Source organism: Symphalangus syndactylus, chromosome 22 (assembly GCF_028878055.3).
Source record: "Symphalangus syndactylus isolate Jambi chromosome 22, NHGRI_mSymSyn1-v2.1_pri, whole genome shotgun sequence".
NCBI lineage: Eukaryota > Metazoa > Chordata > Mammalia > Primates > Hylobatidae > Symphalangus > Symphalangus syndactylus.
In genome coordinates, this window is record NC_072444.2 from 33,099,682 (window position 1) to 33,375,545 (window position 275,864).

A 275,864-nucleotide genomic window follows, 5' to 3' on the forward strand; every position below is an offset into this window, starting at 1 on the left:
TCCACGTTGTGATTGGATCCGTAAGTTTACTTTTTTCAAACAGTTGATAGGATGTTTAAAACACCAACACATTGCTTAAAATGATGAAACCAACCCTCAAAAAACAGTCTCCTAACCAGCCATCCCCTCCTGTGGGAGTGAGCTGGGGTTTTGTCCATAGCTTTGGTTGGACCTGTGTCACATCCAGGCAGCCATGTGGAGGGAGTCAGGGTCTGTCTGGAAGCGTCCACCCTCTCGCTGCCCCAGCCTGTGCTCCAGGGGCCTAGGCTACCACGGACTGAAGGGCAGTCCCCTCACACCTGGTGCCCAGGGCTGGTGTTGCATGGGCAGACTTCAACAATGATAGAAAGGTTTGGGTTGATGGAGTTTGTATTAATGCAATTAGTATATAAATATGTTTTAATTGCCAACCGTGTGAAACAACAAAATATCTAAAAACTAATCTCTATTTGAATAATGTACTCCCTGGCCTGGATACATTAATAACCATGAATTTGCATGAATTAATCTCCACGTTTGGTAAACTAATACCTCTGGTTGACTCAGAATACTGAGTAAGATATAAGACCTACCAAGAACCTTTAAGAATATGCTCTGCTAAATGTTGTTTGTCTGTTTGAGACAGAGTCTCACTCTGTCGCCGGGGCTGGAGTGCAATGGCGTGATCTTGGCTCACAGCAACCTCCGCCTCCTGGGTTCAAGCAATTCTCCTGCCTCAGCCTCCCTAGTAGCTGGGATTACAGGTGCACACCACCATGCTCGGCTAATTTTTTGTATTTTTAGTAGAGATGGGGTTTCACCATGTTGGCCAGGCTGGTCTCAAACTCCTGACCTCATGATCTGACCACCTCGGCCTCCCAAAGTGCTGGGATTACAGGTGTGCGCCACCATGCCCAGGTTAAATGTGTTTAAAGTATAAGGAGAGAGGAGGCTGGGCGTGGTGGCTCACACAGTAATCCCAGCACTTTGAGAGGCTGAGGCAGGCAGACCACCTGAGGTCAGGAGTTCGAGACCAGCCTGGCCAACATGGTGAAACCCCATCTCTACTAAAAATACAAAAATTAGCCAGGCGTGGTGGCCTGTAGTCCCAGCTACTGGAGAGGCTGAGGCAGGAGAATCGCTTGAACCCTGGAGGTGGAGGTTGCATTAAGCCCACATCACGCCACTGCACTCCAGCCCAGGTGACAGAGCAAGACTCCGTCTCAAAAAAAAAAAAAAGTATAAAGAGAGAAATAACTTTAAAGTTTATAGACAAAACAGAGTATAGATGCCAAGATGTCTGTAAAATGATTTTTTCTGGTTTCAAAGAGATGTTGGCCATTAAAAATACAGACAAAACACTTCTTTAAACAAAATAAGAATGAGAAAAGTTAACCAAGGAATTATTCTTTTCTCACCAATCAACACTTTTAAGAAATACATATATATACACATATATACATGTTTTCTATATGTTGTAACTTAAAGAAAATATTTATAAAAACACTTCATTTTTAGTGATTGACAAACAAACTTGGGTTCATTTAAAACAGGTTCCTCTTTTGTTAGTTACAGAAGAATCGTGGGGTTTTCTTTGTTTTTTGGGGTTTTTTTTGCAGGGGTGGTGGGGTTTGAGACGGAGTCTTGCTCTGTTGCCCAAGCTGGAGTGCAGTGGCGCAATCTTCGCCCCCTGCAACTTCCGCCTCCCGGGTTCAAGCGATTCTCCTGCCTCAGCCTCCCGAGTAGCTGGGATTACAGGCGTGCATCACCACGCCCGGCTAATTTTTTTGTATTTTTAGTAGAGACGGGGTTTCACCATATTGGCCAGGCTGGTCTCAAACTCCTGACCTTGTGATCCACCCACCTCAGCCTCCCAAAGTGCTGGGATTACAGGCGTGAGTCACCGCACCTGGCCCAATCGTCTGTTTTTGTTGAAATGATCCTACCAGCGATTAGTGGCTATTGAGAGTTTTACAGGGTTATATGTTTTTAAGGGACCAAGAATCAAGTACAAAAAAATTTAAAAGGAACTATAAAATCCCTTGGTCATTCATAAATAAATATCTAAATTAGGAATACTACTTAATAATTGAATTTTCACTCGTGAGTATGTTCTGAATATTTAATATTTATTTCTATTATTTTTGTATGTTAAGATGCTCCATTAAATCTAATTTAAAAGGATTGTATGTATAAATTGGCATTAGGATACAAATGTAAATATTTTTAATGAAATTTTGCAACTTTTTAATATTTTAACATAGTTTTCTATTTGTCTTTATTTCAAGTAACAGAATTACAAAACACCTAAGTAATATATTTTTGTTGTTGTTTTGGGCTTAAGGGTTCATTCACCCTGAGTATATTAATATAATAAAAAGATCACTAAATGTTTTGTCACTTTATTTCAACATTACAATTAAAAAGTAATTCGTCAATTACATTTACTTTAATAAACATGGAAGCGTAGCCCAGCCCTGAAACCTTCGAAAGTAGATTGAAAATTGCTGAAAAAAGACACAGCAAATATGAAGTTGCCCTGAGGGTTTGGTCCCTAGAATAAGTTATTTGTCGAAACAAGTTCACTGCTGAAGAAACTGGACAATTTGAAGCCACATGGAGATTAGAGAAAATGATTGACCAGTTTCGTCCTGTGGAATAAATTCAGAATGTTCTCTAAGTTCTCTAATGGTGCCCAGTAGAGGATTATACTTTCTAGTCTCTTCATGGGTTTTCCCCCTTTGAAAGAGGGATTTTTACCAGCCCTCCAGGCTGTTTTGCTTTTCAACTAAGCACTGTACTGTGGTCACCCACCTACTGCCCAGGGAAGCCGGGGGCAGTGGCTATGGCACCCTCGATTGGAAAGCTGGGTGGGCTGAGCCGTGGGAGGAAGGTCATGGCCAAGGCTTGGGCAGTGAGCCCGTGAGCTGACCCTGCGAGGAGGTGTGGTCTTAGACCACCCAGCAAGACGGAGGCGAGTCCGCAGAATCCTCACCACAACCATGCAAGGCTGGTGTTGTCATCCTCAACAACAGAGTAGAGAGTTAGCCACCAGGCACACACAGCCACAGCTTCAGGGCAAAGCTGCCCCTGCTGCCCTCTGACTGCAGGGAGGAAGGTGCTGGTCCAGAGGAACCTTGGCACTCTCTGGATCTTGAAAATAGTATGGGGGATCCTGACTCCACTGATGGATCAGTTACCAGGGAGTGTTTGACCACAGCTTGCCTCTGCCTCAGTTTCCTCACCTCCTGTCTCTAGTAAAAACACAAAAATCAGTCAGGTGTGGTGGCAGGTGTCAGTAATCCCAGCTAGTTGGAGGCTGAGGCAGGAGAATTGCTTGAACCCAGGAGGCGGAGGTTGCAACGAGTCAGGATCGCGCCACTACACTCCAGCTTGGATGACAGAATGAGACTCCATCTCAAAAAAAAAAAAAGTGTCCAGTGCTGGGAGTTGCCCCATAAGAAGAGTGTGGCCAGTGCTCAGTGGAGGCACTCAAGCTAAGGGTGCCCTGTCCCCTGACCCTAGCCGCCCTGACCTTGGCTTCTCAGCTGTCTCCTCAACTCTGGGAGTCTGCTGGGCTTTGCCACCCAGGCTGGAGTGCAATGATGAGTTTGATATGGTTTGGATCTGTGTCCCTGTCCACATCTCATAATGAAATGTAATCCTCAATGTTGGAGGAGGGGCCTGGTGGGAGATGACTGGATCATGGGGGCGGATTTCTCATGAAGAGGTTAGCACCATGCCCTTGGTCCTGTCCTGATGATAGAGAGTTATCATGAGATCTGGTTGTTTGAAAGTGTGTGGCACCTCCTCCTCATTCTCTAGCTCCTTCTTCACCTCCGCCCTGAGTAAAAGCTCCCTGAGGCCTCCCCAAGAAGATGCTCATGGCCATACTTCCTTCACAGCCTGCAGAACCTTGAGCCAATCAAACCTCTTTATAAATTACCCAGTCTCGACCAGGCATGGTGGCTCACTCCTGTAATCCCAGCACTTTGGGAGGCTGAGGCGGGCTGATCATGAGGTCAGGAGATCGAGATCATCCTGGCTAACATGATGAAACCAATTTCTACTAAAAATACAAAAAAAAAAAAACAAATTAGCCAGGCATGGTGGCGGGCACCTGTAGTCCCAGCTACTCAGGAGGCTGATGCAGGAGAATGGCATGAACCCGGGAGGCGGAGCTTGCAGTGAGCTGAGATCGCATCACTGCACTCCAGCCTGGGTGACAGAGGGAGACTCTGTCTCAAAAAATAAATAAATAAATAAATAAATAGATAGATAAATAAATAAAAATAAATTACCCAGTCTCAGGTAATTGCCCTTTACAAACCTTATCACAACCTACACTGACCATCTACAACATGTTTGGACTTTCTGACTTGTCTGATACTTCTCTCTTTTCTAGTCATTTTACTTTAGGATAAGAATTTACCACATAATATCCTTTCTTATATAAAATTATTTTATTTTCTTCATATCTTTACCAAAAATACATCTTCATAGCCAAAACTTGTTTTATTACTCTCTCTCCTATTTACTAGTATCTTTTTATCTTTCTTCATAAATAACTTTTAAACAACTTTCAAATTACATAAAATTATTTTTTCTCTCAATAACACAATTTACAGAATTATATATTAATCAGAATTCCTATTCTTAGTAACCTTAAATTTTAGTGAAAACCCAGGAGGCAAGAAATCTTGAACTATCAGATGTTATTTTGTAGATGAAACCATTCCGTAATTTTTAGAAACACATTTTCCCATAGCACAGTCTTTTCTTAATTGGAAATGACCCAGACAGCTGTGGGCAGCAAGCCATCCAGGTGCCAAGACAAGAGACCAAGGGCACGACCTGTTCCAGTATAATAAAATATATAAAACAACAAGAGTTATACTAGATCTAGATCATAGACATGATTATATATGAATATCATTAATCATTAGTTTGTGGCAATTATTCTTTATTCCAATATTATAATAATCCTCATTCTATAATCATAACCTAGGAAAAACCAGGCCATACAGAGATGGGAGCTGAGGGGACATGGTGAGAAGTGACCAGAAGACAAGAGCGTGAGCTGGTGAGAAGTGACCAGAAGACAAGAGCGTGAGCCTTCTGTTATGCCCGGACAGGGCCACCAGAGGGCTCCTTGGTCTAGCAGTAACACCAGTGTCTGGGAAGATGCCCGTTGCCAAGCGGACCATGGTCTAGCAGTAGTATCAGTGTCAAGGGAAAAACACCCGCTACTTAGCAGACTGGGAAAGGGAGTCTCCCTTTCCCTGGGGGAGTTTAGAGAAGACTCTACTCCTCCACCTCTTGTGGAGGGCCTGACATCAGTCATGCCTGCCCGCAGTTATCCGGAGGACTGTCTCCCTGTGATGCTGTGCTTCAGTGGTCACGCTCCTAGTCTGCCTTCATGTTCCATCCTGTACACCTGGCTCTGCCTTCTAGATAGCAGTAGCAAAATTAGTGAAAGTACTAAAAGTCTCTGATATGCAGAAATAATGGCATAAGCTGTCTCTCTCTCTCCCCCTCTCTCTCTGCCTCAGCTGCCAGGCAGGGAAGGGCCCCCTGTCCAGTGGACATGTGACCCACGTGACCTTACCTATCACTGGAGATGAGTCACACTCTTTACCCTGCCCTTTTGCCTTGTATCCAATAAATAACAGCACAGCTAGACATTCGGGGCCACTACCAGTCTCCGCATCTTGGTGGTAGTGGTCCCCCAGGCCCAGCTGTCTTTTCGTCTATCTCTTTGTCTTGTGTCCTACAATCTCTCGTCTCCGCACACGGGGAGAAGAACCCACCAACCCTGTGGGACTGGTCCCTATATCTGGCGCTCCATCGTGGGGCTCTCCCTCGCTGTGTGAAGTTGCACCCTGAGTGTGGGATTCAGCGGAGGATTTCGACGAGAGATTCCTGAGGATTGCGGTCAATAAGCTTGGTGGTAAGCTTGAGCACTCAGAGTATTCCAGGGACACCATGGGACAAGCCAGTACTAAGTACTCAGCTTATTTAAACTTTATAAAAACCCTCCTGTATTATCTCAACCCTGTCCCTGTTCAGCCCTGCTGTAGGGGCCTCAACCTTCTGCCTGTTCGGCCTGGTAAATGAGGCCCTCAACCCTATCCCTCCACAGCCTGGTTTTCTCATGCCTGTTTCCTTTCCTCCTAATCAGACTCGGTTAGAGTCACAGGCTGCCTTGAGGCCTGGTTCCTTTCCTCCTAATCGGACTTGGCTAGAGTCACAGGCTCCCTTGAAACCTGGTTCCTTTCCTACTAATCCGACTCTCCTGGAGTCACAGGCTCCCTTGAAGCCTGGTCCGCAGTTGCCACGGCAGCCTGAATTTCAGGCCCATGAAAGACCTGCTTGGCAGGTAATCTCGTCTACCCTTGCTGCTCACAAGCAACAAGTTACATACATTCCTCAAAATGACACTCCTCTTATGAGGGCTATAGCACAGGCAAGAAAATATGGGGATCCCAGCGCCTGGCAATTTCCTGTAATTTTACAACCTCCAATACCTGCTGTCCCTGCGGCACAAAATCAGCCACAGCCCGCTGATCTTACTCAGCAGGCAGCTGATCTCGCGGCACCTCCATGCTCCGTGTTAATATCTTATTTTTCTGCAGTACAACAAACAGTTGCAGCAGCCGGTTTGGTTACTGCCCCCCCCCCAAAAAAAAAAAATCCAGACTTCTTCTCCTTACCACAATTTAGCAATGCAGCTAGAAGTCAAGGTTATTAAGCCCAAAAAAATCATTGTTCCCCTCACCCGATTACAAGTTCAACAGGCTTTTGCAACCTGCATCACTTGGCAAGTACATTTGGCAGGTTTCCCAGGTATAATTGATGATCACTATCCTAATGTAAAATTATTTCAGTTCCTTAAACTCACTTCTTGGATTTTACCTAACATTACTAAAAACACCCCATTCGCTGAAGCTGTCACTGTTTTTACTGATGCTTCCTGTAATGGCCGAGCAGCATATACAGGGCCAAGAAAACATGTTCTTAATACAAGAGCATTTCAGCACAACGAGCTGAGCTGCTTGCTGTTATGACCGTCCTTGAAGGTTTCCCTGAACCAGTTAACATTGTCTCTGATTCAGCATATGTAGTACATGTTGCTCGCAGCATTGAAACTGCCTTAATCCAATTTCTGCCTGATGATAACCTGTTCTTTCTTTTTCAAAGGTTTCAGTCTGTGCCCAGAGCAAGGTCTTCTCCTTTCTACATTACTCACATTTGGGCCCACACACCCCTCCCCAGACCCCTCTCAGCAGCAAATGCCAGAGCTGATACGTTAGTTACTCCCGTTTTCACAGATGCAGAAAATTTTCATGCTTTAACTCCTGTCAATGCTGCAGGACTCCGGAAAAAGATCCCCCTTACGTGGAAACAAGCTAAAACCATTGTACGTCACTGTCCTACTTGCCAAGTGTTAATTTTACACCCACTTTCCTCAGGAGTTAACCCTAGACGACTTTCACAGAATGCTCTCTGGCAAATGGATGTGACTCATTATCCTGCTTTTGGCAAGCTTTCTTTTATACATGTAACTATTCACACTTTTTCACATTTTATCTGGGCCACTTGTCACACAGGGGAAAGTACAGCTCATGGTAAACGACATGTGCTTTCATGTTTCTCGGTTATGGGCTGTCCCAAGAAACTGAAAACTGATAATAGCCCCAGCTACACTGGTGCTGCTTTTAAAAAGTTCACTCAAACATAGGCAATTACTCACACAACTGGCATCCCCTATAACTCTCAAGGACAGGCCTTGGCGGAACAAGCCAATGAAACACTCAAAGATCAACTTCGAAAACAGGATACTAAATCAAAGGTGGATGCCGCCACTCCTCATGCTCAGTTAAATCTGCCTCTTTTTACACTAGATTTCTTAAACCTAGCAAGAAATCAACCTTTTACAGCTACAGAACAACATTTCACTGGAAATAAATTTGATCTGCAAAAACGAATGCGGGTATGGTGAAAGGATGCAAAAACTAACACATGGGAATTAGACATGGTCATAACTTGGGGTAGGGGTTTCGCTTGTGTTTCTCCAGGAAAAGGACAACAACCCGTGTGGGTTCCCTCCCGGCAACTGAAATTGCATTATAACTCCAAGGATGAAGAACTCTCAGAAACAAAAGGACTGCGAGACTGCTCCAAGAAACCTACAAAGGGACTTTTTTTTTTTTTTTTTTTTTTTTTTTACTAAATTCAATTGTATGAAATGATTATAATACTATAAAGGCCATACTGTTCCAAACTCTACCTACGGGTGTTGCTATTGACTGGGCTCCAAAAGGGCATTATTGGCAAAATTGCTCCACCCAAAATACAAAATGCTCAGAGTTTAATTATTTGTTAGATTATATACAGGATAGGCCAGGCGCAGTGGCTCACACCTGTAATCTCAGCACTTTGGGAGGCCGAGGCAGGTGGATCACGAGGTCAGGAGATAGAGATCATCCTGGCTAACACAGTGAAACCCCGTCTCTACTAAAAAACAAAAAATTAGCCGGGCGTGGTGGCAGTCGCCTGTAGTCCCAGCTACTAGGGAGGCTGAGGCAGGAGAATGGTGTAAACCTGGGAGGCGGAGCTTGCAGTGAGCCAAGATCGTGCCACTGCACTCCAGCCTGGGTGACAGAGCAAGACTCCATCTCAAAAAAAAAAAAAAAGAAAAAGGATTATATAGAGGATGGATGGCAGTCATACAGGTTGAGACAATGGGTGTCTCCTTACCCATTTAAATGGATGGACGCAGGCATTGTTCCTCCTACACCAAAAATGATTCATCCCATTGTTACCCCAGAACATTCTGAACTATGGAGCTGCAGCTATGACAGGAATAAGGATATGGAACACTACCTATTACCTCCTTCACACTAATACCAAAACACCCACATTCAACATCACCTTGATATCTGAACAGGTGATACCCATCAGGAGCTGTGTCAAACCCCCTTACATGCTGTTGGTTGGAAATATAATTATCATTCCCAATACACAAACTATAGAATGTGATAACTGTAAGCTGTTCACCTGCATTGATGCTACTTTTAATCCCACTTCAAACATTCTCTTGGTAAGGGCTAGGGAGGGGGTATGGATACCGGTTTCTTTACATCGTCCATGGGAGTCTTCCCCCTCTATTCACATAGTCAATGAAGTTCTTAAGGGTATCCTCAAAAGAACAAAGAGATTTATTTTTACTCTTATTGCAGTCATTGCAGGTCTAACTGCAGTGACTGCAACAGCAGCAACTGCTGGAGTTGCCATCCACAATTCTGTTCAAACTGCTCAATATGTTGAAGCATGACAAAAAACTCCTCCAAACTTTGGAATTCTCAGGCTCAAATTGATAAAAAAAAAATTAGCCAATCAAATTAATGATCTCCGCCAAAGTGTAATCTGGCTGAGAGACAGAGTTATGAATTTGGAACACCTTATGCAATTACAGTGTGATTGGAATACTTCTGACTATTGCCTAATGCCTTGCATTTATAATAAAGATCAACATAGCTGGGAAAAGGTCTCAAGACATTTAAAAGCCTGGGATGATAACTTAACCTTGGATATTTCAAAACTTAAAGAGCAAATTGTTGAGGCTTCACAAGCTAATTCATCCACTGTTCCTGGCTCAGACATTTTTGAAGGAATAACTAAAGAATTACCTGATCTTAATCCCTTTAAATGGATCAAACCCCTTGAAGGATCATTGTTGTCACTGGCATTATTAATATTGGTATGCTTATGTTTCTCCTTTTAGTCTGCAGATGCCTCCAAGGAGTCCGAAAACAAGTCCGAAGTCAACGACAAGCAATGATGGTGATGGCGTTCCTAGTTAATAAAAACGGGGGAGATGTGGGCGGCAAGCCATCCAGGTGCCAAGGCAAGAGACCGAGGGCATGAGCTGTTCCAGTATAATAAAATATATAAAACAACAGAAGTTATACTAGATCTAGATCATAGACATGATTATATATGAATATCATTAATCATTAGTTTGTAGCAATTACTCTTTATTCCAATATTATAATAATCCCTGCTCTATAATCATAACCTAGGAAAAACCAGGCCATACAGAGTTAGGAGCTGAGGGGACATAGAAGTGACCAGAAGACAAGAGTGTGAGCCTTCTGTTATGCCCGGACAGGGCCACCAGAGGGCTCCTGGGTCTAGACTCTACTCCTCCAACTGCATCTGTAAAAACGGGAGTAATTAACGTATCAGCTCTGGCATTTGCTGCCGAGAGGGGTCTGGGGAGGGGTGTGTGGGCCCAAATGTGAGTAATGTAGAAAGGAGAAGACCTTGCTCTGGGCACAGACTGAAACCTTTGAAAAAGAAAGAACAGGTTATCATCAGGCAGAAATTGGATTAAGGCAGTTTCAATGTTTCCAGCAACATGTACTACGTACGCTGAATCAGAGACAATGTTAACTGGTTCAGGGAAATCTTCAAGGACAGTCATAACAGCACAAATCTCATCTTGAATTGTACTCCCATAATTCCCACAAGTTGTGGGAGGGACAAGGTGGGAGATAATTCGAATCATGGAGGCAGTTTCCCCCATACTGTTCTCAAGGTAGTGAATAAGTCTCATGAGATCTGATGGTTTTATCAGGAGTTTCTGCTTTTGCATCTTCTTCATTTTCTCTTGCCACAACCTTGTAAGAAGTGCCTTTCACCTCCCACCATGATTCTGAGGCCTCCCCAGCCATGTGGAACTGTAAGCCCAATTAAACCTCTTTTTTTTCCTAGTCTCAGGTATGTTTTTATCAGCAGTGTGAAAATCGACAAATACACCTAGTGAGGAGAGGGGCAGCCTATCTTGCTGCTTTCTGACAACCAGATGGACCTAGTCTTGGCCATTGGGATGCAGACTGTGCCTAAGCACCCTCAGAGGGGGGTGCAACACTAAAGAGAGACACAAACACAAACAGATCCAATGCAGACAGAGCCCTCCAAACAGATCCCTCCAAACAGAGGGGAGATTGGAGCAAAGTCCTGAGGTCCTGTCCCAAACCCAGACAGCACCACGGAGTGACCTGCGTTAGGTCCAGATGACACAGATACCCAGGTGGCACCACAGAGTTACCTGTGTTAGGTCTGGATAGTACAGAGACCCAGGCGGCACCACAGACTACCAATACTACTAGCTCTAGACAGCTACAGCCCCAGATGGCAGACACAGAGGATTTCCAGGTGCACTTCAGTTCACATCCCACATGCTGCTTCCCTCCCACCAGCAAAGCATGAGAGATGCTGATGTCACAAAGGAGAGGGAAGGAAAAATCCCCAAGACAAAGGCAGTCTCAGCAGCTACTGGGAATTCCCTAAGGTCCTAGCCCTGGGGTCAGCTCGCCATGAGCAGCTGGCATTTTCAAGAGGCTGCTGTCCTGCCTGATAGCAAGAGTGGGTAAGCCCTGCGACTGCTGTGGCCAATCTCTGCATTAATTGGAAACCAGGCTCACAGGTTGAGCCATTCACAACACAGTGCCTCACACAAGGTACCAGATTTGTAACCAGCTCAAGCGTGGCTGCTCAAAGACCAAAAACATGAGAAGCGAGGTGTGGTGGAAGGAAAGCCGTTTATTAAACAAATGCCAGCCGACGGGACATGGCTGGGCTCATGCCTTCAAGAGACCCTCTGTCTTCTGGGCTGAGTGAGAGGTTTTGGAAGGAAAACTCGGTGTGGGAAACATGTGGGTGTGGTGCAGGAGGATGCAGAAGGGTGCAAGGGGGTGCAGGGCTGCATGTCTTGTTCCGAAGGTGATCTCGAGTAAATAGCCTATCTGAAGGTCCAGTTTGTATCATCCTGACTTTGGCCCAGTAGCGGTGGGCTCACTCTTCCTAACTGCCCCAGAGCAGTAGGATCCACATCTGGGTCTCTGAGCCTGGTTTCCTTCAAAATTAGCCCCTGGAAGTTCTTTTTTTTTTTTTGGAGATGGAGCCTCCCTCTGTTGCCCAGGCTGGAGTGCAATGGTGCAATCTCAGCTCAGTGCAACTTCTGCCTCCTGGGTTGAAGCTCCTGCCTTAGCCTCCAAGTAGCTAGGATTACAGGCGCCCACCACCCCACCTGGCTAATTTTTGTATTTTTAGTTAAGACGGGGTTTCACCATGTTGGCCAAGCTGGTCTCAAACTCCTGACCTCGGGTGATCCACCTGCCTCAGCCTCCCAAAGTGTTGGGATTACAGGAGTGAGCCACTGCGCCCGGCCTGTAAATGGTTTTTGTTTTTTTGTTTATTTATTTATTTATTATCAGAGTTGATTCTCTCCTGGATCAGGAAAAAGGCCTAGCAAAGCAAGGAGACTGTCTTCAGAATGTGGATTTCCCCCACAATAGACAGCCTTGCACGACTGTTTTAAGATACAGCAAGGAAGTATAATTTGGGGTAAAATACTTCAATTTCTTTCAGGGCCTTTATCTGTCACATAATGCTCTACTAGAAGCAGGCTAGAATTTGGTATCATTGCTACAAAGAGTCAGCTTTGTCAGTCTTTTTTGTTGTTGTTGTTATTTTGAGATGGAGTCTTGCTCTGTCACCCAGTCTGGAATGCAGTGGTGCAATCTTGGCTCACTGCAACCTCCGCCTCCTGGGTTTAAGCAATTCTCCTGCCTCAGCCTCCCGAGTAGCTTGGATTACAGGCGCCCGCCACCACGTCCAGCTAATTTTTGTATTTTTAGTAGGGATGGGTTTTCACCATGTTGGTCAGGCTGGTCTCGAACTCCTGACCTCAAGTGATCCACCCACCACGGCCTCGAAAAGTGCTGGGAATTACAGGCATGAGCCACCGCGCCTGGCCTGGCTTTGTCAGTCTTAAAGTCTGTGTTGATGTTAATGATGGTCAGGTGGGACATGAATTCCCAAAGGGAGGAGAGTATAACAAGGCATGTCCAACCCTTACCCCCCACATCCGACCCTTCCCATCATGGCCTGAACTAGTTTTTCAGATTAACTAGGGAATGCCCTTGGCCGAGAGGAGGGGTCCACTCAGATGGTTGGGGGGCTTAGAATTTTATTTTATTTTTATTTATATTTTTATTTATTTATTTTGAGACGGAGTCTCGCTCTGTCGCCCAGGCTGGAGTGCAGTGGCGCAATCTCCGCTCACTGCAAGCTCCGCCCTCTGGATTCATGCCATTCTCCTGCCTCAGCCTCCTGAGTAGCTGGGACTACAGGCGCCTGCCACCACGCCCGGCTAATTTTTTTTGTATTTTTAGTAGAGACGGGGTTTCACCGTGTTAGCCAGGATGGTCTCAATCTCCTGACCTCGTGATCCGCCTGCCTCGGCCTCTAGAGTTTTATTCTTTGGCCAGGTTTGGTGACTCACACCTGTAATCCTAGCAATTTGGGAGGTTGAGGCAGGTGGATTGCTAGAGCTCAGGGGTTTGAGACCAGCCTGGCCAACATGGCAAAACCCCAGCTCTACAAAAAACACAAAAATTAGCCAGGCGTGGTGGCACATGCCTGTGGTACCAGCTACTCGGGGGCTGAGGTGGGAGGATCACTGGAGCCAGGGAAGTTGAGGCTGCAATGAGCCGAGTTGGCACCACTGCACTCCAGCCTGGGTAACAGAGCAAGACCCTGTCTCAATAAATAAATAAATAAGTAAGAATTTGGGGGCCGGGTGCGATGGCTTGTGCCTGTGAGCCCAGCACTTTGGGGGGCTGAGGCGGGCAGATCACCTGAGGTCAGGTGTTCGAGACCAGCCTGGCCAACATGGCAAAACCCGGTTAATATAAAAATTATATTAACACAGTTAATATAAAAATTATGTTAACACAGTTAATATAAAAATTAACCGGCCATGGTGGCACACACCTGTAGTTCCAGCGGGAGGCTGAGGCAGGAGAATTGCTTGAACCCAGGAGGCGGAGGTTGCAGTGAACCAAGATAGCATCACTGCACTCCAGCCTGGGTGACAGAGCGAGACTCCGTCTCAAGAAAAAAAAAAAAAAAGAATTTTGGTTTTGGTTTTGGTTTACACCACTCAAAAGCGCAGAAATTCCAAAACAAGCGGGCTGGGGCACAGCAGAGCACAGACTCTGGCTCCTCCATCCGACCGCACCCCACCCTGTGAAAGGAAAATAAATCTCAAAACCCCACAATCACTAAGTCAAAGGAAAAAGTCAAGCTGGAAACTGCTTCGGGCAAATCGGCCTCCCGTCTTATTCCTAAATAAGATAGTTACAAATACATATTTTTAAAGCTACACACCTCCCTCACAATTTGCCCACAAAGAAATTCCCTGTGGGCCCCAAGATCTTTACCCTAAAACGGTTCTGTTGAATTTCACCCTGGCAATGCAAATTGATAGCTTCCCTTCACAGGTGCAGGACAAAGGACTGAACTCAAAGCCATCCCTCTGCTCACCTGGACAAATGCATATCTGATCGCTTCCTTTGCTCTATTGTTTACGTAGAAATGCAGATTCAGTGAGCCAGACTAAAGCATAAGCGACTATTCCTCTACCCGCGTCTCACATGTATAATAAATTGTGTAGTCAGTGAAAGGCTGATCAAAGACTCAAAAGAATGCACCCTGCGGTCCTTTCTCTACCTGTGACCTGGAAGCCCTCTCCTGGAATTGTCCAGCCTTTCTGGGCTGAACCAAGGTACACTTGCACGTGTTGACTGATGCCTCACGTCTCCCTAAAATGTACAAAATCAAGCTGTACCCCAACTTCCCTGGGCACCATCGTCACGACCTTCTAGGGCTGTGACACTGGCGTGTCCTTAACCTTGGCAAAATAAACTTCTTACATTTCATTGAGTCCTGTCTCAGATACTTTTGGGTTCATAAACCATACCCTCACCCCTACCCGCGGAGAGAGTGTGCCGCTTTCTCCAGCGTCTCCCCGACTCCAAGCAGGAGAGGCCCCTCTCCTCTATGGCACGCGCGGCGGCACTCTAGCAGCCGGGTGGCTTCTCTATGGGCTTTTCCAGCACAGGCCGGAAGTGGTGCGCGCTGCCCCGGAAGCACCCTGGTGGGTGGGTGCCTGCCAGCAGCTGAGGCGCCATGGCGGCGGCAGCGGTGTCCGAGTCTTGGCCGGAGCTGGAGCTGGCTGAGAGGGAGCGGCGGCGGGAGCTGCTGCTGACAGGGCCCGGGCTGGAGGAGCGAGTGCGGGCGGCGGGTGGGCAGCTGCCGCCGCGGCTTTTCACCCTGCCGCTGCTGCACTACTTGGAAGTGAGCGGCTGCGGGAGCCTGCGCGCGCCGGGGCCTGGCCTGGCGCAGGGCCTGCCGCAGCTGCACAGCCTCGTGCTCCGGCGCAACGCGCTGGGGCCTGGCCTGAGCCCCGAGCTCGGGCCGCTGCCTGCCCTTCGAGTGCTCGACCTCTCGGGCAACGCGCTGGAGGCCCTGCCGCCGGGCCAAGGCCTGGGCCCCGCCGAGCCGCCGGGCCTTCCGCAGCTGCAGAGCCTCAACCTCAGCGGCAACCGGCTGCGCGAGCTGCCGGCCGACCTGGCGCGCTGCGCCCCGCGCCTGCAGAGCCTCAACCTCACCGGCAATTGCCTAGACTCCTTCCCCGCCGAGCTCTTTCGCCCCGGCGCGCTGCCCCTGCTCAGTGAACTGGCGGCTGCTGACAACTGCCTCCGAGAACTCAGCCCCGACATCGCCCACCTGGCCTCGCTCAAGGTCAGCGGGGGCTGCCCGGGCGGGGAGGGATAGGGCCTTGGAGTAGCCCTGGAGATGGAACCCCTCTCGGGGCCGAGCCCTTCCTAGTGACGCCCCCTGGGGCACTGGGCTCAGGGAATTCCTACAAGGCTGAAAGCCAGCTGCGGGGGCATCACCCCTGGAAAGCAGATGCCGCCTTCCAACTCCCGCTTCTCCTGGCCACACCAACATACTAGGTGGCCTCTGAACTCCCCCGCATTCTGTTAACTGGACTTTTACACGTGGTACGCTATTTTGTAATTGTTAGCAAACTTGGCTTCTCCTGTAGATCGAGCATAGAGACTGTCTTTTTTGTATCTAATACTTGTGAAATGACTTGAGAGTGAGTCTTGTGGTGAAGGGGGCACCCTGCATTTTGCATAATGCCACATGCTGTGATCTTGAAGATTGTATTTCACTTCATTCTAATAGCAGCTTTCCAAGGTAGGAGTGGTTATTCCTGTTTTACAGAAAGCCAAAGGGCCTGCCCAAAGTAAGCAGCAGGTAACTTGGGTTCTTCTCCAGACTATATTGTCCAGGGTCTGTTTACTAATTAATCTTGGATCCCCAGGCCCCGGGATAATGCTTGGCCTGTAACAGGTGCCCATTGAATCTGCTGCCTAAAAGATAGTAGGGAAGCCGCATGGCAGAACCACGACCTAAACCCAGCCAGATCTTCTCTTTTGGTTTCATCCTTAAGGCAGTCTTGCATTTCTTCCCCCATTTTTCATCTTTGAATTTATGCAGATATTTCTTTTTTTTGGGAGGGGTGGGGGGGATGGAGTCTCGCCCTGTCGCCCAGGCTGGAGTGCAGTGGCGCGAGCTCGGCTCACTTCAACCTCCGTCTCCCGGGTTCAAGCGATTCTTCTGCCTCAACCTCCTGAGTAGCTGGGATTACAGGCGCGCGCCACCACGCCCGGCTAATTTTTGTGTTTTTAGTAGAGACGGGTTTCACTATGTTAGTCAGGCTGGTCTGGAACGCCTGACCTCACGTGATCCGCCTGTCTCAGCCTCCCAAAGTGCTAGGATTACAGGTGTGAGCCACCGCGCCTGGCCTATGTGGACATTTCTTAATGAAATACGTATACACTGTAGCAGCTTATGTATTTATTTGCTGTAGCAATTCCTGAAGACATTGCAACTCATTGTACAAATAACATATCTATATAAGGGTATATAGACAAACCCTGGCCAGGCGCGGTGGCTCACACCTGTAATCCCAGCACTTTGGGAAGCTGAGGCGGGCGGATCACTTGAGGTCAGGAGTTCAAGACCAGCCTGGCCAACATGGTAAAACCCCATCTCTACAAAAATACAAAAATCTGTTGGGCGTGGTGGTGCGTGCCTGTAGTCCCAGCTACTCTGGAGGCTGAGGTGGAAGGATCACTTGAGCCCAGGAAGTGGAGGTTGCAGTGAGCTGTGATACCAGCTCGCTGCACTCCAGCCTGAACAACAGAGTGAGACCATGTGGCAAACAAAACAAAACAAACCCACTGTAGAGCGACACATGGTTACTGATGTAACTGCCCAGTGGGTTCATTTTGTCCACTACCCAGACAGAGCTGATTTATCAGGGCAGGAGGATTGCAACAGAGAAAGTTTTACACCTGCAGAGCCAGCTAAAGGGGAGACTGGAGTTTTACTATTATTGTTGTTTGAGACTGAGTCTCGCTCTGTCGCCCAGACTGAGTCTCGCTCTGTCGCCCAAGCTGGAGTGCAGTGGTGCTATCTCGGCTCACTGCAAGCTCTGCCTCCCGGGTTCACGCCATTCTCCTGCCTCAGCCTCCCGAGTAGCCACAACACCCGGCTAATTTTTTGTATTTTTAGTAGAGATGGAGTTTCACTCTGTTAGCCAGGATCGTCTCAATCTCCTGACCTTATGATCTGCCAGTCTCGTCCTCCAAAGTGCTGAGATTACAGGCATGAGCCACCGCGCCCAGCCGAGTTTTATTACTAAATCAGCTTCCCCAAAAATTTGGAGGCTGGGGTTTTTCAGGGATAGTTTGGGGGAAGGGGAGGGTGGCTAGGCAACGGGTGCTTGCTGCTGATTGGCTGAGGTGCAATCATAGGGGTGTGGGAAATGGTCCTCCTGCTTACTGAGTCACTTCTGGGTGGGGCCACAGGAGCTCTTTTTGGTTTCAGGTAGAGCCATTGATCAGACATGCAAAAAACCTGAAAAGACAGCTCAGAAGGCCAATCTTAGGTTCTACAGTACCGATAGCGCTGTTATCTGTAGGAGTAATGGGGGAAGTCACATATCTTAATGACCTCCAGAACAATAGCTGGCAGTTTTTTATGTCTACCCCTTAGCAGAATTCAGGTTCCTCCATCCTCCTAGCCTGGTGGGCCGCCATTAGCTTTACAAAGGCAGTTGAGTTTTACGGAAGGACTATTATCATTTAAATTATAAATGTCTCCCAAAGTTAGCTTGGCCCAAGCCCAGGAATAATTAAAGGTAGTTTGAAGGGCCAGGCCTGGTGGCTCATGCCTGTAATCCCAGCACTTTGGGAGGCTGAGGCAGGCAGATCACCTGAGGTCGGGAGTTCTAGACCAGCCTGACCAACATGGAGAAACCCGTCTCTAGCTGGGCATGGTGGCGCATGCCTGTAATCCCAGCTACTCGGGAGGCTGAGGCAGGAGAATCGCTTAAACCCGGGAGGCGGAGGTTGCGGTGAGCCAAGATCATGCCATTGCACGCCAGCCTGGGCACCAAGAGCGACACTCTATTTAAAAAAAAAAAAAGTAGTTTGAAGGCCAAAGATGGGGATTGGTTAGATCAGATCTCTTTCACCACTATAATTTTCTCACTGTTACAGTTTTTGCAAAGGTGGTTTCATTGGCATTTCCTGGAAGAAGCGAGTTCACTGGCATTTATTTTCCTTGATCCTCGGGACTGTAGGCATCCCTCCAGGATTAAGGTGTGATACTGGGTACGGCACGGTCTACTCGCACCTTCCCACCTGACAGATACTTTTGGTTTTCCAGAATGTTGGTGTATTAGGCATGTATCTTAACATTGTGCCTTACATCATGTAAGTGTCCAGTCAGTTACAATATTTCTCTTCAAATTCATAGATGTCTTTCAGTATTCAAGTTCTTAGAGTGTTGTGGGCCGGGCTCACGCTTGTTATCCCAGCACTTTAGGAGGCTGAGGCAGGCGAATCACGAGGTCAAGAGATAGAGACCATCCTGGCTAACATGGTGAAACCCCGTTTCTACTAAAAATACAAAAATTAGCTGGGCGTGGTGATGCGTGCCTGTAGTCCCAGCTACTTGGGAGGCCGAGGCAGGAGAATCGCTTGAACCCGGGAGGCGGAGGTTGCAGTGAGCCGAGATTGCACCACTGCACTCCAGCCTGGGTGACAAAGTGAGACCGCATCTCAAAAAAAAAAAAATAAATAAACAGTATGTGTCCAGCTCTCTGTAGCACCTGCCCAGTAAAGCAGTCCTGTTTATGGTGCCCAAAACAATGTCATTCAAGGCAAAGAGTGTCTCTTGTTTTCTAAAACCCAAAAGAGGTGGCCAATTTCCCTTTCCCCTGGGCCATTCTGTTCGTCAATTTTAGGCTTCCAGTGGCTCTCTGTCAGGAGACCTGTTTCTTGGAGGGTCACGCAAGAGCTATTGGAATCCCTTGTTGGACTCAGATGTCCTTTAGGGTACCTTTCTGAGGAATGGCTACCAGAACTGTGCCCAGCAATGTAGCTACGCACACTGGTGTTTTGCACACAAAGGCGATGCATTTGATATCCTTCCTGGTGCTGTGAGGAGATGGGGAGTGTAGAAAACCAGAAAACTGAGCCCAGAATCAGAAGGCAGGCTGGGCGCAGTGGTTCATGCCTGGCATCCCAGCCCTTCAGGAAGCTGAGGCGGGCAGATCACTTGAGCCCAGGAGTTTGAGACCGGCCTGGGCAACATGGTGAAAACCTGTCTCTATAAAAAATACAAAAATTAGCTGGGTGTGGTGGTGTGCACCTGTAGTCCCAGCTACTCAGGAAGCTGAGGTGGGGTGAACACTTAAACCTGGGAGGTTGAGGCTGCAGTGAGCTATGATCACACCACTGCACTCCAGCCTGGGCAACAGAGCTAGACCCTGTCTTAAAGAAAGGAGAGAGAGGCCAGGCGTGGTGGCTCACGCCTATTATCCCAGCACTTTGGGAGGCTGAGGCGGGCGGATCACCTGAGGTCGGGAGTTGAAGACCAGCCTGACCGACATGGAGAAACCCTGTCTCTACTAAAAATACAAAATTATCCGGGCGTGGTGGCGCATGCCTGTAATCCCACCTACTCGGGAGGCTGAGGCAGGAGAATTGCTTGAACCTGGGAGGCAGAGGTTTCGGTGAGCCAAGTGGTGCCGTTGCACCCCAGTCTGGGCAACAAGAGCAAAACTTCGTCTCAAGAACAAAGGAGAAAGAGGAGGAGAGAGAAAGAGAGAAAGAAGGGGGAGGGAAAGGAAAAAAAAAACATAAGGCACAGGCTCCAGCCCTGCTTCTCTGTGGCTGCGTGCCATTGGCTGTTGAAGGCTCTTTGCACCTCTGTAGGAAGACTGGGAGGGTAACGCAGTACATGAAGAGGGAGAGAGATGGGGGAGGTGGTGCTGGTCATCGTGGCTGCTTGACTCCTAAACCATGAGGTGTAAAGCCGCAGCGGCTCTGCACTCTGGGCTGGCTCCGCCGGGCAGTGGACAGTGGACAGTGCTGCAGCTCTTGCTGCTGGTCGCTCGCGTGGCTGTGCTCAGCTGACGTGGGCTCAGGGCTGGGCTGCCGGGGTGGGCGGGCTTCTCCATGTGTCGTCTCAGGGCCTCTCCCTCCCCTTTCACAGGGCTAGGGGCTCCTCAGCACAAAAGCAGCAGCTGCCAGCCCTTCTTCAGGCATCAACCTGGAACATGCCTCCTGCCACTTTCCTGCGTTTCGTGGGTTAACTAAGTGGGAGCCCAGTTCCGGTTCATTGGGAGGACTGGCTCTTTAGGGGCCGCCAAAATAACAGCACAGAGGCTTCTGCCTGTCCTTTCCCTCCCCAGAGGGGCGACACTGCAAATGGAAGCAACTCGGCCTGGCTCCTAGTGCCCATCCCCACACCCATTCCCCAGAGAGCACCCCCAAGCCTGGGCTGGGACCTGCAGTGCAAAGGCCCTGACCCTCTCCTCCCAGCCACTGGGGACGAGGCCTCTGCTGTCCTATGGCCTCACCAGTAGCTCTGCCTGCATGAGAGCCTGGCTTCCCCAGCGTCCTGGCCTCAGCCACGTGGCTTGCTGAGACCTGAGAGCACCTGGCTGGCCCTCCCCGGCTGCTTCCCGCTGCTGTGGCCGGTGAGGCTCAGCAGCCAGCACTGTGGTGAGCCAAGGATAGGGGCACGTCACACCTCTCCTGACTGCATTGTAAGTGCTGTCCATGTAGGAATGAGGGATGGATGGGACAGATGTTACCTGAACAGCTGATGTGGGCAGGACGGTGCCTTAGTAAAGACATCCTGTCAGGCCCTGGGCCACTCCCCTCCCAAGGCCAAGCTGCACAGGGGAGTTCAGCCTCAATGTGAACCCTCCTGAAGCCAAAGGCTCTCCCCCAGCTTCCGAGTTTCTCAGTTGCTGCCAGAGGGAGTGGGGCTCACTCGGGCTGGCGCTGCTTGTTGGGCTGGTTTATGTCAGCCTGTCACCACCATGAAGTTAGGATCCTTCCCCTGCAGCAGGTCCCCTGCAAAAGCCATGGGCCCGGAAGGCAGCTGGTATGCCAGGCCAGAGTCAGGCCCCATGTTGCTGCCATCAGCTTAGCCACTGCAGGGGTTGTGTTTCCTGCAGTAGAGTGTCAGCTCCGGGTGACAGGTGATGGCAGTTTGTCCCATCAGGTGTCAGGAGGACCCCTAGTCACCCCCTGTGTAACTCATCCTCCCTGAAGCCAGTGTGCACTTCACATCCTTGTGGGCATGCCTGCTTGCTCCCTCACACAATTGAAAACTGACACTACCCTCATCCACTCTTCCTGTGTGAAACCTCTGGCTTCATTTCCTGTTGAGGCTGCCACTGGGTGCCCAGCGCTGGCCTGAGGGGCCAGAGTGCGACCTCGTCAGCAGGGCCTCGCATTTCTGACAAGGACTCCCCAACATCTGTGGCTTTGTGCCCCACCCAGATGGTGACTCTCTTGCCCTCCCTCTTGCTTTCCTTCCCCCGCTTCCCTTCCTGTCCCCCGACTCCCCACAGAGCCTCCAGGCAGGTCCTGAGCTGCTCAGATGCCCTTTCTCTGATGGTCTTTGCCTGGAAGGAAGACCCTTCTCTGAGTGCCCACCATCGTCCTTTCGGGGACTCACTGCAGGCTGCGGGCTGAACTGGCTGTGGCTGCTCTGGGCGCCCCAGTGGGGTCCCGCCCGCCTCCTTCGCCTCTGCTGCTGCTCCTGGGTCTGAAGGAACTTGCTCTTTGTCAGCGGAGGGAGACGCCCCACTGCGTGTTTGCAGGCAGAAAGGAGGTTCCACTTGAGGGGAACTCTCAAGCTTTTTGACCAAAGCCCCTTAGGGCAACACAGAAGCCCACAGAGCAGAACCTCAGACGCCGGCGCCCCCACCTTCCAACCCGAGAGCTTCCCGTGGCCTCTGCCAGGCAGGCTGTGCCCTGGGCTGGCGGCCCAGGCTGGTTCTAATGCTGGAGCCAGGGCTCTGACAGGGAGGCGAGGAGCTCTAGAAGGCTGAGCTCACGGCCGTGCTGTTCCTGGTGCTGCAGGCTGGTGACAGCATTGGTGATACGGCTCCTGGTACTTTGTGAGGCCACCTGGATTCCAGGGGTAGATTGGTTCTCGTCCCATGTGGGGCCGGAAGGGAGGTCTGGGCTGGAGCCACCAGTCCAACCAGTTTATCCCAGGCCAGCGCAGCCCACCCTGTGCCACCTGGAGAAGCATAAAATTGTGGCAGTTCTGTTAGATCCGATGGACGCGTGGCTCAGGTAGTGCCCAGCAGCTGGGCTTGGTCTCAGCCCCTGCCTCGTGTTCTTCCCCAGCAGGCACCACTGCTGCTTAGACTGCCCCATTCTCTCCCGGAGGGCACGCGAGCCCTTTTATTTCTTTTACACACACTGTTCCTGCTTGACTGTTAAGTTGTCGCTTCCTCCCTGGTCTCTGTTCTCCCTGTGGGAACTCATCCAGTGCACCCTCCCATGTCTGAGCCATGCCGCCCTTCCCACTTCTGAGCACCGTCCCATTTCTGAGCCATGCTGCCCTTACCTGCCTCTGAGCAGCTTGATTGCTTGAGCCAGAGGATTCCAGCAGGTTCCTTTTTTCATTTCCTTCACAACTTGGGGCTTGAGAAATTCCATCACCCCTGCCATCTGTTCCAGGCGAAGCAGGAGGTGTCCTCTGGGTAATCAGCCCATCCCCAACTCTGTTCAGAGTCTATCAAGTCCAGCCCTACCTGTCTCCTCCACACCCAGTGTGACTAGGACTTATCAGCCACACCAACCAAGGGTGAGTGCTGGCTTCCAAGGGGCCCACATGCTGTTGCCTCCTCTCTGGGGGCAGAGCCGGCACCCAGGCTGCCAGAGACCCCCGAGGGTCAGGCTTTGCATCCTGAGCAGGGTCTTCCTCCAGCCCTAGAGGAAGCTGGGACAGAAGGGTTTGCTCACAGTGCCTGCCCCACCACCCGGGTGAGGCTATGGGGCCTGGGTACCAAGCCAGGAAAGAGCAGAGTGGAGGTGGATGGGCCCCTTTTGCCTGAGCCCGCAGCGGCAGCCTTATGTCATGGAAGTGGCTGCCCTTGAACACACATTCCCTGTGCTGCCCAGACCCTGGGAAAGACATCCTAAGAGTGCATCAGGTGCCACTGTACCTCTTCCATCCTTTCAGTGAGGTCACCTGCACGTTTTGCCAAAGTCTGATCAGTCATGGTCATAGAAAGCGCTTTCCCGTGGGCCACGGGGCATCCTGGGCATCTTTGTGGCACACAGTGGTGGCCCCGATGCACCTGTCCTGGGTCAGACGAAGGCTGAGAACCCATCGCCGTTGAAGTCGGCTTTCCCCTTTCCTTCCTGCATGAACCCCGAGAACACTCTGTGTGTCACTGCGGGCAACTTTGCACTTCAGTATGAAGAAGAATGCTCTTAGAGATTTTGCTGTATTTTTTTTTTTTTAGCTCATTTAATTAAAAAAAATAACACCACTTTGGGAAACCTGCTTCTCACCTGAGCAGTCCTGGCTAGGTCCCGACATGAGGTCACGTTTCACAGCCAGACATCCCTTGTCTCTTGTCACATTTCTGTTCTCTAACCTGATGATTGATCTGCAATGCTGCTGTCGTTGTTAAAGAGGGTGACATGTTTGAGTCAGAAGCATTTGCAGAGATCACTGTTAACCATGGCTGACACCTTCTCCTTGGAGAGGCTCCTTGGATATTGCCTTTGATGTGGGGTGCAAAGCTGGGGAAGCAACTCAAAGGTGAATAACTTGTGGCTCCCCAGGGATGCGTCCCCACAGACAGGCCAGTGGTTGCTTTTGTGAGTGATAAGTGGTCTCCCTGCCTCTGGAGCATGACTTTGGACTCTCTTCCTAGAGTCCGGGGGTCTGACACATCCTTGTTTCTCTTTGCAGACGTTGGACCTCTCCAACAACCAGCTGAGCGAGATCCCTGCAGAGCTTGCAGACTGCCCCAAGCTCAAGGAGATCAATTTCCGCGGGAACAAGCTGAGGGACAAGCGCCTGGAGAAGATGGTCAGCGGCTGCCAGACCAGATCCATCCTGGAGTACCTGCGTGTTGGAGGCCGCGGCGGCGGGAAGGGCAAGGGCCGTGCCGAGGGCTCGGAGAAGGAAGAGAGCCGGAGGAAGAGGAGGGAGAGGAAGCAGAGGCGGGAGGGCGGCGATGGGGAGGAGCAGGACGTGGGAGATGCCAGCCGGCTGCTGCTCAGGGTCCTGCATGTCTCCGAAAACCCCACACCCCTGACAGTCAAAGTGAGCCCCGAGGTCCGGGATGTGCGGCCCTACATTGTGGGGGCCGTGGTGCGAGGCATGGACCTGCAGCCGGGGAATGCGCTCAAGCGCTTCCTCACCTCACAGGTGGGTGCCCGTGGGGTCCTCAGATGATGGGGACAGAGGTGTGGGACGCCACAAGCTGGGACACATCCTGGGGCGAGCGTGTCTGAAGGAGCAGCAGTGGAGTATGGGGCCCAGCCAGGTGTCTGTGTGCTTCAGTTTCCTCAGCTCCAAAGAGGGAATAGAGCAGGTTCTGGCTCAGGTGTTGCTGAGGAAGGGGTAAGGCCTCAGTCCCCTCCGGGAGGCAGGTGTCCCCAGCGTGGAGATGGCCTCTTCACAGACGCCTGCAGCCTGGCCTGGTTGGGCCTGGTCACTGGCCCTATCCCTTGCTCCTCCACATATGGTGTTAACGGTTTATCCTAATTTTTTTTTTTTTTTTTTTTTTTTTTTAAGGAGTCTCGCTTTGTCTCCCAGGCTGGAGTACAGTGGCACAGTCTAATCTCACTGTAGCCTCCGCCTCCTGGGTTCAAGTGATTCTCCTGCCTCAGCCTGCTGAGTAGCTGGCATTACAGGTGCCCACCATCATGTCTGGCTAATTTTTTTTGTATTTTTAAAAGAGACGTAGTTTCACCATGTTGGCCAGGTTGATGTTGAACTCCTGACCTCAAGCAGTCCACCTGCCTCGGACTCCCAAAGTGTGGGGATTACGGGTGTCAGCCACCACACCTGGCCTATCCTAATTTCTGGATAGCTTTATTGCAGTTGAAAATCAGGGTTCCAGCTGGTGCGGTGGCTCATGCCTGTAATCCCAGCACTTTGGGAGGCCAAGGCAGCTGGATCACATGAGGTCAGGAGTTCGAGACCAGCCTGACCAACATGGCAAAACCCCATCTCTACCGAAAACACAAAAACTAGCCAGGCGTGGTGGCGAGCACCTTTAATCCCAGCTACTGAGGAGGCCGAGGCAGGAGAATCACTTGAACCTGGGAGGTGGAGGTTGCAGTGAGCCGAGATCGCACCACCGCACTCCAGCCTGGGCGACACAGCAAGACTCCATCTCAAAAAAAAAAAGGAAAAGAAAATCAGGGTTCCTTGATTTTTCGATATTTTGGTGGGTTTTCTGACTTCTGCAGTAAATCACACATTTTGTTTTATGTAAGACAGTATTAAAGTCATCAGCTCTTGCCAGCACATTCTTCTGTGAATTGTTTAGGTTTTGGCAAGACTAACTTCCCAGTTTGTTGTTTTTCTGTGACACCTGACCAGCTTTTAAAATATAAAGCACATCTGTGCCCAGGGGAAAGTCTCGTGCGCCCCTCAGTGGCAGCGACAGAGCATGGCGGGCTGAGGGCGACTCGTGAGAGTCCTTCTGCCTGCAGCTTAGGGAGGAAGGGAACAGGCACCACAGGCAGGGCTTTAAAACTTAAAGCTCAGCCTTTATTTACATTTTAGTTCAAGGTGGGTTCTTTGAAATCTCAAATATTATGTCTAGAATTAGAGAAGGAAGAAAGTCTGCTGATTGATAGGTTAAGATAGTTTTCCTGATGGTGATTCCACAAAGTGAGTGCCAGGCTGGCTGGATGGAGAAGAGTTGGAGGGGAGCCCTGTCTCGGAAAGGGGCATGGCGGGGTTGTGAAGACCTTGGACCGGGAGGGTTTCCTGGCACACAGCCCAGCTGAGGGGCAAGCATGGACACCTCGCTGGGCTTCAGGGCACAAGAGACCTTGTTCATCACTGCTCCTGTGTTACAGACCAAGCTCCACGAAGATCTCTGTGAGAAGAGGACGGCTGCCACCCTTGCCACCCATGAGCTCCGCGCCGTCAAAGGGCCCCTGCTGTACTGCGCCCGGCCCCCGCAGGACCTCAAGGTGCTGCAGCCTCCTTTGCAGGGTCTACTCAAGGGTCTCCTCGGTGTCGAAAGACGCCATGCTGATGCTGGAGCCTGAACATTTTCTTTTCTTTTCTTTTTGGAGATGGAGTTTCGTTCTTGTTGCCCAGGCTGGAGTGCAATGGCACAGTCTTGGCTCACCGCAGCCTCCGCCCTCTGGGTTCAAGCGATTCTCCTGCTTCAGCCTCCCAAATAGCTGAGTTTACAGGCATGCACCACCATGCCCAGCTAATTTTGTATTTTTAGTAGAGACGGGGTTTCTCCATGTTGGTCAGGCTGGTCTCGAACTCCAGACCTCAGGTGATCCACCCACCTCGGCCTCCCAAAGTACTGGGATTACAGGCGTAAGCCATTGCGCCCGGCCTGAACATTTTCTTTAGAGTAGAATCCGATGCTGTTCTTGCAAAGACATGAAATAATGAAACAGGCCGCATTTGTGTTTACTCGAAGTGGTGCACAGCTGTGAGAGGACTCGGCGGAGGAGCAGTCGTGGGAAAATGGTTTCCTTCACTCGCTCACTACCTTTTAATCAGAAATTTTGGTCTCTGTCCCGATAGTAAAACCGTTTGCGTGGGATTGGCAGTAGGGTGAGCTGCTGTGTCATGGTGCTGTCCTGGGCTGTTGAATCTGTGGAGTGCACAAGGTCCCGGCTGCTCAGCCTTTCTCTCCTCTTTTGGCCTGAGGATGGCAGACCTCTGGAAACAGCTGTGCATGAGCTGGGTTTAAGGTTAAGCCCCGCCTCGGTAGGATCAGTGTGTTTAGGTGTCAGGTCTCCCTGGGACGCTGCAGTCACAGCCCGCATGCAGCTTCCTGCTGCGTGGTCCCGTGGGATGCTCCCTGCCTGCTGTAGAGATGAATGAGGGCGGGAGTCAGGAGGGCTCGTTGAGGCTTAAGGCGGTAATCAACAGGCCAGGCGAGTTCTGTGGCTGTGACCCTAGTGGAGTTTGTGGGTTTCTGCCCGATAGATCATCCCCTTGGGTCGGAAAGAGGCCAAGGCCAAGGAGCTGGTGCGGCAGCTGCAGCTGGAGGCCGAGGAGCAGAGGAAGCAGAAGAAGCGGCAGAGTGTGTCGGGTCTGCACAGGTGGGCAGCGTGCCTGGTGGGGTGGGGCTGGGCCCAGGGGAGTGCAGCATGCTGGCCTTAGCTGAGTTAGTCTGTGCTCCTCAGGAACCGCCTAATGCTACCAGAACCCGGAAGCTTCTTAACAGGGTAAAAAGAAAGCATTCTCTTTCCAAAGGAGACGTTGTGGAACCAGTCTGTCATCTAGACGGCCCTGACGTGAGGGAAGTGGAAGGTGTTAGGAGCAGAGGTATTGGCCATTCCGCAGGGGGCTGGTGGCCCTCGGGATGGGACAGGACAGGATATAAAGTAGCCATTAGGAAATGGACATAAATGCCAGCCCAACCCACAGCATTTTATCCATACCCTGCGCTGTTGGGTATCATCCAAGTCAGGGTCCTTGGCCCTGCTTTACGCAAGATGATCATCCATAACTGGCCCAGTGATTTCTGTAAACACAGGCTTCAGAATACTTTGTTCTTTGAAGCTTGTTAGGCTTGGGCCCTTGATATTACACTTAATTTGTGTAAAGAACTTTTTGAGTCGTCCAGTTTACCCTTTAGGTATGTTTGCAGGTGTGTGCCTTTTTTTTTTTTTTTTTTTTTTGAGACGGGGTCTCACTCTTGTCACACAGGCTGGAGTGCAATGGCACAATCTTGGCTCACTGCAACCTCCACCTCCTGGGTTCAAGCGATTCTCCTGCCTCAGCCTCCCGAGTAGCTGGGATTACAGGCGCCTGCCACCATGCCTGGCTAATATTTGTGTTTTTAGTAGAGACGGGGTTTCGCCATGTTGGCCAGGCTGGTCTTGAACTCCTGACCTCAGGCAATCCGCCTGCCTTGGCCTCCCAAACTGCTAGGATTACAGGCATGAGCCACCACACCCGGCTGTGCCTTTTTTCTTTCTTTTTTTTTTTTTTTTTTTTAAGATGTGGTCGCGCCATGTTGCCCAGGCTGGAGTGAGGTGGCCAATAATAGGCGCAATCCCACTACTGATCAGCACCGGAGCTTTTTGTCCTGCTCTGTTTCTGACCTGGGCTGGTTCACTCTTCCTTAGGCAGCCTGGTGGTCCTCCACTCCCAGGAGCTCACCATAGTGATGACAGACTTAGTGTAGACACTCCATTGGCACAGCACACCCCAGCAAACTCCTGGGCCCATGCAGCCCTCCTGTCTCAGCCTCCTGAGTGCTGGGACCACAGGCACATGCCACCACACCCAGCACAGTATATCTTTTATAGTTATGCCTATAATTTGTATTTCTTCCCATACAGATACCTTCACTTGCTGGATGGAAATGAAAATTACCCGTGTCTTGTGGATGCAGACGGTGATGTGATTTCCTTCCCACCAATAACCAACAGTGAGAAGACAAAGGTAGGGTGGCATGTGTGTGAACATGGTGTGTCTTCTAGGCTGTTCCCTGTAGAATTAACACAAGTCTGTGGGGCGTGGTGGCTCAATGCCTGTAATCCCAGCATTTAGGGAGACCGAGGTGGGCGGATAACCTGAGGTCGGGAGTTCAAGACCAGCCTGACCAATATGGAGAAACCTTGTCTTTAGTAAAAATACAAAATTAGCCCGGTGTGGTGGTACATGCCTGTAATCCCAGCTACTGGGGAGGCTGAGGCAGGAGAATCACTTGAACCCGGAAGGCAGAGGTTGTGGTGAGCCGAGATCGCACCATTGCACTCCAGCCTGGGCAACAAGAGTGAAACTCCGTCTCCAGAAAAAAAAGAAGAGCAAGAAAGAAAAAGAATTAACACACACAAGTGTCTGCTGCATCGTGAGGTCTCATTGTGTGCAATAGAAAACGCAGCCCAGAGGGGTCAAAGGGTCCCCTGGCTTCTCAGAGCTGTGGCTCACTGTTCACGCTCGGTTCTGTGCGACGGCCGGGGATGCTGCTCGCGCTCGGTGCTGTGCGACGGCCCGGGATGCTGCTCGCGCTCGGTGCTGTGCGACGGCCCAGGTTGCTGCTGGCGCTCGGTGCTGTGCGACGGCCCGGGATGCTGCTCGCGCTCGGTGCTGTGCGACGGCCCGGGATGTTGCTCGCGCTCGGTGCTGTGCGACGGCCCGGGATGTTGCTCGCGCTCGGTGCTGTGCGACGGCCCGGGATGTTGCTCGCGCTCGGTGCTGTGCGACGGCCCGGGATGCTGCTCGCGCTCGGTGCTGTGCGACGGCCTGGGTTGCTGCTGGCGCTCGGTGCTGTGCGACGGCCCGGGATGTTGCTCGCGCTCGGTGCTGTGCGACGGCCCGGGATGCTGCTCGCGCTCGGTGCTGTGCGACGGCCTGGGTTGCTGCTGGCGCTCGGTGCTGTGCGACGGCCCGGGATGTTGCTCGCGCTTGGTGCTGTGCGATGGCCCGGGATGCTGCTGGCGCTAGGCGCTGCGCGATGGCCCGGCATGCTGTTCGGGCTTGGTGCTGCACAACATCCCGGCATGCTGCGTGCAGCACTGCAGTCTTCCTCTATAAGGAGCGGGCCTGGTGTGTGTGATGCCATCTGCTTGATTGATTGAGACAGGTCTTGCTCTGTTGCCAAAGTTGGAGTGCAGTGGCGAGATGATAGCTCACTGCAGCCTCAAACTCTTGGGCTCAAGCAATCCTCCCATGTCAGCCTCCTGAGTAGCGGGGACCACAGGTGCATGGCACCACACCTGGCTAATTTTTGTATTTTTTTGTAGAGATGGGGTCTCGCTGTGTTGTCCAGGCTGGTCTTGAACTCCTGAGCTCAAGCGATCCTCCCACATCAACCTCCCAAAGTGCTGGATTTACAGGTGTGAGCCACTGTGCCTGGCCACACAGTTTTGTAGATTTTTCCTGAGAACAAATGTTGCAGTTGTTGATGTCTACATTTGATAACTGTTCTTTTCCAAAATTTTTTTTCTTTTAAGGTTAAGAAAACGACTTCTGATTTGTTTTTGGAAGTAACAAGTGCCACCAGTCTGCAGATTTGCAAGGATGTCATGGATGCCCTCATTCTGGTGAGTGTGGGGTGGCTCCTCCTGAGAAACACTTTTGAGCGTGAGTGGTGCTCTGCTCTTTGACTTCCCACCCATCCTGCTTGCCTCTTTCTTGCTTACTGTGTTGGCTGACAGCAGCATGTCTTCCCTGGGTCACCTCTCATCTCCAGGTTAAAAAGGTATTTTTTATTTGCAGAAAATGGCAGAAATGAACAAGTACACTTTAGAAAATAAAGAGGAAGGATCACTCTCAGATACTGAAGCTGATGCAGTCTCTGGACAACTTCCAGATCCCAGAACGAATCCCAGTGCTGGAAAGGACGGGCCCTCCCTGCTGGTGGTGGAGCAGGTCCGGGTGGTGGACCTGGAAGGAAGCCTGAAGGTGGTGTACCCATCCAAGGCTGACCTGGCCACTGCCCCTCCCCACGTGACTGTCGTGCGCTGACGCCAAGGCCGCCTGTCCGCGTTTGTTTGGCCTATTTTACGGAGGTTTCTATGCGGCAGTGCTGAATTATCCGTTAGATTTTCACCCCAGTTTTTTTTTTTTTTTTTTTTTTTTTTGAGATGGAGTCTCGCTCTCGCCAGGATGGAGTGCAGTGGCGTGTTCTCGACTCACTGCAACCTCTGTCTCCTGGGTTCAAGCGATTCTTCTGCCTCAGCCTCCCGAGTAGCTGGGACTACAGGTGTGTGCCACTACGCTCAGCTAATTTTTGTATTTTTAGTAGAGACGGAGTTTCACCATTTTGGCCAGGATGGTCTTGATCTCTTGACCTCATGATCTGTCCACCTCTGCCCCCGAAAGTGCTGGGATTACGTGATCCGCCCACCTCAGCCTCCCAAAGTGCTGGGATTACAGGCGTGAGCTACTGTGCCTGGCCCACCCCAGCATTTTTTAAGATGTATGTATTCGTTGTTCTGTTTTTCCAGATGATTCTGTCGTAAAGTGATACTGTGTTGTCGTTACAACATCAAAGTGATTTTATGGTTTTTTATGGAATTATTCAAATGTGAGAATTAACTGTTCAAAATGTTGTGAATCATGTAGATACATGGCAGGTAACTGTTTATGGGAGAAAAAACACTGTACAGTCATGTGCCACATAACAGCGTCTGGGTCAGTGACAGACAGTACCTGACAGCAGACCCACGATATTCTCGTGCAGTGTGTTTGGAATCCTTGTCTGGGCTCTCGGCGTTGGCCTTGTAGATCAAGTAGGGGAAGTGAGTGATGTTTAGTCATGCTGCTGGGACACTTGGTTTTCCAGATGAAAACACATAAATAAAACTACATGCACCATCGAGGCTTGTGTAAGGACTCTGTGATCACACAGCAGCGGCTAAGCACACATTGCTCGTGTCACAGAGTGACACATGACTGTCACTGGTTCGGAGACCCGAAAACTTGGGAAGCCAACCGATGGGCGTTTCCTTGAACGACACAGTCACTTTCTATGACGCAGCATCTTGTAAAACCATATCATGCCAGGGTGCAGCTTGGCACGTGCAAGGACATTGGGTTCTCCAGCTGGCAGTGAGCATAATCTCTGGGGGAAAAGTTTTAATGTGACCTTAGAATTGGCAGAATTGCGTCTCTTCACAGTGCTGTTGGATTGCCTTGTGGGGGTAGAGATGTGGGGACCCCTTCAGGTGAGCAGCCTGTAGGCTGAAGGCAGTGGCAGCCCCTCACCCTGGCTCCGCGGGGCCGAGTGGAGGAGAGCGGTGTCAGTGGGGTTTCCATCGTGTGCACGCTAGTGCCGCAGTGACAGGCAGGTGGAGCCCCATGAGTGGACCGGACGCCTCTGCTTGGGAAGCATCGGCAGTCATCAGCCAGCTGAGGGACAGATGGTAGCAATAGCTGGAGGACGCTTAGGTTTTTGAGCCAAAAATCTTCATTTGTGCGCCAGATGGATGGGTCCTGGGCGCCTTCTGTTGTAGACGTTTCCGTTGTGAATGTCCAGGTCAGACCCCCACGTCCACGTGTCTTTGTCTATGTCCAGGCACATGTGCGTGCACACCACTCCTGGAAGTCAGTGCGCTTGGTTCATGAGGACACGGCCAGCCACCGCAATGGCTTTCACGGACCCCACTGCCTTATGATCTGGGTGCCATGTGAGAAGCAGACTCATCAGCTTTATCAAATGACACCATTTGTTCTCTGTTCAGTGTCTCGATTTCTGTGTCTGTAGAAATGACTGGCGATTTTGGGGAGCATCTGCAAGAGCCCCACAGCCCACACACCTTTAGTTGTCAACCTGAGAGGCCCGGGGCCCTGTGCAGTGGGCAGACTAACAGCTGGGTGGCTCTTCAGAGACTTGCAGGACACGGGCCAGGCTGCCTTGAGACCTGGACCCACTTGTCTGGTCACTGCCAGGCCTTCCCGTCTGGCCCACTGTGGGAGGGAGAGGACTCCAGACAGGACCAGGCCCACACTCAGTGCCAGCCGGACTGCTGTGGGTGTGTCAGATGACTGCCTTGCCTTGTGTCCCCCCAAAACCTAATTTCCTGCTGCTCTGGGCAGTCAAGGCAGATGCCACAGTTGGCCAGGGGCCCGCCCTGCTGGAGGCTTGAGGTGGCACAGGGGCGTCCCCAGGCCAGGACTCTGCTGGAGTTCTGGGGCTGGGGACCCCAGACAGTTGCTCTGAGAGGTGATTTGGGGCTGCCATGGCAGAGGCCGCCCTTTCTCTGCATGGCCCGGCCCAGCCCAGGAAGGAGGAAGGGAGGGATGCTGGAGCTGCCATCTTGGCTCCCGGGGACTTGGTGTCCATGCTGTAGCACATCTGTCACTGTGTGGGTTTGGATGAGGCTGCCACGTGCGGTGCCCTTTCCTGATGCAGCTTGTGATGCGTGAGATGCTGGAAATGTATTTAACTGGCAGCACAGGTGTCTCCGATGTTGTCTTCACCCCTCCCCCTACTCGCTAATAAAACAGCTCCGCACCTGGCCCAGCAGATCTTTCCCACCGGCACTGCCAGAGGTTGTTGCTCAAAGTGTCACAAAGCTCACTCTAGCCCAGTGGTGGCTTCTATGTGCGGAGGCTGAGGGCCTCCTGTCCCCACCCAGATCTTGCCAGCAGGGAGCAAGAGGCACCTGCCACTGTCACGGGGAAGCTGGTGCCCTTGACCAGGGGTCCTGGGAACTGGCCCCACCCTGCTGGGCCCCTGCCTGGAGCACACGGTGGACCAGAGGTGTCGGGCTGCATAGATACCCCAGGTGCACTCTCAGAGGAGCCCAGGCCCCAGGCGCACCCACAGCAGATCCTCCTGTTCGCGAGGCTCTGGGAGGGTGGGCCAGGCAGCCACTCAGCAGGGTCTCGTCCCATCCTCTCCCCAACCCTCCCAGAGCTGTAAGGACACTGCCCAGCTCAGCCTAGGTCCATGACCCTGGGGGTCCTGGGGCTGGAGCTGCTGTCTCCACCATGGCCACTTAGGGGACAAGCGGTGTGCCCAAGAGGCGGCTGTCGGTAACTTGAGTGCCCGGCCCCTTGAGCACCCGTGGGTGTCTGCCTGCAGCCTCCCCTGCTGGGGCTGGCAGGGCTGCTGGTGGAGCCCCTGGCTGAACATGCTGGGCCCCTGCCAGGGCGGGCCCAGATGCAGCCAGACAGATCAGGGCAGACCCCAACATCCGCCTGTGCCATCTGCTGCGGCCCCTGACAGGTGGGGAGGAGCGTTTGTGGGGGCGCATAGGCATCACTGGCATGCGGGACCCGCGGCAGAAGCACCAGGGCCACTTCCCCTCCTTTGACTGTAGAACTGGGACAGCTCCCATCCCCATCCTGTGCCCTCGCCTGGCTCCTGGGCTGCACCAGTTCTTGGGGAGGCCCAGCACCGGGACCCCTAGGTCGGAGTGCTGCCTTCTGGGGCCCATGCAGCCAAACTGCTGGGCCCAGTGGCCTCTGCCACTTCCTTACAGCAGCCCCAGGGCAGTGCTGTCCTGTGAAGCTGGGCTCCAGGGAGGGTACCAGCTGGCCACTCCTCTCCCTCCTTGGGAGTGGCAGGTCAGAGGTAGGGATTTCTTTTTGAAGACTTGTGCCGAGATCCAGGCTGTCATGGGGCTGGGGCAGGCAGCGGCGGCCCACCCAACAGCAGGCTCCCAAGAAAGCAGCATTGCTTCAGACCCCAGCCCAGGACAGGCCCTTGGGCTCCCTCCTCGGGTTTGGAGCCAGGAGCCTTGGGGCAGTGTGCAATCAGCCATGCAGCTCCACCTGCCACCGTCTGGCCCCAGGCAGCTCTCAAGTGAGCCTGCTCGCCCCAAAGGCGGATGGTGTGGAGTCTGCCTCCCCACCAGGACTGGCCCAGCACCTCCTGTTTACCTGACTTGATGCTTTCGGCGGGACCTGGCCTGGGGCAGGCGCAGCCTCAGCCCTCCGATAACCTCATCTGGCCCTGTGGCCTCCCTTCTCTGCCCGTGAGGATAGTGGCTGCCCATGTCCCCCAACCCCCAGCCCTGGGGTAAGGACCCCTTTCCTAAGGGGATGTTTCTGGCAAGGCTTTTTGGGGTCTTTTGTGGTAGGTGAGGGCCAAACACACGACCCAGGAAAGCATCTACCAAGAGAATGGAGGTTGGGACCGGAGGCTGGGACTGAAGGCCAGGATGGGGGTGGGGGGAATAGGTAGGACCGAAGTCCCTGGGACACAGCTGAGGTCCAGCCACATCGGGGTCCCCAGGCCTGCCGGGTGTCCTTGCCAGAGGGCCCAGTTGGTAGGGGCGCATTCCTAGAGCCACATGGGAGGGGGCCTGCCCCTGGGAAACAAGCCCTTCCCACAGCCTTCCTGGATGTCACGCCTGGCCGGGTAACTGTGGCAAGGGCTGTCATCCACCGTTCATTCAACAGACAATGCCTCTGTACACAGGCTATTGACCCACAAGTACTTGGAGGGACCAGGCCCGTCCCTGGGGGAGGGAGGGTAGACCCAGGTCCTCCCTGGCAGCCGCCAGCCCCAAGATGACGCACCCAGCCCCTGAGCGTGGTGGGCTGCCTAGGAAGAACTGTGCCCACTTACTAAGGAAGACATGGTGCATCTGAGACAAGGGTGGGGGACACATAACCCTTATTGGAGCCACCCTTACAAAACCAGGAGTCAGGCCCAGAGAAGACAGGGGCCTGCCCAGGGCCACACAGCTCTGCACACTGCCCCCATGGAGGAAAGCAGCTGGGAGAATCCCACCCCAGGGGGCTGCCAGGGAGGTGGGCTCAGTTTGTCTGCTGAAGGAACCCCTCATCCTGGCCTTCACAACGGAAGGGGCTGGGCCCTGGGAGAGGGGAGGCTGTGGCTGGGGGCTCCAGGCCCCAGGGCCCAGCCTGGGTGTGTCCTGCAGCTCCTGCTGAGGCTGGGCCCAGGCCTCCCAGCCACGTGTGCCCAGCTGTTTGTCTGCAGGTCCTTTGAAGGGCTGTGTGCCAGGTGTTTGTGCGCCCCCGTGTGGGGCCTGTGACAGCTGTGCACCTGGTGTCTTCGTGTGCCTGGCTTCCAGCGCGTGTGCCCTGTGCGCTGTGTGTGCTGCGGGGTCCATGTGTACAGGGGTGTGTCTCCAGGCCTGTGCTCTCACATGTGCAGCCAGCCCCCAGAGTGCATGCAGGGCAGCATTTATTTGCACTTGTGCACATAGTAGCCAGTGAGGTAGCCCAGGATAAAGATGATCCAGAAGAGGGCCACGCCGCCCAGCACCTTCATGGCGATGCCCAGCTTGCCCGTGCACAGCTTCTGGGAGATCCTGGGGTGAGAACCAACTGGAGGTGAGCCCCAGGCCAGGGCCGCATGAGGGGCCCCCTAAGTGGACTGTGGCCCTTGGTCCGGGTCAGGGGAGGGGCCTGGGCTCTCTGCTGGAGTCAAGAGGAAGCTCTTCCAGCCCACAGCCAACCAGAGGGAAGGCCAAAGGCTGCGGTTTGGTGAGCCGCTGGACCGTGGGCTCCCAGCCAGGATGGGGTGGAGGGTGATGGGGCCGGTGGCAGGGGTTAGGGCAGACGTCTCTGGAGGGAGGCACCAGCCTGCTACGGCTGGCAGGCTGCCCTCAGGCCCCTCACCTGCGGCAGCATGAGGCCTCTTCTGTGCTGGACACAGCCCCTAGACTGATTCCGTCCCTGCTGCCGTCTTCCCACCTACTATAGTGGACATGGCTCTCCTGGGGCTGCATGCTGCGGGGCTGCAGCGGGAGGGGCAGGGCCTTCACGGTGGGGAGATCAAGACAGGTGGCGAGGCTGTGACTTCACTGTAAAACAACCAGATGGAAGGCGGCAGTCAAGACCCCCTCTGGGGCTGCTGTTAGGGGAGGGGCACTAAGGGTAAGGGGCTGGCTCCCTCACTGGGTCCTGACTTTACAGGTGACCTAGACACAAAGTGGTTGAGTCATTTGCCCAGGGTCAGGCCGGGAGGATGGGACCAAGCGAGAATTCCATCTCAGGCCAAGCCCTGACCTCAGGCATGTGGGAGGCCAGTGTTTCCTTCCAGCACGCTCCAGGAGCTTCCCTTCCAAGGTGCTTTTATCAGGGAGCCTGCACAGCCTGCCACCCTCAAGAGACGAGGACATTGTGGCCCAACCTAGGCTGCAGCCCCTGATAACTGTACCCCTCCTTAACCCTGCCCGATAAGGCGCCTGCTGGCCTCTGGGGAGGCTGGCCAGGGGAGGGGGGGTGGGGCAGGGCGGCAGGTCCGGGGCAGCGGCTGGTACAGCTAGACTGGTCCCTGTCTGGGGAGGATGCGTGGCTGGCCCCAGGCAGTGGCAGCAGCTGTGTCCTCAGCCTGTGTGGGTTGCAGCCCCTCCCCCACCCACACCTCTAGGAGGGCTGGGGCTTGGGGGGCATGATGCACTGAGCACGAGGCCGGGGTGGATTCAAGGCCTCGGGGAGGCCCTACAGAGACAGGAGGGTCCTGGGGCTGGGTGGATGCCCGGAGCAGGAGGGGCCCAGCCCCAAGGCCAGCTCCCTGCTGGGCTCCAGCTCCTGCAGGCCTGGGACTCATCTTTGCATCTTGGCACTCAGCTCGGTGCCTGGCAGCCCAAGTGCCCAGAGGGGCGAGGAGACCGCGGGGACTGAGCAGCAACTCCAAGCGCTAGCGCAGCTGCCCGGCTGGCCTGAGCCAGCCCGGACTCTAAGCACCTCCTTTACCCTCTGGCCTCTGTTTTGACTTCCTATTTACCTAAGGGGGTGTGGGGGTGGAGGAGTTGGAGTGGGTGCCAGAAATTGACAACCCACCCAGGCTGTGGAACTGGGATTAGCTCTCTGGTCTGCTGGGCCCCCAGTGTCCCCTCTCAGCATCTGGCCCCCAGGAGTAGGGTCCTCGGGCAGGCAGTGGCAGGCCTCTCACTTCTACGGGCTGAGGCTTTGCTGGGCCCCCTCCAGCGGGGAAGGCTGATCTTCCTCCCAGGTCCTCAGCACAAAGGCCTAAAGGCACAGCAGCCACTCCCCTGCAAGAAGCCAGCTCAGAAACTCAGGCCCCAGGCAGTTCTGAGACTCCCGGCACTTCCGTGTCTGCCCTTCCCCAAAGCCCAGAGAGGCTGAGGGAGCTGTCTCAAAGCCATAAAGTGTGCCTTCGGTGGGAGCCCTGGCGCAGTGCAGCCTGGCACTCAGGCCTGGTCTACTGGAGTATGGGTGCTGTTTTCCCGGAGCATGTGGAGCCGTCAGCTGCCTACCCAAGGTTCACGCCCTCTTGCCTGGTGTGCAGAATCCCAGTCTGGTCCCAGCAGCAATGTGCCAGACCCAGGTAACAGCCATGACCGGGGTAAGACAAGCTTAATACCACACCCCTGCTTTCCCAAGTCATCCAGCTGGGGGCCAGGAGCCAGGGTGCAGCAGGGGATGGGAGAGCCTTTGCTTCTGTGAAAGCAGCAGCAGCCACCTCCTCCTTCCAGCCTCGACGTGATGGCTGGAGCTGCAGCAGCCGCCTTGCAACCTGACATCCACGCAGCATTAGTCCCGGGAGTGCTGAGTCTCCAAGTCCACAGCAGCATCCCACCGTGGGCCTCCCGGTGGGAGGGGTCAAGTCCAGTGTGTTCAGCTCTGGGATTGTGGGTTCCTGTCTTGCTGACGTAGAACACGTGGTTGCCAAGTCACCCCGGTGCACAAAGCCACCAGAGCCGGCCCTTGAGGCTGGCCTCCCTCACTTGCTCAGTAAACGTCTCTCCACACTCACGTAAGGGTCACAGGTGTCGGGGCAGGAACCCATCAGGGACTCCCCTCCAGGCCCTGGGAAACTCCCGGGTCCTGGCACCTCCTGGGGGTTTGTCAGTGCAGGAAGGCCCTAGGTACACAGCCGCCCCTGCATAGACCTCTTCACCCCACAGCGCCTCAGGGCCCCGCACTTACCCGGAGAATCTTGCCTGAGGGCTGGGGCCTCTGGGCTAGGTTGCGGTCAGGGCCTGGCCAGCCGCCCGCAGCTCCCAGCGGGGCAGGTCGTGGGCTGAGGTGCGGCAGACGCCTCGAGCCTAAAAAAATAAAAGTGACCGGAGAAGCCGGTCTTGCTAAGGGCCGGGAAGGGAAAGTGGCTGGCGTCGGGGGTCCCCAGCGGCCACAAGTTGCCGGGCGGGCAGTTCCGGGCCTGGCCCCGCACCGCGGGTTAGGCCGGTGGGGGTCAGTCCAGGGCACGCCCCCAGCCCCCGCCAATTCTCAGCCAGCGAGGCCGCGCACAGGCGCACCTGCCCACTGAGGCCGCACCGGGAAGCCGCAGCCCGAACCCCGCGCGCCTCACCTGTGTCCCCGCGTCTCTGGGCTCCGCAGGGGCCGGGCCTGCGCAGGGGGCGAGGGCGGGGGCGGGGCCACGCGGGGAAGGGCTGGAGCCAGCAGCGGGGAGGTGTCTGGTCTGGAAGGTGGCGTGGCTAGAGTGGTGGGCGGGGCCATGCGGGGAAGGTCTGGGGCCAGTAGCGGGGAGGTGCCTGGTCCAGAAGGGGCCGGGGGCGGGGCGAGAGGGGGCGGGGCCATGCGGGGAAGGGCTAGAGCCAGCAGCGGGGAGGTACCTAGTCCAGAAGGGACTGGGGGCGGGGCGAGTGGGGCTGGGAGACGCCTCGTCCGGAAGGGGCCGGGACCCTACGCCGCCCAGCCCCGGGGCCAGGAGGTTGCAGGGGGCCGGGCAGGGTCTGCAGAGGGCTGCACTTCCTGTCCCCAGACGGCCCGCCTTTGGGGCCTTCAGGGTCCGCTACCTCCTTCACCCCTGCTGGAGCCCTTCCGACGCCAGGAGCCCCCCAGCTCCGCGGGGACCCGGCTGCAGCGCCGACGAGACTGCGAGAGGCTCTGGGCGCGTCTGAGCCTCAATCCTGGGTATCGGGGACCCGGCCGCGGGGACCGTCCTCCTCCGGGGCTTGAGGGGCGTGGCGCCCGCACGTGGCACACGCTTAGTGCTCGGCGCGGGAAGGGAAGCAGGTGTGGGTGGGGAGCAGAGAAGGGCGATAGGGAGAGTCTCTTCCGAATGCGTTCAGGCTCCCAGAGCCTGCGAGGCGCTGGGGAAGCGTCAGGGACCACAGTTCTCGTCCGTAAAGCTTTCCTTCCAGGAGCGGGGGGATGGGAACAGAGCCCCCCCCCCACCCTCACCATCTTCCAGAGGGGTCCTCCAGCAAGAGAGTGCCCCAGCCAGGAAAGCCCCCAGGGCAGAAGGTCACAGACCCCCTCTGCTCAGTAGGCATGAGGTCTGTGCTGAGAGCTGGGCGGACACCCCGGCTCAGGCCTCTGGCAGCCTGGTGCCTCAAGGGGACCTGTTAGGAGCTAGGGGCACAGGCTGGTGTGCTTTGGAATGGGGAGTGTCGTTGTAGCTCAAGGTCGCAGAGGAGAGTAGGCGCCCGCGTGGATCCCAGAGAAGAAAAAGGTGGGACAGTGCCAACACCGGGGTTTAATTCTGAGTCTGAGAGCAGGACGCATGGTGGGGGCGGGTGGTTCTGGAGCTGGGCCCTGGCCTCTGCTGGGCTGACAGTATTTGGGGGCCTGGCTGGGCCTACTTGGAGGTCCCCTTCTTGGATTTGCTGGTCAGGAAGGCCTCTGACTGTTGCAGGGGGGGCACTTTGACGCCTATCTGCTTCAGCTGATTATAGTAGTCGCTTCTCTCTGAGATAATTCTCTACACAAGAAACACAGCCATCGAGGTGGCCTTCCCAGTTCCTCACCTTGGCCTTGAGGCCGGTCTGCCCAGTCCATGCCAGCTGCCCAGGACGCCATCCTCTCCTCCTCCTCCAGAGGGGCTCACTGCAGCAGGGGTGTGCTGGTGAATACTTACAACCGGCTCTCCAGGGGGGAGAAAAAAGCAAACAACGCTTGGCTTTGTGGCGTTGCCAATTTCTGTGGTGGGAATATTCCCACAGCGGCTGATTTTCAGCCACGGAAGTGAAGTCACAGAATGCGGAGCCAGAGGCAGGTGCACACCACCCGCCCAGAGAAGCCTGCACTAAGTCCCCTCTTCAGCCCTCTTAGAGTTGTGAGGAGCCCCAGACTCCTAGAGATCTTTGAGGTCATCACGTCTGTCCCTCAAGTCCCTTCTGTCCTGTACAGAGGGAATGTTGTCCCCACCTCTCTTCCATTTTCCTCTCTGGGCTGTTGCTGGTTCGTGTCAGGCTATGGCAAGCAAGCAAAGGTGCTCTTCCCTGGCTACTGTGCGGTGGAAATAACTCCCTCCATCCTCTGTCTTCGCTCTTCTCTTCCTCTTTCTCTCCCCTTCCTCCTCCCCTCCCCCAGACAACAGTACCAAGGCTGCAGAGACCTCTCTCCACATTACAGCTCTGCAGGAAAGGCACTGCCCAGGGCCCCCCCCCCCCCGCCCCACTCTGCAGAGGAAGGGAACCAGGCCCCAGGAACGTGGGTGCTGGAAGGTCATGGGCACACACTGCAGTTTAAGGGCAGCCCCAGAGGGTGAAGTGTGGGTCTTGGGAACAGAAGCAGCTCCTGGTGAGAGGGGACCCCTTCATAGCACATGGCCCCACACAGAGCCACAGCCGGTGCCCGGCTCCCAGAGTTCTGAGTCTTACGACACCTTGCAGGTGAGCATGCGCTCTCCATCACAGAGGGAGGCGTCTATGGCTCAGAGAAGTGAGTGTGTGGCCCCCAGCTGGTGGGTGGTGACCCCCCATGCCCAGCGACCTCAAGGCCTGAATTCTCCTATACCCCTCTACTTCTCTGAGGCCTCTGCGTGGGGACCCCTGGTCAGGAAGGAGCCTAGGAGGCTGTGGCCGGGGTGGGAGGGTCTGCACCAGGGCCCTGGATCAGTGGGTGGTGATACCAGCGGAGGGGACCAAGCTGGACAAAGCCAGGGCTGGGCTCCTGCTGCGGGAGAATCTTCGTGATCTGAGCGGCTTGTCCCCTCTCCACAGCGCTCAGGATGGGTTGTGGTGGTTACTGCTGGTCACTGATGCCCGTCTCCCTTTTCGCTGAGAGTAGCTAAGACTCCTGTGCCATGCCCCCACCCGCCTTAGGATGATTTAATCCCCTCTGCCTGAGCAGAGAGAAAGGAGGGTCCTGGGGTCCAGGTGAATAGGTGACACAGGTAGGATGAGAACAGAGTCCCTTGAATCTAACCTAGGCCCCCCAACCCCCTACCACAGCCTTGGCCTCAGGGGATGGGGCCCGGATGGAGGCAGCTGAACTTAGGGGTATACCTGCAGGGCTTCCAGGATGTCATTGTCAGAGATCTCGTTGGCCAAGGACTTGGTCCCGGAGATGCTAAAGGTGGCCTGGATGATCTTATTCCTTAACCTCTCGAGCTATGAGCAAAGGGACAACACCATCATTCGCCTTTGCCCAAGGAGGCGCCTGGCCGGTGGGCTGCACCCCCCACCACCTTAATTTTTATGGGCCAGGAAGGAAGAGCTCACCCTCACTTTTCATGGCTTTAGAAACTGGAAACGGGCCGGAGAAGTCAGTGTGGACTGTCTGAGAGCTAAGAGGTGCCGGATCCAACCCCTGACCCTGTGCAGCCCAGCCCCAAAGCCCAAAGACTCTCCTACACCAGTTGGGCTTTTCTAATTGGAAAGTAAAACCTATACACACACACACACACACACACACACACACACACACACACACACACATATATATTTTTAAACCAACAAGCTGCAGTGAGCGGACTTCTTGGTCCTTGGGGACACTCTCACTTTAGGCATTTAACAGTGCGCTGCTGGGGCTTCCTCCTTTCCATGCTGACTAGGAGGCGTCTGTGCCATGGATGGCAGCGTTGAACCTGGCCCCTGCACACAGACCCAGAAGGCGTTCTAGTCTTTTGCTGCCGTGAAGATCCTTGTCTGCCTGTACACCCACAGCCGCCTCCCCAGAGGTAGCTAATCGTGCCTCCCAGGAAGCTGCAGAGGAAACCCCTCCAGTCTGCACCCCAGGAGCCTCAGACAGGAACCCCTCGAATTATGCGGCACGCTCAGCACCAGTTCCCTGTCCAGAAACCCTGACAACGCAGAGGTGCCCAACGGGAGCTGGGCCCAAGAGGCTCAGCTTTGCCTCCGAGTGGAAGCATGTCTACACTACTGCTTGGACAGGTTTAAGTGACAGCAGGAATGTCATGCGCCCCTGGCCTGTGTGAGGAGTGGAATCCTTTTCTTCTTTCCAGTATTTATTGAGTGCCCGCTTTGTACAAACACTGTGCCAGGTGCTGGAGGTCCTGAGGTCACAAGGGGCTGGGCCTCTGTACTGGGGGTGGTCCCCAGGGTAGAGGTTGGCAGCTACCTGGGGTGTCCAGCCTCACTTCCCCACACCCGTGGGGCCTCACCATCAGGCTTGGCACTAGTTCCTGCTCACCTGGACTTAGCTTCAGCATATTCTCAGCTCAGCTTTCCAGGCTCGACCAGGTCAGTGCAGGCTGGCGCACAAATGGACACACCTGGACCGCCTCTGGTCTAACACTTTCACCAGGACTACGGCTGGATCCCAAACTGTTTTATCAAGGGATACCAGGGGTGGGTGCCTCAGTCTGACCCAGCCGGAAGGAGGCGGGCTCAAGCAGGAAAGAGGACGCAGTTGAGTTGTGGTTGGCATTTCTGGTGGGAACATGACTTCAAAAGCCTCCATACATGACCTTGACCTTTGCTTAATTTTGGATTCTAAATCAAGGTCAGGGCTAGGCACAGTGGCTGACACCTGTATTCCCAACACTTCGGGAGGCCAAGGCAGGCAGATTGCTGGAGCCCAGGAGTTCGAGACCAGCCTGGACAACATAGTGAGACCGTCTCTACAAAAAGTTTTTAAAATTAGCCGGGTATGGCCAGGCCCGGTGGCTCACGCTTGTAATCCCAGCACTTTGGGAGGCCGAGGCGGGCGGATCACGAGGTCAGGAGATCGAGATCACGGTAAAACACCGTCTCTACTAAAAATACAAAAAATTAGCCGGGCGTGGTGTCAGGCGCCTGTAGTCCCAGCTACTCGGAGAGGCTGAAGCAGGAGAATGGCGTGAACCTGGGAGGCGGAGCTTGCAGTGAGCCGTGATTGCGCCACTGCACTCTAGCCTGGGCGACAGAGCGAGACTCCGTCTCAAAAAATAAAAATAAAATAAAAAAATAAAAAATGAAATAAAATTAGCCGGGTATGACGGCACATGCCTGTGGTCCCAGCTACTCAGGAGGCTGAAGTGGGATGACGACGGCTTGAGCCTGGGAGGCCGAGGCTGCAGTGAGCTGTTGTCACCCCACTGCACTCCAGGCCGAGGCTGCAGTGAGCTGTTGTCACCCCACTGCACTCCAGACTGGACGACAGAGAAAGACCCTGTCTCAGAAAAAAAATAAAAAAAAAAGCCAGCTCTTTATTGATTTCCTTTTTGGCACGGGGCCCTCACAAGCAGGGTGCACTCTGGCCTTGCTCACATTTAATATGATGCCCCAGTGGGGCCCTGCAGTTAAGACTGCCAAAGCCCGGCACCACCGCAAAGCAGGTCTGGTGTCCGGGGGACTGTTCATCCTTTCCCGTTTGTCTATTAAGTGAGGATCATGCTAACTACTTCGCAGTTTGGTTAAAGGAGCTACATGACTTTGATACCAAGAAGGTACTTAGAATGGTGCCTGGCCCAGCAAGCACGCTATGACTCAGAGACAGGGGGGAGCAACACCATGCCTCGCTATCCAGGTGCCCTCCTCCTTTCCAGCCAGTGATCCAACCCCTTCACAATGCAACCCAAGACCCGCAGCCCTGCCCACGGGGCTCTGCCCACCACTGCCATTGACGAACATTTCCGGGCTGCTCCGTCGCACCCTCACTCCATCCTCTTGGTGTACACGGCAGAACCAGCCCGAGCCCCATTGTACTCAGACCCCGGTTCTACCTCGGTGGGCGGTGGGCAGGGGCCCAGGTGCTTGGCCACCAGCTGCTGGGACAGACCCTCCGGAGGAAAGGCTGGGCGTACCCTGGACTGGGAGCTCTCCAGGGCCACGCGGGCGTGCTGCTCCGCCTGCTGAATCATCTCCTTTTTGCTCTGCAAATCCTCCTGCAGCTGCTTCCACCTCTGCAGGTGGTTCTGGTCCAGTTCCACCTGCTCCTGCAGCTGGCTGACCTTGGTGTCCAACTCTGAGATGACGCAGTCCCGCTTGGTGAGCTTTCTCTCCAGTTTTGACACTTGCTGGAGACAGCCAGGGAGAATAAAGTGGTGGGGTCATTTCGCCCAACCTGAGTACATGTGGTACCCATCCACTTTTCCCTAAAAGATGGCCGGCGGCCAGGTGCAGTGGCTCACGCCTGTAATCCTAGCACTTTAGGAAGCTGAAGCGGGCGGATCACGAGGTTAAGAGATCGAGACCAGCCTGACCAACATGGTGAAACCCTGTCTCTACTAAAAATACAAAAATTAGCTGGGCGTGGTGGCACATGCTGGTAGTCCCAGCTACTTGGGAGACTGAGGCAGGAGAATCGCTTGAACCCGGGAGGCGGAAGTTGCAGTGAGCTGAGATCATACCATCGCACTCCAGCCTGGTGACAGAGCAGGACTCTGTCTCAAAAAAAAAAAAAAAAAAAAAAAAGGCCAGCAACGCTTGCTGGGTCCCTCCAGTCCAGTCTGGACCCAGCAATTGCGAGGAGCCTTCTGTGTGGACGTGGGGTGCAGAGATGTGTCGAGTGGCATGCTACCTAAGGGGCCCTGGCTCAGCTGTGAAGATGCTCCAGCCCCGTCTTGCCCTTGGCTGTGTTGGGACTTACAGCAAGAACAGTGGCCTGGCTGATCATTTAACGACACCCAGGCTGTCACCTGTCGGAGGAGCTGGTTGTCCTTTTCAATGAGCCCCATCATCTCTTGGTGTTTCTTATCTTCTCGGAGGTTGGAGAACTGGAAGGAGACAGAAGGGTTGGCTTGGGGGACTCCCAGGTTTAGATAACAGACTGAACGCTGACATCTAACTTTTTTCCTTCCCCAAAGCTCCCTAAAATAATAGCAGCGGGATTTCTATTGAAGGCAGGGAGAAGAGGAGAAGAAAGAGGACTAAAAATATTTTGGAGAGTTTGAAGGTGGCTGAGTGGTATCTGACATCCCAGATCCAAAAAAGCCAAATAGCTGGCAGTAGGAAAAGCAGAAAACAAGCCCAATTCACACTTGAGTTCCCAAAAGTCTCAGACATTGTTGGTCCGGGTTCTTCTAAACATGGAGGCTAAAATGAGGATGATTGGTGGAATGTTATTGCAGAAATGAAGAGCCCTAGGCCTCGTGTGGTGGCTCACACCTGTAATCCCAGCACTTTAGAAGGCTGAGGTGGGTGGATCACTTGAGGTCAGGTATTTGAGAGAAGCATGGGTAACGTAGATCCTATCTCTACAAAAAATAAAAACATTGGTTGGGTATGGTGGCGTGTGCCTGTGGTCCCAGCTCCTCAGGAGGCTGAGGCGAGAGGATCACCTGACTCTGGAGAGGCTGAGGCTGCAGTGAGCTGTGATCACACCACTGAACTCCAGCCTGGGTGACAGAGTGAGAACCCATCTCAGAAAAAAAAAAAAAAAAAGGAGAAAAGAAACTCTCCATTAAAATGCCAAAGCAAAGCACACTGCTCTGCCAGGGAGCACAGAGTGGTCACCTGTGTGCTCAGAGTCCAGTCAACTTGAACATTGGAGCAAAGCTCTCAGATGAATGACAGAGACCAAAAGCAAACTTTAAAAGGGAACTTGTAGGAAATAGAAGTGGTGCAAGAAGTTAGAAAACTAACACTATGATGAACGCTGTCATCAAGGGAAGAGAAAATACTGCAATTGTGAAGCCAAACAAGAGTGCGCTTCAAAAAAAGAAAAATGGAACATTCAGAGAATATCAGAGTAAAATATTATAACAAAATGAAAACTCAAGAGCTGTTGATAAAGTTAAGGAAATCTAGAAAGTATCTGTAAAAGACAAGGAGACAAAAAGGAGGAGATAACAGATAAGAGCACGACAGGAGGTCCAATAGCCAAATAATTGAGAGAAGGACATAAAAAAACAAAAAAACCAAAGAAAATTCCAGAACTAAAGGACATGAGTTTCCAGATGGCCGCTGAGTGCCCAGTACAACAGATGAAAACACGCCCTCAATAAAGCACAACTCTGGGAGGTTTCAGATCACCTGGGACAAAGATAGGATCTTACAACTTTCCAGAGAGGACCAACCAACCCACAAAGAACCATGAATGACTTTGGACTTCTCATCAGCAAACCTGGAAGACAACAGAGGAATGGTTATGCTGAAGGAAAAGGGTTTTCAAACAGGAATGCTATATCCAACCCAGATGTTACGAGGGTGTAGAGTAAGGACATTTGCCAACATATCCACATATCCTGTCCCCAAAACTTTACCCCTATTCATCCTTTTTTTTTTTTTTGAGATAGAGTTTTGCTCTTGTCACCCAGACTGGAGTGCAATGGTGCAATCTTGGCTCACTGCAACCTCCTTCTCCTGGGTTCAAGTGATTCTCCTGCCTTGGCCTCCTGAGTAGCTGGGGTTACAGGCATCCACCATCACACTGGTTAATTTTTGTATTTTTAGTAGAGCTAGGGTTTCACCATGTTGGTCAGGCTGGTCTTGAACTCCTGACCTGAGGTGATCCACCTGCCTCAGCCCCCCAAAGTGCTGGGATTACAGGTGTGAGCCATTGCACTCAGCCTCATTTATCCTTTTTGATAAAACTAGTGGAGGATGTGCTCCACCAAAAATAAGTGAAGAGGGCAAGAAAGCAAAAGATAAGGGATGCAGCAGTTTTAAAGTTGTGGCTTATGAATCTTAGTACTGTTATGTAAAACTTATTTATGTGTGTGTGTGAGACAAATGACTGTCCTAATGATGTCAGTGCAACATTGATTGTGATAGAATGATATGGGGAGGAGGGTGGATGGAAAGGCTGCCCTTGTGTGTGTTAGGGGCGGTGGCAGGGGAGGAAAAAAAGGAAGCATTAAATAATGTTAAGATGGAGAAAAATCTAGAATGGGCATTATGAGCATGCTATTTAGAGATATGGAGATGGATTCATAAAGAATGTGCTGGAAGAATTTAAAATGATGCCTTAGGAGAGGGCAAATGAGAGGAAGGAGGTCAGAGGCTCCTGGTTTTCATGACAGGCCTCGTGGAACTATTTGATTCTTTAAGCGATGTGCACGAATAACTTTGATAAGAATAAAAACTAAAATGCTTAACAAAAACGACAAGAGTGGGCTCAGTGGAGTAGCAGTCTCTCTAAGCACGGATAGAGCATTCTCACCCTCAGGACTCAGGGGCCAGGAGATGCTCGAGGAGCGGCCAAGAGCACAGCGGCTCAGGAGACAGGGACATGTGCTTCCAGCCCAGGGGCAGGGCAGAGCCGTGGCTGGGCACATGGGCTCCAGCCTCCCATACACCTTGGGGAATCCTAGCGGGGCCGCTAGCAGCCGCACAACCCTGGGCCAGCTGCCTGGACGCCCCAGGCTCAAAGTCTCCATCAGTAGATGGGACGGGCGGCGCCTGCCCCGAGCTGCCGGGGGTTAATGAAGCCTGGGGCCCGTGCTCATGGAGCGGAGGCCGGTACTGAGCGCACGGCCACCTTGTCGGTCATGGCTTGTAGCTGCTGCCTCCGCTCTCGGAGCTCCTTCTGCAGCATCTCATTTTCCGTATTGATCTTTCGCAGCTGGGATTCTTGGAAATCCACTTGTTGTTGTAAAGACGCAATCACTCCTGGGCACAGAGGCAGAGGCGGTGAGCGGGAGCAAGCAGGGGCAGTGAGGGACAGGAGGAGAGGGCCGGGCCACCTCGCCAGCTGGGAGGGCACTGCCAGCCTGGGTGAGGCTGCTGACACCTGCCCCTGCTCCAGCTCACTGACCAGAGCAGGCAGCGTCTGGGCGTCCCAGGTCCTGGGCGGGGACCCACTGAGTGGCCAAAGCGCAGTGCCCCCCGCCGAGGTCCTACCTGTTGCAAGGGAGTATCTGGTCCTGGTGGCCTCCAGGTTGAACTGGAAGTCCAGGATGACCTGCTCGTACTCCTCCAGCTGGGCCAGCAGCTCCTCCTCAAATGAGTCGGCCAGGGAGGAGGCCCTTCTGGGGATCTCCTCCTCCTCCTCCTCCAGCAGCTCTCTTTCCTCTGAGTCCTCATCCCTGTCCCCTTCCTCCTCTTCCTCCTCCTCGCTTCCCTCCTCATGCATGGCCCCCATCTGGCTCACACCTCCCCTGGCACCCGTGTCCTCCGCCCCCTTGGGCTCCCCTTCTGGGCCCTCGTCCTCCTCGCCGCCTCCCAGGTCCGGCTCCTTGCCCATCTCTGGTGCCGCAGACTCCTCTTGCATCTGCGAGATGGGTAGGGCAGGGGCTAGGCAGGGCTTCGGGGCACCCCCAGGGCGGGGGGCTCTAATGCTCATGGCGTGGACACCGGGGAGGGCGCCTCCTTCCGGGCTGCCGCAGGGTCCATGGAGCGGGGGAGCGTCTGCCTGGCAAGGTCACCAACAGTGGCCCAGGCACTGCAGCCTCAGTCACGGGTCCTCCTCCCTCTGTCAGGAGACTGCACCTGACCTGTGCCTTCAAGGGGGTTAACGACCCACCCACCTCACCTGCTCCCCTGGAGTGGGGGCACCCCAGGTCAGGGCTGCAGCAGGGACATTTGGGGCCTGGGCCTCTTAGTTAAGCAGCATAGGTGGCTCCTGGGCCCGGGTCCCCCACTGCGTGCCTGCTCTCCAGGCGGCCCGCACCTGCTGCCAGTGCTGCAGCTCCTCCTCATCTCTGGAGAAGGCCTTCAGGAGGCTCAGCCTGTCCAGCTTCAGCGAAGCATCTGAGAGCTGCTCCTGCAAGACACCCATGGGACCCTCAGCTTTCCAGCCCCTTCTGCCGCACCCCAGGGACGGACCACTGCCTGTCTTGGAAGGGACAGTGGCCTCTCATGTCTGGGGAGAGGACCTGCGTCCTCCTGCCAAGGGGCTGGGGGATGTGGGTGCTGTGGCAGTGGAGGGCACAGGAACCTGCAGATGGGCAGCTCTGGGGGGCAGAAGGGCTCTAGGCACCTCCAGAGCAGCCTCCAGCAAGTGGCCTTGCAGTAAAGGACGAGGCCTTGGAAGTTGGGGAGCCAGCCTTAGATATGCCCACCGTGCATGTCATTGCCTGGGTGCCCCACCCTCAGACACCCACCCAGCAGCCTGGGGAGGACAGAGAGTGGAAGCCCCTGGCTGGCCGCCTTTCCCTGCCCCAGCCCTGTGTGTCTAGGCAGCCTTCCCTTGAGGCATTTAGGCAGTCGGTGTGGTCAGAGGCCTTCCCCCTGGTCCCTGCTTCATCTCTGGCCCCCAGCATAAACTCAGCCTGTCTCCTCAGGTATGAAAGAAATCAGGTCTTAGGAAGATCAGGTGACCACCCCTGGGCACAACACAGACCTGCCTCATCCAGTCCTCTGCCCACACCTAGAGGTGGGGTAGCATCCCCACCTGCATCCCCACCCCCACCCCAACCCCATGCCCAGCCTCACAGGGGGCCTCACAGCCAGAGAGTGGGGAGAAGGGATTCCCGGCCAGGGCAGGGTAGTGCAAGCTACCACTGCCCACTACGCACAGAGCCAGGCCTGGGGAATCCGCCTGCAGGGTGGCCTCCATGCCCCAGGATTTCAGAGGTGAGCTCAGCCCTCATTTTATAGATAAGGACCCTGAGCCCAGACAGCATCGTGCCTTGCCCCATTCAGAAAGCAAGTCAGAAGCCAGGTGCAGGTGCCTAGACATCGGCTCATGGCTTTCGTTTGTCATTTTGCACCTCCGTTCGTCTCTCCCCTGCCTGTTGCATCAGCGCATGGCTCTCATTTGTCATTTCGTGCCTCTGTTCGCCTCTCCCCTGCCTGTTGATCAGAACCCTGAGAACCAGTCCGTGTTCCAGCAAGGACCTGATAGGATCCAGGGGGCCTGGGGGTTTGCCAGGGGCCTATGTGTCACCAGCAGCTTTGGACGCTTTGAAAACAACCATCTTAGAGCTCTGCACTGTGCCCCGCTGGGGCTGGCTCACCCTCCTGCCTGGGGACATGGATGTCTCTTGGCCTTTGCCTTTCAGGAGGCATTTCAGCTGCGTCTTCAGGGCCTCCCTCTCCTCCTGGAGCAGCAGGATCTCCTCGTCTTTCTTCTGAACCTGTATCTCCAGCTCAGACAGGCAGTGATCCTGGGCAGAAAACCAAGGGCAGCCCCCGTGGGCCAGGCAGCCACACACTCTTCCCCTGACCTGCCTCCAGCCCACCCAGGAGGAGCAGATCTGCTGTTCTGGGATCCCAAAACCCCAGGTTCCCAGGGATTTCAAGATGTGTACTGCAGTAAAGAGCTAGCTCTACACATCTGGAGACCAAGATGTGCCAGCTCTTTACTGCAGCCATGCCTGGCACCTCCAGCGCCTCTGCACCCGTCCTAAGAGCAGATCCTAAATCCTCGTCCGAGGAGTTGCAAGGCAGCTTCCTTTTCGGATCTGGCCCATGGTCTGTCCCTGCACCCCACTATACCACAGGATGCCAGTCTTCTTTGCGGCCCCCACACTTAACCGGCAACACCCTCCAAGCTTCCCTAGGGGCTTGTCGGGGAGCTCCTGAAACTTCTGAAACTTTCATTCTCAGGATCTCAACTCCCTCAATTCTTCCAAATTAAAGACAAAAATAAAGGTGTTTTTAGAAAAACAGAAATGGAAAGAATCTGTCACCAACAGATCTGAACTTAGAGAAATACTAAAGGGAGTTCTTCAGGTGGAAGGAAAATGATCCCACCAGAATATTCTGGAAGGAAAGATAACTAGAAAGTCTCCTAAATGTTTGGAAAGTAAGTGATAGGCTTCTGTGTAGCCAATGGGTCAAAAAAGAAATCACAAAGAAAGCTAGAAACATTTTAAACTGATAAGGAACATCTGGACACATCAAAGTCGTGGGACGCAGTTAAAGTTGTGATTAATGACAAATTTATAGCCTTAAAATGCATATACCAGGAGGAAAATGGAAAATCAATGACCCAAGTATCTATCTCAAGAATTCAGAAAAAGAACTAAAATTAATCCTACAGAAAGTAGAAGAAAAGGAATAAAGTTAGGTGTGAAAATTTATGATATAGCAAGGGAGCGAGGGAGAGGGGAGCAAGGGGGAGAGAGGGGAGAGAAGGATAAAGCAAATGTGGCCACATTTAACATTTGGGGAATGGAAACGTACATGGGAATCTTTGCAGTATGGATTCTTACCACTTTATGCCTGAAATACAAAGTTAAAGGGAAAAAAAAGTGCAGAAATCACATTTCATCACCCTGGCCATGGTCCCGAGACACTCACATGTCTCAAAATAGTGCAAGGACTGCTGGAAAGGAGATCCGATCACCTCTTGGAGCTGCAGAGTTTACACAATGCCAGCTGTAAACTCGTTGCTGCAGGTGGCTCTCTTGCCACCAAATGAGAAGAGTTTATCTATGACAGCCCAGACGAAGGCAGAGAGGAGATAAAGAAAAGCCTGATGAGCCCCTTAGAGCTCCTGGAGGCAGCCAAGCCTGCAACCCTTCCCTTGGATGGTTCATACACATGAGCTGGTAAATCCCCTCCCTGCTGCCTACATGAATAACATCAGCATATCTGCCTGACTCTTGGCTAATGATATGCTCAGGCTATTTCTCAGAAATGAAATTACTTGGTTAAAGGGTAGGAACACTCTTAAAGCAGTGAAATCTATGATAATGTCCAGGTAGAGTTGCAGGAATAAACAAAATGAATATCATGGACCCCCAGGAGCTGGGACTGGCAAGCCCCCTTGTGTCTCCATTCAATCATATGACCCCCCCATGCCTCTGTGCCCTGCACCAACTCGCCAACATTTTGTGACTCATGTCCATAATTTTCATCAAAACTTTACCAGTTTCAAAAGAATGCAGAGAAAGAAGGAAACAGACACTAGAGAAAAAATCAACAAAATCTAAAGCTGATTCTAAGAGAAGGCTATTAAAATTGATAAAACTCCAATGAGACCAATGGGGAAAAAGAAAGGAGGCACAAGGCAGCCACGTCGGGATTCAGACAGAGGTTGTCCCCACCCTGCCCACACTGCATCAAGGATAGTAATTATCCTTGTACTATGTACAGCCTTAGGCTGATACATAAAAAATCTTATGTGAAATAGATGCATTCTAGAAAAACACAGAACACCAAAACTGAAACTAGAGGAAAAAGAAAATCTGGATATATTTTAAAATAATTGAATTTGTGATTTTTTTTTTTTTTTTTTTTGAGACAGAGTCTCGCACTGTCGCCTGGGCTGGCATGCAGTGGCTCGATCTCAGCTCACTGAAACCTCCACCTCCTGGATTCAAGCGATTCTCCTGCTTCAGCCTCCCAAGTAGCTGGGATTACTGGCACCTGCCACCACACCCAGCTTTTTTTTTTTTTGTATTTTTAGTAGAGATGGGGTTTCACTATGTTGGCCAGGCTGGTCTTGAACTCCTGACCTCATGATCCACCCAGCTCAGCCTCCCAAAGTGCTGGGATTACAAGGATGAGCCACTGTGCCTGGCCTAATTTGTGATTTTTAAAACTGCTCCTGTAGGGCCCCAGTACGGTGGCTCACACCTGCTATCCCAGCACTTTGGGAGGCTGAGGCAAGAGGATCACTTGAGCTCAGGAGTTCAAGGCAAACCTGAGCAACATGGAGAGACCTCATCTCTACAAACAAATGAAAAAAATTAATGGGCATGGTGGCATGTGCCTGTGGTCCCAGCTATTCGAGAGGCTGAGGTGGGAAGATTGCTTGAACCCTGGGAGGTCAAGGCTGCAGTGAGCTGGGATCACTCCACTGCACTCCAACCTGGGTGACAAAGTGAGACCTTGTCTCATAATAAATTAAATAAACAAATTAAAAAATAAAAGTGCCCCTTTAGATGGAGGCTGCAGTGAGCTCTGATCGTGCCATTGCACTCCAGCCTGGGCAACAGAATAAGACCCTTTCTCTAAAAAAATAAAGGCTGAGCACAGTGGCTCACGCCTGTAATCCCAGCACTTTGGGAGGCCAAGGCAGGTAGATCACGAGGTCAAGAGATTGAGACCATCCTGTCTGACATGGTGAAACCCGTCTCTACTAAAAATAACAAAAATTAGCTGGGTGTGGTGGTGCATGCCTGTAATCCCAGCTACTTGGGAGGCTGAGGCAGGAAAATTGCTTGAACCCCGGAGGCAGAGGTGGCAGCGAGCTGAATGGTGCCACTGCACTCCAGCCTGGCAACAGAGCGAGACTTCAACTCAAAAATAAATAAATTAATAAAATAAGAGTGCTCCTGTGAGGAATCCCCAGACACAGACACCGTCAATGGCGAATTCTTCAGAATTCAAGGAAGAAATGACATCAATCTTATATACAAACTCTTCCAGAGAATAGAAAAAGAAAAAAGGTGCTGGGTGCAGTGGCTCACACCCCTAATCACAGCACTTTGGGAGGCCAAGGCGAGTGGATCACTTGAGCCCAGGAGTTCGAGACCTGCCTGGGCAACATGGGGAAACCCCATTTCTACAAAAATACAAAAAGTAACCAGGTGTGGTGGCGCACACCTGTAGTCCCAGCTACTTGGGAGGCTGAAGTGGGAGGACTGCTTGAGCTCAGGCAGCTCGAGGCTGCAGTGAGCCGGGATCACACCACCACACTCCAGCCTGGGTGACAGAGCGAGACCCTGTCTCAAAAACTACTACTACTACTAATAATAATAATAAAATAAAAAAGAAAAGAAAATGAGAAAAAAGGAACTGTTTTCCAGCCTTTTCTTTCTTTCATTTTAATGAGGCCAGAATAACTTTGATACTAAAATTTGATGAGGGAATTACAAGACAGTGAAAATATAGGTCAGTCTTTCTTATAGATTAAAAAACACTACAATGAATCAACTTGTACATAAATCAAGCTGGTTATTGCTGTTATGATTTTTATTATTTAGAATACATTCTCTGAAGCAGAGTCTGTGGGTGCAAAGATGTGTGGATGGTTGGAGGTCATGCGTGCCGGTGAGTCTGAGTTCCATGCCGGTGTAACTGCCACCCACTGGGGTGAGGATGGACAGGGGTGAGGAGCTTTGTCAAAGCAGGGGTCTGGAGGTCATTTTAGGCCATGGGGACCTGCTTGATGCAGCTAACCAGATACTAGAACCAGAGCCTCTCAGGGAGCAGGGCTGTCCTCCTAGCCAGACGCAGAGCGAGGGAGTAGGGGGCTGGGATTTGCACCCCCTCCGCCAGTACCTTCTCGTGGACGACTGAGAGGTACCAGGGCGTCCTCTTTCTCGGGCAGCTCTGAGATGCGACTGAGCTGCTGGTGACCGGACTCAAAGTCTGGGATTTGCTCCTCTTCCGCAAGTAATTGAACTCGCAGATGCTCTTACTGAAGGGAAGGAGGTGCCCTGTGGCGACAACAGAGGCCAAATGAGAAACGAGACCCCTCCCTGCTGAGCTCCTCTGGCATCTTCGATGACGACGTCCACCCTTCTGAGACTTCCCTCGGAAACCCCTATCTGCCCAGATGGACTCTGATCTGTCTCCTAACTCTTGTCACCCTCATTTTGAGGACACAGTGTGGTGCTGCTGTGAACACGATGGGGCACCCACACCCAGCACAGCACGTGCTGAGGGAGTGAAGGAAGGTGCGAAAGCTCGGGCCAAGACACCCAGGACAAAGGAGCCAGAGCTGGGAGTCGGGACGAGGGGGTCATCCTGATGCTGTCTCTGCACACCTGGTTGCTTGTCCCCTCCTGGAGCCTCAGTTTTCCCATATCTCTTTTTTTTTTCTTTTTGAGATGGAGTCTTGCTCTATCTCCCAAGCTCGAGTGCAGTGGCACGATTTCAGCTCACTGTATCCTCTGCCTACCAAATTCAAGCAATTCTCTGCCTCAGCCTCCTGAGTAGCTGGGATTACAGGTGCCCGCCACATGCCCGGCTAATTTGTGTTTTTAGTAGAGACGGGGTTTCACCATCTTGGCCAGGCTGGTCTTGAACTCCTGATCTTGTGATCCACCCGCCTCGGCCTCCCAAAGTGCTGGGATTACAGGCATGAGCCACTACGCCTAGCCCAGTTTCTCCATCTTTAAACTGAGGGGAGGGAGGAGATTCTCCACCTTCCTGAGTTCGAGGGGAGCTGGTCACTACAGACTCTAGGTTTCCTCTAGTTAAGGCAAGAAAGGAGACACGTTGCTGGGAATTTCCTCTTGGTGAATGGAAACAGGCACAGCTGTCTGCAGGGCAGTGTCCTGGGGGATCTCTACCCACAGTGAGGGATGCATCCATCACCCTCTGGGTAAAGGCCAAGGGGACAAAACTTTCAACTATGATTTTTACTAAAGACAAGGGGCCACCGTCCTGGGGGGACTGCAGCCTAAGCTGTCAGGGAAGGCAGGGCTAGTTCTGCATAAGGGAGCCCGGGGTCCTTTCTGTGTGAGTCCTCAGGAGACAGGCAGTCCTGGGAGGGAATTCCACAGGGCATGAGCAGCGACCCTGCAAGAAGCAGGCCTCGAGCTCAGGGGCCCAGCAGGTGCAGGCAGAGGCCCTAGGGGCTTCCTCACCGTCCACGTTTGTGTCCGAGCCCCGCCTGCCCAAGAACAGGTCCTGGGTGCCTCTCCAGGTCTCTGAGCTGTTGTCAATCTCTCCGGACAAATCGGCCTCAGTGGGTGAACCTGCAGAGTGTTAAAGATGCTATCTGGTGACTGCTGCAGTCTCGTCGCCCCAAGATCTCCAGGGCAGACTCTTATTTATCCTTAAACACCAGGTAGGGGCACAGGTGGCTTTTTTTTTTTTTTTTTTTTTGAGACGGGGTCTCACTCTTTTGCCCAGCCCGGAGTGCAGTGGTGCAATCTCGGCTCACGGCAAGCTCTGCCTCCCAGGTTCATGCCATTCTCCTGCCTCAGCCCCGAGTAGCTGGGACTACATGCGCCCGCCACTGCGCCCGGCTAATTTTTTGTATTTTTAGTAGAGACGGGATTTCACCGTGTTAACCAGGATGGTCTCGATCTCCTGACCTCGTGATCTGCCCGCCTCGGCCTCCCAAAGTGCTGGGATTACAGGTGTGAGCCACCGCGCCTGACCTACAGGTGGCGCTTTTTTTAATGGATGCATGGGACTGAGCAAGGGCTGAACCAAAGGGTGGGCTTCATCCTCCTGCCTGCCCTGGTGTCTCCACCTCAACAGACCCGAGTGTGGCTGAATTTCTGTAGCTGATGCCCCCTTTCCCCCAGAGGAGCAGACCCTACTTTCCTTCGGTAAAAACGTGCCTCCTAAAAGTCGAACAGAAGCTCCCCTGCCTCCAGACCAGCCCATCCAAGGCAGACTCTGTTTCCCCTAAACCATCACAAATATCACCCCAATGGCAGGTGCCTATGAGCAGTATGTAGACGCAGACCCCACGCCCAGGACACTGTGTGGCCCCTCAGCCTCCCCAGAGACCTGCCCACAACAATGCCTGGTCCTGGAGCCCTGGCCGCCGCGGAGACCCTCTTGCTGAGGCAGTGGGGGCTGAAGCCTAGAAAGGTGGGGGCCCTGCTTCTACCTGATGCCGGCTGAGATTCGTGGACAGCAGGGGACCCCCTCCCCCACCCCCCACCCCACCCTTGCTACTGGTCACAGGAATGTAGCTCAAGCTCGCCATCCCTAAGAATGGTGTCTTGTGTGGGGACATGGAACCAGTCCAGGTCCAGGAGCAGATGCTGGGATGAAGCCTTGGCTCTGGGCAGCGTCCCCCAGGTGCCCACGGAGCTCGGCAGCTGCCTGCTCCGAGCCTCCTGTTCTCATCAGAGCAGTGAGGGGCTTGGACCGGATGGCTGCGAGGGCTCCCCAGGGGCACTGTCCCTAATGAGCTATCTGGCTTTATGGGGTTCTTTCCTGAAGCTTCCAGAATCTTCAACCATTTCCACTCCCCTAGCCCCTGACCCTACTGAATTTTTAGTGGGTGAAACAATAGAAAAGCAAGAAGGCTGGGGAGGCAAATCATAACCACAGTGGCCAGGAGAAGGGGGCCTCCCTCCACCCCCAGCCGCATTGCTGCCCTGGCTCCCTGCGCACAGGGCGGATTTCAAAAGCAGCAGCTGGGGCCACTGTGGAGGCCAACTCTGGTGGCTGCTCCCAGGCTGAAGGGTGCAGGAAGGCTTCCCCCGGCCCCTCGACTCTGAGAGGCAGTTTCACAGGCGGTCCTGGTGGGGGGCTCTTACCACAGTGGGACGTGGATGTGGCCCTGGTGCTGAACTGGGGGCAGTCAGGACGCGTGGGGAAGACCATTCGAAGTTCCTCCATTTCGGACATGAAGCCGGTGAGGCTGACGGCATCCTTGGGTTCACTCTGGCAGAGCGGGGAAAATAAGGCAGGTGCGGAAGGCCCCTGACTGTAGGCCAGCCCATCCAAGGGCAGACCCTGTTTCCATAAACCATCACAAATCGCCCCAATGGCAGGTGCCTATGGGCAGTATGTAGACGCATACCCCACACCCAGGACACTGCGTGGCCCCTCAGGCCTCCCCAGAGACCTGCCCACAACAACCCCCTGGTCCTAGAGCCCTGGCTGCCCACTGAGAGCCTCTTAGGGATCCTGAAGCCTAGACAGATGGGGGCCCTGCTTCTGCCTGACTGCCGGCTGAGATTCACAGACAGACCCCCCACCACCCACACATGTTGCTGTTCACAGGCACTAAGCCACTCTCCCATTGGGGTTGAAAGGGCCTTCGTGTGTGCAGGCTGCAGCAGTGTGTCCCCTCTGTCCCCTCTCCAGCACACTGGATGCTCAGCAAGAGCCATGCAGACCCACTTTGGAAACCATAGTCCAGCCAGGCATGGTGGCTCATGCCTGTAATCCCAGCACTTTGGGAGGCCAAGGCGGGCGGATCACGTGAGGTTGGGAGTTCAAGACCAGCCTGACCAACATGGAGAAACCCCATCTCTATTAAAAATACAAAAATACAAACAAACAAAAAAGATTAGCCGGGTGTGGTGGCACATTGTAATCCCAGCTACTCGGGAGGCTGAGGCTGGAGAATTACTTGAACCCAGGAGGTGGAGGTTGCGGTGAGCCAAGATCGCACCATTGCACTCCAGCCTGGGTGACAAGAGTGAAACTCCGTCTCAAAAAAAAAAAAAAAAAGAAAAAAAGAAAAAAAGAAACCATAGTCCACTAGGTCCAGGCAATGCATTCACCCAGGAAGCTGCCAGGAGCTGGGGTGACCATCTCGGGCTCCCCAAATACATGGTGGCACAGTGCACCTGTCTGGCTGAAGTCCCCTTCCACATTTTCTCCCCTTCACTCTCCTTTTCAAGATGCACCTAGGGAGTCTTGGGGCAAACTGTGCATCTTCTCCCCTTGGCCAACCAGAGGCACCGGGAGCCAAGGTCTGCAAGAGGGGAGGACCGGCCCAAAGCAGCTAACCCAGAAGAAGCCGGTGGCATGTGGGGACTAAGGCACCAGGCCCTTCAGAAAGGGAGAGGACCGCAGGGCTCTTTCCACCACTAGCGCTCAATTCGTTGCCTGCCTGGAATCTCCCTTTGGTAACCCATCACCAGAAGGCCTGTGGAATGCTTTGTGGGCTGACAGCTCTACGGGCCCTTGGGGAGGAGGAGAAACAGGTCACCTCAAGGCTCATGGCAGCCCTCCTCCTGGGACCCCATACCGTCTTCCTGTAGTAGCAGCTGATGGTCTGGACCGACTTGCTGAGCACACGTGGCTTTTGGTGCAGTTTCCATTCTGGGCACTGGGTGTCCCGGCTGGCCATGCTCTGGAGGAGCACCAGGGCCCTGGTCATCGAGCTGGACATCGAACTGTGCCTTTCAGACGGGCTGGCCTCCTTAGGTGACATGAGGTGTGGGACGCAAAGACCAGGTGAGCTTTGTCGCCTGAATGTGGACCTGAATGAGGACAGGCCCGGCTTTTCCCGTGGATCTCTCTTCAGCCTGGCTTGGGGTGTGGAGGGGAAGATGGCCTTGAACATGAACCTGCTGGCTGGTGCAGTGGGAGGAGATCAGCTTCCAGAGCTCCAGGTCCTGTGGGCTCCTGGGAGCAGTGGTGGCATCACAGATGTCTCCATAGAAACTGTTATTGAGCAAAAGGGGCCCGCGGCTGGATGCACTGGAGGCCAGTGCTGTGACACCAGGTTTTTGAGAAGAGCAAAGCTCAATATTGAAGGTTGCCTTCTGGGATGGGTGTGGTGGCTCACACCTGTAATCCCAGCACTTTGGGATGCCCAGGTGGGAGGAACGCTTGAGCCCAGGAGTTAAGCATTTTTTTAATTAGCCAGGCATGGTGGTGTGCACCTGTAGTCCCAGCTCCTCAGGAGGCTGAGGTGAGAGGATCACCTGAGCCTGGGGAGGTCAAGGTTGCAGTGAGCTGTGTTTGTGTCACTGCACTCCAGCCTGGACTACAGAGTGAGGCCCTATCTCCAAAAAAAAAAAAAAAGAAAAAGAAAAAAGAAAAAAAAAAGAAAGAAAAGAAAAAAAGAAAAGTCAGCTCCCAAGGACACAGGAGTCCAGCTCAAATCTGTCTCCATATGCTGGCTTGCAGACAGTAATTGTATTAGAAAATGTTAGGCTGGGTGCGGTGGCTCACGCCTGTAATCCCAGCACTTTGGGAGGCCGAGGTGGGCAGGTCACCTGAGGTCAGGAGATCGAGACCATCCTGGCTAACACAGTGAAATCCCGTCTCTACTAAAAATACAAAAAATTAGCCAGGCATGGTGGCAGGCGTCTGTAGTCCCGGCTACTCGGGAGGCTGAGGCAGGAGAATGGTGTGAACCCAGGAGGCGGAGCTTGCAGTGAGCAGAGATCGCGCCAGGGCACTCCAGCCTGGGCGACAGAGTGAGACTCCGTCTCAAAAAAAAAAGGTTTAGCGGGTGGGCTCTGGGATTAGAACCATTTGGCCAAGAAATACCTAGAAGAGAGACAGAGAAGCCTGACCCCCTGGGAATGATTTTCCAGGCTTCAAATGCCTACCTCAAGACATCTTTTAAGGAAAGACAAAACCCCTACCTTCAGAAGCCTTGACTGGGGTCTGAGTGAGAAGAAAGGCTTCTCTGCTTGCTGACTGAAGGAAATTTTAAGGGGACCTGCCCCATCCACACCTGTGGGTATTTCTCTTCAGGTGGAGATGAGAGACTGAGAAAAGAAATAAGACACAGAAACAAAGTATAGAGAAAGAACAGTGAGCCCAGGGGACCGGCACTCCCAGCATGCAAAGACCTGCACCGGCGCTGGTCTCTGAGTTCCCTCAGTATTTGTGGATCACTGTTTTTACTATCTTAGTGAGGGGAGTGTGGCAGGGCAACAGGGTGATGGTGGGGAGAAGGTCAGAAGGGAAACGTGAGCAAAGGAATCTGTATCATGAATAAGTTCAAGGAAAGGTACTGTGCCTGGATGTGCACGTAGGCTAGATTTATGTTTCACTTTACACAGACATCTCAGCGTAGCAGAGAGTAACAGAGCAGTATTGCTGCCAGCGTATCTCGCCTCCAGCCACAGGTCGGTTTTCTCCTATCTCAGAATAGAACGAATGGTCGGCTTTGCACCGAGGCATTCCATTCCCAGAGATGAGCAGGAGATAGATATCTTCCTCTTATCTCAACCTCCCTCTTTAACTACTCCTCCTCAGCACAGACCCTTCATGGGTATCAGGCTGGGGGATGTAAGGTCTTTCCTTTCCCACAAGGCCATATCTCAGGCTGTCTCAGTAGGGGGAAGCCTTGGACAGGCTTTCTTGGGCAGAGGTCCCTGCAGCTTTCCTCGGTGTATTGTGTCCCTGGTTAATAGAGAATGGAGAATGGCGATGACTTTTACCAGGCATACTGCCTGCAAACAAATTGTTAACAAGGCACATCCTGCACAGCCCTAAATCCATTAAACCTTGATTCAATACAGCATATGTTTCTGTGAGCACAGGGTTGGGGCTAAAGTTACAGATTAACGGCATCTCAAAGCAGAACAATTTTTCTTAGTACAGATCACAATGGAGTTTCTTATGTCCTCCTTTTCTACATCGACACGGTTACAATCTGATCTCTCTTTTCCCTACAGAAATTTATGACCCCATCCTTTCCAATATGACTATAAAAAATATTTATCATCCAAAAATCTCTTCAGTTTTTTGCATCTAAAAAGTACAAAACAAGCTTAGTATATATTTGAATTTTTGACATATACAGTCATATACCGAATAATGAAATTTTGGTTAATGATAGACCAAATGACAGACCAATACAATGGTAGTCTCTTAAGAATCTAATACTGTCTTTTGGCCAGGCGTGGTGGCTCATGCCTGTAATCCCAGCACTTTGGGAGGCCGAGGTGGGCGGATCACAAGGTCAGGAGATTGAGACCATCCTGGCTAATACAGGGAAACCCGATCTCTACTAAAAATACAAAAATTAGCTGGGCGTGGTGGCAGGCACCTATAGTCCCAGCTACTCGGGAGGCTGAGGCAGGAGAATGGCGTGAACCCAAGAGGCGGAGCTTGCAGTGAGCCCAGATTGCGCCACTGCACTCCAGCCTGGGCGACAGAGCGAGACTCCGTCTCAAAAAAAAAAAAAAAAAAGAATCTAATAGTGTATTTTCACTGTAGCTTTTCTGTGTTTAGACATGTGTAGATACACACATACGTTGTGTTCCAACTGCCTGCAGTACTCAGGAACATGCTGTACAGGTCTGCAGCCTGAGCAACAGGTATAGCATATAGCCTAGGTGTGGACTAGGCTGTAAACCACGTAGGTTTGTGTGAGCACATGGTATGACGTCTGCAGGATGGTGAAATTGCCTAATGATGCACTTCTCAGAACATATCCCCGTTATTAAGTGACACATACTGTATTTTAATAAGAAATAAAGCACTTTTACCAGCCTCAGATACTGAGAAGGAATTCTTGCCTTGCCAATTTCTCTTTTGGTGATTATTTTGTAGTCTTCCATATGAATTTCTAATCGTTTTGGGGACTTGGACCACAGGAAATGTTGTCACATTGACCTGAGGTCCAGCATGTTTGAAAATCACATGTATTATGCTTTGTTTTTACACTGGTCTCTGAAACGCTGTTCAACAGACTCCTCGTCTATTAAAACACTCAAGTAAATTTCTGGTTCAGTTAACAGAAACTCATGGTGACTATTTGATCGATAGAGAAGCCAATATTAAATAGAAAGCTTATCTTGGGACCGACATTCAATCTATACAAACAAATCAAAGCTTCTCATCTTGTCACTTCATGTGAAAATGGCTAGATTTCCCCCAGATCTAGAAGGTATGTTTGGAGTTGGCTTAAATGCAGGCCAGTGGCTGTGGGCGGAGGATTACCTAGGTGCCGAGGCAAGAGACTGAAGGCCCAAACTGTTTCAGTATAATAAAGAAAATAGTTAGAATAAGAATAGTCATAATACAAATTAGATATAGAGATAATGAACAATTATCAATCATTATTAATCATTAGCTTTTAATATTACTCTTTGTTGCATTACTAATACAACCCAGAAATAACCGGCGGATATAGGGTCAGGTGCTGAAGGGACATTGTGAGAAGCGACCAAGAAGGCAAGAGGTGAGCCTTCTGTCACGCCCGCATAAGGGCCACTTGAGGGCTCCTTGGTCAAGCAGTAATGCCAGTGTCTGGGAAGGCACCTGTTACTTAGCAGACCGTGAAAGGGAGTCTCCCTTCCTTGGAGGAGTCAGGGAACACTCTGCTCCACCAGCTTCTTGTGGGAGGCTGGATATCATCCAGGCCTGCCCGCAGTCATCCGGAGGCCTAAACCCCTCCTTGTGGTGCTGTGCTTCAATGGTCACACTCCTTGTCCACTTTCATGCTCCTCCCGTACTCTTGGTTCCTCTTTGAAGTTCGTAGTAGACAGCGATAGAAGACATAGTGAAAGTCTTCAAGTCTTTGATCTTTCTTATAAGTGCAGAGAAGAAAACGCTGATATATGCTGCCTTCTCTCTCTGCCTCACCTACCTAAAAGGGAAGGGCTCCCTATCCTGTAATCACATGACTTGCTTCACCTTGTCAATCACTTAGAAGATTCACCCTCCTTACCCTGCCCCCTTGTCTTGTATGCAATAAATATCAGCGAGCCCAGCCGTTTGGGGCCACTACCGATCTCCGCATCTTGATGGTAGTGGTCCCTAGGGCCAGCTGCTTTATCTCTTTGTCTTGTGCCTTTATTTATTAAAATCTCTCGTCTCTGCACACGGGGAGAACACCCGCTAAGCCCTATAGGGCTGGACCCTACAAGTGGCACCAGAAAATGTATCTGGGAAGCGAGGCAGCCCTGGAAGTCTGGCCATCGCGGGGGGCAAGGTGTGTGTGTGTTAGCTACAGGTATCTCCTGCTGCGTCCTCATTTCCCAGAGCAAGGAGTGGGTGGGCCAGTGTGAAGTGAGGGTGGAGTGTGAAAGGCACACGTGCGTCTATTTGCTACCTAGGCCTAGGGGTCGTGTGAGCTCAGCATCCCTCGCCTGGGCCCGCACCTTCCACAGGTGTTGTGTTCTTGTACTCACCGAAAAGCAACCTGGGCCTTCAGGGCCTTTATTGATAAAACTCGCGCCTGTAGTCTCAGCTACCTGGGGGGCTGAGGCAGGAGAATCGCTTGAATCCGGGAGGCAGAGGTTGCAGTGAGCCGAGATCACGCCACTGCACTCCAACCTGGAGGACAGACGGAGACTCGGTCTCAAAAAAAACCAAAAAGCGAAAACAAAACAACAAAAACTAAGTGGGAAGTCAAACACTAACAAGCCTAAGGTTTTTGGTTACTGTAAAAAAAAAAGTTGTAAATTGCAAAGTCAATTTTATTTTCTTAATAAGAAAATAAAACCCTCTTGTCAATCAGGGAAATCCTGTGGGGAGAGCGGCACCACTTGGAGATAACGGGCCCAGAGAAACTGCCTAAGGTGGGGCAGTCAGCACCTGGGTGCAGGTGCATCTGGGACCCGTCAGATCTCTACGCCCCACGCAGGCTCCGCCCCCACGCCCAAGACCCCGCCCCTCGGCCAGAGCCCCGCCCCGCGCCCGGAGCCTCCCTCGACTTGGCCCTGGGTCTGCACCAAAGGTCCCACCCCTGCCCTCGCCCCGTCCCGCCCCCGCGCTTCCGGATCCGGGTTCTTGCGGGATCTCACGGGCTTTAAACCGCGGCGCCGCGGCGCCCGGGCGTGGATCTCAAGATGGGTGCCGAGGACGGGTTGGGTGCCGGGCGGGTGGCAGTCGGGGCTGGCGGCGGCGGCACTTTGCCGCCTCGGGCCCTGGACTCCTTCACCCCGCCGCCTGCCCAGGCAGGCCGGCCCTGCCCGTCCACCGGCCGCCGAGAGCCCCCGGCCTTGGGCCTCTGGGGCCGCTGACTGGCCTCGGTCACCTCCCGGGGAAGACTCCCGCGCCTCCATCTGCCCCCGCAGGAAGGGACCCTCTTCTCGCCCGCGAGGCTTCTCCGGGTGGGATCGTCCTGGCCCCCAGCCCTAAGGGATCCGCCCCCTCCGAGTATCCGCCGCCCCTCGGAGACCACTCCTGCTCGGACGGACCCACTCCAGCCAGCGCTGCACGCGGAAGCGCTCATCCTCCCCGCCTGCCCCGTTCCCTCCCCCTTCTCCTGTGGGACAACCAGGGACCACAGCTCCCCGCTCCCCAGGTGTGGGGGCTCCGACACGAACGCCTCTGCTCGCAGGGCGGTGAGCGCAGATCCCACGGGTCCCTCGGTCGGGGTTCAAGGCTGCTTCCGTTTCCATCCCGGACCCGACAATGGGCGGGAAAAAGAAGACTTTACACCACTACGCGGCGGAGTTCACCGACCTGTTGGTGAAGCAGCACCTGATTGAGCACAGTGACTCTGGGGACACGTCTGTGGTGGAGACCCTTTACTGCAGGGCCTGCGAGCGAGCTGTCTATGCGCGTGCGGAGGGACCGCACCCTGGAACACCTGTCCTCGGGCAGGCACTACAGGAACCGCAGACTCATCCAACAGCACGGCCTGCGGACGCCCATTCTCATGTAAATGTCAGTGCCAACGCTGGTGTTTCAGGAGACATCCCAGCGGGCTACGGGCTATTTTAGGATTCTCTGCCCTGCAAACGTTTCCAAAGTATGTGGACAGGCCGCCTGATGACACTACGTTTACGGGATCTGCTAGTGGCTTGCCCACTTAGGGAGTAAACCCTGTAAAGTCTCGCAGTTTTGTTAAAGTGTGCGTGGCCACCTGAATGCTGCCTTATCACAAGCCAGGTACATACTGGTCTGCAGGGTAACTCCCCACTGTTGATCCTCTGAGATGATTGTAGACTGGGTGCTGTGAGTCCTGCCACTTTGTTTAAGTGAATGTGTCTTTTGTCCAGCTCAACCGCCTCGGATCTCGCTGCCACCGGCCTTCCTGCACACCCGTGCCACCCGCCCTTGCCCCGTCAGCCTCAGCCTCGGCTCATTCAGGCAGTCCCAGTATTGGCACGGTACCTCCTCCCGCTGTGGGCCACACGTCTCTGCTCCCTGTCAACCCTACTGCCATCAGCACCACCACCAGCGACTTGTCTGCCCAGGAGGGTGCAACACCATCTACCTCCACCGGCCACCTTTCGGTGTTTCCAGCTTTCCAAATAAAGACACCAGCAGTGCCCTCAGAGCAGACCAGCCAGAGATTTTCTGAAGCTTCCCACAGGGTGCTCCCCGGAGGAGGCCTGAGATGCTCTCATGACTTTGGAGCCGGGGTGGCTGGCCACCTTGGCCTGGCCATGTTTGGGGTGGGCTTCGGGAGCCTGGCACTGCTGCAGAGTGTGGTGGATGAGAACAGCTGCTGCTTGCTGTACGTGGTGGAGGACCAGCTGTGTGACGTGGAGCGAGCCTTCAGAGCTGAGCATTTGGCCAACACCAGAGTTGTTCGGGAACAGGATGCAGACATTGTCCTCAACGACCAGCGGTACGGTTTCAGTTGTCAGCAGAGGTTCACTGAACACCTGCTGTGTGCCGGGCACCGTCCTGGAGGCTGGAGAAATGGCTCTGAATGCTGCAAAGTCCCCATCCTTGTGCTGCTGAATTGGGGGAAGAGGCAGATGAGTAGATCTCAATACATCAGTAGCAATAAGCTCTGCGGAGAGAACTCACTCTCCGCGGAGAGTGGGGAGAGGGAGGCTGGAGGGAGTGCTGTTTTAGGTGAGATGGCTGGGGAAGACTTGAGGAGGGGGCATTGGAGCCAGGGACCTAGGTGGGTGAGTGAGATGGCCACGGGGGTATCCGGGACAGCACACTCTACAAAGAGGACACTGAGTCTTCTCCAGGCCTTGATGTAGCCGAGTGGCCGTGCTGGCAGGAACGGAGTGAACAGGGTGAGGGCTAGGCAACGAGGTCCCAGGCCCAAGGAGCCTGGTGGCCACCCAGAGGCTTTGAAAGCCACCAGGGGTTGGTTTGGTTTGAGCTCACACTCAGGGGGCGGAGGAGAAGGACACAGGGACACCAGTGAGGGGTATTGCGGGGCCAATGAGGCATGATGGGCCTGGACCAGGGTAGCAGTGTGGCTGGATTTGGGATATTTCGAATGTACAGCCTTTGCGATGGGGTCCTGGCTTCCTCCCTTCACTCGAGCAGCTGGGTGTGACATGTCCACCCTGTTCATGAGTGGTGTCTCCAGCAGCTAGAGCAGCATCTATACTTGCTGCCCACAGGGTGTGGACAGCCACAGCAGGTAGATGGGTTTGCGGGCAGCCACCCAGCCCTGGGCTCAGGTGCAGCCACTGTGTTCAGGCCTGGGCTGGGCACTGCCTGGTGTTTCGCAGAGCTGGCCAGTGCTGCTCAGAGGGCAGGCCTGGCTCACCTTTGGAGTGCCCAGGTTTGGACAAGCTCTTAATAGCATAGTAAGGGGATTGACCCCAGCTTCGCACGTGGAGGGCTCTGAACGTATTAGCGGACAGTGTTGTGTCTCAGCAAAGCCCATTGTCACTGCAGAAGAATGTTCATGAATGTTAATGCTTTGTGTGTTTTTGGAAAGTTGGCAAATTTTGCTTATTTATTTATTTATTTATCTTTTGAGGCAGAGTCTCACTCCTCTGACGGAGTCTCACTCTGTCGCCAGGCTGGAGTGCAGTGGCACGATCTCGGCTCACTGCAACCTCCACCGCTGGGTTCAAGCGATTCTTCTGCCTCAGCCTCCGGAGTAGCTGGGACTACAGGTGCCCGCCACCACGCCCGGCTAATTTGTATTTTTAGTAGAGACAGGGTTTCACTGTGTTAGCCAGGATGGTCTTGATCTCCTGACCTCGTGATCTGCCTGCCTCGTCCTCCCAAAGTGCTGGGATTACAGGTGTGAGCCACCACATCTATCCCTGAGGATCTTAATAGAATTTGACTCACAGAAGCCTATTCTGTGACTTGGCTGGGATCTGTATTTTGTTCCTCAAAATTAGCAAGTTAAATTCTGAAATAAGTCATACTGGAAATGTTTTCACAATTTACTTTGTTGAGGCCTTTTTCTTCTGTTATTCTCGTGCCTGAGATGGTTTATAGAGTGGTGTTAGCAGCATGGATTCTGGAATGTTCTAGGTCTCAAAGCATGCTCTTAACATTCCACTTTATTCCTGCAGTGTCTCTGGAGTAGTTGTCTGCTCCCCGCCGGAGGCAGCTTCTGAAATCGTGATGGATGCTCTCCGAGCAGCTATGGGCCGGGCTGGCTGAGGTGATGTCTGCACCCGTGCCCAGGTGTCTCAGGGAGAGTGGGCTTCGGGGAATGAGCTTACCTGCTTCGTTTCCTGATTCCTCTCCTAGGCGCTTTGATCCGGCTTTCCAGTTCTTGCACAAGCAAGTTTGTGTCAGCCACGCCCTGCAGAGGATCCACTGGATCACCGCCATCAGCAGCCTGTTCCCAGCGGCCTCTCTGGCTTCCCTAAAGAGGGCAGGTGGGCATCTGCGTTGTTGGGGCAATGCACAGCGTTGTGGCATCTGTGTCCATGTCACGTGGTTCCCTGTGACCCAGAACCCTCCAATGCTTCTCGCCAGTAGCTTCCCTCGAGACCAGAAGCCAGAGCTCACCCTCCCTTGTGTCCAGGTGGGGTTTTCTACAATGCTGCTGTGCACGATGTGGATGCCGTATGCATGTTGCTGGGGGAAGCCACTCCGGACACTGTGTTTTCTCTGGAACATGCCTTCTGCCCAGGTAAGAGTGGGCTTCACTGTTGCAAGGTGCTCCTATGGCCACCGAGGCTGGTTGAAGATGTAGCACAGGCTAGGGCCCCTGTTCAGGATTCCTCCCCCACTCCCAGCTTTAGGGAGCAGATAAAGTAACATGGAGCACACGTAAAAAAGATGACTAAATGGTCACGTCACTGAATCCCTCAGGCATTTCCCAAGGCTGAAAGCCATCATGCAGGAAGTATTTCACATTTGATGAACTTCGAGAGTCACTGTCCTAGTAACCATTTCTCCAGCCCCTGCGATGTGACAGGCCCCCTGTAGTTTCTAAGGTTGCAAAGGTGAATAAACACAGTCCCGGCTGGAAGTCACAGCCAGGTTGGGATGCACACAGATTAGCAGATCGTCAGTGAGCACCAGGTGAAGGCAGGGCTGGGGCTACTGGTTCCTAGTTCCTGGCCTGGCAGCAGAAGCTCACGGTGGGTCCTGAGGGCTGCTGAAGAGGACAGGTTATCTGTTGCTTTATGACACACCATGCACTTGAAACAACAGCCACTGGGTAGTTAGGATTTTGCAGCCTGGACTGGGCTTGGCTGGAGTCCCTCTTCTGTTCTGCCCAGTGGTCCCTCACGTGACTACAGCCAGCTGGTCAGCGGCCTGCCTGGAACAGCCCCACCAGGGTCACAGGGCTGGGCCCCGCTGTCACCTGGGTTCTCTTCTGTGTCGTCCCCACACCTCCTCAGGTCCCCACAGCAGCGTGGCCACACATTTGATGGTCTCAGGGCACCAAAGTGGAAGCACTCAGATGTCCTGAGGTTTGGGCCAGGACTGACATGGTACCCCTCACACCACACTTTGTGTACTGGGGCAACTCCAGGCCCAGCCAGTGCCAGTGCTGACTTCTCTCCGCGCCCGCTTTGCTCTGTCTCGTCAGCACCCCCTTTTGGCACTGCCTCCCCCATCTGCCCAAAGTTCACCCACCCACCCTGCTCCGCTGGCCACCACCCCGATCCCAGCCATGTCCTCATCCTGGCTATGGCCATCTGCCTGCAATCTCTTCCCTGTAAGACCTCAGTTGGACCAGGTGCCCGCCTGCTCCGAGCTCTCCAGAGCACAGGTGGAGGCCACGGTCTCCACAGACCCTTCGGGCCTGTCACCGGTCGAGGGTCTTGACTGCACGTTGTCCAGGTTCTTGGCGTTTTGAACAAAGAATTGGACAAAACACCCAGCAAAGCAAAGAAAGGATGAAGCAACAAAATAACGAAAGCAGGGGTTTATTGAAAATGAAACACTCCACAGTGTGGGAGTGGCCCGAGCAGCAGCTCTAGGGCCTGATACAGAATCTTCTTGGGCCCAAATATTCCTAGAAGTTTCCCATCAGCCACTGCATGCTCACCTCATGTAAATGAAGTGGTTGCAAAAAGCAACCAGTCAGAGGCTGGAGTGAAGTTACCAAGTTATACTTCTATGCAAATGAAAACTCGGCCTGTAATCCGTCTGATTGGTGTGGACAGCGACCATTCAGAGGCTGGAGTGAAGTTACAAAGTTGCAAATGAAGACTTGACCCACAACCAGTCTGATTTGTTGCAGACAGCCAGTTTCCTGTCTGCCAGGCAGAAAAGGTGAGGGGGTTTGCAAAGGCGCTGGTCCTTTTGTTACTTAGGAGTGGAAAGTTAGGGTTGTCCCTTCAACATAGTTCAAGGAAGTTGTGAAACAGCCTTAGGTTCCCTGCCTCCAGACCCTAATCTCCTGCCTCAGGCCCACAGGTGCCGCCCCCCCCCACAACCCCACTGTCCTCTTGTCCACTTTTCGCTCTTCCTCAGAAGGCCAGACACGTAACCTGTCTGGGGCCCGCTCCCCGGGTGGGACATGGGGACTGGCTCTGCTAGGCTCATGGCTGTACCCCCAGGGTCCGGAAGGTGCCTGGGCGGAGGACCGCCAACGTTGCAGAAGCTTAGCAAACACGGAACTGGACTGCTTGCTGGGCAGCGTCCCCGTGCCTCTCAGGGACCCATTTTGGAACAATTTAGAGTGGATTTTCTATTAAGGACCAGTTTCTGTGTAACTACTTGGCCATGCCTTTCGCCCACTGCTTCAGTTAAAGCAGTGAGTTCAGGCCGGATGTAGTGGTAATCCTAGCACTGTAATCCTAGCACTTTGGGAGGCCCAGGCTGCGGGATCACTTGAGTTCAGGAGTTCGAAACCAGCCTGGCCAACATGGTGAAACCCGTCTCTACTAAAAATACAAAAAAATCAGCCGGATGTAATAGTGGACGCCTGTAATCCCAGCTACTTGAGAGGCTGAGGCAGGAGAATTGCTTGAACCCGGGAGGCAGAGTTTGCAGTGAGCCAAGATCGTGCCACTGCACTCCAGCCTGGGTGACAGAGCAAGACTCTCTCAAAAACAAAACCAAACAAAACAGTTTATCATTTGCCTAAATCAACTTTTGTTATCATCTAAAGTTTTCTTCTGCTTAGATATGGCCGCCTTAAAAGATGCAGACACTGTTGGGATCAGCATGAAGTTTCCCTGTGAGGCTGTGGTCAGCGTGGACGTCAGCCAGCACTGCACAGACAGCTGCGACCAGGACATCAGCCAGCACTGCACAGACAGCTGCGACCAGGACATCAGCTAGCACTGCACAGACAGCTGCGGCCAGGACGTCAGCCAGCACTGCACAGACAGCTTCGGCCAGGACGTCAGCCAGCACTGCACAGACAGCTGCGGCCAGGACGTCAGCCAGCACTGCACAGACAGCTGCGGCCAGGACGTCAGCCAGCACTGCACAGACAGCTGCGACCAGAGACTGGAGGTGACCCCTGCCCTTTTCCACCCTTCGCCAGTCCACTGTGAAAAGCTGGGTTGATTGTGTGGCTTAGATAGAGGTCATCAGCTGGGTTGATTGTGTGGGTAAGATAGAAGTCATAAGCCAGGTTGATTGTGTGGGTTAGACAGAGGTCATCAGCCGGGTTGATTGTGTGGGTTAGATAGAGGTCATCAGCCGGGTTGATTCTATGGGTAAGATAGAGGTCATCAGCTGGGTTAATTCTATGGGTAAGATAGAGGTCATCAGCCGGGTTGATTGTGTGGGTTAGATAGAGATCATCAGCTGGGTTGATTGTGTGAGTTAGATAGAGGTCATCAGCCGGGTTGATTGTACAAGTTAGATAGAGGTCATCAGCTGGGTTGATTCCTCAGGTTAGATAGAGGTCATCAGCTGGGTTGATTCCGCAGGTTAGATAGAGGTCATCAGCTGGGTTGATTGTGTGGGTTAGATAGAGGTCGTCACCTGGCCACCCTCAGCTAGGTTGATTCCGCAGGTTAGATAGAGGTCATCAGCTGGGTTGATTGTGTGGGTTAGATAGAGGTCGTCACCTGGCCACCCTCAGCTGGGTTGATTGTACGGGTTAGATAGAGGTCATTAGCTGGGTGCGTGGATCCCAAAGCGCGCTGCAGATGGAGAATCAGAATCCCTTGGGCATCACCGGGCGGGGCATGTCCCTGTCCCTCGGCTCCCAGACCCCGGCTAGCTGCCACCAGGACTCATATCGAGAGCTCTTCAGACACTTTGTCAGAACGCTTAAAGGTGGGTGCCATTCTCAGGAGGAGCCTGGGATGTCCTGATGCTCAATGGGTAGATGCCTTCCAGGCTGCAGTCAGTGCAGATGATATGCCAATTTCAGGTGGAAAATTGCATTCCAGATACCGGGTTCAGATTTGAAATTGTCCATCTCAGTGATCATTTATGTTGCGTGCACTTGAGGGAAATTCTGAGAGATGCTACTTTGGGGTTCTGTGCATGTACCATGTTGCCTGACACGTCCTAAGAAATCTTCTTAAACTCTGAGTTAGCCGGGCGCGGTGGCTCATGCTTGTAATCCCAGCACTTTGGGAGGCTGAGGCGGGCGGATCACGAGGTCAGGAGATCGAGACCACGGTGAAACCCTGTCTCTACTAAAAATACAAAAAAATTAGCTGGGCGTGGTGGAGGGCACCTGTAGTCCCAGCTACTTGGAGAGGCTGAGGCAGGAGAATGGCGTGAACCCGGGAGGCGGAGCTTGCAGTGAGCCGAGATTGCGCCACTGCACTCCAGCCTGGGCGACAGAGCGAGACTCTGTCTCAAAAAAAAAAAAAACCAAAAAAAACCAAAAAAACCTCTGAGTTTATAAAATGATAACTACTTCTGAACTCCTGAGATCTAGTGGATACCACGTTTCCTGGAAGATAAGACACCTTCTACCCTCTGTCAGTCCTGGGGGTGACTGGGAACCAGAGAGGTTGAGCAGAATTCCTGGACCTGGGTAGGGCTTGTCCAAGAGGGGCAGGTGGGCCTCTCTAGGACCAGTGTCCCACCCAGAGGCCAGTGGCCCCTTCACATGCCCCAACAAGAGGAAGACTGGCTCTGATGTGTTGGGTTTTGTCCTGAATCTGCAAATGTGCAGGGAAAGACCTCCTGAAATCACCAAAGAGTAGTTCCTCAGGGCCTTCCGGGTGGCCATGGCCGCGGAGCAGTCGTGGTAGAACCGGTCAGCTGTGGACCTGCCCTGCGAATCGGCAGAGGCCTCCGTGGTGAATACAGAAGCTCCATGAACCAACCCGAGGCTGAAGCCAAGATCCTGCCCGATATCCAGTTGCTTGTTTCACTTGTCGCTGTTACTGAGAGAGGGAGACAGAACCTCACGGCGGTCTTGTCCTCACTGGAGACTCAGAAGGGGAAGAATTGGGAAACCATGTATGTTTCATTTCTGGTGTAACCAGGCTTTTCAGAATGTGACTTCAGACCAAGGACACAAGTTGGGCTTGCTTAGCTGTTTTGTGTTGCGTGCAGGCTGAAGAGATGCTCTTCCAGTCAGAGTTCCCTTGGCAGGGCCTCGGAGGCCTCTGGTTGGCTCTCTCAGGAAGAGGGCAGGTCAGGGATTGGATGGTGTAAATTGACCCAGAAACCTGCAGTTTCAGCTTTCTGTGGCAAACAGGGCCGAGGGCTGGTGAAGCTGTTAAGACTAAATGTCGCATGCATGAGGCAGGCTGCAGGCCTCCTTAGGCCTTTTTTGGGGTAATTACACCAGTATTTAAAAACACTTTTTTGTTTGTTTGTTTTGAGACGGAGTCTTGCCCTGTCACCCAGGCTGGAGTGCAATGGTGCGATCTCGGCTCACTGCAACCTCCATCTCCCGGGTTCAAGCGATTTTTCTGCCTCAGCCTTCTGAGTAGCTGGGATTACATGCGTGTGCCACCACGCTCGGCTAATTTTTGTATTTTTAGTAGAGACGGGGTTTCACCATGTTGGCCAGGCTGGTCTCGAACTACTGACCTCGTGATCCACCTGCCACGGCCTCCCAAAGCGTTGGGATTACAGGCATGAGCCACCATGCTTGGCCTAAAAAACAATTTTCTTGAAGAATCTGATTTTGTGCATAGTAATGACACAGCACCATTCCTGAGAAATAGGAAATATATGTGTGTGGTATGAAAAGCCCATATTCTGTTCTTGTCGCCTGAATCTAGGCTTCCTCTTTGGATGTGAACGCGGGAATGAACAGTGGCTGTTTTCCACCCAAAGGGGCATGGAGACCTTTTGGAAACGGGCCTTCTCCTTTCCATTTTGCAGCCAGGGGCAGGTGGAAACCTTCCTTCGAAGGGTAGTGCCTTGGGGAGCAGCAGACCTGCTCTGAGTCCAGCTTAGCTTTCCAAAATTCTGTGTGGAACTTACTGGAGATGTTTTTATATATTTGAAAATAATGGCCTGTATTTCTCATGCTATACTTAAAAAAAAAAAACTAACCTTTTAAACGAAGATATTCAAACTCAGCCTTGTGCTGAAAGTGCTCATGTTTCAGTGTTCATTCCTGAAAGGGCGTTTTAGAGTCCCCATTTCTACGTTCTTTGTGGCACCCTCTTGCCAAGGGAACATCCAGAATCCCTCCACTTCCTGTCTAGTTTGAGGCCTCAACACCTTCATGATCCAGAGTTCTGTGGCTGTGAGGGGGTGGGCCTGCCGCCGCCCAGCCCTCCTTGGTGGTCGTGGGGACAGGTAGGAGCCTAGGGAAAGGGGTGAGCAGGCTCTGGTGTGACGGCGTGAGCGCTAGTCAGGAAGGTGGGGCCAGGGCCGGGCATGGCGCCTCACTTGCATCTCACCTGTTGGGGAACTTCGCGGAGCTTCCTGGCAGCATCTCCCCCTCTTGCCCTGGTCCTTTCTGTCTTTGTTTTAGGCCAATTTCTAAAAAGACTGAGGCCTCCTTCAAGGTTGAACAGATTTCTAGAGCCTTGTTTTTGCTGTGACAGGTCCCTAGTCCCTGTTCACAACTCTGAAACCAGGAAACCTGAGAACCAAGAGAACTGAAAGGAAGCCCGTTGGTCTCAGCCTGGCTTGAGCCAACACGAGGCTCTCTGCTGCCTTTTGTTTTCTTAGGTTTTGCTGAGAAATGGGAGTGCGTTCTGTGTGGGTGTTTGTGACACCTTGAGACCCTGCTTGGCCTAGCTAAAGTCCGGAAAGCCTGGGCCCCACAGGGCTTGGATGAGGGCTCATGAGCCTGTACTTCAGGAGGCCTGAGAGGCCCGGTCAGTCCCATGAGGCTACACAGCTTGGCCCGCAGGTCCTCTGAGGCACAGGGCAGAGGGACACCCCAGGGACCCATCAGACTCACGACACGGAGAAACTCAAGTGGGGTGCCAGGGCCGGCCACAGAGGCCACAGGCTTCCTGCCTGTGAGAAGCCACCCTGTTCGAGCCCTTCGGAGATTTAGGTTTAGTCATGAGAACCCGTCATTGGAACATACACTTTATTATGTTACAAAAACAAAAATCCCCACCGAAACACAGCTAAAAAAATAACACATTTTCCAAGATTACATTACCAAAAACAGTTGTTATGTCATTGGAGGGTGTCCATTAATACTGCTCGGAGAAGCACGATCCTACACGAAAAACATGGATGGGATTTCGTTTTCACCTTAAAGCATTAAAGTGCTTTAACTGGTAACAGAGGAGTGGATGTTTGTGCGTTGGAGACACTGACTGTTCCGAGTGACAAGTGGCTCTGTGCCAGGATACTGCGGGTCGGGCTCCTGGGTACAGCAAGGGCTTCCCAGCAGCCCAGGCCTGATGGGAACGCTGGGGGAATGGGGGAGAGTTGCTGTTTCTGACCAAGCAACTTGGACAGATGTGAGCTGACCTGCCTGGCGAGTGCCTTCTGCCTTGCCTCTCTGAGCAGACTCAAGACCACTGCCCGTCCCCCTTGGCCCCAGGAGTGCCAGCAGCCTCCCTCCCACCCCTGCACTGCTGGGAAAACCATCTGCCTTCAAGATTTATTTGTTGATTTGTTTAGTTTTATAAAAACACATTGCTTAAAGGATTCTTGTTCCTGGGAATTTGCATTTTCTCCTGACCACAGCGAAGTCTCAACTCTGTTTACTTTCACAGCTGCTTCTCCAGCGCAAGGAGGCTGCACCGGCTCCCTGGACAAGTGCAGCTGGGGCCATCTGGCTGCTCCGTGTTCCGGCCGGCTTCCTTGGACGTCTGGCTGGGGTTCCAGTGACAGCTGCCCCTGGGCGTCTCCCTGCTCTGTGCCACCCACCCCCCCACCCCAGCCCTTCCCAGGAGCACACTGCAGGGGCTCTTGGGATAGTCTCACTGGACTCAGGGTGGACAGGTAACGTGCCTAAGAAACAAATCGACAAGCCCCCTGGAATTGAAGCGCATCTGCGCTGGGCTCAGGAACCCCGGGTGTTGGGATGGGCCCCCGCGGCTCCTGAAGTGGAACATGGGGGCAGAGTGGGGGCTTCAGGAGGTGGCCTCGGGTAGCAGGTGCCCAGCCCCCAAGAGATAGGCGTGGTGCCTGGGGCATGGGTCTTAGCCTTTCTGGCCTCAGCTTCCTCATCTACGAAATGGCAATAAGATGGAGAGCTGAGGTGACATGCAGCTGGGGTGGCTGCGCCATCCTGGGAAAGCCCTGAGTCTGCTACTGCCGCCGCTACTGACTGATACCCTGGGCATGGGCACCTTTCTAGGGAGATGGAACCCTAGAAGCTAGGCAGCCAGAGCTTCCTGCCCTTCAGCTGGAAGGAGCTGGAAGGAAGGGCCAGGCCCTTGTCCTGGCTGCAGCCAGATCCCCTGAGAGCCGACAGCCCCGTTCCTGCTGCCCCCACAAGCGTGCACCCAGGCGGCTGTGCTGTCAGCGGCCCCCGGAGAGGTGGACAGTGGGAGAGGGACGCCTGCGTCTTTGTAGACCAGGCACCTGCGGCAACACCAGTTGCTGCTTTTAAATAAGGGGAGGCTGGTGACGGTGATGCCACGTAGCAAGATGGAGTCCTGATCTGGGGATGGGGGCTGTTTCTAACCTTGCTGTGCCCTGGGGGGCTTAACTGCTTGTTCTGGGGGATGTTAGTGGGGGAAGCTCCTAGCCCTTAGGAGCTGATGCCACACATACCCCAGGCAGGGGGTGTGGAGCTGGCCGCGTTGGAAGGGGCCAGGCAGCCTGCACTCTGGGTGGTGTCTCGGCTTGCGTGGGTGAGGGCTCCCATTGGCCCACCTGCCCGGAATGAAGGGCCTCGTCACACCTGTCAGGCTCCCCGGGGGCTCCAGTTCCCTGCCCTGAAGCTGTGCTCTGGGACAGTCAGGCTCCGGCCACTGAGGCTCAGGCTGCTCCTCGTGGATGGAGGTGGCCCCAGAAAGGGCCTGTGCAGACGCTGTCTCCCCGGGGCCCACTAACTCCCTGGGGTGCTCCACGAAGGCCTAGACCCCCCTGCACCTACCTCAGTCTGTTCCCTGACTGCCACAGCCTAGAAAGGAAAGCAATGCCCTCTGGCCCTCGCAGTGGTAGAGAAGGTGCCCCCGGCAAGGGAGGAGCTGCCCCCACGGCAGAGCGTTCCTGCGCATTTGCCTGGATTTGCCCTTCCCCGCGTTCCCTCTAGGCTTCCTCCCCACCCGGCCTTCCTGGGGATGAGTCCCGCCCACCTGGCTTCTCACTCAGCTTCCTCAGCCCGGCTCATGGGCGCTAGGTTGAACTCCAAAGAGAATGCTGAGAAAGTAAGTTGAAAAAAAAAAAAAAAAAAAAAATGACCCACCGTGTAGAAAAGGGTATCATTTTATCAAATATTGACAATTTCCAGTCCTCTGAGGACAGGCTGTCCCTTTCTGCTGAGGAGTCCCCAAGGAGAGGCGACTGTGGCCAGGCTGAGGGGCACTGGCTGAGGCAGTACCAGATGCTTCCCCGCGCCTGGGAGGGGTTGCGCCCTCCCCAGTTTTCTCCAATTTCAGCAACACTGTGGTTGTTGTTAGGGGCAGGAAGGAGGCGGTCCTGCAGAATACAGTGTGCTGGGGGCAGAGGCCAGTCCCAAGTCCAGCAGAGAGAGTCCCCAGCCCCCGGCACGGGCAAGATGCAGTTAGGGATATTCCCTGAAAATACATTGGTGTTTCAGACACAGTCACTTGGTTGCTCACTACTATCCAGAACCAAAAGATGTCGCAAAATACTTTTTGGCAGTCCATCAGCAAAGAGGATCCTTTCCTTTGGAAGGACCTCGCTTGGTGGGGAGATGACAGTCTCTAGGATGAAGCCTGGAGGTTGGAGCCGACACTGCGGTCCCCACCCACGCCTGCCATGGAGTGCGCCGGGGCAGTGGCAGGGCTGAGAGTGGGCCAGCCCCCGCCCCACAAGCCCAGCGCTAGGGCAGCTCCAGAAGGTTCTGCGGGTGACTCAGGCTGTCCACAGGCGGCTTCGGTGGCTGGGCCTCTCCTGGGGCCGGTGGGGTGCCTGGGGATGGGCCGGACCTTGCCTTTCCCCCGGCACAGCCCGGAGGTCCTGCCCCGAGGCAGTTTTGGACACACAGGAAGGAGAGGGGAGGCGGCTTGGGTCTCTGGGCGGTGGCACAGGCTGCGGCCGGGCGAGGCCCTTAGTGGATCTCGGCCTCCGTGAACTCCTCCTTGATGGGCTGCTTGCGGGCTTTGCAGTCGGGCAGGTCGAAACCGAAGTCCGCCCACTCGTCGGGGCCACTACCTGGGCCGCCGCGGTTGGGGATGGTGATGGTGTGGCGCACGCGGAAGTGCACGGCCTCCATGACCCGCTGGCGCTGCAGTTCCCCTGAGCCGCCGATGGAGATGGTGGCCGCGTTGCTGGAGCGGAGCAGCTGCTGCGCGGTGCTGTAGTCGTGGCCCTGCTTCAGGTCCTGCAGGCCCCGCCAGATGGTCATGCGGTACTGCTCGGGGATCTTCAGGGCCCCCAGGTCCTGCGAGAGGCCGGCACATTAGGGGCAGGGAGCAGTGGGGCAGGGAGAGCAGAGGCGGCTGCCCTGGGCCCGGAGGTCCAGCCAGACCACACCCTGGTCCCCACACCCCCAACCAGAATAGGCAGGAGAGGGGACATGGGGGAGGGGGAGAGCCCACCAGGGCCGCTCCTGGCCTGTGTGGGGCCTGGGCCCTGACCTGGGAGCGTTAGACATGGAGCCCCCTGAGCATCTACCTGGCCCTGGGGAACTGCCTCCCATCCTCAGGACAGGGCCCTCCTTGGTCTCCATGTCCCTGCCCCCCGGAACAGACCCCCATCTCATCCCTGAGCTCCCAACACCCTCTGGGCACCACACCAAGCACACACATCACTCGGGAGGCAAGGGTTAACGTGACCTGGAGCTGGCTCAGCGTAGGTCACTGGGGACAGGTTGCGGGGAGGGCGGTTAGTGGACACAGACGCAGCCACCCTCTGCACGAGGGACAGTTAGGCTGAGCAGCTGGCCCCAGCTCGCACCCTCATCTCTGACTGCAGCCCCAGGCTGGGGATGGTCTGGGATGGGCCTTGGACCTGGGCCGCCGCACTGGCTGGGGGGTGGGTTCCCACCAGAGGGCTTGCCCTTCCTTGACTGACAGTGCCCTGTGGTTCACACCGTCCTAGGCTACGAGCGGGCTTTGTACACGACTAGTCTCTAACCCAAAGACAAGCTGTGGCTGTTTAATCATGGTGCCTGCAATCAGCTGCCACAGGTGCCAAGAGCTGTGTGGCCTCGGGCCAGGTGCTTGCCTTCCCTAGGTCCCCTTTCCTCTCTGTGTAAATGGCGCTGAACTGGACTGACTCCCTCGGGGCCTTACATTCTTCTGTTCTTTGTGCCTTGGAAACAGCCCATCCCCTAAAATCAAAGGCACACTGGCTGCTGGGAGTCTGAAAAGGCTCAAATGACCAGTTCAGCATCTGGAGGCCTGGGCCTGTGTCCCGCACTGCCAGCCGTGTGCCTGGCTGCACCTGCCTAAGCTCTCGAGAGTCAAGTCATCGCATCTGCTTGCCCGTGGGAAAGGGTTTCCGTTTCCCAGCCATGACAGCAAGGAAGAGAAGGCTCTTTGCCCTCTGGACAGGGGCCCCTCCAGCTACTGCCTCTGCAGAGCGGGGCCACCCGGGCGTTACCTCGATGGTCAGGTTCTGCAGGTGGTAAATGCTCTGTAACCCTTGGGAGGTGAAATACTCGATGCAGTTTGGACACCCCAATCCTGTTAAAAAACTGCAGAGAGAATTTGAGAAAGGAAGCAGCATTAGCTTCCAAGCACTGGGCTGCGCGAGCCCGCGTCTCTGAGAGTGGCCTGGCTGGGGCGGAGACTGCCACTGTCTCCGAAGGGTGGCTCCAGCGCACAGGTGGCCACGGCATCCCTCAGGGAGGGGACGTGCTCAGCTGGGGACAGGTCAGTGGAGGACCCTGGCTTTTTGTGCTTTTCCTCTAAGTGGACCGTTTCCCCAGCATCTGCAGATGCTCCTGGCCTGACTGCCCCCGCCCGCCTGTCTGATCCCGGGTTGCAAGTGGTGAGCACACAGGGTGGGGCAGGGCAGCTGACATGGCCAGAAGGACAGAGGTGAACAGACAGGGTGACAGCACATGCTCAGGCCCTCGGCAGCCCACGCACCTGACAAGGCTGGGGTCGGCGTGGTAGGGGGGTGGCGGAGTGCAGTGGGACCCCGAGACTATGGACTGGGCGCCGTGGCTGCTGCTCATCTCGCCGTTGGCTGGCACTGTGTGGCCATGGTTGTTGAGCATCCCAGGGCCTGGGTGAGAGGCAGGTGGGGCCATCAGGGCAGCCAGGCCGGGCGTCCAGGTGCAGGCTCCACCCAGGCTCCAGACACCTCTGGACACCAGGGAGCCATCCCAAGGCCTGGCAATGTGACGCTCGGCATCACCTCGGCCAGCTGGAGGCTTGAGCAAGGGCTGAACACCTGGGGCCCTGTCTCCTCGCCCCGCCTAGTAGGGATGGGGGTGACCGTGCGTACGAGGTGCTGGGTCGTAAGGGCAATCGCAGCTGGCACTGGAGTGCTGGCCACATCCCAGGCCCTCAGGAAACACTTGGGGGTGCTTGCTCGCAGCACTGGGAACATGCTTGGTCCTGCCCACATGAGGACCTTCCAGGGGAAGGGGGCCCAAACTCTATCCAATGGAGCCCCCGGCTTGTGTTGGGGCCCCGATGAGGTCTTGCACCATTTAATCCTCACAAGGAGTGAGCCTGGTACTTCTGTGGCCATTTGCTGATGGGGAAACAGGCTGTGTAATGTTAAGAGCCTTCCCCAAGCTCCCTCGCCTGCCAAGAGGCGGTATAGGCATGTGGGTTCCACGCTCTTAACCACGCCCCCCTCCACCTGCCACAGCCAGGAGTGGGCAGAGAGGGCTGTCCGTGGCTGCGCCTCCTGCCCGGAGGGTGGAACCGCTGCAAGGAGCCAGCCACAGAGACACCTGCCCTGGGTCCCAAGCTGGGTGGTGTGTCCTGAGCCAGGCGCCCCCAGTGGGCCTCCCCGCCCTGCCCGTGGGCCCCCACTGCCCAAGGGACTCACCCACGGGCCCCAGGTTGGGTGTAGCTGCCGAGCTGTGCGGGGGAGGCTGGCCCACCAGCTGGTTGACGGAGGGCAGCTTGTTCATGCCCCCGTGCACCTTGTTCATGGGCGAGAGGACCGGCCCGTAGGACGGGGGCTGAAGGTGACTCCTGCTCAGAAGCAACGGCTCGCATGGGTGGGAAGCAAGGCAGCCTCGTGCCCACCGACCACCCACGCCCGTGATGCCCCCATGCTGTGAATGGGTGGAGACTGATGTCAGAGAGTGGCTTCATCCTCCCCCAGCCTCCCTGTCCCCAACCATGACCATGCACGGCCACTGGGCCTGCGCCTGAGAAGGACACTGGCCATGGCGGGGCCGGGAGGCAGGGGGATGACCTGTGCCACTGGAATTGGACTCTGGTCTTGGTGGGTCATGGTCACTCTGGCCACCCCTCCTGGCCTTTCCACTCAGCAGACATTTACAAGACCTCTCGGTGGCAGAGGCATAGCAAGGGCCTTGACCCAGGGTCCCAGGGCAGCCCCAAGTGCTAGAAGGCTTCCTGGAGGAGGAGATGTGGGGTGGGCCCTGCTCTGGACCCTGCTGCCTGTCCCTGGCAGACGATGCCTTCTGGAGGGGTTTCTGGTCCTCCTGGCCTTCTCCTGGGGGGTTAAGCCATGTCCTCCTTCCCCACACTGATGGTGGGCTAGGGTTGACTCACGGCCTCTGTAGGAGCTGCTGCTGCTGCCGATAGGAGTCCACCAGTGGCTGCGGCACTAACTCCATCAGCTCCAGGCTCTCCTTCAGCTTCATCAGGATCTCAAAGTTCTCCCGGCCTCGCACCTGGGCACAGAGGAGCAGATGTTCTGTCCACATGCCCCAGACCCCCATGAGAGGGGGGGCAGCTGCAGCCTCAGGAGGACCTGGGCTTGGCAAAGCATCTGTCCTTTCTGGGGGTTCCCTGGCACCCCAGAGGCTCAGCATCCCTTGGTCTTCTTTCCTCTTCCCAAGAAGCAGGTCTAACCAGAGCCCCTGACTTGGTGGGCAGGTCTCCTGTCCCCAAGAACCATGCCTGATCCTTGTGGCCCCCAAGCCTCCCCTCTTCCTCCCCCACCAACAGATACTGGGTTTTTAAAAATCAAGTCTGTCTCTCTGTCTCTCTCTCTCTGTCTCTCTCTCTCTCTCTCTCTCCCCCTCTCTCCCTCCCTCCCTCCCTCTCTCCCTCCCTCCCTCCCTCTCTCCCCTCTCTCCCCTCTCTCTTTTTCTTTAGACAGAGTCTTGCTCTGTTGCCCAGGCTACAGTGCAGTGGCATCATCATAGCTCACTGCAGCCTTGGACTCCTGGGCTCAGGTGATCCTCCTGTCCTCAGGTGATCCTCCTGCCTCAGTCTTCTGAGTAGCTGGGACTACAGGTGCATGACACCACCACGCCCAGCAAATTTTTGTAGAGATGGAGTTCTCACTGTGTTGCCCACTTTGGTCTCAAACTCCTGGGCTCAAGTGATCCACCCGCCTCAGCCTCTCAGAATGCTGGGATTACAGGCATGAGCCACTGCCCCCAACTGGGGCTCATTCTGGAGCTCAAAAAACAGAAAGTTCACATCATGGAAGATGAATCCCAGCCAAGCCTGTGCCGATTTAATTCACCTGTCAGAGGCCACACGTGAGAAGCACACTCATGGGGGCCGGCCATGGCCACGGGTCCTGGCCAACGTTAGGGTCCTGGATTCTTGCTGAACTTCTACGCTGGTGGGACTCCGCACCACCCCACCTGTGCTATGTACACATGGCTTCATTGTAAATGGCATGACGCTGGGTTTTTGGGACTGAGAGGGCTCTCAGGAATGCCCTGCAGTTGGGTCCTGCTGGTCTGACTCTTGCAAGCAGGTTCTGCCCTCTGGACCCATTCACACAGGGCTGGGCTCCTCCCGCCCCCTGCATCATGGTCTCCAGAGTCCCTCCCCATGGCCCAGCCTGGGCTCAGCAGACGACAGAGGCGAGGCAGGTCTCCCGGCTGCCGTGCAGGAGCACACACTCACCTGCAGGTAGTACGTGTCTTCGTCTCCATGCCGCCGCTTCTTCACGCCGGCGCCAAGGGCGGGGATGGCAGGGGGGCTCTGCTTGAGGGCTGGAAGGCCAGGCAGGGCGGGCGGGGTGAGCAAGCAGGACCAGAGGGTGAGGCCTCCTTCTGGGAGGAGGGAGACCTGCCCCACGCTTGGGGCCAATCAATTCTCCGGCTGGGTCCGGTGGTGAGCAACCCACAGGGACGGGCAAACCTGCGGTGCCACCCAGGCCTCTGAGATGCCCTTGGCCCAGGACAAGTGACTTATTTGGGGGCTGCTCTCAGGCTCCGTCAGGGAGGAGTCTGGGCGTGGGGGGCTGTTCAGGGGCTGGCCCTGTCCCTGGGACACGGGCTCGCACTGTGTCCTGCCAGCGTGTCCCCTTCCCCCCCCACACGCGTCCAGTTCCCCCTGGCCGGCCGCTCACCACGCTTGCTGGCGGCGCCGTTCTTGGCGGAGCTCTCGTTCAGGGCCTGCTGCTCCCGGTAGTGGTCCTCATCGGCTTTTCGGTCGCGGCCAGGACAGGCGCAGATGCGGCCCTCAAAGGACCGGCGGCCCAGCACCTGCCCACTGTCGGGTGGGCACAGCCAGAATTGTGAGCTCAACTCTGCCCACCCTCAACCTGCTCACCTTCCCCGCCCACCTCGGACCCTGCAGGACCGGCCTTGAGAGCCCTCAGTCACCACAGAGCACCCAGTGCCGGCAGCGAGTGTTCCCGCTAGAGGGAGCCAGAGGCTCAAAGCTGCGAGGCTGCCCTGAGACCTCGCCCGGGACTCCCACCTCCCTCCGGAGGCCCAGCTTCTGCCCAGGCAGGCCCTGCAGGCCAGGGGGCGGTTCCTTCCTCCAGCAGCACAGCCCAAAGTCTCTTCCCCAAGCTGGCCTTGGCCTGCAGGTCTCCATGACAGCTCCCCTTCTCCCCCAGCCGTGCCCGCCCAGCCCTGTCCCACCTCCACCCTGTGTGCCTGAGACTCACTCCCGCGTCTCCAGAGTGATGATGATGAGGATGGGCCGCCGGTTCATGCCCCCTACACAGCTGCTGTTACACATGAAGTTGTACAGGATGGTGGTGAATTCCGTCCCCACCTGCACATAGGGGAGCAGGGAGAGGGGCTAGCATCAGCATGCAGCCCAAGTCCACTAAGGTTGCAGCCCCCAGCTCCATGTCTGGTCCTGGCTCCAGGTAGGCAGGGGGATGCCCTGCTCTATAGTTGTTGCCATTTGTATATCTGTCCATCCATCCATCCATCCATCCATCCATCCATCCATCCATCCATCCACCGAACCATTTACCCATCTATCTATTCATCCATCTATCCATCTACCCATCCATCCATCCATCAACCCCATCCATCCACCCACCCCATCCATCCATGCATTTACCCATCTACCCATCCATCCATTTACCCATCTATTCATCCATCTATCTGTCTAGCCATCTATCCCCCATCCATCCATCCGCCAACCCCATCCATCCACCCACCCCACCCATCCACCCATCCATCCACTCCCATTTATTATCCATCCATCCAACCATCCATCCACCCACCCACCCATCCATTCAGTATCAGTCCATCCATCCATCCACCCACCCACCCACCCTATCCATCCATCCATCTACCCATCCATCAATCCATTTACCCATCTATCTATTCATCCATCCATCTATCCATCTATCCACCCATCCATCCATCCACCAACCCCATCCATCTACCCACCCCATCCATCCATCCATCCATCCATCCATTTACCCATCTATTCATCCATCCATCCATCCACCCATCCATCCATCCACGAACCCCATCCATCCACCCACCCCATCCATCCATCCATCCATCCATCCATCCATCCATCCCATCCATCCATCCACTCCCCCATTTATTATCTACCTATCCATCCAACCATCCATCCACCCACCCATCCATTCAATATCCATCCATCCATCCATCCACCCACCAACCCCATCCATCCACCCAGCCCATTCATCCATCCATTCATCCATCCATCCATCCACCCACCCCATCCAACCATCCATCCACCCACCCACCCACATGTCCACCCCAACACCCACTCCATCCATCCATCCATCCACCCATCCATCCGCTCCCCCATTTACTATCTACCCATCTATCCAGCCACCCGTCCATTCATCCATCCACCCACCCACCCACACATCCACCCCCCACACCCGCCCCATCCATCCATCCTATCCATCCATCCATCCACCCATCCACCCCTTCCATCCATCCATCCATCCATCCATCCATCCATCCATCCCCATTTATTATCTATCCAGCCAACCATCCATCCACCCACCCATCCATTCAATATCAATAAATCCATCCATTCATCCATCCACCCACCCACCCACTCCATCCATCCATCTATCCATCCATCCATCCCCCCCACACCCACCCCATCCATCTACCCATCCATCCATCCACCCATCCATCCACCCATCCACCCCATCCATCCATCCACCCACCCACTCACTCCATCCATCCATCCACTCCCCCCATTTATTATCTATCCATCCATCCAACCATCCATTCACCCACCCATCCATTCAATATCAGTCAATCCATCCATCCACCCACCCACCCATTCCATCCACCCACCCACCCACACATCCACCCCCCACACCCACCCCATCCATCATCCTATCCATCCATCCCTCTATCCATCCATCCACCCACCCCATGCATCCATCCATCCACCCCACCCACCCACCCTATCCATCCATCCATCCACGAACCCCATCCATCCACCCACCCCATTCATCCATCCATCCATCCATCGATCCATCTATCCATCCATCCATCCACTCCCCCATTTATTATCTACCTATCCATCCATCCATCCATCCAAACATCCTTCCACCCATTCATTCATTCAACAATATCAGTCTATCCATCCATCCATCCACCCACCCCATCCATTCAACATCCCTCTACCCAACCATACATTCACCCACCCACCCACCCACGCATTCATTCACCCACCCACCCACCCACCCCATCCATCCATCCATCCACCCACCCATCCATTCATCCACTCACCCACCCACCCCGTTTATCCGTCCATCCGTCCACCTACCTACCCATCCATCCAGCCATCCACCCCACCCACCCCCATCCATCCACTCACTCACCCCATCCAGCCACCCATTCATGAAGATCACTGAACCCCAAGCACTGGGCTGGTTCTGGGTTCTGGGAGGGCTCAGACCTGGTCTCTGCTCTGAGAGCAGCACAGAGTCCTGCGGTCTGTTTGCCCCAACCTTCTCCCCTGACACAGGCTGGAGGTCAAGCCCAGATGTTGGGTGTGAGTGTGCTGGCACAGATTTTGTGGGCCTATGTGTGTGTTGCATGCTGTGGGCTCATCTGGGCAGAAAGAGGAACCAGAGCTGTCCCCAGCGAACCCACCCCCAGTACACTCCTGTTTCCCAGGGATTTTGCAGTACAGCTGAGACGTGAACCAAAACTCTTTTTTTTTTTTTTTTTTTTTTTTTGAGACGTTGTCTCTCTCTGTCCCCCAGGCTGGAATGCAATGGCGCGATCTTGGCTCACTGCAACCTCTGCCTCCTGGGTTCAAGCGATTCTCTTGCCTCAGCCTCCGGAATAGCTGGAATTTACAGGCATGCACCACCAGGCTCGGCTAACTTTTGTATTTTTAGTATAGACGGGGTTTCGCCCTGTGGGCCAGGCTGGTCTTGAACTCCTAACCTCAAGTGGTCCACCTGCCTTGGCCTCCCAAAGTGCTTGGATTACAGGCGTGAGCCACCGCGCCCAGCCATGAACCAAAACTGTTGATCAATGAGTGTCCCCAGACCATAATGTGGGCAGTTTTCATGTCACCCTGGGGACAAATACAAAAGCCATTAGGGGTTTGGGAAAATCTTGGCCTTTCTCAGAACTGCTGTCACACGGCAGCCACCAGGGGGCGAGAGAGCTCTGCCTTCCTGGCAGGCGGAGGCAGGGTGAGGGTGGGACATGGGTTTCAGAGAGCCCTCCTGGGCCCTGGTTCCGCTGACATAAGGGGCTGCTCTTAGAGGATGGTGGGATGGGGACCTCAAAGGGGGCCTGGGTACAGGGTAGAGGCTTGTGGAGGACCTGGAGACTGGGTACAGGGACAGGAGTCTGGGGTGTCCTGGGGGCCTGGTACAGGGATGGGGACCTGGTGGGGGAGGCTGGGGCTGGGTACAGCATGGAGCCTGGTCTCAGAACCAGGTACTGGGAAGGTAGAGGCCTGCCATTGCCTGCCTTCCCCTGGGGGCCTAGTACCCACTCCTCACCTCCTGTTCTGCCCCTGCCCCACCATCCTGCAGCAACTTCAAACCCTCTGTTTCCCCCTACCCGAGCCTTTCACACCAGTTGGGCCCCACATCAGCTCCAGAATGGTGTCCCAGAAATTTCCGCTGCCTTTGGGCCAAAGGTCAAAGCCCCCAGCCTCTCCGTGTCCCCTCCCCTCCAGCCTGCATGCCCCCCAGTCCCCTGCACCCCCCACCCACGTGGTGCCCAGCGGGGCCTCCCGGCTCTCCACCCTGCTGACCAGCCTCAGCCTCCTGCAGGCCGCCTCTCCTGGGCCCCTGGCCTGGCCTAGGAGTCTTTCCACCATCCCTCAACCCCCCTCGTAGAATTTGCCACCCCTTCAGGCGCTGTTGCTGGTTTGGTTCTGCCCCAGCCAATCCAGGGTCTAAATGGGCGGGGACCTCCCCGTCTCCCAAATCCCTGTGTCTGGGAGCCCCAGGCCAGAGCCAGTGTTGGGCACCAACGGAGGAGAAGGCTGAAAACCCACTCCCCGCTATGGAGCTGGGCACACTGAGGCCCCGAGAGTGCCCGAGGCGGATGCGGCGCCAGAGCAGCAGTGTGCACAGTGGGGCGGGTGTGGGTGAGGAAGGAGCCGCCGACGCAGACTTAACACAGAGCAGGGAGCCCTGCACAGACGCCGATGGGACAGGCAGATCAGCCAACTCAGGAGGGACAGGGGCTGCCTCAGGGGCTGCCCCAGGGGCCCCTCCCCCCGCCCGTACGTCTGACTGCAGGGCCCTGGGCACAGCCTGGCTCCTGGCCTACCTGTGGTGGCTCATAGGGCACCACGACGCTCTGCCTGCCGGTGACAGGGTCATCCACATACTGCGAGAGATTATTGCCTTCCACGCGGATGAGGTGGCTGGCTGGGGCAGACTGTCCTGCCGGGAGGGGTCGACACTTCAGAGAGGTGTGCAGAGGTGCCCACCCCTGTGCTAGGTGCAGAGGTGCCCAGCCCCGTGCCAGGTTCAAAGAGGTACCCAGCCCCATGTCAGGCACAGAGAGGTGCCCAGCCCTGTGTCAGCTGCAGAGGTGCCAACCCCTGTTAGGTGCAGAGAGGTGCCCAGCCCTGTGCCAGGTGCAGAGGTGCCCACCCTGGTGTCACGTGCAGAGATGCCCAGCCCCATGCCAGATATAGCGGTGCCCAGCCCTGTGCCAGGCAGAGGTGTCCAGCCCCATGCCAGGCGCAGAGGTGCCCACTCCTATGCCAGGTGCAGAGGTGCCCACCCTGTGCCAGGTGCAAAGAGGTGCCCAGCCCCATGCCAGGTGCAGAGGTGCCCACCCCCATGTCACATGCAGATAGGTGCCCAGCCCTGTGCCAGGTGAAGAGGTGCCCAGCCCCGTGCCAGGTGGAGAGGTGCCCAGCCCCATGCCAGGTGAAGAGAGGTGCCCAGCCCTGTGCCAGGTGCAGAGAGGTGCCCATCCCTGTGCCAGGTGCAGAGGCACCCAGCACTGTGCCAGGTGCATCGCAGCAGAACTGAGACCACCAGGCCCAGTCCTGTGGGCTTCCAGATGAGGCTCAGGCCAGCTGGCAGCCCTTGTGCTCTGGGGGTGCCTGCCCAGTGGCTCTGCCCCCTGATTCTCCTGCTAATCCTTGGGGTAGCCCGTAGGCCCTGCCAGGCACACTGGAGAGAGGAGCTATGACTCATAGGATCTCTGGGGCCCCAGAAGGCCGCTGCCCCTCAGACTCTGCCCAGACCATTTGCCCCTGCCCAGGAGCATGGGCCCCCCCAGGTCCCACTCAGAACTGGGAAAATGGGGGCTGGCAGAGGCACTGAAAGCCCTCCCCAGGGGAATGGCTAAGCCCATGCTGTCAGCCCAATCTCTCCCAGTTAGGCAGCCCCTGGCTGTGCTGTCCAGGGTGCTGGGCAAAGTGCCACCGTGGGCAGAGGAGCTGGGGGCCTCACCTTCGTTGAAGTCCCTCCCGAGCTCGTGGTTGGGGCAGCGTTTCACGACGTCGGTCACGTGCTCCGCCTTCTTGTAAACAGGCATGGCCCGGATGGCGGTGCCCGGGGGTGGCGGGGTGGACACCTTGATCTGGATGGGGCACGTCTTGGCGATCTGGCAGTAGAGTTTCTTCAAGAGCGGGGAGTACTGGAGTGGGGGAGAGGGAACGGGTGAGACCAGTGGTCCCAACTGCACCCCTGTCCAGGCCACCCCGCATTGGGAGCCACGTCCTCCCCATGGGACCCCCTTCCACAAGCCCCAGATGAAGACTGCCTCGAGCAGCCCCTCTGCTGAATCCCTCCAGGTGTTTGTCCTTCGAGGCGTGAATCCAGGCACGGCTGCCCTGGCACCCACTCCACAGCCATCGGGTCATTTGGGCTCCATGACAGCAGGGGTGTGAGTGCCGGTGGCAGCCAGGCAGAGAGGCTTTAGGTTTATGAATGGGGACAAGAAAGGCTAGGAGAGCAAGAAGGGGCTGCTGGAGAGTGAGGGCGGGAACGGGGACTGGGAGCCAGGCCTGAGGAAGCCATGTCCCTGACTGCAGCGTTTTGAAGAGGTGGGTTTGGAGCACTTTGAAGAGGTAGGTTTGCAGCATTGAATCTGTTTTTAAGACCAGAGCTAGTCTTCTCTGGCATTTGCACAGAGCAAGTGGTTAATGTGTGATGGGATGGGTGCCCGCTATGCATTCAAGCTTCCATAGAGAGCTCTCTGGGTTGGCGTGAAGGCCTCTCACGGCCTCAGCAGCCCTGGTGACTCTGACACCCTCTCCTGCTGGGGCCACCAAGTCTGAGCAGCCGAGCTGTGCGGCTTGGTCTGGGCCACTCTGAGGGCCCCTCTGGGCTTACAGCCCCAGTGTCCCCAGCTTGGGACTCGAGGAGCTAATAGGTCTGTCTGGAGCTGGCGTGGGCCCTGCTGCAGGAGGACTGGATGACACCCTTCCTGATCCAGCCCCTGCAGAGGCCTCCAGTGTCCTCGCCTCACAGGGCCCGGCTGCCCATCTGAGGACCCAGGCCAGCTCTCATGAGTTCTAAAAGTGACCCCGCTGAGGCCGCTGCAGGGGCGTCCACTCACTTCCAAGCTGGCTGATTTCCCAAGTGTCAGGCTCCTGGACACCTGCTGGGAGTCCTCATGCCCTCTCCCCACAGGGCCATCAGGAATGATCCTCAGTCTCAGGTTCAGAGAATGACTTCTGCTGCCATCTCATGCCCTCTGCGCCCCTCACCAGCCCCCGATGACTCAGAATCACAAGTCACTGCAGCCGCAAGTGCCCTGGAGAATGTCCCATTGCACTCCACCATGGAACAGCTGGGGAAACTGAGGTCGGAGACAGGGAGCTACTGGCAGAACCAGGGAAGCTGCAGGTGGAGTCTTCCCTTTGCCAAGGAAGTTAGGGGGCCCTGACCCCCTGACCCCCATTGGCCACCAGCACTGCCTCTCTGGCCATCAAGGGACATGAGGGGCTCTCAGGAGCCACATAGGTCCTTGGCAGCTGCAGGCACGTGAAAAGTGAGGAAGGAAAAAGGAAAGAGAAGGGGGAGATGGAGGTGACGGAGCCTTCGAGCCACGGTGGGTGGGGCCTGGGTCCCCAGCACCCTGAGCGCCCCTGTTCCTGCACAGTAGGAGCAGTCCCCTCTCTGATGAGCTACTTGGGCTCCCCGAATGAGACCCAGCCAGGAATGCTGGCCTGTCCCTGCCATGGGTGTGAGGGGGCTGGAGGGACAAGTGGAAGGGGGTCTTTCAGTGGCCTCCTCAGGATGGGAATTGGATACCAAAGGGCTGGCCCCTCCTAGGTCCTCCGTCCATCTGGAGCCCCTGGAGCCAGAGTGGCTCCACTGCCCCTGCCTGCGACCCCCACCTTGGGCACAGGGCCTTAGGCAGGAAGCCGCCCATCCCCAGTCCTGTTTGAAACGCAGGAAGGAACCATCATGCACAGCCCTGCAGGTGAGGCTGGGCGCTGTTTAGAAAAGCAGGAAACAGGCTGAGTGCAGTGGCTTACGCCTGTAATCCCAGCACTTTGGGAGGCCAAGGCAGGCAGCTGAGGTCAGGAGTTCGAGACCTGCCTGGCCAATACGGTGAAACCCTGTCTGTACCAAAAGTACAAATATTAGTCAGGCAAGGTGGCAGGTGCCTGTAGTCCCAGCTACTCAGGAGGCTCAGGCAGGAGAATCGCTTGAACCCAGGAGGTGGAGGTTGCAGTGAGCCGAGATCGCACCATTGCACTCCAGCCTGGGCGACAAAGTGAGAATCCATCACAAAAAAAAAAAAAAGAAAGAAAAGCAGAAACAGCCTTGCAGAGCTAGCAGCCCACCCCTGTGCGGGCGCCTGCCCTGGACTGTTGGAGCTGCAGGCTTGGGCACGGCGGGAAGGATGGCAGTCCCCTTGTTGTGGGGTCAGTCTGGCTTCCCTAGAGGTGACCACTGACGTACAGTGTCCCCACCATTACAAATGCCCCCTTTGCTCCCCACAGCATCACTTGGGAGGATAAGCAGGTAGCCCTGCCCCCAGGGCACATGGGAACAGCTCGCAGCACAGACCCTCTGGGACTAGGACCCTCAGGAGACTCAGATAGGGCTCTTGGCCCAAACTTGGAGTGGCCTGTGTCCAGGCACTGGTCTCTTGGACAAAGGCCCTGCCTGAAGCCACACACCACGCCTGGTCTCCATCTGTGCTGGTTGGGGACAGAAGGAGGAGGGGCCAGGTGGTGGCAGGCTCTTGTCTGCCAGTGCCTGGAGCAGGAGAGAGGAACACAGGGCCAGCAGCTGTGTTGCCAGGCTTCTCTGAGGCCAGGGCAGCCTACAGGGTGAGCTGCCCATTGCTGAGCATTTATGGAGCACCTCTTGTGTGCAGAGCACACAGGCCCCCTGGAATTCAGGCACCTGGCTCTGTCCCCCTCATCTCTCCTCAGTAACGTGTAGCAGATGGAGGTATGCAGGTGGTACTCAATAAATGCCATCCATCCTAGCCGCTCCCTAGGGAAACCGCAGAGCAGGGAGGGGGCGGCAGACCCCCCTTGAAACAGACCCCAGCCAGGGTGGCTCAGGTCAGAGTCTCAGGGACAGCAAAAGGAGAAGGGCCTCTGAGGTCCGGCCATGTGGGTGGCAGTTTTGGCTTTGTGCTCGTCAGCTGGGACGCCTCTAGCCACGGCACAAGCCTCTCCACCTGCATTTCTGACTCACTGCGTGTCCCCTGGGAACCAGTGGCCTGCAGGTGTTAGTGGCTACTGGGCCCTCGTCATTCTCAGCACCAGGTGAGGAGGTGTAGGTTGCGGGGGGCTGGAGCCACACAGGCCCCACTTCCCTACAGTTCCCTTTCTGGGGCTGAGTCCCCTGAGGCTTCTTCCACCCTAGTGCCCCAGCCCACGGCCTGAGATGGGGGTGCAGGAGCGGAGGCCACCTGGGCTCCTCAGCTGGTTGGACACAGATGGAGTAAGGCTCTGGGTGCAACCAAGCCTGCGGGCAGAGACCCCGGCAGCCCTTGCTCCCTGACAGCCCCATGGAGTCTGAACAGTGTGAAGGGTTTCGCAGCTCCTGCCTGGCCCCTGCAGCCCTTCCCCTAGGCCCCTGCCCCAGCACCCCCCGCCACAGTCCTCTGCGGAGCCTCAGCTCCCACCCGCCTGGGCCTCAGGGTGAGCCGTGCTCCCATTTCGCAGACCTAGGCAGCGGCCTCTGGGCAGCGCCCTGCTGAGCCCACCCAGCTCCCTCTAGGTCTCCGGGCAGGGTGAAGTGGCGATCCTTGCTCTGGAAGCTGTGTGGTGGGGCGTCCCAGAGCCAGGGCGCACGAAGTGGGTGCAGGACCCAGTGCGTGCTCCTGTCTCTGCACTATCTGAGGGACTCCCGTCTGCAAGAAGTCCTGGGGGCCCATGCGCGGGGAGCATTGTGGATGCCCCGCCCCACCCCGCCCCGGGGAGGAGCTGGGGCACGCCGGGAGCTGTCCCTGGTACTTGGTGCAGGCGGCAGCTGGACCACCCACCCTGGGAAGTGGGGGCTGGGACTGGAATGTGGAGCGGCCTGGAACGGGCAGGTCTTCAACCTGGGCCAGTGGCAGAGGGAGGCCCAGGCCTCGGTGGAGAGCAAGGAGGCCCCTGTCCTCAGGCAATGTGAGCACCTCTCCTCCCCTCTGGCCAGTAAGGCCACCAAGGTCCTGGGCCTGGCTCTCCTCCCCACAGGGGTGTCCCCGGTGCAGTGCTCACATGGCCTTCGGGGCATACATGCCTGGCAGACCTCACTCTGGCACTAACTGGACCCCAGGTGCCCAGCCTGGCCGGAGCTGGGTGGCCTCGGGGAGGGATGTCTGTGACGTCCCCTGCCCTGGCAGCTTCTGGGGGTGGGTGACAAAGGTGGCCATAGGAGGGAAGGGAGCCCTGAGAGATCCAGGTCCTTCTAGAGGGTGGCTGAGCCCGGGACGGCTCCAGCGCTCCCCCAGCTCCTTCCTCCTGTCTCCCCAGCAGGCCTCTGGGCTTCAGGCCTGGGCTTGGCCCTGTGGAAAACGGGCAGGAGGAGGACTCTGGGGGAGCCTATTCTATAGGAAAGGTCACGTGGAGACACTTCCCCTCCGCCGCCCCCCTCCTGCCTTCTCCTTCCCTAGAACCGCTAGATGGATGTGTTTCAACAGATTCCGAGCTGATAAAATCGTGTTTATCTTCGGCTGTTGACACGGAGCCGCCTGGACTTGCCTGCCTAGGGTGCGTGCACCATCCTGCTTGCAGGAAAGGGTTTGCCCAAACGCCACTGTGCCCATCCCTCCCCACGCTGCCGCCTCCTCTCCGACCCTCCTCTCCTTCCTCTCCTCCCCCACCCCAGTACAACATGGGCCTGGCCTGGCTGGGAGCCCTGGGCCTGGCACGGCTGGTGTGGGGGTGGGCGAGGGGCGGGTGCGGCGCGGGGTTGCTAATTTCCTCGTGCCCGCTCCTCGCTCCCCAGCAGCTGGGTGCCCGGCACGGGCAGGTTTGGGCAGGAGGACAGTGGAGAGGTGATAATAACTTGTCTGTCATTTTCCTGGGACATGTAGCATCTTGCAAACCGCAAATACCGTTAACCAGCGTGGGTGAATCTGTTGCAACAGATTCTGGAAGATGGGGCCTGTAGTGGGGGCTTTTATTTTTTAAATGATTTTTTTATTGCCCACTTTTATCCAGTTTCCTTGCTTGTGTGTGCGTGTGTGTGTTTAGGGGCACACCTCTCTCCTCTCTGGGGTTATGGGCCTCTTTGAGCCCACCCTCTGCCAAGGCCCTGGACCCTTCCTCTCCCTAGAAAAGCTCCTGGGGCTGAGCCACAGAACCCTTGCCATTAAATTCGTGGGTTCACAGATGAACCCCCTAAAACACATGCATGAGCCAGGGTCAACAGCCTGTGGATTAGGGTCCTCCTGGGTCCCTTTCTCCTTCTGAGAGAGGAAGGGTATCCTCAGGTGGCAGCCACAGGGCACCCTTGGTGACAGCCCCCTTTGTGGGAAGCTGTGGCCTACACTGGTGCACAATGTCACTGTTGCCCTCAGAGAGCTGCTGGGAGCACAGGCTGGGCTCTGACAGATGTCAGGGAGGCCTGGCAGGATGTCACAGGGCTGGTCCCTCCCTGCCCCAGGGAAGCCACTAGCCTGGGGAGGGGGAAAGGACACATGTGGCAGTCGCTCCTGTTTCAGAACACCCTGGTGTTAAGCTGGGGCTCCCATGGTCAAGGCAGTGACGGCTCACTCACCAGGACACCCACAGCCCACAGGCCAGGCAGATGAGAGGCTCAAGCGAGCTTCAGAATGCCTGTGAGGCCACAGCCAGTGCCAGGCCCAGCACTGCCCAAGAAAAGAGGCTGCTGTGAAAGAGCTCCTGGCTGGAGGGCTGCAGGGGACAGATGTGTCTGCTGGCATCCCCATGCTGGCCAGCCGGGGTTCCCAGGCCAGGAGCTCTATGGAGGATGAACTAGAGGCAGAAACATCCTCTGCAGATGCCAAGCGATCCTCAGCCCTGACGGAGGCCTGCTAGAGCCCAAGAGGCTGTGGACAAGAAACTGCTCACTGGGGAGGGCAGGCCAGGGGCAAGTGGGAACCCTGAGGAGCTGGGCAGCCTGCCCCACCACGACCTTGAGCCATGTCCTAAACAGGTGAGCAGGAGCCACACGGGGGACTCTCACGGCCTGGAAGCGCGGCTCCCTGGGAGACACTGAGTTCACCCAGACCACAGGAGCCGGAGCCTGCTTGGCCCTCGTCCCATGCACGGCTGCCTCTGGGGCTCTCCATCCTGGACTATGATCGGGGTAGGGGAGGGAAGCAGGTATGTGCTGAGCCCAGGACAGACTTGGTGGCTTTGTCTCCAGTGCATAGTGAAGGCCCAGGAGTCCGGTAGGAGACGAGGGCCACAGCCAGAGGGGATAAGAGGGGCCTAGTGTGGGGGGAGGCTGCGAGGCAGCGTTCACCCTAGGCGTCTGCCTCCGCTGGTGTGGAGACCTGGGGAGATGGTGAGTGCTGTCCACCTGCTGGGGAATGGGGCACCCAGGTCCACCCTCATGGCCACATCCACTGCCCACTGATGCCTGCCCTGTGCGGGGCCCTCACCCGACCTTGGCCCTGGGAGGTCAGGCACTGTCACTCCGTTTAGTGACCCAAACCTGCCCGCTAAGCTGGGGTGGACCAGCACCCAGACCAGAGCTGTCTGACCCCCAAGCTCCATCTCCCAGCCCTTTGTCACTGCTGGGCTTGACTTGGGTCCTGGGGCCTGGGGTCGGGGTCTAGGCAGAGACCCGCCTTAAGCACCCCTGGGTTCCAGGAAGACTGGGCACTGCAGAGGCGTCACCCCTGGGTTCCAGGAAGACTGGGCACTGCAGAGGCGTCAGACCCGCCTTAAGCACTCCTGGGTTCCAGGAAGATGGCACTGCAGAGATGTCAGGTGGAACATGGGCTTCTTACCCTGTGGCTGGGCTTAAGCCCCTCAGGGGTAAGGGGAACAACAGCCAGGGGCCTCACCTGCCCTGGTCCTGCTGGGGATGGGTCTCCATGGACACTAGAGACTGAGACTCACACAGACTGCCTTGTGTCTGGCTGGGATTGGGTGGCCTGGCCTGGACAGCTCCAGTCTCTGCTTTGCTGCCGAGATGCTGTGTGAGGCACACGGGGCCCAGTCCCCACCCGGTCGCCGCTGTCCTGATTCACTGAGACCGCGTGCGGGTGCCCAGTGGGTGCTACTATCACTGTCACTCTGCCCAAGCCCAGGAAGGAATGAGCTGCCCAGGCAGGGCGAGGAACTCCATCTGCTCTTATTCCAGGACCCAGGTACCCCATCTGGGGCCTTGGGGACAGAGGGGGTGGCAGGGCAGTGCCCTGGGTCCACAGAGACAAAAGCTGGGCTTGCAGAGGGCCCTGGAATGCCCACCAGCAGCTGCCCCTCCTCTCTGAAGACACAGAATGTTCAAAGCACCGCACTCAGCCTCTGCCCCGAGCCGGGACCAAGCACAGGGTCCTCTGCCCACAACTTGCTTTTTGACAGCGCCAGCTGGAGGGCCCGTGCCAGTAGCCTGGCCTCTCCTCCGGCCTCTGGCAAGGACCTAGCTAGTGGGGCTGTGGGCCAGGCCCTGGAGCTATCCCACAAGGGGCCCAGTAGGCTGGCAACAGGCCTGCTCTGCTCACTGCAGAGAGGGCCCCTTAACTCCTGGGGAGGAAGCCCCCACCATCCTCACCCCTACCCTGACTTGTGGCTTTGAGGAGAAGCCAGGATTAACCCAGCCTTTTGAGGCCCGGCTTTGTCAGCTGTGGGGATTGGAAGGGTGCCCCAGGGTCAGTGGGTGCCCTCTGCTCACAGGACGGTCCCGGAGTCTCTGGCTACAGCTTCCTGGGACAGCCTTGGGGGCTGGAATTGGCAGCAGCTGGAGGTGGCCGGGGACAGCGGAGGGAGGGCAGGAAGCTGTGGACATGGTGGGATGGTCCCTCTTCAGCTTTTAAGGTAATATTGGCTAGAATCTAGGTTTTTGCTAAACTTTGTAAATCTTCAGTGAAATGCCTGGGGGAAGGAGAATTTTGGCCTCTAAATCTCTGACCTCCTGCAGAGAGTGGTATCTCCCCAGTGCCAGGTGCAAGGAGCTGGGTGCTTCGCTCCAGTGGCATGGCTTGGGGAGGGGTGGCTTTGCAACCCTTGGGGCGGCTCTGGGCTTTAGGTCATCCCCCTGTGCGGTTTCCCCATGGGCTCTGACTTCTGCTTCACTGAAGCTTGGAGTGTTGTTAACTTCTCCAAAAGGGTCTTTCTGCCCTAAAATGCGCTGTTCCGTTCAAAGCCTCTGCAGCCCCATCATAACCCCTGGCTGTGGACACCAGCCTCGGCCACCACCTAATCTCTGAGCCTCACGCTGTCCGCCTGGAGTGCAGAGAAGATGCTTTTCTTTCCAGCTGGGACACCCTGGAATTGTCTGTCCCCCTCTTCCTGAGGCTCCTGGGAAAAGGGACAGAAGGTCTGGAGGTCGCTCAGGGCTTTCTCTACCCAGAGGCAGGGGCTGGGCCTCCAGGGTCCGGGTCTCCAGGGTCCATCCACATACCTTGAGCGTGGCTTCAACTTTTGGAATCTCAGAAAATCCCAGAAGTGACCACTGGCCTGGGGTGGTAGAAACCCACCAGACCGGGAAGCAAAACTTTAACCCGCTGCCCAGCTGAGCCCCTCACCTTGCCGAGTCCCACGCGGCCCTGCCTAGGACCGCATCTTGGCGTCAGCACTGGGTCCAGGAGAAGCCGGGGACGGCCCTCCCCTGCGGGCCTCTCTTTCCCCCTGTCAACGGGAGTTAGTGGCAGTGAGGCCAGGCCTGGGAGGGGCGAAGGCAGAGGGGGCAGGGAGGCACCAGGAGAGGTCGGTCCCCAAGCCCAGCTGCCTGGCTTCTCGCCTGTGAGGGTGGCCAGCCTTGGAGCACTCCAGTGATAAAGCGTTCTTGAGGTATTTTCCTTTGTCAACAAAACCAAGCAGTGAAAGCAGACAGGGACAGCTCTCCACTCCCAGTCCCAGTTTGATTCACTGGCAAACAGCAGTGGAAGGCTCACGGGGGCCGAGGTACAGCCTGGGCTCCCCCCACACCCCCCTAGGGACAGGCAGGTCCCTCTGAGGGGTCAGCACCTCCTTATCGTTGGTTCCCCTGGGGGCCCTGAGGGTCCCAGGGACCTGCCCCACAGAGCTGGGTGTAGAGGATGGGGCAGGGGGCAGGGGCTGCTCGTGGGGACCTGTTCAGGGACCTGTAGGGGCCGGGGTGGGGCATCACATGGGCTGCAAGGGCAAGGTCAGGGGTCTGGCTGCTGGAGCCAGGCCCGGCTCCGCCCTCTGCTGACAGGTGACCCTGGTGTGCCCTCTGGGAGCCTCAGTTTCCTCATCTGTAAAATGCAGAGTGTGGGAGGCCCTGCACATAGGGGCAATGTTGCTGCCAACGCTACTAATCAGACGTGCTGGGTCCACAAGGCTGTCCCCAAACTGCAAATAAGTCCTAGAAAATAGATGATTCTTCCTAAAACGTAAATTGGATCATGCCTCTCCCCCAACAGTCTCATGCCTATGGAAAGGAATCCTGTCCCCCAAGGGGTTCTCCCTCCTGTCTCCTCCAAGAACCAGGAAGTCTGGGGTGGAGCAGCAGGACCCAGGGTCTCAGAGCTGGGGCCTCCCAAGCCTCACTTGGGGCCTCCAAGGCTAAGTTCTGTGACCTCCGGGGCCCAAGAGTGAGTTCCTCTGGCTGCTTCAGAAAGTGGAGAGAGAAGAGCCGACCCCGGTTCGGGCCACGAACCCTGAGGCACTGACCGCAGCCAGAGCAGGCCTGCTGGAAGCTCCGTCCCTGCTGCAGATCCCCGCGCCGCATGATGTGAGCAATTGCTGCAATTTCGCCCTAAGTACTCTTGTTTCCCCTAATAATCCACGTTTCATCTCCACAATAAACATTGTTAGAACTCTTCCCTCAGCTTTACGCACATATAATTGCTTCTGGTGCCAGTAAAAGGTATTAATTCCACTCATGCATTCCATAAACTTTTAGGATAACGCAATTGATACCACGATCGTGTTGGGACACCTCCGCTATTATTCTCCTGCTTGCAAGCCTCCGAGGTGCTGGGAAGGTTGCTCCAGACCCATTAGTGTTGACTCAGCCTCATTCTCCCCAGGAATCCCGTGCAGAGCCTTTGTGCTTGCCTGGCCCTCCTTCCATATGTCCCTCCTGGAGGGGGGCTTTCCTACACGTGGAGCCAGCTGTCCCCTAAGATGAACACGTGTGCGCGTGCACGTGCACACACACACACACACACACACGCCAAGTCTGAGAGCAGCTGGAGGGCACTCGGGGCTGTGTCCAGGCCATCTGTCTGTCTGGAGGGATGCTGGGGCCGCTGGCCATCGCACCTGTGTGTGTCCTCACCATCCTGCCATGGCAGCCTGCCTCGTGGGCTGTGGGTGGTGTCACTCAGCATGCCCTGAGGTGCCCATAGATGCTGTGCTGGGCCAGGGCGTCCAACCCCACAATGCCTTCTTGCCTGACATCAGAGCCCCGTCCCCAAACTTCCCAAACACCAAGGACAGCCACCTTCCCTGATGAAGCTGAGCTGGGGGCAGAACGGCTGAGCCGGGGTGTCACAGCATCCGATGCCCATTGCGTCCGGCTGTTCCGACAGCCAGAGGAACTCCTGTTCATTCTCTGCCCCGAGGGCCTCCTGGAACCAGCTGTCTGCGCCACTGCCAACCCACGGAGATCCCAGGACAGGAGTGGCTAGCAGGGCTCAGAGGCCAGGCCATGCCCCACAGAGAGCTCTGCACACGCTCTGACCCCACACTGTCCCACAGAGAGTGTTGAACTGGGAGAAGGGCACTGGTGTCACCATCAGCACTGCACTCACAAAGAGCCCACGTGTGTGGAGCACTCCCCAGGTACCCCGCCCTGCCCTAAGAAGTCCCAAGAGCCAGCTCTTTTGTCCCCACCATGGCTGGCAGGCCATACCTCTCTTTGCAGGTGAGGATGCCAGGGCAGAGGGGAGAAGCAGCAGGTGCTCACGGGCAGCTCTGGGATTGGGACCCCAGCAGGCGCCAGCTCCACGCCTCTCACCATGCAGGGTCCCTCTCACCAAATGCCGGCCTTGCCCTGTCGCTGGTCACTGGTTACACTCTCATGGCTAAACACAAATCCTTCCTCTGGCTGCTCGGTTACACATGACCTGCCTCCTCCTCCCGGCTTTCCATGGGGTGGGGGCTACTAGAACCCTGGGCAGTGACTGGGGGAGGCCTGTGCATGTACACGCATGCCTGTGTGTTCACATGTGCCTGCGTGTGCATAAGGTACTTGTGTATCCACCCGTGTGCAAGCATGTGGGAGGGTGCCGTGTCTGTGTGTGTGCACATGCGTGTGTATGCACACATACGTACAGGCCTGTGAACCGCAGCCTCCAGACCCCTCAGTGCCCAAGGAGATCTGAGGTCTGAGGGAAGCTGCTCAGGACAGATGGAACCCCCCGGGGCTGGAGAGACCCACCGTGGGCCTTAGCAAAGCAGAGGTCAAAGACCCCATTAGCAGCTGTGGTCACTTGGGGGCTGGTGGGGGTGTTTTTCCTGACTGGGGAGAAAGGAAGGTGGCAGCCAATGTCGAATTGTACTTGAGAAAAATATGAATTATCTATCAGTTACCAGCCGGCTGGCATGCCGGGAGCCCCGGGAGTCACGGCGCAGAGGCCGGACGCGAGCACAGGCAGCAGGTCTGGGCAGCGCCCGCACGGTGGGACCCCAGAACTGGGAGCAAGCGGGCTGCCCGGCGGCCCCGTCCCGCACTGTGAGCCGACCACTTGCCTGCCCCTCTCTGGGCAAGGGAAGAAGCCCTGGTAGAGGGGGTTCTGCCCCCAGAGAGCTGAGGTGCCAAAAATCTAATTATCAACGTTTGTCCCACCTCTACCCCCTGGATCCACAGGGCTTCCGAGGAGGAGCCCTGGGTGCAGGCAACAGCATCTTCCTCCCCAGCTCCCACCCCACTCCCCGGCGCCAGCATCCACAGAGCCCAGCAGGGAGGGATTGAGGAGGCGTCGCTGCTCCTCTGCTGGGCACCAGGCAGAGCCTTCCCCTCCCGCTGGTGCAGCTGACCAGCCCTGGACGCCTGGTCTGAGCAGACCAGCCCGTCCCACAGGGCAAGGCCGCCCTGTCCTGCAGGACAAGGCAGTTGAGACAAAACCATGAAGTCCCTTGAACCTGATGCCACACACCTGGCAGGGGGTAGGGGTGGCAGACACCCCAGGTGGGGGAAGCCAGCCAGAGAGGGGCTTGCTCCTGTCCTTCCAGGAGGATCAGCTCAGACCACACCCAGTGCATTCCAAGCACGGTGAAGACCCCATCAGCATCCTCAGACCATGGGAGGAAGGGAGGCAGAGCTCCCACAAGCTGCCTGCCAGGACTCCGGGGGGACACTCTCCAGAAACTGCCAGCATCATAAACCCCAGGGCAGGAGGTCAGTGTCCTTAGAGGGGAGAGAGTGGACTTAGGCAACAAGCCTGAGCGTGGGAGAGAAGCAGTGGTGAGGCTCCCGCTGCTGGAGGTGTGCAGGTGAGGATGCCTTGGGGCTTTCTGACCTGGCTTCAGGTGGCCCCACCGGACCGCCAAGTGGGGTGGAAGGATAGTCCTGGGTCCCCCTTGCCCCACAGGCAGGTGCAGCTGCCATGGAACCACTCATTTGGGAGGCCCAGGCCAGCACACCACCACCACCACTACCACAATTAAGACAACACATGGGCCTCCTGCTGCGAGCTAAGCACTGTGCTGGCCACAGCCCCGGCACGGTCTTCCCATCCTTATCTCCACTGTGCAGTAAGGTGCGTGGAGGAGTAATTTCCAAATGGAGAAAACGGGGCGTTAGCGCTGGGGTCGGCATTGCCTGCCAGATGGAGGTGGGAGGCCTTGGAGGAGGTGCCAGGTCCTCTGCCCCTCGGCCCAACAGCCCACGGAGCCCCTTCCCATCAAGCCCAGGGAGTCCGGGCTGAGCCTTCTCTTAGCCCGGAGCCAGCAGTTGGGGGAGCCCGTGGCTGGAGTGAGAATCAGAAACAACCGCAGGTAGGGGCAGGCGGGGCCTACAACCCAGACCCCAGACCAGCCCGGCAGGACTGTCCAGCTACCTGCAGAGCCTGACAGGCTACCTTAGGCTCCGCCCTGCCCCTCAGCCCTCCAGGAGCGTGGGAAAACCACAGCTATGGCCAGCAGGGCAGTGGGACCCGGTTCTTAAAGCGGAAAAACCTGAGGCGCCCTTGCTCAGCACTCCCCACAGGGGGTGGGAATGCAGCCGCCCTGCATGGACTTCAGGGGGCCAGCACTGAGCTGTGCCCGGGAAGGCGGGGCCTCGTGGGGGAGGGGACGCTGCCCAGTGGGCTGGACCAACCGTGTGGCCCATAGGAGCCCCTCCTGCAGCCACGGCCTTGGTGCCGCTTGCCCCTCCTCGGTGCAGGAGGGGAGACCCGGAGGGCTCTTGGGGCTGCTGTTCCCGCCCAGCCCCTGCACGCCCTCCACTCCTGGCTGGGGTCACGCAGCCTTCACTTTGCCCCTCCTGACAGACCCCCTCCCCTGAAGCCATCTGGGCAGGGCAGCTCAGTGGTTAGGAATACAGATGCAGAGGTGGCTGCCCCCACTTACTATGAGCAGAACTCTGGGCGAACCACTTCCCTCCCCACGCCTCGGCCTCCTTGGCTGTAAAAGGGGAGCAGTGATGGAGTCAGCCCTGTGCATTGTTGGTGGGTGCAAGAGTTAGCTCAACTCAAAGCCCTGAGCATGGTGCCTGGCTCGAGGAGACTGGCCGTGTGCACAGGTGATGTTATCAGAGTTAGCAAGATCCCCACCGTGGGCCAGGCTGTCCCCAGGGGCATCACAGTGAAGACCTGAGTCCTTGGCATGGTGGTTCCCCCCCTGTCTCCTTGGCGCATGCCAATTCCTGGAAATGACACTCCAGAGACAGTGCCAGCAAAGCCCAAATCCACCCACCGGCAGATGCGTCTCGCTGCCTAGAGGAGGCAGGTTCTGCAGACCCTAGGGCTGTGGGCCTGTGTTGGACAGACAACTCTTGGCAGCAGAGCCCCTGCCTCTGCCCAGGACAGGATTTCAAACCAAAGACCCTACCTGAGCATGGGGAAGCCGCTGGCCAGTCTTGGCAGAGACCTCACCAGCGGGGCCAAGTCCGTCCCCTCTGTGGCCCTTTGGAGGCTGGCTGGTTCTGGCCACTCATGTCCAGAGGGGTGGGCATACCCAGACTGCCCGGCCCTGAGACCTGCCTCCTGCCCGATGCTCCTCCTGGCCCGGGCCAGGTGGGAACCCCGAGCAGACAGTGGGGCGAGCTCAGACCTCTTGAGGTGCAGGGAACGCGGCCACCTCCTCTCCAGCCCGCAGCCCGCAGCCCTCAGGGACCAGGGGAACTCACCGTCCAGGTGGCTGACTTGGCCGTGCTGGACTGCTGGAAAGTGACCTCGAAGTGGTGGGGTCCGGGGTAGTCGGTGTTGGAGGGGATGACAGGCGCCGGCGACATGGTGTCAAAGGTGGAGCTGGGCTGCGCGTAGGGCGAGTGGGTGGGCACGCTGGCGGCGTGCTCCGGGGTGTAGGGGCTGGCCGAGGCCGCGCGGCTGCTCATCTGGTCCATGGTGCTGCTCAGCAAATTGAACTGGGCCTGGCGCGGGAAAGGGGAGGAGGGAGGGGGAAACACACACAGTCAGTCGTCCTGTCCCGTCTAGGAGGTGTCCTGTTACAGGAGCCTTAAAGGGCCAGCGGCTCCAGTCATCCCAAATATTTCCCCGGGTCTCTCCCCCATCCCAACAGGCCACTACTTGCATTGGGATAAACTGACATATTCACCTCGCCCTCCCCTCCATCAGCCTCCCGGTGCCAGGGTTTCTGGGGATCCACCCAGCCGTTGATGAGGCGGAATAGACTCTCTGCACACCTGGAGGGGAGGCGTCGGGTGGGGGAGGCTCCCAGGCCCTGATGCCCACACGGGCTTCACTGGCACGCTCCAGGCAGCATCGGGGTCTGGACCTCACAGCTCAAAGTGGGGAGATCCAGCCCCAGGGAGCCAGGCAGTGGGGGAGGTGGGCTGGGCACAGGTGGGCCCTGAGTGCAGGGTGCGCACACCTGGGCTTGGGTGCGTGGGTGCCCCTGAGGTGCTGGAGACCAGATCCGGGCTCTCACTAGGTCTGGCCCTCTAGGTGGTGGGATAAGGTGGGACTGCTGTTCAATGGCTGAGCCCAATTTTCCCAGGTGGGCGGCCTCGTCTGTTGGTGAATGGCCTCACCCCCACTGGAAAGGCTGCTCCACGCTCAGGGGCCGGCAAAGCCCCACCCCTGCTGCCCCCTGGCCTGGGGTTCTCTCGCTAGGCCCCTACCCGCAGCTCCCCTGCCAGGACCACACACCAAGGAACAGGAACCCCTGTGGGTGTGTCCCCTGCGCCACCCTCTGTGGGTTCCCGGGACCCCAGCATGGATCAGCCTCTACCAGGAGCTTAAGGGAGGCCCCAGCTGAGGGAGGGGGTGCTGGTCCGGCCTCAGTGTCTCAGACCCAGAGCAGGGCAGACCTCACTTGGTGGGCCGCTGAGGAAGACCCTCCTTCCAAATCCAGAGGCGGGTGCTGGAGGAAGACTGCAGATGTATAAACAGCTCTTTCCCTGTGACCCCTGAGGCTCAACGCAAACAAACTGCTTTACCCCCCTCTCCCCGGGCCTGTGGCGGGCACTGTGATCGTCCCTATTACCCCTCTCCCCGGGCCTGCGGCGGGCACCGTGATTGTCCCCATTTTACAGATGAGGAAACTGAGCTATGGGGCTGGGGAAACGATTGACCCCAGTGATCCAGCGGCCCCAGCAGATGGCACAAAGGTCACCAGCAGTCAACAAGGTGCAGGCTGAGACCCCCAGACCGTGAACTGGGATTGCAGGGCAGGAAGGGGCAGAGCCAGGCGTAGGCAGATGGCGGGGGGGGCCTTCTGCCCTGTGCCCCTCTTTAGAGAAGCTGTGGTGTGCTGTGAGCGCACTCTCCCCTCCCACCAGCCTGCCGCCTCCAATCCAAGAAACAAAACGTGCACCGCCTGCACACGAGGGTGCAGTGGCCTGGCCGGGACTCCTAGGCTCAGCCCCTTCCTGAACCTCAGCCTTCTCCATCAGAGGCGGCTGGGTTTAGTGACCCAGAGAGGTCCTCAGCTCTGCAGGTCCTAGGACACACATCCACTTAGGTCCCTGACGAGGGCCGCATCCCCCGGCCCCTCCAGCATCCAATGGAGAAGGATGCCAGGCAAGTCCAGAGTTTGCGTCCTCTCTGAGTCCTCTACTGAGTCCTCCACTGAGTGCCGTCCAATGTGGAGGTAGCTCAGCCTGGGATGCTGGAGGGGCAGGAGGCAGGGGACTGCTGCTTACCAGAGCCATCACCACCACTGTTCCCAGGGCCACCAAAGGCCAGGCAGGCGCTCTCCCTGCGTGCTCCAGCCCAGGACAGCCAACAGCCCCAGCAGGCCTGAGCTGCCAGGGGCAACCTGTGCCCTGGCTCCACTGCAAGGGTCTTGGCATGAGGCCTCGGCTGAAGCTGCCATCATCTGGCACCATGAAGCTGGCTGTGGACTGTCAACCTGGGGAGCCCACCCACCAATGGAACGGGGACCCCCTGCAGCACGGGCCCACCTCTCCGGCACCACTGCAGCCTCCTTCCTGGTCTGTCGCGCTCCCCACAACCTTCCTAACTTCCCACAGCACAGGTCCTTCCCAGGAGCCCAGGGCCCACTGAGTGGCAAATGGATAAAGGAACAGTGTGTCTGTACAGTGGCCTCTTCCTCGGCCATAAGACAGAAGGAAGCTCCCACACACTGCCACGTGGATGAGCCATGGTGCCAGGTTAAAAACATCACGGGGGGACGCCCGTAATCCCAGCATTCTGGGGGGCAGAGGCAGGAGGATCTCTTGAGCCCAGGAGTCCGAGACGGCAGAGAGCCAAGATCACGCCACTGCCCTCCAGCCTGGGAGACAGGGCAAGACTTTGTCTCAAAAAACAAAACAAAACATAACATCCCAGGGAAGGGTGACCCTCGCCTCTCCTGGCTCCTGGGCTATTGTGAGGGGGTCTGGGGAAGCAGCCACTGCCCCCCTCAGAGAAAGATGTAGAAAGGCCACTCCTGCCTCTCCTGGTGTCTGGTTGGGTGCCACCCTGGGCACCGGCGAGCTGCCAGTAGGCTCCTGGCACAAGGATGGACCCCTGTCTCAGCTACACACATGGGAGGTTGGGTGATGGTGGGGGTGACACAGGGCAGTGCCAGGCTCTGGCCGCACAGCCCAGGCCCCGCTCCAGAGTCCCCAGCTCCCAGACTCCTCACCAAGGCCCAAGAGGCCTCCGAGGTGTCTGAGACCTGCTCATGACCCCAGGCCCAGGCCCTGCCTGGAAGCCTCCACTTGTGGTCTGCACACGACTCCTCATCAGCCCTGTCTGGGCTCAGAGGTCACTGCTCCGAGGGGTCAGCCCTGGCCACACTGGCAGAAGCAGCCCCCAGGCCTCAGGTGTTCTCTTTCATTGCCCAGTTTGAGCATCTTTATAGCCATTCTCCGGAAGGGCAGGCTCGCATGTCCCCCAAGGTTTCTGTCTCCCCTACTCGACTGTGAACCCATGAGGATCCTGGATACAGTGGCCACTGGCCACACAGCGTTGGGGTGTGTGAAATGTGGATGGAGCTGAGCCCAGTGTAGGAGCGCACCCCAATCCCAAGGGCTCAGGACCACGGAAAGAATGGAAAACACCTCACTCACCATTTCCTGTTGATTACAAGCTGAAACGATCACAGTTAGGGGTGAATACAGGAAATAATTAAATGACTTCCGCCAGTTCCTTTCCACCTTTTTGAATGCGGCTACTAGAAAAAGCAGAATTACACACACGGCTCGGAGCCGACACCCTTAGTCAGTGCTCCCATTACAGAGTGGCTGTTTGAGAGGCTCGCTGAACAAGCGAGCTGGCAGAACAAACGAACAAACAAGTGCAGGACGGCTCCCCCAGTCCAGCTGCCCAGGAGTGAGTGTGGGACATGAGCTGGCCCCTCCCATCACCGGGTACCGGGTGCTAGCCTGCCCACCCTCCCCTCTCCGTGGTGCCCTCTCTCTTCCAGGCGACCAGCGGTGGCCTTCCTGGAAGGGTCTTCCCTGTTTTGGGCCCTGAGATGGCCTCGGGGATGCAGGACTTCCCTCCTCCTGACTCATTTGAGTCCCCCGGGCAAGAACATCCCGCGGCTCAAGGGCTGCCCAGCTGAGGCTTCTCAGGTCAGGACGGCAGGCAAGGGCAGGCCCCAGGGTCCCCCCGCCTGACTACCATCCCTGCTCCATCCCTGAGAACAGGACAGCCAGTGGGGCAAAAAGCCCGCGCCTCCCTTGTTTGGGAGAAGCAGGATGCAGACCCACGACAACGTGGTTCATATTTTAACTTGTCCACATTCTTGAATGATCTGAGGAAGGTGCCAAGGAATTAGTCATTGAGGCAAGAGGAGAAGAGCTGATAGGATCTCTGCGCCTAGCACAGCCCAGCGGGAGTGAGCCAGGCCCTTGCGGCAGGCGGCCCCACGGGGGAATCCTAATTAGTGGATAAGTGTCCGGACGGCAGGCCTGAAACCCTCTCGGTGCCGTCCTCTGTGGCCCGGGGCCCCAGGCAGGCTCCCTTAGCAGGGCTTTCCCGGGCAGGGCCCCGATGTCCGCCTCTCCCTCTGGTTCCCTCTCATCCTCAGGCTGAGTGACACAGGGTGGGGGCCTCTGAAGCCCCCTCCTCCCCAGGGTTACTGGGCCTGTCCTCTGCCCAGGGGACGCTGTCCTCTCCTCCTGCTTCCAGGGGACCTCTCTCCCTGCACGCTGGCCCTGCCTGTGGTCACCGCCCCTGTCGCACCCCCAGTGGGTGGCAGAGTCTTTGCAGCTGCAGCTTTGAGGGCAGCTGGGAACGCAGCATCTGGGGAGTGTGGGGGGCTTTCTGGGTCTCTGACCTCCCCCTTAGGCCTCCCCAGGCATCCTCCACAAGCCCCTCCACCTGGCTCGGAGGACTCTGGTCTTCCCTTTCGCTTCCTGCCTGGCGGCAAGGAGCTTTGCCTGGGGCCTGGCTCCTGCCCCGGGTCAAGCTGCTGAAATGGGGAACCCTGAACCTAACACAGGCCTGCACAGGAGCCCGGGGTCTCCCACAACCAGAGGGCCCCCGGAAGCCGCGGGGAGGAACCCGGGCAAAACCAGGACTTTTTTGGTTTGTTTTGCTTTCAACAAGAGCTCCCAAGATAGTGGGCTAATTAGGACACGCCCGGCCCGCGGCGGCCACAAGTGCCTACATGTGTGTGCAGGGCTCTTGGGCCTGACCCAAGGAGTGCGCGGGAGCCAGGGAGCCAGCGGGTGGCCTTCCCGCCAGCCTCCAGGCCGTGGACGCACCAGGCCCTGCTGGGGCCCCAGGGCCTTGTTGCGGGGCAGGAGTGCTCTGCCAGGGCAAATACTGCAGCCCTCACCCCCCCACCAACCCACCCAGGAGGCCTCATCTCTCCTCCCTGCAGATGGGTTGGGGACCTCCCTGGGTGCACCTGCGCTGGAGATTAGCTCTGGGCTGAGGGCTGGGGGCTGGGACATGGGCAGCAGGCAGTGGTAAATGGGGCTGCTCTCTAGGCTCGGCCAGTCACAGATATCAACACAGTTCCCAGACCTCACTGGTTTGATCCACCCATGCCCCTGGGGTGGCAGCAGGCCAGTGACCTCGCTCCAAAATGAGGGGTCAGAGAGTGAGAGGCCACCCAGTAGCTGGACCCCCTCCAGGAGGGCTGTGGAGGGTCCCGCCTGTCCCCTGGCCTGCTTGTCTGACAGCAGAGAGGAGCAGTGTGGGGGAGGCCAGAGCTCAGCCCGGCCCTGAAGCCCCTGTCCCACTGGCTGGACACCCCAATCCAAGCCCCAGCACCTACCGTTAGCCAAGTTGGGGACGGTGATGGCTGAGGTCTGGGGGTTCCCACAAGGTGGGCAGGAAGTGGTGGCCAGGGCTGCCCATCCCAGAACAGCAGGGTCTTCTGGGTCTACTGATGCCCCCGCGCCACCATCCTGGGAACCAGGCCTCTCTGCCCACCCAGGAGAGGGGCAGGAGAGACTGCCCAGGGACCCAGGGGGGCCAAGCAGGGCTCTGAGGTCAGGAGTCCTGGGGCCAAGTCTCAGCTCCACCTCTGTGACCTGGCCCATCGCTCCACCTCCCCAGGTCTTCGTTTTCTCATCAGCAAAGTGGGGATGAAATCAACGTGTACTGGCCAGGCGTGGTGGCTCATGCCTGTCATCCCAGCACTTTGGGAGGACGAGGCGGGCGGATCACCTGAGGTCAGGAGTTCAAGACTGGCCTGGCCAATATGGTGAAACCCCATCTCTACTAAAAATACAAAAAAAGATTAGCTGGGCGTGGTAGTGGGCACCGGTAATCCCAGCTACTTGGGAGGATGAGCAAGGAGAATTGCTTGAACCTGGGAGGCAGAGGTTGCAGTGAGCTGAGATCATGCCACTGCACTCCAGGCTGCGTGACAGAGCAAGACTCTGTCTCGAAAAAAACAAAAAAGAAATCAACGTGGACTTCGTAGGATGGTTGTGGGGATCAAGAGGGTCCAGAAATACTGTAACCTGAGACTTTTAATCGGAAGTGACTCTCGCCCGGGAGCCCTCCTGGAACCAACGTCCAGGAAGCTCCCATGCACGAGGCATGACCTCCAGGCCTTGGCACAAAAACCCAGCCAGGAGGAACTGCGGCTGGGCAGGCTCCACCGAGGAACAGGGACGGGAATCCAGATTCACTACTCAGAGGACAGTCGCTAAGCCCTGGGCACAGGGACAGATGGGGAAGAGCAGGTGCTCTCGGGGGCAGGTGCTCACAGGGGTCGGGGTCTCTCCTGTTCCCTGAGGTGTCCAGACAGCCAGTACCGACAGGACATCCAGAAACTCTTGGTTGGATGAAACAGACCCTGAAATCCACGCAGGCCATCCAACTGCGGGAAGCGGCCACGGTGTGCTACCACCCGCCATGTCAGCCACAGCCCCAAGCCCAGACAGTGCCCAGGGTCCAGGCTGCCTTCCCCAGAATGTGGGGGGTGGGGACAGCCCCTTGAAAGACTCTTCGTCCTCACCGGCCAGGAGCTGGAGGGGAGCTGGGCCCCATCGTCACCCTCCCGCCCCATGGGTTCCCTCCTACTTCAGATTAAGTTGGATTTTGTGGTTTTGTTAAAAGATTTCCATTGCACCTGTTGACTGTTTAAAACATGTAAACCGTCTGAAGCGACTTTTTTTTTTATGAGACGGAGTCTCACTGTGTCGCCCAGGCTGGAGTGCAGTGGTGGGATCTCGGCTCACTGCAGCTTCCACCTCCTGGGTTCAAGCGATTATCTTGCCTCAGCCTCCCCAGTAGCTGGGATTACAGACGCTAGTTTTTGTATTTTTAGTAGAGACGGGGTTTCACCATGTTGGCCAGGCTGGTCTCAAACTCCTGACCTCAGGTGATCTGCCCACCTCAGCCTCCCAAAGTGCTGGGATGACAGGTGTGGGGCATTTGAGTGATTTTTTTTACAAGTAGGTGGGAAATAAATCTTTTTCAAGTTTGTGTCCCTGTTTCCCCCTAGTCCACTCCTCTCACTTCCCAGTATCCACAGTGCCTTTTATCAGGGCCCAGGATATTAAGACAGAACGCAAAGCAAGGCATGGGAGGTCACAACTGTGCCATCGGATGACAGAGGACAGATGTGGTACTGTCCAGAACGGAACGTATTTTTTAGTGGAAATGATAACAGGGAAACCTGCCAGCAAAATTCACAATGACTCTGGCCACATTTCCAAAGGCCATGGTTTCAGCTGACTCCTCCGGTGGAGGAGATGTGGGGTGGGGAAGGCACCTCCAGCCTGGTCCCTGCACTGGGCCTGGCAGGGGTGGTGGGGAGGGCGGGGCACAAATGCTCATTCGGAAATCTTTGTCTCTGCCACAAGTGCAGAGGCACGAAAGACGGAGCTCCTGCCCCTTAGACAGCAATGACAGCTTCCCGAGGGACCCCATCCTTGGGAGCTGAGGCCAGGACAGCTCCCAAGGATGGGGCCGCTTCCTGGGGCCCTGGGCTTGGCGGAGATCAGGAGACTGGGGCCCGAGCCCACGGCCTGGCCATGTAGTCCCCCTTCTCTGTGGAAACGGAGATTCCTCTGATTCTAATCAGTTAGGATCCGAGTCAGAGAGGGAGGCACGTGGAAAAGCACAGCAGGGACGTCAGCTGAAATCCTGATGCCCCGCTGGCCCCTCCCCACCTCCACCTCTGCCTCCCTCGCTCCTGTCACCTCTCCAGCTCCTGCCCCGGCCCGAGCGTCCCTGCCCCGGCCGGCATTTATCCTGCACTCTTGGTTCATTCTGTTCAACTAGGACGGGAGCTCCAGACAGGGCAGAGACATGCTCTTCTTCACCCACCACTGGCAGCCACAGCATGGTGCATGGTGGGCCCGTGACAGACGTTTCCAGAAGGCAGCATGTTTGAGGGCTGGAGTCTGGCATTGGGGTCTGCCTGGAGTCTCCTGAGGGGTCAGCTGGCCTCCCTCTGGCCTCCTGGCCTTCTCCTCCCTCCAGCCTGGACAGGGGCTCTGAGCTGTGACCCCAGCTCTTGTACAGCAAGGAGGTCCGTGTCCCCGCTCCCTGGAGAATATTGAGACCAGCCTACTGTGGTTTTTTGAGAGTATGCAGCTCCTCAAACTCCCTGATCTCTCTCGGGCATGTCTGAACTTGGGCCCCAACCTCGCCCAGGGGTGAGTGACTGACAAGCAGCCTGGGCTTCGGAGGGAGAGAGCCCATCCCACCGGGGCAAGACCTCCGTCCCGCCGGTACTTCCCACAGCATCTCCTGGAGCCCGTGATTAAACAGATGGAAATGCCAACAAGATTCGACATGCGCCTGGGGGGAAGCCTCCCTCTCCCGACAATGTGCACACAGCACCCTCTGCTCTCACCCACAGTACCCTGTGCTCTCACCCGGGGCTGAGGCAAGGCCTTGCCCAATCCCATGCCAGGGCCACGTGGAACTTTCCACACCTCACACCGAGAAACGCGCCCCCAGAAGCCCCGCACAGCTGCCCAGACGTGTGTCTGCAGGACTGCGAGGCCCAGGGCCACCGCTGCTCTCCTGCCCGCACCTGCCTGCAGCGGCTGAGCCCATCTGCAGCACCCACTCTGTGTTTAGCGCCACACGGGGGCCTTGCAGATGCGTGTCCCTCCACACTCCCAGGTGACTTCAGATGACTCCAGGGTAGCCTGGTGCCCCCTGGGCCTCCATGGACGCACATTTGAGCTGCCCACTGTGGCCTGGTGCAAGGGCCTCGTCCCACCCTCTCCTCAACCCTCACTGCCTTCCACCTGCTAACCGCCCCGGAGTCCGCTCACGGTGCTGCTGCCTCCTCCCCCAGACCCTTCTCCACGTCCCTCAGCTTCTGCCCCTGCCTCCCAGATCCCACTCAGAGCCTGCCGAGAGGCCTCCTCCAGAGGCCTGGCCCACCAGCCCCTCCCTTCCAGGTCGTGGCGAGGGGCAGCCTGGACTCTGAGTGTCTGCGGAAGGCCCCAGTGGGGTATCCAGGCCGTATCCCCATCAGGCCCTGTGCTGCTGCCTATGAGAGGCAGGTGGCCAACAGGATGCACAGACTTAATTTAACCACCTGGAAACGGGCTGGTCCAGGCCCTCCGACCCAGAGTGCTGAGTGCCTGGGAAGACGAGGGGGAAGGCACAGCTCACACACGCTTCTCTCCCCTCTCTGAACCCTGCTGCCAGCACCCCAGAGCCCAACCCAGGTATCAGCCCTGACATCCTGTGTCCTTGCACACACGCCCCTGCCCATCTGTCTGCCCATCCATCCACCTGTCCTGCAGATGTGAATTAGGCGCCACCTGTAACAGCCTCCTGCTGTGCTGGAGACACTGACGGGTGCTTAGCAGGGTTTCCTGGACCCCTCCCAGCACACATTAGTGGCTGAGCCGAGAATGGGTGGCTGAGCCGAGAACTTGAATTATGACAGGTGCAGTGCAGGGTACAGGAAGGGGGAGGCAGTCACGGAGCGCGCCACCTCCGATGGCCCTCGGTGATAAGCAGACATTGGAGCAGGAGCCCAAAGGTGGAGAAGGCAGTCCAGGACGGCTGTGGGGGGTCATTGAGGCAGAGGGCAGAGGCCCCAGAGCCTGAGAGACAGCAGCATGCTTGCTCAGCAATCGCCCAGCCCTGCTCTGCCTGTCCCCTCCCCAGTTAGTGGGCTCAGGAGCGACAGAGGGTCCCACCCAGTACACTGGCCTTGGTCGGCTCCTGTAAAGGCAGGTCTCCTCTTCACACCCATTTCCTAGGCTTGACATCCTGGCACCCTCCCAGGTGCAGGGAGACGGCAGCCAGCATGAGACACGGCCCCGGCCCTCCATGCTGATGACAGTAAACAAACCAGCCAGCGCACGTGCAGGGGCTTGGGATCAAAAGTGGTCTCAGAAACACAGAGCCAGGCACAGGGGCCAGGGCTGGTGTCCAGGCAAGGACGGGCTCGGGAAAAGGTGAAGGCGGCCCTGCAGGAAGGGAAAGATCTGCCCCAGGTATTGGGTGGGCCTGGGGGTGTTTCCAGGCTGGGGACCAGCAGGGCAGAGAGCCTGCAGCCAGGAAGAGACAGAGCCCGGGGGGACAGCAGGAGAGGTGGTCGGAGCTGAGCAGAGACGCCTGGGGCTGCAAAGTGCTCCCTCTGGCTCTGGTGTTGAGAACACAGGGCGGGCATCAGCAAAGGCAGCAATTGTGAGATGTGTCTGAGCAGCGGGTGCGAGCTGGGCGGTGAGTGCACGGTAGGGTGCGCGGTAGGCCGCGCAGGGGCCCCGGGCACATTTGCAGGCGGGATTCACAGGACCTCAGGCATGGAGAGTGCCTCCAGGGCTCTGGCCTGAGCAAAGGGGAGAGTAGATTTCCTGCTGGCTGAGACGGGGCACCGTCCCTCCTCAGGGGAAGATAAGTTTGGTTTGGGTTTAGCAAGTTGAGGTCCCACTAGGCTGGTGATTGTGGGGAGGCCCAATGGGGGACAGAATGAGGGAGACAGAAATAGCAGCTGGCCGAGGGTGGCAGGGGGGCCGGAGGCGGGCGTGCACTAGGCACAGCGGGCGGCTGAGTGGGGTGGCTCCTCTGATCCCTGGATCTCCAGTTAGGACAACTGGTCCCTCCCCTGGCCCCAGATGGCCTGAGCCCCACCGCTGCTTGGGGTCTTTCATGACACAAGGCCTGGAGAGGATGCTGGGGGCTCCCTGGGCCATGCTCAGCAATCCCATGAGCCATTCCCAGTTGGGCCCTGCCCTCTCCAAACCATGGGAACTCAGCAGCCTCTGGGTTGCCAAGCCCCAATCCCTTTTCTGTTCTCCCAGCCGGCCCCTTGTGCCTGGTCTCTCCTGGCCTCCCAGGCTGCCCCTCCGCATCTCCCCCTCTGCTTGGTATCTCGGATGTCGCAGTGCCCAGTGCTCAGCTCCAGCCGCTCTCTCTCCCTGCCTCCGTGCAGATCCCCCAGAGCCCTGACTGTAAGCACCCATGCCCAGGACTCCCTAGAGGTCGTCTCCACAGCCTGCCTGCCCACACCAGCAACTGAGTGTCCGCATGGCTGCTCCTGCCAGTGTGGCCCCAACTCCTTACCCACCTCCCATCCGGACCCTGCCGGCCTTTCCTGCCTTGGGGAGCAACAGAGCCTCCTGCAAGGCTGCAAATGGAACCTCAGCATCTTTCTGGAATCCTCCCCTGCTCTTCCTCTAAGGTCACCTTCAAACTCCACCCTACGCCTGACCACCACCCACCACCTCCTCTGATGCACACAGGTCTGAGCCACCAGGTGGTCACACTTCTCAGGCCCCAGGACCACTGGAAACTCCTCCCTCATGGGGCTTTGGGAACTGCTCGCTTATCGTCCTCCTCCCTGCATGCGGCTCCTTCTCAGCTATGCAATGGCTGCCACGCGTCTCCAACACAACCACGGCCACGGCCATTGCCACAGCCACGGCTGACCGCGGCGTTTTCACCCCTGCCCTGCTGCAGTTCTACTAATCTCAGGGCAGAAAATTTGGGGTCCCCCAACCCCTCCCCTCATATCCAGCCCATCAGCAAATCTTGCCCAGAATCCCACTGTGTCGTATCACCTGGCCAGCGGGGCTGCCCAATTCCCTGGATCGTCCCAGCCTGCAGGCGGCTCCTAACCTCGGCCCTGCCCCCCTGTGGTCTATCCCCAGCACTGCAGCTGGGGGCCCTCCCAGAAAGTCTGCCAGCTGCGTCCCTTGGCTCCACAGCCCCGCGTACACAGTAGGTGCCTAGTAACTGCAGCTTGCTGCACTGATTGGCTTCCCCCTGCCCCAGAGCCCTGTCTTGGAGGCCTGTCCCACCCAGAGGCTTCACTTTCTGCAGGAACAGAGTGGACAGTGGCTCCATGGGGCACACGGGCTCCAGACCCGTCCATGCTGCTCCTCGGCACGGGGGTGGCCACATTCCTGTAATGCATGGATGCCCACCATGCGGAGGGGCAGGGTGGGAACAGGCCAGGCCCAAGGGTGCACAGCCCAGGCCCTGCGGCGAGACAGGCTCGAGCCCCTCCATACAGAGGGCGCAGGAGAGCTAGGGGTGTCTCCCATCACCCCGGCTAACCTCCTGAGACACTAAAGCTGAAGAACAGCGGCCCCAGGAGGAAGTGGGGGGCAAGCGGCCATGAGCTGGACATCCGGGAAGTCAGGGAGACTCCCGGGTGTTGGTGGACAGTGCCCAGCTCCAGCGTCTCCAGCGTTCAGCCTCTTCTAGAGGGGCCCCACTCGTCCAGCCGTCGGCTCCTTCCTTGCTACAGGCAGAAGTGGGTAAGGTCTTTGTGTAAACCTCGGGGTTGGGCATTGATCAACCCAATCAGACTCAGAACGTGGCCTTGTTTGGCCAGAGCCACACGGGGTTATCCAGTCCCCCATGTGGAAGGACAGTGTGGGAAGCAAGTGAAGAGCATGGCTGGGATTGCGGGAGGAGGGGCTGAGGCTGCATGGCTGGGATTGCGGGAGGAGGGGCTGAGGCTGCATGGCTGGGATTGCGGGAGGAGGGGCTGAGGCTGCATGGCTGGGATTGAGGGAGGAGGGGCTGAGGCTGCAGCTCTCCAGGCCAGGCCTCCCAGCGTCCCCATCTGCAGCAAGTAGCCAGTGGCTCCCATTGGGCCCCACAGCCGAGCGGCTACGGTGAACACCATCCTGATCATTGAGGAGACTGAGGCTCAGAGAGCAGTGTCACTGCCCAAAGACTCAGCTGGCAGGTGCCAGAGAGACAGACCCCAAGCCAACACCTGGAACCCTGTGCCAGGCTGGGGGCAATTGGCGGGCCCAGCTGGGGGCTCAGACAGTGTCCTGCAACCCAGAGGCCTCTTCCCAGGGCCAGGCTGGCCCAGCGGGCTCCGGAGCAGCCGCTGTACTTTGATAGGAATAACCAGGGCCTCACAAAGCCACCAACTCCAATACAACTCTATTCGCTCAATTTGGGTTTAAAACCCTTTGGGCTGAATACCATTTTCTGTTTCAAAACACGTTCCTGCAGTAAGACGAGGTCATGAATACTCTCTCTGGCACAGAAACAGGGAAACTGAGTCACCACTCAGTCCATTAGGATGGCCCAGCCTAGCCCACCTCCCCCCGAGAGGGAAGAGGTGTTGGAGACACGGCTGGCTCTGGGCACTGCCTCCACCTGCTCCTGGCACTCAGCCTAACACACAAATGTGCCCAGTTGACACTTGCTGATGGGACGAATGAATGAACAAATGAACCAACGAACCACAGTAATCCTTGGTCTAAAAAGAAACAGTGATGGCACAGCTGGCCATTGCTGACGCCCAGGGCACCAGGCAGCAGCAGCCGAGTGGACACCAGCAGCTCCTGCAGGCAGTGAGGGTCTGCAGGCCAGGGCAGCAGGGCTCCACCTCCCCACCCCTCCCGGGAATGGCATCTGTGCGACCGCATACTCAACCTTGGTGGAGTCCCCCCAGAGGGTGAGTCACATGGCGACATCTGCTCCATTCAAGGGAAAAGATTGTACTAGAGTCCCCCGGTCCCCAGGCTTCTTGGCTGGCCAGGCAGCGACACTGGCCTCTCCACCCGAGGCTTCTGGCTCCACCTTGGGTTCCAGGTGGTCCAGCAGCCAGGAGACAGCCCCTCCCGGCTCACGCACCTCCTCAATCGAGAGTCTGGGGGTACAAGTCTGCCCCCCCAGGAGCCCCAGGCCTGCCGTGCGTTTCTAATAGCAACGTGTTGGTGGATACATGTATCAATGAACAAGTGGGTGACAGCCAGACAAGGGAGAGAGGGACACCCCATGCCTGATGTAGCCGTTTCCCGCTCTGGGCTACAGTCCCAGCACTGGGTTTCTGATAAAAAGATCACGCAGGCATGTGGAGAGGCCATGGTGCCACCAGACTCCTGTGCATGGACCCAGCATCTGGACAGGCTGTGGGGCTGGGTCACCCACACCCTCACCCACCCTCTGGGCCACACACACACTGCCTCTCTTCTCAAAGCCTTGCCTGGGAACACACAGCCACAGGCACAGACATACACGTACCCATCGCAACACACACACGGACACACATGAGCACCTACCCACCCGAATCACACAATCACACCTGCAGTACCAATCTGCACACATGTACACACACGTACACACACCACAACACATATGCAAGCACGTGTACACACACACACCAGCCTGTACACACACCCATAACAACACACACACATCTGCACATATCCTTGCCTGCGTATTGCATGCACATCCACACTTAGACCCATACATGCATGCACACCAATACCCACCCGCCACATGCACACTGATGTGCACACTCACACACATCGATGTCACACACACCCTGGTCACACTGCCTGGAGCCCACGGCTCCAAAGCATCCATCCCCAGATCTTTGTGCCTCTGCATCCCAGTGCCAGCGGAGCTTGGGGGCACTTGAACTCTGCCTATCTGCCCACTGCCCCCTGCCCATGGCTGAGTTTCCTGTGTGGCACAGGCACCCATGGCCCCAGCTGTCTGCTTCCCTGGGAGGAGGAACGGCCCCACATGGAGTAGCTGTGCCCAGCCTTCCACCTTCTCAATTAGCAGCTGGTGCCTGCCTGGCCCCCAGGGACCTGGCAAGTCTGGAAGTGAGGCCAGGTCCCCGGGGGCTCAGGCTGCAGGGGCCAACCACAAGCTGCAGGCCCTTCCCTCCCCTCTACCAAGCCAGCAGCCCACTGCAGGGGGCGGGTGGCGCAAGAGGCCTCAAGCCCAGTTTGCCACAGGTCCTGGCCCTGGAGCTCAGACCCACACCAAGAAGAGCCCGTGGGACTGACAAGAAGCACCGTCTGCCACTGTTGTCAAATGAGCAAATTCCCTGGTGAGGGCGGGGGCAGCTTCACACCCAAGTCCAGGAGCAAAGATGACTTCTAGGGTGCACTGAGCTCCTGGTGGCTGGGGCGGGGCAGGGCAGCTCGGAAACTCTGAGCCTGGACCGAGCCGCCAGCCCCAAAGCCAAGGAGCATCAGAGACCCCCGCGCACGAGGCAGAAACACCAGCAGCCCCATAGGCACGGACCTGGCCTCCTCTCCCTGGCTGCGGGTCTCTGCCCAGCAGGTGGGCACAGGCTGTTGGAGCCCGAATCTGCCCTGCCTCCATGCCCGGGACCTGCCTCTAGCCCCTCAACGCCTCCCTTCCTACCTCTGCTCACCCCAACTGGCAGCAGACGCCGGGCCAGGAAGGCAGGCAGAAGGATGCCCCTCTGAACCCTCTACCGCAGCAAAATCCCCTGCAAAGTCCCCGAAGAGATCCTGTGAAGGGCGTGTCACACCTACCGTGGCGAGGTGCCGTGCGGGGTCACCGACGTACAGCATGGTAGGCGCCGGGGGGTCTGCACAAGCCGGGGAACTGGTGTCCCGTGGGACGAGGCATGGATCTGGGCGGCCCGAGGGGAAGGGTCAGGGTCGTGGCTGCCCGGCAGCGTGGACCGAGGGGGAGAGGCTCTGCAGCTAGGGAGGCGGGAGCCGAGGATGCTGGGGAACATGCGGGTCGTTTGTTGGCATTTTCACTTTTCCCATCTCCCTTAGTTCTGTCAACTGGCTGAATCCAACAACAAAACCCGCGGCCCACCCCTTTATTCCACATGAGTATTCATCCAAGTCCGGGGCAGGCCTCAGCTTGCCCGGTGATGTGTTGGACCGCACCAAGGAGGCTGCGCAGGGAGGGCGGGGACGCCGGTCAGCGCCGGCTCCATAATTAAACCCACCAGGGCTCCTTCCGAGATGCTGCGTGCCTGGGTGAGGCTCAGGGGGCCCCAGGCCCTCACCCCGTAAAGCAGCCTCTGTTCCCAGGCATGAGGGCTGAGCCCCGGCCCTGGAGATCACGGTAGGCAAGGCTGGGCCACCCCAAGGGGGAGAGATGGTGTCGCCTCCCTTGGCACCCAGGCGGGGCGCATCTGCCCCCTACGCGGGGAACTCGGTGGTCCACCGGGACCGGTCCAAGGGCTGCATGGAGAGGAGGGGCTCACGGGAGGCTGCGACCCTAGACCCCCGAGGGAGACGGGTGATGGGAGTGAGCAGCTCTTGTGGGGCCTGCCTTCCACTGCCTGCCCAAAGCAGGGGTGAGTTCAAGAGCCCAGAGCCATGTGTTTGGAGCCCACCCTGGCACTGGCCAAGCCCTCAGGAAACAGGGACAAGCCACTGTTGCCAAAGAACAGCCCGGCGGTGGGGCCCACTGCAGGCATGGATGGCCTTGGCACAGCCAGTGAGGGGCTCTGCAGTGGTGCCCTGCACCCGCCTAGTGGGGCCTCTGAGGTGACTGCCACTCCCTGTTGGGCCGTCTGAATTTCCACTGTATTTCAGCTGTCTTGGGTACAAAGTTGCCCCTGGCAGAGGGGCCCGAGACCCCCTGGAAGCCAGCAGAGCATCCACGCTCAGACGAACCCGGGGACTGGGGCCTGCGGACCCACACTTCCAGTCCCCAGGGCACCGTGGCTCTCACGAGGGCTGAGAAATCCACAGGAGCTGAGAATTCCACGCGGAGACCCTTTCCCCTTTCCTTCCAACCTTTTCCTGCCAAATCCCAAACCACCTGCCTGCTTTCTCTTGTCTCCATCTCCCCACTTCCTTCCTCCCTGTCGTCCCCACCGAGAGCCGGCAGGGGCCTCATCGCTCCCCACCCCCACCCCCGGGGAGAGTGGGCAGAGCTGGGTGAGGGCAGGGGAGGTTTCAATGCAGCTGCCTGAGGAGCCCTGGGGACCCGCTCTGCCCCACCAGCAGGCCGGGCTGAGGACGAAAGGACGATTCCAGGTGCTGTGCCCCAAGGGGCTGGGGCCTGGAGAGCCCAGCTGAGGGCCCTGGGGCCGGGGGGCAGCAGGTGAGTCCTGGACGCCCATCTCTTCCTGTGGCCGAGGATCTCAGCCCCCAACAGGCAGGGCGGCAGCATTCAGGAGGAGACAACTGAGAAAAAGACAGTTTTGTTTGGTAGATCAGGTTCAGGAAGGGCGTCTCTGGGAAGCCCCCTGCAGGGGGTCGGCTGGGGCCCAGACTGGAGGTTCTGGGGAAAGCAGCAGCCTCCTTGCAGGAGAGCCCAGGGTGAGCCTCAGGAGACTCCTGCTGGGATGGGGGATGCCCTGGGGGTTGGGGTGCCTTCTGCTTCTGAGCCTGGGACCCCTCTTGGGTTGGGGGCAGGCTCCCCAGGGATGGAGAGACACTCAGAGCCAGGCCGAGGCAGGGCCTGGGTTCCGCTCCCCACCCCTACAGGGCACATTCCCAGCCTCTGCAGGCCGTGTCCTTGCCTGCCAAAGGGAATGATGGATTGAAAAGGAGACTCAGGCGAGTCCCATGCACGGGGCCAGCCTGATGGTTTTATAAATAGTCAAAAGGAGAGCACCAAGGGGAAGGACGTGAGGAGGGAAGACAGCCAGGCTGCCTTCAGCATGAGCCCAACCCATGCCCAGGGCATGGCGCCTGAGACCCCGCATCTCTCCACCCTTAGCGTCTGGGCCAGGCTGTGGGGATCCCAGTGCAGCTGAGCTACACGTTTCCAACTCAAAGGCACCCAAAACCACTGGCCTCTGCCCCAGAGCGGCACCCAGCTTTCTGCAAACGTTCCCAAGGCCCAGCCTTACAGAGGACTGGGACAGGGGACCCAGGGCCACACCCCCTCGGCTTGGCCCTTAGCACCTCCTCCAGGTTCCCTCCCTGCTGGGTCCTCTATTCCGCTTTCATTCTGCTTCTAACTCACTGGGGATTCCACCTCATTGACTTTCCGCGGGACCCTGGGCCGCAGGACGGCGGCGGGGGTGGGCGGGGGTGGGGGGGAAGCGACGCTGCCGCAGGCCATGGCACTCTTCAGGAACCAGTTTGTGGGAGCGGTTATGTGCCAGAACGGACGGGGGACTACGTTTCCTGGTGCCTGTGATGTGTCAGTTCAAGGCCAAACTCATAGCACAGGGCCCCTGCTGGGCAGCTGGCTTCATCCCACCCCATGGAAGAGACAGCAGAAGCTGCAAGGCTCTGAGACCCGGGTGCTGGGTGGGGTTCACTTCTGCGCAGCCCCAAAGTGCTTTGTCACGAAAGCCCACCGAAGGAAAGGCTGAGTGGGGGCTCCAGGGAGGGGGTAATGGGTGGGCTGGGGTCTCAGAGCTGACCGTGGCGAGCTGAGCCCCCCTCCCTGCTCCCACGCCTGACCCCACTCTTCCTCCGGCTACAGATCCTCCTTGGAAGGGAGGGGTGTCCTTCTCCCTCTGTCTGCCTGCCCCTTCTTGGGGGCCACACATGCACGGGACCCGCGCCCTTCCTTCTCCTGGGCCTGGGGAGAATGCCTCTCCCTGAAGTCACCAAGACCTATCTGGGGTGACCTCTGGGGTCTCAAGCCCCCAAGTGTCCTAAGGTTCTGACCCCGGTGTCTGTCCTGCTGCTGGGTTCCCGGGGCCCCCAGGGTAGATCAGCCCACCTTCTACCCCACCAGCTGTAGACCCCGCTCTGTGGCCCACCTGCCCACAACAGCTGTCATCAGAGAAAGGCGCCAGGAGAGGAGGGAAGGGGCATGGGGGAGGGGCCAGGCCTGGAGGAGGCTCTAGGGAAGGAGAGGGGAGGGGAGAGGAGGGGAGGGGAACAGAGTGGAGGGGAGGGGAAAGAGAAGACATTTGCCTCTCTCCTCTTTTCTCCCCTCCTGTGTCCTCCCTCCTTGTGGAACATCCTGAGAGCCAGCAAGGGCTGCAGGTCTCATTGCCCTGCGCTGGCTTTGTCCGAGAGGACACTGGCGCTCAGAGGGGTGGGGATTCGTCCCCAAGCCCAGGCCCAGCACTGTAGACTCCTCGGGTGGGTCCGGGTAAGGATTAGGACCCCCGCCCCCACCGTCACACCCACACTGCCTCCTCGCACCCTGCGAGCCTACGAGGGAGCTTTATCCCCTGCAGCTCTTCCCAGACGGTGTCGGGGTGGCCAGGGGAGACCCCACCCAGGTGGCATCCAGAACCCGGTCAAGCCTTCCTCATTCAGGGAACCAGCCGGGGTCCGGGGAGGGCAGGGGCTGGGCCAGTTTTAGCTGTGGCTCCTCGGCCCACCCTCCCCAGCCCACGGGGAGGCCAGGGCCGCAGGCTTCCCTCTGCTCTCCTCTTGCAGAATGGGGCCCTACTTTAAAGTGAGGTCCTTGTGAGCCATGTAGGGTCTTGAGGGACAGCCAGAGCCTAAGGCACGAGGCAGCTCAGGCAGGAACCGTGCCGGGCAAGGGCAGCAGGCCCTGGTTCCAGATCCTATCCTAGGCCCTCCTGGCTCTGTTGTTCTGATCTCCGAGGAGCAGCTTTCTTAAACAGAGGGCCTCCTCCCTGCCCTCATCCTCACGCCTAGCGTTTATCACATGCTCCCGATGGGCCCGGCACCACTGGGCATCCTCAAATCAGTGGGTGACTTGGAGCCTCTCAGTAGTGCCATTTATAGACAGGAAACTGAGGCCCAGAGGGCTGCGTAATTCTTTAAGGGTTGCCCAGCTCAGAAGGGAAGGGGTGGGTCCTGAGCTCAGCAAATCTGGCCTCGGAGCCCCCCAGCCACACCCACCTCGGCCTGCTGGACTTTCTGGGCCGTCTCAGTCAGATGGCCACAGTGACCAAAGGGGTCTGCTTCCTGCTGTGGCCGCACAGAGCTCACAGTCTCCCCAATAAATCTGTGGCCTGGGACTCCTCTGAAGCCCACTGAGGGTTCGACTGCTCTTGTCCACGCCCCGCTCTCCTGAACTGCCTAAACTCAGCCTCCTCTGCAGGGGCCAGTGTGGCAGGAGGGTTGTCCAAGGCCCACAGGATTGGGCAGAGCCAGCATCCAGCACCTGGCACCCCAGAGTCTATGCCACCCCCCGAAGGGCTCTCTGCTTTGGGCTCCTACCCCGTGTCATCCCAACTTCACCAGCAAGGACATAGAGGCTCAGAGAATTGTGGGAGCTTGAAACCACCCGCTCCGCCTGTCTCCCACAGCTGCTAAGCAGGTGGCTAAGGCATCCCTCAGACACCCTGTGTCCAACGGGAACCAATCTGCCTGCTCGTGGTGTGGGGAGACCCACGTCCCCCAGATGCGGAAGGCACACCCCACTGCAGAGGACCAGCGTCCCGCGCTCCAGCACTGTGCCTGCCCGAGCTGAGGCCCCTTTGCTGGACGAGTCCCAGACCCACCCCTGAGTATGGGAGCGGCCAGATGCCACAAACACCCAGGGACAGGTGGCCAGAGGGAGCCGCCAGGGGCAGGTGGGGGCGGGTGCATGTGCAGCCACTTCCACAAGCAAGCCACCCACCTGAGCCACGAACTCAGGACTGTCAGGAGCCCTGGAAACATCCGGCACCAGAACCGCCTGTCTGACCCGAGGCCGGGCCTCTATGGTGTTTCTTGTCCAAGGTCACCAGCCTCGTGGTGGGGCTAGAACTGGGTCCCTGAGCTGCAGGTGGCAGTTTTCCAGGGGGCACTCAGAGCCCCCCATGCCCACATTGGCACTGAACCGGGTCCAGGTCCCCAGCCCCGGCACAGCAGCCCTTTCCGGGCTGAACTTTAAAACAATGCCCCCCAGTTCAGCTCCAGCCCCACTCTAGGACCCCTGGACTTAGCGGGCCAGGGGCCATTCTCAAGGCAGCTAAGCCCTGGTCCCTGTGCCAGGCTGCCCGAGCCGGCCAGTTGGTGCCCCTCGGAGTCTCCGTCTTTGCACCTGGTGCTCCCATGGGAGTCAGGGGTAGGGGACAGTATGCCCTTGGCCCAGCAGCCACTGTCGTGAGGGGGCTGGGGGGCTGGGCCTTGGGGTCAGAATGAGGCTCGGCTGTCCCCACATAGGCCTAGGCCAGCCTTCGTTCCAGGGAATCCCCCATCTCCGTGAGCCGAGCTGTGCTCCTAGGAATTTCATACATGGCTTTGGGAGGAGGCGTGTCACTGCCTGACAGATCCAGCCACCTTGCTGTTTGCAGAGGTTCAAGGCCCCCACCGTCACCCTGTGGCTGGTGAGTGGCACGTTCCAGCAGGCGGGGGCTCAGACCAGACCTGGAAGTGGAGCTCAGGGAACCCTCCGGGGCTGGGGGGAACAAGCACGCTCCACCCACAGGAATGTAGAACTGCTCCTTCTGCCTCCCTGAGCCCAGGTCCTCCTCCCGAGGGTGGGTCTGTGCCATCTTAGGGGCCTTCTGCCCTCTACAGGGGGAGTGGGGGCTGAGCAACTTGGGGTTGGGAGGTGGCTTCTGGATCTCAGGGGACAATCTTTTGGGTCTTCCTCCCTCCCTCCCTGGGGTCCAGTGGCCAGTTCCTGCCCCTCCCCAAATTGGAGGACACGGATGTCCAGAAGGGGACCTGGAGGGGGTGGGGTCAGGACCTTTGTCCCCAGAGAGCAGCCGGCAGAATTTTTCCAAAGGGAGGGAGGGGAGAGGTCGAAGTCTCACTTTCTTGCACTACCCGGCCCCATCCCCAGCCCACTCTTTCCCAGCATCTGCCTTGATTTCCTCACCCATAACATGGGACTAGAACACGCACAGACACTGTCGAGTGTTTCCACTGGGACAGTCTCCTGAGCTGGGGTGGGAGGGCAGGGGTGGGCGGTCGAACCCTCAGATCCAGGCTGAGGGGCTCCTTGGAGGAATCGACCCCCCTGGGGCTGCTGCCCCCCAACCTGGGGCTGCGGCTGCCCAAGGAGGTGCCTTCTCTGGCCCCACCTGGCTCTCCGACAGCCCAGCATCCGCGATGGAGACGGAACGGGCAACATGGCCCCTCCACCTCCACCTCCCCCACCCCGCTTCACTCTGCTCGTTCTGACTGGGGCCCCACAGCCCTTGCGGGCTGAGCATAAGTGAAGGAGGCCCGACCCTGCCCCAGACGCGCTATTCCGCGTGTCCCCATAGTTCAAGCTGTTTTTCCTGTAGCGCACAAGTTCCCCACCTACGAATCCCTGGGTGGGGGGCAGCCCACCTGTGGGCAGGGCCGAGCAGCCGATGAGTCCGGCGGGGCAGGCCCGGGGCACTGGGACGGCGGGCCTCACTGGGCCTCCCAGGTCGGGATCTTTGCTGTCTCCTCACGTGTGGTGCCCGCCTGCCATCCACCTCCTGGCACAGTCGAGGCCTGGCTATGGGCTGCCGGAGAGATAGGCAGGAGCGTGGCCCCCACCAGCTCCCACAGCCTGGCCTTTTCGCCCAGAGTAGCAGCCAATGGGGCAGGGCTTGAGACTCCCAGGAATGGGGGAGCCTGCCAAGATGGGGTGCCGGAGGCCTCACTGGCCCTGCCTGCCCCCTATCCAGTTCTCTTCTCCTGGAAACAGCACCTCCATCTTCCTTTGGGGGTCCCTGTGTGGGGAGGCCCACCCCACTCCATTCCATTGTCACCCTGTTCCAGGGATGGTGGAGCCCAGGCCAATCAGAGGCACAGAGGTGGCTCAGAGATGGGCCCGTGACCACATTCAGATCAACGAGAGGCAGGACTGCTGGACTATGGGAAAAGAGGGATCTCCTCTCCATGGGAATAGGGCATGCTGGTGGAGCCTGGTACTCTTCACCATGAGAGGAGAGGCGGCCTAAAAACAAAACCACTGCAGGGGAAAGCAGGCCAGGAGACTGAGCGAGGCAGCTGTGAAGCACCTGGACACAGCCATGCCCGAAGCCCTTTCTATACCTGGATCCAGCCGTAGAAGCCCTTCCTACACCTGGACCCACCCATGTCCAAAGCCCTTCGTACACCTGGATCTAGCCATGCCTGAAGCCCTTTGTACACCTGGATCTAGCCATGCCTGAAGCCCTTCCTACACCTGGATCCAGCCATGCCTGAATCCATTCCTATCTCTGGATTGACAGTTACATGAGCTGGTACATTTTCTCCTTTGCAAATTGAAGTGTCCTGAGAAACCCACAGGGGAAGCTGTACAATCAAGAGGCTATCTCCTGGTTCTGCCAGGCTCCCAAGACAGGACGGTCCTCTGCAGAGGGCAGCCCCCCCACTCACCATGACAGATGTGGTCATGCCCTCCAAGTGGAAGACGTCCATGCTGGAATCCGTTCCGCCCACCACCTCATTATTCCCCTGGCTTGACTGGGGAAGGTCGAAGTAGGTGCTGTCTGGTTCCCTGGGGCAGGGAGAGGAAAATAGAAGCATCAGTCCCCAGTCTGGGTGTCACCCCCATACCTCCCAGGCCCAGAGCTCAAGGCTAGCCTGAGACTCCTGGTGAGGCCTACGTCTCCTGCCCTTCCCTTTCCCTCTCATCCCATCTCTGTCCTCCACCTGCCATTCCAGGGCTGCTGTGACTGCCACAGAGGCAGAGCCAGTCATGGGCTCTGTTATTCTGGGCCTCTGCTGGCCATGGGCCCTCTCCAGAGCTGGCCGGAGAAACGAGTCTGAATTTTGGTCCTGCGTCCCCAGGGAAGGCCTAGGGCAGCAGTCCCCCTTCCTTGCCCCTCCGACCCAGCCCTGTTCCCAAGCTGACGAGGGTGGCTAAGGCTAGCCCAAGACTAGTGTGGAGCCGCCTCTCCTGCTCTGGTCCAGTTAGCCCAGCGAGGGTGGTCGAGGCTAGCCCAGAATCCCAGTGAGGGTTGCCAAGTCTAGCCCAGAATCCCAGTGAGGGTGGCTGGGGCTAGCCCAGAGTCCTCCCAGGGCCACCCCTCCTGCTCTGGCCCAGTTAGCCCAGCGAAGTTGGCTGAGGCTAGCCCAGAGTGCCTCCCAGGGGAGCCCCCAGTTCTGGCCAGCTGAGCGCACTCACAGAGAGCTCCAGAGGTGCTCAAACGTGGTGCCCCCATCAGGGGAGGTGGCGGTTGACTGGGCCATCTTCCCCACGCCGGCCTCCGAGGGCAGCTCGCTCTGCAGGAAGGAAGGAATGACACCTGAGCGCCCTGGGAACTCGTGCTCTGTCCTCCTGTGACAGTCTCGGCGGGGGCAGCAGGCAGGTGGGCCTGCCTGGGGCATCCCTCGAGCACTGACAGGTACCCCCGCCTCGTCCTCCCTGTGCCCTCTCCGCTGTCATTTCATCCACCCCGTTCCCCGCGGCTGGAAACCGAGGGCCAGGTGCGCAGCTCTGCCTTGGAGGTGGCGGGCCTGGATCAGACTCATCCGTGGGGGTGCCCTGGGCAGGCAGGAGCTTCTCAGAGCCGCTGCCTTGGAAGAGGGGGTGACAGCAGCACCCGCTCCTGGGGCTGCCTTGAGGGCCTTTGGGAGAGCAGACTTTTTGAGACGCTTGGGCCAGGACAAGTGTGTGAGGCCTGTGGTCTGTTATGATCCACTGTGTCTAGTTTGGCCTGGGGGATGCACCCAGGCTTGGGGTCTCCCTGATGCCCAGGACCTGGAGGTAGCTCAGGTCCCAGTCACTCCATCTTGGGAACAGCGTGTGTGAGGGCTGCCTTGGAGGCTGCAGCCAAGCCCCTGGCTAGAGCCTAGCTGTGCTGACTGCTGCAGGACACAGATGCCCCCTCACCTTCTGAGCCGGGCTCCTCCCTGCACCCCAGGGCCACAGGGAAGCCTGGCAAGGCTGGGAACTTGAAGCTGCCCTATCCTGGACCCGGCCACCACCGGGGACCTTGAAGCTGCCCTGTCCTGGAGCCGGCCACTGCCTGGGTGGTCACGCCTTGAGAAGGGGACACCCAGGGATTGGAGAGCCTTGACCCCAGCGCCCGTCTGCTGGTCTTTGTCTCCACCATTGCTCCCCTGAGAACCCCTGGGCCCAGCTCCCAGTGGCCCTGGACACCCATGAGAAGGTGGCAGTGTCCAGGCGGAGCACAGCTGGGGGAGGGGACAGGGAAACCTGAGCCCACCCTGCCCACAGCCCCCAGCCCTTCCTGAGGTGACCTCTCCCCTGGGCCAGCCTCCCAGGTCCTCGGTGAGGTGCCATGGGACAGGCCTGGCCACTGCCCTGCAGTGCTCAGGCAGGCAGGCCTGGACCTGCCCACGGCCAGCGGGGGTGCAGGCCATGGCCTGGAACCTGTTGCTTTTGTCTTTCTCCAGGCAGGCGGGAGCTGAGAGAAGCCTGTGGCACGCTCCTGGGGCCGCCACATGCCGGGCCCTGGAGAAGTGGCACAGGCCAGGCTGAGGTGCGGTCAGTGAGCCATGATGGCCTGGGACAAGCAGCTTAGAGGGTGCTGGCCCAAGCCACCTCTCCCAGGTAGGCGTGACCACCCCACCCACTTTTCAGGAGCCCCAAGGCTCAGAGGGGTTAAGTGACTTGTGTGAGGTCACACAGCTGTAAGTGCTGGTGATGAATGTTCCAGGGGCTCTTTCTCAGAATTGGAAGTTAATTTGGTTGCCCTGCCCCACCCCACTTCACCATCACGTGGCCAGGTGGGTGTGCCCTTGCAGGCCTCCGATCCTGGGCTGGACTGTCTAAAACCCCAATGGAGTTGACGGTGTGCATGCGGACTGCACCATTCCGTTAATTTAAAATGGGAGGGCGTGACAGGAAGCAGAACCGCAGGTCCAGCTGAGGCTGGCACGGGGCCCCAGGGGAGGGCAGAACCCGCCCTTGCTCGTGCCCCACGGTGGGTCCCTTTGGGCTGAGCAGTATGAGTGGGGTAGTCTCTTGGTGCAGGTGTGTGGGCCAAGGCTGGGTGGGCACAAGTGAGGGGCCCCAGGCACATTTCCTGAAGGGCAGGAGCACTGGAGGGGCTAGACTTGGAGGAAAGAAATTCCCTTAGATCCAAGAGGACAAGCCTGGGAAGGTTTTGCCACCAGAGGCCACTGGGTCACATCTCCTTCATTTTGCAGATGGGCCACTTGAGTCCAGAGATGGAAATGGACTTGCCATCCACAGCAGGTGGATGACAAAATCCCAGCTCCCTTCACAGCAGCACCATTCCTGGTAGCTGAACGGTGCACATAGCCCAGACGCCCACCAGCAGAGGGCCGGGCACAGGAGACATGGTGCCGCAAACAATGGAGCATTACATGGCCATGAAAAGGAACGAAGCTGTGACATGCTACAGCACGGGTGAGACCTGAAAACCTCATGCTGAGGACACATGACCTCATCTGTCAGCCTGTGAGCTGTCCCCTCCCAAAGGCTAAGGTGGGACAAAGACAGAGAGAGACAGAGACGGAGAGACAGGAAGAGAGAGACAAGGACAAAGAAAGAGAAAGACAGGAAGAGAGACAGAGAGACAGGGACAAACAGAGAGACAAAGAGAGACAGAGAGAGACAGGGAAAGAGATAGAGAGAGACAGGAAGAGAGACAGAGAGACAGGGACAAACAGAGAGACAGAGAGATACAAGGACAAAGAAAGACAGAGACAGAGAGACAGGGACAAAGAGAGACAGGGTGAGAAAGACAGAGACAGGGAGAGACAAGGACAAAGAGAGACAGAGAGATGGAAAGAGGCAGAGACGGAGAGACAGGGAGAGAGACAGAGAGAGATGGGGAGAGAGACAGGGAGACAGAGACAGACAGAGAAACAGAGGGAAAGAGAGATAGACAGGGAGAGAGACAGAGTGTGGGAGTCGTTGGCATCCCGCCGCACCCCTACTGGAGGTCCAGGGGTTCCATGAACAGGTGTGGACGGGGCATCCCTCCACGCAGGGCTCACAGGAACTGGTCAGTGAAACATTATTTGTGATCTTATGCCTGGGACATGGGCGTTGGCTGTATTTTCAAGTCTGCATCATTTGAACTCCCACTGAAGCCACACCCTCTCTTCCCACTGAACCCTGAATGAGGAGCAGCGACCCTTCTTGTCGGCGTGCCCCTGCCTGCTAGAGACCCAGCTTCCACATCCCCCGACCAGCACCCACTGTGCACTGCAGGACACCAGCTTGGCCTCTCGTCCCTGCCTGGGCACAGGACAGAGGCCGGCGAGCGTGGTCATGGGTCCCCTATCCCACCCGCCCAGCCCTCCAGGCTCATAGGACAGGCCACCACCAGGAGCACGTGGGGTGGGAAAGGGGCTTCCTCCGTGCCAGGAGTTGGGTCCCCAAAAATCCCCAGGCCTATTTGCCTGAGATGTGGGCAGTGGGCCTCCAGGTGCAGGCGTGTGGACCGGCCAGAAGCCCTGGGCAGATGCATCTTCCAGGACACCCCTCCCCACAGCCACCGGCCTCCCCCATGGGAATCAGGTTCCTCATCAGCCAAAACCAGGACCTGGAAACCTGCCAGACTTAAAGCACATGGAGGAACTTGAACCGGAAGCCATGAGATGCCTGATTCCCAACTTCCTGGGAAAACGCCAACGCTGGTAGCATTGGCCCCAGGGCCCCACAGGAACACAGGAACACTGGCACAGGGGTCAGGCAGGGGCTCCCCCTACTGGCCTCACACACCTGAGCTGGTGACCGGCTCTGCAGGCATCTGGGAGTACCGGGCACAAGGAACAGGAAGCCCTGTTGGGGGTGCAGGGACGCTGCGCTGGGGCAGGGGGAGTGTGTGCCCTCTGCCCACAGCCGCCTTTCAGGCAAGGATCCCAGTGGCGAGAAAAATAAATAAATTCTAAAAAAATGGCCTTTAAATCAAATCCAATTTTCCCAACCATTTGCCTTTTAATTTGAAAATTCGTTCACAAGGGGCACACGGTTCTGGGACAAAATGGAAATTGCTTTTGAAACGTTGCCAATCATTTTAAAAATAATGTGTATCAATGGGGAAAAGAGACCAATTTCATAAGACATCTTTAGGAAGTTTTATCGACATCATAAAATGCAAATACATTATTGGAAGTGTAGGTTTTTCTATCAAGATTTAGTCTAGGAGGGATGGGCTGGGTGCAGTGGTTCATAACTATAATCCCAACACTTTAGGAGGCCAAGGAGGGAGGATTACTTGAGCCCAGGGGTTTGAGACCAGCCTGGGCAACATAGGGAGACCTCAGCTCTCCAAAAACTTAAAAAAAATTAGCTGGGCATGAGGGCATGAGGGCATGTGCCTGCGGTCCAAGCCACTCAGGGTGCCGAGGTGGGAGAATCACTTGAGCCCAAGGGCTCGAGGCTGCAGTGAGCCATGATTGCACCACTGCACTCCAGTCTGGGCAACAGAGCTAGACCCCAACTCTAAAAAAAAAAAAAAAGGAAAGGAAGGAAGGAAGGAAATGAAATAAGTGAGTTCTCAGTTGTAACAGGGGTGTCCAGTGTGTATTAGCAGGGGTCTTGCAGCAGAAGGCTTTGTGTGGCCACAGCATTTGGGGGTGGCCATTGGGGAGCTGCTGGCTGGCACCCCTCCAGCCCCAGCACCATCAAGTCAGGGCACAGAGCTGCAAAGGACAGTTGTGACGGGTGTTCCTGGTCACACTGTAGGCAGGCCATAGGCTGCTGGCACACCCAGGAAGCAGGGCACCTCGATGCTGCCCCAGCCCTGCCCCAACTTCCGTGAGGTCTCAGACAAGTCCCCTCCCCTTGCCAGGCTTGAAAGGTGACCAGCGTTCCAGGTCCTACAGTGCCTACAACAGTGGGAGCAGGACAAAGACCAGCCACCGAGGGCCCTCCGGCAAACCCAGACCTCAGCCTGCTTGGATCCTCAACTCCAGGGGCTGCTGTACCGGCTGCACCCCAGGGAGAGCCCCCACACACGTGTGACTCAGAACAGGAAAGGAGCTCACACCAGCAATTAGGCCCTCACAGCTCACCAGGACCCACAGAGCGCAGGTGGGCTGGAGAGGGGACTGTGTGGCCCAGAAAACCAGCCTGCCCAAGCTCCCTGGAGCTGAGAACAAGGCTCTCTGACGACTTCTCAGTTTGACTCAGGGCCTTCTGAGGTCTCAGCCTAGGGGTTCTCACCAGGGCAATTCCACCCCCAGAGGATATTCCCATGTGGGGACATTTTCCACGGGGTCGGAGGGTGCTGTGGAATCTAGTGTGCAGGACAGGGATGCTGCTTAGCACCCTATGTTGCTCAGGGCAGCTGCCCACAGCAGAACGCACGCCCTGGTGTCGGGGCCATGGTGGAGAGGGGGTGCTGCGCCATGGCTCCGAGCTGAGGCTGGCCGGGCACTTTGCAGGGCCTCAGGCTCACACACCAACCCTGCCCCAGTTCAGAGATGAGCAAGTGGAGGCCGGGAGGCCCAGTGGCTTGCCCAAAGCTACTGAGGGCTGAGGAGCTGGGACTCCAGCCAAGCCCGGGTCCTCTGATGGCCTGGCCGCACCCGAATGCTGCCCTCTGCCCTGTGGGGAGGAGTCCGCAGCCTGTGAGGGGATCTCACTCTCCCTCATCTCACCCTGCCCAACCCCTCTGGCCTCGTCTTCCATAGCTTCCCCCGAAAGCCACAGCCCCCGTCCCCCTGCCCTGTCCCAAGCATTCCCTCCCTGTCCCCAAGCATCCCCTCCCTGTCCCCTGTTCCTCTGTCCTCTCCCTGCCCCCCGTCCCCCTGTCCCCATGGGTTCCTTCCCTGTCCCCTTTCCCTTTGTCCCCTAGTTCCCCATCCTCTGTCCCCTCCCTGTCTCCATCCCTCTGTCCCCTCCCCATCTCCTGTTTCTCTGTCCCCTCCCTGTCCCTTGTCCCCATAGATCCCTGCCCTATCCCCATGGGTCCCCTCCATGTCCCCTGTCCCTTTGACCTCTCCTTCTCCCATCCTCTGTCCCCTTCCTAGCTCCTGTTTCTGTGTCCCCTCCCTGTCCCCCGTCCTCCTGTCCCCTCCTTGTCCCCCATCCTCTGTCCCTCCCCATCTCCTGTCCCTCTGTCCTCTCCCTATCTCTTGTCCCCGTGGGTCCCCTCCTTGTCCCCTGTCCCCAGTCCCCACATGCCTGGCTATGTGCTTTCTGTGTTCAGCCTTTGTCTACCACCTCTTTCCTGCCCTGCCCATCTCATCGCTATCCCTCCAGGCCAGGCCAGGACCCAGCCTCCTCCAGGAACCCCGTCTCGGGCTGACACCCCATCCTCCCCGCTCACCACCTGACAGGAGGTGGGAGCACAGACATTTCCTTGGCCATGGGCCCACAGGTAAGTCCTCGTCAGTTCTCCTACCCCTTCCACCTCTGCCCAGGCCTGGGGCAGACAGGGCTCCACGACCACCTCTGATAAGCCAGGCCACTCCACCCCGACTGAGCCCACTCTGGAAGAGGCACTCCCCGTGGGGACACCCACTCCCGCCTGCAGGGGCCCTGGCCACACGGCTGCTGTTACCCACCCACCCCTCGGTGGAGCTCTGAGACTGAGCCATCCGCACTCAGCCTGGGCAGGAGACACAGCCCCCTCTGCCCTGTCTGGCGCAGCCATCCCGGACACTGGCTCTTAAGGGGGATCACAGGAGGGGTGCAGGGTTTCCTCCTCCATTCAGGGAGGAGGGAAAAGCCCCCAGGAACTCCACCGGCCCCGGGCCACCCCTAAAGCAAACATCTCAATGCACTTCTGATGCCGGTGGTTCCCGATCCACCAATGATTTTACCTGTTATTTCAGCAAATCAACGGATTCTGATCTGAAGTGGCAAAGAAACCTGGGGCCATTGTGGGAGGAGACCGTCTGAATCCCCTTGTGCCCTTTTCCCAGGGATTCAGGCAGAAGGTCCCAGGACCCAGAACCCAGAAGAACCCCCGCCTGGGCAGAGGGGTCGGGAGGTTAGCGCACGAGAATGAAGCCAGGCAGACTGGCCCTGTATGAGACAGCGGCTCTCCCAGGCAGCGGCCCGGCGGAATTCCCGCAGGGCGTCATCAGATCCCAGCCTCCTGGGGCCCTCTGTGCCAAGGGGCCTCACTCTCCCCTCCAGCCACCCCAAGAAGATGGGCCGCTCTCGCTTGGCAGGCTGGGGCCAAGGACAGGGGTCCCCCGGAGTGAGGGCCAGGAGGGTCTCCCTCTCAGGGGCGAGGCCCTCTGCCAGCATTGCTGGCCCCTCCCGACAGAGGCTAAGGACCATGTGGCCTCCCTCTGTGGGTGCGATGGGGCCAGGCCCTTCAGACAGGGTTGCCAGGATGGCTTCGTCAGTAGGTCAGGGGCAGAGACGAAGGCCTGTCCGCAGGGCCTGGTGAGGAGGATGCGGCTGAGAGCCCCCTCACTGCCACAGATGGCAAGCCTGCTGCCCCATTCCCCCAGTCTGGGGAAGCCGAGCATGGGGATGAAAGACAAACACAGCCTCCCATGGTGGGGCAGTGTGCACCGTGTGAAATATGCAGATAGCTGGAGGTGGCTGAGCAAGCTGCCCTCTCTCTCCTGGGCCGTGTGGCCCACGGGAAGCAGGAGGGGAGGGGAGGCAGATGCTCAGGACAGTCTGGGGGAATCCCTGAGCCTCATCCCAGAAGCTTGAGGCCATGACCAAACCAAAATGCCCGACCCCCTGTGGGTGGGGGTGCCCCCAGCCAGCTTCCCGGGTCAGTTCACACACAGCCAAGTGAAATGTAGAAACACCAAAGCATGGCTGATTCCCGGGGATTCCAGCCACCCCACAACGGCCCAGTGAGGCCACACACCTGTTACCAACCAGGAGACATGCACAGAGAGGCAAGGCCAGCCCTCCATGGGCACACAGCTGGTCAGGGTGGAGGTCGAACCCAGCAGCCTGGCTCTACCCTGGCCTGACCTGGATATGAGCAAGGGAGGCACGGGCCCAGCTGTAGTCCCCTCCCCAGTCCGTGTTCCCACCGCACAGCCCCACCCCGCACCCTGCCTGGGAAGCCCCTCTCTGGAAAGGCCCTGCCTGCCATCTTTCTTCACCCTTTCTTCATCTTTCTTCACCCTTTCTTCATCTTTCTTCACATTGAGGCCCAATCCACATCCAGACACCCAAGAGGCCCGCCCTGTCCTCTGCTGCCTGCCCAGGCCTTCTTGCTGTCATATATGTGTTTGGGTCATACCAAGACACATGATTCCTGCCCCACCACTTCCTGCCCTGAAGCCCAGCACTGCTGGGCACACACTCCAGTTCCCTCTCCTGCTCTGCCCACGCAGCCCACCTCTGCTGCTCTCCAGCTGTGTGACCTCAGACAGATGTCTTGCCCATTCTGAGCCTCTGTTTCCTTGTCTGTAAAATGGAGATAATTGCAGTGCCTCCTAGAAGCGCTAGGTGGAATGAAGTAACTCTACGCATATGAAAAGCAAAAGCACTCCTCTATCTGGGCACACCGTGGATGCCCCATAAACAGTATCCAGTTGCAATTGATGGATGGTTATTTAGTATCAGGTGGTGGCAGTGGAGAAAGAACCAATGAGGCCCGGGTCCCAAAGGCACCAGGCTGAGGGACAGAACTGCACACACGGGGGCAGAAAGGTGGGGTCTGCTGGCTGCCGGGTCCCTGGCTCCTTCGAGTGCCTCTCCATTGCACGGTTAGCACGCGTGTCTCACCCCTCTTTTACAGTGGCCTCCACGCCCTTTGCAGAGCACCAGCCTATCCCCGGTCTCTCAGGGAATGAGGTGCCTTTGAAACGGGTAGTGCCCAGTTGCAGCGGCAGCCGGTGCCAGCTCCATGCCCGGAGGCGTGCAACGTGGTAAACAGATAACCCTGGCCCACTGGAGGCAAATCATGTATGTCTGCGAGGCCCTCAGAGGCTGGGTATGAGGAGAGTGGGTGGTGGAAGAGAAGTCCCCACCCCAGCCCCAGCTTGCTTAAGCCTTGGAGTGGGTGGTGCTCCTGGGGGTAAGCAGGTCAGGAGAGTTTGGAGGTGGGGGTCAGAGGCATGAGCGGCCTGATGGGCTGAGCTTCCTCTAAGAAAGGGGTGGAAGGGGTGGGCAGGGACATGGCCCTTGCGGGGACAAGGCTGGTGGCAGGAGGGAACTGGGCTCTGTCAGGGAACTGGGGCTCTGAGCTTGGCGATGTTTCCTGCCAGGAGCCCACCTGTTAGAGGAAGGGCGACCCCGGCAGGGGCGGTGGGAACAGAGCTGTCACTGAGGGAGGTTCAGACCAGCACAGTGGGCACAGGAAGAAGACCCAGAGGACTGACTGCCGAGGACAGGGGGTGAGGGGTCCAGGGCTGGGACAGAGCAGAGCTTATGGCCAGAGTGGGTGTCTGAGTCGATACCTGTGTTCACAGGTGATGAGTACAGCGCTGCCCTCAGCAGGGCAGGTGATTGATGGGGCCGCAGCCGCCTTTGCTGGAGCGGCCACAGCCTCGCTCTGCTCAGACACATCCCTGTCCCCTGCCCCCTCCAATCCTCCTCTCCCACCCCCTTTCTACCCCAAGGGATCACATCGGGTGTCACTAGTCCTTGTGTGGCCAGTGCCCATGTTGGAAGTGCCTGTGCTGTCCTCCAGAATCTTCTTTCTTTCCCCAGACAAGCATTTTCCACTCCTCCAACCAAGCGAGGATGACCCTTCTCAAGCTGCTGTCCCCTCCTGGCCACGCTCCTCTGGACACCCCTCAACGGGGATGCCCCACTCTGAGACGTCCCCACTCTGCACATACCCCTCACCCCTGGCTTTGGGCTTTTCTCTAAAGGGTCTGGGACTCTCCCGCTGCACCTGCGGCCATGTCTCCCTGCTGACCAGTCCCCACCCTGCGGTCCGAGCAGACGTGCCCATCCAGACAGCTGTCAACCCCCTGAACTTATCACGTGTCCCGCTGAGTCCTGCCCTGACCCAATGTGCAATCCCCCCTCCTGGCATGCTCCCTGCCTGTTCTGGAGTCAGCCGCTCAGCCCTGTGACCTCCCCCACTCAGTGCTGGCCACTCAGCCCTGTGACCTCCCCCGTGCGGCGATGACGGGGGTCCACCCGCCCCTCACTCCTTCCAGAGGCAGCCACTGCTATTCCTCAGAGTGGCTGTCCGCTGGCCCTCAGGGTTGCCTTTCTGATATTGCCGCCCAGCATTCCCTGAGCCCTCACCCTGTGCCAAATCTTCCATATTTTCAAGCTGATTCAATCCTCAGAGGAACCCAGGGGGAGGTCCCCAGGTGTTCCCAGAGGCCCCTACAGGGCGAGCAGCCTGCCCAGGGCCGCACATCTCGGAAGCGCCAAGGCTGGCTTAGGCTGGGCTCCGGTGAGCTCCACCTTCCCGCCAGGCAGCCCGTCCTCCAGAGGCCCCGGCTCCTGCAGGGCAGACAACGACCCAGCCTTTGCCCCCGTCGTGAAGGGGGCTCCCGACGATGGCCAGGTCAGCCCAAGAGCTGCCTAGGCCCTGGGCAGGGCTGTGATTTTGTGGGACTCACAAACCAATGGAGGGGCACTGGCCATGGTGGAGCTCGGCCAAAGGGCAGCCTGGGCAGCCAGTAGGTCAGGGAGAGGCAGGAACAGCAACTGGAGCTGGACAGGGTACAGGACCACCAAGGTCACAATGGCTCCTAGGCTCCATGCTACTCCAGGTCTGAGGGGGTTGCTTCCCATCACGCTCCCGGCTCCCACACCCCACGCCTCTCCAGGGACAGGCCCACCCCTGGCCATCCCTGAGGCAGTTCCAGCTGGAGCCCTGGAACCCTGGAACCTGGATAGGTGCCAGCCGACCTGTGCTCCCAGCCCAGCCCTGAGGGAGGCTGTGCAGCCAGACCCCACTCTGACCAGCACGGCACCCACGAGGGACAGCTGTCAGGAAGCCTCACTCCTCAGGGCCCGTGCACCCCCATTTAAGAGACACTGGTCTCCCTCGGACCTGCCAGGCCTCCTCTCTCCCAGTACCCACCGCATGGAGAGACATTCGCCTGCTGACTCTTTGTGGGCCAGACCACCAAGCCCTGCCTGCTCTCTGCGCTGCAGCCCCAGCACCCGCCTGGCACACAGTAGGTGCTCCGTGAAGAGGCGATGACAGAATCAATGATTTGGTTTGAGCTAGCGGGGCCCAGCAGGTCAGGTCAGGACAGGACCAGAGCGACTGCTGGAGAAGCACCATTTGGGGTTAAATTGCTCGACTTCCTCCTCATTTCTCCTCACTTTTTCTTTTTCTTTTTTTTTCTTTTTTCTTTTTCTTTTTTTTTTTTTTTGAGATAGAGTCTCGCTCTGTCGCCCAGGCTGGAGTGCAGTGGTATGATCTCAGCTCACTGCAACCTCCGCCTTCCGGGTTCAAATGATTCTCCTGACTCAGCCTCCCCAGGAGCTGGGATTACAGCTGTGTGCGCCACCACGCCCAGCTAATTTTTGTATTTTTAGTAGAGACAGGGTTTCACCACGTTGGCCAGGTTGCTCTAGAACTCCTGACCTCAGGTGATCTGCTGGCCTCAGCCTCCCAGAGTGCTAGGATTTCAGATGTGAGCCACCGCGCCTGGCCTCAGGTGAGCCGCCCGCCTCGGCCTCCCAGAGTGCTGGGATTACAGATGTGAGCCACCTCGCCTGGCCTTCTTCCCCACTTCTAAGGGACTCCTGTACATCCCCACCTGGGCATGGGCTCTTGGGCAAGTTCAGACTGCGGGACCCCAGGGAGATGACATCCACATTCCAGAAGCCTGTGCCCACGTGGTCCCCCCGGCCCCACCATCATCTCTGCCTTAGGGATGAGCAGAGAGATCCTCAGAGCGGTGTGAAACGCACCCAGGGCGACACAGCAAGCCAGGAAGAGCCCACGGTCTTGCCCCCCCGGGGCCACATGCCCATCCAGGAGGCCAGGCTGGAGCCTTTGCTCAGAGCCAAGGGAACAGGATCCAGAGGCCCTGGCCCCTCAGACATTTCCCCAAGGCTTCGGGGAGGAGCCGGTCACTCAGTTTCCCTACCCACCCTCTCACCTCTAGCAACACACTTGCACATTTATGCACATGCACACACCTATTCACATATGCGCACACGTGTCCGCAGGCACTGCCACGTACACACTCTGCCCTCCTCACAGCAAATCCCCACAAGCCCCTCCCCTGTCCCCCAGTTTGATGGGTCCCTGAGGATTCCCCAGCCTGGAAGTCCAGCCCTGGAAGCAGGACCCAGGCAGAAGGAACAGGACATGCCCAGCCCCTTCCTGCCGTCCAGGTCGGGATCAGGCTTGGGAGTAGCTGCCTGAGTGCCGGGGAGGCCAGGGCATGGCTTGCTGTTGCTGGGAGAGTCTCCGGGGCCACAAGAGAGTGAGGGGGCTGGGGAGAACTGGGAGGTTCTGGATCAGCTGTGTGAGGCTGAGGATGGCGGCCCCCAGCCGGGAAGCCTCTGGACGTGCCAGGCTGGGGCAGTCACTCTGCGCCTCCTTGGCAGGGAGTGGAAAGAGCTCCTGGCGGGTCCAAGGGGTGGAGGTAGCGGTACCAGAACCACTTCTGCCCCCGATCTTAGGGTCACACGAGGAGCCCTGATGTGCTACTTGGGGCAGATGGCTCCCCAGAGCTGTGGCTTGTCCCATCAGGAGAACTGCGGGCAAGGCCTCCCCACCCTGGCCTGAACAGTACTGCGTTTCCCAGCTGCCTCCTGGGAGGCAGTAGAGGGGCTCTGTGCACCCCAGGGTAGGCCCCTGGAGCCACTGCACCCACGGCGGCAAGGAGACTGCCCCCGACTCAGGCCGAGAGGAGGGCGAGCCAAGTCAAAGCCTACCTTGGCTAAGCCTGGGCCCCGGAGGGTCGGTGGGGCCAGGTGGAAGTGGCCCTCGGCTGGCTCCTGGCTCCTGCAGGCGGGTGGTGGCAGCAGCGTCCCCGTCACCTAGGTGATGACATTGGAGCTGCGAAACTAGGCGGCAGGCAGCGTGGCTGGCCTGGAGCTGCAGGGCAGCTGGGGGCGGAGCATGGCCTGGAGCCCTGGGGCTGGAGATGGGCCTGGAGCCAGCACCTGACGCCCAGCACCTGCCGCCCGCCACCTGGCATGCACACGCCACCCTGCGCCCCTGCTCCCCCCGACCCTCCTCAAGGCGACCGACAGGGCCAAGCTCAGGGCAGCCAGGACAGGGCTGTCGCCACCCAGCTTTGCACTCGTTTCACTCCTCACTTCCAAGCACACTCAAAACTAAAGGGAACAGCCCAGGAACTCACCCGCCCGTCCCCAGCTCTCGTCACTCTGACCTCTGGCTTTTTGTTTCCTGGGGCATTTCACAGCAAATTCCACCTATGAGACCATCTCATCTGTAATACGCCAGTACATGCTTCCAGCAGGTAAGAACTTCTCTTTTAAAATATTATGTCAAACCATGAAATTGCTGATAATTAACCGTTTTGGTCCTACCAACAACACACACACACACACGCACACACGCAGCAAGTTCAGATAATTCAACATTATATGCAGCCATAATATCAAATTCTGAATCTTTAATGCTGGTCAGAGGATTTTGAGGAGCCCCGCCCCAATTTTGGAGAGGGTAGTGTGTGTCGCTGCCACTGTGCCACCTTCCTCCCCCACAACTGCAGCAGCACGGAGTGGACAGGACGAAAGGGACTTGGCCGACACAATGAAGGTAAGGATCTCAAGATGGAGAGACGATTCGGGATATTCCAAATGGCCCGATGTAACCACTGTGTCCGTATAAGAGGGAGGAGAAAGGGCAGGGAGGAGAGAAAGTGCCACCTTGCTGGCTTCGAAGACGGAGGAAGGCGCCAAAAGGTGAGGGATGCAGGTGGCCTCTAAGCCTAGAGAAGGCAAGGAAACAGGCTCTCCCCAGGGCCTCCAGAGGGAGCGCTGGCAGCTGCACCACACCTTGATCTCAGCCCAGTGAGCCTGACCTCAGGCATCTAAGCTCCAGAACCAAGAGAAGATAAATCTTGATCGCTATAAGCCACTAAGTGTGTGTCACTGGTCACAGCAGCCATAGGAGACTAACCAAATGCCACAAAACTCCAGCTTGGGAAACCTCTCTTGCAAGGATGTCCCCGTTGCCTGGGGGCCCTGGAACAGGCCTAGCACTAAATTCTGCCTGAGCAGAAACCTGGCAGGTGCAGGAGGCTTTGCCCAGTAATATGCGCGGCTCACACCACCCCGCCCAGGGCCCAAGGGGCTGGCGTGTCTTGTCGGCATAGTCCCGAGGGATGCCTGGTGCTTTTCTCCACTCCCTGGGCAGGCAGGGGAGGGCCCACATCTGTGCCCCACACACGGCAGGAACACAGCAGGCTGCGCACTTGGGAAAGTGGCTCTCAGATCAGGGGCTGTTCCAGGTGAAGTGGCAGCGTGGCAGCTGAGGCTCCCCGACTCCCAGTGCCCCGGGGGACACAAGCTGAATGCAGGCACATTGCTGGGGAGCGGTGTGTTTGTGTGCAGTGTGCATGTGTGTTCGTGAGATACGGTGCAACGGGGGATGTGTGAGTCATGGAAAGCAAGTGCATTTCTGCCTACGCGCTGCACGGATGTGTGTCTATGCGCTGCACGGATGTGTGTGACAGCTACTCATGGCTGTTGGCTCCAGGGAGGAGATGGCTCCTCACTACAGCCGGGTGACTCTTTGCAAAGTGTATCCATGGTTCATGCTCAAGCGCACCAATCTGGGTTCCTTGGCTGCAGTGACCTCCTGGCACGCACCCTTCCTCCCCGACCCCTAGTTCATAGGAAGGTGAGGGGAGAGGAAAGACCCGAACCCAGGGAGGCTGGTGCCTGGCTCCTCTCAACATCCTTGTTGGAGACAAAAGGTGGGTGGGTGACAGGAGGAGCGATAGCAGCTGGACCCTGGCCATAGCCATGGCCAAGTCTGTTCCCTGGTCTGAAGAGCAACTAGCACAGAGTGACAGTGGCCACAAGCCCTGGGGGACACTCAAGGGGGAGTTCAAGGAGAATTTTTGCACACCTGTGCACCATAACACAGGGGTAGAAAAGCTATTCCCGAACTCTCCTGCCCTATTTTAAGCTGGGTGGTCCAGATGTGAACTATAGGACAAGCCCTTGTTTATTTCGGTTTTTTTTCTTTTTCTTTTCTTTTTTACTTTTTTTTTTTTTCTTTTCTTTTCTTTTTTTTTTTTTTTTGAGACAGAATCTCTCTCTGTCGCCCAGGCTGGAGTGCAGTGGCTCGATCTTGGCTCACTGCAACCTCTGCCTCCTGGATTCAAGCGATTCTCTTGCCTCAGCCTCCCAAATAGCTGGGACTACAGGCACGTGCCACCACGTCTGGCTAATTTTTTGTATTTTTAGTAGAGACGGGGTTTCACTGTGTTAGCCAGGATGGTTTCAATCTTCTGACCTCATGATCCACCCGCCTCTGCCTCCCAAAGTGCTGGGATTACAAGCGTGAGCCACCGTGTCCGGCCACCCTTGTTTATTCCTATAAGGCAAGAGCTGGAGAGGGAACCGTGCAGATGTGCGCACTGTCTGTTTTCTGCAGCTGCCGTAACCAATGACCACACAACGAGCAGCCTAGAACGAGACAAATTTACTCTCTTACAGTTCTGTAGGTCAAAGTCCGAGATGGGTCCCAGGGAGCTAAAACCAAACTGTGGGCAGGGCTGGCTGCTTCTGGAGACTCCGGGAGAATACATTTCCCCCTCTTCCTGTCTTTGGGGAGCCCTGCAAGAATCCCTACTTCCCTGTCTTCTCTCGGTTCTGGAGGCCCTGGGACAATCCCTACCTCCCCGTCCTCTCTGGCTTCGGGAGGCATATTCCTTGGCATGTGACCCTTTCCTCCATCTCTGAAATGCATCCCTCCAACCTCTGCCACCATCATCAGCTCCTTCTCTCACCCCTCCTGTGGGGCCCCCTGATGACACTGGACCCACCTGGATCCTGCCAGATGGCCTCCCCATCTCAAAATAGCTGAATCACGGTCCCCTTTGCTGTGGGAAATAACATAGACACGGGTTCTGGGGATTGGGACGTGAAGACCTTTGGGGAGCCACTTTTTTTTGCCAGCCATAAATGTCCCTCATTGAAAAACATGTTTTCTGAGCCCTCTGTTTGGGGGTCAGTCTGAAAGCTGCCCTGGGAGAGACACCCGCATGGCACTGAGTTGCGCCTGCTCAGATAAAGCACCATCCCCACCGCCAGTGCTCACTTCCGAGCTGAAGGGCTTCTGGGACGATCTCTTCCTGCTCTGTGAGACACACAGGACAGGCTTCTCTGAGGTCAAAGGGCACCCTAGCCTGCAGCCAAGGCCAGGGAGATGGGCAGGAGGTGGTGGGGAGGGAGCCAGCAGAAGGGCCATTAAAAGCCCCCCACCCACGCACCCACCTTCACTGTCAGACCCCTTCCTTTCTCCCCACAACTCTTCAGTATTTGCCAGCAGGCCCCTCTGTGTGCATCAATGAGTTTCTGATGCCGCAGAAGTGAAACTGTCAATATATGACCCATAAGTTACTCCCCACCCAACACACAGCTCACTCTGCACCAGGCACTATTTTAAGATTTACATTCATTAGTGTGGGAGACATAGCAAGACCCTGTCTCTAAAAGCAAGAAACAATAAAAGATAAATTAACTGGATGTGGTGGTGTGCGCCTATGGTCACAGCTACTCAGGACACAGGCAAGAGGATGGCCTGAGCCCAGCAGTTGGAGGCTGTGGTCAGCTGTGACTGCACACCAGCCTAGGCTGCAGAGTGAGATTCTGTCTCTCTCTTTTTTTTTTTTGAGACAGAGTTTTGCTCTTGTTGCCCGGGTTGTAGTACAATGGTGCGATCTCGGCTCACGACAAACTCCGCCTCCTGGCTTCAAAAGCAATTCTCCTGCCTCAGCCTCCCAAGTAGCCGGAATTACAGGCATCTGCCACCACACCCAGCTAATTTTTGTATTTTTGGTAGAGATGGGGTTTCACTTTATGTTGGCCAGGTTGGTCTCGAACTCCTAACCTGGTGATCCACCTGCCTTGGCCTCCCAAAGTGCTGGGATTACAGGTGTGAGCCACCTTGCCCGGTGATTCTGTCTTTTAAAAAAAAAAAAAAAAAGGCTGGGCACAGTGGTTCATGCCTGTTATCCCAGCCACTCGAGAGGCTGAGGCAGGAGAATCGCTTGAACCTGGGAGGTGGAGGTTTCAGTGAGCCAAGATCACGCCATTGCACTCCAGCCTGGGTGACAGAGAGAGACTCTGTCTGAAAAAAAAAAAAAGAAAAGAAAAGAGAGACAAACCAAAGGACCTAGGGGCCAGAGAGTTATGAAACTTCAAAATACGAATGATTTACATGCACCCCACTCATATCAAGTCCTTCCGGTTTTAGAGTTCTGTTTTGCATAAATTACTAACCGTACACTTCATCGTCAAGAATAGACTCTTTCTGTTATTCTAATACTTTCAAAGACCAAATTGACCAGCTGAACATTAGACAATGAATTCTTGGAGTTATACAACGGTGTATTTTGCTATTTTTATCAGAATTCATCTTTTTCATATTAATCCAATTAGCATCCTGTTTACCAATACCTTGTTTTTTAATTTGCAGCTTTCTTCTAAAAGCTTGGGGGACTTTCACAACTCGATCTGTCCTCCCTCATTACTGCCAAATAATTAGTCAAGGAGCCATCCCTGATCAAAAATTAAGAACCCAGAAGCAAGTTGGAGCACGCCTCGCTCCAGAAAAAAACATGACAGGAGACTCTTGTAATTATGAGGGGACTGGTTGGTAGTCATGATGGCAGCCGGCAAAGACTGTGATAACAGGAAGGAGAGACCTGCACTGAATCGTGAGCGTGGCCGATCACAGCTCATTAACTAGCTCGGAGTTTGCATCTCCTGTTTAACTGACAATGACCGCAGAGTCTTTCTTCTGTAATTTGGGGGCTGACTCCACCCTGCATTGTGCATGGTGCAAATTGCGAGGACCACAAAGAGAGGATGGTGAGTTGCCTTGCCCACTGAATCGTGCACCTTATCTGGGTCATTGGATTCACAGGAATCACCTGCCTCTGAAGAGGGAGCACATCTTCCCTTTGTAGCCTGACCGAATCTGGCAAGGGTGGCTGGATTTTCTACAGAAGAGAGACCCCCCTCTGTGGCCCAGCCGAGGCCTCTCACAGACTCTACAACCCCTGCCCCCCAACCATCTCACAGTCAGGAAGGACCCACACTGGAGCAAGGCTGCTCCCCTGTCCCCCCACAACCAGCAGGCCACGGTCAGGCGGGTGGGCACCACCCAGGTGGACCCGGAGGCTAGGAGGCTGTGGAAGAGAAAGCTGCAGGTCTGGCTCACGTGTTCGGGCTGGTGGAGAAAATGGAGCCAGGAAGTCATTGCTAAGATCACAGGAAATGATGCAGTACGGGCGAGTGGGAGCTTCCCTGCCTTCTCCAAAGGACCCAGTGAAACACGGCACCTCTCCTGCAGGAGGGGCAGCCTGCCCCCTCAGCCCAGCCTTCCCCAGGTGCCACCCCCAACCCTGCCTGACACCTCAGAGCAGCAGGTGAGCGATTAGAGCCCCCACTCCTCCTCACAGGCACCCTGAACCACGGGAGGCCTGCCAGCTGGTACTGGGCAGGGAAACAGGTGGGTCCTTCCTATCCAATGCAGCGCCCCTGGCAGGGGGACACACCCTGGGCTGGGTGGGACCCCTGCCGGCTCAGTCCCCGCATCTGGGCTGGTAGGAGGGTAGGAGTCGTGATGCCCAGGGGCCCGTGCCCAGGCTGGCAGGGCAGAGGGGCTGCACCAGCCTCACCTGGACACCTCGAGTCTGCCAGTGCCACCCTTGGGGGTTCTCAGGTGTGGTCCCATAGGCAGCTCAGATCGAGCTCACAGTGGGGATACAGCAGCGGCCTCCCCAGAGAGGCTGTGGCATGGAGGCAGGTGGGCCGGCCACGACCCCCAGGGTACTGATTGGGCTCAAGACATACCACTACCCCCAAACCTGGCATGCTGGCATCTGAGAAGCCAGGGAAAGCAGGTACGCTCTCTCCTTGCTCCCTGTCACCCCGAGGCAGGCCATGAAAGAGTTCTCTGGCTTTCCTTTGAATTAGGTCACAGACCCTCGCGTGCCCTAGACCCAGAGGAAAGGAAGACTAGAGCCTTCAGGCCTGGCCCCAGCCTCCGGTCAGGACGCCTGTATCCTTTCTTTTTTTTTTTTGAGATGGAGTCTCACACTGTTGCCCAGGCTGGAGTGCAGTGGCACGATCTTGGCTCACTGCAAGCTCCACCTCCTGGGTTCACGCCATTCTCCTGCCTCAGCCTCCGGAGTAGCTGAGACTACAGGCGCCTGCCACCGCGCCCGGCTAATTTTTTGTATTTTTTAGTAGAGACGGGGTTTCACTGTGTGAGTCAGGATGGTCTTGATCTCCTGACCTCGTGATCCGCCCGACTCGGCCTCCCAAAGTGCTGGAATTACAGGCGTGAGCCACCGCGCCTGGCCGCCTGTATCCTTTCATCATGCTCTGCACTGTCCACGCCCCACAAACCCAGGAGGAAAATATGCAGAGTTCCCTGGTTCAATGGGTGTTCCATTCTCAAGGCTCCTGTGTCACATGGAACTTCTCGTAAATAAGCCTGCACGGCCCTCTTGTTAATCTGTCTTTCATTACAGGTACGGCAGCCACCAGGCTCCTGATAGGCAGAGGGTCCTCTTGTTAACCTGTCTTTGTAGGGGCCGCAGCCTCCAGCCCCGTGAAGAGGAGAGGCCCCTTCTCCCCTCAGGCGTGGGTGGCCCGGCCTGCAGCTGATCTTGGTCACATGAATTGATCTCCCAGGCTTCAGCCTCCCCGTCTGTGAACGGGACAATGATCACTGTTTCCAGATAATGGTCAGCAAAGCCCTCATCTGTATGATGCCACGGCAGTGAGGAAAGCGCCGCCCTCAGATTACTCATGCCACTGCCCAAAGGGCAACACACGGGCCCAGAGACGAGTTTCTCTTATAAAAAATAATTTCGTTTTTCTCTGAGACCACTCGGAGCTGCTGGAAGAGGCAGCCCCATGCTGTCCTCATACCGGGGATCCCTCCCTGCGCTCCCCAGCCAGGTCTGTCCTGGAGCCTGGCGGGCAGCTGATTCCATCTCCAAGGCCCATAGAGGCCCCTCTAGGCCTCCTTGCAACGTCCCCTCCACAGCTCTGACACCTGCGTTGGGGCTCAGGACACGCCACCCCACCCCAAAACACGGCTTGAGGGGGCAGAATGTGCCACCCCAAACATGCCTTGGGTATATCAATTATTTCGAGTAACTGCAGACACAGGGGTGGCTCTGCCCAGCTGCCTGTCTGGGAGAGAAATGAAAGACATTTCCATTCGTACAGGTCTCTATGCCGGGAGGAGAGCGGCTCCAGGCAACTCTGATCACCTGAGAGATGCATGTCCGCATGACGAAGCCACCTTCATTCACCAGGCCACTCCCCTGCTATAGCTGGTTCAGGCTGCAGCAGCCCCACGACCCCGTATCTTCCTGCAGCTGAGGATGACATAGACGCCTCCACTATCTGGCCCCTTCCCCCAGTTTCATCTTCGTGTGGGACTCCCATTTGTGGACATATCATTAAAATGGGTTTTCTCCTGTTAATCTGTCTGATGTCACTTTTCCTCCCTGCAGCTTGGTGACATGAAAGGACCTCCGTGGCTGGCCTTACTCCCTGTGGATGCCACAGCTGCAGGATCCTGGGGCCCGAACAGAAGCTGGTGAAGGAAGAATTCCTGCTCCAGCAGGTGCCTGGTCTCCACCTTCAGGGGCTGCTCAAGGAGAGCGGTAATTTGGGGCAGCAGGAAGAAACATGGGTGTGAACTAGTTCTTTTTTTTTGAGACAGGGTCTCACTCCATCACCCAGGCTAGAGTGCAGTGGCACCATCATAGTTCATCGCAGCCTCAACTCCTGGGCTTCAAGGGATCCTCCCACCTCAGCCTCCCAAGTAGCTGGGAGACAGGCAGGCACCACCACACCCAGCTAATTAAAAAAATAAAAAATAAAAAATATATATAGTGTGTGTATATATATAATACATATATATTATATATATATAGTGTGTGTATATATAATACATATTATATATATATATATACACACAAAATACATGTGTGTGTATATACACTTTGTTGCTCAGGCTGGAGTATAGTGGTGCGATCTCAGCTCACTGTGGCATGAATCTCCCTGGGCTCAAGGGATCCTCCTATCTCAGCTTCCTGAGTAGCTGAGACTGCAGGCATGTGCCACCATGCCTGGCTAAGTTTTGTATTTTTTGTAGAGATGGGGTTTTGCCAAGTTGCCCAGGCTGGTCTCAAACTCCTGGGCTCAAGCAATCCGCTCGTGTCGGCCTCTCAAAGTGCTGGAATTACAGGCGTGACCCACCGCGCCCGGCCAGATCTAAGAGTATTTTAAACTATCTAACTTTCTGCATTTCTCTTTGAATATTTCATTGTTACTTTGATTAAATGAGAATTAAGTATTATTTCATAACGATCTGGGATTCCATTTAATCAAGTGCTTTAAACCTTTTGACATTTTGACAACTTTCCAAAATCACACACTCTAAATTAAGTCTTTCTGACCCTGAATTAACGTTTGGGATTTCCCAGATTGGCCCCTGGAATATCTCAAAAGGATTTATTTTCTCTCTTTATAAAAAGATAGATTATTTTGCCAACGTTCAAGGGAACTCTTTTTAAATAAAATAAAAAGATATTAAATAAATTGGGCTTATTTGATCAACTAAATTTGCATGGAAGCACTGTAAAATATGAAGTGATGATTAACCTTCTCTGGGTGAGTTATATTTGCATGGATATATATTAATATAAGAGTTCCAGAAATTACATGAAATTCTTAGAAATCTGATACATTCTATATTAGTTGTAATTCTAGTTGTTATCTGAAAGTATATGCCACAGGAATAACCAAACTTCCTCATCAGTTACACTGTAATGATCTCATCACATCTTTAGCCAAGGCTATTTTAAGCCTTTCTGTCATACACAGTTAACTGTTTGGCTCTGATGCTTTCCCGAAAGCTTTTGCAAGCAACTATAATCCTAAAATGTTGTGTCTTCAAGAAGATTTCATGGAGAAGACTTTGACCAGTACAGGTTTCTGATACATTAAGATCACACCGCTGGATGGCAAGAGTTTCCAGAACGTAAATGAAGGAACTATTTATAACTTACAGCATTCTGGTACATTATACTTTTGTAAGCAAAATTGAAATGATGACTTTTCTCCCTACCTGATCTCTCCAGAATTTGGAAACTATTAGCATTTTTATTTTTATAGCCATAGAGTTATTTGCTTAAGTTCAAGATGAATCTGCTGCCTTGTAATAGGAAACAATTGGAAATATTGGTTAGCTTACCAAGTGTTTGACTGGAATACCATACTTGAGAGTGATGTGCACAAAATCAGGTGTGGGTAGCTTCAAGGAACTAAGGTTGACTTTATGGAGCCAATGAAACCCCTTGGAGGAAAACAAAATTGCCCTTGTACCTGGATTAAAGGGCTTCTACGGCCCCACAGGTTGAGGAAAGACTGTTATTTTTTGCAGTAATTCTCAAGAATATGTCGGGAATCTTGGGAACGAGGAATCCTCCCAAATCTGTAGGTATTGCAGGTGAAGTCTGATATCAAGTCCTTGGCTTGACTTCTTAGCCTCAGGAGGCTTTTGAAAGCCTAACCTGAGATTTCTTATTAAAAGTTCCAGCAAAGCTGACCTAAAGAAAGCCTAGCTGGCCACTTACTATTCTTGCTGCACTTGTGCAAATAATCACGCCAACTTTAATGAGGGTAGACTTATTTTACAAACAAATTAATCTTACTAGGCTGGGCACAGTGGCTCACGTCTGTAATCCTAGCACTTTGGGAGGCCGAGGTGGGGGATCCCGTGAGGTCAGGAGTTCAAGACCAGCCTGGCCAACATGGCAAACCCTGTCTCTACTAAAAAAAATAATAATAATACAAAAATTAGTTGGACGTGGTGGTGCATGCCTGTAACCCCAAGAGGCTGAGGCAGGAGAATCACTTGAACCCGGGAGGCAGAGGTTGCAGTGAGTCGAGATTGTGCCACTACACTCTAGCCTTGAGCGACAGAGTGAAACTCCATCTCAAAAAGAATAATAATGCCGGGCGCGGTGGCTCACGCTTGTAATCCCAGCACTTTGGGAGGCCGAGGCGGGCGGATCACGAGGTCAGGAGATCGAGACCACGGTGAAACCCCGTCTCTACTAAAAATACAAAAAATTAGCCGGGCGTGGTGGCGGGCGCCTGTAGTCCCAGCTACTCGGAGAGGCTGAGGCAGGAGAATGGCGTGAACCCAGGAGGCGGAGCTTGCAGTCAGCCGAGATTGTGCCACTGCACTCCAGCCTGGGCGACAGAGCAATACTCCGTCTCAAAAAAAAAAAAAAATAATAATAATGATAATGATGATAATAATAATCTTACTGAGATTATTTTTAGTAGAAAGAGGGGTAATGTAGAGAGAACATATATTTCAGTAGAAAGCCATATTGTGGGCCCCATATTAGATTCTTGTTCTGTTTAACGTCTTTGGAGTTTTGTTATCTATTGATGTCTATAAACTGGACTGGTTCCTGATGTTTCTAGTTTCCTCCAGTATCTGGCTGCAACTCTCCAAACTAACACTTTCAATTTTATCCCACCCTTCTTATTGGAATCACGAAGAACAAAACTGCCCTTTGCCCAGAAATCCTGCAAACTGAAGCTGGACGACTTGAAATACTCATCAGCGAGATTATCACGAAGCCCAGGGGCGAAGGACCCTCACGCCTGTTGCTGCGCAGGCAGCCCAGACATCACCAGACACCAAACCGCAGAAGACGCTCGGAGCCCAACATCTACAAACCTGCCCCGCCACGGCCCCCATGCTCAGAAACTGGTTTTTAATCAGCTCCAATGATTAGCTTTTTTTTCTTTTGTTTCCATAGAAATGCCTCTTCAAAGCATTATGGGACAACACACCAACCCAGTTTCTGTACCGTAGAGCTTCTTGGGGAAGTTTCAGACTAGGAAACAATGAGGCTCAGGACACATCACCCCAAAATATGACTGTAGGAGACCAGAATATGCCACCGCTAAATATGACTGTAGGGGACCAGAATACGTCACCCCTAAATATGACTGTAGGAGACCAGAATACGTCACCCCTAAATATGACTGTAGGAGACCAGAATACGTCACCCCAAAATATGACTGTAGGATACCAGAATACGTCACCCCGAAATATGATTGTAGGAGACCAGAATACGTCACCCCAAAATATGACTGCAGGAGACCAGAATACGTCACCCCAAAATATGACTGCAGGAGATCAGAATACGTCACCCCAAAATATGTCATGTTGACATGTTGATTACCTTGAGCTAAAAGAAACTGAGAACCAGCCAACAGAAAAAAAGCTCTTCAGCTCCCTAAAATAAAGTATAAAACTCTCTTTTCTAAAGAAAATTGACATCTGTAAAGGACATTTTCATTAATAATGGTCTGTGCGCCAGGAAGAGAGCCGCGCCAAGACGCATTTTCTCACCATGAGACTGATAGCTGCACCACGAGGCAGCCTTTATACCCAGACGTTTCCTCCCTCACCCTCTCCTCGTTCGTCTCTACCGCTCCCCAGAAGCCCAGGCCCCCTTTCCTTTCTGTCGCTGAGGACGGACATCTGCAGCGCTCCCATCTGGCTACTGCTGAGTCTCCTGTTTTTATGGCACTTCTGGGCATTGGCACAGCCTTAAAACTGTTGTCTCTTGTGAGTCTGTCTTTTGTCAATTGTTTATTGGCAGTCTAAGAACCCAGTAGAGAAGAGGGAGGCAACTTTCCCCTCCCCTCTCCACGGCTTGCTCTTTGGGGAACCCGATTTAATCTCCAAGGCCCACGGAATCTTCTGGCCACTGTCCATCGAGTGTTCCCCTTGTCCCCTCCACGGTCCCTGCTCCATGAGACCTGCCTTCCGTGCCCTTGCTCTGGCCCCAGCAAGGCCCTTCCTGCCACCTGGTCTCTCCAGGCCTCACTGGAGGCCACCATTGGGATGGCGTCTTTTCTCTGTCCAACTCCCTGAGAGGTGCCTCTCCAGACCCTTCGCGTGGACCAATGCCCCCCCGACCTTCTGTAGCACCCACGGCCAGGTCCAGGGCTGGGGCCCGGGTCTCGCCTCTCCCAGCGGGGCTTCTTGTTCAATACGTGTCTGGTTTCTCTCCCTAACTGGGGGCTACATGGCCCAAGCAGTCCCTAGGTAGAGGAGCTGCTGGAGTGTGTGGAACAGTCTGTTTTCCAGGATGCAGGGGCTGTGGAGGAGGCGCCAGGCGGGAGGTGCTGGGGGAGAGGCAGGCTGCCCATCCCCGGCTGTGCCCAAACCTAACCTTCAGTGTCCGGGTTCCTGATCCTCTTCCTGAAAAGAGGGACGTGGCTTAGACCAGGCTTCTTCCCCGTTTGTGCCATGGCCCCTCTGGCAGCCTGGGGAATCTCAGACGCCTTGTCCGGGAGAATGTTTTAAATACATGAAGCAAAATACACAGGATCACGAGTTACTGAAACATAGCCACTCTAGTGGGTTGGATGCAGCCTCCCGGAACGAGCCTCAGAATGTGATGTTATTTGGAATCAGGGTCTTTGCAGACGCCCCTTAGGTAAGGGTCTCAAGATAAGATCATTCTGGATTTTCCAGGTAGGCCCCAAATCCAAGGACAGGTGTCCATCTAAGGCACAGAAATGGAGAGACACACAGGGACACAGAGGAGAAGGCCATGGGGAGATGTTGGCAGAGACTGGGTGGTGCATCTGCATGCCCGGGAACCACAGGATGGCCGGCAGCCCCCAGACCCTATGAGGGAGGCAGGAGGCGAGTCCCCACTCAGAGCCTCCGAGGGAACCCGACCCTGCCCACACCTGGCTTCAGATTTCCTGCCTCCACAACTGTGAGACAACACTCTCTATTGTTTCCAGCCACTTAATTTGTGGTCATTTGTAACAGCAGCCTGAGAAAACTTAAAAAGTGACCCTAATATTTAAAAAGCAAAACTGGGAGGTGATCACATGTGTGCTTCTTTGTTCATACATTAAGTCATAAGCCTGAGAGCAGATCTAATCACCGCCGTAATTGCAACTGAGCGACAAGCACAAACCACTTTTTAAGACGCTACAGCAATTACTGGACACCACGAAAATATCAGTGGTTCCCACTGGTGAGGTCACAGGTACTGCTATGACTGTAGTTTGCTGCCTACATTCAAAACTGGAGGAAATGCTGAAATTTGCTTTGAAGTTAATACAAGGTGCCATTTTCCCCCATCCAGGCTCACAGCACCCTGGACTCTCTACCCCCGGCTTAAATGGTCTGGAAGGGCCCTTCCAGCATGAATGTTCCACGGTCCTAGGTGTCTGGGGGCCGTGTCTTGTATTTGCAGCGGGCCTGAGCCAACGGCAGACCCAGGCAAAGGATGGTTTGGCAGCCCCAGTCCCAGGTTCGTGGTCATAGCTGGAGTCCCCATTCCCATACTCTGCAGCTGTGTGACCTTGTGCAAGTAGAATAGCCAGTTGAAGCCTCAGTTTCCTCATCTGTAAATGGGCATAATTATAGTATCTAACTCAACGGGCTATTGTGGGGATTACAGGGAAAAAATGTAAACTTTTTAGCCAAGTACCAGCACACAGCCACCATGGGCTAAATATGAGTTATTATAGGAGACATTAAAAAACAAGAGTTGGGCTGGATTATCTTTTTCTTCTTTGGGTCTCTGATGTGCAGCTTGTCCAGGAAAAGAAAGCACTTTGGATGAGCGAGTATTTAGCCTGCAAAGAAATACTGAGCACAGAGTGGACTGCTAGGGGGCAGGCAGGAAGTCTGTGAACACGTGCATACGTCTGTCTGAGCCCATTTCGGTATAAGCTGTCCTACACTCAAACGCCAATGAGCAGACGGATTTTTTTGTTTGTTTGTTTGTTTTGAGACGGAGTCTTGCTCTGTTGCCCAGGCTGGAGTGTAGTGCGCAATCTCGGCTCACTGAAAGCTCCGCCTCCTGGGTTCACGCCATTCTCCTGCCTCAGCCTCCTGGGTAGGTGGGACTACAGGCGCCCACCACCACGCCCAACTAATTTTTCTGTAGTTTTAGTAGAGACGGAGTTTCACTGTGTTAGCCAGGATGGTCTTGATCTCCTGACCTCGTGATCCACCCGCCTCGGCCTCCCAAAGTACTGGGGTTACAGGCGTGAACCACTGCGCCCGGCCAAGCAGAGGGAATTTTTAGAATAAAATACCCTCTGCACGACCCACAGAGAAGGATTTTTGAGGCATCCTGTGTAACCCACTTGAGAAGGCAAACTTCTAAGAAAGCCATTGTATGTTTCGGTTATACACAAGTGGATGTTGCCAGCTACGAGTGTGTTTTGTGTATTTGTTAATGAAATCTGGGCAGAATATGGAAGTATTAAATACTGGTAGGAGTAAGTGATCACTCAGCCTACTTACTGGCGATAAAACATCACATTTAGAAAGCTTTCACCACACTCAGATACAAATAACATGGGAATTCAAAAGAAAAGTAGGCGTTATTGTCATTTAGTAACTCATCTCAGCTTTTTTCTTTTTTGCTTTTAAAGCAAAATCACGAGGAAATAACATACAGATATTTTAAAAGGTTGCCTTAGCCCTCCCCACACTGGAAAACAAAGGCAAGCCGCAAAATGGCAGCTCGTTACATGAAACACACACCGAAAGTATTTTTTATGTCTTTTTTTGAGATAGAGTCTCACTCTGTTGCCTGGGCTGGAGTGCAGTGGTGTGATCTCGGCTCCTGTAACCTCTGCATCCCAAGTTCAAGCGATTCTCCTGCCTCAGCCTCCTGAGTAGCTGAGACTACAGGCGCCAGACACCACACCCGGCTAATTTTTGTATTTTTGCTGGGGACAAGATTTCGCCATTTTGCCCAGGCTGGTCTCGAACTCCTGATCTCAAGTGATCCACCCGCCTTGGCCTTCCAAAGTGCTGGGATTACAGGTGTGGACCACTGCGCCCGGCCTTAAAGGATGTTTTGAATACTTTTTCTGACTTTTTTGCAAACCCAAGGTTCACCGTGTATGCGATGTCACTTTGGTTTGCTCGGAATTTTAGGGTTAATATTGCCGTTGGGCAAGGACAGGGCCTCGTCCAGGTTCTGGAGTGGGTGTGCGGCTCCTCTCTCGGCCCTCAGCCTCTTCTCTTCTCTCCACTTTAGCTGTGCCTTTCACATGTGCTCAGTGTTATCAATCCATTCTTGGACCTGGGTGGGGCATGCCCTATAAATAAATACTAAACCAGGCATCCTTGCTCCAGTGCATACTTCTGACAGATGCCATCAGCTTCCGCCCACGCCTCGGGCAGATGCCTGCCTCGCTGCCATCCCTCCTGCCCTGGAGGTATCTACCAGATACAAAGGAGCCAGGTCTCTCCCCAGGGCTCCTGGCTCTCCCAGCTCTGGAACAGCACCTGGGACCCGAAGCCATCATGTGTGGGGACACCAAGTGGGTGCCAGGCACTCTCCCAAGCCCTTCGGATGGCACCTCACTGACTATTCTCCAAGCCTCTGAGGCAGGAACTATTATTACCCTACTCTGCAGATGGGTAACCTGAGGCTCCAAGTGGTTAAAAGACTTGCTGGAGTAAATGGGGAAGAGGAGATTTGAACCCCAGCATTCTGACTTCCACACTACCCCATTAACCACTGTGCCAGACCAGCTTCTCCATGTGACTGGCCTTCGGGATTTGGAGACAGCTACCTGTTCGCTGTAGCTTTCACGAAAAGGACTGCAAGGCAGGGCTCACATCCTTGGCCATTCTCGGGTGGCTGTGGCGCATAGACAAGCCCCGCTCAGGTCCGCCTTCTGCTCACTCCAGGCAACCTCTGACTGACAATAGGCAGCTGCCACACTGCAGCCTCTGGCACCAACTTTTTATCTTATTTTATCTTATTTTTTGAGAAAGAGTCTTGCTCTGTTGCCCAGGCTGGAGTGCAGTGGCATATCAGCTCGCTGCAACCTCTCCATCCCAGGTTCAAGCAATTCTTGTGCGTCAGCCTCCCAAGTAGCTGGGAGTACAGGTGCCTGCCACCATGCCCAGCTAATTTTTGTATTTTAAGTAGAGACTGGGTCTCACCATGTTGGCCAGGCTGGTCTCGAACTCCTGACCTCAGGTGATCCACCCACCTCGGCCTCCCAAAGGTTGTGAGGGATGACAGGCGTGAGCTACTGTGCCCAGCCAACTTTTTATCTTATTTTAAAAACTACATACGTAATGCATACATTCATATATGGCAACATTTCAAACACCATGTCCTGTTCTTAATCCAACGCTTTTTAATCTTTTCCCGAATAAATCCAAAGAGGGGTGGCTCAGCGCTCAGTAAGTGCCAGAGGCCACGCGCTTCGTTTACTCCTCCCCGAGAGCTAAGACTGAACAAATAAACAGCAACGACAGCAACAAAAAACAAAACAACAAAAACCAAAGCATTGTGTTAATGAGCCTGAACCATTTCCAAATGTCCAGACGGTGGATAAACAGATGGCAGTATCTTTGGAAGCAAATGACCTCTGGTCAGAAGTTTGGGGTGCATTGCTTTTCCCTGCACCCTTGTTGGTTGAAGATCGTCTACCTGTCCCCTGTTTATGTAGCAGACGTGTGCATACTACGTGGGCTTATCTCCTAGTGTCCAGACCAAAATACAAGCTGAGCAAAGGTAATCATCGCTCCCCGAGTCCAAGTCCCGGGAAAGGCAGGGGCTGCAGGAGGAGGCGGCCCAGGAGCTAAGGGGGCGTGAGGTGTCTCCCTCCAGGCCAGCCCGGGCCATTTCTTCCCGGGCTTTCTCTACCTGGGACCGCTCCGGAGACAGGCCAGGAGCCCTTGACAGACAAACTCAGAGCCACAGAGAGCTCTCCCTCGGGAAACCATCGAAACCGCTTAGTAACCAACTCCATGGGTCAAGGCCCCCGCCCAGATCCTTCTCCCTGTCCGGGGGAGGGCCTGGCTCTGGCTCCTCGGGGGAGCTGAGGCCTCGGGATTGGCACAGCCCTGCAGGTCGGAGGGAGCGCGCGGGCGGGGAGGAGCTTGCTGGCGATTTCCACCTGCACCCGCGCCCCGCACCCCGGCCTCTTCCCGGGGTTACCCTCCCAACGGCCCTGGGAGCCCGGGGTGGAGAGGGGACAGCAGGAGGAGGGCCCTCCCGGAACCCCTGCGGGGCTGTCTTTGGCGCCAAAGCCTGCCGGTGCTGAGGGCAGGACCCCCGTCTCCTCGCAGGCTCGACTCTGGCCGCTCCAGCCTCTTGCGAGCGCCAAGTCCCAGGGGCCGATCCAACTCCGAGGGAGCCCCTGTGTCGCCTTGTCCCAGCTCGTCCCCGATCGCCCTCCCCTCACCTCCCAGTTTCAGAGCTGCGAGCCCAGGTGCCTGCCCAGCGCTGCGCTCCAGCCCCGGCCCGCGGAGCCGAACCGCGCCCCGGCCCTGGGCCTCCTACCTGCAGCCGTCGCAGCCCCGGGCATCGGCGTCCGTCCCGGCCGGCCTGGCGCGGGCCCCGGCTTAGCTGCGTCCCCTTCGCGGGCGCGCTAGCCTCCGGGCGGGTGCGCGGGCGGGGAGGCAGGGCGGGCGGCCCGGCCCGGAGGCGGGTTATATGGGCGCGGGGAGGGGAGGCGCCGCGGGGAGTAGGCGGCCGCGGGCGTTAGCGCCTTTTTAGCCCGGCGCGCGGGAAGGCAGCGCGGGCCACCGAGTCGCGGCGGGGCCAAGGTCTCCTCCCGGCGCTCCGCCTCCCCAGCTGGCCGCGTCCAAGTCGGGGTCCCGGGCGCGCTCCGCCCCGCCTCCTTCCCGCCGCCGTTTGGCGCGCGTTGCCCCTGCAGAGCCCGGCGAGGGCGAGGCCGCCCACGCAGGGCCGAAGCAGATCCCGCGCCAGGGCCCCTCCCGCGGGCCAGACCCGACCGCGATCTTCGGCAGGGCTGGGGACGCCGGCGCCGACTCTGCGCCCGACGCCTGCGTTTACCCCGGACTCCTTGCTGTCCCCCAGACGGCCCATCTTTCCCGACACCCGGGTCTCTCCCGGCCGCCGCCACTGGCGCTGGGCCCCTCGGCTCGCGGGGCGCTTGGAATCCAAGGGGCAGGGGATGTGGCCGGCCAGGAACAGGGGTGGGGGCGGAGAACAGGGGTGAGAGGCGCCGCCCCAGGCCCGGGAGGAGGGGAACGGCTGCTTTCCGCCAAGCAGGGCTTGCCACCCACTCCTCCGGTGGAGCTGCGGTCCCGCCCGGCAGAGGATCCCGCGGAGAGCCTCTGGGGGCTGCTCTCCCAACCCCAGCCGGAGTTTGGGCCCCACGTCCTTCCAGGGGTCACTCAGGACGCGAACACTCCCGGGCAGCGGCCAGCACCCTGCTCCCTCCCCCGGCCGCCGCCTGTGGGCTCGGGCTCTGGATCCCCTTCGGTGTTTGGAAGGAGCTCGCGGGCGTCGGTGCGCTTGGAGTTGCTCTCTGCGCGCACCAGACCTGCGCTAGGTCAGGCCGAGGCTCTGTACCGGCCGGCGACACCCGCCGCCCCGCCCACCTGCTCTTCCTAGGCCAGCGGGGCTTCCAGGGCCCTCGACCACTTACACCAGGCCCTGGCTAGGGGACCGGACATGCTGGGCGAGTTCCGAGCGGCTCTCAGCGGCGGCGCTGCTTATGGTCTGATGCTAATTGGGCCCGTGATATGGCTCCGAATCGATGTCCTCTGCCCATGGTGACCCCCACGTCTTGGAAGTTCGCGTCAGTGAAGCCCGTGGCGTCGCGAGCGAGCCGGGCTGGCGCAGACTGGGTTCTCTGGCCGCAGCGGGTCCGCGCCGGACCGGGAGAGTGCGGCTGACTTCGCACATCTTTATGGCTCACCCACTGTTTGCTGGACGCACGGGGTGGGGACCCAAAGACGAATCCCACGCAGGGGTTTGGGTCTAGTTTTGACAACAGAAAAGGCCGGCACCGCCGGAGTAGGACGCGTGCGTACCACCATCCATTCGGCCGGGGAGGTTGGGGCGTCCGCGGGGAGCAGACCCGAGGCTGGGCGCCCAGAGGTACTAGCAGGACCCTGGCCGGCTCTCAGCTCCCAGAACCCAGGGCCAGGCGGGGATGTCAGGGTCTGCGCGATCTGGGGGGCCCTAGAGGCGCCGGCGGGGCCTGGCGCAGACTACTAGCGGCCTGCGAGAGCCAGGGGTAGAGGGGGCCGCTGTCTAGGGAAGAGGACCGGGGTCCGGAGTGGGGGAGAGAACGAGGCAAGCCCCTGAGCCTGAGAAACCTGCGGAGCGAGCGCCTGCACAGGAACTCGCTCCCTCTGGGTCCCCAGGTCCCGGACCCGCACGATTCTTCTACCGGTGCCAGCCCAGATGCGCGGGGGTGATGAACGGGCGGTGCCCGCGATCCACGCGCTCGCTCTGCCCGGTCAGCGGCAAATTCGTTCTCTCCTTGATCTCAGTGGCACTGGAGCGTGAGGCAAGGGCCAGGCGGCAGGTAGGTGGGTCGGACTCAGCCAAAGCAAACAAAACCCCAAGCAAACGAAATAAATACTTATACATTACATACACGATATAATACATGTGCGACAGGCACCGTATTACTTATTAAAGATATATTTGTAGGCAAACATATATTTACATGTAAACATACATTTACATGTAAATATAAATATATATGCATGTGTATACACACGCAGACACACAGGTCGCCCAATTAAATTTGAATTTCAGATTAGCGAGTAATTTTTCTTTATTAGCATGTCCCGTGCAATATTTGGGAACATACTTATAACTAGAAAACGATTTGTTGTGAATCTGAAATTCAAATTTTACTATGCTTTCTACATTTTTATCAGCAGCCCTAGCTGGAGGTGCTCAAAGGCCTCCCGGCCTTTGAGGTAAGGTTCTTGGTCGGAAATCCCTGGTCGGAAGAAACGTGGGCGTTTCCTTTAAAGTCCGGCGGTACAAGAACTACAAGCCCCACAATGCCGCGCGGCCGCCGGCGGCGCTGATAGGCTGAAGTTCACTTCCGCCTCCTGACTTCCGGCCTCGGAGGCCGGCGTCGGCTGTTGCAGACTGCTGCGCGCCCAGGGGTCCCGCGGGTTTTCGGGCGCAGGGTGGCGCCCGCGGCAGGCAGCGGCCATGAATTTCTCCGAGGTGTTCAAGCTCTCCAGCTTACTCTGCAAGTTCTCCCCGGACGGCAAGTACCTGGTGAGCGGCGGGGACCTGGGCCACGGGCAGGACATCCTCGGTGCCGGCGTCCCCAGCGGGCAGGGCCGGGGGCGGCCGCGTGGCCCAGGGGTGGAGGCAGCTTGGGGATCCTGCAGGTGCGCTGCCCGGACAGGTGCGGGGCCCGGGCAGGTACCCGGGGCAGGTGCAGGGTCTGAGCAAGTGCCCCAGACAGGTGCGGGACCCAGGAAGATACCCTAGACAGGTGGAGGGCCCCGGGAGGTGCCCCAAGCAGGTGCAGGGCCCAGGCAGGTACCCCAAGCAGGTATGGGGACCGGACAGGTGCAGGACCCCGGCAGGTGCCCGGGCAGGTGCGGGACCCAGGAAGATACCCTAGACAGGTGGGGGGTCTGGGGAGGTGCCCTTGGAAAGGTGGGTATCGGCAGTGCCGACTGCACACAGGTGAGGGTATAGGAGATGTCGGCTCTTTGTTGTTATTTTGTCACAAAAGGCAAATTGGTCATTCTGTTGCCTGTAAACTGGTAAGTGGTGTGGCTACTTTGTCATCTCTACTTCTCTTCTAATTCTCTTCTCCTCTACCACATGCCGTATAAATGATTTAAATACTAGTATTCTATCCCCAGGTAAGGAAATAGTTGTCCTCATGGCTGGGATTTGAGGTCTTCGTTCCATGGGTGGCAGAAAGGTGCTTAAATCACAGAGCTATAACTTTAAGCTTCAAAACATACAGTGTATGTACCTGGATGCCTAGTAGTGTATATCCTCAGAAGAGAGGGATAACCCGGATGCCTAGTACGTATGTCCTCAGAAGAGGGGGACAATTGGCATTGGAAAGCCACTAAGAAGAAACATGCCTCCTAAAAAGTGGACTTCATTTTCCTTATCCACCACCTCTACTAACTGACTGATGCGTCAGGATGCTTTTTCAGGTTTTGCCTCTCCTGACATTCCTGTGCTCTGTCTAGCTTTTGAGAGTTTAACTCTCAAATTACGTTTTTCACCTCTTCAGGGAGGTTTTATTCCAAATCACATAAAATAGCATCAGCTACAAAACAGAAAACCTCATTAGTTTAAATGGCATCTCAGCCTTGGTATATTTTTCAGTGTGCCCCCCTCCTCAATTAAATGAGAGGTTTGTTTTTTGTTTTTACCATTTATGAAAATTTCAGTGAATTATAAGGAGAAAGATTACATCTGCTTGCCTAACTTGGGTGTATTTTCCGGCTTGTACACTCTGGTCAAAATACCCTGAAACGCTTGGTAATGATCTGTTACTGGAATCATCTTCTTGAAAGCCCTGAGGACTGACTGGGGAGAGCAGGTCCATGTTTCTAGTTTTCATATCTTGCAGTAGAGTTTATATGGTTCCTGAAGGTGTTGGTAAAAATATTCCATTTCATAAGGAATTCACTGTAACTGATCACAGTTTTCAAAGCTACAGTGTGAGAAAGTAAGTGCTGCGGTAGCTCCTTGTTCCAATCTGCAGTCACCCGCCTGTCTCTCTTTTTTCCCATGGAAAACTAATGTGGCTTTCTTTTTTGATATCAGTTCATAAAACACAAACTACTTTGATCTTGATAAGTAAAACTAACGAAGCAGTTAACATTTAAACATCAGTTCTTGATCTTTAAACTGTAGTATAATATACATTCAGCAGGTGACTACTCAGGCGTTATTTATACTTGAAATTGTTTGCTTGGATAGGGACATAATGAACAAATATGGACAAGAAGAAACTATCTTTAAGAAAATAGTACTAACACAAACATTTCCTGTTTCGTGTTAGGAATAGGTTAATGGAGATAAATGAGCATTTGTGAAGCGTCTTTACGTGTGCAGAAGTGAAAGCCTGTCTTTTGATCTTCTGTTGTTTTGGCTCTGAGTTCGGCACTACATAAGAAGATTGACGCGTTCCTTGCCATTTTCGTTGTCGTCTGTGAAGCCTCAATTCTCACCCTTTATAAATTTGAGGAAATTGTCCAAAAGTGTTTATAAAACTAGGAGAGGATTTTGGTTATTAGTTCACAGAAGAGCTTTCTCCCAATGCTACTTCCCATTTAAGTTTAGTTTTTAACATACAGATAAGAAGGGACTTAAAAATGTCTTAAAGCTTTAAGTAGCGAGTTAAAACATACTTTTATACTTTACAATAGAGTATAGCAATTTTAAAACCTGGCTTGTATATTTCAACATTACCCTTGTATGAACTGAACTGATCTTAAGGGGCTGGGGATGTCACTGGTGATCTAGACATGAAACCTCTGGCAGGAGAGAAGGCCACAGTCACTGAAGGCTGGGGCACTAGCGTTCTGAAGGCCCCCGTCTTTTGGAGTGAAGAATGTCAGGTGCTTGCTTTCTCATATTTTTTAGGCTTCCTGTGTCCAGTACCGCTTAGTGGTTCGGGATGTGAACACCCTTCAGATCCTTCAGCTGTACACGTGCCTAGACCAGATCCAGCACATCGAGTGGTCGGCAGACTCGCTCTTTATCCTGTGCGCCATGTACAAGCGAGGGCTGGTGCAGGTGTGTGCTGCCGCGTGGCTTAGAATCTGGACACCTTCCGAGGGCCACTGGGAGGGAGGGGTTTTCTTCTGTGCCTTTCTAGTTTGAAAAAAAAGTCCGTGCAGCTCAAAGCCAGTTTTCTTTTGAAATTATAATGTTCTCTAAAGTTTAAAAACATTTAAACTAACGAAACTCTAATGTAGTCTTAATTTCTAAGCAATATAGTTGAGAAACGGAGGTGTTGACAGCAATCTAGCCACTCGAACGTGGTGTGTTTCAGGAAGTCCTAAGAAGTCGTGTTTTCTTATGTATCCAAAGCCTAACTAAATGAGGTCTTAGGAATCACAGTGTGAATAAACCGTTTTAAAACCACAACGAAATGAAATCACCAAGAAGCGTGGCTTACTTTTACAGTGGAATCCAGCACCAGCCCTTCATCATGAAAGGTTCTAAAAGACACCCTGTGCGATCGGGTCTCCGTTGGTTTTAAGGGAGTTGTCTCTCGGCGAGGCTTCGCTGTTGACTGCTGATGAGTTTGAAGACACCCTGTGCGGTCGGGTCTCTGCTGGTTTTGAGCGAGCTGTCTCTCGGCAAGGCCTCGCTGTCTCTCGGTGCTGATGGGTTTGCACTTGGGTGTTTCTTTCTTCTCTCAATCCAGGTCTGGTCTTTAGAGCAGCCCGAATGGCACTGCAAAATAGACGAGGGCTCAGCCGGGCTGGTGGCCTCGTGCTGGAGCCCCGACGGACGCCACATTCTCAACACCACGGAATTCCATGTAAGTGTCAGCCCCAAGACAACTTATTGGCCATGTGATCCTGTCCTCTGCTCCCGAAACAGCTGGGGAGTGTGAGGGGGTGTGTTTGGAGTATGCTAGTCTCCTCTTACCCTCAGGGGATGCATTCTAAGACCACCAGGGGATTCAGATCGTACCAAACCCTGTATTTCCTGTGTTTTTTCCTATACAGCATACCTGTGATACATTTAATTTATAAATTGATACAGTAAGAGATTAGCAACAATAATAGTGTAGAACAAGGATAACAATATACTGTTTATAATTGCATGGATGGAAGATTTGGTCTTACCGAAGATCTTAGCAACAACCTCAGCATAGGATTTTTTCTTTCCTTGTTGCGTCAAGAACTTTCAGCTTCTCATTTAAAGGAAGCACTTTGCGGCTTCTCTTTGGCGTATCCAGATTGCGAGAACCACTGCCCGTGCCTGGGGCTGTTATTGAGTCAGATAAGGGTGTCGTGAACACAGGCACTGTCTGCTGCCCTGGGTCTGATGACTGAGGTGGCTCCTGAGTGGCTGATAGATTGGCGGGGTTGGACGGGAGCCGGGGAGCGTATATAGTGGTGTGTATATTTTAGGTCAGAATATTATAAGCCACGAAGTATTATTGTCTGATCTTTTGTCCAGCTTTGAAGAAAAAACATTTTAAAAATCTTAATTTAGATTTTTTAGGATTTCAGCAGTCCCTTTAATTCAGCAATAGAAAATGCGCAGTGATATGGGCCGGCTCGCACCTTTCCTTCAGGAGCCTGGTAGGCGGGGTGGCTCGGGGCGGTCGGCAGCCGCCCATTCACCTGCTGTATGTACCGCACACCAGCCTCCGTGCTGAGCTCAGTGCGGAGGGGAATGTTGACATCCGAGAATAAATCAGAGGGATCTGGGACAGGAGACTGCATTTTAAGTTAAAATTAGGCATATGTCAAGTGTTTAGATACCAGGTCTTTGGTGCCGCAGTGTCTTTTTAATATACAGAAAAATGCACGAATCCCTTTAATAATGTGCTTTTCTGATGGGGTTAGATCCCAGTGTTTGGGCCCAAGTCCACTGAGTGCTCATAGCTGTGTGGGCTGCCGGCTGCACCTCGGCAACCCGCCCATCCCGCTGCGCCGCGCACACCACGCAGCAACCCGCCCATCCCGCTGCGCCTCGCGCACCACATAGATGATGGCACCTGGGAGGATTTCTCGCAGCGTGTGGCTGCAGACGCTCTGCAGGATTTCATTCGGCTTTTTTCAAGCTGGCATCGGCTGGGATAAAGTTTTATCCAGCCATGAGGGTTGCTGAATCAACTGCTTCGGATGGCTGGATGGCTTTACATATTTTTCAGTTTCAATTTTAAAAAATATTCTAAATCTAATGTCTGCTATTATGGGCTGTCAGAGAATAAGACAGGAAACAAAGGCCCACCAATGTCTCTGCACTATGTATTGACATTGGAAGGCACTTTCGGCCTGAGTGTTTCAGAGAGGATAATTTGAGCTTTTCATGCAGCCGTGTCTAACAGTCTTCAGGCCTGTAATACTTTGGGCCCAAATCTGACCTCGAGAAGGGCTCACAGCATGGGGTCAGCCTTGTTGAATTATCTTATTACATGGTCCAGAAGGAAAACTACCATCTGTAGAGTTTAGAAACCTTAAAAGATGTATTAAAGCCTGGTTTTGTTGAGCATCCCATGTCACACACACCAATATTGAAAACACCTTTGCTACAGAACAAACTGATCTTTCATAGAGTACATTTAGATGACGTTGTTCAATCTAAGACTAAGGTCATGACCACTTTGCTGGTGGCCTTAGAGGAAACGTTAAGACCAGGTGGTGGACGAGGACCAGTAACCTCGTGGCACGGGGCATCTTGACCAAGATATCAAAATGTGTCTCCAATTTTGCATGCGAACTTAAATGGTTGCAAGTGAGGAAACAAAACCGGAATTCCAGATGTGCTGGCCAGGAAGTGAGCTGCGGGCACCGCCCATCAGTCTCATTCACAAGAGCGAGGACCAGGCCCGTTCTCCGAGGATTAGTGGGGCCACTGGGTCCCCTTCCGAAGGCGCAACCCTATGTCCGGGGCTTAGCGGGGCTACTGGGTCCCCTTCCGAAGGCACTACCCCACGTGAGGGTGCTGTGGAGCATGAGAGACGTCCCTGCCTCTTGCACTTTAACGTGAAAAGGCAAGCTTGCACCCTTTAGACGAGGTTCAGTGAGTCATCAAAAGCGGCTCACCCCTAGGCCTGCAGCGGAACACCACCACACTTTCAGAGCCCTGCTCTCCCTAGTAGCAATGCCCTCCCCACCCAAGGGCACCTTTGCCTCGCGTCTGGGATGAATCACATCCTCACTGTTCTCGAGTCTCACTGTATAGATGTGTCTAAACACCACATTGCTTGGTGTGCAGTGTAAAGTTGATTTATAGGGGCATGTACTTTGCAGTCTCTGCTGTTGCTTTTCCCTGTCACTGCTTTTAGACTCCTCCTTGTTGACAGGCATCGCTGGGCCTTCCCTCCCTCATGAGGAACGCCATTCAGTCCTTGCCTGCTGGACGTGTGTGTCGCCACGGATTGTGTGGCTGTGAATGTGTTGTCCACGTCTCCTGGGCACATATCCAGAGAGCCTCTCTAGGAGAGCCTTGCTTGGCCGTAGCAGACGGAGAGGTTTCATTTGCCAAGGCTTTTGTGGCAGGATTACAATGATTCCATCCAGGCGACTAAATGATACTGCAGTTTGGATTTAGTTTGCGTTTCCCTAATTCTTGGTGAGGTTGAGTGCCTTCCTGTCTTGTTTCATTACACACAGACGCTCACACACACGCTCACACATGCTCCATTTAAATGAAGCAGGTTCACGTGGTGGGGCATGGTGTGGGGTCTGAATCCATTTCTACCTTTTCCCAGCAGCATTTTTTTTTTTTTTTTTTTGAGATGGAGTTTCACTCTTGTCCCCCAGGCTGGAGTGCAATGGTGCGATCCAGGCTCGCCGCAACCTCCGCCTCCCGGGTTCCAGCAATTTCCCTGCCTCAGCCTCCCGAGTAGCTGGGATTACAGGCATGCGCCACCACGCCTGGCTAATTTTGTATTTTTAGTAGAGATGGGGGTTTCTCATGTTGGTCAGGCTGGTCTCAAACTCTCGACCTCAGTTGATCTGTCTGCCTTGGCCTCCCAAAGTGCTGGGATTACAGGTGTGAGCCACCGTGCCCAGCTCCCAGCAGCATTTATTTAGAAGACTATCTTCACCAGCTGTAGCAGGAACTCAATCCCATTATACCTGCAAGATCGTTTCTGGTTTCCATTCCGGTCCACTGTTGGTCCATGTATGTGCCAACACCACACTGTCTACATTATTGAGGTTCTGTAGTATGTTTCAATATCTGATAGGACTCATTCCTCTTCATTGCTCTTGTAGTCTGTCAGATTTTTTAAAAACAATTTTTTTGTAGAGGTGGGGTCTCCCTTTGTTTCCCAGGCTGGTCTTGAGCTCCTAAACTCAAGCAATCCTTCCTTCCCAGCCTCCTGTATAGCTGGCATTACAGGTGCACAACAGTGCGCCCGGCTCTGCCAGATTTTTAAATGTATTTTTGAGACTTTGTTGTTAGCTGCATACAAACTTTTAACTGTTTGTAAACAGATTTCCTAGTGAAGCAGTTTTCATGATTTCGCAGTGGCCCAGGCCTTTTGTTGTAAAGCATTCCTCTTTATGTCTCACGGTTCTTTTTGTTTCAGAGTCTGATTTATCCGGTATGAATGCGGCAGTGCCACCTTTCTCTTGGTTAGGATTTTCTTGATAAGTCTTTTTCTATCCTTTTACTTTCTACATTTCTGCATCCTTAAACTTGAGTGTGTATGTTGTAAATAGTCTATAGCTTTAAAAATATATCCAGACTGAAAACTTTTTATTATATCTGAGTAAAGGCAATTAAAACAATTTATAAGCAATAGAATTCACCCCCTTTAAGAGTACAGTTGAGTGAGTCAGTTTGCACATCGTTGCCACCACGATCAGGACCAAGACTGTTCACCCCGTGGTACAGGGCTCCTCGTGCCCCTTGTGCCCAGTCCATCTCCCACCTGTGTCCGGCAGCCGGTGCCTGCTGCGGGGTGAGCAGCACTGCCTACTCGGAATCCCATCTGCACAGAGCCATGGTGCATGGAGCTGTGCGTCTGCTTCCTTTCCCCTGGCGTCCTGCTGGTTTTGAGTGTGCTGGGTCGTGGCGTGGATCGGTGGCCCGTTCCTCCATCTTGAGAGTGCTGGGTCATGGCGTGGAGAGAGTGCTGGGTTGTGGCATGGATCAGTGGCCTGTTCCTCCCATCTTGAGCGGGCTGGGTCATGGCCTGGATCCGTGGCCCATTCCTGTCACCCTGAGCATGCTGAGTTGTGGTGTGGATCAGTGGCCCGTTCCTTCCGTCTTCAGCACACTGGATCGTAGCATGGATCAGCGGCCTCTTCCTTCCCTCCTGAGTGCGCTGGGTCATGGTGTGGATCCCTCTGGTCCTTTCTTCCTGCTGCTGAGTGCTGTGGAGCCCATCCCACGGGTCTCCTCCGCTGGCTTCTCCAGTGGTCAGTGGAAGGTAACAGCGCTGATGAAGGTGTATATTTAACTATCTTTTTTTCTTAATTGGGTTTTTATAAGTTGCAAACAGTTATCTTTTAAAGGTTTTTGTTTCTTTGTTTTTGTGAGACGAAGGTAAAAATCAGGCTGAAAGTGCTCCGTGTGTTTCCTAAGGTGTGCCTGAGTGGGGAGCCTCAGCCAGGCGCACCCCCCAGGGATGCAGGGCCACGGGTGGGAGATGCGCTTTTCTCCTGTGACTCTGCAGTGGGCTCTGGAGGGTGGGTTTCTGCCCCAGTGGCACAAGGACGCTCCTGATGCTGAGAGCCTGGGGCGCTCCATCCCGCTCTGCTGATGCTGAGAGCCTGGGGCACTCCACCCCGCACTGCTGATGCTGAGAGCCTGGGGCGCTCCACCCCGCCCTGCTGATGCTGAGAGCCTGGGGCGCTCCACCCCGCCCTGCTGATACTAAGGGGCTCAGGCAAGGTTTCAGCCTCAGACACGCTGGTGGGAAGTGGCAGGCTTCCTCGCTCAGGCCCCAGTGCCCTCCTTGGCCTCAGCTTGCAGAGCTGTTAGAGGAGCAAGTGCTCTGTCCAGCTGGAGTTCCGAGGCATGGTCCCCCAGAACAGCCAGTGTGTTTCGGGTTCAGCGTCAGCACAGGAGCCCTGCCCTGTGGTCCCCAGAACAGCTAGTGTGTTTCAGGTTCAGCACCGCACAGGAGCCCTGCCCTGTGGTCCCCAGAACAGCTAGTGTGTTTCAGGTTCAGCACCGCACAGGAGCCCTGCCCTGTGGTCCCCAGAACAGCTAGTGTGTTTCAGGTTCAGCACCGCACAGGAGCCCTGCCCTGTAGTCCCCAGAACAGCCAGTGTGTTTCAGGTTCAGCGTCAGCACAGGAGCCCTGCCCTGTGGTCCCCAGAACGGCCAGTGTGTTTCGGGTTCAGCATCAGCCCAGGAGCCCTTCCGTGCTGCCACGGTGACCCCTGGAGCTCGTTGATCCACTACCTGTGTGTTCAGGACTTCTCTCCTGAACGCTGTGTATGTTGTTGGGCGACACAATTACAGACATCGGATTTTCTTTTCTCTTGTAAGAAGAGATGATGCGTAGACATTTAAATTCATTTGTTAATATCCTGTACTGAAAACCTGGCAGCGTTTGCAGGAGTGACACTGTGGACACGCAGCGCTCCACACGCTGCAGCTCCACTTACGTTGCTGGAGGCAGTCCCCCACCCCGGGTCTCATCCTCAGCAAGGACCCCTGCCTGACACAGCTGGAGCTGGCAGTCAGCACCCCACCCTGCATGGCGCTGCGCAGCCCTGTGTCCCCACACACGGAGCTGGCAGTCAGCACCCCACCCTGCACAGAGCCACGCAGCCCTGTCCCCGCACCTTGTGTCCCCGCACCTGGGCCACATTTCAGTTAACTACCAGATTCATCAGTGGGCCGGGTATGTGGGAAGCAAGATGATTCCCTGGTAGGCTCCACAGGGTCTCAGTGGGAAATGCAGGTGGAGGGACACAGCAGCCCTGGAAGTCCCGTGGCGCTGCCACGGGGAGGGCCAGACCACCCACTGCCTCTCCCTCAGCAGGTACGCCCTCGTCAGCCTGGTTAGGAAATCATCTTTTGGCCTCACTGTGCCAGCCTAGTCAGCTCTCAGCTCCCTGAGTCAGGGAAAGGGGTGGAAAAGTGGACAGTCCAGCAGCGCATGTTCTAGAACCCTCTGCAGATGCAGCCAGGCCAGCAAGCACACGCAGGAGGCGGGCGGCCACCTTCTTGGGTGTTGAGTGGCTGCTCCTGCCTCAGGGCTGCAGATGCAGGCTCACAGCCACCTGGTGAGCCCCGGAGTGGCTGCATCCAATCTCCACATTCTCTGTCTTCCCATAAAGGAGACTGAACCCGTGGTAGTTTCTAGATCAAGATTTTTCTCTAAGTAACTCTGGGTTATTATAACATGCAACCTGTGGTCACTTTGAAAAAGCTAATGAAAATGCACTTAGATTTAACTTTGTGTCACTCAATATTGGTATAAAACAACAGCAACAGAAAACCAAGAACACTAAATTTACCGTAACCACAGTAAAATACGCATTTGAATATTCTGGTAGGAGGGCAGGCATCCCCCAGGTCCTGATAGATCCACTCCAGCAGTCAGGCCTGTGCTTGGGGACGCGTGGGCGGGTTGAGGATTGAGACAGTCTCTGATGATGCTAAAGAAGTGTTTCCTTTCTCTTTCGCCTTTCCCCCAACAGCTGCGGATAACCGTCTGGTCCTTGTGCACAAAATCCGTATCTTACATCAAATACCCGAAAGCTTGTCTGCAGGGTGAGTCGATCGGAGCTACGCAAAAGCCATTTCTTTGCAGCTGTTTGACATTTTTGTCATGGGAAGTTTCAAAGAGGCAGAAGTAGCTTCAACAGCATATCAACACATAGCCAACCTTTTTTTCTCTATACCCACCCCACCCCCTTGGGCTCTTTTAAAGTAGACCTTAGGTCTCCTCATACTTCATCTGTAAATATTTCCGTATGTGTCTCAAAAAGGCAAGAGTCCCCTTTTAAAACATGACTACAGTGACTCAAGACAATGTGGCCTAAGACGTGGAAGAACAGTGGCATTGATGCCAGTCCCCTTGACCTTGGTGGCAGAGCTGGGCATTCAGACCCCTTCCAGCCGATGCCTGTCGAGAGGCCCACCTCAGGCATCCAGTTCTGAGCTTTCTCTCTTCTGTGGACTAAATGTGATCTCTGCAAAAGGGGGAGGTCTTGCTCATCATCTCTGGACATTCCAGAGGGATATGTGACCAGTGTCCCTTCCTTGTGGAAGCCTGTGAGCCATCTGGAAGAAAGGGGGCTGGCGCAGGGTGGCCCACCGCCAGCACGTCTAACTGGACCACACAGAGCTAGTGGGAGGCGCCACTCCTGAGTCCTGGATGACACCGCACTGTCTTTCGCGGAATGAAACATACACCGTTGGAATGATGCTTTCATTTTTCTCCATTGCTGCCAGCGGTTTGGAAATTGCATTTGAATGCAGTGCAATCACACTCTTATTTTTTATTCTTATAGTTGGAATAGTAGCGTCCCTCCAGATGAGATACACATCTCTTGATAGGAGTGAACACCATGGTTTTGTCATTTGAGGTATTCTCTTCATTCATGAATGATGAATTCTGGCCTAGGGCTTTTTAAGCTAATACAGAACTGGAAAATAAGAGTTTAACATTTTCAACTAAAGTTGCTTCCACATTTTCATCTTATTACTTTTTTGAGACAGGGTCTTGCTCTGTCATCCAGGCTGGAGTGCAGTGACATGATCACAGCTCAGTGCAGCCTCGACCTCCTGGGCTTGAGTGATCCTCTAACCTCAGCCTCCTGAGTAGCTGGGACTACAGGCACACACCACCACACCCGGCTGATATTCTGCAGAGACAGGTTTCACCAGGTTGTCCAGGCTCCTTTCAAACTCCTAGGCTCAAGCAATTCACCTGCTTCAGTCTCCCAAATTGCTGGGATTACAGGTGTGAGCCACCATGCCTGGCCACACATTGTCATCTTCAGTTTACTTCTTCCAAATAATTAAATTCAAAGGTAAAATAAACATGGTAGGAACCAGCCGCCTTTGGCCTAGCTGGAGATAGCCCGGGTGTCCCGCAGCTTAGACATGGGGGAACCCGAAGGCCTTGTGTTTCTCACTCATACTTGTGATTAATCAGAGGTCACATCACTCGGTATTTTTGACAGAGCCTTGCAAACTGGCTCGTGTGTGTACAGCCCTCCCCCAGCACACACTGTGTTGTGAGGGGTGAAGCCACAGTGCCTTGGGGTTTCTCCTCTGCGCTAGAATGTTCTCGTCTGTCTGAGGAGCAGTGCTCGGTGTTGTACCATGTCCCTTCTTTTCACCTCTGCTTTCTTTTCCTCCTCCTTCCTTGTGAATTACTACTGTGGTTTCTCTTGCTTGATTTTGTGGCCGCTTGATTTCAGTGCATTTGCCTCTTCCCGCAGGAATCACCTTCACCAGGGACGGCCGCTACATGGCGCTGGCAGAACGGCGCGACTGCAAAGATTACGTGAGCATCTTCGTCTGCAGTGATTGGCAGCTCCTGCGGGTAAGGCGTCCCCCAGGCTGGAATCAAGTTGTCCTGCTGACTGGAGGGATCGAGTGAAGTAGATCCTTCTCCAGATTCCAGGGGATCTTTGGTAGGATATGGAGCAAGGTGATGTTGTATTAACAAAGGGCACGTGCGCTGTGAATCGCTTCCAGTGGCATCTGGTTGTGTGTTCAGGAGACTTGGTGAAAAGGACGCATGCCCAGGTGTTTTAAAAGTGAATATGCTGTCACATTTGAGCCCTTTCCCTTATCCTGTGCGATGGTGTTTGTGCATGTGTGTGCCACATGGGGCGTGGGGGGACGTGGAAGTTCACCTTGACTGAGGGCCTGCGTTAGGCAGGGCGCTCTGCCAGGTGCCCAGGCACAGAGGACACTGCTTCCACAGCAGACATGTGAACATGATTCCAGCACAATCCATCATTAAGGTAGAGTGACCTCTGGAATGCTGTCAGAGCACAGAAGCCAGGATCTAGGCAGCGCTCTGGAAGGGACTTGTCTGAGCTGGGTCTAAAGGAGTGAGCCTTGCTAGGCAAGGAAAGGTGAGAGGGGAGAGTGCACATGAGTGCAGGCGCGGGGAGACCAAGCCGCCCTCGTGGGCTGGCCAGGCACTGATGCTGGCATCTGTTGGGGGTGCAGCCCCAGCAGCAGCTCTACAGGGATTTCATGCATTTCCAGGATAGAGCTGTTGAGATTTTGTCAGTTTCTATATAAGAAAATTAAGTGCGTTAAGAACATCAGTTATAAATGCAATTATTTATTTACGAAAATATTTTCCAAATTTAATGTTTCCCCCCTTCCTTTGGAAGCATTTTGATACGGACACCCAGGATCTCACAGGGATTGAGTGGGCCCCAAACGGCTGTGTGCTGGCAGTGTGGGACACCTGCTTGGAGGTATGAAGATGACCAGGTGACATGTTTGCTTTTGAGAGCTTTTCCCGGAATTTCATGCTTTCTGAATGCTGCAATATAGTTAGCTCTATCTTATTTCAGATAACAAGTTGAGCTTTCTTTTAAAAGACAGAGTCTTGCTCTGTCACCCAGGCTGGATTGCAGTGGTGTGATCACGGTTCACTGCAGCCTCGACCTCCTGGGCTCAAGTGATCCTCCCACCTCAGCCTCCCCAGTCGCTGGGACCACAAGCGTGCACCATGATGCCCGGATAATTTTTGTATTCTTTGTAGAGATGGGGTTTCACCATGTTGCCCAGACTGCTCTTGAACTTCTGAGTTCAAGTGATCTGCCAGCTTCGGCCTCCCGAAGTGCTGGGATTATAGGTGTGAGCCACGGTGCCCGGCCGAGTTGAACTTTTATCAGCGAGCCATTAGGTTGACCTCCCAATTTCCCCTTTTTCCTCATGCTCTTACTGCCTCTCCAGTGACTATCTCAGTTCTAGCTGGCAGTTCCAGCTTTTCCACGGCCATGTGGACAGTCCTGCCAGCTTTGTGCTGTCTGCAGCAATGTCACTCTGCGGCACTCACGTCTGTAGTGTGTTCCCGGTGAATGGGACGTATTCTTCATTAACTGAAATGTCTCGTCTGCAGTACAAGATTCTGCTGTACTCATTGGACGGTCGGTTGTTGTCCGCATACAGCGCTTACGAGTGGTCCCTGGGCATCAAGTCTGTGGCCTGGAGTCCCAGCAGTCAGTTCCTGGCAGTTGGGAGCTACGATGGAAAGGTGGGAACCAGTGCAGGGCACTCAGGAAGTCCGAGCGCCCAGCCGGCCAGGCCCTGCCTCACCTGTGCGTGGCTTCCTTCCTCAGGTGCGCATCCTTAATCACGTGACTTGGAAAATGATCACGGAGTTTGGGCATCCCGCAACCATTAATAATCCCAAGATAGTAAGTCTGGAACACGTGTTTCTGCCTGAGCAGGCTGTTGGGGAGGGTGGTGGGAAACTGCGCCTTCACTTTGCTTTCTCAATTGTGGTTTATTATTTAACCGGGCACTTCCATCACCGTAAACTTGCTACTGTGACATTTCACGCGTCTGGCCCTGCCCTGGCCTTTGTTCCTCCTCCACGCTGCCCAAAGGGTCTGAAGTGGGCCTTGCCCTGGCCTGTCCTCTGTCGCCGCCACCCCAGTCCAGTTGTTTCCGTGGTCTGTCTGGATGCGGATCCCTGTGCTGTACAGAGTGGCCAGGGTCTCCTGCCCCCAAACACTGAGCATCTGTTGTGCCAGGCACTGTGCTCTGGGCTGCAGCCAGAGAAGAACAGACAGACCCCTGCACCTACAGAGTGCGGCTGGAGAGCTGTGTGTCTCCCCGGGGTGGCAGGGAGTGGCCACCAGTGAGGGATCGCAGGCACAGACACTGCACCAGTGATCAGGGGTTCGGGGAGGGAGCGTTCCAGGTCAAGGGAACAGGAAGTGCAAAGGCCCCGAGGAGTGGGCCACGCACCCATGTGTGCAGTGGGCACTGCGCTGGGAGCCGGAGACAAATGCTGCCCTCCTGGTGTTGACCTGTAACTGACAGAGCTGAGTGAAAGGCGGCTTGGATTCGATGAAGAGGCCAGTGAGTGGCTAGGGCTGTGTGTGCCAGATCAGCCACTGCCGGGGAGGCATCCTGGAGGGGTGTTTAAGTGAAGACCAGAAGGAGGAGCTGAGGAGCCACGTGGTGTCTGGGCAGAAAGCGTGTTTCAGGCAGAGGGGCCTCCTGATGAGGCCAGGGCATCTGGACAGATGAGCCACAGCAGGGCTGGCCACACAGGTCCTAAAGGTTTGCCTGCGATTCCTGCATTCTCCAAATCCCTTCGCCACACAGCAGCAGAGCATGCTTTAAAGGCACGAACCAGGCCAGGTGACTCCCTTACCTGGGGCTCTTCAGGGGCACGGGGGCTGCCCGCCTTCCACTGAGCCTGGGCCACTGTCCTTTGCTTGCCAGGCTCTCGGGCACAGATGCCCCCACCTCGGGTCTGTGTCTGCTGCTCCTGGGGACTCTGCTGTGTTGGTGCAAGTATTCTCTGTATCTCCTTATCACGGAGGGAAGGCCGAGCCCGCTGCCTTGCTGGATGATGGTGGCTGCAGTGGTCTCCCGTCTATAATCACAGGGCACATATTTGCTGCCTGTGTCTCAAAGGGTGGGCTCCTCAGCAGGACACGAGAGAGGGTGGCTGGGTGATCTCAGCTCTCGGGACTGCGGGGTTCGTGTTTCCGTCTCTCCTGGTAGCGGCCGGACCAGCTGTCATGGCAGGCACGCCTGTTGACCGTGCGCTGTCACGGGTATTTGCCACGTCCATCCTTGGCTTCCGGGTCCCTGTCCTGAGCCGGGCGTGGCCACCTTGTGTCTTTCAGGTGGTGTATAAGGAGGCCGAGAAGAGCCCACAGCTGGGGCTGGGCTGCCTCTCCTTCCCGCCCCCCCGGGCCGGGGCCGGCCCTCTCCCGAGCTCGGAGAGTAAATGTATGTAGCACACGCGATGCCATTTGTTTTCCTTTTTTAATGCAAGATTCCTCGTTGTCCAGATAAACTTCAGATGTTCCTTATGTTTAAAAAAAAAAACAAAACTTTTTTCCTTTCCGTGCTTCCAGCCAGCGTGCCCCTCAGCCTGTTGGCTGGAGGTTGACTGGGGTCTGAATTGCACAGTGGGCCGTGAAGGCGCGGCTTCTGTTACTGAACATGAGCCCTGGAGACCCGGATCTGACAGCGGGAGCTCCAAGGGTGATGTTTTTCAAAGAAACACTTTTCCGTGGGTGGCGCTCAGAGTGGGTCTGGAGGCCGGCGGGGTTCCCCAGCGCTGTCTCCGGCTTGAGGCACGGTTCTGATGCAGCCTCTTGACTCTGGGCGTTTCCTATGTGTCTGTTACCTCATCACTGAAATGGGCATAGTAAAAGCACCCACCCCACAGGGGCACGAGGGCATCTGAAGGTTGCAGGTAGAGGAAACGGTGCCCCGAGTGCCGACGGGCCCACCCCGGGGCTCGGTGTGTGCTCAGGATGGGGGTCAGGACAGGTGCAGCCTGGCACACAGGAGGCGCTCCCCAGGAGCCCAGGGGCGTCCTTGTTCCACAGCCCCTGCTTCTGCTGTGATGATGGTTCTTCCACAGCTGGAAGGTCTAAGGCTACTGTTGCTGAGGTGGAAGGGATTGTGAACTCAGACGCTGGTAATTGACAGAAAAGTGCCGAGGAGTTGAAGCTGCTGAGATTGCAGCTGGGACCTGTCCACTTCCCTCTCCAGTCAGCCCCTGGCACGTGGGGTCCACCCCCCACCTAGTCAGGCCTGGCAGGTGATGGTGCCACTCTCATCGGGGCACTTGCGGGCAGGCCCCTCACTGCAGCTGCCAGGCTCTGCTCAGCTCTTCCTGCCCTTGGGCCACACGTTCCTCCCCTTTGAACAGAGGAGCTGGGTTCCCGATGCCTGACGCAGGCACAGCAGCCTCTCAGCCACGTGCGTACTTCCCGAAAGGGTGACGATGGCGTGTTCTTCCTGTTGGTGTTCTAGATGAGATCGCCTCTGTCCCAGTCTCCTTACAGACGCTGAAACCTGTTACTGACAGAGCAAACCCGAAAATCGGCATAGGAATGCTGGCATTTAGTCCTGACAGCTACTTCCTGGCGACAAGGAACGGTCAGTTGTGCTGACGCAGGTGCTGTCTCACCCCTTACTGTGTCCTGCGGCCCCAGGTGTAGAAGCGACTGGAAAAGAAAATCAGGTTGGGGGTTTCCTACACATCACCTCCTTTCATGTTTCTGCAGTAGCTGAGGTGCTCACGGAAGCTCCTTGGAGGCGCTGGGCCTTCTGTCTTGCAGCAGCTGCGGGCCCGCGCATGAGTCAGGAGGCCTCCACCCCGCTCACTTGCTCCGCTCTGCTGAGTAGAAAGCAGGGCTGGGCACACTGCAGCCTGTCTTTTGTTAAGGGTTTCTCCATTTGTAAAGGGCTAAAAAAATAATAAACAAATTAAAAAGAAACACCAAAGAAAGAAAGAAAGAAACACGTTTGGGCCCCTTACAGCCCGTGATGGCCACCCTGGCCCTGGCCAGGAGCCCTGCAGGGCCCAACTGAACCCAGACTGCAGGGCGGAGCCGCCCCACCCCACCGCTGCTTCCCCTCCCCTCCTGTGGTGTCAACAGCAGAGCAGAAGGGCAGGGTCAACACAGAGGAGCCAGGCAGGGATGACACCGGTGCCCTGTCCTTCCTTCCTCAGACAACATCCCCAATGCCGTCTGGGTCTGGGACATTCAGAAGCTGAGGCTGTTCGCGGTGCTCGAGCACCTGTCCCCAGTGCGCGCGTTTCAGTGGGACCCGCAGCAGCCGCGGCTGGCCATCTGCACGGGAGGCAGCAGGCTCTACCTGTGGTCCCCAGCGGGCTGCGTGTCGGTGCAGGTGCCTGGGGAAGGTAAGCACATCCCCAAGGCCACGGACATGGCAGCCTTGCTCTGTGCAGTCTGGCATCACACGGGCTGAACTGTTGAAGCCCAGCTGCTGTCTCCAGCAGCACTCCAGGAGACTGCCCTCAGAGTCTTTGTGTAAACCTCAAGACTGACACACAGGGGACCCACTGCCCTCAGCTTTATGGGCTAGAAGCAGCATCTCCCTGACTTGAGGCAGCTCTGGGGCTCCACCCTGGCTCTGCCTATGTGGGTCACTCCAGGCACTGTGCTGGCCTGCAGGACAAGGGGGTGCCCATCCCCCAGAATCTGGGCCTCTCCCGCTGTAATCCTCTGGCCACCTGTCTCTCTCTAGGCGACTTTGCAGTGCTTTCTCTGTGCTGGCATTTAAGCGGAGACTCGATGGCCCTCCTCAGTAAGGATCACTTCTGCCTCTGCTTCCTGGAGACGGAGGCAGCAGTCGGCACAGCCTGCAGACAGCTGGGCGGCCACACGTAGCAGCGGTGCACTAACGTGTGCAGAAACGGGGCTACTCTGTGTGTTTCCAGTGTGGGAAAAAACAGAGCTTCACCAGGAGGTTCTCCATCTGTGGTGGTCCGGATTCAGTGGTTAATTCTATTTTTCTATAGCAAAGCATTTTTTGTAAATATGTATGGTATAAAACTGTAGTTTTATTATTTAAAATAAATACTTGCTGATTCATACAACTGCTTCTCTTCTTGAAACGTTTAGGTCACAGGCAGGTTTTCTAGGTTTCAGTTTCTGGTCAGTCTTAGGGAAGATGGACAGCCCTACAGTAACTGAGCCCTGGGTCACGGAGCTCCTACCAGACACCCAGCCTGCTCTGGGTTATCTATTTGGATGTGTTAGGACAACGAGGGGGCATCTCTGTGGGGCACACCCAGCCTCCCCATGGTAGGTCTGCTCTGAACTGTGGGAAGGGAGCCCTGGCACCTGAGCGCAGTGCCACCCCCAGGTCCGGTCCCTGACCAACTGAGTCAGTTCCTCAGGAAGTCTCACATCTACTCTGGTTTCAGAACCAGTGTGCGTGGGTCTCCACCCTGGCTATTTGCAGGAAGTGCCTAGAACCACCCAGAACCATTCCATCAGTCTCTCCAGCTGGTGCTCGGCAGGCAGTCAGGCTCAGTTGGCACCACAGGTTGGGGGATCAGGGTTGCAAACCTAGGTTGTTGCGTATCGTGATCTTTCTGCAGAGAACCATACTCGGCACTGCTGTGAGGCAGTCCTCACGGTACAGGCAGAACAGGCCCACAGGTGCACACAGCCGGCAGAGATGGGGCAGGCTTTCAAAGAGGGAAGAGACACTTTCTTGGTTGTTGCACCTACTTTAATAACAACTTCAAAAAAGGAACAACATCCATCCACTTCTTAATGTCTTTATGAACACAGAGGCTGGAGTCCCCAGCCAGCTTCTGAGGCAGCCCTGTGCATCCTGCAGGTGGCCACACTCAACCCATGCCACACCGTTTGCTTAAAGCTACAAGTCCTAGAGACGAAAAGCTGGCGAGCCAGCGCGTGAAGCTTATCAACAGCGCTTCCAGCCACATGAGCAAGCTGTGCAGATACAGGGAGGTGCATGGGTCCCTGTGGGGAAATCCTCCAGGCACATCGAAGCCTGGACATGTTTAGTGCGAGACTTGGATGAAGACCTGAGTCTACGCTGGAGCTGTAGGAACCAAGGCCGGCATCAGCTGCTTCATAAGGATCTGATAGACGGAGTCTCGCTCTGTCGCCCGGGCTGGAGTGTAGTCAGTGGCGCCATCTCAGCTCACTGCAACCTCCGCCTCCTGGGCTCAAGCGATCCTCCTGGCTCAGCCTTGAGTAGCTGAGACCACAGATGTGCCACCACGCCCGGCTGCTTTTTGTCTATTTGGTAGAGATGGGGTTTCACCGTGTTGCCCAGACTGCTCTGCAACTTCTGAGCTAGAGCAATCTGTCTGCCTGAGCCTCCCAAAATGCTGGGATTACAGGCGTAAGCCACCGTGCTGGCCTGATACGGTTCCTTGTTTTAAAGTGCATCATTCAAAAAGCAAACTACCCAATTCCCTTTTAAATATGAACACAATACAAACTCAGAATCCAGAGAGTTGTAAAACTTGTGTGCAAAGAACTGTCAAGGTGACTTTCTCAAATTAATAAATTGTCTTAAAATGATTTTCTGTAAAGCTTTCTGGGTCTGGGAAACAGACCTGAAGTATTAACACAACTTGGGTTAATTGTGGAAAAAGTGTCACTTCAGGTCACCCATTTCCAAAAGAGCAGCGGGTCACCAAGGGGCCCACAGGCGCAGATCGGTCTCAATCAACAGGTCTGCTGGCTGTTTTTGGATGAGCTGAAGTAAAAATGGATTACATTGTAAAATACAAAATTGGACACCAAGTGTAAACACACTTGCAACTGCAGGCACTCGAGATACCAGGTGCCTCCATTTTCAGCAACCTATGCAAGCGCTAAGGGACGTGCTATGGGTCCCGCGTGCTGGGGCAGCTGGGGTGGGAAAAACCACGAGAAGCCAAGTAGATACTCGAGGAAAACACCAGAACTGAAGTTACAGAGAATAAAATACCAGCAGCACAGGGACAGTGAGTCTTTTGGCTTTTGTCTGTAGCTTATATGAGCAGAGTCCAATATCCAATTAAATAGATAGAATTCACTTTACTATTCTAATTGTGCTGAGATCCCTAAAGGTAAAAGACCCCCATCTTTCCAGCAGCAGCAGGGCAGCATGAAGACTGCCAGGCCTCCTGGTCCCCCAGCCCCACATCCCTTGGCCTTCTGGGGAGGGGGAGGGGCTCCCAGAACGCAGCGGCTAAAAGCCTATTTTGCCCCTGGTCATGGAGTAGCCCAGTTTCGCCTCGTTGTTAATGAAGGACAGGAGTCCCACGTAGGTCTCGATGAGCAGGGGGCGCTCCAGGATCAGCACGCCATTCGTCTGTCCTGGCAAAGGGCTTTCTTTTTGGGCTTTTTTGACAGCTTGGATTAACAGAGCCTTGAAGCTTTCCAACTTTAAAGAGAGAAAAACATGGAGCTTTAACTGTCAAGCAAGATAAGACCATCTATTACTTGAAAAAATTAGCATTCTGAGACACTTAAATCCCTCCAAATGCCACCTATCTCTTCGTCCCTTCACTTGAAAGGGCTGCCTCTGCCACATCCTGGGGGTCCCTCAACTCTCGTCCCCACGGAGCTCTCTAGGTGTGTGGAACTTACCACCATGCTCTCCTGTGGCCAATGGCAGCCAGCACCTGCAGAACCCTTCCTGTATACAGGGCTGAGTGGCTTTGCCCCCACCCAACCTACCAGGTCAGTAACCAGGCTGAGGCACACAGCTGGGGAAGTGCAGGACCCCCGCCAGGCTCTGGGCTCTGCTCTAACCCCAGCCCCGAGGCCTCCTCTCCTGGTGCGCATCCGCACTGGTCATCTGGCACGGCTGGGTCTGCTGCCACTCTCTGAAGCGCAGTTGGGGCCCTTCTCCACCCAGATCACCATCAGGAGGCCACATTATGGAGCTACGCTAACCAGCAGCCACTGGCCACATGGGGCTACTTTAACATAAATTAACCAGAATTTCTGAAAACTTAGGGAATCAACTCTAAAATGAGTTTCCTCTCTCACTGTTCCTAGCCACGTCTCAAGTGCTCAGCAGCTCCGCGTGGCCGCCGGACAGTGCAGACCTGAAGTGTCTCCGTGACTGCGGGGGGTGTTTCCGTCACTGTGGGGGGGGTGTTTCCGTCACAGCGGGGGGTGCGGCTGTTACGTGCCTGTCTTCTTACCTGGCACAGAGATGCTGTCTTCTCATCTGCGCCAGCCATCGGGTGTTCTGTGAAAGTGGCATAGGGCACGTTGGTAGACCAGGGATTCCATCTGTTTATGAAGGAAGGACGACTTTGCTTGTCCCACTGAATTCGAATCCCAAAACCTTCTCGCCTGAAAAGTCAGAAGAAATAGCCAGACTTAGCATGGCAGACCACAGTGCTCTCACGGACAATCTGACAGTCTCATCAGTTTGGAGAATATGATAGCAAAAAGCACTTTCACGTTTACAAAAAAGACCTATAACATATCACAGTGGAAAATGGCTTGCGGTTTTTATTTTTATTTATTTTCATTTTTTGAGATAGAGTTTTGCTCTTGTTGCCCAGGCTGGAGTGTAGTAGCCTGATCTTGGCTTACTGCATCCTCTGCCTCCTGGGTTTAAGCAATTCTCCCACCTCAGCCTCCAGAGTAGCTGGGATTACAGGCATGCACCACCATGCCCAGCTAATTTTGTATTTTTAGTAGAGACGGGGTTTCTCCATGTTGGTCAGGCTGGTCTCAAACTCCTGACCTCAGGTGATCTGCCTGCCTCAGCCTCCCAAGGTGCTGGGATTACAGGCGTGAGCCACTGCGCCTGGCCGGCTTGTGGTTTTTAATAGTAACTCCAATCTCCACTAACAATTGCTTTAAATACTGTATGTATAAATATGACAAATTAAATATATTTTGGTTATTAAATGTATTATTTTGGTAATCTTTACATGATTAAAAATTAATAAACAGGAATACTAGCTGGGCACAGTGGCTGACGTCTATAATCCCAGCACTTTGGGAGGCCAAGATGGGCAGATCTCTTGAGCCTAGGAGTTTGAGACCAGCCTGGGCAACCTAGCAAGACCCCATCTCTACAAAAAATACAAAAATTAGCTGGGCGTGGTGGCGCACACCTGTAGTCCTAGCTACTTGGGAGGCTGAGGTGAGAGGATCACTTAAGCCTAGGAGGTGGAGGATGCAGTGAGCCAAGATTGCACCACTGGTGCCTGGGTTACAGAGTGGGACTCCGCCTCAAAAAAAAAAAAAAAAAAAGGAATAATTATAGATTGGCTAGCCAAATGAATGAAAAAGAAGTGTAATCTTCCTTTTCCTTATGTCATATTAAATGTTGGTTAAAATTTTATTTTAGCTTCCTGAATCCCCCATCCAAACCTCTCCATCAAAAATCTAAGTTCTACAGCTTAGCTGACTGTAGTAATGTCTAGGTTCCTCACATGTCAGAAAATTATCCTACAGCAAAAAGATCAACTCCCAAAAGCTGGTCATTAAATATTTCCAAATTTGTCTAACTTTTAGTGGTATCTATAAATTAAAATGGAACCCTCCTTTTCTCTTTAAAAAATTAGCCAGAACAAGACTTGATGTGTCATGCAATCTGTCCCTGACTGGAGAAAAAATGCAGAGTTTGGCCTTTTCCTGAAGACAATCCAAGTTCCTTTTTAACACATTGGGCTCTACTTCAATGCATCTTGAACTCATGTAAGTCTTTTTACTACAAGCCTAATAGCTGACTTCTGTGCCAGAATTCCTTTTAATGCACTCAATTGCCCAGAAGTCGCTTCTTTTTAAGGAACATCCCATTGATATTTGGAGCTGGGGCCTTTATGCTTATAGATAATGACAGAGAAGACACACCACTTGGGGGGCTGATTTAAAAGGGCTGAACTGTAAGGTCCACTCTGGCGCTTAGGTCCAGTGATACTGGACTCTGAACAGACTTACTTGTTGAGCGATTTAGGGGGAAACTGGAATTCTCCGTAGGAGATGGTGTCTACTGCGTTGAGCGCGATCCGGACCACCTGCTGGCACTGGAGACTGATGAAGTCGTATTTACAGATAAGCAGGGACTGCTCCGTGACCAGCACCAGCCGCTCCTTCTCATTGTTCCAGTGATCCACCCTGTAGGCAGAGGAGGGGCTCAGTCCACACTGGACGCCGCTGTCTCGACTTAGCCAAGGCCAGCCCGCCTGGAAGGGCAGCAGGGGCGGCGCGGGGCGCCTGAGCGTGCACAAGCACCCCGGGAAGTCCTCGCAAGGTGCTGCGCGGCGGCTTGGGGCGAGTCCCCCCACAGAGGAGAGCGCAGCCCCGGCTTACTCGGTAAGCAGCCACACTCCCTGGATCTCGCCGTCCTCCACGGGCCGCACCACCACGCGGATCTCCTCCACTGCCTGCTCGATGCTGCCGGGCTGGGCGGGTTGCGGGGTGGGGGACGGGGGCAAAGATCACAGGTCACAGGTCGTTCCCTGCGGGACCGCCCAGCGCCGGCCTCCGACCCCACCCGCCCCCATCCCTCCCCGCGCCCTCGGCCCCGGCCCCGGCCCTGGCCCCGGCCCCAGCCCCCGCCTCACCCGGAACACGAAGTACTCCTTGACGCGGGCGCGGCGCGTGGGGTCGTGGATGCTGAGAGGCCAGAGTGTCTGGCGCAGCGGCGTCCCTGCCCCCGGCCGCCCCCCGCCCGGGCCACCGCCTGCCCCCACCTCCTCGCCGGCCGCCAGCACCGCCGTGGGGCTCGTGCCGGCCGAGTCCACTGAGTCCCGCAGTTGCAGCATCGCCGCACCCCTTACCGACCCCAACCCTGACGCCGACGCGACCGCCGTCGCCGCAGCCACCGCCACCACCCGGCCGCGCCCCTGGCCCCGCCCCGCGGACCGCCGCGATTGGCTCTACCTTGCCGGCACCGCTTCTTGCTCCGCCCCTTCCCGCGTCCGCCGACACTCGGGATTGGCTCTCCTCCTGCCGTTTTCCGCGATTGGCTCCGCCCCGCTGCCGTTCACAATCGCTCCCGCCCCTCGCCGCGCCGGAAGCGACCGTCAAGCGCAGCCTCACTTCCTGTTTACACAACGAGAAGGGGCGGGGCCGAAGCCGGTTGCCAGGGTGTCGCGGAGCGGCTGGGAAGGAGGGGCTGGGAGTCTTGGAGCCCCTTGGCCCGCGGGGAAAGCGGATGACCCGCCCTGCAAGTGGGATGCCCCCTTCGGCCTTTTGGAGCGCAGGTGGGGGCGCGCGCGCATCGGGGGCTCGCACTGCACGGAGGGTCGCGGTGCCCCGGAGCTGAGGTTGGAGGATGCGGGGCGGCGGCCCTGGTGCACCGTAGGGGAGTTCGCAAGCCGGGCAGCGATCTCCTGTCGGGACCTGGCGTTCTTCACACACGGCTTATTCGTGACGGATCCACAGAGCAATGCACTCTGAAGCGGGAGGGTAGAAAGTGCTGGAATGCGCGCCCAGGCCCAGGCTGTCGCGAGCCTTCAGCAAGCCAGTGCACACAGAGAGGGCTGCCCAGAGATCCCGGTCAGCGCTCACAGTTCGAAGTGGAAAGTGTGTGTGCCCTGCGCTAGCCCCAGCTCCCGGAGGTGCCCCCAGCGCGTGTGGAGGGGGAGTCGATGAACGGACCCGCAATCTGGTGGAGGCTGCGGGAAGGAGGCGCAGAGTCCAGGAGCCAGGAGGCTTCGGGCAGGAGGACACATCCCTCTGCTCGGAGGTGAGGAAGACACACGAGGCGGGGTGCACACAGGCGAGGAGAGTGAGATGGGGGGAGAATGAGGAGTTCAGAGTACATCTGTTTACTTCAGTCAGGGAGTGGGGATGGAGCGGAGTATTGGTAAAGATGGACGGTTTAGAATCGCCGGGATGAGAAACGGGCAGGGAGCTGATCAGGGAAGGGCATGGGGATCTCTGAGCAGCTGGGAGACCCCAGGGAAGTTTGCAGTGGCGCCTCCCACGCGGCAGCTGGCGGAGTGGAAGAAACCAATGCTTGCTGATCTAGATAGAGGAGTTTGCTGGGTAGCGGTGGTCAAAGACCAGGTAGAAAAGGGAGGCCAAGATCCTAGAGGGAGTGTTTGCCCAAGAATGGTGGAGTGCAGGGATTCTGCCCTACTTGCCAGCAGACAGGCCAGCCTGCCAAAGTTGCATGGGCGCTGGCAGAAAGACGCAATAACCCCAAGTCAGAGAGGAAAGACTACATCAGGAAACGGGCGACGCTGGTGTGCCTAGACGCATGTTGCACCACAGCGAGTGCGCTACAAAACAGGACCCTGGAGCCTGTGGACCAGTGTGGTCTTTGTCGCAGAGGGAGGCTGGCTCCCCGGCAAGGGTGCCCACTGCAAGCGCAGGCCTGAGAAATGGCCCAGAAAAGAGTGCTCAGGGCAATGTGTTCTTGGCACGCCCAGCAAGACCGGCCAGAGGGACCTACGGATGAGTGTCTCCCAGCTACCTCACCAGCGGGGACCTTGAGGTCCAAGTATTCAGTCCGGTTAGAAATGGCCGCGGATCCAACAGGCGCTGGTGAGTGGGAAAATACCCCTGAGGGAGGAAGAATAGAGGCCGGGAGGGAGCTGAGTAGATGTAGATGAGAAATACCTGGACAGCTGCAAGCTATGGTCAGTGATGGGCAACTGGAACCAGAGATTCCAGAGAGAGGGAGGGAGAAAGAGGGAGGAGAAAGGAGAATGAGAAAGAGAGGGAGAGAATGGCGGAGAGAAAGAGGGAAAATGAGAGAGAGGTAGGAGCAAGTTCTGGACGACGCCAAGGATGGAGCTGTGGTCCTGGAACCAGATGCCCAGGGAATGGGATGAAGTGACACTGGCTGGGGCCGAGGCTGCAGACTGCTGGCGGGAGCTGGCAGGACAATGAGGATTCTGAACCAGGTGCCTGAGCCTTCTGTGGATATGGGGAGTGACTTGGATGTCTATAAATCCCAGAAATGACAGGAGGGATAGATGATGGAGGGACTGTGTTTTAAACAATAAACAAATTTCACTCAGTATGGATGAGTTTCCTGGGGCATTTGTCACAATGCACCACAATGCATCACAAACTGGTTTTAAAAACAATTGTTTTAAAAACAACAGAAGCGTGTTTCCTCATAGCTCTGGAGGCCAGAGGTCCAAAATCAAGGGGTGGGCAGGGCCATGCTCCCTCTGCAGCCCTGAGGGTTGACACATGCCTTGCTCTGCCAGGCCTCCTTGGTGTCCTGGGCTTGCTCATGCACTGCTCCCATCCCTGCCTCCATCTTCACACGACCTTCTCCCGGTGGGTCTCTTCTGCAAGATCCCTGTTGGATTAGGGACCACCCTAGTGACCTCATCTTTAGTCGATCATCAGCATCTTTGACCAAATAAGGTCACTGTGTTTGTTTGTTTTCCCACTGCTATTAATACGAAGAACTTACCTGAAGCTGGCTAATTTATAAAGAAAAGAGATTTCATTGACTCACAGTTACACATGACTGGGGAGAGCTCAGGAAACTTACAATCATGGCGGAAGGCAAAGGGGAAGCAAGGCACGTCTTACATGGCGGCGGGGGTAGCAGGATGTGCCTCACTTCTTTTGAGAACTGTGACAAGAACAGCATGGGGGAAATCACCCCCATGCTCCAGTCACCTCCCACCAGGTCTCTCCCTCGACATGTGGGGATTACAATTTGAGTGAGATTTGGGTAGGGACACAGCTAAACCATATCATTCTACCCCTGGCCCCTCCTAAATCTCATGTCCTTTTTACATTTCAAAACCAATTATGCCTTCCCAACAGTCCCCCAAAGTCTTATTTCAGCATTAACTCAAAAGTCCACAGTCCAAAGTGTCATCTGAGACGAAGTCCCTTCTGCCTATGAACCTGTAAGATCAAAAACAAGTTAGTTACTTCCGAGATACAATGGAGGTACTGGCACTGGGTAAATGGTCCCATTCCAAAAGGGAGAAATTGGCCAAAACAAAGGGGCTAAAGGCCCCATGCAAGTCCAAAATCCAGTGGGGCAGTCATATCTTAAAGCTCCAAAATAATCTCCTTTGACTGCATGTCTCACATCCAGGGCCACACTGATACAAGGGGTGGGCCTCCAAGGCCTTGAGAAGCTCTGCCCCTGAGTGCCTGCAGCTTTTCCAGGCGCAGGGTGCAAGCTGTTGGTAGATCTACCATTCTGGGGTCTGGAGGACAGTGTCCCCCTTCTCACAGCTCCACTAGTCAGTGCCTGTGGGCAATAAGCCACCCCTGTGCTGAGGCAAGAGACCAAGGTCATGAGCTGTTCCAGTGTAATAAAATATATAAAATAACAAGAGTTATACTAGATATAGATCATAGATACGAATATATATAAATATCATTAATCATTAGTTTGTAGTAATTGCTCTTTATTCCAATATTATAATAATCCTCGCTTTACAATCATAACCTAGAAAAAACCAGGCTGTACAGAGATGGGAGGTGAGGGGACATGGTGAGAAGTGACCAGAAGACAAGTGTGAGCCTTCTGTTATGCCAGGACAGGGCCACCAGAGGGCTCCTTTGTCTAGTGGCAACGCCAGCGTCTGGGAAGACACCCATTACCAAGTGGACCATGGTCTAGCGGTAGCGTCAGTGCCAAGGAAAAGCTTCTGCTACTGAGCAGACCAGGAAAGGGAGTCCCCCTTTCCCCGGGGGAGTTTAGAGAAGACTCTACTGTAGAAATGTCTCCAGGATGTTTCAGAGAGCTTCACAGCAGACCCTCCCATCACAATAGGGCAATAAGCCACCCCTGTGCTGAGGCAAGAGACCAAGGTCATGAGCTGTTCCAGTGTAATAAAATATATAAAATAACAAGAGTTATACTAGATATAGATCATAGAGTCCTTGGAGGCAAAATCAGCTCCAGTCAGGGCCAAAAGGGGTCAAGGTACAGCCCAGGTGGAGCCCGTAGGTGTGCAGAAGACCAGAGTTGAACTTTGGGAGACTCTGCCTAGATTTCAGAGGATGTATGGAAACTCCTGGAAGTCCAGGCTGAAGTCTGCTGCAGGGGCAGAGCCCTCATGGAGAACCTCTGCTAGGGCAGTGCAGAGGGGAAACATGGGGTGGGAGCCTCCACACACAGAGTCCCCACTGGGGCACTTGTAGGGACCAGCCCTACAGGGTCAGTGGGTCTTTCTCCCCGTGTGCAGAGATGAGAGATCGGGGCAGGGTAAGGAGTGTGAGCCATCTCCAATGATAGGTAAGGTCACATGAGTCACATGTCCACTGGACAGGGGGCCCTTCCCTGTTTGGCAGTGGAGGCGGAGAGAGAGAGGAGAGACAGCTTACGCCATTATTTCTGTATTTCAGAGACTTAATACTTTCACTAATTTTGCTACTGCTATCTAGAAGGCAGAGCCAGGTGTACAGGATGGAACATGAAAGTGGACTAGGAGCATGACCACTGAAGCACAGCATCACAGGGAGACGGTTAGGCCTCCGGATAACTGTGGGCAGGCCTGACTGATGTCAGGCCCTCCACAAGAGGTGGAGGAGTAGAGTCTTCTCTAAACTCCCCCGGGGAAAGGGAGACTCCCTTTCCTGGTCTGCTCAGTAGCAGAAGCTTTTCCTTGGCACTGACGCTACTGCTAGACCATGGTCCACTTGGTAATGGGTGTCTTCCCAGACGCTGGCGTTGCCACTAGACAAAGGAGCCCTCTGGTGGCCCTGTCCTGGCATAACAGAAGGCTCACACTTGTCTTCTGGTCACTTCTCACCATGTCCCCTCACCTCCCATCTCTGTACAGCCTGGTTTTTTCTAGGTTATGATTGTAAAGTGAGGATTATTATAATATTGGAATAAAGAGCAATTACTACAAACTAATGATTAATGATATTTATATATATTCGTATCTATGATCTATATCTAGTATAACTCTTGTTATTTTATATATTTTATTACACTGGAACAGCTCATGACCTTGGTCTCTTGCCTCAGCACAGGGGTGGCTTATTGCCCTATTGTGATGGGAGGGTCTGCCGTGAAGCTCTCTGAAACATCCTGGAGACATTTCTACAGCTGATGGCTTGAATTTCTCCCCAGACAATGGGTTTTCTACCACATAGTCAGGCGGCAAATTTTCCAAACTTTTATGTCTTGCTTTGCTTTTAAACATAAGTTCCAATTTCAGATCATCTCCTTGTGAACACACATGACTGTACGCTTTCAGAAAAAGCCAGCTCACATCTCAAATGCTTTGCCGCTTAGAAATTTCTTCTGCCAGATACCCTAAATCATCTCTCTCAAATTCAAAGTTCCACAGATCTCTAGGGCAGGGACAAAATGCTCCTAGTCTCTTTGCTAAAGTATAGCTTTGCTCCAGTTTCCAGTAAGTTCCTCATCTTCGTCTGGGACCACATCAGCCTGGACATCGTCCGTATCACTATCAGCATTTCGGTCAGAACCATTCAACAAGTCTCTAGGAAGTTCCAAACTTTCCCACATCTTCCTGTTTTCTGAGCCCTCCAAACTGTTCCAACCTCTGCCCATTACCCAGTTCCAAAGTCACCTCCACATTTTCAGGTATCTTAATATCAGTGCCCCACTGTCCTGCTACCAATTTTCTGTATTAGTCCATTTTCACACTACTATAAAGAACTACCTGAGCCTGGGTAATTTATAAAGGAAAGAGGTTCAATTGACTCACAGTTACACCTGGCTAGGGAGGCCTCAGGAAACTTACAGTCATGGTGGAAGATGAAGGGGAAGCACGGCGGCAGGGGTGGGGTGGGGCAGGAAGTGCCACACATTTAAACCATCAGATCTCCTGAGAACTCACTATCACAAGAACAGCAAGAGAGAAATCTGCCCCCGTGATCCAATATCTTCCCACCAGGCCCCTCTCTCGACACGTGGGGAATTACAATTTGAGATGAGATTTGGGTGGGGGCATGCAGCCAAACCATACCAGTCATATCACAGGCACTGGGGTTAAGACTGGACTGTGCCTTTCTGGGGGACACATGTAATGATGTGTCACACATGTGCATGTTAGAACGTCCAGCCGGATGGCTGCTCTCTCCACACACACTGGTCGTGGGGCAGGGAAGATGGTTCGTGATTGGGGTGTGGCTGTGAGGCCCCGGGAGGGGAGCCCCTGAGTCTATTTCTTGAGGCTTTGAAGAAGCTATTTCCATTTCTGTCAGCAGGTGGCAGCATCACCCATGCGAGGCCTTCCAATCAGAGGGCACAGCTTCGTGCTGGGTGTGTATTCAAGCTCTAGATGAAGTCATTATTTATCTTCCTGCCACTGGAAATCTTAGCTGGGAGGTGTGGGTTTTTATCTTAATTTCCACATGTTATGGTTTTGCATTTTACAAAATCAGTGGGTCCTGCCTTTGCCCTCATTCTCTGATGGATATGGGAGTCAGGGGGCCATGTGCCAAAGGGCAGCCCAAGGGTGGGGTCCTCTAGGTGCCTGCACCAGCTCCCCCAGGCTGGAGGTCAGAGCGCAGCCTGGAGGCTCTTCCCGCAGGCAGGGTCCTTGGCTTCCAGAGACAGCTGGGCTTTGGGCGATGCACTTTGGGCGGAGGAATGTTTCTCAGCCTCTCCCTTCTCCATGGAGCCAGGGCTGGGGCTTGGCGGGTCCCAGGGCTGTGTGCGAGGGTCGGCAGTGCTTGGGGCAGTCGTGAGCGCTCAGGTGGTGTCTTGCAGACACAGCCCTTACTCTTTGGCAAGTCATGACAGAAGCAGAAACAACTTCCACAAATAAATGCCTCTCCCTGCAGGCGGGGAAGGGGCCTTTCGGATGGGTTTGAGGATCAAGAGCAGGCTGCGGGGAAGTAGCAGGGGTGTCATTCTTGTGCAGTTCTCAAAGGCTGAGTCGCGTTGATGGTAATTTCCTCCACCCCTGCACCCCAACAGGAGGATGGTTTTGCACTGCTTCCCACCTGCCCCTTGCCGTGTGGGGCCCAGGGTCCCTAGGTGGTCTCTCTGCCGTGGATCCAGTGGGAAGGCCTGGTCTCGAGGGGTGGGCTTCCTTTGGGTGAGTGGGACCCACGAGGAGGCTGGGAGACTTCAGGTTAACTTGGGGGCCAGAAGGTCTTAAACAGAATGTTGCTGGGGACTGTGTGTCGGTTCTGGTTCTGGTCAGTGCGGCAGGCAGGGTGGGGCCCACACCGCTCTGACCTTGAGAAATGCAAGGGCTCCACTGCACGAAGCCTGCTGGACAGCAGAGCACCCTGCCTCCCAGGCTTGGCCTTGCTGGGGATGGCGCCGGGGTGATGGGGGAGCCTCTGTCTGTTCCTGTGTGTAGGTGCTGCTAAGGTGGCCGGGGCCAGGGGCCTGCAGGGTGTCGCTGCCCCAGGGCAGGGCAGGGCAGCATCTGCTGTGGAGGGCCGTCTCCTCTCTGGGCTGGGGGCTCCCCAGGGACAGGGCCTGAGGTGCCTCACTCAGGAGTTTCCTGCAGTGCTGTAACAAGTGGCTGAGGGCCGGGCCGGCCTGTCTCTCTCCCAGCCTCTGGCAGCTCCAGCAACCCCTGGTTCCCCTTGGCTTGTGGACACATCGCCGTGGTCTCTTCATGCTGCGCTCTCCCTGTGGCTCTGTCTCAAATCTCCCTCTGCTTTCTCTTACAAGGATACCTGTCCGAGGATTTACAGCCTGTCGGGAAAATCCAAGATGCTCTCATCCGGAGATCCTTTACTTGATTATATCTGCAAACACCTTTTTTTCTTTCCCAGTTTAATTTATTTTTTCTTCAAATTTTGTTTTAAGTTCAGGGGTCCATGTGCAGGATGTGCAGGTTTGTGACACAGGTAAATGTGTGCCGTGGTGGTTTGCTGCACAGGTCAGCCGTCACCTGGTTATTCAGCCCAGCATCCATTAGCTCTTCTTCCTGATGCTCTCCCTCCCCACCGCCCCTCCACAGGCCCCAGCGAGTGCTGTTCCCCACATGTGTCCATGTGTTCTCATCATTCAGCTCCCACTCATAAGTGAGAACATGGGGCAACACCCTTTTTTCAAATCAGGTCACATTCACAGGAGCCGGTGGCAGGGGAGGATGTGGGCCGATGTCTTTGGAGGCCACTCTTCAACCCACTAGGCTGTGTCCTGAGCTGCTAGCATGGTGGCAGGAGTAGGTGCAGTTTTCCATCTGAGTGTCAGCGCCTGGTCTGAAACACCTTCATATTTCCAGACCTAGCTCCATCCTGATGCTGCCCCCGAGGTTGGAGGAAGGGATGGCAGGAGCCGGGGGTGGGAGGGCGGGCAGTTGTGGGGGCCTGCATGGCGCAGCCCAGGCCTGTGTGTCTGGGGTGGGAGGGTTAGAGGGAGGGATGGCGGGAGCGGAGTGTAGAGGGGGAAGCCTGCATGCCGCAGCCCAGGCCTATGTGTCTGGCCACTGTCTGGTCCTCAGAACAGCAGCTGTGCTTGCTGGTACCATGGTTCAAACGCTGAGCAGGAACCGGAACTGGAGGCTGCCCCTCTGCTGTCTCCGTTGTCACTCAGGAGGACACAGGCACAGAACCAGGAAGGAAGACATCCTGGCCAGGTGGCAGTTGGGACAGGGGGGTTCTGACCAGGCCATCTGCTCTGGGATTCCCATTCTACCCCGCTATGCTTGGGTACACATCACACAGCCCACCTTAGGTATGCCACAGATGGATCTTTTCACTTTACTTTCCCTTTTGGGGCAAATTCAGAGGCTTAGAAATGAATTCAGAGTCGGCTACCCAAAGGCTGGCCAGAGACTCAGTGACATATTTGGTGCAGGGTTTCTGGTGTGATCCTTTGCTATTTGGAGAGCCTCCCACCCCGTCTCTCACCCCTGGCCTCCCACCCGCTCTCTCACGCCCGTCTCTGGCCATCACCTGCACATGCTGGATTTTGCTGGATTTTGTGGTCGTCTCACACTGGGGGTACTGGCACAGACCGGTGCGGTACGGGGCAGTCGTTGGTATTGAGGTGAGGACTGCTGTGGGCGCCTTGCATCTGAGGGTCAGAAAACGCCTTTAGCATCAATGACTTTGCTCACTCTCCTGTCAGGAGAAATGTCTGTGAAAATTCAGAAAAGATGCTGGATTATTTTTTTGGATTGACAGAAATGTTCATTCAGGGAGCTTTCAGGGATGTTTTGCATTTGTCTCTGTGGGACTCTCAGCTCTGGAAGGATTAAAATCAGGCTGCAGGGAAGGAGCGTGCAACCACCAGCCCGCGGACCGGACATGGGGAGCAGTTTGCTTTGGAAATTAGCGCCTTGAGTTATCCACTGAGCTGGTGGTTTGATTCTTCTTTCTCCCTCCGTTATTTCTCCTCCATCCAAAGGCTGTTTTTATTATTTCCAGCAGAGAATGAGACAAAAACGTGGGAAGGTAGTGTCTTTTGGTAATGCTTTTCAGGCAAGCTAGAGGAATTGTTTGCCAGATTTAAAAATGGAAGAAATGGAAGCCTGTCCACTCCTCCTGTCTGTTGGGGAGAGGCTCTGAGCCAAGCCCAATTCTGCGTGTAACCCAGGAGTGGTGGCCTGGGTGCCCCACCAGGCCTGAGGCATTCGAGGACAGGTGGGATAAAGAGGGGAGAAGCGGGAGGGCTGAGCCCCCTGGATAGGGCGGGGGGTGGGGAGGCTGGGACCAGGTGGGTGGGGCCCACACCCGGGCTTCCATGCCAGGTGCCATGGCTCAGGGCCCTCTTGCAGGCCTGGGTGCGGGCATCTACATTTGGGGTCTAATATAGACCTCCATTCGGCTTGCTTCCCACCTGGTGCCTTCCCAAGAACACGCAGGGCTGTGATGACTCATCGGGTCTGTACTTCTTAAGTGGAGTTGGCAAACCTAACAGTGGAATTGGGATGTTTGGCTACAATTTCCTGAAAGGTGTTTAGGATGGAACTTGGTCTGGGAGCTGAGGCCTGAGCTGCAGCTGTAACCCAACGGGTCTCTGAAGCCATGGGAAGCCCCCACTTGGAAAGAGGACCAGAGGGAGGCCAGTGGGTCCAGCCACGGGACCAGTGGGTTCTAATACCTGCGCTCTGCACCAGGGGGCAGTGCCCCGCAACAGTCTCTGCAGCCGCCCTTTCTCTCCTTTGCCTCCTCGGGAGTCAGAAAGTGCACCCCCTGCTGCGATCCCTGCCCTTCCTAAAGTTTGATGACTCTGAAAATGTCCATTTTTCTCCATGCATACATTTAAGGCAACTGCAATGAGAAGTCCAACGCAACTTTGAAGGGACTGGGCAAAGTGACTCCAAAATTCATTTGGAAGAATGACGGATGGGAATTACCAGTATAATTTTCAGGGGAAAGATGAGAGTAGTGGTGGGGGGGTACTGGCTGTGCCGTTGTTTAGACAAGCTCCCAATAAGCTGTCATGAGAATCAACATGGCAGGCCCTTCTGTCTCATCCTGGGAACGCAGGGCAAAGAGGTAAAACTGTCTGGGGCTGAGTTAAGACCCAGTGGAAATACCCAGAGACAGAGTCTGTTTGTGATGAGTTTGGGATGAAGAAGCTGCCTCGCATGAGTGGAAGGAGCTGGGCTGGCTGATGGTACCTGAACCACTGGCTAACCAGGGAGATTCCTCCTTCACAGCGGACAGCAGAATAAGTGCTGAGGGAAATAAATACATAAATGCAATGGAAGCGACAAAAAAGAATAAACATCAGTGAACCTTCTAAGCTTAGTGCTTACTTCTAAGCAATGGAGGGAACTGCAGAGAAAAAACTGTGTACATGAAATTCGAAGCTTATATAGTCTGACAACCTCAGTAACCATATTAAAACCAAAACTACAGACTGGGAAAATGTTTGCAGTAACTGTCCCACAGACTGTCACTTTATTATGAAAATGGACAAAGATCATTCTTGGAGAATATTTACTGTGCTCTGCGTAGTTTATTTTTTGCTACAAAAGAAACCTTCTCTACCATAAGTTCAATATGCATATAGAAGTGTATTAAACACACAAGCCAGGCTGATGCCTGTTTTCACATACCAAGTCTAGGCACCCTCTTTGGCGCTCGGCTGTCTTGTGGGCAGGAAGACACACTTTGGGACTGAGACGGTCACATGTCTGAGTGACACCCATGCCCTCCAGTACCAGGCTGGGCAGAGGACCTGGGCTTTGGGTGGAGGGGGTGAGATGTAGGGGCACAGACAGCCTCAGGGGCCTGCCTGTCAGAGAAGTGAGCTCCCTGCTGTGCCTGAGAATGAGAGTTCTGTCTAGGGACCAGCGAGCGCAGTGGGGGAAGACCACAGACCTCCCCAGTGGATTGCCCCCATCACCCTGAATGGCGTGGGAAAAAGCTATGCACAGCCTGGGAAGGTGCGGCAGGTGTCCTGACCACAGGGATTTCCAGCAGGAAGGACATGTCCCCTTCCTGCCTGCCTCCCCACCTGGGGCCTGCCCAGGACTCTTCCCCCAGCTGCTCAACACAGTGCCCGGGACAGGGGAGAGCGTAGCGGCAGGGTTCTGCGGGGCCAGCAGAGGTCATGCTTCAGGGCCCTAGAAATGCACACATGAGGTCGAGTATTTTTGTAAAATAACTTACTTTTATATGATTTTTCTTCCAGAGGGCCCCTCATTTTATACGTTTCAGGCTGCTCGAAACCTGAACCCTCCCCTGCCCAGAGACCTCCTTTTGAACCCACAGGATCCACCCAAATTCTTTCCTTCTTCCTCTGATAAGCTGGAGAATGTTCTCAAACATCCTCCTCCACCCCCTTCCCAGGGCCGGCTGGAATTCAGCAGAGAAGCTGGTAAACTTTTTCAAGGTGTTAATTCATTCACTTGACACACACTTGTTGACCACCCATGCATGCCACGCCAGCTCTCAAACAGCAGGGATCAGATGTAAAGATGGGGAAGCCATTCCACAGCTCTCAGGGTGGGGGAGACACTCACGGGCTTGCATCTCCACCCAAGGACAGGGCCCAGCACAGAAATGGGGCACTGGGGAGGTTTTCTTGGGTGCAGGCTCTTGGGAGACCAGGAGGAAAGTAGCCCCCAAACCCAGGCTTGGGGCAGCCCCTGCAGCTGAGATCCCGGGAAGGGTGGTCAGTGGCGCTGGGTGAGAGGCAGAATTGAGAGCCCCGTAGGACGGACTAGGCAGTGTTTTGAGCATCAGCAATGGGGGCACCAACTGGTAGTTGGGGTTTTAGAAGACAGTGAACTAGCTCACCTCTTGGGGATTCCTGGCTATTTTGTGCCTGTCAATGTTTGTTGTTGTTGTTTATAAGCAGCAGATTACAGGGTTAGGCGAAGCTCCGCAGAGCCAGACCCCTATGTTCAGTTCCCGGATCTGCAGTTCACAAGCTGGGTGATTTGGGGTGCTCCCCCTCCTGTGACCTAGGTCTCCCCTTCTGTAAAGCTGGGGTGACAGCGAGGCTGGCCAGACGGCCACCCACCCCCAGAAGACTGTAGCCTTCAGGTGGTGTGGAGGCATAGACAGCCTGTTTGTGTTGGAGGGTACTGTTGTCCCTCCTATCGGGACAGTCAGGGGGTGCTCCCTTCCCAAGCCCCTCCCAGCCAGGGCTCCCTCCAGTGCTCCCTATTAGAAGTGCCTCCCCCAGACCACACGAAGACTTGGAGAGGGAAGGTTCCAAGGAACAGGGCCTGGCCAGGCTTCAATGGCTGAGCTGTTGGCCAGCACACCTCTCTGGCAGGGACGGGCATGCCTGGCTCTTTGTGTGGCTAACGAGGGGGCCACACCTGGCCCCCATCTGGTCCCACCCAGATTGCACCTTCCTCTGCTATTCGAAAAGAGACTCTCCTATATGTCTGGTAGATCTGATCCCAGAGACTCCATCTCCATCCCTGAGACTACCTGGTCCTGGCCCCTGGAGTCAGTCAATTTCAAACCAAAACCAGGTTTCAAAGGAGACAAGTGAATCTTGCTTGGCAGAAGCCTCACCCTAGACAGTGTCTCTGTGCCCATGGGCACCCTAGAAGTTAGCGCCTCCTCCTGTCTGTGGCTGCTGGGACCCCGCGCCTACCCACTCCAGGCCACTGTCCAAGAACACGCAGCATAGAAAGAGGAACGGGGATGCCCAGAAGTGGTTAGGAACCAACAATGCAGGTCCCCGAAGCAGGGGCGTCCAGGGTGCACGCGGGCTGCAGAGGCTGGCCACGCCCTCCTCAAGCCCTTCCCCGACCCCTGCCCTGCGGGAAGGGGGTGAGGTGTCAGGGCGAAGGTGGACGGAGCGTCCACGGGCAGGACAAGCCGAGGCTGGCTTCCCCGTGGGACTTGAGAAGTCAGGGAGGCTGAGGGCTGTCTCCTGAGGTCGAGGTCTGGGGTCCGGGACCCCAAAGAGCTGCCTTTGCGGGGTGTGGCCCCCTGGCGCCCGGCCCCTCCTGGATTGGTCACTGGAGTCGGTTAGGACTTGGACTTTCCGCCAGAGACGAGCAGGGAGCGCAAAGGGGCTGCGCCAGCCCCGCGGGGGTCTGGGGCGGAACGCGGGGAGGCTGTGGGCGGGGCCGGGACCGGAGCGGGGAGGGGCTATGGGCGGGGCTGGAAGCAGGAGCCTGGGCTGGGGTGAGGGATCCGGGCAAGTCCAGGGGCCGTGCCGGGGGCGGGGCGCTGGTGGGCTGGGAGATGGGGAGGGGGAAGGGGCGGGGCCGAGGGCGCACGGGGTGGGCGAGCCGGGGCGGGTCGGGACTGGGGTCCGGGCTGGGGGCGGGCCGGGGGCGTGGCGGCCTTCCAGGCTCTGGGCCCAGGGCACTGTGCTCACCGCGCTGGGGCGAGTGTCTGTAGGGTGGACCCGGCGATCAGGTCTCCGCGGTGCCACTTCGGGCGCGGGCGGGAAGCCGGGAGGCTCCGCACCTGCAGCGACCTTGGGCTCCGCGGACCCGGCGCGGGCACCTGTGGCTGCGTCCTATGGCGCACGTGGAGGCGGAGGCCCCGGGGAGCCGCTGGGGCCGCCTGTGAGCCAGGGAGCGGAGGAAGCACCGGCGCGCACGATGTCGTTCCTTGAAGAGGCGAGGGCAGCAGGGCGCGCGGTGGCCCTGGCGCTGGTGCTGCTGCTGCTCCCCGCCGTGCCCATGGGCACCAGAGTTCCGCCGCGGCCCCTGCCCCCGCTGCAGCCCAGCATGTAAGTAGCAGGAGCTGGGAGGGCTCGGCGGGTCGTCCAGAGACCCCGGGGCCTCTGGAAGCCCGTGGTGGACGGAGCTCCGATGCTTTGTCCCTGGGGCTCCAGAACAATGGGCTGTTTGCGTTAACTGGGGAGGAGGTGGCTGAGACACAGGGCTCCAGGGTCGAGTCTGGGGCCCTTCTGTGGCAGGGCCCCTCGCCGTGTCCCCTCCCCCTCTCCCACTCTCCCCTTCTTTTGCTCCGTGATGTGGGTCCTGCAGGCTCAGGCAGATACTGTACTTGGAAAGCGGTGAGGAATCTGGGCCCCTTTCCGGGCAGGGTCTGGCCCCAGAGCCCGGCTGGGAGAAGGCAGAGAGGAAGCCGTCTGTTCCCGCTTCCCTCCAAAGCCTGTCTCCTGGGGTCTGGGGGCCTTCGCAGGGGTGAGCCCTGCCCAGATGGGGGAGCTACATGGAGTTTGTCTGTGTGGTAAACACGTGTGCTTTGGGCTGTTGGAGAAGGAATTTAGTGCCAGAATGGGCAGGAAGAGAGGGTCAGGGAGCCAGCCGAGATGAATTTAATTTTGAAAGATGATTCCCCAACGGGCCGTTTAGCCGTCTCTCTTGAACAGCAAATCAATCCTTGTGTTGGCCTCAAAGGAAAACTGGTGCGGCAGTGGAGGAGGAGGAGAAGGAGGAGGGGAGTCGCTGGCGCCCCCACCCAGCACTGCCTGGCCTTGCTGGGCAGGGGCGGGTGGGCGAGGGCCAGGCCCAGGTGAAGGCCTCCTGTCTGACAGCCTCCCTGTCCAGGGGCCGCAGAGGGGCCCTCAGGCTGTTCGTATCCAGCACTCCCCCGCAGGGCCTGGTGCTCAAGGGCCTGCCACAAACCTGGCTATGCAGGACCGAGCTGCAGCTGGCTGGGGACTGACAGGAGAAGCTGCCACGTCTAGCTGGTGGAGGGGAGGGGGTCCAAGCTCCCAAGACCCCACCCTGGGTCTGGCTTTACTCCAAGAAGTAGAGGCCTTTTCAAAGCCGTGCTGTCCCTGGGTTGGGGGCCTTGGCATCTGCAGTGTGAACGGCCCTAGTCCTGACTCCACATGACGGCGGGAGATTCCTCTTTCTTGTGATTCCAATGCCTTTGTCTGAGGAGAGCTGCAGGCTCAGAAGGGACAGCACAGTGGCCTTTGCTGCTCAGCCACCTCCCCCTGGGACCAGCCAGGGGCTTCCAGGGGCATAGGCTCCCCAGAGTCGCAGGGGTGGGCTGCTGCTGGGCAGAGGTGGATGTCCCACTGTCTCTGCTCGGATGTCCCTGCTCTTGCGAGGGGCCTCTGCCACCAGTGCACTGTGGAAACTGTCGGCGACCTTCCTGGGCCCCCTGCCAGATTCAGACTTGCTGGGGTCTCCAGGAGAGGAGTGGAGGGTCTGCTTCCTGTGTTCTGCCTCTGCACCTGGGCTCGGGAGGCCCTTCGTGACCCTGGGGCAAAGCCATTTGAAATGGTGGAAATGGGTTGCAGCAGAGTTGGCTCTCTTTGCTCATCCTTTCTCCAAACCTCCCCTCCTCTCCCTTCTCTGTCCTTCACATCCTGCTTTTCTCCTGGGGAGCCTCCCTGGCTGCAGTAAGTGGCGGTGGCTGCGCTGGGGGCCTGTGCCCCTGGTTTATCTTCTTGGCTGCAGGCATATCCACTGGGGGCCTCTGCTCACAGATTGTCCACCAGCGAGAGTCTGAGTTCTGTGACGGTGGCAGGCATGCCTTCCACAGGCCTGTTGTCCTGTAAGCACCTGGCATGTGCCTGGACATGCAGCCAGGCCGCCGTGGGCCGAAGTTGGCGGGCTGAGTGAGTGCAGGGACCCTGAGCTGGACCCTGGAGAGGTCCCCACTGGGCTGTGGAGTGCAGGGCCTGTTCTGAGGCTCACTCTGTAGAGCAAAAGGAGGAGGAAGCTGTGGGCTCTGGTACGGGGGTGGGGCAAGGGTGCTCTTGGCTCCCTTACCCCAGAGGAGCAGGCCAGATCCCAGAGAGTGCTCAGTCCGTGCTGATCCTGTTCTCCCCATTACCCTTTCCTCCTGGGAATCTGATGACCAGGCAGGGCCTGGCACGGGGCAGCGGCACCCCCTCTGGCTGAGTGTTCCTGAACCACTGGCTGCTGAGTTGAAGCCTTACTGCCAACCTCCTGTTAATGCTAGAAGCTGGAGCCTCTGGGAGATGCTGTTGGGGGCAGTGAGGGGGGTGCCCTCTGACTCGCAGATCCAGGTGCTTTGCCCCATCCCTGGAGCGGGCGGAGCTGATCTATCTGCTGATTCAGGTCACTCCAAAGTGAATTTCCGCTATGAGGAAGGATGGCTGGCCTCTTTCCTGGGGCCTCATGCAGGAGGCCCTAGGCTGCTGGCTGGGCATCTGGGAACAGGGTCTGGGAGAGGGGGGCCGATTGCCCACCTGCTAAGGCATGGACCCGCAGGGCTCAGACCAGCCATGGTTGGAAGCTCCACATTTTGGAGGCCCTGAGAGGCACTGCTGGGCGCAGAGAGGAATGTCTGCTTCGCGGGGCTCAGGTTCTCTCTGATGGAGTCCCCTCTGGGCAGCTGTGCTACAAAAATCAAAAATGGCCAGTGCTCTGGAATCAGCTAATGATATGATGCCTCCCCTCCAGGGCGGGTCGGGCCCTGCAAGCTCAAGTCCAATCTTGCAAGTAGCTCTTCGGATCTACTGGTGCCATGGGCTCCAAGGGCCCCATTTGTGAGCCTGAGGCCTGCAGGTTGTCAGCAGGCCTGCTGCCCGACCCCAGGGTGTAGAAGGCAGCTGTTCTCAGCCTCCCCTTAGGGCCCTGAGTTTCACAGCACGTGACCTGGAGGGGAAGGAGTTCTCACTTCTATGAGCTGCTGCCTTTGGGGCTTCGAGTGACATTGTTCATTGTCTCCTTGTCTACAGGAGGGTCCGAGGGGCCCCAGGGCAGGAGCTGGGCTCCCCCAACCCCAGGGCCTTGAGATTCCCCCCATGCTGGCTGCATGGGGGCCTGGGAAGCATAAGCAGAGGAGAACCATGCTGGTAAAAACGAGCCTTTAAAAATAACCGCGAGGCTGTTGGCCTGAGCGAGCCCCGCCTCCAGGGCTGCTGTCCTGAGCGAGGCCCGCCTCCAGGGCTGCTGTCCTGAGCAAGCCCCCCCAACTCCCCCCAGCCCCCGCCTCCCACAGGGGTTTGTTCAGGGGCTGCATTCAGCCAGGCTGGGGAACTGAGCCAGGCTGGCTGCCGGGTTTCTGGATCCCCCCCTCCCCAAACTGGTGATGCCATCGCTGGGCCCAGACTGTTGCTGCCTGCCCTGGAGGGACCCTGCAGCGTGCCCATCTCTTGCCCGTGGAGCGCCAGCTCTGCCAGGAGCAGATGGCCCGCCAGCTGGGAGCATTCCACCTCTGACTGCACCGGGTCCACTTTGTAGTTTGGGAATTCCTGTTCCACGCCCCCAGATGGGAGGCAGGATCCAGCCGCAAGGAACAGAAAGGCCTGGGACTCTGGTCCTGTCAAAGGTCACCAGGCGCTTTATTGGGTTCTCCTCAGACCCATGTGCAGCAGTGGGAGGTTTCTTTTTGTCCACTCCTCTGCCTGCCCTCCCCCTGCCACCTTCATCCTCCCAGGTGGGAAGGCCGCTGGGGCCATGTGTGCGGTGCGGGAAGGCCACCGGGGCTGCGTGTGCGGTGCCGAAGTCCCCAGAGGAGACAGTTGTTCCCACACTCACCCCCTCCATCCTTGAAGGCTGCCTTGAAGACTTGATTGATGATCAATCAGTTTTGTTGGGGGTCACTGCAAGAGCCACCCAGGAGCTGCTTTCAGGGATCACGGCCTGGCTGGGCAGGGCAAGGCACCTCTGGCCTTGGGGAGAGCCGTGAGGTGGGGGGAGTTATTGGGGAGACATAGGACGCACCAGGCAGGCAGGGGCCCAGAGAGTGATGGGTGTGACGTGCGGGAAGGGCTGCTGGGTGGTCCAGGGTGGGGTTGGCAAGGGGTCTCGGTGAGTCCTTCAGCATTGTCATCTTGCTGGTTAGTGGCAGCTGAGATTGCTCAGGTTTGAGGAGGGCCAGGAGGGACAAGAAGGCCCTTCATAGGGGAGCACCCAACCCCTCAGGACCCCCAGCCCCGGCCATGTCCCTGAAGTCTCCAAGTCCTGGAGGCCCGAGCTGTCATCACGCCTGCTTTCCAGATGCTGAATTGAGGACTCAGAGATGGTCAGTGACTCCTCAGGCTACACAGCCAGGCCCCAGGCCTGGGGTGTCTGTTGAAAACCCAAGCTCACCACTCTGCCCTCTCTGTGTCATCTCCATCCTGAGATGGTGACAGAGTCCCTTCACAGTGGCTGCCCTCAGCACAGGGGCCATCGCAGAGTCAGGGGCTGGACCCTGTAGCCCAGAAGCTCGGGGATCATTGGCCTATTCCGCCCCCGCTGCTTCCGTTTTTTTATGGCAAGGAGTTCAAGGCCACTTGTGCCCAGGGCTCGCTGTGGGTAAGTGCGTTGCAAGGCACAGGGATGGCAAAAGCGTTCAATGCCTGTAGCAGTTCCTGTGGCCCACTTTTGAGGTACAAGTGACACTTTTTCCAGAATAAACAGTCCCAGCATCTGCAGTAACATTAGCTCACACCTGCTGAGGGCTGTTGGGAGCCCTTTTTGTGTGGGCTCATCTAACCCTCATGACAACCTGGCAAGGTCAGTGCTGTGAGTCCTCATTTTACAGGTGAGGAAACTGAGGCAGAGGTTCAGTAACCTGCGCGTCTTAAAGATGGGGCGTGGGGAGCTGAGATTCAAACCCAGGCCGCCTGGCGGTGAGACCTTGCTTCAAACCGCTAGGCCTGGGGTTACAAGCTTGAGTGTGCTCTGGCATCCCCTGGTGGGCTTGGGCAAACACACACAATCCTTCCTTCCCCGAGGAATGCTGGGCCCCACCCCCAGAGTCCTGGATTCAGTGTTCCAGGGTGGGGCCCAGGAGTGTGCATTTCTGCAGGTCCCAGGAGGGGCGGCTGGTCCTGGCCGGGGGACCCCACTTTGAGAATCACTGCATGATGCTTTGCAGCCCTAGAGCCCGACGGTCGGTGGGGTGGGTGCATTCATCATGAGTTCTGCCCTCCAAGATGTGCTAGTTCTTTAAAACACCTGTCTCCAATCCCAAGTTTGACACTGTTACATGAAAGCGTGAATTTTTAAGTTTCAGGGGGACAGAGTATCTGTCAGTAGGAGGAGGACGAGGGTGGCACTGTCCCGGGAGGGGTTGGGGAGGGATCTTCACGAAGGGGCGCAGGAAGCACGGGGGTGTCACCGTGCAGCCGAGGCCGTCCCTTGGGTGGGGGCTGGGTCCTGGAACCTGGAGAGAGTGGGCACGGCCCCCACCCCTGACAGGAGGGCCACACCCCAGTGCCTCTCCCGCATCTCTTGCTGGTCCTCCCATTGACTAAACCCACCTGGCAGCCAGAGGGCAAAGTGTGTAAGTGTCTGAGTGTGTGTGTGCCTGTGTGTGTATCTGTGAGTGTGTATGAATGGGAGTTTGAGAGTGCATATGTGTGTGCAAGTGTGTGTGAGTTTGTGAGCTTGCATGCGTGAGAGTACAGAAGTGTGTGTGTGCATGAGTGTATGTGTGTGATTGTGTGTGTTTGTGTGTGTGTCATCGTATGAGTGTGTGTATGTGTGTGATTGTGAATGTGTATGTGAGTGTGTGAGTGTGTGTGTGTATGTAGGTAATTGTGTGTATATGTGTGTATGGGTGTTTTGTGTATGAGGGTGTGTGATTTTGAGTGTGAATGTGTGATTGTGAGTTTGTGTGTGATTGTGGGTATGGTAGTGAGTGTGATTGTGTGTGAACGTGCGTGAGTGTATGAGCATGTTGAGTGCGTAAGCATGCATGTGAGTGTGAATGTGTGTGATTGTGTGTGTGATTGTGTGAGTGTGTGAGACTATGTGTGAGTGCATTGTGTGAGTGTGTTTGAGTCCCTGTAAAGTGTGTGTGATTGTGTGTGTGGGTGTGTGTGATTGAGTATGAGTAAGGGTGTATGTGACTGTGAGTGTGTGATTGTGTGTGGGTGTGTGTATGAGTGGTTGTGAATGCGTGTGATTGAGTGTGAGTTTGTGTGTGACTGAGAGTGTGAGTGTGAGAGAGTGTGTGTGTGTGTGTGTGTGTGTGTGCAGGTGCTGGGAGGATGTGATCCACAGAGGTCAGCCTTGGGTCACAGCAGGGTGGGGTGGGGCAGTGGCCCTGGGGGCTGTGAGACCATCCCCCATGGGTGCTGTAGTCTGGGGGTCAGGAATGAAGTCAGGACCCAGCCCCAGGGAGGCTGAGGAGGGCTCTCCCTGGAGACGTGACCCTCTGTCCCTGATCCATCCTCTGGTCCTGCCCCCTCCCCTATTCTCATTCTGGGATCCGTCATGGCCCTTGGGACACAGAGGCCCAACAGTGCTGGGGGAAGGTGGGAGAGACCTGGCCCTTAGTCATCACCATTAGCTGGTGACCTTGAGCAGTTCAGGGGGTCACTGTCACTTCCTCCCTGGGAGGGGAGAGATTTGATGATGTAATGTCAGGAAAGAACCTGGTGCTGGGCACGGAGGAGGCACTCTTGAATGAGTCACCTGTTCCCCAGCTCCCAGGTAGAAATAGTTGGGGTTTTTGGAAGTCTCGCTCACCACCCAGGTGAGAGTTGTCTTCCTGGTGCAGGAAGAGGCAATGGCAGAGCCTTTCCACCTGCCCTGGGTTTGTGCAGCTGATCCTGCCTAGCTGGAGGGCCCCATTGCTGTGGAGGCTTCTCGGCTGCAGCTGCCGGTCTGTCTGGGAGTTGGTGGGGAGCCTGGACCCTGCTCATGGCCAGAAGAAGCTCTGCCCTGCCTCGTGCCCTGCCTTGTGCCCCTGCCCTGCAGTCACCTGGGCTTGGACTCCAGGAATCGACGCTGCCTCGGGTGGGCAAGCCTCAGCCCTGGGATGGGGTGTTTGGGAAACTGCGGGAGAGTGTGGGCAGAACCTCTTGGCAGGAGGTTACGGGCAGGACGTGTCCAGCAGCAGCCCCAGCCCCTCTCGGACTTGACTGGAGACCTGGAGCTGGACTCTGGTCCCAACCTTCATCTGCCCCTTCGTAGTTGGGCAGCTGGAGGCCAGGGTCCCTCCTCCAGGTACCACGGCAGCCTGGTGGAGCCCCTGCTGTCCCGGCTGGTGAGGCCCTGCCATTTGCTGCTCTCAGTTTTTGCCACCGCTGTGTTGGGTCTGTGCTTTCTGGATTTGTTCAGCACAAGGGGGTGGGCTGATGTCAGAGGGGACACAGGGCTTCCCACACAGCACAAGCCCCAGGAAAGAGGAAAAATGAAGTCCTCCATTGCGAGAGCCTCCATCTGGGAGCGGCTGGCCTGGGGCCAGGGTGGCTGGACAGGGCGGGCAGTCTCTGAGTGCTGAGCGGTGGCGGCGGGTTAAGAGCTCCTGGCAAGGCCTGGGCGGAGGGCGGCACCGAGCCTGGGCAATATTCCCGGGGGGGTGGGGACCTCTGATGAGGAGGCTGGGGGAGCCCATGCCACCTGCTTGCCCCCAGGAGGTGGGAGGGGCTCTGGCGGGATCTGCCAGGCTTGCTGTACTTGAGGCTGGAGGGGAGACACCGGCCCGCACCAGGTGTGCCTGGCCCTGGTTCTGGGGAGCAAGTCCCGAGCTGGGAGAGCAGGACAAGCCTCTTCTTTCCTCTGAGGCCCCCTAGACATGACCTGACGCAGTGGGACACGAGCACTGGAGCCTTGTCCTCTTCCCCCGAATTTGCCTCTGTGAAGCGAGCCCGCCTCACCCCTGGGTCAGGGCAGGCCAGGGGCGAGCCCCTGCTCTGGAGGTGCTGGCCCGTGTGGCTGTCTTTGGCAGGTCCCTCCCTCTGACACTTCCCCCCACAGGGCCTGAGTCCTTTCTCCACCCGCTCTGAGCCCGGTGGGGTCTGGGTGGCTGGCTTAAGGCGCCTGTTCTCGGTGTGCCCCCATCCCCTGGTTTATGCAGCCTCTGGGCCGGAGAGGCCTTGGAGGGACCTGAAGGAGCTTGGCAGGGATGGGGCTGGGGTTTTCACCTCCTCCTCCAAGAGCGAACACACCAATGCGGGTCATAGGATGCCAGGAAGCCGCTGACTTCACAGTGGATGGGCCAGGTTCACCCCAGCTATGTGCCCCAGCAGCATCAGGCCTGGGGACATCTCTGAAGCGAGGTGGGGAGGGCTGGGGTGGGGAGGACAGATGGGCCAGCGCTTGGTCCTGGATTCTGGACGAGGCATGACTGTGCCTTGAGGCCACAGTTCCTGTCTGTTGAGGCAGCGTCATTGGTGGCTGTGTCTCGAGGTCTTAGAGCCCTAGGAGCCATGCTGTGGCCCATGAGGGGGGGATGTGGCAGTCATCTTGCCTTTTCCCCTGAGCTCCTGTGCCCTCAAGCCTGGGTCCCACAGCTGGCCTGGGGCACTGGCATGGGCACTGTGCCGTGGAGGCCTGGCCACATGTCTGGACCTCACTCCAGATGAGCTAACACCCAAGGCTGGGGGTGCAGGAGGGGTGGGTGTTGCCGGCTGGGGGTGATTGAGGTGCTGACTCTGTGTCTCTGTTCCAGGCCCCACGTGTGTGCTGAGCAGGAGCTGACCCTGGTGGGCCGCCGCCAGCCGTGCGTGCAGGCCTTCAGCCACATGGTGCCGGTGTGGAAGGCTGGCTGCGGGTGGCAGGCGCGGTGCGTGGGCCACGAGCGGAGGTAAGTGCAGGGGCCCATGTTGGGGGAGGGGCTCCATTCACACAAAGGGCGGCACTGACCACCCGGGAGCTGGGCAGCTGAGGCTGGGACCCCGTCCTGGTCTCGGGGCCACGCACACCCCCTGCCTGAAGCCCTCATCTGAGCATGAGGCCTCTCCCACCCTCAAGGTGGGGCTGCCACGGGGCTACTCACATGCTGTAGCCCTCTCCTGTTTAGCCACGCACCTGAGTCCTTTGTGAGGGATTTGTGGAGGAGGAGGGGCCCAGCCCAGGAGGATGCTGGCCACGCAGGAAGGGGAGAGTGGTCTCAGCCTGCCGGAGGCCCGGTGGGAGGCTGCTGCTGCTTGGCCCTAGGGCCTTGTTCCCAAACACACGTGAAACCTTTTACTGCTCAAGATTTCATTTCAACACCGAACTTGAGTGCCTGTGCACACCTCTCCCCCTTTTATAGATGCGGGCTCTGCAGAGCCGGCCCTGCTGCAAAGCGGGTTGTGCGGGGAGCTGGCAGCTACCCCATGTCAGGTGGAGGGTTTCTGTGTGTCTGGGGGAGGGAAAGCAGGAAAGCGTTCTCAGATAAGAGCGTGGCTTAGCTTCTCAGCCTGGGATCTGCGGAGGAGCCGAGGCCCTGCTCTGTGCTGCTCTCTTGGGCGTGGGGTCCATGCGGGACACCTGCACCTGCTGTGCCCGCTCCAGGGGACTCCGGCAGCTTTCCGGTCAATGCATGTTTGCTGTGCAATTCAGATGTGTTCAGAGTAGAGGAGGAAAAAAACTGTTAGGCAATAATGGTGGTTCTCACTCAGGGGCAGTTCTGTCTTCCTACCCCAGGACAGTGGAGATGTGGAGTCAGGTTTGGTGACAGGTGAGCTGGGCAGGCTGAGGGGGCCAGGGATGCTGCTCAGCATCTGCAGCACACAGGACGACCCCCCAAACAGATGACCCGGCCTAGTGCCAGGAGGGCTGAGGTTCAGGGACCCTGAGCAGAAAGAAGAAGAAATCTCTGTTTTCCCCAAAATAGCAGCTTACAGTCAATCCTGACCGTCACCCATGCATGGATGCAGGCCGGCCCTGTGGATGTCATTCGTGCGTGGATGCGGGCCGGCCCTGTGGATGTCATTGGTGCATGGGTGCAGGTGGATTTACCTGCAGAAATTTGGTTGCATCAGCCAGGTCTCCTGCCAATAGCTCGTGGTGGAAGAGCTCCGTTTCTAGAAGCAGCCAGAAGCCATCTGAGCCCAGGGCTGGAGAGAGTGCTGGTGGCCGGGCTGAGGAAGTCCCCCTGTCATGGGGGCATGATTTCTCCATTGTGGTCTCCAGGCTGGCCTGAAGGCAGGGTGGGAGCAGCATTGCTGATGTGCCAGGGTCCTCAGCCTCCTGGCAGGGCACTGGGGGCAGCCATGGACAAAGTCCCCCTGCCTGGTAGGGTGGCACTGGCAGGGGATCCCCCCCTGGCATTACCCAGTGCAGGGTGTCTGGGCCTCTTCACCAACCCTCCCTCCCGAAAGGTGGCCATTCTGCCTCAAGGTCCCTGGCTTGTCATGGGGGAGGAGCCGAGGTCCACCTCCGAGGACTCTGGGCTGTTCTCACCTGGCCCCCACTCCTGGGGGAACCAGAGGCCTCTTACCACCCTGGTGCCGGGGGGATGGGCGTCCTGTGTACTGTACTGGAACCAGTCCCAAGTGAGGTGGTGACATGCAGCCCGGGCCCTTGTCCCTTTGGGATGCTCCTGGGGCTGTTCATGGGCACAGGGTGCTCCCAAATCCCACGTTCCCAATTTGTGTCCCCTCCCAAGCTGCTGGGGGCTGAATCCAGCTGTGCAGCCTCGGGGGAGTCTCCTCAGATGCCAGGTCCAGATGTCACTCCACGAGGTGAAACTTTGGGTGGTGCCTGGAGCGCCGGCCTGGGGCCTGCTCCCTTCATCCCTCCCAGGAGCCAGCCCTGTCCCCCGCCCTCCGGCTCCCGCCTGTCCTTCTTCAGAGCGTTGCTTCTTCTTCTCTGGCATCAGGAGTCCCCGTCCCTAACCCCGAGCCCCTGCCCGTTTGCCCTCGAGCCCCCAGTGCTTACGACCTGGTTCCCAACTCACTGTGGAACTGGTGGGGACCCCAGCGTCCCAGCTGGGCTTTGGGTGGCATCACAGAGGTGGGCACGGGCCACTCCTCCTGTGCCCACGGGGACAGCTTTGCCACACAGCAGATGCCTGGGTATGTGTGGCTGGGCTCAGCAAGGGCAGGGCCACTCATTGGCTTGGCCACCATTCAGCCGGGGCACTGAGCATTTGAGGCCCCTGGGTTCTGGGGAGATGCAGGGAAGGTGGCCCGGGCTGCCTTTAGGAGGGCGCAGAGGGGCGAGGGCCGGGCAGGCTCTTGGCGCTGCAGCCCAGGCCGGCGCAGCTGAGGCGGGACCCCAGAGCACTGTGGCACTGAGGGGTGACTCAAGGGTGAGCTGGTGCCATGGGAGGCTTTTGGTTTCATCTCTGGCTCCACCCCTACCAGCCTGGCGACCTCAGCCTCCTTTTTCTCACCTGTGAACTGGGCTGACAGTATCTCCTGGGCCTGAGGTCGTGCCTATCAGAGCCTAACCCTTTCCGGGCTGCCTGGCACAGAATGAGACTCAGAAACAGGGTGCCCACGTGCAGAACAGCCCCAGCAGGGCAGGGGTCAGGGGCTGGCCTGGGCTTCCTCAGGCCCTGGAGTGAGGAGCAAGCATGAGTGCTGGCTGGCAGGGCACCACACGTGCCCCTCAGCCTCTACACACCTCCATCTGCCACCTCACCAGCCGGGCCGAGACTGCCGCCAAGCCCTCCACCGTCACATGGCTGGGTGACTGGTGACTCAGGCTGTGAGGCCACAGCTGGGCTTGGTGGCAGGCACCCTGCCCCGGCCTAAAGGGCGCCACATGTGGCTCTGAATGTCCAGCTTTGCCTGCGGTGTGCCCGTGCCAGGTGGTTGGGGCCTCATTGTCAGGACCGTGTCCCCAAGGGCTTGGCTTCTGGCCTTCTCTTTCTGTAGTGATTCTTCTCCACTGGTAATTCTCCAGTTGGTTGGGGCAGGGTGCAGGGTGGCTGAGAGCCGAGGGCGAGAGGCAGCAGCTGCGCACCCCACAGCCCGAGGGCACCCTGGCTTGCCTGGTGTAGGGTCACCCTCCTGCCCTGGACAGACAAGGAGGCATCTCCTCTCCTGAGCTCTGGGCGGGGAGGCCAGCAGGCTGGATGAGCCCCAGTAGGGTGGGAACCTGCTGAAGCCTCAGTTTCCCCACCTGGCTCACAGCAGCAGTGAGGATTAGATGAGCCCCCTCCCCGGGCTGGCCCCGCAGTGGCTGTGTTGTGGTGTTGTGGTGGCTGCGGTCAGAAGGGCAGCAGGCGTCAGCCCCTCGTCTGGCTTCTGGGCTGTGGAGCCTGCTGCCTGCCTCAGGCAGGGCCGCAGGGTGATGGGTGCTCCGGCCCGGCCCGGCCCAGAGTAGGTGAGGCTGTGAGTACAGCTGACAGGGCGCCTGGGTGTTCAGGGGTCTTGCCCGCAGCCCCCTCAGTGGGTACTTCCCTGACAAACCCGGCCGGGGGGCCCTTTGAATAAAGGGGCTCCTGCCCTCTGAGGAGCAAGGTCCCTGAGAAGGAAGCGGTGGGGGAGGGGCTCTGATGGTGGAGCTGCCGCTCAGGTCCCTCCCCCCAGGCCCACACTCCCTGAGCCGTGGCCTCCACTGTGAGCTGGTGGCTGCAGAAGGCAGAGGAGTGGGCACCCGGGGGCGGCCTCATTACCACGACGACTCCCGCCCTGCGTGAACCAGCTCCCCATCGTTGGAGCCTGTGTGAGCTGGTGCTGGCTGCAGGGGAATGAAGGGCTGGTCTTCACAGGGGCTGCCAGGGCTGCAAGGGTCATTCCCTTTCCGGGGGATGGAGGGGGTGGTCAGTGGCCCAGGGAAGTAGCACGTAGCCCGGCACCACTGCAGCCTGAGAGAGGGGATAAATATTTACCATGCACAGGCCCAAACACTCTCAGCTCTGCCAAATATTGTTCACCGTGGTGGTCGGTTTCTGTCCAGGCAAGTGGTTTCATGTCCTGCCAAGACGGCGTTTGCAAGGCGCTCCCAGAGCGTCTCTTTGCAGTGCTCGTGCATGAGTACATGCTTCCGGGAAGCGGCCCGCCCGCCGGCCACTGGCCCCGCTTGTTTGTTGGGTCAGGGTCCCCAGGGCCCACCTCCGGCTTCCCATGCAGCAGCCCTGGCAAGCTGGGGGTGTTTTGTTACCCAGAGACGGCAGCCCGGCTGCCCTGGCCGCTCCCAGAGGCTCAAGGGCCCTTGATCCCAGGCTGTTGGCTGAGCGCCTGGTCACCGCCCCTGCAGACAGCGGCAGAGATGGGGGAGGGTGGCTGGCTGTGGGGTCTGCAGGCTGCAGGGCAGGCCAGGGGTGGGTGCATCTTCTACTCCTTGGATTTCTCTTTCTGTGTCTCTCTGTCTTGCCTCTGTCCCTCTCTGCCTCTCTCTCCATTCTCCCGCTGCGCACATCCACGTGAGCAGTTGTCCTTGCAAACACAAAGGCCTCAGAGCCTTGGGACCCCTGGGCAGGTACCACGTGGTGAGCAGTGCCAGAGTTTCCTGCCACAGCTGCAGTGAGCCCCGACAAACCAGGTGGCTTCAAAACAGCAGGGCTTTATTCTCTCCCAGCTCCAGAGGCCGGAAGTCCAAGATCAAGGTGTGGGCAGGCTGGGCCCCTGCAGGGGCCCTGAGGGGGCGTCTGTCACAGCCCCAGCTTCTGCTGCCAGCTGTCTGGGAGTGCCTTGGCTTGTGGCCACCATTTCTGTCTCTGCCTTCCTGTTCACACAGCCATCCCCTGTGCTTGCGTCCAAATTTCCGTCTTATAAGGGCACCAGTCACTGGATTAGGGCCCCCCATCCACTGTGAATGACCTCATGTTAACTTAATTGCAGGTGAAGCAAAGACCCTATTTCCAAGAAGTAAGGTCACAACTGGGCGGACCTGAGTTTGTGGGGACATCAGTCACTGCAGAACAAGCAGCGGGAGTCAGGGCGTCAGAGTGGGCAGGTGGCACAGGTGGCCATCTGTCTTGCTGGTCCTTGCTAGAGTGAGGGTGGAGGCTGTTTGGGCAGCGGAGGGGTGAGGACCCAGGCGTCGGGGCGGCTCCCCGAGGAAGGACAGCAGGGTTGGTGGGCAGATCCTGGGGCTGATGTGACCCATGCTCTGAGGAAGCAGGAAAGGAGCTTCCTCGAGAGGCAGAGAACCTTCCAGAAGGCAGAGGAGTAGGCACCCATGTGGTCAAGGCCTCGTTCCCCTGATGACCCCAGCCGTGCGTGAACCAGCTCCCTGGTGGCAGTGGGGCCTGTGTGAGCTGGTGGTGGCTGCAGGGCAATGAGGGGTCGGTCCTCATAGGGGCTGCAGGGTCCGCAGGCCGACCAGCCCTCTCCAAGGGTCTTTCACTTTAGGGGGCATGGAGAGGGTGGTTGGCGGCCTGTGGGGGGCAGCTCGAGTTGGAAGAGGCCCAGGGAAGAAGGAACTGAGACTTAGGAGCCCCGGGCTGGGGGTGTGATGGTGGGTGGCATGCTGGGGCTGTGTGGGCTGGGGTGCCCCACCTCCCACCCTCCCTCTGCTCTAGGTTTGTAGCTGTCTCACTCAGGGCAAGTCCCAGAGTGGGAGAGGCAGGCCCCTTGCCAAATGTTCTGCCAAGACTTCCCATGCGTGGGGGCTGGTGATGCCTGCAGGAGCAGGGTGGAGACGGGGGCTGGGCAGGGGATGGCGCAGGGTGCCCTGCGGTGGAGACAGGGGCTGGGCAGGGGATGGCGCAGGGTGTCCTGGGGTGGAGACGGGGGCTGGGCAGGGGATGGTGCAGGGTGCCCTGGGGTGGAGATGGGGGCTGGGCAGGGGATGGCGCAGGGTGCCCTGAGGTGGCCGGGCTTTGTGGGCTGCACGGTGCTGGTGGCCTGGGGCAGCCTCTGGACTTGGGGAGGAGGACGGCATGTCCTCTGGGTAGCTGGAGTCTCTCTGGCTGTGGGCACCTTCTCAGGCTAGCCAGATCGGGCTGCCCATTCCCAGGAGGACACTGCCGTCTCCTGGGGGGCTCTACCGTTTTCTGCTCAGCCTTAGTGACAGCCCCAGCCCGTCCCATCCGAGCAGGAGCCAGCCTGTGGACCAAGGCTGTCCTGGCCACACTGTCTCCGGGAAGCCCTCCCTGCCTGCCCGCCATGGCGCCTCCTCTCTGACCTGGGCCCACACAGGTCCTCCTGCTACTCCCCATAACTGCTTCCTCCAGGTCCCCTCTGTCTCCCCAGCTCAGCTTTGTCCTCCTAGGTGTAGGGGGCAGTGGCCATGGCACCTGTGTGTGGGGCTCCTACTGGGGCCGTCTGCTTCACTGATGGACTCAGAATGTGGAGTCTGAACTGGCACCTCCCTTGCCTGGCACAGCCCACCCGGTCCTGGGCACCATGGGCCCACTTGGCTCATCCCAGAAATCATTCTGGCTCCAGGGCTGGGCACTTACAACTCCCCGAGACGTTCACAGACCTGCCTGGCACTGAGAGCCGAGTGAGCAGTGAGTTGTGCGTCCCAACACCAGCCTGGAGCCAGGACCACCGTCAGGAGGGAGACGGCCGGGCAGAGGCAGTGGGGTAGTGTGTTCCTGGGTTGCATGCAGCACGAGGCCACTGTCGCTGGCTCCAGCACGGCCCCTGCTGCCTCTATGCTGCCCCCTCATTCAGAAGAGCCTGGCTGGGCATTGGCATCAGCCACCCCACCCGGGAACCTTGGTGCTGCAGCCTGTGCCGCTGGGAACCCGGCTGACGCAGAGTCAGTCTCCCCAGGGGTGCAGTGAGAGCCAAATACAGCCAGTCCCGCGATGGTAAGCACTTCGCTTCTCTCTTTCTTTCTAGAACCGTCTACTACATGGGCTACAGGCAGGTGTATACCACAGAGGCCCGGACTGTGCTCAGGTGCTGCCGAGGGTGGACGCAGCAGCCCGGCGAGGAGGGCTGCCTCTCGGGTGAGTGCCGCCTGTGCCTCCCTGCCCTCCCCTCCGCCTCCACCCCAGAGGACTCAGCAGAGCTATGAATCTGCCCTGGGCCTGGTGGGGATTGCCCTTCCCCAGCAACATGAGAGACTCAGGGGCCACTCACTCAGCAATGCCACTTGCCAAAGGCTGCAAAAGCGACGTCAGCGAGGCTGGCAGAGCTGCGGAAAGAGAGAGCTGGGGCCGGGTGGGGTTAGTCCACTTTGCTGGCTCTGCCGGAGGACGGGAGCCTGCCATTGGCGGGGTGTCTGAGGATTTCCTGGGGCCATGCATTGGCGTCTGTGGTTCATGTACTCCTGAGCCTAGTTCGGGGTTCACCTGCCACACCACACTCACCCCCAGCTCCCCAAGTCCCTCTCCCTGCCCTGTTTCCCTATACCATGTTCTCCCAAGGCCAATCCGGGCCGGGTGGTGGGCCTCAACTTCAGTGGGTGCGAGGGAGCCGTTCCTTCCTCTCTCTGTTATGTAGCCAGCACAATTTGAGAGGCCCGTGCTGCACACAGCCTGACCCGGGCAGGTGCTGATGTGCTGGGGCTCAGAGGTGGGGGCCCAGGACTGGAATTGGGTGGTCTGAGCTGAGTGGGCGGCTCTCAAGCCTCTGCTTTGTAAAAGCAATGGGGCTCACAGCTACAGAGATGTTTGGGAAGGGTTTCAGGCATGGGGACAGAAGCCCCCGCTGGTGAAACAGCCTGGGCAAAGGGGTCAGTGTCCCTCCCTGGGAGGGGTCAGTCCAGAGGTCGTGGGACCCTGTCCCATAAAGCTGGCCTCCCCTAAAACATCAAGGTGGCATCCTGCCAGTGAGGGACAGGCCGCACCGTGGAGTGTGGCTGGGAGTCACGCACTCCCCACATTTTTATTTTGTTACTTTTTATGTTTATTTTTTAGAGGCAAGGTCTCTCTGTCAACCAGGCTGGAGTGCAGTGGCACCACCATAGCTCACTGCAGCCTCAAAATCCTGCGCTTGAGCAGTCCTCACACCTCAGCCTCCTGAGTAGCTGAGACTGCAGGTGTGCAGCACCATGCCGGAGTAATTGTTGTATTTTTTGTAGAGACAGGGTCTCACCATGTTGCCCAGGCTGGTCTTGAGCTCCTAGGCTCAAGCGATCTTCCACCTCGGCCGTCCAAAGTGCTGGGATTACAGGTGTGAGCCCCCATGTCCGGCCAGCACTCCCCACGTTGAGGGTTAACGGGCAGTGGGCTCCCCTGGGCTCCGGTGACAGGAACAGAACCCGGCTCTAGGGGTCCTTATGGCAGGTAGTTGCCTGGAGCCGCAGGGGCTCTTCTCACACAGGAAGCACGCGGGCTGCAAACCGGGGCTGAAGTCGCCCGTCCTGGCTCGAGCTCCAGCGGGAAAAGGGGAAGAGAAGGGATGATGGCCATGTTTTTCCAGTAGAGGAAGTGGGTAATTCTCTCCAGGAAGGGAGGGGAGTAACAAGCAAGAAGGAGGCGACGGGGCCACTGCTGGCAGCAGGGAGGGTGTTGCTGGCCAGCCGCCCCTCGGAGGGGATCGCAGCCCTCACTGTTGCTGGTGGCGCCTGAGCTGTGCGTTTCTCTGCTCCTGTCGTCTGGGAGGAACGAAGGGGTCTTTTTAGTGGGGAGGGGGCAGACATCAAAGCCAAGGTTCTCCCAGGTTTCCACTCCGAGTCAGGGGTTCTGGGGCCTGCCAAAGGGGATTCTAATAATGGGGGGAAACAGGCAGCTTGGAGCAGGGCGGGGGGCGGGGAGAGGAAGTGGGGCTGCCAGCCCGAGTCCCCAGGGTTTACTGGGGGAGAGCGGGCTTTTTGCTCCCAGGAGGGGACTTGAAGGCACAGCTGCATGAATGGCTGGGGTGGGGGTGGGGGTGCCCCTGGGCCTGGGGTCCTGGGTGGGGCAGGGGTGGAGAGCCCGGGCAGGGAAGGCAACTGCAGGTAGAGGTGTGCGTGGCCGCGTTCCCCCGATGCCGTCCCCTCTGAGCCCCGAGCTGGGCCCTGGCTATCCTTGTGTACGCCTTGTGTTCACCTGCCTCAGCAGTAACCGTCTCAGAGTCAGGCTCGAGGGCAGCGGCTGGGCCGTCCCCTGAGGCTTGTTCAGCCTCTCCCCGCTGTGGGGACCTCAGTGTCTCGATGGTCCCAGCAGGGCCTAGCGAGTTTGCACATCTCCATCACCAGCCCGGCTTGTGGTGAGCTTCGGGCCCGTCCTGCCAACTCTGTCTGCCTGTGCTGTGGCCAGGCACTAGGTCGCCATCCACGTGTGGGTCCCTGGGGCCTTAGAAGAACTTGGTGGCTCTGCCCTGGCCTGGCCCTGCTGGCCGGAGTGGGGTGGAGGACATCTTGGCTGAGACCCTCTCTGGGGTAGCCTGGGCTGGGCTGAGGCTGGGGGCAGGGAGCAGGGGAGGGTGGGGGTCCTGGTTGTCATGTCGGCGGAGTCCCCACACAGATCCTGGACTTGAGCTTTGGCTTTCTCATTGTTTTTAAACATTCATTTTTAGCACAAAATTTGCTTGTTTGTGTGTTTTACTTTTGCTTGTTTTCATGGCCCCGGGAATCCCTGTGATCTCCTTCTCCAGCCGCTCCCTGTTCACCCCCACGGCTGGGTCCCAGCGAGTGAGGGGGGTGGTGGGTGGGTGGAAGTCAGGGTTCACACGGGCTACGCCTGAGCCCCAAGGGTGGGAGGGGTGCTGCCTGGTGCGTCCTGTGCTAGCCATGGAGTCATTCATTCATTTGGTCACTCAATTGTTTGCTGGGTTTTGGCTCAGCTGCTGCCGAGTCCTGGGGGTTCAGGGGACCCTGGCAGCAGGTGCTTGCCCACATGGAGCTCATGGCTGGGACGCTGACCGTGAGCAGAAGCTTCTCATTTGGCCAGGGTGTGACGAGGCCTGCAGAAGTGAGGATGAGCAGATGAGGGCCAGCAGGGGCCTGGGGGGTGGTGCTGGGGACTGCAGGAGTGTCTGGGGGGCTGCCCGGGAGCCCAGAACGTCAGAGAGGGAGCAGTGAGTCAGGGTCAGCGGGGGGCCTGGCCAAGGCTTTTGGACCTCCCCACACCACGAGGCCTCCAGCCCAGGCAGGGAAGCCTGCAGGCCCTTCCTCAAGCTGCCCCTCTCAGGGCAGTGGGCTGCATGCCGGGACCCACAGGCCTGGGGGCACCGTGCCAGCCTCCCTCTGGACCGGCTGCTCTCCCGGGGCCACAGTGTGAGGTTGTTGGGCTGGCCGGGGCTGGGGGCTTCTCTGCATCCCACAGGAGTGCCCTGGCAGGGCAGAATGGGTGGCCTCGGGGACCCTGGCCTGGCCTGACCTGAGCCAGCATGTGGAGCAAGTGTTCGCTGATGGGCTGGATGCCGATGCCCGTCCAAGCAGCCAAGAGTGGAAAACATGGCTCAGTCCTGGGCTCAGTTCCCTCCAGGTCTCTTGTGAGCTACGAGACCTTGGTAGCAGCCCCCACCAGCCCCCTCGATGGTGCCCCATCAGGTCCCTTGTGAACTCTGAGGCCTTGGTAGCAGCCCCCACCAGCCCCCTTGCTGGCGCCCCCATCCGGTCCGTTGTGAACTCTGAGACCTTGGTAGCAGCCCCCACCAGCCCCCTCGTCCGCGCCCCCATCAGGCCTCAGGCTCCAGGACTTGGGTGTGACAACGCCCACCTGAAAACCTGGGATTAAATGAGTCACTTCATATGGAGCCTTTGCTTGGTGCCTGTATACAGTAAGCGCTCAAGCAATGCCAGCTCTTGTTCTTAGAGGAGGAGGCCTGGGTGAAGCCTGCTTGGCCTATGGTGACTCCTGTTACTAGCAGTGACAGTGACAGTGGCATACACGGTGATCGGGCACCTTGGTCACGGCATCCCTTGGCCAAGGGCTTGGGTGCAGGGGCTTGTGAGCAGGGGTCTCTGAGGACCGAGCCCAGGCCCTTACCCCCTGCTCGGTGGTTCTGGGATGTCTCTTCCCGCCTCCCTGTGCTCAGCTGAGGCTCTGCCTTCCCACCCTGGGTGAGCCAAGCATTTCCGACGCCACGTTCCAGCTCTGTCATGTGCTTCCCATCTCTGCCGGCTCATGTGAAGAGGGCAGGGCACAGCTGCTGGTGGGGTCGGGGGCTTGTGTTAGGTGGGAGTCTCAGGGTCGCTGCAGGTGCCGAAGACCCTCAGCCCCTGGGAGGCTCTGCCTCTGTGGGGTCTGCTGAGAGTCACACATGGCTGCTCATGGTCTCCCCAGCCAGTGTGCCTGTGGGCATTGGGGCCGCGCCCAGCCATGGTCCTCCCTGCTCCCTAGCCCAGGGCACCGCTGTCCTTGTGAGCCAGAGGATGGTGGTGGGGTGCACGGCCCCTGTGTAGGACAGACGCTCACTCTTTATAGAGGGCCCTGTGCAGGACAGACGCTCACTCTTTAGAGGCCCCTGTGCAGGACAGACGCTCACTCTTTACACGGCCCCTGTGCAGGATAGATGCTCACTCTTTACACGGCCCCTGTGCAGGACAGACGCTCACTCTTTACACGGCCCCTGTGCAGGACAGACGCTCACTCTGTTTTTACACGGCCCCTGTGCAGGACAGACGCTCACTCTGTTTTTACACGGCCCCTGTGCAGGACAGATGCTCACTCTTTACACGGCCCCTGTGCAGGATAGATGCTCACTCGTTAGAGGCCCCTGTGCGGGACAGACGCTCACTCGTTAGAGGCCCCTGTGCAGGACAGACGCTCACTCTGTATTTACACGGCCCCTGTGCAGGATAGATGCTCACTCTTTAGAGGGCCCTGTGAGTCAGGGCTTGGCTCTGTCTCTGCCCTCCCTTTTCTCACCCTTTGCCCCTTCCTCATTTCTCCATCGCCCTCCAGCCCCTGCTGGCAGGGGAGGGAGAGGGGAGGCCCCTGAGCCGATGATGTCCCCCCCGCCCCCAGCCATTGTGAAATTTCCTTGCTTCGTGTGACCTGGACACCCGGCCGTGGAGGACAATGTCAGGGCCTGGGAGCCCCGCCGTGTTTGTGTAGGAGCGAGGAGTAGGCTAACGCCCGTGAGACTGGCCGGAAGCTGCTAATCATGTTATGATTTCTCTGAGAGCCACTTACTTAGTGCCAGGCGGGGTGGCGGGGCCTCATGACTGGGGCTTCCAGAGCCCACGACGTCCTGCAGAGCCTGTGGCCCGGGGGCAGTGGGGTTCGGGCCCACTTCTCTTGCTGAGGGGTGTCCTTCCTGCTCAGGGATTCTCTGAATTCCACTTTTATCCTGGTCCAGTGCCGGATTTTTCCCAGACCCTGCCGATGTTTCAGCCAGAGTCTTCCTGGTCCTGGCAGCACCATTTACCTTGGGCACCCCTCCTCCAAGCCGGGCTCCCCAGTGGGCAGAGTAGCAGATGAGCGCCAGCCTGGAGCAGCTGACTTGCCAGTCCTTCCACATGCACACCCTGAGCTGGAACTGTGGAGGAACAAGGCCCAGGAATACCCTGCCGGCAGCCCCCGTACCCCGCAACTCCTCATATGGGCTGTGCTGGCCTGGTCCAGGGGAGCGGGAGGCCACTGGATGGAGAGGCAGGGCCTCAGCGTGCACTTAGGAGCTGCACCAGCTCCGGGGGCTGTGATGGGCACTGGGAAGGGATTCTGTGGTCCAGTAAGCGCTTCCTAAACCAGAGTTCAGCAGATTTCTTTTTTTTGCAGGAATTTTCAGAGCCTTTAATATGCGAATGTGCACTGTGGATTCCTGAGGCAGACTATACAGGCTTTCCCAAACTAATTGCACCTTGAATCTAGAGGCCATCTTAGAAAAGAAAAATAAAGAAGCCACAAAGTCACAGAGATAAAACAGTGCCGTAAAGTGTGTTGAACGGGGCCGATGCAGGCGATCCACTTGACACACGGTCATGGAGGCCCGGCAGCGGCTGGCATGGTGCTCTGGACCCAGAGGGTAGCAGTGAGCAGAAACCTGCACCTGCCCTGACCTCCTGGGGCTCCTGTCCTTGCAGGAGACACTGAGGAAAGGATGAAGCCGTCAGTGAGAAATGCTATGGAGAAAAGTGAGGCAGGAGGAAGGGGCAGAGGGGCCGGGTGGTGCTGGCTTGGATGGGGGTCCAGGAAGGCTCCTCTGTCCAGGTGGTGGTGGTCTGCTGATGTGAGGGGTGGGCCTTGCACGTGCCTGGGAAGAGGTCACAGAGTAGGGAACAGAAGGTGCGGGGCCCTGAGGCAGGCAGGATCTTGTGGCTGGAGCAAATAGGATGGGCGTGGGGTGGGGGGCACAAGTATGAGCTCCCAGGGCTGCCGCAGCAAGGGACCACGAGCCTAGCACTGAAACCAACGTGAATTTACTCTCTCACAGTTCTGGAGGAGAGAAGCCTCAGATCAAGGTGTCAGCAAGGCTGTGCCCGCTCCTGAGGCTCTGGCGGAGGGTCCGTCCTATCTCTTCCAGCTTCCGTGGTGTTCCGTGGTTGTAGACACCTCATTCCCCGCTCTGCCTCCATCTCTACGTGGTCGTCTCCCCTCTGTGTGTCTCTGGGGCCTTTTCCAGAGGCCCTAGGGCCCACCCTAATCCAGCAGGGCCTCATCTCAGTCGTGGTATTCATCACATCTGCAAAGACCCCATTTCCAAGCAGGGTCACATTTAGAGGTCACAGGAAGGCAGGAATATTTGGGGGACAGGATTCCCCCCACCACAGGGGGATAGGCCTGGGGCCCTCATGAGGGCAGGGGCAGAGTCTGTGCAAAGGAGGGGCTGGGCCTGCCGTGCAGGGCAGTGGTGGGAGTGAGGGCTGCTTCATGGTGGCCCTCATGAGAGGTGATAGGGCTCAGTTCAGGGGGGTCAGGAGGTGCAGAGAGAAGGGATGCGATTCTGGATTTGCAGATGGAGCGAGAGCTGAGTCTAGAGAGCTTGGACCTGGCTCTGCCTCCGCGAAGGCTGGGGCTGCAGAACCTTGGAGCCCCTCTCTGTGCCCAGCCTGCCTGGCCCTCGACTCTGGGGCAGACGCCCAGGCACCCATGGCCCAGGGAGGATGCCTCAGTGCAACTACCCAGAGCTTCTCTCCAGGCTGTCCTGCCCCCTCCTGCCCCCTCCTGGCCACTCCTGCCCCCTCCTGGCCATTCCTGTCCCCTCCTGGCCCCTCCTGTCCCCTTGCTACTTGGGGGATGCTGGGCTGTCCAGGGAGGACAAACATATTCTCAGGAAATCCATGGCCTGCGCGGGCTTTGAGTCTGTAGGGAGGTGTTGCGATGGTTTGTCTCATGAGCAGTGCAGGCTCAGAGATAGCCAGGTCCACGCATGGCTGTGTCTTTCCACAATGTCAGACTTTACTGATGCTATTTCTGTCACAGAGGCTGTAAGCTCCATGGAGTTCCCAAGGAGGCGGTTCTCCTTCGTGCTTCCAGTTCACTCCATAGTCAGAGCCGCAGGCACACAGGCTCCCGCCACTCCACACGCCTGTCAACATTGCAAACTACGTATCATAGTGTACTTAGTCAATATATAAATGCTATAGATTAGACATTTCACAACAAACAAAGTCACATTGAACACTGGGAAAGAAAGAGATAGGAGAAAGGGTTAACAGGAGAAAAGACAAACAAAAGACAAAACAAACACAAAAAGCATCTCCTGGTCTGGCCGTGGCGGCCTCCGTGGGCCTTGCAAGGGACTCTGATGTGGCAGAGACTTTGGGGCAGATGCTGACTTCTTTCCACGAGGACAGCCCTTTCCGGCAGCTGAAGGCCTGCTGGTGTTATGACCACGGAGTCCTCGGTGAGGCCTGAGAGTGGAGAGTGTGCTTGTTTGTGTTGCATGCAATCTTTGTTTTAAAAATTTGTTTATTAAGCAAAAGACATCTTGTCCTTCCTGGCAAAGTGCCCTCTGAGATGTGAAATAGAGTCTGACTCTAAGATGGAGTTACTTATGTCAAGGGTGCTATATACAGCTTGTGTTGCTGCAGAAACCTGGGACGGGGGTGGTGCCCTTCCTCCTTGCACACAGGTAGGGTTGGCAGAATCAATGGGGGTCCAGGCCGCTGGACAGTGCCCTGGATCTGGGCTGTGGTGCACCTGCAGCCTTGGCACCTACAGTCGGGGGTGCCAGGGTGAGGCCTGGGCTTGGGGCCCCACATCCAGCTGTTGGACCATCAGGCCGGCGGGCCCTGCAGGTCTCCCTCCCCTCCTGGGTCATCCGGGCCCTGTGGCCTCTGCCCACCTGGTTGGCCGGGCCTGCTGGGAAGGGGCTGCAGGGCCCTCTGTGGACCCCGGGCCGCCCTCCATTTTCCTGCCTCTGCCGTTTGCTTTTCCTTTTCCGTTCTGGCCACATGCCAGCCCTGAGTCCCAGCGTGGGAATTGGCTGAGCTGGCGCCCCAGGCTCTGGGCTCCGTTTTCCTCCATGCAGACACAGCACAGGCTTCACAAATGGCCCGGTGGGACCTGCTGTCCCACTGTGACCCCCACCCCTACACCCCAGGTCTCTCTTCCTGTGGAGTCGCATCCAGACTCATGGACCCCTGTGCCAGGCACACATTTGCATCTGGACCCGCTGCCCACCAGATGAGCTCACGCACTGCCTTGCACAGATTGGCACACACACACACGCATGCGCACACACATCTGTGAGCACCTATTCACAATCATGCCCATACATGCTCACTCGAGCGTGCACAAGGCCACACGCCATATACGTGTTTATGTGCAGACATATGCTCACACACCATGCTCAATCATCTTCACAGGACATGTGTCCTCACTCACACCCACACACAGGACATGTGTCACACCCACACACAGGACACATGTCACTCACACCTACACACAGGACATGTGTCCTCACACCCACACATAGGACACATGTCTACACTCACACCCACACACAGGACATGTCACATGCACACAGAGGACATGTGTCCACACACCCACACACAGGACATGTGTCACTCACACCCACACACAGGACATGTGTCACTCACACCCACACACAGGACATATGTCACACGCACACACAGGACATGTGTCCACACACCCACACCAGGACATGTGTCCTCACACCCACACAGGGCATGTGTCCTCATTCGCACCCACACACAGGACAAGTGTCCTCACATCCACACACAGGACACATGTCCTCACCCACACACAGGACAAGTGTCACTCACACCCACACACAGGACACGTGTCACACCCACAACAGGACACGTGTCACACCCACACACAGGACATGTGTCACTCACACCCACACACAGGACGTGTGTCACTCACACCCACACACAGGACATGTGTCCTCACACCCACACAGGACATGTGTCATACCCACACACAGGACATGTGTCACACCCATGCACAGAACATGTGTCCTCACACCCACACATAGGACAAGTGTCCTCATTCGCACCAACACACAGGACAAGTGTCATACCCACACACAGGACAAGTGTCCTCACTCACCTACACACAGGACATGTGTCCTCACACCCACACACAGGACAAGTGTCACACCCACACACAGGACAAGTGTCACACCCACACACAGGACATGTGTCACACCCACACACAGGACATGTGTCACACCCACACAGCACGTGTCACACACCACACACAGGACATGTGTCATACACACACAGGACACGTGTCCTCACACACAGGACACATGTCCTCACACCCACACACAGGACATGTGTCCTCACACCCACACACAGGACATGTGTCACTCACACCCACAACAGGACACGTGTCACTCACACCCACACACAGGACATGTGTCACATCCACACACAGGACGTGTGTCACACCTACACGTGCTCCAATTCATGGCTGCAGCTCCATCCTCACACCTGACCCAGAACTTCTTTCTCTTTCCCTCTTCAGCATAAGAGCTGCCCTGTAGGGTGGTGGGTGGGGAGCCCCGTGACGCCTTAGAGTCCCCAGGCACCTCCGGGCTGGGAGCCCCATCCAGGGGGTGTGCAGGCGCTGAGCCCAGTGGCCTTACTGCCTGCCCATGCCTCCCCGGTGCTTGGGGGCAGAGACCTACCCTGGATTCTGTGGTTACTGTCTCAGATGCAGGCCTGGGGACTGCTTGATGTCCTCAGCAGAAGGGGCAGGAGTCCCTGATCCTTGGCTCCATCCCTGTCCCCTGGAGGTCTCTGCTGGTGCATGGTGAGGGGACGTGGGCCAGCCCTGGGACTCTGGTGCAGGGGGAACACAGGCCATGAGGCACAGAGGTGGCGCCAGTCACCAGAGTCCAGAGTGATGCTTAGTGGCAGCCGGAGCTCCTCCTTCTGGAAGGTTCTGGGTGCGCTGCCCCTGCTCCAGGGATCGCCTTTGGAGAGCCAGGGTGGTGGGTAAGGAAGGAAGAGAGGAAGGCTTGATCTGCCTGGTGGTCACCCCAGCTTCCCATAAGATGGCTGGGTTGTTCAAGGGGCAGGAAGAAAAGTTGGCAAGGGCTCTGGCCAAGCGGCAGCTCCAGAGAAGTGGCCCAAGGTCTTCACCTGCAGGAACTGAGCCCCTGGAGAGGAATCCAGTCCCCTTTCCACAGTTAACCCAATTCGGGAAATGAGCTCCAGCCACTGGGAGAGGTGTTTGCTTGTGGTTCAGTCCAATTTGAGAAAGTGGGGGGCGTTAAAGAGGCTACAGACATGGCCTGGACATGCCGCCATGCACTCCCCAAACCTGCCGTCCTGCGCCGGTGGCACCCTGGATGCCTCTAAGGGCCCTCCCAGCCTTTGGTCTAGGAATTTGAGGCAGACCTACCCAGTTTCACCCCAAAGCATATGCCTGGGAAGCTAGACAGCTGGCAAATGGCCACGGTCCTCACTGCCAGTTCCCATTCTGTGAACGAGGGAGAGGCGTGGCCCTCGACAGCTCTGGAGGCCGGGCTGCTGCAGGTGGCTGTGCATTGTCAGGTGGCTGTGCATTGTCAGCACATGCTGCAGTGCGGAGGGGATGCTGACGGCATGGGGGCGTCTACCAGGAACACCTGCTCTCGGTTTGGAGCGCAGCTTTGTGCATCTTTGTTTTAGAGCCTCCTGGTGTTTTTCCATCCCTTGGGAGCAAGGCCATGGGCAGCCCTCCTCCTCTGTCCCCTTGCACCCTCCCTTTCTCCAAGGAGCATCCACAAGTCCCTCTCACACCCAGCTGGCCTGGCCAGGCGGTGGTTTGTTCATTCATTCACCCCTTCATCAACAAGCTTGCCGGCGCACCTGCATGTCAGAACTGGGTGCGTGACAGTGATCAAAATGGAGTTGGGGGCTGCTCTCAGGGAGCCCAGGGCCTGGCATGGGAGGTGAGCTGTCACCCCAACTAAGTGCCTAATCATGGTTGAGAGGCACTAGAGGGGGCAAGAGCGGGGCGCTGTGGGCTCTGATTTGGAGACAGGGGTTAGGGAGCCTCCCTGTGGAAGTGACATTTGGGGAAGAGAAGAGTTGTCCACGCAGAGAGCAGCTTGTTCATGGGAGGCCCTCAAGCAGGGAGAGCTGAGTCTGGGGTGAAGCCAGGAGCTGGATGGGGGTCTGATAGGGAGGATCTGGGGGTCGCGGGGTTTTGTGCTGAGTCAATGGAAAGCCAGTGAAGGGTTTGCAACTGGAGAACCAAGATCTGAGTTGTATTCTAAAAAGTCACTATGGCAGCAGGGTAGAGAATGGAAATTGACTGAGCAGGAGAAGCTGGGGCCAGCCAAGAGGCATCTGCAGAGGGCAGGAGATGACGGTGGCCTTGGTGTCATGGTGGAGACGAGGTGGAGAGACGTGGGTGTGTTCAAGGTACCCTGCGGGTAGACCCGACTGGACTGGCTTTGGATGGGATGCAGGTGACTGACCCAGTGCTCACGACGGTATCTCCCAGACCCCTGGTCTGAGCTGCTAGGTGAGCTGCTAGGATTCGCTGTGTGCTCATCTGAGTGACTGGCCCAGGGTCCGGGGAACATCTTGTGGCCGTACCCTTCCAGCCTGGGACAGACGTTAATCATTGGTCTCCGTGTCCTCCTTCTGGCCCAGGATGAAGACCAATGATTAATGTCTGTCCTGGACACTGAAGAGAGGGCAGCAGCTACCCCGGGCCTGGTGTCCTGCTGGGTGTGCCTGTGGTAGGATTCGTGTGCACCCCTCTCCGCCGGCAGAGTCAGCTCCACCTGCCTTGAGAGACGGTTTCTTCAGCCGGGACAGCGGGGATGCTGGATCTGGCTGGGATTTTCAGAAGCACACTCCTTTTCCCCTTTGTTTCAGATTTAGGCAGATGCTTCCTGGGAGAGCAGGGAGGGAGGGAAGGGTGTGGGGTTTAGGGGAGGGACACAGGGCGGTGGACACGGGCTCCAGAAGAGGGGCCCTGAGAACAGGAGGGTGGGGCCCAGCCGGTGGGAAACAGGGTGGGAGGGGGGAGGCAGTGAGTGGCTGCTTTTCCCCAGGCTACGAGATCTGGGCAGCTCCTGCCTTCTGTCCTTCAGCAGAGCCTGGGGAGGGCAGCGTCCTAGGGGTGGACTCCAGGTCAGCATCTGCTCCCCACCCAGGGGTGATTGATCTTGGCTGTTTGGGGCTGGAGGTCTTCAGAACAAGGAAAACCTAAAACCTTCCTCACAGTGGGAACTAAACACAGCTGGCTTGCTCTTGCAGTTGCACAAGTCAGCAGGCTTCAGGCCTCAATACTTGGGACACGGATGTTTCCTGTTACTGGGCCCCAGGTTGGTCCCCGGTCCCTGGGGAATTTCCTGTGCTTCCTCCAGGGTCACGGCAACTTCCATCCGGTTTCTCTGCAGCCCCCCGGCCCCCACCCTATAGCGTTCGGACACATCCTCAGGCTGCAGGTGTTTGGCTGGAGGGAAGAGGCTGGTGGGGCCTGAACGTGGCCAGATGTGTGTGAGGGCCCAGGCAGGGAGGGGATGCCGCCATGCCTGGGGCAGTGGTGGTGGCCGTGATTGCAGGAGGGTGGGAGGAAGAAGCATTCACAGGGACCCGCGTTTCTCTGTGCCAGCCCAGGCCGGGTCCTCCTGACCCCAAGTCCAGGTTTGGGTGCTGGCCTTGGACACATCTGTAAATGGGACGGCCACACAGGCCCTGAAGCTTGAGCCGGTCATGGCTTACTCTGTGGTCCAGGCCAGGTAATGAAGTCTCTGAGCCTCGGTTTCCCCACCGGACACAGCCTATGGTCTGGGGCTGCTTAGACGACGAGTGCCTGAGTGTCCTTCTTCCTCTCAGCTGACCCGACCTGTGCCTGGGAATCCCAGGAGCCCCAGCCCAGCCACCAGCAGGCCCCCCCTGTCTAGAGCTTCCTTCCCCACTCCTGGCAGGGGTGCTGTGAGTGACACACAAACTCACTGAGCCCACAGGTCGCACAGGCTCCGGGGTGGGGCAGGGGGTCTCAGGTCACTGTGCTGACCATGCAGTCACCCAGTGTGCACCCCTCAGGCAGGTGCAGCCCACCCACCCTGGCCCTGCCATCCCACCCTGGCCCTGCCCTCCCAAGTGGTGACGTGCAGGGTAGGGGCTGCCCGGTGAAGGAAGTTGGTACTGGAGGCCCCGGGGGGCACCTGGTCCAGCCTGGGGGGCACCTGCTGTGGAGGGGGCAGCGAGGCAGTGTGGGGCTCTCAGTAATGGGGCTGCCTGCCAAGCCACACGGCGCCCCTCTCTCTCCAGAGCCCCCGCCTCGCCTCTCAGGTCTAGCCGTGGCCTCCTCCACCCTCACACCCTGGCCTCGCTTTCCCCAGGGAGCCCCAGGGCAGCCGCTGTCAACACTTGGCTCCCCACCTGCCAGGAGCTTACCTCCTCCCCTCCCTGGGGTCTGACTGGCCTGGTCTGGGGCCACCCCTCCCTGGGGATGGGGCCAACCTTGTAGTTTCTACCATCAGGGTCTTGAGGGGCGTCCTCAGCTGTGCAGCGCTGACCATTGAGCAGCCCACCCCTCCCCCCTGCACCCCCACCTTCCCTCCTCCCACTCCTCCCAGCCCCCACTCCCTGCCCACCTTCCCCAGGAAATGCCCTTGGCTCCTCCCCATCTAGATGAAGTGAGTTAGGGCTTTACTGCGCTCAAGAGGGGTTCCGCCTAACCCCAACTGCATGTGGCCATGGCTGGGGTTGCGGGGACACGCCAGCCTCCATTGGTGGCCGGGCAATGTGTGACCCAGGACAGAGAGAATGGGGCTGGGGACCTGGCAGGCTGGGTGGGCTGCCTGCCCGAGAGACCCTCAGGCCTCACCTCCCCCTGCCTCACCCCTCCTTGCCCCTCTCACCGATTTTCTCCTTCCCTCCGCAGCTGAATGCAGCGCCGGCCTCTGTTTTCACGGTGGCCGTTGTGTGCCAGGCTCAGCCCAGCCGTGTCGCTGTCCCCCCGGCTTCCAGGGACCCCGCTGTCAGTATGGTGAGTGGAGCCCCTGAGGCACCAAGGCCCTGGCCATGGCCAGCCTGTGGGCGAGGGGCGGGGATGTGTCAGCCACTGGCCGTCCCCAGCACAGCTGTGTAGGGGACACCTCGAGTGAACAGGCATTCTTCTGAGGACGTTCTGCAATCCCTCCACCAGTTCCCTGCAGCCCCCTGAGGGTGTTGAGGGGAGGGGTGACCCCGAGAGACCCCCCTCAGTGGGTGGCGCTGAAGCATATCATCTCAGCGCCCACCGCGTCCAGCCCTGCTGTTTATAAGTGGGGACGCTGGCCCTCTAGAAAGGCAGGGGTGGCCAGATCCCAGGGTCTCCAGCTGTGCTGCCACCTTGCCGAACTGTCGTTGTCCTCAGTGTTAAAAGATGGGGGACACCGGGGGGGTCCTAGCCGAGGCGACTGGTTGAGTACCCGCAGCACAGCTGTAAATGGGACTCCCGCGCAGGCCCTGAAAACCAGGTTGAAGCAGGAGCTGGCAGCGACGGAGATGCTTGCAGGGAGTGGGGATGGGCTGAAAGCAAGCCATCGGGGTGACGGGATTTCTGTAAAGAAAAGTGCGTGCCAATGCGGGGAAAAGCAGCAAAGCCTCATCCTGATTCCTTTGGGCCATGGGAAGCGGGAGTCTTCCCTTCCTCTGTGGCTTCCTGCTCTGTCCCAGGTTTCTTCATCCTAGCCTCACGCAGCCTGAGCCACGGCCGTCCCGATGGCATGAAACACTCCCAGTGGCCCTGGGGCTTTGGGACTGCTCGTGTGGTGGCCACTGGGGCTCCATGCCAGGCAGATGCCAGGGCAGAGTGAGAGATGCACTCCGGCGCCCAGGCACGCAGCAGGAGGAGATTCAAGGAAATCGGAGGAATCAGGAGGTCCCCACATTTGTGAAGGACACTCCTGCCCACTCCACGTTCCGCTGGGGGCCAGGCTGAGGAGGGGTTCTGGGGAGGTGCTGGGTCTCCCCAGAGTTCTGAGCTGGGTGCCAGCAGCCTGGGGCATTGATCATTGTTGGAAAGGCGGACGGTTGGTGCTGGAGGGTTTATTGAATGTCCTCTGCTAGCTGGGACGGCCCCTGCTGAGTCACTGTGAGTGCCTGCTGCTTCCTGGATGCTGGGTGGCTGGGAGGGCTGCTGTCCTGACCATGGACTGAGACCTGGCTGTCTCGTGTGGACGAAAGGGCTCCTGCCCTGTCATTGCCCTGTGACATCCAGGCAGCAGGCCTTGGCCAGGCCTCCTTGTGGTCCCTCTGCGGGCTGGTCAGAGGTGACCCATCCCTGCTCCGAGGGCAGATGGGGTCCATGCAGGATGGAGTGGGCACTGACTGTCACGTTTGGCCTCTTGGGAGCTGTCATTATGGCCACAGGTGGGAGTTGAGAAGCGTCCCGAGGGCCTTTCCGTCTCATTTGTCTAATCTTTTGGCAATGTGCGCCGCTTGACTTCGGTTTGACTCAGAACTACCAGGGCTGACTGGGCCGGCTGGGGAGGCTTCCGGGACAGGACTGTGGCTCACTGGTCAGCCAAGCAGAGCCTCCTGTGGTCTCTGTTCCTAGGGGAGGGCGAGGAGGAGGTGGCCTTGGGGGGTGGCCTTTCCTGGCCGTGTCCTCTGGGAGGGGATGGAGGACACCTGACCTGCCCCCTCAGGGCTGGCCTCCTGCCCACCGTCAGTCCCCTCCTCCCACCTCATCTTTGTCAGGAGCCAGCTCCGAGGTCCCTGCTCCATGAGACCCTGATGCGCGGCCCCCGGGTCACCAGCTGGCACAGGGCTTGCAGGAGGCTCACTGGGGGCTGCACACCCCGTGGGGGAGCTTGGTGTCTCGTGGGGGCTCAGTGTCCAGTGTGGGGCGGGGGCTCTGCATCTTTGGGGGTTTGGCATTGTTGGGGGGCTCCGTGCCCAGTGGGAGGGGCCTGTCTTCCCCAGGCCCAGGCCAGCACTGCGGAGTGGGCTCAGATGCCCATGCTTGGGTGCTTGGGGTTGGGGTGCACTCAGGTGCCCTGTGCCCCCGCCAGCCTCTTGGCTCTGACTTCTGCGTCACAGACTCTCACGGCGCCTGGGCCCGGGGCTCAGCCTCCACAGCAGCAGCCCCACGCCCCGGTCACCGTGGGAACGCACCGCAGAGCAGAGCAGGGAGGCCGGAGGCCGGGAGCTCCCTTCTGGCTCTGAGCCACTCTCCGCCTACGTCACCTCATCAACTCCACACTTCATTTGCTTCATGAAAGAGGAAAGCAAGGTTGAGGAGACCCGGCAGCTGCTGGTGCTCAGCTCACAAGCGGCCTAGTTAGGGCTGAAGCCAGGTCTGTCTGAGGAATGCCATGTACTCCCTTCTGGCCATGCTGCCACCTCATGCAGGGACAAGCCTTGGTCTCGGGGGAGCCACTGAGATTTGCTTTGGAGGAGAGGGGAGCAGGGTCCCCGGCAGGGCAGAAGCATCCTCACTTGTGGCTGGCTTGTGGCCCTTGAGTAGTGGGCCTCCTGGGAGAGTGGCCAGTTGGGGCAGACGTGGCCTTCACAGGGGGCAGTTGACAAGCTGTAGGGTGGCTGCCCGGCCTCCTCCCTGGTCACTCTCTCTTGGAAGAAGGGGAAGGTGTGGAGGCTGGGTGTGCAAAGCCGAGGGTGCAGGGCTGAATTATGCAGGGCCAAACTGTGTAGGGTGGAGTGTGTGGGGCTGAATTATGCAGGGCTGGGCATTCAGGATGGAGTGTGTAGAGCTGGGTGTGCAGGGCCAGGCCTGCAGGGTTAAATTGTGCAGGGCTGAGTGTGCAGCACTGAGTGTGCAGGGCTGAGTGTGCAGGCTGGGTTTGCAGGGCCAAGTGTGCAGGACCAGGCGTGAGGGGGTGCTGCCTGCAGGTATAGCCCCTGCCCTTAGTGTTCCCACCTAGACCTCTCACCATCACCTTCCTGTCCTTCCTCCTCTCTGGGTCTGGTGACTGCAGACCTGAGCTCAAACACAGTTGGGAATATTTAACTAACCCCCCAATTATAATTGATTCCAGTTTTGAAAATAAAAGCCATATTTTCTGGTTCCCCCAAATTATTTCATTTGAACAAAGGAGTGGGGGAGGGAGACAGGAACTCTCCGGGCAGCTATGGAGGGCAGTGGGGGGAAGGAGCCCTCCCCGCTCCCCACAGCCCCAGCTCTCCCTCCTTGGCCCAGATGGCAAGTCTCGGGTCTGCAGCGGGCGGGGGCTTTGCAGCCGTGTTTCCCTGAGGCCCTGGGAGCCCTTCCGCAGAAGCAGCGGGAGCCGTGGGAGCACAAAGCGGGCCTGTCTGCCTGGAAGGTGGAGGGCCCGGCCCTGGGCAGGGCCTGCAGTGAAGCCTTCCGCGGCCCAGTGCAGGCCTTGGTGCAGTCAGAGTCAGGGCCAGCCGCTCATTTTGTCCAGGGCTGGCTTTGGTGTTCCCCAGGCCTGTGCCTGTGTGACCAGGGTAACCTACTCCACCTCTCGGACCCCGGTCCCCCTTCTGTTCAGCAGGGAGGAGGTTTGGTGATGTTTTGTGCAGGTTGCGTGAGTCCACGTAGGTGAGGCCCAGAGTGGGCCTGGCAGAAGGGTTGGGAAGTGGGGGTCGTGGCAGGGACAACCATTGTGATGGCTCAGGTGCAGACTTTGTCCCCAGCTGATATGGTTTGGCTGTGTCCCCACCAAAATCTCATCTTGTATCTCCCATAATTCCCACGTGTCATGGGAGGAACCCAGTGGGAGGTGGTTGAATCATGGGGGCAGGTCTTTCCTGTGCTGTTCTCGTGATAATAAGTAAGTCTCATGAGATCTGATGGTTTTATAAGGGGGAGTTTCCCCGCACAAGCTCTCTCTCTTTGCCCGCTGCCATCCATGTAAAACGTAAGATGTGACTTGCTCCTCCTTGCCTTCTGCCATGATTGTGAGGCCTCCCCAGCCATATGGAACTGTAAGTCCATTAAACCTCTTTCTTTTGTAAATTGCCCAGTCTCGGGTATGTCAGCAGTTGGAAAATGGACTAATACCCTGGCTCTTGGGGTAATTACACAAGAGCACCCAGCTGCCATGTGGAGTCTCCCAGAGTGGTCCAGGGTTCGGAAGACCGCCCCAGGACTGCCAGTTTCCTTGCCCTGTGGGTCTGCAGAGGAGGGAGGGGGACTGTAAAGACCTCCTCTCCTGTCCCTGGGAAGACTTTGGGGCTCTATCAGAGTATCAGTTTCATCAGACCAACCAGGAACAGTTTTCACAGCCGAAAACCTGGCCTTGTCCTGCCTTTGCACCCAGGTCCCACCTGTGTGTGCTGCTCTGGCAAGCGTGGGTGGACGCCCCCACCCCTTCCCCAACACCCACTGGTGACCTGGGCTTGGCTCGGAATCGGTAACGAAAAGACCAGCAAGAAAAAGTTACTGAGAACAAATGACCTCCTAATAGATTTGTCTTTTGTACTACATGACATGACAAAAATCTCTACAGATCTCTTGATGTGGTCTCAGCTGACCTCATTGGACAAGGGCAGGCTCTGAGAAAGGAGGCCTGGGTCACCTCTAGGTACTTTCTTGGTTCAAGAACCTTTGGCTCAGGGCAGGCGTGGTGGCTCACACCTGTAATCCCAGTACTTTGGGAGGCCAAGGCAGGTGTATCACTTGAGCTCAGGAGTTCGAGACCAGCCTGAGCAACATGGTGAAACCCCGTCTCTACCAAAAATATAAAAATTAGCCAGGCGTGGTGGCGGGCGCCTCTAATCCCAGCTACCCAGGAGGCCGAGGCAGGAGGATTGATTGAACGTGGGAGGTGGAGGTTGCAGTGAGCCAAGATTGTGCAACTGGACTCCAGCCTAGCTGACAGAGCGAGACACTGTCTCGATAGATAGACAGATAGATTAAATAAATAAATAAATAGTAACCTTTGGCTCTGATTCCCTCCTGGGCCTCAGTTCCCTCCCCCCGCCCCCAACCCCCTGCCACCAGTCAAAGGGGCAGATCAGATGGGTCTCTGGCACCACCACACTAGAGTGTTGCCACCCTCACTCCTGGGTCCAGGTGAGTGGTCAGGGCTCCAGCGATGCCCACCAGAGGCTTGGCTGCTCCAAGGGCTTCCTGGAGGAGGTGGGCCTGTGGGCTGGGGAAGGTTTGGGAGGTGCAATTTGTTCCGGACAAGTTTCCAGACAGGACAGAGACAGGAGCAGAGGAGCAGAGTGGAGGAGAAAGTCATTTTGGCCCTGAGGTACGGGGTAGGGAATGAAGGAAGGGTCAGCCAAGCTTCTTAGAGGGTCCTCAGCCTCCCTCGGTGAGATGGAGCCAGACACTGCTGGGGGCCGGCTGGCAGGTGCTCCCAGGTACCTGCTGTGTGCCTGCCAAGCCGGGAGAGACATCAGTGGTCCTGCCTGGAGCCTCAGCACCCAGGCCCACTCTGAGTCCTGCACCTTTGAAGGAAACCTCGGTTTCCCCACCTCGAGCAGGAGGCCCTCAGTGGGAGTCTCGGGTGTGGGCTGGAGGTGGCTCTGGCAGTTGTTGGGGCCCTGAGGCTATGCCAGGAAGCAGAGCCCTGGAGAAGGTTGGGTGGCCAGGGTTGGGTGGGGTCCTGAGCCCGTTTAGCCCTTGGCGTTGGCTCAGGGTGACTGTTTCTAAACTGGGATCACTGATTAATGGAGAGGAAGCGGCCCTCCCCGCTGCCCTTCAATGCTGCCCACTGTGTCTGAGGGTGGGAGTCTGACCCCTCGCCCGAGCTCCAGATGCCACCCAGGGCTGCTCTTGGCGACCAGCCACGGCCAGGCCTGGGAGCTGCCGCTGCCGGCCTCAGACTCTGCGTCCCAGGGAGTGTTGGGAGGGGAGGACGGGGCTCCTGGAAGGGCGGGCTCTGGGGCAGAGATGTTCTTTTCACGGCCTCTCTCCATGTTGTGCACTCCCTGGCTGGAGCTGGAGCTGGGGCTGTCTCCAGTCCTGCTCCCTGCCATGGGACCCTGTCCAGAGGCCTGCAGCCTGCAGCAGCCCCAGCCTGGGCTGATTCCTGGGGAGGCATCTCAGCTTTGTCCTGTGGACGTGGCCTCGGGTTAACCTGACCCTGGTCCTGGGCTGTAGTTCCAGGCTCCCCGCACTGCCCATGCTTACCTTTAGGCACAGCTAAGCAGAAGGTTTCCATCTGGGCCTGGAGCTGGCTCAGCCAGGAGGCTGCCCTGGGGGAGGCTTTTTGTGTCCGGTGTGAGAAATGATCCTAGCATGCCCCAGGAGGACTAGGGGTTACCTGGCGGGGGGACCCAGCACACCCAGGAGGACCCAGCAAACCTGGGAGAACCCAGCACACGCAGGAAGGACGCAGCACACACAGGAGGACCCAGCATACCAGGAAGGACCCAGCACACCTGAGGGAATGCAGCCCACCAGGGAGGACCCAGCATACCCAAGAGAACTCAGCATACCCAGGAGAACCCAGCACACCCAGAAAGGACCCAGCACACCCAGGAAGGACCCAGCACACCCAGGAAGGACCCAGCACACCCAGGAGGACCCAGCACACACAGGAAGGACCCACCATACTCAGGAGAACCCAGCACACACAGGAAGGACCCAGCACACCTGAGAGAACCCAGCATACCTGGGAGAACCTAACACACTCAGGAAGGACCCAGCACACCCAGGAGGACCCAGCACACGCAGGAGGACCCAGCACACCCAGGAAGGACCCAGCACACCCAAGAGGACCCAGCACACTTGAGAGAACCCAGCATACCTGGGAGAACCTAACACACTCAGGAAGGACTCAGCACACCTGGGAGGACCCAGCACACCCAGGAGGACCCAGCACACCCAGGAAGGACCCAGCATACTGGGAGAACCTAACACACTCAGGAAGGACCCAGCACACCTGGGAGGACCCAGCATACCAGGAAGGCCCAGCACACCCAGGAAAGACCCAGCACACTTGGGAAGGACCTAGCACACCCAGGAAGGACCCAGCACACCCAGGAGAACCCAGCACACCCAGGAAGGACCCAGCACATCCAGGAGAACTCAGCACACCCAGGAAGGACCCAGCACACCCAGGAGAACCCAGCACACCCAGGAAGGACCCAGTACACCCAGGAAGGACCCAGCACACCTGAGAGAACCCAGCATACCTGGGAGAACCTAACACACTCAGGAAGGACCCAGCACACCTGGGAGGACCCAGAATACCAGGAAGGACCCAGCACACCTGGGAAGGACCTAGCACACCCAGGAGAACCCAGCACACCCAGGAAGGACCCAGCACACCCAGGAAGGACCCAGCACATCCAGGAGAACTCAGCACACCCAGGAAGGACCCAGCACACCCAGGAAGGACCCAGTACACCCAAGAGAACCCAGCACACCCAGGAGAACCCAGCACACCCAGGAAGGACCCAGTACACCCAAGAGAACCCAGCACACCCAGGGGAACCCAGCACACCCAGGAAGGACCCAGCACACCCAGGAGGACCCAGCACACCTGAGAGAACCCAGCATACCTGGGAGAACCTAACACACTCAGGAAGGACCCAGCACACCCGGGAGGACCCAGCACACCCGGGAAGGACCTAGCACACCAGGAAGGACCCAGCACACCTGAGAGAACCCAGCATACCTGAGAGAACCTAACACACTCAGGAAGGACCTAGCACACCCGGGAGGACCCAGCACACCCGGGAGGACCCAGCACACCCAGGAAGGACCCAGCACACCCCGAAGGACCCAGCACACCCAGGAGGACCCAGCACACCTGGCAGGACTCAGGACACCCAGGAGGACCTAGCACACCTGGAAAGGACTCAGCACACCCACGGGGACCCAGCACACCAGGGAAGACCCAGTGCACCCGCAAGGACCCAGCACACCTGGAAAGGACTCAGCACACCCGGGAGAACCCAGCATGCCAAGAAGGACCTAGCACACCCAGGAAGGACCCAGCACACACAGCAGGACCAGCATACCAGGAAGTGACCCAACATATGCAGGAAGGACCCAGCACACTTAGGGGGAAGACCCAGCACCCTTGGGGAGGACTCAGTGTGTCTGGGGGGATGTCCTCACCCAGGAAACTTGCTCTCTGGTCTTTGGAGTGGGGAGGACCCAGCACCCTTGGGGAGGACCCAGCGTGTCTGGGGGGATGCCCTTACCCAGGAACCTTGCTCTCTGGCCTTTGGGGCAGGCTGGCCTTGGTCTCGGTGTTTTCCTGCTCTCTGTGCTCGGGGGTGGGAGTCCTCTGAGAGCAAGACCAGGCTTCTGGCCTCCATGGTGGGGTCGTGTCCTGTGAGCACCGGACACCTGACACCTGGGCCGGGAGATGCCTCATTGACTCCTGCCCTGCCTGGCTGTTCTGGGTTCCAGGCTTGGAGGAGCACTCTCTGGTTTCTGGACCATCAGAAAACCCAGCCACGGCCATGGCTGTCCACTCCTTATGGGATGGCCCAGGGCTGCCCCTGGTCCCCCAGACCCTCTCTCTGTGTCCTGCTCCCCAGGCTGATGGCTGTCTGTGCTCACAGTTAATGGGGTCTCTGGAGGCCCCAGAGGAACATGGAGGTGTCAGCCATGAAGACAAGCCGGTGCTGAGCCAGCTCAGAGGGGGAGATAGGGCTGTGGTGTGTGTGTCCCCGTGTGCTACAGCCTCCCCGGGGCCCTGTCCCTGGGGATTGGTGGAGGGGAGAGACTGGGTGGCCCCAGGGGATGGCTGGAGGGAGGGCTGAGCCTCTGCCGTGTGAGTGGGGAGGATAACTAGCCTCCTGGGCAGGCTCCGTGCCTGGTACCAGGCTGGGCGGTGGAGGGGACAGGATGAGCTCCTGCCAGGCCAGTTGTGGGCTTCATGCCCTGCAGGCAGTGAGGGCCCGGCACAGGGGTAGGGCAGGGGCAGCCTCCTATCCTCACATTCCCAGGCCCACATGGTCTTTCTTGGAGGCAAGGTTGGTGGTGCAGTGGTTGTCCGCTGAGCAGGGCTGGAGCAGCGGGTGTGCCCAGTGGGTGGACAGAGCACCTGGCACCTGGGCCAGAAGACACCTCCTTGACTCACCCTGTCTGGCCACCCTCAGGTCCCAGGCTTTGAGGAGCTCTGCCTGGTTTCTGGGTAATCAGAAAACCCCATGCCCAGCGGCCCGCCTGGCTGTCCTTTCCCTGTGGCCTTCGGCTTTTCCACACATGTCCCCTTTAACTGCACTGAGCCCCTGGAAATCCCCAGAGTCCTGCTTCCCCGTGGGAGCCAGTGCCTGCTGGGTGGCCCCTTCTGCCTGCAGTGGGTTGAGTGGGCGGGGCAGGTGCCTGACTTTGGCTTCTCTGGCCTCAGTCCCTGCATGACAGTCAGCTGGGACAGGTGTGGCCCCTCCACGACCATCTTGCTATGCTCAAGCTGGGCCACCTCCTTGACAGGACAGCTAGGGAGACTGAGACCGCCTGCAGAATCCAGCCTGTCTTTCAAAGGGCTGACTCTGGGAAGGGGATTCCTGTCTGTGGAGTGAATTGTTTAATTACCAAGTTTGTTCTCCCCCTCCCCTGCCACCCACAAAAGGGCCTCTGTCTTTCTCCTAGGATAACGCTATCCTCCCTGGCCTTGGCTCTGTGCACAGTGGGGTTGTGTGGCCTCTTCCATACTGGCTTCACAGACAGGGTGGTCTTTTAATGACATAATTACAACATGAGACATTAAGAGGCGGACCCTGCCAGGCGTTGCGGGGCAAAGGGCTTCTGTGGGCTCCCCCAACTGCCCCCGTGCTGCCTGGTGAGTGGGAACCTCAAGTCTCCCTGCCCATAGCACGGACGGCTGTCCAGGCAGCAGCTGAGCCCGGTGGCAGGCTACTCCAACACTGTTCAGAGGACGACCAGGCCTCTTGGCTCCCTGTGCCTGCCCCAGGCCGGAGACCCCATGGCCCCCCAGTCTCCTGGGTGGTCTTCTTGCACAGCTCTTCCCACCAGCTGGGTGCGTCAGAGACCTTCAGCCTCCAGGATCCTTTGAGTCCCCTGTTCTTTGCCTCGGCCATCCTGTCCCATCCAGATCCCCCGGACTTCAGGGCAGCACTGGGGCTGACCACAGCATCCGGGTGTGGCGCCGTGCCTGTTCCATTTCACAGATGGGGATACTGAGCCCCTGGCAGTTCTTGAGTTGCTTGGAGTCAGTGGTGGACTTGGTATTGGCCTTTGGCCCTTGACCACCTGCCCAGGGCAAGGCTGAGGGCCTTTGGGAGCCCCGGCTGAGGGGTGGCAGGGTGGTGTCTGGGCATTGGTGTGGCCTGGGTGCCCTGTGCTGGGTCCCAGAGGCTGTCCCTGCTTCTTTGGGTCCTGCATCTTTGAAGGAGCCTCAGTTTCCCCCACTTGAACAGGAGGCTGGTGGCGGGGGTCTCTCGGGTGTGGGCTGGAGGTGGCTATGGCGGATGGAGTCGGCTGCAGGAGCTCCCTCTGGGAGTGTCTGGGGCTATGGGTTGTGCCCTGGCCTCTGGCAGACCCGTACCGGGCAGCCGCCAGCTGAGCGAAGCCAGGCTCTGCCCACTCGCCTGGAAGCTGCAGTGCCCAGCCTGACAGCTCTCATGGGCCACACTGAGGGTTTGGCATGTTCTTTTCTGGGTGGAGAGGCTAGGCCAAGCTGCATGGAGCTGGGGTGCAGACCTGCACCCTGTGAACACGCTCTGCAGGCCCTTGTGGGTTCAGGCTGTGTTTGGCTGGTGGAGGGAGCAGAGGGGCAAACCTCACCCACAGGGCTTCTGTAAGGTGCAGAGGACACAGGTGTTCCCTGCGGTGCTCACGGCCCATCCTGCTGATATAGAGAAACCCACCGTCAGGAAGGGCTGAAGGGCTGGCCGGCAAGGTCATAGGGCACTGGCTGGCATCCAGGGCAGAGCATGGGGGCAACAGAGGTGGCTCGAAGGGGCCAGGCAGGGGATGGTGTGTGGGTGTCCTTGCATTTGGGGGCTCTTAGCCTGAGCGCTGGGGAGAGCTGCCTGGGGTGCAGGTGATGGGCCCCCTTCCTGAAGAAAGTGGGTGCGTGCTGGGACTCCTGAGGAGCCTGCTGGGCTGAGTTGCTGCTTGAGCCTCCCTGTCCTGCTCTAGCCAAAGGGGTGGCCTCCCTGGGCCCCATGAGGGGCCTAGGACCACTACCGAAGCCCCTATGAGGGGCCTAGGACCAATACCGAAGGCCCCACTCCCCTGCCGTGTTCCTGGAGGCCAGAGCCCTCAGGGGGCCTTGGTTTTTACCTAAGCACACACTGGGTGCACTGAGGGCTAAGGCCCAGTGTGTCTATGACACATTCATGGCAGGTCCTGCACACTGCACCCCCTCATCACTCCAGGAATCTCTGGGAGCCTCTGCACCCCAGGCCCTGGCTGTAGTAGACATGTTGATGAGTCAAATTCAGCCTGTGGCTGAGCTGCGGAGACTCCGGGTGCGAATTCCTGGGGAATTCCTGCAGGCGATCCTGCACTCCAGGCCTCTCCAGCGTTTATGGGATGGGTTCTGCCTCCTCAGCAGCTGGGCCCCGTGGCTGGGCCTGTCCCACAGCATGGCAGTGCCTGTGAGACCCTTGGGAAGAAGGGTCCAGGGTGGCGGGCAGCAGCCTGGGGGAGCCCGAGGCTGGTTTCTGGGCTCCTGGCAGGTCTCAGCCACCTAAGTGAGGAAAGAGGGGAGGGGTTTCCTATGCTGAGGTCCTGCCATGAACCTGTCATAGAAACACAGGCCTGTCCTGCCTGCACCAGGTCCCGGAGGACAGGTCGGTGGAGGGCTGTCTCCTTCGAGGTCCCTGCAGCCTCCCAGGCCCCCCTGCCCCTGGCTGGACAACCCCGGCCTGCAGGGTGAAGCTCTGAGTCACAGGTGCTCATAGGGACCGAGGGCCCATGGTGTGATGGCCAAGGAGCTGGGCCAGGCTGGCCGTGTCCCTGGCAAACGGGACCTGTGGTCAGAGCCTGACGGGCTGCGAGGTCCTGGCTGGCAGGTGGCTTGTCCTGGGAGAGCCTGGGGGGGCGGCATGTCCATGCTGGGGGTGCAGGAGGGATCCCCGCCACACTCAGCCCACGTGCAATCAATAAACGCAGGGTCCGCAGGTCCCACCTGACCTCTGGCAGTGCCAGTCCACTGACAGTCTAGCTTTGGGGAGAGCTATGCCCAAGACAGGGGCCTTTGTGGGGAGGGGAGGGTCCCGGGAGAGGTGAGGAGGCAGGGCCTGGGCCTCCTGGAGCTGTGGCCTCAGGGGCAGGTCAGGGCTGGATGAGCCCTGGCGGGTAGGAAGGGAGGAAGCGTGTGCAGGCCCTGCCCTTGTCCAGTGCATCCCTGGGAGGGACCAGGGCTCCGTCTCGCCCCGTGGCCCAGCTCCTGCTCACATCTTTGCCTCTAGCACTCTGGCAGGGTAGGTGCAGCGTTGCCCATCTGCCAGCACCGTGCGACCAGGGCTGGGGCCCTTCTGGCCACCACAGGGCAGCAGCAGGCCCCAAGTACACCTGCCACTGGGGTGTGGGGCCCTGGTGGGTTTGGGCGCTACACCTGGCCAGGGCGGCCTTGCTATGCCTCAGTTTCCTCCCTGGGAAAACAGATGTGGTAGTGAGGGTCGCTGTAGGGGGTCGTGGTGAGAGTAAGACAGGACGTTCCACAGGATGCACTGTCTAGCACCCAGTTATTTTTGAGGCTGGAGGAGAGAGGCACCGCTGCCTCCTGAGTCTGGGTGAGCTCTGGGGGCCATCGCTTCGCAGCACCGAGGACCCAGCCAGCCCAGGTGTCTCCTGGGATCCCTGCAAAGCCCCTGTAGGGCGTGACCTCATGTGCCTGGGCAGCTGACCTGGACTCTGTGGCCTCTCCAGCCCCAGCCATTTCCAGACGGGGCGCCGGGGGCTCATAGCGTGAAGTGCGTTGGGGGAAGGGCCCCGCGTCCCTCTGATGGGCCGAGCAGCTGGTCCTCGAGCTCTGCTTGTGACACTGCCCAGAGACGGGTGGGGCTTGCTGGCCTGCGGGGCTCCTTCCAGCAAGGGAACACCTAGGTCTTCCAGAGCGGCCTGTGAGCAGCTCGGTTCTTGGCCTGGCCGCCAAAGTGGGCCCCAGGTTGGCCAGCGTCCTGTGCCCACCCTGCCTTAGCGCTGGCTGTCCAGTGCCAACCCTGTTCAGGGAGGCAGATGCCAGGACCTCTGCTGATTTTGCCCATTTTTAAGATTCCTGGGGCGGTACCCATGCCCCCCTTCCCATGGAGTAATGAATGAGGCTCTGCAAGCGAGGGGCTGCGTGCTTCTGGAATCTGTTCTCTGATGTGGCTGCCCCAGGCATTCCAGAGCAGGGCCAGGCCCTCTGGCCCGGTCAAGCTGGGGGCCTGGGCAGCATCACTCAGGCCAGGCTAGCCAAGAACAGGACAACGCCCCCTGGGAGCGTTGGGGGAGGTCACCCACTGTGGTGGGATCAGGGCTCTATGAACCTGCAGGGCAGTGGTCCACGGCGGGTCCTATAGCAGCTGACCCTGAGGTCTCAGGGAGGAGAAGGCTGGATCCCCACTGCACCCCGTGACAGTCCCTGTGCTGCTGGGTGTCAGGGTCCACAGTGCCTGCCCTGGATGGAATGCCGAGTGTGGCTGGAGCAGAGTTGGAAGGTACCCGGACGTCCACACACACTTCTGTTCTTGGTGACGTGGCCATCTGGACAGCCCCGTGACATTCTGTTTAACTGGGCAATTCAGGAGGTTCTTGGACACCGGCCACCCTGGTGCTGTGCCCCAGGTCCTACCATGGGGACCGTCCAGGGCCAGGCCAGGCAGCCCCGCACGAAGCGTCCTGCTCTCAAGCCAGGCACCGATAGGCTCCTGGTCGTGCTCCCTGGACCCCTCTTGGAAGAGGCCTTCTGCAATCAAGGGGTCCCCACCTCCCTTCTTGCCGCGTGCTCAGGGTGGGGCGCTGGCACCCCCTGGTGGCCATGAGAGGCCAGAGCAGGTACCAGGCCCCGGGGGGTTTAAGGTCCAGCTAGGAAGGGAACTTGGTGAACTCTGGGGCAGAGTGCGGTCTGGGGATGGTCTCTGCACATGTGTTTTCTCACTCACTGCTGATGCCATCTCAGTGCCATGTCTGATAAACAAGGAGGCGCCTGGGGATGCCCAACTGCCCAGGCCTCGGGGACACAGTGGGAGAGAGGAGGAGACCAAGGCAGGGGGTTCCAGGGCAAGAAGGGAGTACCTAGGGGGCTTTATGCATGCGTCCATAGCCGGACCCCACTGCGTGCCAGACCCCGTGCTTGGAACCCACCAGCCAGTCAAGCAAAACCCCTGCCCTCCTGGGTCCGCGTCCTGGCGCCGGGACAGAATTGGAAGGAAAGGTGTAATTCAGCGGTGGTGCCTGCTGTGGAGAATGTCAGGATATGGGGCTGGAAAATGCCTCGGCCGGAGCGGGACCATGGTAATGGGGATGTCGGGGCCTCACAGGAGGGGAGGTCTGTCTGTGTGAGGACCCGGGCGGGCCCGGGTGGGGGTGCAGGGGGCCCGCCCCAGGTTCGGGGGAGCCTGGTGCAGGGTGGGTTTGTCCGGTGCGACACTCACCCCTGTGGCATGGCTGAGGGTTTTAAGGGAGGGGGGCCAGACCTCTGCTTTGGGGAGCTCCCTCTGGCCGTTGGAGGTCGAGGAAGGCGGTCCAGTGAGGAGGTTGTGTGGCCACCAGGGGAGATGGTGGTTCTTGCCGGGGCTGGGCTGGTGGCCAGGGCAACCTTAGACCAGCACAGTGGGGAGAGGAGGCCAGTGCTGGGCACAGGAGAGGGAGGGGAAGCTTGGGTTCCAGTAGGCGTGAGGGAAGGAACATGAGTATTAGGGTCACCCGGGCCAGACTGTCCCCTCTCCCTTCCCATGGGTCTTACAATGCAGTCTTTTGTGACCTCCGCACAGCTCCTGCAGGGCTAAAGACAACCCCCCGCTTCACTGACCCCTCCAGTAGCTGTTTGTCCAGGCAGTTACAAGATGAGGTTAACATCTGTTCACTTCGCATAACAAAGCTGGCAAAAACAATTAACATCTCTAGGATACGGTCAAGACACCTGCACGCCTGACTCAGCTCCCCCACTCCGACTCAGCTCCCCCACCCCGACTCAGCCCTTCTGCACCCCCAACTCAGCTCCCCCACCCTGACCCAGTTCCTCGCTCTATAAAGCCCTGCCATAGTCTGTAAGTGGGGCTGCCTCCTTTGCTTTTGTCAGGAGGTAGCCCGGCAGGACTGACAAATCAGCTTGCCTGAACTTGGGTCTACTGGCCTAATTCCTTTCTCGGCTGTCCTTCCAATTATCCCTTACAACGAGCAGTTGCTGTTTGTGCCTATGCCCAGGAAGGGCTGGCCTGGCAAGACAAGCGCCCTCAGGTTGCAGGCTTTTGCCATTGCCTTGGGAAGGGGCGGGCTCTGGCCTCTCAGGGCACCTGGCAGGTCTGACTTCCCTCCCCAGACGCGCAGACACCACAGGGCCTGTGCCTCCCACACTCGGGGTGTCTGTGCCAGCCTCTCCGTCTCAGTGTTTCCATCTGTAGAATGGGAGCAGGACTTGCTGACCCCAGGGCCTCCTTAATTCAAACAACCTGAACATCAGCCTCGTCTCTCTTTCTTAGGGGTGTCAGGGGAGCCAGAGGGGGACTCTTTGCAGAAAACCATAGAACCGACGCCAAACCCAGCTCATGAGTGAAACATTACTCACTCCATGTCCATCAGCAAAGTGCGTTCTTCCAAAATGTCTGCTGGCCTTTCCTGGGTGCCAGGCACAATCGGGGGCTGGCCACACCATGGTGGCCGAGCAGGCACAGCCCGTTTTCAGGGACCTACGGTCCAGCGGGGAGGCAGACGTCCCCTGCCCCAGCTGTGACTCCAGCTACGACGAGGGGATGGCCCTGTAGCTGGGGCGTAGCCTGGTCCATGGACGGGGCAGGTGCTGTGGGCGGGGGGAGGCTCTGCCCACCAAGCGCAGACATCTGGGCTCTGCCGTAGGCGCCAGGCATGGGGCTTGACTCTGGGGCCTGCAGTGCTCAGCCTCGTGGCCGTATGTGAGTGACAGGGAGATGGGCTTGGACCCCAGGAAATGATGGTCTTGATGAAGGTTTGGGCAGGTGGGACAGGCCACCTACAAGGTGCAGGTGCGATGCGTGTGACTCACTGTGAGGGATCGGCGCTAAGCTCGCGCACAGGGGGCAGGGGCAGGGCTGCTCAACAGAGCAGGCAGCCTCCGGGGAGGGACGCTTGTACTGGACCAAGAAGGGGTGTGGAAAGGACCAGCAAGGGGATGACAGTAGTCCAGGACGGGGGCTGCCTCGGTGGGCAGAGAGGTGCCTCAAAGCCTTCCTTCAGCCATGGCCTGGGGACTCCTGAGGACAGCCCACCATCCTTCCTGGGGATGGGTGTACAGAGGGGCTGGCCCAGCAAGGTCCTCACCTCCACTGTCACCAAGGCCCTGTCCGGAGCTGGCCCAGAGGGAGGTGTTGCTGCCGGCCTCGAGTGCTGGACAGGGTGTCTGGTCGAGGGGCTGCTCAGCAGGTGCTTGACCAACAGAGGCTCAAGCCTGTCCAACCCTTGGTTTCAGACCAGAGAGATGTGAGGGTTTGGCTGGTCCAGCCTGGTAGTGGCTCTCTGACCTGGGGGGTTCCCAGCGAGGCTCCAGCCCACCCCTGGCGGGGGTCTGAGCTCTGCTTAAGGAAATAATAGAAAAGTGCTGAGCCCCAGATTCTGATTCTTCTTGATCTGCACTCAGAGGCTGAGCCAGAGGTGCAGGGAGTGTCACAGCCTGTGTCCAGACTGAGGGGGACGCTAGGGGCTGGGCCCTCTAAGCCTCTGGGTTCCTTCCTGTGGGCATTGACCATGTGAGGGTTTGGGGATCTGGGTGGACCCCACGTGAGTCAGAAATCAGTGCCTTTGGGGGAAAGACAGAGACAGAGAGGGAGACACAAAGAGAGATAGAGAGACAGACAAAGAAAGAGAGAGAAACAGATATTGAGAGACAGCGAGAGACAGAGACACAGTGAGACCGGGATGAAGAGAGACAAAGAGTAAAAGACAGAGACAAAGAGACATAGAGAGATAGAAAAAGAGATGGAGAAAAAGAGACAAACACATAGAGAAATAGAGACACAGAGAAAGGACAGAGAGAGACACAAAAAGAGACAGAGACACGGAAATAGAGCAGCTGAGAGACACACAGAGGAGAGGGCGGAGAGACTGCCTGGTTCGCCCACACCAGCCCCCTACCCCTACCCCTCACCCCTGGTTTGGGGCAGCCACTAGACATGGCGCTGGCCTCCCACCAGCACCGCCAAAGAATGAAATGTCCCAGGAACTCGGCCATGGAGGGGAGTGAAGACCTGGATCTTTGGGGGAACCAAGGAATGTTCTTGGCTTCCTTCCCAGCCTTTGACATTTTGTCTCGTTTTCTGGGAAACGAATGGGAATGAAAAGCCCCCTCCCACGTTTTGGAGGCTGGTTTGTAGAAACAGGACAAACCTGGTAACTTCAGAGTAAGCAGAGAAACTGTCAGAAGTCAGGAGAGCAAAGTCAGACGGGCTGGCAGGACTGGCTTCCCTGCTGTGTGCCCCCCTCACCCTGGCCCCGCCACCCCACCCTGTGTTTTCTGTTGCTGCTTCTGTGTTTCTGCTGCTTCTGTGTGCTGCTGCAGGTTTCCTAGGGCACACCCAGGGTGTGGGCAGGAACGGTCTTTGTCATCAGCCGCACCTGACTGTCATCAGCTGCACCTGACTTTGAATCCAGACCTGGCTCCTGGGCCTCCCACAAGCTCCCCCGAGCCTGTGACTCTGTCCCTGCGGGGTGCATGGTCCCCGACCATCCGGGCCAGGTGTCTGCAGGAAGGGCCTGTCCACCAGCAGCGACGGTGAGGGTGTTGCGTCCTGGGCTGATGGCAGAAGGTGATGGGACCCTTCTGGTCCTGCGGGGTGATCCTGTTTCTGGAAACAGTGTTAGTGGCTTCTTCACCCTGGGGTCCAGCGTGGGAACCTTCAGGGCCTCCCGTTGCCAACTTGCCGGCCCTCCTAGATGCCTGAGCACGTCTCCAGCTTGGGTCGCCAGGGGGCTCCTGGCTGGACAGGAAGCTCTGAGTCCCCCCGTAGCCCTTGCTCTTCAGCTGAGTGTGGAGGGGCCCTCCCTTGTCCATTCCCTGGAGCTCAGCTCAAAGCCTGCATCTCCCCCTTCCATCAGCCTCAGGTCTGCGTGCAGCCTCCACCTGACCTGCCGCGCCATCTCCCCTTGGAAAGGCTGTCTTTCCTGCCAGTGGGTCCTTTCCCCTCGTAGCATCTCCTGCCAGAGACCAGGGCAGACTTGGGGGAGAACCTTCAGCTTCATGTGACCCAGACACTCCTGTATGCCTGGCTCTGGGAGTACAGAAGGGCCTAGAGCTGACCCCTGCCCTCCGAAGCCCCTGGGGTACTAGGTGGATGTGTGCCAGAGGGTAGTAGAGGCCTGGGGGTAGAGCCCAGCACCCCCTTCGCATAGAGACCTGGGGGAGCAGCCCAGCAACCCCCTCGCGGCCAACCCCTGAGGCTGTTCCTGGCTGCTCTGGTGGCTGGGTGGCTGCCAGAGGGGACTGCCAGGTGACCCTGGAAATCCAGAGTGGGTGGGGCCTGTCTGACCGTTTCTAGGCGACCCACTCTTGGTTTCCAGGGTTGCCCTGGAAACCACAGATGGGGAGGGGTTAATGGCACCCAGCCTCCCCCAAGCCTGGGAAGGGACCCCGGAACCCCAGAGCCTTGCCTTGCCGATGGAGCTTTCCTCTTGGAGAATAGGGGGAGCCTCTCAGCCCCTTAATGCAAATTGCTGAGTGAGGACAGCAGTCTAAGGCCACACACTGCTGGGAAAGGCTACACCATAGAGACAGCAGAGGTGAGGGGTTGCCAGGGGTGAGGAAGGAGGGAGGAAGGGGTGAATAGGCGGAGCACAGAGGATTCCTAGGGCAGGAACTCCTCTGCGTGATCTTACAATGGTGGATCCAAGCCATGAGACACTTGTCCAAGTCCATGGAATGCACAGCCCCCAGTGGGCCCTGAAAGGAACCCTGGACTCAGTTAATAACAGTGTGTCAACGTGGGCTCATCCACCGTACCAAGCGGTCATTCCAATGGAGGATTGAATGATACAGGAAATTATGTGTGTTGAGAGAAGGAAACTCTGTACTTTTTGTCCAGTTTTTCCATAAGCCTAAAAGTGCTTTAAAAAATAAAATCTATTAGTTAAAAGAAAAAAAAAAAGGCCCAGCCTTCTTTGCCCTCTGGGACTAACCTTGCCAGGCCCTCTCCTGCCCCGAGAGCACCTCCCCACTCCCAGGAGACGGGCTCATCGTGTTTTTTTTTTTTTTTGAGACGGACTCTCACACTGTCGCCCCAAGCTGGAGTGCAATGGTGTGATCTCGGCTCACTGCAACCTCCGCCTCCCGGGTTCAAGCAATTCTTCTGTCTCAGCCCCCCGAGTAGCTGGGATTATAGGCAGTTGCCACCATGCCCAGCTAATTTTTTGTATTTTTAGTAGAGATGGGGTTTCACCATGTTGGCCAGGCTGGTTTTGAACTCCTGACCTCGTGATTTGCCCGCCTCGGCCTCCCAAAGTGTTGGGATTACAGGCGTGAGCCACCGCGCCCTGCCGGGCCAGTGCTTATTTTGGTGCTTTCTTGCTTGGTGCATATTGAGACCCCTCCTTTCCTGTGTCTTCTGCAGAGGATGGCTCCGTGCTTTCAGTGTCTGGGCTTGATACTCCCGCCATCCCACTCCCAAGCCACTGGGTTTGTAAGTGTGATTATCACAAGTGTTTGCAAGAAGACTTCTTTTTTTTTAAGAGACAAGGTCTAGCTCTTTGTCCAGGTTGAAGTGCAGTGGCACAATCATAGCTCACTGCAGCCTCGAACTCCTGGGCTCAAGTGATCCTTCTGTCTCAGCCTCCCAAAGCACTGGGATTATAGGCGTGTGCTACCTTGCCGGGCTGCAAGTTGATGTTTGAATGGTCAAATGTCGAGGTTCCTAGTGGTGTGAGGAAGCTTTTCTGTTGCAAGACCAGTAACCTAAATGAGGAGGAACCATCCCATGGAAGGTAGTAGTTTTGGAATGACTTCTCAGGGCCTGAGGTTTAATGACGGGGCAAGCGGCTGCCATGCTGAATGGTGTTAGTGCACTGCACAGGCTCCCAGGGTTCCTCCTCCAACCACCTTGCAGAGTGAGATGCATCCTAGAGCTCCCAATGCAGAGGCATGGGATGAGAGATGGAGAAGAATCTTCTAACATACTCGGTTTTATTTTTCATTTTTATTTTTGTTTGTTTTGTTTTGTTTGGAGACAGGGTCTCACTCTGTCGCCCAGGCTGGAGTGCAGGGGCACAATCATGACTCACTGCAGCCTTGAACTCTTGGGCTCAAGTGACCCTCCCCCTCAGCCTCCTGGGTAGCTGGGACCACAGGCACCCCATTATGCCCAACCAATTAAAAAAAATTGTAGAGATGGGGTCTTGCTGTGTTGCCCAGGCTAGTATTTGTTAGAAACAGGTGCTCAGTGCTGCAAACAAGAACCAGTACTTATACCAAAAATTTCTCGGCAAGGCAACTTTACTTCTCAGCAAGGCAGAAGGGTGCTGCTTGCATCCATCACAATCGCAAGAGCACACCAAACAGAGAAAGGAAGGGGTTTTTATCCCCAACGCAGTTCCGGTTTCTGTGTCTTTCCCCTATTGGCTGCGGTTGAACCACACAACCTAAGCTGATCCCAGTTGGCTTAGACCTAAACTCTTTATAAATAGGGAAAATGCGCATCTTGTGAGCAAAAAAAAGGGAAGTGGGGGGAAGAAGGGGGTAGGGTTGATTTACAACCTTACAACTTATGACCAGGAAGTTGAGTCTTTGAAGGGGAACTTAGTTGTCCCAACATATTGAACTCCCGGCCTCAATTGAACTCCTCCTGCCTTGGCCTTCCAAAATGATGGGATCATAGGTGTGGGTCACCGCACCAGACCTAGATGTTCAGTTTTTGAAGAAAGTTAGAAAGGAGGTCGATAGAGTCACATGTACATTTATGCATGACCAGTTGGTGGAGCGGGAGAGAGAGGAGGCTACGAGAGAGGCAGGGACAGTGGCACTGCACAGTCCTCAGAGGGGAGAAAGGAGAAAAGCTGGTCAGGCAGTTCCTGGAGCTGTCACCTTGGTGACATTGGACCAGGACAGCTGGGTGATGTGTGTCCTCCAGGCAGTGAGTGCTGAGGGTCTAAAGGAGACTCTGAACTTAGCACATCCAGACCATGACCACTGGCCCGGCTGAACCACTGCACGGAGTCGGGAGGGGAAGGCCGGCTGCACTGCGGAAGCGTGCTTCCTGTGCAGAGGGCTCTGTGTGGCTCCTTTAGACAACAGACCACCCAAAAACATTCACGACAGGGCTGAGCTTTCGATGTTTGTTTCCTGAGAGCCCGTGGAGACACCCAGCCCTCTTGACTGCTGTGGCCACCCGGACAGCGCCTCATAGATTAGATGGTTTTCTCTGAGCCTATGCATGTGACGTCTGCCCACAGGCCGCTTCTTCTGGGAGGCCTTCCCTGATGTGCCCTTCTGCACTTTATCCCCTGAACTCCCCCTGCTGCCGGTGCTTCCTGGGCCCCCCGTCTCTCCTTGCCTGGGCTGGGCATCCCTCTGTGCTCCGCAGTGCTGGCTGTGGGAGTGAGCGAGGGATGAGCGGGCCCTGTGTCCGGCTCCCTGTGGCCTGTGCCAAGGTGGGGCGGGGTCTGATGGGAACTGGGGTTGGAATGTTCTGGCTACCACAGGCTGGCAGGCCTTCTGAGCTGCAGGCGCAGAGATAACCGCCCAGCGAGGTGGGCACGTAGCCTGGACGCCGGGCTTGCTTAGACAGTGGCTCCTCCTCACGACCCCTCCAGGCCAGCCTGGCCGGGCAGGATGCCCCCGCCACCCTGGGAACCAAGGGCAGCTGCAGCCGGGAGCAGCCTGCAGAGCTCTGCGGGGGAAGCTGGGTTCTGTTTGTTTTTCATGGTAAAGGTTCAATGTTTCTTTTGCTGCCATGACAAATGAATAGAAGTGTAATGCTTCAAACAGCACAGATCTGTGATCTCTAGTCGTAGAGGGCAGAATCCCAGCTCGGGTCTACCTGGGCTTACGCCAAGGTCTTGTCAGGGTTGGTCCCTTCTGGGGACCCGGGGAGACTCTTGCCGTCTCCCTGCCTTTTCCAGCTTTTGGGGAGCTCACACATTCCTTGGCTTGTGGCTCCTTTCCCGTTCTTCCAAGGCAGCAGCGCCTGTCTCTCCCGGCTGCTGTGATGTCCTTGCCTCTCTCTCTGACTCCGACCTTCTCTCCTGCCTCCCCCGCACCCCCAGCACCCACGAAACTCCCTGTGATTCCACCAGGCCCCCCAGATAAGCCGGGATCGCCTCCCTAGGTCAGGTTGGCTGAGGGGCAGCCTTCGTTCCTTCCGCAGCCCTGGCTCCCCTGTACCGTGAAGCAGCCTCGCCATCCTCACCTGGCAGGCTCGGCAGTTTTTAACATTCTCTGGTCTGTGAGCGCACGTGGTTGGGACAAGGACAGGAAGTACCTGCATCCTTGTGTTTTCACCGGGGCCTCTTCTGCTCTCCAGTTTCCTGTTTTGAAGGATAATTTATGGCACCCCTTTCCACAATGGAGCTCTTAAGCTGCCTGCAGTCTTGCTTGGTGGTCAGTCGTATTCGTCTCCAGCGTGTCCCGGCCTCAGGCAGACACTGGGTCCTCTGTCCTCTCATTTGCAGGTAGCTCTGCTGCTGTAGCCTCCGTGACCCACTCCTGACTCGCTGGGTTGGGAAGCAGGCAGAAAACCAGGTGGGCGGCTGAGAGGAGGCCCAGGGCGTCTCTTGCTTTGCCGAGGTTTCCCCCACCCCTGCTAGCTGCGGCTCCGCGAGGAGGTCCCGGGCCAATTTGGTTCAGCCGGCCAGCAGTTTTGGGTGCGCCACTTAGTATGAAACTTTGTATAATGAGTGTGACGTTGTCACCTCCGGGAGTTCATGGGGGTGTCTTTGTGCCAAGATCATGCAGTTTAATTCTGACCTGGCCTGCTGGCCTCATACAGAGCTCTAGGTTATGTGTGGGGACCCTGCCCCACTCCCCATCCTGGGAAATCCTGACGGGGCTTGGGGAGCAGAGCATGGACTCACAGGGTGGCCCAGCAACAGGGATGTGGTTCACTTAGTGCCTGGGCCACGGAAGGCCACTCCTGCTGTAACAGGTGGAGCCCGCCCCGGAGGTCTCTGAACCCAGCCCATCTTGGAGAGGGGCTCCCCTGGCCATGGACTCCAGCTGGTTCCAGGGCCAGCCAGGATCCTGTGAGTCCTGTGGGTGGGCGGGCAGACTGGAGATGTAGCCGGTCCTGGGTGGACTTGCAGCCACAGCCCCTCCCCTAGAGATGATGGGACAGCTTGAGTTGGGGATTTATTTGGGGCACTTTCTTCTTGGACAGATGCTCAGAAGGATGCCAGCTCAGTCTTCCAGGATACCTCCCTTCCTTGGTTGGGGGCAGGGGCAAGTTCTGCCTTTGGATGCCGCCGCTGGCCCGGCTTTCCAGGTCTTGGCCTGAGACCCCAGGAGGAGCTTCTGGCATGAGCGGCAGCAGGCACCTGACCTGGCAGCCCTGCGGGGCAGGGCGAGCTGGAGAAGGCTCCTCTCGGCCCTGCAAGCTCCTGCCGTTTTACTGACGGGTTCAGCTCCCTGGGGCCCCGTTTGCAGCCATGAGAACCACAGGGGTCTTGGTTCTAGTTGTGGAGGATGGGGGCCGCAGGCCAGACCCCAGGAGCTCTGCCGTCTCTTGCTTTCATTTCTGACCCGCCCACATTAAACACAGCGCCCTCAGTGCTTACAGGAGTCGCTTTGCCCCGGCTCTCATCCTGCCTGTACTTTCCTGTCTCATCTGGACATGGGTGGTGGAGGCCCGGAGCGGCTTGGGGATCAGCCAGACCCAGCGGCCTGAGGCCATGCCAGCCTGGAACCTGGCCCTTGGGGCCTCTGCCCTGCCTTTGGGCACCTGGCTTCCAGCTGAGCATGGGTGGGGGCGCAGGGAGAGGCCTCCTGCAGCTCACACCCTGTTCGTGCCCAGCTCCTCCTGCTTGGTGTCTTTTTGGGCAGAAGAGGCCCCTTCTTGGCCCTGATCCATAGCCCTGGGTGGGTGGCTGGGTGGTGGGAACCACCTGTGGTTCTCTCTGGCCGGCAGGCCCCGTGCGTGGGGTGTTGGCCTGGTGGAATCTGGGCCTTGGTCTCTCCTGCTTTTTCCCATTGCCCTGAACAAGAGGGTGTGGCTGGGTTCCAGGACGGGAGAGGGCCGGGCAGGGCCTGGGATCAGCCCTTGTCCCACTCCCCTGCCAGCCGCCCTGTCTTTTCCCTGAGGGAGCTGGAAGAGGCCAACCCCCAAATCAGTGGCCCTAGCCTCCACACTGTGGTCTCCTGAATAGCGGCCCCACGATGTCCACAGCCTAATCTCAGGGACCTGTGACCTTTACCTTGAATGGCAACGACTTTGTAGATGTGATCACGTTAAGGAATTTGAGATGGGAAGGTGGCCTGGGTTGCCCAGGTGGACCCTGAATGCTGTCACGCATGTTCTCATGGAGGGAGAGAGGCTGGCACAGGAGAGGAGGTGCAGCGGGACCTCGGAGACAGAGGCTAGAGTGAGAGGATCCGGCTGTGGGAGAGGCTCTGGAGCACCTGCCTGGGGGCCCCAGTCATTCTGACTTTGGACTTCTGGCCTCTAAAACTGTAAGAGACACTTCTGTTGTTTAAGCCGCCCGATTAGTGACACTCTGGTACATCAGCCCCAGGAAAGGGATATAGCTGCCTCCTGTAGTAGCTGGGACCCTGGGGCCCTTACTTGACTCCAAGTGAATTACCTGCCCCTCTTCCCCCTGGTCGAAGCCACCCTCCCCTCTCACCAGGACCCCCTGGAGTGCCATTCTCCTCCCGCCTGGCCCGGCTGGGTCCCCACACCTTGTTAGACCCCACCGGCTTTTCCAGCGCCCCTGCCATCCAGTGACCCTCTCTTGGAGCCGCCTGGTCTGGGCGCTGGTTGATGCTCCCAGCCCAGTGTTGCAACCCCGAGTCCCCACCGTCTCCTGCTGAGGTGTTGTCTTAATTCCCCTGCCTATGGCATGCAGCAGGGTGCATGGCAAGGGGTCACAGTGGCTGCCAGGGGCGGGATGGGGTGCATGTGCTCTTCCCCACCCCAAGTAGGCGTTCTGGAAGCAGGCGCCAAGCTTGTTCCCTGCAGGACACCGGGAGGTGTGTGGGCCCCACAGAGCAAGCTCGCATAGGGCCCCCCACTTGTCCCTGCCCCTGAGGTGTTGGCGGGGTGGGTGCAGCTGGGTTCCAGGCAGAACATTCCTGGGGAGGGAGACCAGGCAGGCCCCAGCTGTGCCACCCACCCACGTCGGCACTTTCTGGTGTGCTGGCCAACGGGGCACTCCCGGGCCCACCTGTTCCCAGAGGTTGGACCTCTGAGGCACAGCGGGGTGAGAGGCTGCCCACCCCTCCTGAAGGGGTGCCTTTCCAGTGCAGGGCCCCCCATGAAGCCCCTGATGCCTGCCGCTGCCCTGCCTCTCCTCTGGAGCCACGTGCGGCGGACTCTGGGCCAGCTGGTTTTCGTCAGCGCTCCTGGCTGGGGTTTTGGGAGCAGCCCTGACCTGCCTGGATGACACCGGGACTGCAGGCTGGGAAGATTCGTGGCCTCCCGGGCAGGCAGGGCCTCGTAAATCCTGCTCCTGCCGTAGCCTGAGGCCCAGTGGGCGGACTTGGCTCAGGGATCACCATCTCTGAGCTCCTCTGCCTGGGGTGTGGGGCAGTCTCTCTCCCATGGCTCCAGCCTCTATCCTGCATGGTGAGGCTCTCCCTCCTCATCAGCTCTTCCTCCTGGGGCTGGTTGGGGGGGGGGGGTCTCTTGCCTGGGCCCCCATTCCGCCTGTTCCTGAACACTCTCAGGAAAAGACCCAGCACGCCCGGGGTAGGCAGCGGGGGTCCTGCTGGAGGCGCCAGGCTCACAGGGTACCCGGAGTACCCTGGGGTGGGGGGAGCTGGGCAGGCTGGGCCCCTGGTGGGAAAGCCGATTGGCCGTGGATCCCCTCCTCAGGCTGGAGCCAGGGAGGGAAGGAAGAGGATGGGGGAGTCATTGGGGGGCGGGGCATGTGATGGGGCAGCCTGGCTCCAAGGCCCTGGTAGTTAGGTAGAGCCTGGGGCCACCCTGTACCCTCGGAACAGGGCTATGCATTTCCTTTGAGGCCCCTGCCCCCCAGCCCTAGTGGCAGCTAGCGTCAGCTAGGTCTGTCTGGAGGAGACTAGGGGCTGGGCACCTCGCAAGATGTCCTTGGGGCCTGGCCGGGCCCTGAGCCTTGGACTGAGCCTGAGCTCTGCGGGGGGACCTGGGCAGCAGCATCTGATCTGTCCACTGGTGGGGCCTTGGGAAGAAGCATCAGGCTTACCTGGTGGGGGACTGGAAGACCCAGCTGGGCTTGGGGGGCAAGGCAGCTGCAGAGAAAAGTGGGGGACCTGGGCCCAGTGGAAAGGGCACAGCGGCCCTTTCCCTCAAGCCACCCTGGCAGGGTGTGGCCTCCTCACTTCCAAGGGCATCTCCCGGGGTTTCTTTTCTTTTTTTAGAGACAGGATCTTGCTTTGCTACCCAGGCTGGAGTGCAGTGGTGTGACCATACTGCACTGCAGCCTTGAACTCCCGGGCTCAGGCCATCGATCCTCCTGCCTTAGCCTCCGAGTAGCTGAGATGACAGGCGTGTGCCACCACACCTAGCTAATTTGTTATTTTTTGTAGAGACTGGATCTCATATGTTGCTAGGCTGTCATATGTTGACAGGCTGGTCTCAAAGTCTTGGCCTCAGTAGATCCTCCGGCCTGGGCCTCCCAGAGTGCTGGGATTACGGGCGTGAGCCGCCATGCGTGGTCTTACCAGGATGCTTCAGTGCTTTCTTGGCTCTGTCCTAGACCCTAGTCCTGCTGCCCTCCTGGCATTGGGCACAACCCCAGGCAGCTTGTGTTCCTGTGGGGGCCTGGACACCTGCTCTCCCCATGTCCTCACAGCCTGAAGCAGGGAGAAGGCCCTGCCTGGGAGGCTGGCCCTGGTGGGCGGGGTTGAGTGCTAAGGCTCCTCTGTGGCCAGGTTTGCATTCTGTGCCCAGGGCTCAGGGGCATAGGGAGGCTACGTGCTCGTCGATGGAGTGGCAATCCTGAGGGGAGCCACCGCTGGGGTCCTGAGAGTTGGGTGAGAAAATGCACACAGTGTTGAGCCACAGTTCGGCGTGTCCAGAGCAGGGGTCCCCTCCTGTGCCTGGGCTGATGGTAACGTTGACTTGGGGACAAGTGTGGTTCAAGGGGTTGGGATTGCTGATGTCTGGAACGGCCCACCTGGGCACCCAGCAAGGCTTGGTCGAACACAGGCACCAGAGGGAGCTCAGCTCCCAGGCTTCTGCTTGGAAGCGTGGATTGGGAGGTGACAGGGGTTTTACAAGTGCCAGGGGCTCCCAGAGGGTGGCCTCGGGCAGGGTGATCACCCGAGTGGCTGGTTTTCCTGATGGAAGATGTAGCCCTGCTGGTTTCTGGATGCCCCCATCCAGCTCCCCCATCTCGGGCTCCCCTGCAGTGTGGTGTGTCTGGGCAGAGGGATGTGTGGGGAGGGTTGGTGGGGTGCTGTCTCCTGTCCCCTGCAGCTGTGGCAATATAAATCAGAGCCAGCCTGTGACCACTGAGAGGGCGGGGGCTGGCCCGCATCCTGGGAGCATGTGTTGGGTCTGTGTTGACCTTGTGTCTGGCCAGGGAGGGTTTCCAGCCAGCCTGCTAAGGGGTTGTATTGGCCACATGGCCAGTGCCTGGTCCCAGGGGAGGCACTACCCAGAGTGACGCGTGGAGCTGGACTGGCTCAGGGCCTGATTCTGCCTGTTGACTTGGAATTTGGTGAGAGTTTCTCCTGGTGGAGGCTCCCCACATCCCACCCCTTTGGCCCCTTAGGTCCTGTCGTCCCCAGCAGCCTCTCCCAGAGTGATTCATGCTGGCTGAGACCCCTGGGGTCTGCACACAGGAGCAGGCTGACACCAGCTCCTCCATCCCCCGGTGTGATCCTAGGAAACACTTTGACACCTGCATGGGGCGGGGCCACCCCCAAGCGGAGCCCCTGGTGTCTCACCACCACGGGGGCTGGGTCTGGCTGCCTCACATCTGTGGAGCACCTGGCCTGGTGTAGGCCAGGAGGCTGGCATCACTAGCAGGGAGCTGCCCAGCCACATGGCCACACAGGCTCGGCTCTCAGAGCTGGGAGCCACATCTTCTTCCTCACCTGCCTCACACTTGGGGGCCCCAAGGCACACAGGCAGCTGCCCAGCCCCAGCCGGCTGGAGCCTTGGATCCTGGCCCTATCCACACCTGGTGGCTGATCTGAGGGCCCCACTGTCACACCTGTTAGGGTCTCCTGCCAATGGACCAGCACATGGGGGACACGGGTTCCCCCAGGGTGAGCGCATGGGTGATGGGGGTGTGGGCCCCCTCTTGCTCCTCTTGGGTTCTCACTCTGCAGTCTGTGCTTGCTGGATCGGCTGCAAGGGCTGGGTCTTCGGAGCCCTGCCCTGGTTGGGTGGCTGCTGGGCACTTGTGACATTGCAGTCACTGCTGCTGAGTTAGGCCCCTGGCATGGGGCCAGATCCGGAACAGCACCCCGGAGGCCTGGGCACACCTGCTTCCTTCTGTACCAAAACTGCTGGAGAAGTGAGGTGCAGAATCCAGTCTTGGGATGACGTTTTTTTCTTTTTTCTTAAATGAAGGTGAAATTCACATTGCATAAAATAACCCCCTTTGAAACGTAGCGACCCTTTGTGCATTCATCGTGCCGTGCAGCCATTACCTCTATCTCATTCCAAGACATTTTCTTCACCCTCCCAGGAGACCCCAGACCCGCCAGCAGGTACGCCCCATCCTACACTGTGTGACCTCTCGAGATGGGCTCCTTTCATGCAGCCTGAGGTTTGAGGTTCCTCCTTGCTGTCATCCTCCGTGTCTGTGTTCATCACCCGCTGGTGGGCACCCCGGTGGCCTCCCCCTTCTGATGGCTGTGGACAAGGCTGCTGTGAGCGTGCGCACACACCGTGGTTTGAGTCCCTGTTTCTATTTATCTTGGGCAGGTGCCTAGGGGTGGGACTGCTGGGTCTATGGCGCCTCTGGGTTTAACTTGTAGAGGGAGCCATTGCTTTCTGCTGGTAGAAAACTCCTGGGATGGGGAGGGCTGAGGGCACGGAGCCTTCCCCTCACCACCCTTCAGGCTGGACTCACCAGGTGGCATCCACCATCACTTCAGCTCTGGGGAGAGCGGGGACCCCTGGGTTGGGGCTGGCGAGAAGTCGTGAGGGCGGCCTTTGTGGTGAAGACTCAGAGCCTAGCCTGGTTCTGACCTTCGACCGCCCACCCGTGCCTGGGCTTGAGTCATCCCTGTGAGAAACTGGAGCAAGGGGCCTGTCCGGTGCCCACATAGCTGGGCTTTGAGAGGTGCCTGCTCAAGACTCACCTTGTACGGGAAGGCTGGTCAGCCTCCAGGTGATTCCCTGGGCTGCAGTGTTGCCCAGGTAAATTCCAGGCCACAAGTGACGCCCATAGCCCGAGCTGGAGCCCTTGTGGGGCCAGAGAGCGGGGTGAGCTGTGGGGAGCAGCAGGACCAAGTGGCCCAGGATATCCCATGCCAGTGTCTTCGGTGAATCGATGGACCCTTCTGCATGCAGTCAACCAATGGGGTGCCTGCCGCCTGCCAGCCTAGACCCGAGCATGACCATGTGCCCCCAGAAGCCCCCAGGCAGCCCCCCATCTTCTCGCCTAGACTGGAGCCCTGAACACCCCGGTCGTGGGTTTTGGAGGAAAGAGAGGCTTCTGCTGGCTTTGGGGAGGAGCCGTCACCTGCTCCTGGAGCTGAACTTCTCCGTCCTGGGCCCTGGTCTGCCTGTGGCCATGGGGCATCAGCCTGCCTGGTGCCCAGAGTTCCAGCCCAAGCCTGAGGCAGGGGTTGGGGGAGGCCCAGATGCCTTGTCGGGCTCTGGCTTTTCTCCTGGTGGCCGGTCCGCCTGCAGCTTCTTCAGCATTCACCAAGGGTCTCCTGCAGCCCTTGTGGGCTTGTTCTGGGCTGAGCATGGGGGCCCCGAGACTAGTGGGGCCAGTCCCCACCAGAGATTGCATGGTCCGGCTGGGGGCAGATCACCCAGCGTGGAGCCACGGGGACGTTAGGGCTCAGCCCGGCCTGGGATGGAGGCGACGCCCACAGGTACCCATGGCGGGGTCCCAGCCAGCATGGAGATGCTGGGGTTGGGGTCTTTGGGGGAACAAGGGGTGATTGCAGCCTCAGTGAGGGTGACCAGGCAGCGGTGGCTGTCCTGAGTGCCAGACCCTGCAGCCCCTGTGCCAGGCCAGGCTAAGGGGCTTTTCCTGTGGATGTGGGGGGTCCCTGAAGGACCCCAGCTACAGTGGGTTCCTTTCCCCATGGAGCCTAGCAGGGTCGGGGTGGGGGGCTGTGAGGCTGCCCCGGTGCTGGGAACCCGTGCTCACGTGGCCAGCTGTGTTCCAGGCCTGGGAAGCTGGGGACCCAGCTGTGCCAGCAGCTGTGTGGAAGCTCATCTGGCATCCAGCCCCACCTGCCTGGACACCACCCTCCCAGCCACCTGGCCTCGAGGCCCGAGTGTCAGGACAGGTCCCAGAGCTTGGGTGCCTGCCCCACACCGGAGGAGGGGCTGCTGCTTGCCTGCCAGGGAAGTCTCTTGGGGCCAGGCAGACAGGGGACCCTGGGCACCCTGGCTCTGACCCCTGGCCTTGGCCAGCCTCCGTCTCGCCCTGTGTAACTCTCTAGGAATTCCCAAAAAATTCCCACCATGGACCTCCGCAGGGCTGTGCTGACAGCTGCATTCCAACAGTCCGGAGACAGCTGGCCTGCATTCCGCTCGGCCCGTTCTCGTGGGACTGTGGCCACCCTGAGGCCTTTGGCCCCACCCGGGGCTCTTCCAGGGCCCGTCCTAAGGAGATGCAGAGAGAAATGCCCCTGGCATTGGAGAGCCTTGGGCCAGCTCAGGTCCGGAAAGGCCCGTGCTGTGTTCCATCTGTCTGGGGTGCTGGTGGAAAGGTCGGCCTCATCTTCTGGGAACAGCACCCTGTGGGCTGGGCTGGCGTCTGGCCATCTGCATCCTCAGCATGCTGGGGGCTCCACTGGCTCTGAGCCTGCCTCCAGGTTCCAATCCCCATGCAGCTGGGGAGGGCCTGGCCTTCGGCCTTTAGAGGCAGGGGCACAGGGGGCTGAATATTCCTGGAACCTTGGATGGTGCAGCTCAGCAGGGGTGGGTGGGGAGAGGCGCCTGGTCCCTGCGTCACCTCAAGTTGGGTCCCACACCTTCTCAAGGCAGGTCACTTGATTCCCTTCTTCCCTCGATGCTCCTACCGACCCAGTCACTTGTGTAGGGAGGCAGTGACGCTGCCTCTGCCCAGGACCAAGTCCCAGGGGGAGTCCTGCTGCCTGAACCAGGCAGAGGTGCACCCTGGGAGAATTGCCACATTCCTGTGCCCACAAAGACGGAGGGGGGGCTAGAGCATGGGTTCTGGGTCCTGGCAGGCTGGGCTCAGCAACATGGTGTGGTGTTCAGGGCGCCTAACCTGCTCTCCAGGCCTGACTCAGATGCCACGAGATCCCCAGAGACGCGCCAGGAAGGGAGGATGGGGCCTGGGGCTGTCTGAAGGTGGGAGGGGGTGTTGCTGTGCAGGTGACAGTGGAACTTCTCCTGGCCTCAGAGCCGAGGGAAGCCAGGTTTTTCCTGAAAACCCAAAGCTATGGCAGACCGCTTGACTGGAACACACACAGCGGCCGATCTCTGGGGACTCACAAAAAGGGTGTGGCTGCTTTACGGGAGAAGGGCTATCTCTGCCAAGCCATACCCAAATGTGTCACACCACACCGAAGGCCCGGGGAGACGCCACTTTCCCTGGGAGCAAGGGAGGGACCCGTTTTGCAGTGTGGCTCCCCTGCTGCTGGGTTTCCACACCCAGGCCTCCCTCCTTCGGGGCCTGTTCTGCCGGACAATGTCCCCTGTGCTCTGGGGAGCCCTGAGCCTCGTCCCTCTGAGGCCTCGGGTAGGCCGAGGCTGGAGGGAGGAGGTGGCTGCGTGGCTGGCACCTCACTTGCTTCTCCTGTTGCAGACGTGGGCGAGTGTGCCAATGCCAACGGGGGCTATGTGGGTCAGTGCTGGGACACTGTGGGGGGCTTCTACTGCTACTGCCTCCTGGACACCAGCTGCAGGGTGATGGCGAGACTTGCCAAGGTAGGGCATGGCCCAGCCCACGGCCACCCCTCCTGGCAGCCCCCTTCCCGGCCCACTGCCACCCCGCCTCGGCAGCCTCCCTGGCAGCTCCCTTCCCGGCCCGCTGCCAACCCCGCCTTGGTGGCCTCCTGGGCAGCCGCCTCCTCAGCCCACTGCCACCCCACCTCGGTGGCCTCCCTGGCTCCCTCCTTCTGGGCCCGCAGGCTGCTCCAAGGGCTCTACTCGGGGTACTCCTCACCCAACTCGCTCCCCACTCCTGACATTGCCTCTGGGGGGACTCAGAGGACCTGGTGTAGGTAGGAGGCACCTTGGGGGCCATGCAGGAGGAAGGAGGGGTGGGCAGGGACGGCTCAGGCAAGGCCTGGGGCTAGAAGCATTTTTGAGCTCTGAGCAGACCCTGCGGCTCAGCCCCGCCATGGCTGGCAGCTGGCAGCAAAGTCAAGGACAGACAGAAGGAAAACCTACTGGGAGAGATGGGAACAGATTAGGATTGAGGTGGGGGAGGAGGCCGAGGAGCATGGCGGTGGGGGCCCCGAGCTGTCCCCATCTCCCAGTACACTCCTTTGCCTGCTCTAGCCTCTGCCCTGGCATCTGACCCTGGGGTAGGTCTGGACTGCCTGGCCCCTGGGAGAGTCCTCAGGCCTCTGCTCTGCTGTCCCGGGTCAGACACTTACTGTCATCATCTCCCAGAACTTCCCTTGCCAAACCCAACGCTGTCTCCAGCTGTCCAGCTGCGAGCCATCTGGAGCGGGGCAGGGGCCAGCCTGCTGGACTTGGGGTCAGGGGAGGTGGGAGGGGCATCTGCTCTGTCTGGGATGTTCTAGAAACAGATTCTGTGTGCTCCTCTCTAGCCTGTGCTTGTGGCCAGCGAGAGGCTGGGGGAGGGGAGAAGTTGCTGTGACCTGCGGGGCCTGGGAGGCTTGGGAGCCCCGGCTCAGTGAGGAGGGAGGGTGGCGCCACCTGTGCACAGTCCCCGCCAGCTCCTGGACCCCCGCTCCGTTCTGGCTCTTGCCTTGGTTTCTGTGAAAGCAGCTCCACTGGGCTGGCAGAAAGCCCCAGAGGCTCCAGGATGAGCCAGGTGCAGGTGGAGTTGGGCAGGACGAGGGGAGGAGAACCCCCTCCCAGACCCCGGATGAGGAGGGGCCTGGCTGCCATGCCTTCTCTCCTGCAGGGCCCCCACCCTTGTCCACTCCAGGTGTGGGATGGCCTCAGGACTCGGCCACCTCCACACGTTGGAGCTGGAGGTTCCGACCCACCAAGGAACCTGTCCCAGGTGGGATACAGGAGGCGCAGGGCAGCTTACATTTCCCCACCTGCAGCTGCCTGTGCAGTCCCTCAGAAGGGTCCACTCAGCCCCCACCCAGGGCTGCTCACCGGCACGGATTGGGGTGTCAGGGTTAAGACCAGACCCCCCTACCTGGTCTCTGGCATTGTGGGGGGCCTGTGCTGAACCGATTTCACCTCAACCCTGGGGGAGCAGTGCACCCCTCTCGGGCTGGTGTCCCTGGGGCTGGGAGTCCCTGCGGAGGCAGCAGGAAGACCCGCAGCGGACACAGGCACCCTCCCTGGCCCCTGAAACTCCCCTGTTGTAACTGACGGGGTGGGGGCCTGTGTGTCCTGGGGAGAGGGCTGGCCCCACCGCCAAGCCATGGGACCCAGGCAGCTTCCTTCTCCCCCAAGATCCTTGTATATGCCCCCCTTTAAAGTGGGGGTGCTTGCCTAGCTAGTATAGGGAGCAATGGGAGGGTCACTGTCCGGTGACCCGAGTCATCCTCCCGAGATCAGCCTGGACCCAGCCCTGAGTGCCACCTACTCCCTCGGCCACCCTGCCCCCAGCTCCAGATGGGCTCCTCTGCGCCGGTGTTCCCCAGCACAAGCCCGCTCGTCTCCCCAGTTGCTGCGTGGGGTCTGAAACCCCACCTCTTGATGGTGTGTGAGAAGCCCTGGGTCTGCCAGGCCAGGGCTGGTGCCAGGCCTTGGTGGGGCGTGGTGTGGCTCCCAGGTGGCCTCAGTGCCTATGGCTGGGAACACCTGGCAGAGCAGAGTGAGAGGCCCAAGACCCTGCTGGGTGGCTGGGCTGGGGGGGCTGCCTGGCAGGTTCCCAATGCTCCAGGGCTGCGGTGTGTGGAGCACTCCCCAGGCTTGCCAGCGTCTGCTGGTGTCGGGGCCTGTTCCAGCAGCCCCTGCATGAGGGCAGGCTCTTGAGGTGGCCCAGGATGCTGTGTGGGGGTCCCTCCTAGGAGGAGCTCCACTGACCCAGGCTGGCTCAGGGAAGCCAACAGAGAGGCTCCGGGGGCCCCTGCACAAAGGCTGTGCTCCGGGGTTGAGAGCACCTGTTACAGGGTGCAGGCAGTGCTCGGGGGCAGAGGGGACAGGTGCCGCCCTGCAGCCCCAGGAGCCTCTGTTCAGGTTGGTGGGCTTCAGAGCCTGGTCAGGCTGGCTGCTGCAATGCTGGGGGGAGAGGGTTAGCCTGATGCCACTGTGATGCTGGCAGGAGAGGGTTAGCCTGATGCCGCTGCAATGCTGGGGGGAGAGGGTTAGCCTGATGCCACTGTGATGCTAGGGGGAGAGGGTTAGCCTGATGCCACTGCGATGCTTGGGGGAGAGGGTTAGCCTGATGCCACTGTGATGCTGCGGGGAGAGGGTTAGCCTGATGCCACTGTGATGCTAGGGGGAGAGGGTTAGCCTGATGCCGCTGCGATGCTTGGGGGAGAGGGTTAGCCTGATGCCGCTGTGATGCTGGGGGGAGAGGGTTAGTCTGATGCCGCTGTGATGCTGTGGGGAGAGGGTTAGCCTGATGCTGCTGCAATGCTTGGGGGAGAGAGTTAGCCTGATGCTTGGGTCTTCCATGTCTCTCTCAGCTTGGGGTGGTGGGGGGCCCTGTAATGGGGTCCTGGCAGGTGTGTGTCAGGCCCCAGAAGACAGACTGACCACACTCCCGCCTCCTGTGTCAGCGAGTGGTGCAGCGCTCAGAGGCCCTCCTGCGATAGAGCAGCTCCGGGTGTTGAATGGGCTTCCCACTCCCCATGGCCAGAGCTGGGGGTCTTGTGATTCGTGCTCTGGGGCTGTGGGCCGTGTTTGTGCCCCTCCAGGGCTGACATGGGCTGGCCGTCCAGGCGTGGTGGGTGATGGGCCTCTGGAATATCAACTCCATGACAGACACTGCAGAGCCCAGCATGGTGACGGCAAACACGTTAGGCCCGGGCCTCGACCCGTATCCCTTCAGGAGGTGTTGGAATCTCTCTGCTGGGGGTCCCTATGGACGGGAAAGGTCTTTGCCATCTGGCAGAGCTGGCCAGAGGCAGAGGCATGGACCGGATGACCCGGGGCCAGCCAGGAGGCTGGACGGCATCTCAGCCAGGGACCGGGCCACAGACCCTGCCTCCCAGCAGCGCCGACGCTTCCTCTCCTGCCCCGTCCCTGGCCTCGCCCCGCCTCCTGCCCGGGGGTTCTCACCCCCAGCTCTGCGTGTTTGGGATGGCTGGGGCTCCGAGTCACTGTGTGGCCGAGGGGGCCCTGCCAAGGGCCAGGAGCCTGCCGTGTTTTCTCTGTCCCTCTGCCAGCCCAGCCTCCCCCGAAAACGTAGTCTTGCCGAGCGAGTGAGTGAGCGCAAGACTCAGGCGGTGCCGGCAGCCGAGCATGAGCACAAACACAGGATTCGGGCTGCTCGGAGCAGGGAAGGGCCGCATAGCTTGGTCACCCGCAGGGCCTGGGGACCCCTGGCAGGGCAGTGTGTGCCAAGTTGATGGGGTGGGCCCAGAACCCGCTTGCAGTGATGACTCGGCCCCATCAAGCTCTGAGTGAGTGCTGGCGCAGGAGCCTGGCCTCAGGGTGCCTTGGCCCTGGCCCCGGGAGCGTCTCCAGGCCAGTGTGTTTGTCATGTTCTGGGAGACTGGCCTGGGGCAGGAGCTGAGCTCTGCTCTGCTGGGCTGGGCAGTCCGGAGTGGGCTCATCTCCCAGGGGAGGCTGGATGCCTGCCGATGCTTCTGCCATTTCCTGGGCAGGGCGCGGCCTCTGACATATGCACACCCTCCTCCCAGGCCCCTGGGTAGGTGGGCTCAGGCCTGTGCGTGCCGGAGCCGGCAGACCCTGGGGAGGAATTCAGGCTCCACTGTAGAGCTCCTGCCCGGGCTGCCTGGCCCTCAGCTCACCTCCAGGATGGCCCAGGCCTTCCAGGGAAGCCGCTTTGAGGATGCCACTGCAGCAGAACCAGCCATTGGTGTCAGTGAGGGCCAGGTTTGAACTTCCCTTAGTTCCTTATTGTGTGGCCTTGGGTGAGTAGCTCTGCCCCTCTGAACTCCAGTCTGTCTCTGTAAAATGCGGCCAGTCATGCTCTCAGCCCTTACAGCGATCTAGAGGATTTGGGGAAAATGCTTGGGGCCCATGGCCCGGGCTGCAGAGAAACGCCCAGCGCCAAGGCCCAGGCCCGGACAGAGAGAAGAGCTGCTCCACTTGCGTGGCCCGTCCTCCCCTCGGCCTGGGCTTCCTACTCTCTCCACCTGCCTTCCTCTGCCTCCTCTTGACCACGGTCCTCGGGGACTAGGACCCCACATCAGGCTGAATAGGGGGCAGCCAGGACCCTACATCCAGGCCTGGGGACCCCTGGCAGGTCTCCATGCAAGCCCAGCTTCCTCCCTCCACTGCCAGCTGGGTTGGAGTTCAGTCCTGTGAACATTCCCACCTATAAAATGGATCCAACCCTCGCATTAAGCCCATGGTTTGGCTGGAAGACCACAGTGACAATGTAATGGGGAGAGTTGTTCTGTGCTGTTCAGAAGGAGGAAGCAGTGCTGCCCTTGGCCTCCAGGGCCGGGTGGACCCCACCCATCCAGGCCCGAGGGCTGCCTTCCCACACTGGGGCTGGATTCAGCCCCGACACTGTGCTGCTCCCACCCCAGCTGACCCCTCCTTCCAGGAGATAAGGAGGAATCATGGGAAAGGGGGCAGTCGGGGGTGGCGGGAGGCGGCCAGGCTGGGGCTGGGCGGAAGCAGGCGCCTTCTCTGGTGGAAGTGGCAGCTCTTCCTTCTCGGTGCCGGACCCGGCTCTCAGCTGCTACTTGGCCGCGGGGGCTTCCAGGGTGGAGCTGGGTTTTCATTGGAGTGTCTGTGGGACACTGGTGGGCTCTGTGGGATGCCACCCTTCTCAGGAGCAAAGGGACCTGCCGTAAGGGGGTGAGCTCAGACTCCCCCCACGGTGCCCCCAGGGAGCCCCTGTGCCCGGGAGTCTGTCACTCTGCCCTTCCCACCCATCCCCACCCACTCTCTGCTGCCACTGTGGGCTCGGCCTTTCACACCCTCACCTGCTGCCTGAGGGCACTGCCAGGTTCCCACTGTCCCCAGGGAGAGGAAGGCATGTTGGAAGTGACCGAGGGCTGCGGACTAGGAAGCCTGGGCGCTGACTGGCTGCCCCCCTCAGGCCAGCTGTGCTTCTCCCGCGGAGCCCAGGCATGGGAGAAACAAGTGGGCAAGGGGGCCTGATTTGGACCCTGGTCCTGGCACCCAGGCCAGATGCCCACATGTCCACCTGCCCTTCACGAGCCCCTTGGTGCTGGAGCTTTTTCTCTGACCTTCCTGTGGGAGCAACACTTTGTACCACCCATGGCAGGGCCTCCACCCAGGAGAACGGCATTTCCACAGAGTCTCCCGGGAGGCTTTAATGCTTCCAGAACTTTGTCACTTCCTGGGACAATGTGCTCTTGCTGAACCAGAAGAGTGGTCATGGTGGCCGAAAGCCTCTGCAAGCTCTATGCCACCCACACTCCATGCCAAGCCTGGGTGGCAGCCCTGCTCTGTGATGCTCAGTGCTGAGGCCCCCCACGGGGCAGTGCCATGAGGGATTTAGAGAGTGGAGTAAGAGGCCCAGAGAGCGCAGGAGCATTTGCGGAGTCAGAGCTGGAGGGTGGCAGAGGGGACAGATGCCCAGAGCCCCTTGAAGTCCAGGGCAACCTCCAGGGCCCCAGCCTGCACCTGGCCGCACCCAGCCCTGACGCCTGGGCTGCTGACTGGCCCCAGGATGCCATCTCCCCTTTCTAGCTGGTGGCTTCTCTGGATGTGGAAGAGGCTTCTTACTCATTCCCAGTCCCCATGCCAGAAGCACCCTGCACTTAGTGGGTATTCCACAAACATCTGGTGCCGTGACCTGAATGTCGGTGTCCCTGCAAAATTCCTGTGTTTGAATGGACTCCCCAGTGTGATGGTGTGAAGAGGTGGGGCCTTGTAGGCAGTGAGGAGGCCAGGAAGGCTCTGCCCTGGGGAATGGGATTACTGCCCCAGAAAAGATCAGAGGGAGTGGTTCCCCTTCTGCCCTGTGAAGCTGCCCCGAGAAGCCGCCCTGGAGGAGCCAGAGGGCTGATCTGTCGTGCCTGGATCTTGGACTTCCCAGCCTCTGGAGCTGTAAGACATACATCCAGGGGTTTGTAAATTACCCAGACCAAGGTGTCTTGTAGGAGCAGCAGGAGTGAACAAGCAAACACAGCTGTGGGGAAGGCTGCCCTCGCAGGGAAAGAGATGGAGGTGTGGTGAGGCCTCAGGGTCCCTCATCCATGGGCCCTGGAGCCCAGGCCTGAAACTGGGCCTTCCGGTTGCAAAGCTGGGGCCACGTTCCTGTGGGTGGCTGAATCTGGGCCTCCCCAGGCCAACATTCTTCAGCTGGCTATCTTCCCAATGCAGCGGGAAACCCGGCTGCAAAGTGTGTTCCTTCCAGGCAGGATGGCAGCATTTCCGACAGGGCGTCTGTGGTCAGAGGCTTCCTCCGTCCGAGGCGCTGAGAGTGAAAAGCTTTCATTTCCCGACTCTAATGAGCAGACCCTGGCAGGCACGTTCTCAGTTAAGGCCAAGCCGGGAAAATAATAGCCTTCAACGTCAGCGGTGAGAGCCAGCCCAGCAACAGAAAGACAAGAGGCTTTCTCTGACTGCCCAGAACCAGGACGCTGGGGCAGTTTCCTGGAGGACACCCCGAGCTGGGCAGCCTGCAGGTATCTGTGGCTGTGCTCCAGATGAACACGGAGGGCTGAAGGGCCCGTGGGTTTAGGCAGCGGCCCAGAAGGCCTGGGTTTGGATCCCAGCCCTGATGCTGGGCAGGTGTGACCCTGGGGGCCTGCGTAACTCTCGGAGGCTGCAGTCCTCAGACTTGGAGCTCGGGGAGGCTCAGTGGACACCTTCACATGGCAAAGCTCAGTGCACCCTGGGACCCTGGCCTGGCCGGGGAGCCATCTGTTGGGAAGATAAGCCTGGGCCTGGGAAGGTGACCAGTGGATGCTTCAGGCAAGGCCTTGCCCTTGTCCTAGAAGCTTTTGCCACCAAGCCAAGGGCCTCCTGGGCTGGGGAAACTGAGGTGCCAGGTGGCCACTTTTCTCCAGTCCTCCCGGAAGCCCCAGTGGCCCCAGCTTGGTTTCCCAGGGGCTACTCATGAGGAGGCTGGGGAGATTGTGCCCCAGAGTCAGGGGCTGTGAACTCTTAGAGTTGCGGATGCCTCAGGAGGGCAGGTGCCTCCTGCATGACCTGGGCCAAGTCACGTTCCCCCGTGCCTCCTGAGAGTGGAACCCACCATTCCCTCCTGGCAGGGCCGAGGTGCTGAGCTGGGCGTGTGCAGGTGGGGCCGTGTTCCCAGGAAGGAGAGACCCCGTTGAGCCCCCTGAGCCTCCCCTTCTCCCGTCGTGTTCCCTCTACTTTTATCTCCCACACCCACCCCGGCACCTCCCCCGTGCATTTCTGCTGGCCCCGCCTGGCCTTCCTGTCAGGGGGTCAGCCTCCGGATGGCAGGCCGCTGCTGCCTGTGTCCCTGGCCACTGCTCATCTCTGGGCCTTGGGTCTGTAGTGACACTGCACCTTAGACCCAGCGCCCTGGGCTGCCTCCCCACCATGCCCCATCTCTTCCCCAGGGCACCCTTGAGCATTGGATTCGGCCCGGGCCTTTCCCTGATCCTCTACCCCTCACCCCCGGGATCCTGCTGGGCTCTTGACCCCGCTGAGGCCTCAGCCAAACCCCCAAATTCTACCTCGAATTCTCCACCTCCCCCAATCTGGCCAGAAGTAGCTCTAGGGGTCAGGGAGGTGGGCTGTGCAAGGAGGCAGAGGGCAAGAGCTTCCCTTCCCCGGAGAGGAAGCAGGTGCCCAAGGCTGTGGGATGCCTGGAATGACCAGACCTCTAGGGCCTGAACACTTCCCGTGGGAGATCTGGAGGGGAGGGTGTGGATGCTCTGAGCCTCAGGGCTGATCATGAGTCTGGGCGGGGCAGCCCAGTGGGTTGGAGCTTGCTTCTCTGCATTTTGTGTAGACATAGGGTATCCTGAGCTGGGCCCATGCAGCAGGCATGCCAGTGGCCTTGGGGACTTGAGGACTTCTGGGATGGCTTTCCAGGAGTGATGGGCCAGGGCGAACTCCCATGCGTGGGCTGGGGAGGGAGAGCTGCACTGGGGGCCTCAGAGGCAGAGGGGGGTGGCATTAGGGACCTCAGATGGCATTAGGGGGTGGCCAGACCCTGCCAGCTGCAGGCTTGGGTACCTTTGAAGGCAGCACAGGCTGCTGGCTGGGCCCTGGGCACAGGGTATGACCTGGCTGCCACCCCCTGACCCCGGCATTCTGTGAGCAGGTTCTGTTCTGCCATGCTTTGGGTGGAGAGAGGTCAGCAGGAGTGACAAATGGGGCCCCTGGGTTGCTTGAAGCCAGCCTGGCGATGTACTCTAGCCACCAACTATTGGTTCATTTGGGCTGGCCAGGTGCCTGCTGTGGGCCAGGCCCTGAGCACCATGTGGCATGTCTGGGCTGGGCTTCCAGGCACGCAGCTTCTGCCAAAACTCCCTGCCTGGCACCTGGGCCTCCCCTGAACACCCCCACCCCCCACCTCTCCTGCCGCCTTGCCTAGCCACCCCGCACCTACCCCATATGGCCTCCAACAAGCCTGTTCATGTCCCCGAAAATGTCATGTCCAAAGGCCAGCTGAGTTCCACCTCCTCCAGGAAGCCTCCCAGATCACTCCTCTGAGTGCAGTGTGAGACCTGGGGCATCCTCTTGCCTGTCTGCAGTCTCTGCTCCCCTGGCAGCTCTGATGTCCCAATAAGAGTCTGGGCCCGGGGGCGTGGGGCTGGCCTTGCCTGAGGGCTACATCCCCAGCGGGTGCTGTGTCAGCCCTCAAGGGTTGGGTGGGAAAGAGCCTGGCAACAGAGAACCCACAGACAGCACGGACACACACACACACTCACACACACACGTACACATGCTCTGCTGCAGAGAACCCACAGACAGCGCGGACACACACACACACACACACACACACACACACACACGCTCTGCTGGCCCGCAGCAGAGCCTCACCTGGACAGACCAGGCCTCGGGCTCTCGGGGGCTGCTGTGGGAGTCTGATGCCTCCCTCAGAGCCGGGAGACAGGGCCACTCTATCCTGGGCTCACCCGGGGGCTGGTGTGTGCAAGAGAAGGGGGCTCCCCACTGTTTCTGCCTGGCCTCAGCCAGGGACAGCTGCAGTAAGGAATGGCAGCTGGGCTCGCGGATACAGCGGTGGTTTCAATTTTCCTTCCTTTGGCTTGGGCGAGGAGTGGAGACAGGGTAATGGGTTTAACATGAGGCTGACATTGGAACGGTTCGGGGAGGCCCCTGCCAGGCCCTGTGTGCTCTGAGGCTGAGTGGGGGCCCCCCTGCTCCTAATAGAAGCTCTGTGGTGGCAACAGCGGGAGAAGGGGTGCGAGGAACGTTGGGGAGGCTGTTCTGTTCTGTCTCCGCAGGGAGGCAGCTTGGACTGTGTGAGACCCCAGACCACAAATGGACCTCCTGCTCTGGGCTGGGCTCTGGAGGTCAACGGTTGGAAACCGCCAGGCTGGTCCACGTGCCACTTGCAGGGGTGGGTGGCATGGGAGGGCTTTGGGGCTTAGGAGCCTTGAGCCCCCAAAGGCAGATTAAAGAGAAGCTTGAGAGTGGCCTCCTTCTAGCACCTTCCTGGCCATGCTCTCTGCAGTGGGGGCCAGCAGGTGCACACTGACCACTGCCCTGTCCTTGCAGCCCTGTGCCCCTTGCTGCTCTGGGTGGCTCCTTTCCCCCACTCCAAGCCTGGTCCCAGCCCCTCCCAGGCCACCCATCTCCACCCTCCCCCTGCATTAGCTGGGATGGTCTCCACCTGTGCATGGACTAGCACTTTTGCGGGGGACACGCCCTTACCTTCCGGTGTCCATGGCCCACCCCATCATCCCATCTAGACCCCAGGCCAGGTCCGCCTACCAATGCATGTGTCCAGGGCAGGGGTGGGATGAGAGGACCAAGAATCTCACACTTGCTTTTAAATGTCATGGCCGGAAGTGATGCCTGTGCCCTCTGCTCATGTGGCCACACCCGCCTTCTCCCGCCTTCTGTGGGAGCAGGGAAGAGTGAGCTGCAGGTGTCCGTGAGGTCAGAGCCCAGGGCCCGGTGCCCCCCGGCCACTCGTTCAGGGTCCACCTGTCCACCTAGGAGCACCCCTGGCCTGGCACACAGGGCACATGCAGGTAGTTGTGGGTGGTGGTGATCGCCGCTCCACCTGGGTGGCTGCTGGGCCTGTAACCTTGTCCCTGCAACGTGGCCACCTCGGTCAGGACTATAGGTCGTGGCTCCTGGTAGCTTCTCTGAGTGTCACTCCTTTTTCTCATACCCTCAACCCCCTGCCACCAGCCAAGGGCTTAGCTCCTTCCCCCTGTTTCATGCCAGGTGCTGGGTCTGTGATGCCATCCCCAGGGGCCTGGCTAGGTGGGAGATTGCCTGCTGAGGAGGTAGACTGGGCTGGACACTGGGCTGCCTGGGGCCTTGGCCCCCTTGGGCCCCACTGGCGGCCCCCCTCACCCCATGCCTGAGCCCCTAGGAACCTGGGTGGAGGCAGCCCCCACTGTGCCCACAGCCTCTCTTGCTCCCACACCCAGCCCAGCTTTGCCCAACACTAGCTCTGCGTTCAGAGGCCAGGGCAGCGTGGACAGCCAGGCATCATCTCCCTCTCAGGGAGGTAGAGGCACGTGTCCAGGCGCCTGAGCCGCAAGGCCGGAGGGGGGCCTTTGTGGAGCGGGTGTCAGAGGTGAGCAGTGAGGGACAGACACACGCAGCAGTGGGGGGTGTTGGCTGGACCCTGTCCACTTCCAGGCTCTAGTTTTGCCTGAAGTTCCGGAGTCAGGGCCCAGCCCCAAGGGGGAGCAGTGACATTTGGGGGTGGCATTGGCCCTCGCTCTGGCCTGGGTCCTGGCAGGAGCCTGGTGGCCGCCCAGCTTGGAGAGAAGGGAGAAGCTGGAGCCAGCCGCTGGGGGCTGGGAGAAACTTCTGCTGACACACACACATTCCCAGGCACAGACGCCGGCTGCGTTTCCACATCGGGAAAGCATTTCCCAAACAGCTTCCAGACCCCACAGCCTCCGGCCGGGATGTGCTCGGTGGCAGCACTGAGCAGGGGAGGGGGTGTTGTGGGTGCAGCCTGGGCCTCGGAGGCGCTCTCTACCGGTGGGCTGCTGCCCCCCACGGCCACGCCCAGGCTCCTCCCTAGCCTAGCGGGAGGGACGGCCCAGAGCCCTCCGCACCCTAGAGCTTCAGCTGGGGCTCATTTATACTCCAGCTCTCCCAGGCTGTGGGGACCTGGATGGACGTCTTAGTTGGGTGGGGCGATGCCACTGTACCCTAGAGCCATGTCCTGCCTGTGGTGGGCACACACGTCATTGTCGAATGAAAAACTAAATGAATGAGCCAATGAAGGGGTGTCGTAGAGGAGGGTGGGCAGGGGTACGGGGGTCCAGCCTAGGGTGGGCTGGCCAGCTGGGGAGGCTTTGCAGAGGTGACCTCTGAGTTGGTGTCTTTGAAGGATGCATCGGAGTTCATGGTCTGTTGGGCAGGAGGAAGGGTGAGTGTCTAGACTGCCAGGGAAGGCTCGTTCAGGGAGGCCAAGACCACCAGAGGACGGCCAGAGCCAGGGTGTGAAGCTGGAGCTGCCTAGAAACTTTGCCCAGGCCCCGGGGATGGCCCCTTGGAGAGTTGCAACACTGAGCCCTGCCCGACAGCCTGCCTGGCGCCTGCCATGGCCTGGGGAGGGTGATGAGCAGGAGAGACCATGTGCCTAACCAGAGGGGCACCTGCAGGTGCCTGCCAGAGCCACTCCCCTGGAGGAACCCGAAGGAGGTGGCCCAGCGAGGACAGGATTTGGGGGAGAGTCAGACCTGGTCCCCATGGGCTGCACTTCTCTTCCCTGCGTGACCCTGGGGAAGTCATTTCTCCTCTGGAAACTGGCTTAGCGAAACCATAGGAGAATGTCGCAGGAGCCGTGGGCAGAAGGCAGGACTCAGGGTCACCGGGGGGCCCCCACACTGGGGTTCCACCTGGGCAGAATGAGGGTTTAATCATGGTGTGTATGTGAGGGCAGAGGGGAGGTGGGCGGGTGGGCACGGGGCGGCAGACGAGGAGGAGGGGAGCAGAAGCGGGGGACTCCCAGCTACGGGATAGGAGCCTGTGTAGGGCCAGGGTGGTCTGTGTGGGGCTCCAGAGGGTTGGATGCAGCCTTCTGGAGAGGGGCAGCCTCCCTGCTGCCTGTCAGATGAGGGTGACTGATGCGAGGGACCCTAAGGGTGAGATGGGGATGTGATACCAGGGGGCTCCCATAGCTCTTGGGGGTTTTGGGGCAGAAAAGACAATTTCCTTTGCCTGAACTTGTTGTCAGGAAGCTTCCTGAAGGCCTTGCTGTGCTGTGACAGCTGCTCCCTGGAGGCTCGCCCTACTCTGTTGGCTGCCCTCCTCTGCCTGGACCCCGCGGGCACCGTGGCGGTGACACACCTGGCCCTGGTTCTCCTTCCCGAGTCACATGTCTCATTGCTTCAGGGCCCCTGAGCTGGTCTCATTCGGGCCTCTGCCCATGCACAGATGAGGAAACTGAGGCCAGAGAGGCCCCAGGACATGGCCATGCCATACAGCCCTTCAGTGGGCCAGGAGCTGCCTCTGTGGCCCCAGTCCTGCACTGGGTACTGGGCACACAGGCTGTGGTAGCCCAGCCCTCACCCTGGATGGACACGGGATTTGGAGTCCAGATGAATGGAAAGGGTGATGGCAGCCCCAAGGGGAATGGAGGGGCTGGAGTGGTGGCCCCCAGATGGCTCTGGTGGGGTGCTGAGGCGGGGGTATGGAGGTGATGGCTATCAAGGGAGAGGGCCAGGGCTCAGGTCCCTGGCTGGCTTCCAGGATGCCTCTGGACCATGGCTCTGTCCACCATGGCTTAGGAGGTGGACAGTTCCCAGGACGTCCCCCGCCCTCTGGGAATCAGGTCTGGACACTCTCTGCCATGGGTCTCTGCGTGGCCTTGGGGTGTCTGTTGGAACAAAGGGCCAGGAAGGGGCATGGTCAGGCCTCCAGACTCGGCCTCCCACTCCCACGTTTGTTGACTTTTATGGACCCTCAGTCAAGCGCTTTTCCCATAGGAGGGAGGTGCTATTGTTACAGATGGGGAAACTGAAGCACAGAGCGTTTCCACAGCTCGCCTGGGGCCTCAGTTCTTACTAGCAAGGCTGGGGCTGTCCAACAGAAACAGAACGTGAGCCACACGTGCAAGCCATACACACTGTCTCACGGTTTCTCAGGGCCACGTTGGAAAAGCAAAATCAAATAGGTGAAATTGATTTTAATACTATATTTTATTTAACGTAATGGGTGCAAATATGATCCTTTTCAGCATGCAGTCCATATAAAAATGGCTCACGGGGTAGTTCTCTTCTATTCATTCTTACTAAGAACATACTGACAAGGTGACATGTGTGATGCTAGCACGCATGTCCATTGGGACAAGCCACGGTGCACGGCTTGGTGGCCTTTGGGGCTTGTGGGCTCCGGCTGGCTGTAGACTCTGGGTGCCTGATCTTCCCTGCTCGAGGCCTCACGCGGCGGCTCCTGGGCTCCTCCCTCCTCCTCGACACAGCATGAGGCAGGAGCCCTTTCCCAGGGTGGGCAAGACTTGGGGGATCCTGAGGGTGCGGCTGGTGCCTCCTGCTTCCTGTGGGCTTTTTCCTCCTCCCGTGACCCCGGAGCCCGGAGGCTGTCAGAGTGGGGCCTGCATGAGCTGGGAGACAGCATCCCTTCAAAGGCCTCTTGAGGGACCTTCCCCAGATGGGGTGCTGATGGAGGACTCCAGCCCCATCGCCTGTTGGTGAGGGCGACTGGAGTCGGAGGTGCAGGGATTCTGTTGCCCAGGCTCCCGCCGAGTACTGGGCCCCGTCCTGTAGCAGGCGGAGAGGGACAGAGACCAGGGAGAGCTCGCTCGCAGGGCAGCCGGCTGCGCACCTCCTGGAGGATGGATGCTGCCTCCGTGGCCCGTGCCCTTGCAGGCCTGGCCGCTGGTGTCTTCCCCTGCACCCCTCTCAAGCCTGGCCCCTACCTCCATGGAAACGCTGGGCTGAGGCCCTGTTGGGCTGTGGCTGCGGAGGGCGGGACCCTCAAGCTTCTGTTGGCACTTACTGGTGAGTTGTTGGCAATGAGATGCACATCATGGTCATAAATGATGTCGCCCTGCGTGGAAGGTGCCTTCAAACAGACCCGTCAGCCTGTCTATCCGTGAGATTTACGGAGGCTCCTCACGGCAAGGGCTCAGAGGCTGATGGGAGGGGCTTCCCAGGAGGCCCCACAGACAGGCAGGGCCCAGGCAGGCCCATTTCTGCAGAGTGTTGGGGGCCGAGGGGGCAGGCTGGCCTCTGGATGGCGGACAGGATGGAGCAAGGTGAGACAGGCTGGGACTGGGTGGGGCCTCTTCTTTCCCATGTGCT

The 275,864-nt window shown here is 57.3% G+C and overlaps 8 protein-coding genes and 1 pseudogene across 47 annotated transcripts in view; 5 read left to right on the top strand and 4 right to left on the bottom strand.

Moving 5' to 3' along the window:
• Window positions 1–14,974: 14,974 nt before the first annotated feature.
• On the top strand, window positions 14,975–31,793 carry LRRC47 (leucine rich repeat containing 47). Of its 2 annotated transcripts, XM_055262561.2 has the most exons (7): window positions 14,975–15,636; window positions 24,214–24,675; window positions 26,343–26,459; window positions 27,445–27,560; window positions 28,809–28,911; window positions 30,426–30,515; window positions 30,691–31,793. In XM_055262561.2, exons 1-7 carry the CDS (start codon window positions 15,022–15,024, stop codon window positions 30,937–30,939), a joined length of 1,752 nt encoding a protein of 583 aa, XP_055118536.1. In that variant the 5' UTR covers window positions 14,975–15,021; the 3' UTR covers window positions 30,940–31,793. The 2 variants fall into 2 exon arrangements, with proteins under 2 accessions (XP_055118536.1, XP_055118537.1); XM_055262562.2 differs by lacking the exon at window positions 26,343–26,459 and having other exon boundaries at window positions 14,982–15,636.
• Window positions 31,794–36,059: 4,266 nt separating this feature from the next.
• SMIM1 (small integral membrane protein 1 (Vel blood group)) lies at window positions 36,060–40,126 on the bottom strand. Of its 2 annotated transcripts, XM_055262567.2 has the most exons (5): window positions 39,621–39,778; window positions 39,173–39,283; window positions 38,791–38,909; window positions 36,514–36,698; window positions 36,060–36,203 (listed from the first exon to the last, which is right to left on the bottom strand). In XM_055262567.2, exons 4-5 carry the CDS (start codon window positions 36,621–36,623, stop codon window positions 36,077–36,079), a joined length of 237 nt encoding a protein of 78 aa, XP_055118542.1. In that variant the 5' UTR covers window positions 36,624–36,698; window positions 38,791–38,909; window positions 39,173–39,283; window positions 39,621–39,778; the 3' UTR covers window positions 36,060–36,076. The 2 variants fall into 2 exon arrangements, with proteins under 2 accessions (XP_055118542.1, XP_063488110.1); XM_063632040.1 differs by lacking the exon at window positions 36,060–36,203 and having other exon boundaries at window positions 36,678–36,698; window positions 39,621–40,126.
• A 75-nt stretch (window positions 40,127–40,201) lies between these two features.
• On the bottom strand, window positions 40,202–65,666 carry CCDC27 (coiled-coil domain containing 27). Of its 2 annotated transcripts, none has more exons than XM_063632011.1 (15): window positions 65,583–65,666; window positions 64,304–64,448; window positions 60,800–60,925; window positions 59,449–60,701; window positions 58,004–58,130; window positions 56,366–56,476; window positions 55,053–55,210; window positions 50,834–50,983; window positions 49,546–49,638; window positions 48,777–49,146; window positions 48,415–48,545; window positions 45,632–45,709; window positions 44,798–45,010; window positions 42,057–42,161; window positions 40,202–40,528 (listed from the first exon to the last, which is right to left on the bottom strand). In XM_063632011.1, exons 4-15 carry the CDS (start codon window positions 59,764–59,766, stop codon window positions 40,406–40,408), a joined length of 1,977 nt encoding a protein of 658 aa, XP_063488081.1. In that variant the 5' UTR covers window positions 59,767–60,701; window positions 60,800–60,925; window positions 64,304–64,448; window positions 65,583–65,666; the 3' UTR covers window positions 40,202–40,405. The 2 variants fall into 2 exon arrangements, with proteins under 2 accessions (XP_063488081.1, XP_063488082.1); XM_063632012.1 differs by lacking the exon at window positions 40,202–40,528 and adding an exon at window positions 40,574–40,692.
• On the top strand, window positions 65,364–78,320 carry LOC129472670 (uncharacterized). Of its 10 annotated transcripts, none has more exons than XM_063632032.1 (6): window positions 65,364–65,780; window positions 66,122–66,696; window positions 68,535–68,665; window positions 68,766–68,922; window positions 71,362–71,711; window positions 76,319–78,320. In XM_063632032.1, exons 1-5 carry the CDS (start codon window positions 65,532–65,534, stop codon window positions 71,432–71,434), a joined length of 1,185 nt encoding a protein of 394 aa, XP_063488102.1. In that variant the 5' UTR covers window positions 65,364–65,531; the 3' UTR covers window positions 71,435–71,711; window positions 76,319–78,320. The 10 variants fall into 10 exon arrangements, with proteins under 10 accessions (XP_063488102.1, XP_063488105.1, XP_063488106.1 ...); XM_063632035.1 differs by having other exon boundaries at window positions 71,377–71,711; XM_063632036.1 differs by having other exon boundaries at window positions 68,769–68,922; window positions 71,377–71,711.
• On the bottom strand, window positions 75,662–159,759 carry TP73 (tumor protein p73). 14 transcript variants are annotated; one of them, XM_063632014.1, is made up of 14 exons: window positions 159,520–159,756; window positions 128,161–128,258; window positions 127,410–127,530; window positions 104,352–104,594; window positions 89,943–90,129; window positions 88,801–88,916; window positions 84,702–84,811; window positions 84,156–84,298; window positions 83,708–83,796; window positions 82,391–82,512; window positions 81,693–81,841; window positions 80,777–80,915; window positions 80,286–80,379; window positions 75,662–79,122 (listed from the first exon to the last, which is right to left on the bottom strand). In XM_063632014.1, the coding sequence occupies exons 2-14, from the start codon at window positions 128,223–128,225 to the stop codon at window positions 78,790–78,792; spliced, it is 1,911 nt and encodes a 636-aa protein (XP_063488084.1). In that variant the 5' UTR covers window positions 128,226–128,258; window positions 159,520–159,756; the 3' UTR covers window positions 75,662–78,789. The 14 variants fall into 14 exon arrangements, with proteins under 14 accessions (XP_063488084.1, XP_055118530.1, XP_055118531.1 ...); XM_055262555.2 differs by lacking the exon at window positions 159,520–159,756 and adding an exon at window positions 158,406–158,639; XM_055262556.2 differs by lacking the exon at window positions 159,520–159,756 and adding an exon at window positions 140,719–140,830.
• Window positions 145,320–179,070, top strand: WRAP73 (WD repeat containing, antisense to TP73). 4 transcript variants are annotated; one of them, XM_063632025.1, is made up of 16 exons: window positions 145,320–146,420; window positions 148,527–148,639; window positions 151,597–158,334; window positions 160,244–160,407; window positions 160,769–161,123; window positions 163,473–163,625; window positions 164,263–164,379; window positions 171,188–171,260; window positions 172,940–173,043; window positions 173,852–173,938; window positions 174,589–174,723; window positions 174,809–174,886; window positions 176,336–176,441; window positions 177,480–177,605; window positions 178,183–178,374; window positions 178,722–179,070. In XM_063632025.1, exons 5-16 carry the CDS (start codon window positions 161,055–161,057, stop codon window positions 178,862–178,864), a joined length of 1,383 nt encoding a protein of 460 aa, XP_063488095.1. In that variant the 5' UTR covers window positions 145,320–146,420; window positions 148,527–148,639; window positions 151,597–158,334; window positions 160,244–160,407; window positions 160,769–161,054; the 3' UTR covers window positions 178,865–179,070. The 4 variants fall into 4 exon arrangements, with proteins under 4 accessions (XP_063488095.1, XP_063488094.1, XP_063488093.1 ...); XM_063632024.1 differs by having other exon boundaries at window positions 145,822–146,420; window positions 160,772–161,123; XM_063632023.1 differs by lacking the exons at window positions 145,320–146,420; window positions 148,527–148,639; window positions 151,597–158,334 and adding an exon at window positions 158,746–159,899.
• Window positions 179,071–179,692: 622 nt separating this feature from the next.
• TPRG1L (tumor protein p63 regulated 1 like) lies at window positions 179,693–184,842 on the bottom strand. 2 transcript variants are annotated; one of them, XM_063632039.1, is made up of 5 exons: window positions 184,675–184,842; window positions 184,292–184,383; window positions 183,920–184,096; window positions 182,161–182,314; window positions 179,693–181,391 (listed from the first exon to the last, which is right to left on the bottom strand). In XM_063632039.1, the coding sequence occupies exons 1-5, from the start codon at window positions 184,744–184,746 to the stop codon at window positions 181,197–181,199; spliced, it is 690 nt and encodes a 229-aa protein (XP_063488109.1). In that variant the 5' UTR covers window positions 184,747–184,842; the 3' UTR covers window positions 179,693–181,196. The 2 variants fall into 2 exon arrangements, with proteins under 2 accessions (XP_063488109.1, XP_055118540.1); XM_055262565.2 differs by having other exon boundaries at window positions 184,546–184,824.
• Window positions 184,843–185,258: 416 nt separating this feature from the next.
• Window positions 185,259–188,575, top strand: LOC129472134 (uncharacterized; annotated as a pseudogene).
• Window positions 188,576–198,602: 10,027 nt separating this feature from the next.
• The window catches only part of LOC129472208 (multiple epidermal growth factor-like domains protein 6), a 120,013-nt gene continuing 42,751 nt past the window's right edge, over window positions 198,603–275,864 (top strand). For 8 of the 11 annotated variants that reach the window (XM_063631169.1, XM_063631172.1, XM_063631171.1 and 5 more), the window contains exons 1-4: window positions 198,718–198,971; window positions 207,524–207,658; window positions 214,527–214,636; window positions 228,812–228,916. In XM_063631169.1, the coding sequence (XP_063487239.1) occupies window positions 198,841–198,971; window positions 207,524–207,658; window positions 214,527–214,636; window positions 228,812–228,916 (481 nt within the window). In that variant the 5' untranslated portion in view covers window positions 198,718–198,840. Of the gene's footprint in view, window positions 198,972–207,523; window positions 207,659–214,526; window positions 214,637–228,811; window positions 228,917–238,179; window positions 238,349–275,864 lie in introns of those variants that run through there. The other 3 variants (XM_063631177.1, XM_063631178.1, XM_055261606.2) reach the window with 2 other exon arrangements.

Bases quoted from the DNA above. Each gene is read 5' to 3' on its own strand.
- LRRC47 (XM_055262561.2), top strand. From the start codon at position 15,022: ATGGCGGCGGCAGCGGTGTCCGAGTCTTGGCCGGAGCTGGAGCTGGCT. The intron at 24,676-26,342 runs GTGGGTGCCCGT...CCTGTGTTACAG, and splicing joins AGCGCTTCCTCACCTCACAG to ACCAAGCTCCACGAAGATCT. The intron at 27,561-28,808 runs GTGGGCAGCGTG...CTTCCCATACAG, and splicing joins AGTGTGTCGGGTCTGCACAG to ATACCTTCACTTGCTGGATG.
- SMIM1 (XM_063632040.1), bottom strand. From the start codon at position 40,011: ATGGTGAGGGTGGGGGGGGGGCTCTGTTCCCATCCCCCCGCTCCTGGA. The intron at 39,284-39,620 runs GTAGCGGACCCT...GCCACCTTCCAG, and splicing joins CTCCAGCAGGGGTGAAGGAG to ACCAGACACCTCCCCGCTGC. The intron at 38,910-39,172 runs GTGAGGCGCGCG...TTATTTTTTTAG, and splicing joins CCAGAGACGCGGGGACACAG to GCTCGAGGCGTCTGCCGCAC.
- CCDC27 (XM_063632011.1), bottom strand. From the start codon at position 59,766: ATGTTCAAGGCCATCTTCCCCTCCACACCCCAAGCCAGGCTGAAGAGA. The intron at 49,147-49,545 runs GTGCGGGCCGCC...CCCATCTCGCAG, and splicing joins AGCTGCAGCACTGGCAGCAG to ATGCAAGAGGAGTCTGCGGC. The intron at 42,162-44,797 runs GTACGCCCAGCC...CTTTGCTCATAG, and splicing joins TGGAGAGCTCCCAGTCCAGG to CTCGAGAGGTTAAGGAATAA.
- LOC129472670 (XM_063632028.1), top strand. From the start codon at position 65,532: ATGGGCGGGAAAAAGAAGACTTTACACCACTACGCGGCGGAGTTCACC. The intron at 65,781-66,121 runs GTAAATGTCAGT...TCTTTTGTCCAG, and splicing joins CTGCGGACGCCCATTCTCAT to CTCAACCGCCTCGGATCTCG. The intron at 68,923-71,361 runs GTAAGAGTGGGC...TATCATCTAAAG, and splicing joins GGAACATGCCTTCTGCCCAG to TTTTCTTCTGCTTAGATATG.
- TP73 (XM_063632014.1), bottom strand. From the start codon at position 128,225: ATGGCCCAGTCAACCGCCACCTCCCCTGATGGGGGCACCACGTTTGAG. The intron at 127,531-128,160 runs GTGAGTGCGCTC...TCCCTGCCCCAG, and splicing joins GAGCACCTCTGGAGCTCTCT to GGAACCAGACAGCACCTACT. The intron at 80,380-80,776 runs GTGCGTGGGCTG...TTCTCTCTGCAG, and splicing joins GCCGACCCCAGCCTTGTCAG to TTTTTTAACAGGATTGGGGT.
- WRAP73 (XM_063632025.1), top strand. From the start codon at position 161,055: ATGAATTTCTCCGAGGTGTTCAAGCTCTCCAGCTTACTCTGCAAGTTC. The intron at 161,124-163,472 runs GTGAGCGGCGGG...CATATTTTTTAG, and splicing joins CCCCGGACGGCAAGTACCTG to GCTTCCTGTGTCCAGTACCG. The intron at 164,380-171,187 runs GTAAGTGTCAGC...TTCCCCCAACAG, and splicing joins TCAACACCACGGAATTCCAT to CTGCGGATAACCGTCTGGTC.
- TPRG1L (XM_055262565.2), bottom strand. From the start codon at position 184,746: ATGCTGCAACTGCGGGACTCAGTGGACTCGGCCGGCACGAGCCCCACG. The intron at 184,384-184,545 runs GTGAGGCGGGGG...CAACCCGCCCAG, and splicing joins AGGAGTACTTCGTGTTCCGG to CCCGGCAGCATCGAGCAGGC. The intron at 184,097-184,291 runs GTAAGCCGGGGC...CTCTGCCTACAG, and splicing joins GGAGTGTGGCTGCTTACCGA to GGTGGATCACTGGAACAATG.